The sequence below is a fragment of the Mauremys mutica genome, chromosome 9 (assembly GCF_020497125.1).
Source record: "Mauremys mutica isolate MM-2020 ecotype Southern chromosome 9, ASM2049712v1, whole genome shotgun sequence".
NCBI classification, from domain to species: domain Eukaryota; kingdom Metazoa; phylum Chordata; order Testudines; family Geoemydidae; genus Mauremys; species Mauremys mutica.
This window is the reverse complement of record NC_059080.1, coordinates 65,200,027-65,488,384: the sequence shown is the minus strand read 5'-3', so window position 1 is coordinate 65,488,384 and position 288,358 is coordinate 65,200,027. Positions and strand designations below refer to the sequence as shown.

At 42.6% G+C, this 288,358-nt stretch overlaps 1 protein-coding gene across 8 annotated transcripts; it reads left to right on the top strand.

Annotated features, from left to right (window-relative positions):
* Positions 1-57,489: 57,489 nt before the first annotated feature.
* SPSB4 (splA/ryanodine receptor domain and SOCS box containing 4) lies at positions 57,490-267,403 on the top strand. Of its 8 annotated transcripts, none has more exons than XM_045031485.1 (5): positions 85,496-85,655; positions 107,984-108,061; positions 109,277-109,327; positions 143,253-144,108; positions 266,138-267,403. In XM_045031485.1, exons 4-5 carry the CDS (start codon positions 143,415-143,417, stop codon positions 266,263-266,265), a joined length of 822 nt encoding a protein of 273 aa, XP_044887420.1. In that variant the 5' UTR covers positions 85,496-85,655; positions 107,984-108,061; positions 109,277-109,327; positions 143,253-143,414; the 3' UTR covers positions 266,266-267,403. The 8 variants fall into 8 exon arrangements, with proteins under 8 accessions (XP_044887419.1, XP_044887420.1, XP_044887417.1 ...); XM_045031483.1 differs by lacking the exon at positions 85,496-85,655 and adding an exon at positions 85,896-86,149; XM_045031484.1 differs by lacking the exons at positions 85,496-85,655; positions 107,984-108,061; positions 109,277-109,327 and adding exons at positions 57,490-57,659; positions 59,204-59,237.
* Positions 267,404-288,358: the final 20,955 nt, after the last annotated feature.

Below are 288,358 nucleotides of genomic sequence, written 5' to 3'. Positions count from 1 at the left end.
AATTTCTGCTAAAATGTCCTAATGTAGAGTAAACCCAATTTAAACAAAATGAAGTATTTGTACAAGCCCTCAGTTTCCTTGCTTGAGATGCACATTTAGACAATTTATTAGCCCACTGAAATACAAACAATCCCTAACAATCTATAATTCACCCAGTAACAAAAAAATTTTTCCAAACAAAGTGGCCAACTGAGTGTAAAATTACATTTCCTGGGGTTCATTTAGTCTGAGGTCAGGGGTCATATATCTGGCTATGTCTGGGTATATGCAGGGTATGTCTTAATAAAGAAAGCTGCCAACTGAGCAGGGAACACTCTGGCAATGTTGACTACCAAAAACTGATACCTCTTCTATAAGTTATATATACATTAAGGTACTCAGTCTTACAATTGTTAAACCTTAAATGTATTTATTTATTCCAGAAATAACTTCTTACAATATTCAGAGATTTCTATAATTATAGGGCTGATCTCTGACTCAAAATTGGTTAGATCATTCAAAACAAAAGCAGAAAGGTTTCCAAGCCAGCAAAAGGAAAAAACTGAAGCCTGTGCTCATCGCATACATAGGCCTTGTTCACACGGAGAAAATGATCAGAACAGCTGTTGTGGAATAAACTATTCCAGAATAGCTCCTATGTGGAGACGATTCCAGAATAAAAGTAATTTTGTTCCAGAATAATTACTCTGGAGTGATTTTTATTCTGGAATAGTGTTCCCTCCGAGGAAAGTTATTCCAGTATACTGGAATAGCTATGTCAGTCAATTTCCTCCATGTAGATGAGGCCTTATACACATCCCTTCCACACACTAGCAATATCCTGCTCTCCCTCATCCATGCAATTAGGTCATCTTCAGGCACTCATTGTCCTATCAGAATATTAAGCCTCATGTATGCATTTGTGTGCTGTGTTCAAATTGCTTCCAGAGTTAAGTGAATTCAACTTTGACTACTTGTGGATTAATGTTCTTTGACGCACAGAGCGAGTTGCGCGCATATTGACCATGTTAATAATTTTTAGATTGCTGGTGTGGAATTCAGATCATGCATTCCACTTCATTTGGTCCTACTGTAAACATTACGGTATATAACTATGAAGAAAAGTTCTTTGTGTTAGATTTGAGGATGATTCAGAAAACAGAAGTGCTTAATAGTGGCAATAAGTAAGGCTGCGAGTCTGTCATGGAAGTCATGGCTCAGGGCTAGGGGCAGGGATTTGGGGCAGGGAGAGGAGGGGTCTCCACACTGCCAGCGCCTTCAGGCCCCGCCCTCACAGGTTCTGGCCAGTGGGAGCAATGGGAGCTGTGGCAGCCGGCGCTTGTGGTGGAAGCAGCAGAGGAGCTCCTGCCCTAGCCCCTGCCTCCACCGTCTAGGAGTTGCAGGGACATGGAGCCAGATAGGGAGCCCCTGCCAGTCCCGCTAACCCTCCCTCCTTTCCCCAGCACCTGTGGGGGTCCCAGGTCACCTCCCCCTGCACCCGCAGTGCCCCTGAACCACCCCCCCAAGAGCACCTCCATCCAAGTTTTAGTCCCAGCGGGTATTTTTAGTAAAAGTCATGGACAGGTAATGGGCCTATGAATTTTTGTTTACTGCCTGTGACCTGTCCATGACTTTTACTAAAAATACCCGTGACAAAAACATAGCCTTATCAATAAGTAATAAGAATCTTATTCATGTCAGAAAAGCTGAATCTGATAATTCTGTAAAATGAAAATATGTAAATGTTAACTTCAGGGAACAGGACCTACCACAGTTTGACAGGAATTTAAAAGAATAACCTCTTCTCCAATACAAGTTTGCTTGTCAAGGGAGAAAAAAACCGCACACTCTCATGAGAAGGAGCCTCGACAGAAGGCTCTCCTCCTTTGGGCTTCTGGAAAAATACACTTATCAGAAATGGAACCTGATTAGAACAAAACTGAAGCCAAGATTCAATTTGGAGGGTTTCCATAAAGTTCTGCTAGAAACACATTTGTGTGTGTGGCTGAGTGGCAGAAATCAATCAAACATGAAGAAGAGTAAAATGGCATCAAAGCTAAGATTCCAAGAAAATCAGAAAGGAGAAGAGAGTGGAACTAACACTAAGGAACGTCCTTTTCAGTATGGCATCTCCAAAATGACACTCTTCATGAAACCTAATACAAGGCAGTGATGCTTTTTTAGAAGTGCAATCCGTTTTCAGTGTCCTTTTTCCAGTGCCTCAAGGATCAGAACTAGCTGAGTCGATATTTGCTAGCATTCTGGCCACAGACTTGTTTGACTAAACTTTTTAGCTGATCTTTGATTGACAATGCCACCTTGGAATAACAATGAAAAATTCCTGAGAGCTATCCCCAAGTGATTCAGAAAGGATTTTCATGAAATTAGATGGTGCCAGTTTAATTTCCTGTGGCACAACTGGGTTTTGAAGGAAGGTATACAAATATATTATTCCCTGGATAATTCTGACTGAAGATCATTTTCTTCTGTCATCTATTTCAGCAATGCTTTTTGGCAAATGGATGATTAGAGAAATAGTTCCTAAAATATTTTTAATTGGCATAGATATAAACAGTATTTGTGGGGAAGAGGTAAATATTCTTGCTTTGGCTCCAGAGATATTTGCATTGAGGGAAAGATTCTGCCTCCCTTTCTCGTGTTGAACAGTACCTTACTTGGAGAGTAGCCCTATTCATTGTAGTGGGACTGTTCATCTGGCAAAGTGTTATTCTATGTGAGTAAGGGTGGTAGAATCTAGTCCTAAGTAATCAATTTAGTGCTAAGGTGCAAGACTTGTATTAATAATAATAAATGCAGAACTTAGTACTGACATATATTTCCTTGCCACCATCTTCACAATATCTCTTCCTAGAAGAAGATGAAGGAAAGGCCAATAATAGGTGGTACTGGCAATAGGAATGACTTATTAATAAATAAGTATAAAATGGTAAGAGGCCTGAAACTTCAGAGGGGAAAGAGCTCTCTTCCCCCATCTATTGGTGACAGGCTACGGAGAGCTTAATTTGCATAAACTTTCTACCCAGAATTCATCCAGTGATACTTTAAGTCATCATACCTGTACCCAACTAATCATATACCAGAACTGAATGCAAACTCAGATTTGGTTGGGTAATGGAATTGAACTGAGAGGAGAAAAGTGATCCTATTTTATGACAAGGATTTGGCTCAAGAGTCCTATATGCCAGAGGTTCTCAACCTTCTTCCTTCTGAGGCACCCGTCAACATGCTATAAAAACTCCGGGGCCCAGCAGAGGAGGGAGGAGACTAGGGGCTCTGGGCCAGGGGTGGGTCCTCGGGCATAGGCATATTTTGACTTCTATTTTTTGGGGAGGGGTGGCAAGGGTCAGCGAGGTTGGGCCAGCTCCACACAGCAGGGTCCAGGGAGACAGCACCACCTCCACTCCCTAACTCACCCCAGCAGACTACTCATCCTGTCTGGGTTGTGTGTGGTGGGGGTTTAGCTCAAAAAGTTTGAAAACTGCTCAGGGTACAGGGAGGGGGTAGCCAGGGGCTGTGTGCGGGCAGGGCGGGTAGGGTAGCTAGGGCTGTGTGCAGGCAGGGGGGATAACTCACAGTGGAGGGAGAGGGTTGCTAGGGACTATGTGAGGGCAGGGGGTAGCTCAGGGTGGAGGTAAGGGGTCACTAGGAGCTGTGCAATCAGGGTAGGGAGGGGGTAGATAGGGCTGTGAGCAGGCAGCAGGGTAGCTCAGGGTGGAGGCATGGGGTAGCTAGGGGCTGTGTGGGGGCAGGGGGGTAGCTCAGGTTGCAGGGAAGGGGGTAACTAGTGGCTGTGTATGGACAAGGTGATAGCTCAGGGTGCAGGGAGGCAGGGAACTAGGGGCAGTGTGACAGGAGGGCTCCCCTGTGGTCACTGCTCCCCAAGGGCTCTGCCAGCCACAGAGCCGGGTCCCCTGCCTCAGCGGCTCTTACTGGCTGCATGAGCTGCGGAGCAACCGCAACCCCAGGCACCAACAGCAGGAGACAGAACGACATGGCTGCCCGCTCCGTGGCACCAGCCAGTGCAGCAACTGCCCATACTGGCTGACTCCGGCTTCCCGCCTCTGACCTGGACAAGGGGCAGGGCCTCTAGGGTGGGGAGGAAGTGTGGGGGGGTGGCGCTGCCCTCGGGACTGCTTTGTTCTTGCACTACGGGGAGAGGGGGCAACCAGCACTCAGGGCTTCAGCCGCACGGCTCCTGGCTTCAGCCCCATGGTGGGGGGCAGCGGGGGTCCTGGCTTCAGCCCCATAGTGGGGGGCACTGAGGCTTAGCGTTTCAGCCCTATGACAGGGGGCACCGAGCCTTGGGCTCTGGTTCCAGCCATGGAGTTCCATGGCCCCCCTGAAAAGGCTCAAGGCCCCCCAAGGGGCTACAGCCCCCAAGTTGAGAACCGCTGCTATATGCTACTGCTTTCTTTCCATCAAGGATCCGGTGCCACTGGGAAACAGATAGAGACAGGACAGCAGCAGAGTTGAATGAACCCAGGTGAAGCTCCTCCTACTCAGCCACTAAATAAAGCAGAAATCACTATTGCTGGGTTAGATGGTGGAGCCTCAGGACAGTAGACAAATCAACCAAGGTAGTCTGGGATGATGCTACCCACTGACACCAGCCCATAAGTGGGATTCAGTGGATGGGGAAATGATGTGGTAAAGGAGCATTTGCTTATTAGATGTTCACATGGGTGGAAGGGGAACCGAATAACAGACTACGGCCAAAATTGCAATGGGGACGTGTTTTATCATTCATACGGATATATTGTTGCTGTGTTTTCCCAAGCTGATGCTGTGTTCCCTTTTCTCCTAAAAGTTTTCCTTGTTTCATATACAGACTCAGTGCTTGCGAGTTAGGAAGTATTGTCTAGTAAGGGCACCCAGGGTAGCTTTTTAGTGATCCTAGAAATTCTGGATGAGGGCTTGAGCTGCGGGTGTTTGTTTTAAGAGAGTCCCTAGTGACCTGTATCCAGCTGTGATTGCTTCCCACAACATTTATTATTAACTTGTGTGGCTTTGGGGACCTAAAACTTCCTTGATCCCTTTTCAGTCTGGCTTTAGGCCTGAATAAAGCACTCAGACTGCACTGATCTCATAGGTCTGTGATATCACCTTAGTGAAAGATGAAGATCAGATGCCTGGTCTGATTCTTTTAGCTCTGTGAGCAGCTGTTGAGGGCTTGGCTACACTTACAAGTTGCAGCGCTGGTGGAGGCTTTCCAGCGCTGCAATTACACCCCGTCCACACTTGCAGGGCACAACCAGCGCTGCAACTCCCTGGTTGCAGCGCTGGCTGAAAACCCATCCCGGCAGGGGTATAAGGAGTGCAGCGCTGGTGATCCAGCGCTGCTCAGCAGGTGTGGACACTCACCAGCGCTTTAAGTGTCCTCCAGGGAATAAGGAGTTATCCCAGAATTCCTGTTCAGCCACTCTGCTCATCAGTTTGCACTCTACTGCTCTTGCCTCAGGTGACCAGCCCTTTAAATGCCCCGGGAATTTTAAAAATCTCCTTCCTGTTTGCTGCAGCCAGGTGTGGAGTGCAATCAGTTAATCTTTCCAGGTGACCATGCCTCCACGTGGCAAACGAGCCCCAGCATGGAGCAATGGCGAGCTGATGGACCTCATCAGTGTTTGGGGGGAGGAATCAGTGCAGGCACAGCTGCGCTCCGGCCGTAGGAATTACGATATCTTTGAGCAGATATCAAGGTCCATGCTGGATAGGGGCCATGATCGGGACGCACTGCAATGCAGGGTGAAAGTTAAGGAGCTGCGGAGTGCCTATTACAAAGCCCGCGAGGGGAATCGCCGATCCGGAGCTGCCCCCACGACCTGCCGTTTTTACAGGGAGATGGACGAGATACTTGGGGGTGACCCCACTGCCAATCCCAGGATAACGATGGACACTTCTGAGCAGGCTGGGGGACAGGAGGCGGAGGCGGCGGCGGCGGCGGAGGCGGGGGGGGGAGGAAACCACGAGTGAAGCTACTGGGATGGGGGAAGACACCCCAGAGTGGGCATGCAGCCAGGAGCTCTTCTCAAGCCAGGAGGAAAGTACCCAATCGCAGCAGCCAGCAGTTGCAGAAGGACAAGCAGAGGAGCGGGTTAACGGTAAGTGGCTTTTATTTTCTGGGTGGAAATGTTTCTGGAGAGGAAGGGGGGTTATGGCTGCATGCATGCCAGCCTCTAGATGTGGAATAGCCCGTTGATGTGGTCTATCACGTCGCGGTAATCTGCTTCAGTTATCTCAGCAAAAGTTTCAGCCAGAGCGTGGGCAATATGCCTGCGCAGGTTTATAGGGAGAGCCACTGTGTTTCTTGTCCCAGTCACGCTGACGCGTCCGCGCCACTGTTCCGCGAGTGGGGGGGGGGATCATTTCTGAACACAGGCAAGCCGCGTAGGGTCCCGGGCGGAATCCACATTGCTGTAAAAGAGCCTCCCGCTGTCCCCTAGTGACTCGCAGCAGGGAGATATCTTGCAGGATTAACTCCTGTGAAAAATGTTGGGAGACTCTTTAGTGAAGAGATAGGTAGATAGTGAAGATCACCCCTGCAGCTGCATCTTCACTCAACCCCTCTATCACTCCAGATTACCCGAAGCAACCAGCCCCCCTCTATCAATCAAGCCCCACTTCTCCTTCTATAAGCACCCCTCACTCACCATTTCGTGGCTTCTGTCGTGTTATGCGTGTGGGAAAAGAATGTTAAAGTGCGAACTCCCTCAGTGTAACAATTCATGTCTGGAGATAGTGGATACAATGCTGCCCCTGTTAAATGTTTCATTTCTGGGTTTCTACAGTGACCTTGACTCCTGGAGTGGGCAGATGTTCCACAGCACAGAGGCTACAAAATTTGAGAAGAAATCCCCGAAAGAGCAAAGAGGACATGCTGAAGACTGTTCTTCATCACTCTGCTGCAGAGAGAAAGGAATTGAAGGAGTGGCGAGAGAAGGAAAGCATGATCCGCCAGAGACATTGGCGTAGAAACGCTGTGGCAAAGAAGAAAAGCACAAACCAGCTGCTAGAGATCCTGTCGAGTCAAGCGGACTCTCTCAAGGCTATCGTAGCCATGCAGGCAGAGCAGTCCCGTGCTGCCCCACAGCCCCCCCCCCCGTCCCAAAGCTTTTTGCCTTGTGCCCCAATGTCAGCTCAAACCGCCTTTCCCCAGCATTCAGTTTCTTACCACCACCAGCTGCCTCCAACACCTGTACGTTCACCAACCAGCCCTGATACCTACCACCCTTACCCTCTGCACTCAACCCCCATAACCATGCAGTATATGCACCCTGAAGTGCAGGAATCGTTAAACAGCACTCCAGACAGGACATATGCAAACTTGTGACTGTACAGTTCACCAACCCACACCCCTTCCCTCTTGTGTTCATGAAATGTTGTGTGTCTGTCTGTCTGTCAAGGAATTTTTTTTCTTTTCAATAAAACAATTCTTGGCTTTGAAAACAGTCTTTATTATAGCAGATAGTGAAAGATACCTTAGCCCAGTAAAGAAAGAGGCACTGCAAATCATTTTAGGGATAATAGAATAACAGTGTAAACAGTGCAATTCACTCCCATGCAAGTCAGCAAACATTACTGTTGGCTTTCAGCCTCAAATTCTTCCCTCAAGGCATCCCTAATCCTTGAAGCCCTGTGCTGGGCCTCTCTATTAGCCCTGCTCTCTGGCTGTGCATATTCAGCCTCCAGGACTTGAACCTCGGTGGTCCATGCCTCACTGAATGTTTCACCCTTCCCTTCACAAATATTATGGAGGGTACAGCAAGCGGATATAACCGCGGGGATGCTGCTTTCCCCCAAGTCTAGCTTCCCATACAAGCAACGCCAGCGTGCCTTTAAACGGCCAAAAGCACACTCCACAGTCATTCGGCACCGGCTCAGCCTGTAGTTGAACCGGTCCTTGCTCCTGTCAAGCTTCCCTGTATAGGGTTTCATGAGCCAAGGCAGTAACGGGTAAGCGGGGTCTCCAAGGATCACAATGGGCATTTCGACGTCCCCTACTGTGATCTTCCTGTCTGGGAAAAAAGTCCCTGCCTGCATCTTCCTGAACAGGCCACTGTTCCGAAAGATGCGTGCATCATGCACCTTTCCAGGCCAGCCTGTGTAAATGTAAATGAAACGCCCGCGGTGATCCACAAGCGCCTGGAGAACCATAGAGAAATACCCCTTTCTATTAACGTACTCTGATGCCAGGTGGGGGGGGGGCCAGAATAGGAATATGCGTCCCATCTATTGCCCCTCCACAGTTAGGGAAACCCATTTGTGCAAAGCCATCCACCATGTCCTGCACGCTCCCCAGAGTCACGGTCTTTCTTAGCAGGATGCGATTAATTGCCTTGCAAACTTGCATCAAAACGATTCCAACGGTCGACTTTCCCACTCCAAACTGGTTCCCGACCGACCGGTAGCTGTCTGGATTTGCCAGCTTCCAGATTGCAATAGCCACCCGCTTTTCCACCGTCAGGGCAGCTCTCAATCTTGTGTCCTTGCGCCGCAGAGTGGGGGCGAGCTCAGCACACAGTCCCATGAAAGTGGCTTTTCTCATACGAAAGTTCTGCAGCCACTGCTCGTCATCCCAGACTTCCATGACGATGTGATCCCACCACTCAGTGCTTGTTTCCCGAGCCCAAAAGCGGCGTTCAACGGTGCTGAGCATTTCTGTGAATGCCACAAGCACTTTGGTGTCACACGCGGCAGGAGAATCGATATCGATATCATCGTCAGACTCCTCGCTGTCACTTTGGAGCTGAAGGAATAGCTCGACTGCCAAACGTGTTGTGCTGGCGACACTCATCAGCACAGTCCTCAGCAGCTCGGGCTCCATTTCCCACAGAAATCGCGATTCACACACAGAGTAAAACAGAAAGACACTCACAATGGCGCCAAACGTTGCCGGAAAGACAGAATGCTGGGATGTGAAGCGATGCACCACGGGGCGTTGGAATAGGAAGCGGAATGACCCACACACTTCCTTCCCCTTCCCACAATACTCAGCGCCAAAACGGCGCCAAAACGGGACGAGGTGCTCTGTGGGATAGCTGCCCACAATGCACCTCTCAATACAGCGCTGGAAAGTGCTGCAAGTGTGGCCACACTGCAGCGCTGGTAGCTGTCAGTGTGGCCACACTCCAGCGCTGGCCCTACACAGCTGCATGACCAGCGCTGTAACTCCCAGCGCTGCAACTTGTAAGTGTAGCCAAGCCCTGATACTGTTGACTAGCAGCCCCTAGCTAGCATAGATGGGGTTTCACTTTTGAATGGCTACGTTCTTTTCTCTCTCAGAACTGAGAGTGGTTTCTTGTAATAGCTCTTTAAATAGGTGTGAGCCCCAAGCATCTTGTGCTGAAACACACAAGGTAGAGGATTTGAGACACATGCATCCTCTTCCTGGGGTTTGCCTTTATTCTTAATTTGATAAAAACCTGAGTTCACTCCAATTTCTGCCTCTAGCCCTTTCTTGGATTAGAGGGTCAGATTTATGTACACCTGAGATCCTCCTGGGCCTGGCTGCTTGTGTGAGGCTCTGCACCTCTACATAGATTCCTAAAGCATAGCAATTTCTCCCAAGAGCATTTCCTCCAAGAGACTTTCCATGTGGGAGTCTCTTCTGCCACCCCTCCTCTTCATTGTGGGAGATAATGAAGCTGCAGGTGCCACACAACTTCATGTCTCATTTTCCTCTTTACCTGGCTACTGCTTTCCCAGCTGCTTACCTGCACTAAGAACTTGGTTGAGACTGATCGGGCTGGAACTTAACTCAGGCATGACAGAGGTGGTGGTGGTAAGCTTCCGAAGGGTCTGGAGAACATAGGAGAGAGAACTACTCCTTCTGCTACTGAAAGAGCTTTTCCAAACCTTTTCCCCAGAAAGTTTCATGTTTTGGTGGCGAGGACTGAACATTTTCTCTCCTGAATGCTCCTGGAATCTCAGGTTGCAACGGTGGCCCAAAGTACACCTTCCATCTATTCTGCATCTAATTATGTAGATGAGACCATCTCTGTCTCTCTTCCTATCTGGACCTTGTGTGGTTATCTGTGCCCTTGTGACTTTTTGATTGGATTGTTGTAATACCTTCTACAAAGAGCTCTTCTTGAAGACCATTCAGTAGCCACAACTGGTGCAATGCACATCTGCAGAGAACATGTTAAATCAATTCTTCAGGAACTGCACTATCCTCCTGTTTTGTGTCAGGTGCAATTCCAGCTGTTCGCTTTAATCTCCAAAACCCTATATTGTTTGGATCCCAGTCCTATTAGTCTGCCTCTTGCCCACATACCATGTCAGCAGTTGAGACCAATTGAAATGCTTGTGCTACCACTGCATAGATATGGTGGCAGGGCACTCTCGGTGAAGGGCTTTTGCCTTTGGAATCAGCTTTATCCATTGGACCAACAGGGCCCAAACCCATTTACCTTTAGGATATGATGTTGCAACATCTTTTCCTTGTCTCTGGGTTTTGGCTATGCAAGGGCTTTGGTGGGACTAGTACAGTATTTATATTGTTGGAGGGAAAGGCTGTTCTGTTAAAGTTTCAACAACTTTTTTTTTATTTTGTTCCAAAAGTTTTACATGTATCCTGACATTATAATTAGGTGCATTCTTCTTAATTACATCAAATTCCAGAACAGGTTGGTAATTTCCTTTATGGGAGTTCCATTCATTAATAAAATAAAACACGTTCCTTTTCCCAATAGCAGCTTCAGCTGACTCAGATTGCTAAATGTGCAAGAACATTAGAAAATATCTTCTTGGGCTCTATGTACGCTTGTACTCCTAAAACAAATGTTCCCACATAACTAATACAGTTTCATCTCCACTGGCATGAACTACCTTGGAAGCCCTAGTGTAGGTTGGCAGCCACCAATGTTTTAGACCTGTTGAATAGGCATATTCTGAATAGGGTTAGATGTCAGTATTTGTAAATAGGCTATAGTCACTATTACATTAAAGCTTCCAATGTTGCTAACACCAAAGGGGATGAACCAAAAGTAGCAATGGTGGGAAATTTTGAACTATTTCTCTACTGTGGACAGGGCCAAGGTCTTCCTTTGCTTCCCACTTCCAATTCACACCAGTGCCCTATTTCATTTCTGGTCAAAGCTTTTACATTTACAGGAAATTCAGCCCTATTATAAACAGGGATGGATTTGGCCTAGAATAATTACCCATTCTGTTGTAAGACAAGTGATCCTAACCACTAGCTTTAGTGGTCCATTACCATGAAAATGGAAGCAGGCCCTCTCTATGCAGCCTCACTCAAAACGGAGTAACAGTATCTGAATGGAACATACATATAGAGAGAGCATTGGTTATTAAAATCCTTAGTATTTATACCAGTGGTATAAGTACACAGTCTGTCTCAGCAATGATTAGTCATGTAAAGTCTAATCCAGTAGTGGTGGCGGTGGGTAGGGTGTTAATGTGTATTTGTGGCATTTCACCTTACAATCAGAAAATAAACTAAATTGTAAAATTTGGATTTATTAAAAAATGAATCCCTCTGGAAAAAATAGCAGTATTATTTTTGAAATCTTTTCATTCTACCTTTTTTCCAGATAGAAATTGTGCAATATCAGGAAATCAATCTGCTTATCAGCAAGTGTCATCTCCACTCTTCAAGACCAGTGTTTGGGTCTTACAGAGAGAACCTCTTTCAGATAAATGATTTATGAACCACAGAATGAACTCCCTGGTTTTAATTTGAATTCAGAAAATTGCTTAGAATGTACTGAAATAGTTACAAAACACACCACATGATATGACTTGAGTAGCACTTACTGATTCCATTGTTTACTCCTGGGGGAATTCTACACCACTGCACGCACACATATTTCATGTGCCATGCATATTTTTAAATTTTTTTTTCTTCAGAAAAAAGCTTCTGCTGAAAAGTTGCTGTGGTTTTTCCTTTTGTCCACCAGAGGGTGCTGTGGCACTAGAACAGAGCTCCTAGCCAGCTCCAGCTATGATAGGAAGGAGAAAGAGCCTGCCTTCTTCATCGCGCCAGTCAGGCCAGGTCAAGAGACAGGGGGTATGGGGAGACAGACAGGGTGGGTTTGCTGAGGGGTCATAAAGAGGCTCATAAGAGCTAGTGGGGGAGGACAGCCTGTGGGAGGGGTTGAATGAGAGTGGAAGCACAGGGCCACATGGGCAAGGGGGCAGGGTGCAGAGCTACAGGGGGAAGGGGGATTGCTGAATGCAGGCACAGAGACACATGGGGACAGAAGGTGCAGGGACACATGGAGATGAGGGGAGGGGGCTTGCTGATGGGTGCAGGGACACATGGGTACAGGGAGGAGGGGGTGTAGGGCCACATGGGGACAGGGGAGTGGCTGAGTGGGGGCACAAACACACAGGGACTGGGGGAGGGGGTGTCTGAGTGGGGGTGGAGGAACGTATGTGGACAGGAGGTATAAGGACACACAGGGTTGCAGGGACACCTGGGGACAGGGTGCAAGGACACACAGGGTTGCATGGACACATAGGGACAGGGGCAGATGTGCCTGACTGAATGGGAGAGGCTAGGGGTTAGCCAGGGGTTTGCATCGGGGGGGGGGGGAAATGCTCCCTAACAATCCCTCCCCATCACCCAAAAATATCTCTTCCATCCATACCCAGCAACCCTTCAAGTTCAGGCCCAGGCTCCTTCCCAGCAATTACTTCCCTTTCCCTCAGCTCCTCCCTTACCCCTGACTCCCCCAAGCCTTTCCACTGCTTCTTAGGGGTGTGGGAAATATGGTTCTGTACGTAGTTTAAATGAATTATTACTCAGAGTGCTGTATTAATATGCCTAATAAGGAATCTTTGTCAAAAATCGTTTCCTGAGTCTTTTTTGTTGTCTGTATTGTTACAGACCTACTTGCTGACAGGTATTTTGAAATAAATTACCAAAATAATTGAAACTGATGTGATCATATTGACAAATAAAATATGCAGAATTTTAAAATATTGGGTCCAGAATTTTTAATTTTTGTGCAGAATTCCCTCAGGTGTAATTGTTACATTTACTAAATGATAAAGAATCTGAAGATTAATCTGTTTTTCATGATTAACTTATACCTAAATATTCGGAATGTTTTCTTCTTCAGACTCACTTTCAGCCTTGAATCTACTTGCTTCTCAGCTAGGCACCAAGGGGCTTTATCCTGTGAGGTACTGAGCATCCTGACCTTCCACTGAAGCCAGAGAGTGTTGAATATTCTCACTGCCTTCCAGAATTGAACTCTGTGGTTATTGGGCAGCTTTTTCCCCAGAGGCTTCATATAGATGTTGAACAAGTTGGGTGACAGAACTGAGCTCTGAGATCTGGAAAAAATGCCCATCAAAACTCTGATTGCAGCCTGAAAGTCAGGATGGCCAAACAGTGCTTTCCCATTAGCCTCACTAAAAAATTTTTAAAATGAGAGTACTGTTTTGTGAAGAGAATAGATATCCTCTCACTGTCTGGTGAAGAGAAAATTACCCTTCAGCATGATTACTGGTGATCCTTACCTGATTAGAAGAGGGGATCCAGGATCTTGTTAGTTGGTAGGAATAGTTGGAGAGGAAGCTTGGATACTGAGAGGCAATTTGCTAGATCCATAGGGTCTAGTGACAGCTTCTTGAGTAATGTCCAAACTCTTCCATGTGTTGGGGTTGGACAGTTTCCCCTTTTCAAAGGTGGCATTAGCTAGCTGTCAGCTTTTTCAATTAGTTTTCATAGTCCATGAATAAGATTTTATAGTGTTTTAGGTATTCTCAAATAATTTCTGTGTGTGTGCTAAACAGACTACTATTGATTGATTGTTTACTATAGAATCAATGAAACACTTGTTGTTTTCCCCCTATAAACTGTTGGGGATCCATGGAGCTGCTTCATAAATTCAGATGATTATCCCTTAATTTCTTTCTCTTATTTGAATAAAGGAAAAGAAGATGGCAAATAGCAAAAACATTCATAGCTACATGGATTACAGAAAGGGAGTAATGTTTGGCTTCCCTTCTTTAGCCCTGTCTTTCACTGTTGAGGGAGGAGAAGAATAATCTATGATTCCTGGTAGGTCCAAGTTGCTGGTAATGAATTTCCAGACTAGAAATGACTCAATGCTTATTAGCTCATAGGGAGCGTAGAAAAAGTCTCAGAGCAAAATTAGAAGACATTTTAGGGCCCAATCTTGCAGTATTTACTCAAGCAAGCAGCCTCTGCTGGTGTGTATAGTTTCACTGATTTAATACTGGATAAGGACACACCAATTTGGGTCCATTTGCAGGAGACAGCTATTAATGGGTAGAGTTTTTCAGAGCTGGGCCTTTAGAGCTATACATGGGGATTTTGCCTCTAAACGTGGCTGTTGGGTTTGATTCTCTTTTTTTGTGACAAAATTGTTTAAGATATACAGTTAGGAGGAGACTAAGTCAGGAAACTGTTTTTAAATAAATACTGATATTTCATCATTTTGTTTATAATCAGCATGCTCCACATTTATGGGCAGTCAAAAAGCAGGGCGGACACCTCTACTGTTTGTATGTTCTATAATTAGATTTCGCCAGCAGCGTGACAAATATGAACTCTTGAAGCATGAAAACAGTCTTACCATGGAGTCATAGACATTTCCCTTGGACACTCCAATCTACTTGCCACCCAGGCAAGCTGGACTTAGTGATGGTTAGTTGCCATACACCAAAGATCACAAAAGATTCAGATTGACTTGGGATGAGTGACTGGTGTTTTTGGACTGGAAGCAATCTCACACCAAAGACAATACTCATAGCCAATCCTATAGTAAACTAATTAAGGATTTATTAACTAGGAAAAAGAAATGAGTGAGTTATTTACAGGTTTAAAGCAGGCAACATATATGCACAAATGAGTTATATAGTGTATGGTTCCAGTAGGTTACAGAACTGTAGTAATCTGTCAGCACAGAATGTCTTTTAGGGCTAATCCAGGTTGAAGCTGGGGATCTCTGCTTTTCTTTCCTAGCTCCAGCCCTGCCACAGTCCAAACAGTGAAGAGAGACAAATGAAAAAATGAGGAGGTGTGGGGAGATACCCGCTTATAACTCTGAGCCCAGTGATGAAAGCACCGATCCAGGATGTGATAGACATGGGTTCAGTACCTCCCTCTGCCTGTACTTGGGTCTCCCACTGCCCAGGGAATGCCTGAACCACTGGGCTATAGTTTCTCTCTCTCTCTCTCTCTCTCTGGCCCAATTAATATTTAAGTATTTGATAATACACAGTGGTACAGCTTCAGCAGGAGAGATTGAGAGGGACCTGCCCCAGAATAGCCGAGTGGCTACATCCCTTTGTGAATCTGGACCTGTCTCTTGTGCCTCTTTCCCTTTTGTAAAATAGGGATAACTTCCCTGCCTCACAGAGATGTTGTGAAGATAAATGCATTGAAGATGGAGATGTTCAGCTAGTAGTGTTATGGGGGCCACATATATACCTATGAATATGTCTACCCTGCGATAAAAGACTCACCGCACATCTGTAGCTGGCCCAGGTCAGCTGACTCGAGCTCATGGGGCTTCGGCTCTGGGGCTATAAAATAGACATACTCTTAGCTTTTCCTCACATTTACACCAGCATGACTCCATTGACTTCATTGAAGTTACTCTTAATTTTACACCAGTAAAAGTGACAGGAGAATCAGGTCCACAATTTGAAATAATAGCTGAATTTAGCGCTTACGAAAGAAGACCCACATTCTATGTCCGTCCACCAGAAAGATTTGCAGTATGGCATTAGCAGTACAAGCTGTGCCCAATGGAGTTGACCCATCTTAAATTATTGCCACTTTTCAACCAGTGTCCTTAAAGAAAAATGGGAGCTGTCCTATCCAGAGTTGAGGCTAGTTCATTCTTCATGTTTTTTAAAATTATTCGCCTCTCTGCTGAAACTGCCAACAAAGTAACTTGCTGTGTTTTTCAGCAGGTAGAGATTTATTCACTAGGATCCTGATTGAGAACATCAACTTATGTCAGTCATAGTTAGCCCCTGTTGGCTAGTAGGACAAAAACAAAATAATTATTTAATTTTTAAAGGATAAGTGTAACAGAATCTGGCACCGAGTTGTTGTTTGGCTCTCCCTATGTACATACTCCTTCTTGACATAACAGTTTGCGGAAGGGAATTGAAACTGGCTTAAACAGTGACCAGGTACTTATACTGTTACCTAATTCATGACTCATCTCCCTTTGATGTCTGAATTCTGATGCCCAATTTGACCCCAATTTAAGATCCTCTTCAGATATTTTGTTATCTTAGATTATTTTCTATTCTATGCCAATGAATTGAATTAAAGTTAAAAAGACATATAAGGATAGTGTATTGTTTATACCTGTGTCAAGTCAGGCACTATTTAAATGTTCCTTTTAGCTGGCTCAAAGATGGCATATGGAAATATTACCTGCATCATGGCTTAATCATATTTTTTCTCCTTCCCTCCTTAACCAGCTCTCAGGGCTTCTGCTAGATTGTCAGATTAGTGTCACCATTTCCCTAGAAATCTGTATTTATTGTCAAGGTTCTTCTTTCTCCTTTCTCTCTGTATCAGAGAGAACCTTCAAGTACAGCAGCTTTTCTATTTCATATTTATGTAATGATCACCATTTAAATAGCCACCATTTTTCAACAGTGTCTTCTTGACAAAGAACAATAACCTCAGTTCCTAGTGATGGTGCATTGAGCTACTATTGGGCACTATTAAAAACTCATAATTTAACAACACTCGTCACACAGGGATGCCTGATACTGCAATGATTTATTCTTCTTATGTACCTGTGTGTGTGTGTTGGTTTTTTTTGCAGCTGAGTGCCTTTCTTCCTCCTCCTGTTATCAGGGCCGGCTCTAGGTTTTTTGCTGCCCCAAGCAAAAAAATTTTTGGCTGCCCCCCACCCCAGCCCTGAGCTCTCCCCCTCCCTACCAGTGTCCTCCCCCACCCACACCCTCTGCCTTCCCAGCACTGGGTTCTCTTCCCCACCCCACCCCTACCCCCTGCCGTCCCAGCCCTGGGCTCCCCCCAACCAGAGCTGACTCCGCCTGCTCCCCCCTGCCTCCAGCTGGTCTGGCGCTAGCAGGGTCGGGGTAAGCAGCGGGGCTCCCGGGCTGCGCCTCAGCCCAGGGTCCCTCCAGCCAGGGCTCCCACTTCCAGAACTGGCTGGGACCCGGGAGGGCAGAGCTGGGGGACCGCCCCGGCAGGGGGCTGAGGAGCCGGGGCAGGGTAGCCCCAGAGGGAGCAGAGCCCCGGAGAGCAGAACGCCCTGCCTCTATGGCCCCGCTGCTGCCGCTGCAGTCCCTGGGCGGCTCGGGCTGCTTCGCCCAGCCCCGGCTGTGGCGCTGGGGTGCGGCCGCCCTGCAGCACCTGCAGGCGGCTCCGTGTGACCCGTGAGGCGGCCCCCAGCCTGAGTGTCCCCCACTCGGAGCCTGCACGGCCCATCCACAAGGTACGGGTGCTGCTCCCCCGCGGCACAAACCGAAGCGGCCCCAGGGCGCCCCCTCCCCCCCACGACACCCTGCTACTGCCAGGGCCGGCTCTAACCAAAAAAAAAAAAAAAAAAGATGGCTAGAATGCCGCTCCTGAAAATGTGTCGCCCCAAGCACGTGCTTGGTTTGGTGGTGCCTAGAGCCAGCCCTGCCTGTTATACACTATAGATCAGCTTTCATGCCATAGAGGTGTTTGTCTCACATTGAATTTGGCTAGCTACTTGGTTTTTTCCCCTCTGATTCATTTTCTTACAGGAATATTTATGCACATTAGTAAAGGGTTTTCTTTACCACTTCCACTGACTGCATGTGAGTAAGTTGCATATAGTTGATTCTGATAAAATCTCATTGGGTATTGATTGCTTTCAACATCTTTTGGAAGAAAGTCTTTGTTACTATGCAAATTGAGGTTTCTCTTATCACATGCTAATTTGTGTAACTCTATCTCAGTGTTATAGCCCTGTTGGTCCCAGGGTATGAGAGAGACAGGTAGGTGAGGTAAGATATTTTATTAGAACTTCTGTTGATGGAAGGGACAGAGCTCTTCTTCAGGTATGGGGAAGGTAATCAGAGTGTCAGAGCTAATTACAAGTAGGGACAGATTGTCAAATATAAAAGGTCCCTACAGCATGTTTGACAGGACACTAAGGACCAGGTCCTCAGCTTGCTCCAATTGCTTCAGTAGAGCTATGCTGATTTGCATCGGGGTGAATCTGGTCGTATGCATTTACCTTATTATGAGCAAATGCAATTAATTTTGGACAAACAAGGACTATTTGCAGAAATATGAAACACTGATCCTTCTCCTCAAATGCAGCAAAGAATCCTGTGGCACCTTATAGACTAACAGATGTTTTGCAGCATGAGCTTTCGTGGGTGAATACCCACTTCATCGGATGCAAGTAGTGGAAATTTCCAGGGGCAGGTATATATATGCAAGCAAGAAGCAAGCTCGAGATAACGAGGTTAGTTCAATCAGGGAGGATGAGGCCCTGTTCTAGCACACCTCAACTGCTAGAACAGGGCCTCATCCTCCCTGATTGAACTAACCTCGTTATCTCTAGCTTGCTTCTTGCTTGCATATATATACCTGCCCCTGGAAATTTCCACTACTTGCATCCGATGAAGTGGGTATTCACCCACGAAAGCTCATGCTGCAAAACGTCTGTTAGTCTATAAGGTGCCACAGGATTCTTTGCTGCTTTTACAGATCCAGACTAACACGGCTACCCCTCTGATACTCTTCTCCTCAAATGAAACCCTACTGATTGCACAGCTCCCACTTTAGGATCAGGGCCTAAAACCTAAGTCGGCGATCCTGGAATGAGTTCCATGTGAACAGAATCATATATCCATTCAGAGCCCCATTGACTTCATTGTAGATTTGGGGTTTTGGGGGGAAATCATGGCCCCAAGTGGACTATAACATCTTTGGGGCTGGGATTTGCCTTTTAGTATGTTTATGAGGAATTGTATATGTGATAATGCTATATATGTGTTCTCATTTCTATATATTATATATGCAACACATGTTGTTTGATGAAATATTGGTATTTTTTTCTTGCTTTTATTCGCCTTTTGCTATGAAGAAGTCGAGTCTTGATGGCTAGATTACTGGATCGCACATTTGTTATGCTCTCCACCATAGACATAGTCAATGTGTATAAATAGCTATCTGCATAGCATTTTGCCCGTGGATTCAGGAGAGTTAGTGTTTAATAATAATAATTAATAAAATAAATGAAATAAAAGCTATTTTCTTACCTGGCCATTAGTTTTGCAAACCAGAAACCAGATGAAAATCTTACTCTCCATTATAAATACATATTTTTTCTTAATCTTTATTTTAGTTCATAGAGAAACTCAGCTACTTGGCTCCTATTTAGGGGATGGTCTGGGGTGCGAAAGCCATTCTGCAGAGGATGAAACCAATGAGAGCCCTCTTGTTCTTTAACTGACAACTTGGACCCCGATAATGCAAATGCTCATGGATGTGCTTAGCTTTACACATGTGAGAAGAGTGAAATGTGAACACACAGTGTTTGCAGGATTGGGGCCTTGGAAGGCAGCTGGTCTCTCAAAAATGGGATTTACACTTCATTGAGGGTGCTTTGAAATCACACACTTCGGAGGAGCTGCTCTTCGTGGAGTGAGGGTGAGGATGGAGAAAGGAATATGATGTCTCAAATTAGGGCTGGGAAACTGCTTTTTATGCATTAGAGCAAAAGTCGCCATCATTACCTTTGCTGCGAAATCTGTGATACATCAGAACTTGTTTCTTACTAAATTTTCCAGGGCTCTGCACTATAGAAATGTGTTAAAGCAAGTTACAGCATTTGCTTCTGCCTGTGAATGAGGTAAATTTGTCTTAATTAACTACTGACTTTTCTTCAGATCAAAACAAGACACCTGATATCTGGTGGCAGAGATATGATTAATAAAGAAATTGACTATCCCTTTCAAGTGCATGCTCCTTATTTTCCAAATCCTACCATTGACTACCTAAGGGTCAAGGAATTAATTTGATGTTCTACTGGTAGCTTTTCCACAGTTGCAGACTTGCTTCAGTAACATGTAGAATTTCTTATTCTGACCAAGGGCTTATAAAGGGTTCTTCCCATAGCATTTTAATTATACTTCTTGCACCCTAAATTATACAACAAACATCAAAGTCTGAAACAGATATTTACATATTGTTTCATTTTCTTCTTTATTTAACTGAAGGATTAGATGAGAGTGAGATTTGGAAGCAGAGCTGATAGAGTATCCCAAAACCTCTTCTGTCAATATTCACTCCAAACATTGAATTCATGTTGCCTGCATTTTGAGCGCCTTTTGTGTTTGATTTCTCTGAGTATTCAGTGAATGAGTTGATCAGCAACAACATTCAGGATTTAAGCAAATAATATTAATGCAAATAATTGGCAGAATGCAAGTTTTGAATTGGTCAACGAGGGCATTTGCATTGGAAACAAACTTGTATGCCAGGTGTCTGCAGGTAGACCTCTGACATCTACAAATGCAATGCCCCTTCACACTGCAATCTCTTTATCTCATCTACCTTGACCTTTCAAAGAACTCCAGTAACTGGAAGTTAATCTGAGTGTTAAACTGGGTCCTTTTAAAACAGATGGCTGTCTCAGCTAAACCAGCCAATTTGTTTGCTTTTTTATGTTTCTGTAAACAGCTTTTTGTTTAATCAGACACTCTCCCTCTCCCACTCCTTTATATCACAGGTCAGGAGGAGCCAGAGGAGCTTTTAAAATAAACCTACAACAGATAAGTCAAGTTTACATTAAAACAGGTATTTATTTATCCTTGTATCAAGACAACACCTGCAAAGCTTTCATTTTCAGGTTCTGTTCGTGTACTGGCCATCCTTTCATCCTCAGTGCTGCAGCTTGAAAGGCTTCTCAGAGTTAATTGTTTATTTCTATTTTGCCTCTTTATTCATTTAATTCTCAGTTGTTAGAATTATTTTTCATAGATCATCATAGATACACAGGATGAGACTATCACTCACCCAGAACACCAGCTGTGCAGGCATAAAGTGAGCTCCTATTTCCCAGTGCAGTCTCCTCACTTTGCAGCTCACAGGGGGGGAAATAAAGCATCTTCTGCAGGGCTTCTACTTGCCCTCCCCTTAAAGCTGGGGTGGGTAGGGAGGGTATAGGTAGAGCATTGACTTTGTCCACCAATTTGCCAGCCCATGTGGAAGAGGACGCAGTCAGTCCCAGATGAGCTGGTATAACACTGACAGACCCTGGTCACTGGGATTGAACCTGGGGCCTCTGGAACTTAGTGCATGATCCTCTACTGCATGAGCTAACAGTTAATTGGCTGTTAGCTAAAGCTGTAGAGCAAACTCATTAATCTCTCTCTCTAAGTGGTCTTGGTGCCACTAGCTGGGACAGAACACCACACCCAGGAGGTGTGTGGGTTACACTGGCACAGATTATTTCCCTCTTGAGGCATTGGGACAACATTACTTTTGTATAAATATTAGGGATTCTCCACATGGACACTTTGTGCGCAGCAAGCCAGGGGGTAAAGCTGCCATGCACTGCCATGCTCCTGCACTCTAAAAGTTTCACACTGCGCTCTGACCTCTTGCTATGTGGAACTTTTAGTGTGCTGTAGCAGGTTCACGTGGCCAGTTAGTGTGTGGTAGGCTAGCGTGCTGTAGAGTTACACGCAAGCTTGCCACACACTAACTAACAAGGATTATGTTCTGAAATTCACATATGTTCTGTGGTGTTACACTGCCAAGTAAGGAGAAAATCACAATGATGCTACCTCCCCCTTTTTTTTGAATCTGTAACTATGCCATTTCAATAGCATTGTCAGGGCCTCTTCCAGAGAGTGACAGCCAGGGCCCTTGTCTCAGGCCCAGGCTGGTGGCACAGTCCTCCTCTTGCTGCATAAACTTTTTGTGTCCCCTCTGACTTCCTCCTTAGAACCCATCCACTGTAGTGGCTGCATTTGGGGCTCTGAAGCTCCTCTCCATGTCCCACAGACATTCACCTCTTGCTCCAGGATCCCCACATTCTTCTTTCCCTCATTCCACAGGATGGCTTATCCCTGTGCTTTGGTGCTATTCTTTTGTCACCGTCTCTTGCAGTGGCCCCTCAGTCTTCTTGCGGCCTAGGAGAAATGTGGCTTCTGGGAGAGGTGGAAGTGGATGATTGCTGGGTAGTAGCTGTGTGAGATGGAGTGAAGAGAAAGAAGAAATGTGTTAGGGAAAGGATGAATGTTTAGGTGAGGGGGAAAATAAGAGAGTGTATGAGAAAGTGAGGGGCAGAAAATATATGAATGGGAACAAAGAGACAAAGAACAAGCAGATACCAGAGTGTGGGAGGGAAAAAGAGAAAATAGAAGCAAGGATAACTTCAAGGGTGAGAAAAGAGCAGGGAATAAAGTAGGAATTTGTGCAGATGAGATACTCAGTAGGAATTTGAGTGAGATGACAGGAGATGATGTGGGAGGGACAACGCTGGGGTATGGAGAGCTGGTTTGTTTCTGCATTTTCTCCTGTGCACTGTAAACTCTAACTAGGGCCTTGAGCACCGTGGGGCAAGTCTGTAATGATTAGATCAGGGGTTGGCAACCTTCGGCATATGGCCCATCAGGGTAATCCGCTGGTGGGCCCTGAGACATTTGTTTACATTGACCGTCCACAGGTATGTCCGCCTGCAGCTCCCAGTGGCCGTGGGGACGTATTGGCTGCTGCTTCCCACAGCTCCCATTGGCTGGGAGCAGCGAATCGCAGCCACTTGGTGCTGCCAGGGCCCGTGCCTGTAGATGGTCAATGTAAACAAAATGTCTCACGGCCCACCAGTGGATTACCCTGATGGGCCGCGTGCCGAAGGTTGCCAACTCCTGGATTAGATGATGGAACTTTGTCTGTACTGTCGGTGCAGGCTCAGTAAACATGCAGAGAGGACCTTACTCTTGACTGTGTAAAAGTGTCTGGTAACAAGGCTACTAATTTTGAATATTTTATAGGTGTAAATTAACATCCACTATGAGCTACATTAATTTCTTAGTTTACTGTAAAAACTGATATAATTAGTGTGACATAGCCACTGAAAGTCTTAAATATCTTAGCATGATACTGAGTCAGTGACCCAGTCAGTCATTTTGCTTCTACATTATTGAACTATGTTCTGCTAGCAATTTATTTGTTTATATTGGGGCTGTCAATTAATCACACTTAATGCCTGTGATTAACTGAAAACAAAGGAAGGGAGGCATCGGTGGCAAGGGGGCTGAAGCCCGGTCCTGGAGCTCTGTGGGCCGTGGGAAGGGGGGCGAGGTGGGGAGGCTGGAGCCCTGAGCCCCGAGCAGGGCTGAAGCCTGTATTTGAAAATATACAAAATATCCAAAAATATTTAAATATTCATGGAAAGTGCCACCTTCCTAATTCTGTTTATTCCTTCTTGGCTCATGGATATCTGATGGATTGATATATGTTTGGAAACTGTAAAGTATAGAAATTTCATAGGGATCTGTAGATGATGCTCCAAAAATGTGGAATTTCAGTAGAGCATAATGTCTGTTTTATAAGTCTTGAACCATCATATGGAATTCAATGGCATAGATAACCATTTTCTGTTACATTCTATAGGATGGTTTATAGACCATGAATCTATATGCCATATAATTTTATCCAGTAATCTCAGGCCCAATGACTTGTGGTTGAACTAGCACATATCTTTGAGAAAGATAGTTATGAGTTTGAGTCCAAAATGAGAGACTTTACCATAACCCTTAGTAAACTATTCCAGCAGTAATTACCCTCATAGTTACACAGTTTCTTCCACAAAACTGAAAGATCAGGGGTAAAATTTTCAATCTATGTGACTTAGGAGCCTAACTCCTCTTTTCAAGAGTGACTTTGGCACTTTAGGAGCCTTTGTCCTATTTACACTCAATGAGACTTAGACTCATATTTTTTTTTTTAGTTTATATAAAATCCTTCTAATCAGCCGTCCTTGCTATATTTTAGATCCCATCCAGCTCCCATTGAGTCAATGAGGATTTTTAAATTGAGAGCTTGTGAAATGCTTCTTCCCCACACCTTTTTCATTAGATTTTTTTTAAATGTAAGAGTTCATTTTAAAATGTTTTATTGAATGTGAATGCTTGTATTGTGTTGCCAGTTGTCTAATCAGGAATGCTATTGATCGTGTCCTTATGCCAAAAGAATTGTTCTGCTTTTCTCTGTGGTTTTTTCACCTTCAGTATCTGCTCAGAGTGACTCCATTATCCAGAGCCACGTTAATTTATAAGTTGAAATACAAAATGTCTGACTTAAGGGTCTCCTTGTGAAACCTTGCTTAAACTACAGTTTAATGAGGGGTGAATTTTTCCAGTGTGTATAAATAATGATGGGCCAGTCAGGTGTGGGAGGATGTATTATCTGTAATGATTTTAAACCAAATGTCTTCCGGTGCTGCAATTTAACCTCATCTCGGTATAAATGCTGAATCTTTTTTCACTGTTAAATTACAAATAAAAAATCCACTTGTTTTCATTTGTCTGCTGTAAATGACTCAAAGCATTTCCCTCTAACTCTCTCTCCTTCTTTTCTTGATTACCCAAATCTGAATCCGTAGCACAGAGGGTTAGATTGTGATAGCCTTGCTTATAATGGTCCTACCTGATCGAGAAAAGCCCTTAAGCATGTGCTTAAATGTAAATAAATGAATAAGCTTCCAGTTAATCATGTGTCACAAATTTCAAGGCCAGTATTTCAGGAGACTCAGATCCCTCCTCAGGAGGCTAAACTATTATGTGCCACAGGCAGAGAATAGGAGGGACTGAGGTGCCACCAGTGCCCAAAGCCCCTGAAAGGGCAGGGAATTGATAAAGTGAGGTATATGCAGATAATCCTGCCAAGTGACCCAGACCCTTGGTGGGGGAGGGGATTGCCTTTCTCTGCAACTAGGGTCCTGCTAATTTGACCTTAGGGAAAATTTCTTCTTGACCCTCAATAGGGTGATCAGTTAGCTGAGCATGTAGCAAGACCCTCCAGCCAAGCACCTGAGAAGGAATTCAGAACCACTTCAGAGCATTGGCCCACCATGTCTAGTGTCCAATCTCCAGCCACAGCCAACTCTGATGCTTCAGAAGAAGGAGACAATAAAACCTAAACAGAATACATGGGGTGGGAAAAAAATTCCTTCCAGATTCCTACTGATGACTGACAAGTGTCCTGAAGCACGAGATTTTAGGAACATGTGACAGGAACTGGACGGGACCATTTGGGGTGGTTGAGCTCAGCCCCCACCATGGCAGGCAACCTCATCATACAATCCCACTTGTAAATTTAGTAAACTCTACATTATTTCTACAACTCCTATTGGGAGGCTGTTCCAGATCTTCGCTTGTCAGATGGCTACAAACTTTATTTCCCTCCTAAATTTATTCATGGCCAGTTTATACCAATTTGTTCTTGTGCCAACATTGTTGCTAGCTTTAAATAGCTCTTTTCTCTCCCTGGTTTCCCCCCCTGTATATATTTATAGAGAGCAATCACATCCCCTCTCAGCCTTTGATTTCTAGGCCAAAGAAGCCAAGCTCTTTTAGTCTCCTGTCATAAGATAGTCCTTCCATTCCCTTGATCATCCTATTACCCCTCCTCTGTACCTGTTTTAGTTTGAATTTATCTTTCTCGAACATGGGTGGCATAATTACCTGAATTGGAACCAGTGAGGGACCTCACTTTCTTAGAGTCCTGCTGACTTCATTGGAGCTACTCATGGTCTAAGGTACTGCTCAGTGAGACACGGGTGGGAGAATCTGGTTTTTAATGAACTGCAATAGCATCGTACTCTTACATGAAAGTTTTTTTTCCTGTTTTTCAAATACAAACCAGTTAACACTGGCTGTCATGTACACCTTGTACACTATAGGTGATACCAGTCAGCTCTGTGTTCTTGAGGAACCAGGGTGCAGTATCCAGCCTGTCTGACTCATGAAAGATACGCCCCCACCAGCCTCTGCTTAAACCAAAACCTATCAGTGAAAAGACTTGCAGAGAGCAATGAAGGGCGGTGGGAGACACACCTAGACCTCTTCTGACAAGGGTGACAAGATTAAGACATCTCCATTAGCATACAAAATGGAGAGCAGAGACAACTCCCCTAGCCTCATCTGCATGAGAGATGGGACAGGGAGACATCTCAATTTGCATACAGAATGGAGAACAAAGAACCACACTGAACTCTGGGACCAGAAAAAGCAGGGAAGCACTGCATCATGGGAATCTCTGCTCCTGATGCTAATGAACCTACGCCTGCACACACCCAGCTCAGCAATTATCAGACCAATTCTAGTAATGAATCCATGGTTGATACCCCAAATACTGAAAGCAGCCTAATTGCATTGTGAGCACCCTGGAAGAAAACACCACCCATAGCCAAGAGTGATCAGCTCCTATTGTCTAGCCTAAAGAAAACCCTTGAGTCATCAGCTTACCTATAAACAAATCTAGTGTTCTCTCTTGAACCATTGTATTTTCTCTACAAAAATCCCTACTCACCCTCTAGTCAAGGTTCTGATGCTTAGATCCAAACTATGCATCAGTTCCGCTGGGACTCCATCTTCTCCTGACTGATCGTGCTGGGGGCTCTGCCTGTCTCCTGCCCTCAGGACCCTGAGCTACCACCATCACCGGGGAACCCCGAGCAGTTCAAGCCTCATGGAGTGGGTGAGATCCCCCCTTTCTCTCTCTCTCTCTCTCTCTCTCTTTTCCTTTCTACCTTAGGTATTAACCTTTAATAATGTATGTTATGTTGGTGTAGCCCTCCTTGTGTAGTTATCACTATTATTCAATAAATAACTTTTATGGTTAACTTGGTTGCTTCTCTCTCTCTTGCTGAACTTTATTCTTTTGTGTTTTTAGCTTCCCCCATTTGCTCTACAGCAACACTTCTTTTACCTAAGCTAAAGATCCCTGCAGCGCCCAAAATACTATAGGGTTTGCCCATCAAGTAGGTTACTGCCAGTACAATTGTCTTGTGAGAGTAGGGATAGGGATGTGCTGAATCTGGGATGCATAAGGGTAACAGCTTGAAAGTGCTGCTCAACCCAGTCCATGGAGCCCAGAGGCACATTAAGGAGAGGCAGCTTGAAAGTGCTGCTTCATCCAGCCCAGTGAGTCCAGAGACATATAAGGGGTCAGCTTGACAGTGCTGATTGACCTGGTCCACTTGGACTTTGTGTGTGTGTGTGTGTGTGTGCGTTCGTTCATCCGGTTCTGAGGCTGGAGAAACCCAGCCCTAGGGAAACTGCAGGATAGCTTGGGAGGGGACTTGCAGAAGGGAGCAGTAGAGCTGTAAGTGGGGCTGTAACTGGAGCAGAACTGCTGTCGGGGACAGAGCTGGGCTGGGCTGGGGGTGGAGTGGGGCTGGGTGGTACTCCCTCCCCGTCCCCCATGCGGGTGTTCCGGGCCCTGCAGCACACCTCCCCAAACGTTCCTCCTCGCCCACCTAGGGGACCTCATAGTTTGGGGACCAATGCACTAGTGAGTATCATTATAAGGAAGTAAAAATAGCCTTTGTTACTTCAAACACATTAACCAATTCCCAAAAGTGCTTATGTTTTTTTAATGGGCACTTAAACGCTGTATCAGATTTTACAATAAGATACATTTCCTAGTAATGCCATCTATAGGATAGTTCACGTGTAATTTTGGTAATATTTCATAAATTATGTGGCTGCTGCTTCTGAGTTCTCTGCCAATCACTGTATAACACAATAAGATAATGTACTAGTATCTTACCTCAGGAAAGGTCTGTTTTCATTCTGCCCTAAGCCACAACTTAAAAGAAATTGTCTGGTTTTATCCTAATGCTTGAAAGAGATTAATCTAAATTAAAAAAAACAAACCCTCAGCAATTTAGAACCAATCATATTTGCAGTCTAGAGGGCTGGAAAAGCTGGCTTTTGTATTCCAGGTAGTATTTCAAGTGGCAGCGGAACTCAATGATTAATTCACAACAAATAATTTATTCAATAATGTTGCCTTTTTGAATGTTTGTTCATTGTCCTCAAGAATTCTCAAATGTATTATTTGAAATTATTCCCAGATTTCTTCTGCACATAATTCTGGCTTACAGATCACTTGGTGAGCAGAGCAGTTTGTTGTGAATATTTGCTGTTCACACTTTGTTGACTTAGGCCTCTGTTTTGCAAGTTGTTCGAAGCAGGTTGACCTCTGCTTTATACTCTTATATGAAGGTCCAGAAGGATCCACATTAAAGTGAGACTACAAATGTGCTTAAAATTAAATATGTTATGTAAATCTTTGCAGGATCAAGGCCTTAGTTGCATAAATCAAATGATAGTATTGATAATCTGTACGTTATTCCCTGATAACCAGAAACTTCTGTGCTTAAACTCTGTACTGTTCACTTTTTTTTAAACATCTTAATAAATTTTTTCTGTTCTCAGATTGGATAACTTTCCAACACCATGCACATTTCTAGCTGAATATACAGTTCAAAACTTACTTTCAACAAATATTTGAGCTGGGAAGCTTAAAATTCACTTTTCAGAAGTATTAGCACTAACAAAGCTTGAATATTTGAATGTTTGCAGACATCAGACCAATAAGTTGTAGACCCAAGTAGAAATTTGCTTCTGTGTTAATTACTTTTCATTAAACACTCAGAATCTGATCTGCATCCCATAGAATCCCGTGGAAGTCTTTCCTCAGGCCCCAGTTCTGCGAGTGCTTACACTCTATGCATGTGTGTAGTCCCATTGATGTCACTGAGAGGACCTGTTAGGTAAAAAGCAAGTCCTTACTCACCTCTCCAGCACCCGAGTTCGTGCGGAGTTGGTATGGGGCTCACAATCTGTCAGAGACCAGACAACATTTCGTTGATCAACGGGCTCACACTATCCTTAGCTTAAAAGGCTTCGGAGTAAGTGTGGCAAGTTTATTAGGGGTGAGCATCAATATTTATACACAGAAGTAAACAAAGTGATTAACAGATCATAATGGTCATGCATAATCAAACAAGATTCTACAGGATAAAACAGGTTAAAATGTAAATTTAAAAAGACAAAAGGGGAGATGGCTACTTAAGGAGAGGGGGGGTGTCATGAGTAGTTCGCAGGTCAGAGCTTTGATTAAAAGTTTCAGACAGAGACATCAAGTCTGGGTTAAGTTTAAGCTCATCAAAAGTTCAGACTCAACATTCCTCCATTTGTAGCTTTGGGATAACTATTTACCAAAAGCTACACCCCATTTTAAGGAGCCAAGGGCCGCTTGGCAATTTCAGCCTGGGCCAACTCGAAGAGAGTACGGCCTTTGGCTGAAGTAGGAAAAGAATAAACTGACCCACATGAGTCTATGAGGGAGGGGACACACTGAATACCGCAACACAGTATTATAAGGATTACTATGGCCCCAACAATACCCACCAAGAGTTTTTTAACCCACCCAAATCCAGGCAGCCAATTCCATAAGGCTCCCCACCAATCATAAGGTGGCTGGCCAGAGGAGTAGTTCTTAGCCATTTCCCTTAGATGTTTGGTACGTTGAAAAGTGTCAGGGTAGGTGTCATTTACAAAAACACAGCATTCTTCATTTATGAGGGCGCAAGTTCCTCCTTGGGCTGCTAACATTATGTCTAAAGCCATTCGGTTTTGCAAAGCTAACTGGCGCAGCTGGGACATTTCCCCGGCCTGATTCTCAAATAGAGTCGCAGTTTCATTGGTTAAAGATTCTAGTAGTCCCTGTAGACGGATGACACCATCCCTCAAGCTAATGAGACCAGCCCACCGCTGCCACGACAAACCATCACGGATATTAATATCTCTGAAAGTTTCACAGATGTTACGAACGTGGGGAAAATGAGGGGGCGTGAGGGAGATGCGAGAAGGCGGTGTTAGCCACGCTAAATAACATGACCCTGCCCAATCAGGGAAGAGAAAGTAATAAGCTTTGGGCCCGCACACCCAGTATGTTCCATACAGTGCGTTTCGGGTATTCCATTTCTCAAAGTAGGAGGTAACCCACCACCCGTTGGACCACTGTTCCCCTGGTAACGCAGAGGGGTCGTTGTGCGAACTGCAGAGGCACAATTTGGTAGTGGTGTTTTCAAAGTGCAGTGTAGTACTGCTTGAGCACTTGTAGAAGGCAATCGTATATCCCTTAACAATTAGTTGGACACCCTCGTGATCTGAGCAGGGCTTCTTAAAAGCTGACTCTGAAGGCTTGCCCACCCATGAAAAAGTTGGATCGGGGTGAGGGATCCACATATGGGATAAGTGGGATGTGCAAGGCTTGAAGCCAAGATTTTTACTAAAGGCGGTGCCATTAAAATACATGTTGCATTTACTTGTTCCCACAAAAGTTGACCCCTTTTCTTTAACAAAACACAGTGATCCTGTCTGATTGGTTACCCTGAGATATCTGTTAATTGGCACTCCTGTTTTGTCCCATGTAAGATTGTGTTGGACTGGATCTTTTACTCTAGCCGGTGGCATCCAAGTCATATTAGCAGTGGTCAGGGGAATGGGTGTGAAGGGGAGTCCCTGTTCTGCATTTACTGGAAATTGAGTACATACCCAGCAATTACTTCTATTTCCTAAAATACGAGTTTTAACCTCGTGGGAATATCTAATAAAAGCATTATCTTCATAAGCAGAAAATAAACTAAAAAGGCATAATAAAAAACATACAGTTGTCAGAATAAAAGGTCCTCTCATTTTTTTCGAGTCAATTTAAGTCTGATGTCTGAATGAGGTAAGCTGGTCCACTGGTCAGAGGCAGTGTCCTCAGTGGTGGCAAGAGCTGCTGGTCCGTCATTGTGGTCCACTACGGCTGGCTTGACGTGGGAGTGGTGGATCCAGGATTTGCGTCCTTCCAGGAACACTGCAGTCTGGGTTGTTAAAAGAACCTGGTGGGGTCCAGTAAACCTCGGCTGGAGGGTGTCGCCACAAATGAACTTTTTGGCCCAGACGAAGTCCCCTGGTTGGAACGGGTGGATCTGTTCTTCTAGTGGCACGGTCTGGGAAAACTGCGAGGCTTTCCAAAGGGTACGGAGGCGAGCCTGTAGGGAGAGAAACTGGCACGCGGTCATATGATCCCCTCCCAATAGTGAAACATCAGCACGTGGTAGCGCCCCGCCTTTGAAAGGGGGGTGTCCATAGAGCAGTTCAAAGGGGGATAATCCCAATACGCGGGTTGGGCGAGTACGAAGGTGAAACAGGACCAAGGGAAGTACCTGAGGCCACTTTAACCCTGTTTCCTGACAGTATTTAGCCAATGTAAGCTTAAGCTCCCTATTCATACGCTCAACTTTACCGCTAGACTGGGGGTGGTAGGGTGTATGAAAGGAGTGTGAAATGCCCAGTCCTTGTTCTAAACGGCCAAGGACATGACCAGTAAAGTGGGGTCCGCGATCTGAGTCAAGCATGAGAGGGATGCCAAAACGGGGTACAATGTCTCTAAGGAGAATCTTTGCCACTGTGGCAGCAGTACAATTAGCAGTAGGAAAAGCTTCGACCCATGAAGTCAGAGGGCAAACCAAAACAAGGAGGTGCTTTTTCCCAAAAGCCTTTGGCATATCTGCAAAGTCAATTTGAAGATGTTGAAATGGAGCAGCAGGAGGAGGTCTTCCACCCTTAATTTTGCTAAGGGGCGGAGCAGGTCCATTACGTTGACATGTGCTGCATGCTTTCACTATTGACAGGCAGTAGGGTTGAATGCCTGGAGCATACCAAAAGCGAGCGATGGTGTCCACAAGGGCGCGTGTGCCGTAGTGACCCCCCTTATCATGGTGCCAGCGAACTGCCACGGGGTATGTGGAGCGAGGGAGGCAGGCTCGGCCATCCGGCATAAGCCAGGTCCCTTTGACCAGAGTGGCTCCGAGGCTCTCCCACGACTGTAGTTCAGCAGCGGGTACTGGTACGGGGTAAAAGCATACTTGCTATCAGTAAAAATGGTAACGGTCTTACCAGCGGCCAACTGGCAAGCTCGGGCCAGGGCATAGAGTTTGGCGGCTTGGGCTTCCCAGGTGCCTGGCAGTGAGGCGGCCTCTTGAATGTCCCATTCAGAGGTGACTGCATAACCGGTGAAACGCTTGCCATCAACATAGAAGGAGCTTCCGTCCGAGAAGAGGATGCAATCAGGGTTGTCCAGTGGCACGTCAAACAGGTTGTTCCTTATCTGTAAGACGCTATAAACTACTTCCACACAGTCGTGCTGATCCTGGAGGACTGGCAGGTCAGGAAGCAAGGTAGCTGGATTAAGGGGCCCACACCTTTCAAAAATTAGGTTAGTGTCTTCTAAGAGTTCGGCCTCTAGCTGTTGCTGACGATGGGCCGAAAAGACCTGGGTTGTGCCCCTACGCAGAAGGGCTGACAAGGCATGAGAGGTCCAAACCATGGTAAAATGACCCAGGGTCAGGCTCTTTGCCTTTGTGATCAGCAGGGCAGCTGCTGCCAGAGTCCGGGTGCAGGATGGGGTTCCCTGAGCGACAGGGTCGATCTGCTGGGAGTAAAAAGCAAGCGGGAAATGGTGGGGCCCGCTCAGCTGGGTAAGGACGCCACTAGCAATTCCGCCCCTCTCGTGGACAAAAAGGTGAAAGGGTTTGCTGTAATTGGGGGGGCGGAGAGACATGGAGGAGGCCACACTGTCCTTGAGTAACTGAAAGACTTGGATTGTGTCTGGGGACCACTGCAAAGGGTCAGGAGCAAGGTTAGCAGTGAGTCGGTGGAGCGGTTTGCTTAACTCCCCGCAGGACGGCAACCAGGGGCGACAGAAGCCAATTAATCCTAAGAAACCTCAAAGTTGTTTGTTGGTGTTTGGCAGAGGGCAGTTTTGGATAGTCTTTATGCGGACTGGGTCCATTTGTCTCCCCTCTGGGGTTAACAGGAAGCCCAGATATCGGACCTTCTGTGAGACCCACTGAATCTTGTTAGGGTCTACCTTGTGGCCTCTGGTGTGTAGGTATAATAGAAGTGCCTTACCATCGATGCGGAGGGCGGCTTCTTCGCGGTTACCTAGTAGGATGTCATCTACGTATAGGACTAACGTGGATCCCTGCGGACTGGTGAAGCCTTCCAAGTCGTGGCGGAGGCATTGGCTGAAAATCGTGGGGCTGTCTCTGTAGCCTTGAGGAAGTCATTGCCAGACATAACTTTGTCCCTCCCAGGTGAAACCAAAGAGATACTGAGAGTCTGGGTGCACAGGAATGCTGAAAAAGGCTGATTTTAAGTCAATAACAGTGAACCACTCAGCATCCCAGGGGATTTGGCTGATGATAGTAGCTGGATCAGGAACTACTGCATGAAGAGGGACCACATACTGATTAACAACCCGTAGATCCTGTACAAAGCGCCAATGAATAGGGTCTCCGTCCTTTTTAGGATGCTTTTTGACAGGCAGTATAGGGGTGTTACAGGGAGTGCGCTGAGGGCGGACTAACTTTTGTGCAATGAATCCCTCGATAATGGGGCGGATGCCCTCCCGGGCTTCCAGCGACAGGGGGTATTGAGGGACTGACGGGGGGGTTAAGGAGGGCTTCACTTGAATCCTTACTGGCTCTGCCGAAAGGAGCAGGCCAACATCAGTGTCAGAAATTCCTCAGAGGGTTAAAGGCAAATCAGTGAGGTCAGGGGAGAGAGAGGGGGGGGTTTTCCCAATTACCCTGAGTTGGGGCCGAATCTCCTAACACTGTCATCAATAATCCTACCCCTTCAGGAGTGCAGGTTAAAGTAGCCTCAAGCTTACAGAGTAAATCCCGGCCCATCAAAGGGATCGGACAAGCTGGGGAAAAAAGAAAACGGTGAGAAAAACATTTATCAGCATAAATAACATTTAGAGGTAAAGTGAGTCCCAGAGACTGTGGGTTGCCCTCCACCCCAGTTGCAGTTTTAACCTCAGAGGATAGCCAGGGAGAGGGGGCATGATTTAAAAGAGAGAAAGTAGCTCCAGTATCAATGAGGAAAGAGACAGGCAGTCCTTGGACTGAAAGGGTTAGACGAGGCTCTTTGCTGGGAGGGGAGAAAGTGAGGAAGGAGCTGGCTAAAGACATTAAGGAAATAAGACCATCACATTGTTTGCCTTCGCCCCCGGGGTACCGTCATTGAGGAGGCTGAGTTTGCTGCAGCTGCTGCTGTTGCCCGTAGTTGATCCAGGCCTGAGGAACAGGCTGGGCTGGTGGTGCAGGGGTGTATTTGTCCCTGGTGTAAGTATCTGCGGATGCGACCGGACCCTCTGGGCGTCCCCAGGGGCATTCACGTTTAAAGTGACCGGGCTGTCCGCACTGAAAACAATTTCCTGGTGGCTGGGGTTGCCAGGACCCTCTTCCCCGAGCACCCTGAAATCCCCTGCCACGGCCACGGCTTCTGCCTCAAATACCACCGCGAAAAGCTAAAGCCATCAACTTATATTCTTCCTTTTTCTCTTTCTTTTTACTACTTTCCCTTTCTTTCTCCCATGCAAAACTCCTCCCGAGGTGTGCCCCTCCATTTCCTCCTTATCCCTCTGCAGAGATTCCAATCTGGAGTCCTGCAGATTCCCCTCTGCGCTCTGGAGAGAGTCCCCCTGTGGAGGAATAGGGGCAGGTGCAGTGGGGACCAACTGACGAGTTAAAACACGCCGTGGTTTACACCCTTCATCGAAATAACATGGAGGGGATTCACTCTCGGGAGAATACCTGACTGCCATAATTTTTAAAGATTTCCACAGCTCTGCTGCTGTGTCCCAACAAAACCAGTAACATAACTGTCCCGGATGGTCTTTTTCGATCTGGCTCCTTACTCCTCTTAAGGCAGCCTGTTCGAAAGAGCCATACGAAGGCCACCTCATCTCCGGGTCGGCCAATACCGCGGTATACCCAGTCCAATTCCTTACACACAGTGTGTACAACTTCCTCCTAGACATTCCTGTCTGTACTGGGAGTTTCCCTTCGTTCCATAACTTATTTACAATCCCCAGCGGACTCTCAAGAGGCACGCTAGTCCCTTGACCCATGGTGTCTGACAGGGGCCCTCCAACTGGCGTTTATCCTGCTGTCCAGTACATTACCCCTCAATATTGAATTGGCTGGGAGAAATCTCCCGTGGCGCCTGCCAATTCGTATATGAGTGGTCTGACCACTGGACAGAGGCACCGCACCAGAAGGATATCCCGGACGAGCCCCCAAATTGTTAGGTAAAAAGCAAGTCCTTACTCACCTCTCCAGCACCCGAGTTCGTGCGGAGTTGGTATGGGGCTCACAATCTGTCAGAGACCAGACAACATTTTGTTGATCAACGGGCTCACACTATCCTTAGCTTAAAAGGCTTCGGAGTAAGTGTGGCAAGTTTATTAGGGGTGAGCATCAATATTTATACACAGAAGTAAACAAAGTGATTAACAGATCATAATGGTCATGCATAATCAAACAAGATTCTACAGGATAAAAAAGGTTAAAATGTAAATTTAAAAAGACAAAAGGGGAGATGGCTACTTAAGGGGAGGGGGGGTGTCATGAGTAGTTCGCAGGTCAGAGCTTTGATAAAAGTTTCAGACAGAGACATCAAGTCTGGGTTAAGTTTAAGCTCATCAAAAGTTCAGACTCAACAGACCTATGTGCATAAAGTTGAGAATGTGTGTCTGTGTTTGCAGGATCAAGATCTCGGTCTTAATTGGCAAGGGTTTGTGGAGCAGTTGCATTATAGCCAGAACTAGCTAGTATTTATTGCTTCATAAACACCCCCAACACAAACAGAAAGCAGCTAAAGCAAATCCCTGGCACAGACACGCATCTTCTGTTAATTTTCCATTTTGAGGAAGCAAGGGAAACTTTATTGCATGCTTGTAGCATAGATTTTACATTGATCTAGTCCCACAGGTGTGCCAAGATACTGTAGTGCTGTAGAATAGTATGCATGGGGGGAAGGCCATTGCACAGCTTGCTAGAGTCTGTATAATAAGAATAAAAATGTATATCCCATTTAAAATCAATTGATTTCCTCTCATAGCAGATGGGGCAGATTGCTCCATCTGCTAGGCGACTACTAAAAGAATGCATTTAGAAACAAGATGAGTTTTGCATTATTTTAAAGCATGATCAGTGGTCTCTATCTGTTTTAGGACATTGAATTTTATGTTGAGATTGGAACTCTGCTTGACTGAAGTAGGGATGTATCTAAATCTTTTATGGGCAGAAAAATATGAAGCAGTAAGGTGTTTTTCCTCCTTGTGAATACTAGCACTTATACCTTGCTTTTATTTTCAAGTGTTTTACCAATATTAACTAATTAATCCTCACAATACTTTGGGTTAGGTAAATATTATTAAAGCTAAATGAAACATTAGTAGCAGGCTGTGGGTGCGTCAGAGAAATGTCTGGCTTCATATTTGCAAGTTTGTGAAAGTAGAATAGCTTAATGAAATCTGGTGTGTACATTTTTCTTTTATGATTATTGTGAACTTTTGCAAATTTTTTATTGCTTTTTCTGATATTTGAGTTTGGTTGGATGATCTCATAAATCATATGTCACTATACTGATTGGCTGAATCTACCCAGTATAATAAGGAGTCTATCAGACCCATTTTGTCATGTTGTATGAGGCAGTGACTGTGTTTTGTCTGCTGTGTCTAAAACAATCAGAAAATAATCTTAGTAGCCACAGAGAATGGTCCTACAGTGCTCAATGCTGTCTGAATGCCTGTTCACAAAGACCATCCAGGATTTTGGTGGAGTAGGGCATGCTGTCCTCTGAAATCTTCAGAGTGTATTGTGGTCTATCCTCCGGAGATGTAGCAGACCATCAACACTTCCCTGCTAGAAAACAATATCAAGAATGTTGTCAGACTGAGTCTGTCATAGAGCATGTTGACTAGAAATAACTGGGATTTGCACTGACTAATACACTATGTGGATCATTCTGTTGGTGTAAATAATACCTTCATGAGAAGCAAGATACTCTCCCATTAGAAATAGTAACATATCTTGACAATCACTTATCTTTTTTTCAACATTCTGTAGCTGATAAATACATGGTTATTGCCTAGCTAATAGGTTATTGAATGTAAGCATGGTATTGTGATAGTGCCAGATGACAGGAACTGGCCTGTTCAGTACATTAGGGAGGTCGATTTGCATCATTCTTACTGTGCAAGTAAAAATCTTACCATATTTAAAAAGTCTCATGTTAGTGTGCACAGTGGTCTAAATTCAGTCTGTGGAGTGATGTCTGTTACTTAATCTGGGGTGTGTGTCTGTGTGTGTGTGTTTCTAATCATGCTGGTGAAAGTGAAAACATTTACACACAGATTAGCTGCAAATATCTTTGCTATAGTACAGTGGTTTTCAATCTGTGGTCCGCAGACTCCTAGGGGGCCGCAGACCACCTCGAAGGGGTCTGCAAAAGGTTGTTGTTACCATAGAACAGGGTTTTCAACCTGTGGTCTGTGGTCCCCTGCCATTCCGCAGACTATGTCTAAAATTTCAAAGGGGTCAGCACCTCCATTCAAAATGTTTAGGGGTCCACAAGTGAAAAAAGGTTGAAAACCACCGTTGTAGTATATTTAGAGTTGATTGCAAAAGTTGTGAACCAATACCATTTAAAACTTCTTGCCCTCCATACCTTGAGTGTTCACATGGCATTAGCAGCAAAGAGTCCTGTGGCACCTTATAGACTAACAGACGTTTTGGAGCATGAGCTTTCGTGGGTGAATACCCACTTCGTCGGATGCAGTCATATGGTATTAGTCTTCATTTTTTCTTGGCTGGCAATAAAATATAAATGTGACACACTGAAGCTGTTTTAGACCTATAGTACATTAAATTGCCAAGTCTAACCTATTTGTGGGTTACATTTGGCATGCAAGTTGTACTTGTCATATTCTAACAACTCTAGTGTGATTGTGCTTTCCTGAGCTGAGGGTTAGATGGAGATTAGTGAGAACATCAAAGCTGCAGTTAAACTGAAGAAAGATGAGTTTAAGCCAAGTCATTAGAGATCCCTTTGAAGTGATTACAGATTAAGCACTGTCTCTTTTAAGTGGGATACTTATCTGCCTTTCAATATTTAAGTAATAAGACCCGACAGGCAGTGCTTTTCTGGGGGATTATGGCATGCCTCTGGTGTGTTGTAAGGCATGAGCCAAAGGCCGAGTGACTTCAACTGCTGCAAACTCTAGTAATCCCTCAAATGCAGTGCTGGACTATTTTAGTGCTAATATGAAATGAAAAGTTTTAAAGGAGAAAAGGTTACAGTGTGTATGTGCAGTAATTCAGCATTGTGGACAGTACTGTAGCCCCATATCCTTTGGATTGGGTTGCAAAACCATTGTTAGTGATAGGGTTTTCTGAATGTTTTAGGATAGATAACGGACCCTTTCTTTTCCTTCAAAATATTTTAGTTACATTTTGTAGCCTATACATTTAAAATGCATCCCATTACAAATTATCCCTCAATAAAACCACTGTGTTGCTCTTTTCTATATGTCTACATGTCTCACTGAATCTTGGTTCATTACATCATAACTGTAGTTCTTAGCGCAAGCATGACATTAGGTCAGTAGTAATAATACATATAAATGTGCAGCGTCTCCCAAAAATACAGAGAAGTAACAGCTAGTTACATCACCTGTTGGTGAAAGAGACAAGCTTTTCAGTTACACTGGTCATTCTCGCCATCAGAAGTTGGTCCAATAAAAATATTACCTTACCCACATTGTCTCTCAGATCTGGAACCAACATGGCTACCGCAATGCTGCATCATAAAATTCATGTTCATTTTGCCAGTGACTATTTTCTCAACCGCTTCAATTTCTAAGCTAGTGGCCATATGTATTAACAGTCCTGTCCATTATTATTATTCAATATTTTATATTGTGGTAGCGCCTAGAAACCCTCTTCGTGCTGGGCACTGTACATTAGGGTGACCAGATAGCAAGTGTAAAAAATCGGGACACTTTTTTTTTCAGGGCCGGAGATGGGGGAGGGGAAAATTGCCTATATAAGACAAAGCCTCTAATATTGGGACCTTTGTTCACCCTAAGCCCAGGGCTCCCTTACACAGCTCAGCTGACTCAAGTCCCACTAACCCTGCACTTAAACTGCAGGGCAGACTCACCCAAAGTGGCCACTGACTCTCCCACCTGGCTTTATAATCACCCCCACCTTTGCTGCGGGAGATAGTTGGGGGGGGCACATGGGAAACTGCCCCACATTGAGGCACCACATGCCCCTGCTCTCTGCCGTGGACCCCTTGGTGCCCTCCCTCCGGCCACTGCAGGCTGCAATCCCCAGCCAAACACCCTCGTTGGGTCACGGCTGCTGGTGGGCAGCAGCCCAGGTGGGCTGGCTGTGTGGGGGCGACGTGGCGGGGGCCGGGTTGCTATTTACCCTGCTGGCGTGCGCAGTGCCCAGCACTGAATGGAGCCCATGCACCGCAGGGAGCTATCCGTACAGTGAGTGTGTAGTGGGGCGGGGCAGTGCTGGGGCCCCCTCCAACCGCCTGGAGCCAGGTAGCGGCGGCTCCAACAGTGGTGCTACACTGCCACTTTGGGGCAGGCTTCTCCCCCAGCTCTCAGCCGCACCGGCTCACTGCGCTTCCCGGGATGGAGCTGCCAGGGGGTGAAGTGGGGGGTCCCCAGTGGTGCTTACCTGGGGCGGCTCCTGGGAAGCATCCGGCAGGTCCCTCTGGCTCCTAGGGTCGGGTCGGTCAGGTCAGGTGGATGGGGTGTGGGGGCAGAGGGCTCTCTGCCCGCTGCCGGCGCTTGCAAGCCCTGCCCCCACAGCTCTGATTGGGCAGGAGGGAACCGGTGCAGCACAGAGAGATCCCCTCCGCCTCTGAGCCTAGGGACTGCCAGCACTGCAGGCTCCTGGCAGCGGGCGGGTGCACCGCCTGGAGCTGCCCCAGGAAGCACCACCACGCCAGCCCTGGGACTTTGGCGGTGACTCATGGTGAGCGGTCCCTGATATTGGGACAAAGGGCGTCCCAACCAGTCGGGATGCGGGACAAATGTATTAAAATTAAACGTCTGGTCACCCTACTGTACATACATATAGTACATGACTGCTTTTGACACAAAGCTTAAAAGACAAGACTTAACAGGTGCGTGAGACAAACAAGCAGGCGGTGGTAGAGGAGATGGGATAATAATATGGATGTGTGCAGTTCTTATCCTATCAGGAGGAATAATCACAGCCTATCACCTTATTGGCTGTTGTCAAGTTGCAGTTTTCTGCACCTATTATGACAGAGATGAGTTTTGAGGAGATACATGAAGGGGGATATGGTGCTAGCTTTATGGATTTGGATTGGAAGTTTTTCCCATGAGTAAGAGGCAGCATGGGGAAATAATATGCTGCTTTATATACGCTATTGTAAAAGCTGTTCGCTGTCTCAGAAGTAGATTCATATTTTGATTAATGATTTGTATATGTGCCATTAAAAACAAGATTTCATCTATATGTGCTGGAAAGAGAGCTAATGTTCTCTCAATGAATGACATTAATCAGAACCCACTGTTTCTCTCCCTCAGGAAAGTAGTGTAATAGTGATTATATATAATTCCAACTACATTTCATGGGATTGTACACTAGGTAAATGTCTTCTACCCAGCCTTGGTACACCATGTATACTCACCTTTTCTCTGTCAAGAGCTGTCCTGTACAATACTTATTAAGTTTGCTCACAGTTTGTGGATTGTGGAACAAATGTTCAACTGAAAGTGAGAGTGTTGGCATGGTTGAATACTATAATGCAGTGATCCCCAACGTGGTGCCCGCGGGGGCATCTGTGTCCTGGACCCCGAGAGTGCACCCGCTGAAATGCCGCCGAATTTCAGCGGCATTTCGGCGGGGACGCCTCTCGATGATGACGCTTGTCGCCAACAAGTGATGACATCGAGAGGCATCGCCCACGAATTTCGGCGGGGACGCCTCTCGATGACGCCACTTGCTGTCGACAAGCGACGTCATCGAGAGGCGTCCCCGCTGAAATCGGCGGCATTTTGGCGGGTGCTCTACCGCCGCAGTGGTCCTTCGTCTGGCGCCCGCCAGACGAAAAGGTTGGGGGCCACTGCTATAATGGTAGTTGGGCTAATGCTTGGAGACTGGTACTATGTAAGGCATGAATCTTCCCTAATGTATATCTTTACTCTTTAGGGTTTGCACTGTGTGGAAATACATTTGAGCAACTTTTATGAGGATACCATAGTAATGTAAAGTGGATTCCATTAAAAACTCAACCTTTGCCACTGGAGACATTATTTCTGTACAATATCCTAGTGTAAGGATGGCAAGTTCCCTTGATACAGCAGTTACTGAAACTGTAAAGATTGATGGCCTGATAACTTAGAGGGGCTGACCCCCCTTAATTTCAATAGCCTTTTTCAATAGAATCATCGGAAACATACCACGTAAATGCTAGTGGCTGTGCAGCACCACAGGCATTAGAATCACAGACTCATAGGACTGGAAGGGACCACTATTGTCATCTAGTCCTGTCCCCTGCACTCAAGGTAGGACTAGGTATTATCTAGACCAGTGGTTCCCAAACTTTAACAACCTGTGAACCCCTTTCACTAAAATGTCAAGTTTCGCAAACCCCCTTCTAAAAATGAATATTTCTAGGGATTTTCTCCTTTAACTGAGTATAAATTATAAAAGCAGTGGTCTTGGAAATATAAAATTTGTTTTTATGACATGCTTATTACACATTATTTATTATTAATCATTACAATATTTTTAATACATTATGAAAATGGCAACACTCTTCCAAGATCTCACTTTCGTAGCTTCTATCACTTTGAATAAGCCCTGTTATAAGACAAGGCTCCTGTGTTTCATCAAGGAGTATCAGATGTGAAACAGCAGGAAGGTATTTAAGAAGCCAACTCAAAGAGTTCCTCGTACGCAAGCATTCAGGTCTTGAGCAGTCCAGGCAAACAATGCATGTTACAAAAAAGCTTAAACTTGTTCTTCATAATAATTTTAAAAACAATACTAGCTGCCTATTTATTTAAAAAACAGCAACAACAAAAAATCCACCTCCCTTTCCATTTTTTATAAGGAGTTTTGAAGTTTAAATCTCCTCAGTGTTATAGATATGCTTGCTTTGATCTGCTTAGCTCTTGGAAGTCCAGGTGCTCTGGGCTGCTGGCCCCGTGCTGCCTGGGGTCCCTAGGGACAGCTCTGTCCACCATTAGGGAATTTTTTCCTAAGAACCCCCTGTAATATTTCGTGAACCCCAGTTTGGGAACCAATGATCTAGACTATCCCTGACAGGTGTTTGTCCAACCTGCTCTTAAAAATCCCCAATGATGGAGATTCCACAACCTCCCTAGGCAATTTATTACGGTGCTTAACCACTGTGACAGTTAGGATGTTTTTCCTAATGTCCAATCTAAACCGCCCTTGCTGCAATTTAAGCCCATTGCTTCTTGGCCAAATAATACATTTATTTGGGCCAGGAAGTCAACATGCGCCACTGTCATAAGTAGTTAGTTAAGGGTTAAGTTCTACCTGTAAAGGGTTAACACAGACCTGGTGAAACACCTGACCAAAGGACCAATCAGGGAAGAGAATTTGAAAATCCCAGAGAGCGGGAACTTGGGTCTCTGTGTTCTTTGTTCTGTGTTCTTAGCCGTCTGGAACTACACCAGCCCAGACGCTTAATCAAGTCTGCGCATCTTTCTGAACTAATTTCTTCTATTCAAGCTAGTGAGTATTAGAAGTACTGGGTAATTTCATATAAGAATCCTGTGTCTGCAATTCTGTGTGTTTGTATTGATTATTCATAATTTTGCCTGTATTGTTTGTACTGAGGAAAAGGGAGAAATTTCTCCAGGGATTAATAAGACTAGACCCTATGAATGTCTATCTTGGATTCATAGAGATTGTGTATTTTTTTTCTTTTTTTTATTCTTTTAATAAACTCTTTTAGGTTCAGGACTTGGTTAAGTTCCTTACCTGTGGATTCAGGGGAAGGAAGCTAGGCGCCACTCTGTGGAGACAAGGGTTGTCTCCAAGCAGAGAAAGCAGGGAAGGGAGAGGGAAGTGAAAGGAATCTTTCTCCCTCTGTGATTTGATCTGTGCTTCCCCAGGAAAGTCTCTGGAAGGAGGAGGGGGGAAACAGAGGGGTGTCTTGATTCACCGAATTAATCGAGTGGTGGCAGCGAGAAGGAAACCTACCCTAAGGGTTAGGGTGGGGGGAGAATACCTGCGGGTCCCCATCTTTGAACTCACAAGCTCAAAGTGGGGGTGAGACCCTAGGACATGGTGGCACAGCGGTGTGTCGAACCCATTGCTAGAGGCTTTCTACCACAGTAGAAGCATTTTCAATACAGTGCCTGGGAGGAGGTGTGTGCATTCCTTAGGTGGGGGGAAGTGCCCCTCACAGGTTTGCTGGGGAGATAACGATTCTCAAGCCAGAGGTTTTTAACAGTTCAGAGCTAGAAACATTTTTAGCCCTGGCTGGAAGGAGGCGTGTCCTTCCTTTGTGTGATCAGGATTCCTTGGGTGGGGGGAGGTGCTCCTCGGAGCTCATCCCGTCCAACAGGGAAAACAGGTTTGGTGAGGAGAGAAAGATCCTGAAGCCAGTTTTTTTTTCCTGTGACTTTTGAAATGCAGAAGGCAGGAAGGGTTTGGTGAGGAGAGAAAGATCCTGAAGCCAGTTTTTTTCCTGTGACTTTTGAAATGCAGAAGGCAGGAAGCCACTGATCCCTGCGAGGATTTCACTAGACTTTTCTCGCAGAGACACAGAGTTTTTTAGATTTTCCCTGTTGCTCAGTACAGAACAATAGAGAGAGGCAACACACAGTTTGCTATACACAGGATTAATTACCCTTTCTTTACTCAAGTTATCATAAACAGGGAGGGGTGTGGCCAGCACCCCAAGGCACAGACATGACGGAAACAATGACCAACTAGAGCTTGCTCGATTGCAATTACAAATCCTGGAAGCCAAAGAGAGAGAACACAAGATGGCGATGGCAGCCATGGAGGCAGACCAGAGAACCAGAGAGGCAGACCACATCAGACAAATGGAATTAAGAGAGAAAGATCTGGAAATCCAGATGCAGGCTCTGGAAGTAGAAAAGGCTAAGCAGAATAATCCACCACCCCATCCACCTACTGATCAAACTTCTCGGAAAAAAATTCCCGCCTACAAGGCAGGGGATGATGTTGAGGCCTTTTTAGAAAACTTTGAGAGGGCCTGTATTGGATACCATCTTCCTAAAGAACAATACATGATGGAGCTGAGGTCACAGCTCAGCGGACAATTATCCCTGGTGGCAGCTGAAATGCCTAGAGACCAGATGGACGACTTTCCACTGTTCCTAACCAAGGCCAGACTCAGAATGGGCATCACCCCTGATCACGCCCGTCAGCGTTTCAGAGCCCAGAAATGGAAACCAGAGATGTCATTTCCAGAGCACGCTGCTTACCTGGAAAAACACTATTTGTCCTGGATATCAGGATCCAAGGTTGAGGAGCTAGACGACCTACACCTCCTGATATTGATGGAGCAGTTCCTAGATGGTGTTCCTGAGAACATTAGACACTACATCCAAGATGGTAAACCAAAAACTCTCACTGAGGCAGGAGAGATTGGAGCCAGATGGATGGCATCGGTAGACAACACAAAAGCTACTGCCAAAGGGAGCGAATCACACAAGGTACCCACTGAGACTAAACCTTACCATCGAGGGCCAATCAAGCCCACACCTACAACCCAAGCACAGTCACACCCTACCTCTTCTTCTACCTCACCAGTTTCCAGTAAACCAACACAACCCCGTGACCCATCAAGTGGGCGATGTTTTGGATGCAATGAACTGGGGCATATCAAAGCCAAATGCCCAAAGAACCTGAACCAGGTCCAACTCCTTGCACCTGCACACCAAGGAAACCCGGAATTAGATATCTCTCAAATACCCGTATGCTTTAGGGAAACTTTGAGAGTGGACGGAAAGGAAGTTATCGCATGGAGAGACACTGCAGCACATATGTCAGCTATCCACCAAACCTTCGTGGACCCCAAATTCATCAACCCAAAAACCACAGTGACAGTTCGCCCCTTCATGTCAAAACCTGTGACATTACCTTCAGCGCATTTACCTGTCCAGTACAAGGGCTGGTCAGGGACGTGGACTTTTGCTGTCTATGACAATTATTCTGTCCCCATGATTCTGGGCAACCACTTGGCCCATCACGTTGAGCCGCCAGAAACAGAGGGAGTGGTTACACGCAGCCAAGCCAGACGAGCTGCTGCATCCATCCCTGTTCCTGAGCCATCCACCAAGACCCCGTCTGTGTTACCAGAGACCCAGACAGAGGTGGTGGAACCGGATCCCATGCCAACACCTACAGCAGCCATACTACATCCAGTCCCAGAACCGGAACTGGAAGAGCAACCAGCGGCAGTACCAGCGCCAGCACCGACGCCAGCGCTTACAACTCCACCGCCGGAGGGCGACAACGGGCCAAAACTGTCAGAAGCAGCAGACAACCCTACCCTAGAGGCTCAGCCGGAGCCTGAAATAACACCTTGTGGACCAGCGGAGAGCGGTTCACAGTCAACAGAAACAATCTCATCACCTACATCACTTCCAGAGGAACTGGTGTCTCCCGCCTCAAGGGAACAGTTCCAGACTGAGCAGGAAGCCGATGACAGCCTCAAGAAAGCATGGGCGGCGGCACGCAGCAACCCACCGCCTCTCAGCTCCACTAACCGATCCCGGTTCGTTGTGGACCAAGGACTTTTATACAAGGAATGTCTTTCTGGTGGACACCAGGAGGGCTTTCATCCTCAAAAACGGTTGCTAGTTCCGACGAAGTACTGGGAAAAGCTCTTAAGCTTAGCCCATGATCATCCCAGTGGCCATGCTGGGGTGAACCGAAGCAAAGACAGGTTGGGAAGGTCCTTCGACTGGGAGGGGATGGGCAAGGACGTTGCCAAGTATGTCCGGTCTTGTGAGGTATGCCAAAAGGTAGGAAAACCTCAGGACCAGGTCAAGGCCCCTCTCCAGCCACTTCCCATAATTGAGGTCCCATTTCAGCGAGTAGCTGTGGATATTATGGGTCCTTTCCCAAAAAAGACCCCCAGAGGAAAGCAGTACATACTGACTTTTGTGGACTTTGCTACCAGATGGCCGGAAGCAGTAGCTCTAGGCAACACCAGGGCTCAAACTGTGTGCCAGGCCTTAACTGACATTTTTACCAGGGTGGGTTGGCCCTTCGAGATTCTAACAGATTCGGGAACAAATTTCCTATCAGGGACCATGAAAGACCTGTGGGAAACTCATGGGGTGCATCATTTGGTTGCCACCCCGTACCACCACCAAACTAATGGCCTAGTGGAAAGGTTTAATGGAACATTGGGGGCCATGATCCGCAAATTCGTCAATGAACACTCCAATAATTGGGATCTAGTGTTACAACAGTTGCTGTTTGCCTACAGGGCTGTTCCACATCCCAGTTTAGGATTCTCACCATTCGAGCTGGTGTATGGCCATGAGGTTAAGGGGCCATTACAGCTGGTAAAGCAGCAATGGGAGGGGTTTACACCTCGTCCAGGGACTAACATTCTGGACTTTGTAAGCAACCTTCAAAACACCCTCCGAGACTCTTGGGCCCTTGCTCGAGAGAACTTAAGAGATGCTCAAGCGGAGCAAAAGGTCTGGTATGATCGACATGCCAAGGAGCGGTCCTTCAAGGTAGGAGACCAGGTCATGGTCTTGAAGGTGCAACAGGCCCATAAGATGGAAGCGTCCTGGGAAGGACCATACATGGTCCAGGAGCGCCTGGGAGCTGTTAACTACCTCATAACATTCCCTGATTCCTCTTTAAAGCCTAAAGTGTTTCATGTTAACTCTCTAAAGCCCTTTTATCCCAGAGAATTACAGGTCTGTCACTTTACAGTTCAGGAAGGAGATGACACCGAGTGGCCTGAAGGTGTCTACTACGAAGGTAAAAGAAATGGTGGTGTGGAAGAGGTGACCCTCTCCACAACCCTGCAACGTCTGCAGCGGCAACAGATCAAGGAGCTGTGCACTCACTTCGCGCCCTTGTTCTCAGCCAACCCAGGACGGACTGAGCAAACCTGCCACTCCATTGACACAGGTAATGCTCACCCGATTAGGACCCCACCCTACCGGGTGTCACCTCATGCCAAAGTTGCTATTAAACAGGAGATTGACAACATGTTGGAGATGGGTATCATCCGCCCTTCTACCAGTGCATGGGCATCTCCAGTGGTTCTGGTTCCCAAACCAGATGGGGAAATACGCTTTTGTGTGGACTACCGTAAGCTAAATGCTGTAACTCGTCCAGACAACTATCCAATGCCACGCACTGATGAGCTATTGGAAAAGTTGGGACGTGCCCAGTTCATCTCTACCATTGACTTAACCAAGGGGTACTGGCAAGTACCACTGGATGAACCTGCCAAGGAAAAGTCTGCCTTTATCACCCATGCAGGGGTGTATGAGTTTACTGTGCTTCCGTTCGGACTGCGGAATGCACCTGCCACCTTCCAAAGGCTGGTAGATGGTCTACTAGCAGGATTGGGAGACTGTGCAGTTGCATACCTCGATGATGTGGCCATTTTTTCTGATTCATGGCCCGAACACCTAGAACATTTGAAAATGGTTTTAGAGCGCATCAGGCAGGCAGGACTAACTGTTAAGGCCAAAAAGTGTCAAATAGGCCAAAACAGAGTGACTTACCTAGGACACCAGGTGGGTCAAGGAACCATCAACCCCCTACAGGCCAAGGTGGAGGCTATCCAACAGTGGCCTGTCCCAAGGTAAAAGAAACAGGTCCAATCCTTCTTAGGTTTGGCCGGATATTACAGGCGGTTTGTACCACACTACAGCCAAATCGCTGCTCCACTAACTGATCTGACCAGAAAAACCCAGCCAAATGCAGTTAAGTGGACTGATGAGTGTCAGGAAGCCTTTATCCAGCTTAAGGCAATGCTCATGTCTGACCCTGTATTACGGGCCCCGGACTTTGACAAACCCTTCCTAGTTACCACCGATGCATCTGACCGTGGGGTAGGAGCGGTTCTCATGCAGAAAGGACCGGATCACAACTTCCATCCTGTCGTGTTTCTCAGCAAGAAGCTGTCTGAGAGGGAAAGCCACTGGTCCGTCAGTGAAAAAGAGTGTTACGCCATTGTGTATGCCTTGGAAAAGCTACGCCCATACGTTTGGGGACGGCAGTTCCAGCTACAAACCGATCATGCTGCACTAAAGTGGCTTCATACTAACAAGGGAAACAACAAAAAACTTATCAGATGGAGTTTAGCTCTCCAAGACTTTGATTTTGAAATTCAACACATTTCAGGAGCTTCCAACAAAGTTGCTGATGCACTCTCTCGTGACAGTTTCCCAGAATCTAGTGGCTAAAAAGTGTTCTTTACATGTTATATGCTTAGTAGTATATGTAATAGTGCATGTGTTTATTACTCTGTTGGTTTTACAGTTTAGGAGGAAATCACCGCCAGTGCTCCCACTGTTGGTGATTTGGGGGCGTGTCATAAGTAGTTAGTTAAGGGTTAAGTTCTACCTGTAAAGGGTTAACACAGACCTGGTGAAACACCTGACCAAAGGACCAATCAGGGAAGAGAATTTGAAAATCCCAGAGAGCGGGAACTTGGGTCTCTGTGTTCTTTGTTCTGTGTTCTTAGCCGTCTGGAACTACACCAGCCCAGACGCTTAATCAAGTCTGCGCATCTTTCTGAACTAATTTCTTCTATTCAAGCTAGTGAGTATTAGAAGTACTGGGTAATTTCATATAAGAATCCTGTGTCTGCAATTCTGTGTGTTTGTATTGATTATTCGTAATTTTGCCTGTATTGTTTGTACTGAGGAAAAGGGAGAAATTTCTCCAGGGATTAATAAGACTAGACCCTATGAATGTCTATCTTGGATTCATAGAGATTGTGTATTTTTTTTTCTTTTTTTTATTCTTTTAATAAACTCTTTTAGGTTCAGGACTTGGTTAAGTTCCTTACCTATGGATTCAGGGGAAGGAAGCTAGGCGCCACTCTGTGGAGACAAGGGTTGTCTCCAAGCAGAGAAAGCAGGGAAGGGAGAGGGAAGTGAAAGGAATCTTTCTCCCTCTGTGATTTGATCTGTGCTTCCCCAGGAAAGTCTCTGGAAGGAAGAGGGGGGAAACAGAGGGGTGTCTCGATTCACCGAATTAATCGAGTGGTGGCAGCGAGAAGGAAACCTACCCTAAGGGTTAGGGTGGAGGGAGAATACCTGCGGGTCCCCATCTTTGAACTCACAAGCTCAAAGTGGGGGTGAGACCCTAGGACAGCCACGATGAGAAGGTGAACTGTCGTGCAGGAAAAAAGCTGGATGGTGTGTATTCAGTGTCACAAAGGACATCCTCTAAGGAAAGATCAGCAAAACAACTTGTGCAAAACTTTTCAACACGACTGTGCTTCCAGCGATGTTATGTGGCAACGAAACATGGTCGCTGACAAAGATTGAAGAACATCAACAGTCTGTCACACAGAGGGCGATGGAACGAACATTTTTGGACATTTCACTCCGTAATCACATCCCCAACGAAATAATTAGGCAGCAGTCTGGAGTGCGAGACGTTGTTGTTGAAAGCAGGCTCAGCAAAATGCAGTGAGAAGGACATGTGGCCCGACTCAGCGACAACAGATGGACCGCAGCTATATCTGAGTGGTATCCACGAGAACAGAAACAGCGAGGCAGTCGGCCTCCAAACAGGTGGGATGATTTCCTAACAAGGAGATATGGACAAGCATGGTGAAGGATGGCCATTGTGAGAGAAAATTGGAAGACGTGTTGTGATCGGCTCAGTCTCAACTGATGAAGGATCGACAGTCTACGCCGGGGTAGGCAACCTATGGCATGTGTGCCGAAGGCGGCACGCAAGCTGATTTTCAGTGGCACTCACACTGCCCGGGTCCTGGCCACCGGTCCAGGGGGCTCTGCATTTTAATTTAATTTTAAATTAAGCTTCTTAAACATTTTAAAAACCTTTATTTATTTTACATACAACAATAGTTTAGTTATATATTATAGACTTATAGAAAGGGACCTTATAAAAAGTTAAAATGTATGACTGGCACGCGAAACCTTAAATTAGAGTGAATAAATGAAGACTCGGCACACCACTTCTGAAAGGTTGCCGACCCCTGGTCTACACAGTCTACGCTTCTTGCCCTACCCTCAGAGGTTATGAAGGACAATTTTCTCCCTCCTCCTTGCAGCAACCTTTTATGTACTTGAAAACTGTTATGTCCCCACCTTCAGTCTTCTCTTCTCCTGTCTAAACAAACCCAATTTTTTCAATCTTCCCTCATAGGTCATGTTTTCTAGACCTTTAATCATTTTTGTTGCTCATCTCTGGACTTTCTCCAATTTGTCCACATCTTTCCTGAAATGTGGTGCCCAGAATTGGACACAATACTCCAGTTGAGGCCTAATCAGCGTGGAGTAGAGCAGAAGAATTACTTCTTGTGTCTTGCTTACAGTACTCCTGCTAATACATCCCAGAATGATGTTTGCTTTTTTATAACAGAGTTACACTGTTGACTTATATTTAGCTTGTGATCCTATGACCCACAGATCCCTTTCTGCAGTACTCCTTCCTAGGCAGTCATTTCCCATTTGTATGTGTGCAACTGATTGTGTCTTCCTAAGTGTAGTACTTTGCATTTGTCCTTATTGAATTTCTACCTATTTACTTCAGACCATTTCTCCAGTTTGTCCAGATCATTTTGAATTTTAATTCTATCCTCCCAGCTTGGTATCATCTGCAGACTTTATAAGTGTACTCTCTATGCCATTATCTAAATAATTGATGAAGATATTGAACAGAACCGGACTTAGAATCGATCCCTGTGGGACCCCACTCGTTATGCCCTAACAGCATGACTGTGAACCACTGATAACTACTCTCTGGGAAAGATTTTCCAACCAGTTATGCACCCACCTTATGGTAGCTCCATCTGGGTTGTATTTCCCTAGTTTGTTTATGAGAAGGTCATGCAAGACAGTATCAAAAGCTTTTCTAAAGTCAAGATATACTACAGCTACTGCTTCCCCCCATCCACAAGGCTTGTTACCCTGTCAAAGAAAGCTATCCGATTGGTTTGACACGATTTGTTCTTGATAAATCCATGCTGACTTTTATTTATCACCTTATTATCTTCTAGGTGTTTGCAAATTGATTGCTTAATCCATTGGTAGACTATAAAAAGAAAACAAATACAAATAGAGTTGGATTAATCTCTGCAAAAATCACAACTAGCTAATCTGCTTGACCCTAAATTTTCAAAAGGCAGCCCTCTGTACTATATTCAAAGCACCAGACCCACTTCCACTTAGTTCTGCAAACAGGCTTTTAAAGATTTTGGTGACAGAGTATCAGTAAAAGCAGTGGAAGACATTACATACTGTCTTTCTCAGCCTAACAGGGCCTAATTTTGGGTATCTGTTTCCACATTTAGACATTAAAATATGTAGACTGACTTTCAGAGGTGCTGAATTTTAGTGGGGAGCTGCGATTGCTCAGTGCTTCTGAAAATCAGTCTATTAAAGTACCTTTATATAAATATAGATGCCTAACTTCAGACGTTCAAGTTTAAGATTTGAGTCTAGGATTCTAGTATGTCACTCTCTGTATGTCTTTGTCCGCCATGTCCAAGAAAGGTGTTTGCCTCCTGTTCCTTCCCCTTCCCTTCTTAATCTATTCAGTACCCCTTAGTTCTAGAAGTGAATTGTTTCTGCAGTTCAATATTCTTCTGTTGGAAAGAGCATATTTTCTTTGTAGTCCATATCTGGCAGTGCAGTGCAGACCCAACTATTGCCCAGTCATGGTCACTTTGAGGTTTCGGAACTAAAGGCTTTGCTCATAGTTAAAGTTACAGCTAATTTATCTGTGTTGTTAATGACAAGAATACTGATTCACATTTAATAAAAGCTGTCACCACTTTAACCAGAAGTGATTAATCTAAAACATGGGCTCTCTATGTTTCTCCACTGTGCTGAACCAACACTGGCAGCATGTTGATCAGAACCTTAGGCCTTGTCTACACTACAAGACTATTTCGAATCTACTTAAGTCGAATTTGTGGATTCGACCTTATGAAGTCGAATTTGTGTATCCACAGTAAATACACTAATTCGAATTTCTGAGTCCACAGTAACGGGGCTGGCGTCGACTTTGGAAGCGGTGCACTGTGGGAAGCTATCCCACAGTTCCCGCAGTCCCCGCTGCCCATTGGAATGCTGGGTAGAGCTCCCAATGCCTCCTGGGGGAAAAATGTGTCGAGGGTGCTTTTGGGTAACTGTTGTCATTGAACCGTCAATCACGCCCTCCCTCCCTGAAAGCTCCGGCGGGAAATCTGTTCGCGCCCTTCTCTGGTCGGTTACAGTGTGGACGCCACAGCACTGCGAGCATGGAGCCCGCTGCGATCATCGCTGCACTTATGGCCGTTGTCAACTCCTCGCACCTTATCGTCCACCTCTTCCACAGTCAGCTGCTGAGAAATCGGGCGAGGAGGCTCCGGCAGCGCGGTGAGGACAGGAATTCACAGAGTGGCGCAGACCTCTCACAAAGCAGGGTACGCCGCGCCGTGGAGATCATGGTGGCAATGGGTCAAGTTCATGGTGTGGAACGGCGATGCTGGGCCCGGGAAACAAGCACGGACTGGTGGGACCGCATAGTGCTGCAGGTCTGGGATGAATCACAGTGGCTGCGAAACTTCAGGATGCGTAAGGGCACTTTCCTTGAACTCTGTGACTTGCTGTCCCCTGCCCTGAAGCGCCAGGACACCCGGATGCGAGCAGCCCTGAGTGTGCAGAAGCGAGTGGCCATAGCCCTCTGGAAACTTGCAACGCCAGACAGCTACCGGTCAGTAGCGAACCACTTTGGCGTGGGCAAATCTACCGTGGGGGTTGCTGTGATTGAAGTAGCCCACGCAATCGTTGAGCAACTTCTCTCAAAGGTAGTGACTCTCGGAAACGTCCAGGACATCATAGATGGCTTCGCCGCGATGGGATTCCCAAACTGCGGTGGGGCTATAGATGGGACTCACATCCCTATCCTGGCACCAGCCCACCAGGCCAGCGAGTACATTAACCGAAAGGGCTACTTTTCAATGGTGCTGCAAGCACTGGTAGACCATAGGGGACGTTTTACCAACATCTTCGTTGGGTGGGCGGGCAAGGTTCATGACGCGCGTGTGTTCAGGAACTCTGGTCTGTTTAAACGCCTCCAGGCAGGTACTTTCTTCCCGGACCACAAACTAACGGTTGGGGATGTGCAGATGCCTACAGTGATCCTCGGGGACCCAGCCTACCCGCTAATGCCCTGGCTCATGAAGCCCTATACAGGCGCCTTGGACAGAGAGAAGGAACTCTTCAACTACCGGCTGAGCAAGTGCAGAATGGTGGTGGAGTGTGCTTTCGGATGTCTCAAGGGGAGATGGCGGAGCTTACTGACTCGCTCGGACATCAGCGAAAAGAATATCCCCGTAGTTATTGCTGCTTGCTGTGTGCTACACAATCTCTGTGAGAGCAAGGGTGAGACCTTTTTGTCCGGATGGGAGGTTGAGGCAAATCGCCTGGCTGCAGTTTACGCTCAGCCAGACACCCGTGCCGAGAGAATATCCCAGCGGGAAGCACTGTGTATCCGGGAGGCTTTGAAAGCAAGTTTCCTCGGAGAGCAGGGTAACCTATGACTCTCCACTTGCTTTCAATAGAAACTGACCCTGGGCCTGTGTCTGTATGTGTCGATTTCGATCTGCGGTTACATACCCCGTTCTCCAAGTTTCCCCCACTTCCAAAGCACGTTTTAAAGCAAATTAACTGTAACACTCATTATTAATAAATCTTTGTTTTACTTTGCATTTCTGTTCAGGTGTTGAAACATGGACGCATACTGTGCTGGGCACGGTGTGCACTGATGTACAGACCGGTTGTTCCATAGAGGAATGACATACTCCTGCTCCTACATAGGTCTCTGGGGTGGGGGACGGTTGCAAGTGGTTGTGCATGAAGGGGAGGGTTTGCAGGAAGGGGTGGGTTTGCAGGAAGGGGCGAGTGGTGCCTTCTTTGGATAGGGGTTTGGATGACGGCAGTGGGCTGCGGGTTTGGGCGTAGGAAGGGGTGAGGGGTGTGGGGGAAGGGTGAGTATCTGTCCGTGGATGAGGGCTCTTGTTGGGGCTCAGGGCAGCGGAGAGGCTCGTTGCTACGGTGGAAGTGCATGGTAAGGGCAGCGTGCCTTAACATTAAGGTGGTGGCAGGCGCTAGGACCCTGGACAAGCATACACATCACAGAATGACCCGGGGCAGCATACACCACACAAAGTGACCCTGGTGCCTACTGACTGCAGTGTGTGTGTGCCCTGCAGTTGATCATGCCCCCAAGTCTGTACCCTGGTCATGTAGGCTATACCGTGCAATTATAAATCCCCTCCCCCCCCCATACACAAAAAAATCCTCTGACACGAAAGACGTGACCATAACAGTGAATAACAGCAAACAGCTTTTAATAATCTAATACACAGTGGGGGGATGAAACTTGGATTTGGGACTGGGTGAGCCTGTAAGGGAAGCACTTCTACAAATTTATAGCGTGAGAGGTGTGTGGTACATTAGCGCTATGCAGTGGTGCAGTGACAGTTCTCACGGCCCCTACCGCCCCTCCGTCTTGTACTTTTGGGTGGGGGGGGGCAGGACTTCTTGGCGGGGGAGGGCGGTTGCAGATACACTGCAGGGGGGCTCTGTCCTCCTGCCTGCGGTCCTGCAGAACATCAACAAGGCGCCGGAGCGTGTCCGTTTGCTCCCTCATTAGCCCAAGCAGCGTTTGAGTCGCCTGCTGGTCTTCCTGCCGCCACCTATCCTCCCGTTCGATGTGTGTGCGATGCTGTTGACATAAGGTCTCCCTCCACTGTCTCTGCTCTGCCGCCTCGGCTCTGGAGCAGGCCATCAGTTCTGCGAACATCTCGTCCCTAGTCTTTTTCTTTCGCCGCCTAATCTGCGCCAGCCTCTGTGAGGGGGATGCCGGGGCAGTCCGGGAAAGAGCCGAAGCTGTGTGATGGGAAAAGTAAGTGATTTCCTTGAACAGATACATGTTTGCGAACAGTGAACACAGTCTAGTCAGTTTCTCTGAACAAGACCATACAGGGCAACAAGTCTCACGAGATCTGAGGACAAGTTCGAGATTTCGGAATACGCTCTCATTGGCTGCGGCATTGCACAGGAGAGCGGACAAGTGGGGAGAGACAGCTGAATCCGTCTAGCAGACAGTCCTGGTAAGCCTTACAGTACATTCTGCTTATCAGTTAATGGATAGCTGTGCCCTCCCGCTAAAGGCAATCTGGAAATCATATACTCTGACCCTTTTCCAGCCACTCCCGCCAGTGCACGGGAAAGATCAATGTATGCTTTTCCTATGTGGCCTACAACACGTGGCTGTTAAGCGAGGGTCATTGTTATGCAAAGTAAAAGTCAACCATTCACAACAGTAACAATACACTAATTGCCCTAATTAGATGCAGCATTTCATGAACGAGATCACCCTGAGGCGGGTCCCTCGGAGTCACAAAGAGCGGATGCTAAGGGAAGCCCTGCAGAGACCAGGACCATATGCGGCCATGCTTGTGGAAGCGATGATTCCCATGTACATAAGGATGTCCTGGCGTGGAAGAGTGTGCTTCCACGGAGCACCCAACAAGGCACCTCTCCCCAGGAACTTCCTGCGGAGGCTTTTCGAGGACCTCTATGAGACCTTTGTTGAATTGTCCCTGGAGGATTATTGTTCAATCCCTATATGTGTGGACCTACTTTTCATATAGTTTTTCATTGAAAATTTTATATATTGTATTTCTATTTTTTTATACCTGATTTATAAAAAATAAATGTTTACATGTTTATAGCACTTACCGCCTGATCCTTCCCCTGATTCAGAGTCCGGGTTAACGGCCGGGGAGGGTTGGTAGGGGATCTCTGTGAGGGTGATGAAGAGATCCTGGCTGTCAGGGAAAGCGGTATTGTGTTCGCTGTCGCCTGCGCCGTCCTCCACAGACCCTTCCTCATCTTCCCCATCGGCGAACATCAAGGAGGAACTGTCCAGGTTCACTATGCCATCCACTGAGTCCACGGTCACTGGTGGGGCAGTGGTGGCAGACCCACCTAGAATGGCATGCAGTGCCTCGTAGAAGCGGCATGTCTGGGGCTGGGCTCCGGAGCGTCCGTTTGCCGCTCTGACTTTTTGGTAGCCTTGTCTCAGGTCCTTGATTTTCACGCGGCACTGCATTGCATCCCGGCTGTATCCTTTCTCTATCATTGCTTTGGAGACCTTCTCGAAGGTCTTTGCATTCCGCTTGTTGGAGCGCAGCTCCGACAGCACAGACTCCTCGCCCCACACACCGATCAGATCCAGGACTTCCCGGTCTGTCCATGCTGCGGACCTCTTTCTATTCTTGGATTGGCCGGACTCCTCTGCTGGAGAGCTCTGCATCGTTGCAGGTGCTGCGGAGCTCGCCCCGATGTCCAGCCAGGACGTCAGGTTCAAAGTGCCCAGACAGGAAAAGGAATTCAAATTTTCCCGGGTCATTTCCTGTGTGGCTGGTCAGAGAATCCAAGCTCGGACTGCTGTCCAGAGCGTCAACAGAGTGGTGCACTATGGGATAGCTCCCAGAGCTACTAAGTTCGATTTGCATCCACACCTAGCCTAATTCGAGCTAGCCATGTCGAATTTAGCGTTACTCCACCTTTCGGGGTGGAGTACCGAATTCGAACTAAAGAGCCCTCTAGTTCGAATTAAATGGCTTTCTGGTGTGGACGGTTGAGCGGTTAGTTCGAATTAACTCTGCTAAATTCGATTTAAAGTCTTAGTGTAGACCAGGCCTTAGTCTTAATTCTTTGCAGCATCATCCCCACAGTGTTTTGCAAATTTAAGAATGTATTAAAAAAATTTAATTCACAGCAAATCTCTACTTTGATATTTATAAATAAAATATAAAAGAATGGTTAAAATTGGAAATCAAATCTCAATGGAAAGATATAAAGATTCAGTTCAGCCTCTTAATGGCTCAATTTAAGTCTCAGCCCACAGTTCAGCTTCCTCCTCCCTTCTGCTTGCAGTGGTGAGGAGGAGATAAAGTCAGCCCTACTCTTGCTGCAGAGCATTTGCAGTGGAAGGTGACAGTGGCCCAGTGGCTAGCACACACAAAGTGAAGGTGTGTTCTTTATGGGCCACTTCTGTGGTCACATTTGTGCATGATCAGATGAAGATGTTGTCATGCTGTTGAAACAGATTCAGTTTTCAGGATTGACTCTTAAGGGTGGTATTTTTAATTGTTTATTATTTTAACATTCAGTTTTGACCCCAAGTTTAAAAAACAGTGTTCTGTAGAAATATGACCAACAAGTGGCTTGCATAAAATGTCATTTGCCTCTTCGATCAACACCTCTTGGAAGCAAATGGTTTTTTGCTATACAAATAGAATAGCTGTGTCTTAATTTACTGAACTCTGTTAATTTTGCAGATACAGTTCAGATTGAATCGTAGGACAATGAACATCATTGCATTATCCAAATGCATGAAAACTCACTGTCTCAAGACAACTCTTTTGAGGAGGGCAGAGAGTTGTGAATTTACTTTTATTGGCAGAGGTTTTGTCTACGTGGGAATGGGCTTCCTAGTATAAACTAAGGGGTAAGTTTAAACCAATATAGTTATTAAACCCTCATGTGGACACTTATTCTAGTATAAGAGTGACTTTTTAAATTCAGCTAATATTGCTTGGAAGGGGGGTTTAGTTAAACTGCAAAAAAGGCTCTCTTATGCCGCAATAAGGGTCCACAAGTGAATTATACCTGCACAACTATATCAGTATAACTGGGAAAGGTTTCCTTTGTAGAGAAGCCTATAGTTTTGGTCTGTAACTTACATAACATGTATTCAAATTAAGGCCATCTTATACTTTTCTGGTACGATCATAAACATGTCAATCCCTCCCTTGAAAGAAAACTAGCATCAACATTAGTCAACAGTGTGTGTGTGTGTGTTATTTACGTATTTTAGTTCCAGTTCTTGAATATAAAGTTTTAGATCTTGTATCATTTAAAAAATTTAGTTACACAAAAGTATCCTATTGAATTCAAATGCAGCCCAAGCAGCTAACCAACTCCACCTTCCACCCCGCTGTTTTTAACCTGTCTGACCTATATTGTGATTTTTGGTTGGAGAGGGTAAGGGGGAAAGAGAGAAATCTATGAAGCCAAATCTTTAAGCTAGAATTTTTTAAAGCAGCCTGAGGGGAGTGAAGTGGCCAAGTCCAACCCCAGTCACAGATTTTAAAATATTATTTGCCACTAATTCTTTTTCATACAATTAACCAGTAAACTTTCATATTTCAATATGATCAGGGATTTGGGTGGGTGTCTGTGGATTTATTCTACTCAAAAACTTGCACTAGTTTAATTAAACCAGTTTAAAATGAGTTATATTGGTTAAGCTTGTCCCCGCGGAGCTTAAGATTTGTATTGATTATTGTGTTACATACCCCTCATTTTTAACATGCCTCATTGTTTATTTGCATCTTTATGTTTTATTGAAATTTTATCACTTAGCAAAGATTGATTCTTTTTTTTGATTTTTTTTTTTTACATTGCATGCAATGTTGCTTTCTTTTCAAAATGCAGAGAGGTGGTTTTATGCTTCCAACCATAATGTTAAACTGTAACATTAAACACAGGCCTTAGTGTAAAATGAATCAAATCAAGGTTGTTTCTGTTAAGATTGATATTTAACTGAAGTTACTAACACTTGATAGATAGTTTAAGGCAGAAAGTCCAATGTTGACTGACTTTAAAAAAAAAATTGGCTGATTTAAATTTAAATTATATTATTCAACAATGTTATGTAATTGGATGGGAAAGCAGGAAAGTCCTTTTATTAGAGAATTCTTTGTAGATAGTAGCCATGAAAGCCACAGTGGTTGATGCTAATTACCATATTTTGTTTAAACTTCCATCTAAATGAAAGGATCATTCAATTCAGAAGCTGCAGTCATACAAAAACCACAAGTGCAGTTGAATTGCTGCTGCCAAGCAGATGGGGCTTTGATCAGAATAAGTTATTTGCAGCTTTATTGTCTGGCTGCCAGGGTGGGGTTTGTATTGAATCATCTCCTTTTGAAGAAGGGGAAGGGGAGAAACAGGTCTCACTGATCAGTGATACATTTTTATTTTTTGCAGATGAAAATCCTCAACTGAAAAGACAAACTGCAAGGTACTTATTTTAAAAATGTCTTGTGATATCAGACCACTTTGATACATGTGATGCTTTTAGTCAGAGAATAGTGTGTTTATTTTTATCTAATGGTAGTTTGTAGGGGATGGGGAATTGGATAATTTTAAGTAGAGTTGAAACATCTGATTTCTCTCCCCCCACCAAATTCAACTTTATCTTACACTGGAGGAAAGGAGGAAAGCCTGCACAAGACCCATTGCTCCCGCTGTGATGTATCCCATACTTCATGCTGACAGAGTTGAAAGCTTAGTAGCTTCACATATCCGAAATACTTTCTGCTTATGCTGGGAGGTGCAAACAGTGTTGTAAACTAGTCAGTTGACAAAGACGGGGTTGGGGAACAGAATGGGAAAGGAGAATGTTTTCTGCTGTGTGGCTTTCCGAGGCTTCACAGGCTATCTTTGACAGTATAACTTTACTAATACAGCACCCAACGTTCAAAACAGAAAGAAAAAAGTACTGGGAACTCAGTCTGGGAGGAATAAATTCAAAGAAGAAATAAGTGCTGCAGAATTAAGTCTTACCTCAATCAGATAGGCTTATTCTGCAGTGCTCATTTCTATTTTGGCTTTATCCCTCCCATACCGAATTCCCAGTACATTTTTCTTCCTGTTTTGAACCCTGACTGCTGTATTAGTAAGGCTACATGGTCAGAGATACTCTGTGCATCCTCAGAAAGCCGAATGTAATGTTATTTAATTGAAATATTAAATGTTACATTTTAATGTTTTTTTTAAACAGGGCATTTAATGTTCTTTAATTTTAAATAGTATTTTCCTCAACCTTGTATTTCAGACTCTTCCTCCCCAACCTTGTTCCCCCTCATTGTAATGAAAGTGTAACTTTAAAAGAGAAATTCAAAAACTATTCCTGTGATCCTGCTGGGGAAAAGGTGCTCTTATGAACTCTGCCTTATTTTGAGCACTGCAAATACAGTAACTGTCTAGATTCAGCAATGGAACATTGTGAAATAAAGAGAACCTCTATCCGCCCCAAACCCCTCCAAACCAAAACATCACCTACTGTAATTTGTTCTGAAGTGCATTTTTTAAAACAATATTTGACTTACTCAGTTGTCTTTCCTTACCCCTCACTTTTCCATCCCACTTCACATATTGACAACTCAAGGAAGAGCTAAAAGGAAGTTGTATTTCTGAAATTTAGCCTAAATTTGGTACTAAAGAAATAATCCCATTTACTTCACTTATATGAATAATCCTACCAACTTCAGTGGACACACTGATTAATAAAGTATTCAGGATTTGGCCCTAACTATACACTTGCATCTTGATCATAGTTTACCTGATAATTGTAATGTACAACCTCAGTCTGTAATTTTAACTTTTCTGTCCCCATTGATATGATTGTAGGTGGCTTTTCTAAATTCGGAACAAGTGAAGTGGATAAATGCTTTGTGAGCACTTTTAAATTGTGATGATTTAATTCTCATCTGAAAAATGTCTCCAGACAGTGGGCTCACTGCTATGGCTGCATATAGTTTCAGTTTCACCATCCTGGTTTTTTTTCTTTCCTACCTTCTTTACACTTTATCTCTGTCCCTGCCTCCCTTTCTATTTTATCTGTTTTCTCTTTCTTTTGTGTGATCCCTGCTGGGGAAGATCACAATAGTGTTTTACATATAAAAGGGTTACAGATTAAACAAACTATCATGCTAGTCTTTATACCAAACTTTTGTGCTAAGAACAAGCAGGTGAATTTCAACCTGAAAGCAGGAGCTTAAAGTGAGTGTTTTTAACCCAGCCAGTAGCTTCATAGTAGCAATCCTACAAGAGCAAATTCTTTGTTATAAGAAAATTAAGCACTTCCGCTAAGAATGATGATTGTGTAGAATGTTTTTATAGGTTAAAGAAAGGGGAACAAAATGCTATGTTTTAGTAGGCTTGTTCTACAGTAGTCTTGCATTATGGCAGAAGATCCCTTATCTCTATAAAATTTTCCATTATGCTTGAGTAATAACCTCATTCCAGGCTAAGAGGGGCCAGTCCATGGCTAGTTTTGGTTGCAATGGTAACATTCTTAACTACTGGGACTTTTTTCTGATTTGACACTGCCAGTTCTGCGTGATGAATTATGCACCGCAGATTCATTATGTACAGCATTTTTTGTTTTGTTTTTATTGAAAGTGAACTAAGATCTGTAAACACAGAAAACTCACTGTTAGATTTGAATGGTTGTCTAAGGTCAAGTAGGTTGCAGAAAATAATATCTAAACCTGAATCAGATTTCCTAGACATTCTATTATTTCTGGCTCAGATTAGATTAAACTGACTTCTTTTGAAAGATTTTTGGGGTTGTGTTTTTTTCTGTGTCACTTTTTTACAGTCTGTACAAGTTCTGAAGGACATGGTTTGTCTGTATCAATAATAGAGGAGAAGCAGAATCTCCTTGGGTTTTTGTTTGTTTGTTTGTTTTTTAAATTAAATTTGTAAAAAATCTGTTTTTTGTAAGTTTTGGAATCTGCCAGAGTGCAAAATATCCTAGGGGTGGACCATGATGGTAGTTTCTTTTTGCATTGTGTTAGGAGAGTTCTAATTTCTTCCTGGAGGAGAAAGTGGTCTAACCAGGATGTAGGGCATGCTTCTTGATCTGATGTTTATACTCAGCTCAAAGTCAGGATATTGCCAGCTGAATGCAAGAGGTATGGAGGTTACCTATTTTGGATAGGGAGGTTTTGGGCTATGGTATCACAGGCATCATCTGCAGGTGTTGAATTGTCCCAGGATGACAAGCCTGATTCTCCATTCGCTTCCATTGCTATACATCATGAGTAATCGCACTGAAATCACTGGAATGAAACCAGTATGAGTGAGAGGAAAATCAGGCCTGTTGAATTTTGTGAACTTTCTCACCATGTCAGACAGTACCACTTGGAAACTTTTGTTGACTTATAGATTATCAGGATGTCAAGATTGGTTTTGTCACTAGATTTGCAGGTAAGTGTATGCACTCAAAGAATCCTTGACAAAAATTTTAAGACCATAAATTTCACAGTTTTGAGTTGTGACTCTTCAAATGAGGACTGAACCTTTTTCAGTCTATTTGATTGTTTAAGAATTGGGTTCTGCCCTCAGGCTCATGCAGGTGTGTACATGTCTCACTGAATCTGGTAGATGCTACACACATGATGAGTGTTGTGCATGTATCCGAGGGCAAAAATTGTCACTTAATGTCTTGGTGAGACACTGAATGGAACTATCTGGTTAAGCAGTTAAGGAATTAACAGGCAGGTGAAGGAAGAGGTGACAAAGATCATGCTGAGTCTGGCTGAACTTAGGACCAGGATACAACTGAAAGGTCACTAGTTGTATCTTCTGTCTACTTTTTAGCATCTTCTTTGTTTAACTGTGATCCTTCATAGCTCAAATAAGGTGAAACAGATGTAGGAAAAGCATCACTATACAATGTGCCAAACAGCTAAGAGCATTCATTGGGTAGCCAGTTATCACCAAGTCATGCTTTGCTCACTCTGGACATGGTTAAGTGGCTCTTAGTTATCTTATACCTTTTTTTGTTTATTTATTTCCTAATGTATAAAATAAAGGGGTTTTGCTTAAAAGTTCTATTTTTAAACGTGTTTCTTTGGTTTGGAATCTTTCAAGAAGTTTCAGTCACGGTTACCAGAGTCACCTTGTTGCACTCAACCATTCCTAGGAACAGGAAGTTAGCTTATATACGTTGCCAGTTGTACTGCTAAACTGATGGTTTACAAATCACAAAATCAGCATTTGGAACTTATGCCGGGGGAAAGGGGAGCAGCAGAGGGAGCACAGCCAAATTTAGGCTCATGTGTAAAAAATCTAAAGCTGTCAACAGTTGGGACGAGGACTTCCCAAATTGTAAAGTGTGGATTACAGTCATTTGGCATGCCTAGGAGTTCAATGATGTGGTATAAAACAGTAGCTGAATGATTTTACCATATTTTGGAAGTTTATTTAAGTATTTTAAAGATTTCATGTATTGACCAAAGTATTTTCAGCTTCTCAGGAATATTCTATTTTATTTTTCAGTTTTTTATTTGATGAGTTACTGTAAAAGCAATTAAGGATTACTAAAACAGAAAGGTCTTTGGGTCAGGGACTTCCATTCCTTCATATCTATAAAGCAGCTAGCATGCCTTTGAATGCAGTCTAAGTAATATGGATGGAATAATTAATTTTACGAAATTTAGAACACTCTCAAACATCATGGACTCTAGATTAAAACCATGCTTGAATAGTTATACTTCCTAAACTAGGTTTGTAGATTTCTTCTGTTAATTTCTTTTGTGATCAACCAGTCAATTGATTGTGTGGACAAATGAATGTATATAGTTTGAGTAGAAAATAAGATGCCTAACTCTGAGATAGGTTTATTCAAATTAAAATAGTCTTCTAGCATGTGAGGGATAACGCTGATATATGGTAGATATTTAATGGAGTGTCCTGTGAAAAAGTATGCTTGATTATAAAGAGCTCTGTATTAATCTACATCTGCTGGCAATTACATTCTTCATTATTTTGAAGAGTAAGCCAAGAGCAAATGCTGGCCTGTTTAGTTGGTCTGTCTTGCTGGGAATAACTGAGTGTAGGCTGGGAGTTGTTTAGCCTGGCAAAACCACAATCAGGACCAGGAGAGATGTGGGTCTCCGCCAAAGAGAGGTGACAGCTGTGGATCTGGGAACTTGGAAGGGATGCCCTTGCTGGACTATGCAGGGGGAATACAGGTGCAGTTGCCCTGAACTATGACAATGATCTTTTAGATTAATATAGTCAAAGTCTGAAGGACATGTAATTATGGGATTTTGCAGAGATTACCTTATATAGGTCATATACTTCAGGTTTATATACAAATTTAAAATCTGAGTGCCCAAAGCCCAACCAATGCATCCTTGCTATGTACTATTAGTATCAATGATGAATTTGTTCAAATACTACTGTAGTTATTTCCCACAGAGTCCTTCTCAGTAGCATTAAAGGCGGGGTGCATGTAGACGTTTAGAATTAATTGCATTTATGGCATATCTTCAGTGAGAAATAGTTTAGGTAGAACAAAAATGCCCTACTCTGATTCCAATTTTTAATCTGCTTGTGAGACTAATTTTAATATTGCAATGTAATAAAAGGAAAATGATAAAAGTCTTTGTTCTAAATGCACTAGTAACCTATCATTTCAGAGAAATGGCTTTAGGATACTGAACAGTCTGATAGGCTGGTTACCTTTTGCTCTGCTGCAGGGAAAATTTTCAGTGGTTCAGACATGGAAGGGATAATCCATGCATGGCTCTCCCCCTTTGTGAAAGTAAGTGGGTGTCATCTACCTCGATTTCACCACTTTGCCAACTTTAGACCCCATGGAGGGACCTCTGCAAGGTCAAAGATCTGTGCACTGGGAAGAAGGCAGCCAGCCATGGGAAAAGAGGCAGCAGGGAGGGCAGATAAAACATATACACAATCGCCCCACTCAGACAACCAGGTAGAATCCAATGAACGGTTAATTCAGCTGAAATTGTATTGACTATTATGTAAAGCTCCTCCATGCTGTAGACAACTTCTCGAGTGGGGGCCCCAAGGGCAGCAAGTGACAGAGGGATCCCTGCATGTGTGGTCCCATTACTGCCATGCTTCAAGTGAGCCAGACAAGTAACAAGGAAGACTTGCAGCCAGTGCAGGGGAACAAAGACGGTGACCTAGAGGCACTAGAGTGGAGCACTGCAAATGGCTTCCATTTGGCCAATATATCTGAGTTAATTTGCTCTATAGAGAGAATTTAAGTATATACCAGCTAATTTTAAAAACCAAAGTCCTTACTCAGAACTAGATCAGCCCCTTTGGTGGAAAAATTTGCAGGAGAGGCCTGGGGGACAGAATAGAAGGAGACCCCTACAAAAGCTTCTCTCGGATCATTCTGTTGGGATTGCTGTTCCCCTATAGAATAATCAGGGTAATCGTCTTTGGTTTATTGCACTGGATATAGGCAGTGCTTAATTTGTGCCAGAGCTCGCTAGGGTTAAGCCCCGGCATCTCTAGGCTTGGCAGTTCATAGCCCCGGCACCTCTGGGTTTGCCACTTCAGTTATGAAAGTAAAAAAATTGCTTGAGGCCTAGCACCTCTTTTATTAGAAATTAAGCACTGGCTCTTTGTTCCCCTGCACTGGCTGCAAGTCTTCCTTGTTACTTGTCTGGCTCACTTGAAGCATGGCAGTAATGGGACCACACATGCAGGGATCCCTCTGTCACTTGCTGCCCTTGGAGCCCCCACTCGAGAAGTTGTCTACAGCATGGAGGAGCTTTACAGAATAGTCAAAACAATTTCAGCTGAATTAACCGTTCATTGGATTCTATCTGGTTGTCTGAGTGGGGAGATTATGTACATGTTTTATCTGCCCTCCCTGCTGCCTCTTTTCCCATGGCTGGCTGCCTTCTTCCCAGTGCACAGATCTTTGACCTTGCAGAGGTCCCTCCATGGGGTCTAGGGTTGGCAAAGTGGTGAAATCGAGGTAGATGACACCCACTTACTTTCAGAAAGGGGGACAGCCATGCATGGATTATCCCTTCCATGTCTGAACCACAATGGAAAAAGCTGGTTTCCAGGATTTACCATTTGAATTTTGACTTACTGAATACTTCTTCCTTACAATGATTAGATGATGTTGTAATCACTTCTTCACTTCTTGTTAGCTAACATAACTGGCAGCTATTTACTTTTTTTTAAAAGCAGTTAATGGAATTTTAATTTCTGCTCAGATTTGCAACTCTCTTGTCTATTCAATATTTTTCTACAAGGTATTTCTAAGTGTAATTATTTGTAATTAGAGCACACTTAGACTGTCCACCTTTTAATCTGAAAAGGGCTTAAGTGTCTTTGATTTCAGTGTTATTCTGGTAACAATTACATGACCAGAATTTTTATTTTTTATTTTTTAGGTTTCCATATTATCAGAACTAGCATCTTCCAAATGAGAAGTTATGGTTGTCAACAGCATGCATTAGTGTTATAACAGAAATCAGCCTTTCCTTTCTCTGGTTACTGATAGCCTTGAGAATGATTTTTGCTAAATTATAACAAAAATATAGCTAGTAAAATGTGTCGCTCACCTGGCTAGATTGGTTGCATGTCATTGTCAGCATAACTAGTGAGAACTCAACAAGTTTTGTTTCCTCTCAACTCTCATATTAAAAAAATAGAATATAGCAAATTTAAGCTCCACATTAAAGGGAACTAACATTTTAATTCTCAATTCCTTAATCATGGAGGGTGCACAGAAGCAAAATCTGAGTTTAAGGACATAACAAAGGGGTATAATTAAATAGAAAAAGGAATGGAAACACCCTCCCCCCCATATATGAACAATGTAAATAGCAAGATAAACTACCAGTAACAACTTACATTAATAATTCCTATGAACAGTATTTAGCTACTAATACCAATATAGACGTCATACAGGAATACACACAGGAGTAAAAGAAAAAATTCTCACAAAGATCATCATATAAAAGAGAGACAAGAAAGGGCCCAACCATGCAATTTTTGCTCCATTTACAGTGGGACTACTTCAGTGAATAAGGATCATGTGATCAAGACAGGCAAGAGTGGATCTCAAAATAAAATCAGATCCTCTTTGTCTCACTCGTATTGATTTCAATGAGATTACACCTGTGGGCAAAAGGAGCGGAGCAGGATTTGGCTCATAACATATAAAAATAAAAACTAACGTAAATGTCTGCAATAGTCTGAAAACTTACTTTACTTCAAGGATGGTGACATATGCTTGTTGGCAGCATTCTAATTGGCAAAATTTCCTGAACATACATATTTTACTACATATTGAACTACATATTCACCAACAAGATCTGTATGCAATGTTGATAAAATATGGCAAAAATATCATATAGGTAAACTACAGCTAAAGGAATGGAAACAATATTTAATTGGTTAAAACAATCTCAATTAGTCAAATATAGAGTATTTCATACTTATGAAATCCACCATTTACTATATACTCTAGGAGAACTCTGTTAATAAGGCAAGAATATATGTGATCCATAGGAAACTCATAAGCTGAATTAATATAGTAGAAAATATCTACTTAGGCTCTTTAGAAATCTTTGTGGAATTGGAGTTGAAGTGTATTCAGCCTGCAGTTCACTGTAAATCATAAATTTAGACTTTTGTGTGTGCTTCCTTCAGATCTCCTACTTTCACTTTTGCGTGCTCATTGAATCCTTACTATACATACAGAATCTCTTTGCCTGGAGACTCATTTCTTTCTGTGTGCAAAGGAAGATTGTTTTTCTAGATTTGGTATTTAAATAATCATATTTGGTTAATTTTAGGCAAAGCATTAGTGATATGCTTTAATTGGGCACTGTGAATGAAATCCATTTTCCCAGCGTGAAACTAGCGATCAGGTTTTATGCAGGTAAAATGCTGCGATGATTAGGGAAGCAAACAGAGTGTTCCAGCCTGGGGCTAGGATGAGAAACCACAGGACAACCTTGCTAGCTCACAGAAATGCTGATTGGCCACCTTGGAATCTAAGTATAAAATATTCAGGGAGAAAACATTTTGGGAAGTGATGGAGAAGTTGGTGGCCGAGGCATCCAAGAGGGAAATCTCAGCCTTGTTTTAGACATGCAGAAAGGAATTATGTAGGCCTTGCACAACAGCCAGACAATCCTTATGTGGCTTCAAATTCTCTTGATGTCATAAAAGAGAATCTAACTGCCAGAGGATTTTGGCAGTGAAATAAGGCGAAATGTCTAGAACAATCTTCTCCAACAGAACATTCTCCGAGAACAATGCATAACTTCCTAGACCTATGTCTGACAGTGAAATTAAAATTAACTTTGGGGGTAGCATACGAGATGTTGGACAAGTGCAGCCTTGAAAAAGTAGGTGCTGAAGAGTCCATGAAGCCAATCACACCATTTGGAGATTGGAGCCAGGACATGTACAAAGAAGAGATTATACTAAGGTTTACTTAATTTTGCTTTAAATTCCCCGTCACCAAAGTTTATTTTAAACCTACAAGATCAAGTGGTCCAAATCTTTGAATCATGAAATCTGTCTGGGACCTCAAATAATTAAATTTAAATTAAACTCACCATTAGATACATTTAACCTTATTCATATTGTCATCTTTATAAAAACTCCTGCTGAATAAATTCCATTGTTGAACATGCTTTTGTTGTTTTAGTTTTTCTGCAGTGACCTGCTACTCTCAACTTCAGAATTTTGAGTATGGCTCTGGCAAGCTGTAATTTATAGCTTTGCAACAATGGTTTTACAACAGGCTCTGCTAAGTGGGAGTTTCTTGCCTAACAAAATTGTAAAAGATCCTGTCCAGGTTGACTGCTTTGTACTGATCTAAGGAACTAGAGTTAAAAGCTTTTTTTGAAGTGTGTAGAAGCTGCAGCAGTCAATTTTCTGGAAGGGACATCAGAGCTGTGTTCTAAGTATCTTTCTATACATTTAATATTTAAAAGCTAGATAACTTGGTCTATTAAATTATTTAAAGAAATACAATTTTATTAATGATATTTAGAGTGATTTAATGCAAATAATATTAAATTAGAAAGCATTTATTCACCAACATGAAAGCTGTCCTACAACATACTAATGAACTTTGTCTTTGAATCTAGCTTTCTGATGCATATTAATAATTTTATAGTTTAATGATATAGCTGCTGATTTAGAATTTAATTAGCTTACAATTATAAAGTTTCTTTAGCAGCCACATTTCTGATTCCCAGCTCAGCTGTTAGAGAAGACTACAGAAAAAGGACAAAGCATCTTTAAAATAGTTGAGTTCTGCTTCATATTATAATGTGCTAAAAGTCCTTTATGTCAAAGAGGATTTCATACTGGTTGAAACGGTTGAACATTCCCTGTGTGGCACAGGAGTGGAAGATTCAATAGGCAAAGCCTATTCCCACCAAATTGGTTGGAGGTGGGGAAGCTGACCTAGATAGTAATGGATTCTATTTGTTTCCAGATCATCCTTTTAAATAGTATTTAAGATGAGACTGTGACTGACTCAGACATGGAGGGTGGGGGAGGGAGGTGCGCACACGTGCCAAGATCTTTTCACCTTCTCTTTGAGCAGGGACCGCCATCTCCTGTTACCTGCTGCCTCCTACGGTCTTCTCAAGTGTAAGCCATCCCAAATGGAGATAGAGAGGGCAGAAGCCAGGACCTTCATGCCATCCCACTTTGACCCAGCAAGTATTGCTGAGCAGTTTTATTAACTAACATGATGTTCAATACGACTTTGAAGTTGGTGTAGACAGGGATCATCCTGTTAACTTAGCTGGTCAAAAGTAAAACATGCGAGTTCCCGTTAACTGGGATTTATCCATGACCAGCTGATACCATGTTACACATGATAGTCCCTGGCTTCAAAAAGATGTTTATTATATTAGTTAACACAGTGACGCAAGGTCATAATTTCCTAGAGAAGACAAGCTTCTAATGAATAGTGCATTGGGTGAACCATTTGGATCCAGGAGTCATAGTGTTTCTCAGTCTTGTTTTTAAGAAGGACCTGAAGGTAAAGGAGGTGAGGTAACTGCTTTTGCCAGGGGCGGGCCATTGCTTCTCCAGTTTTTGAGGCCAGAATGCACCTTACTTTACCTAAGTTGGTTTGGGGTCTCTGCCCTTGCATGCTAATGCAATCCATTGAGTTTCAAAGGGACTCTGAGGAAAAATACTATTGCTCATTTTTCAGTGTTAGTGGGTAGAACTGGGCAACTGATTATCTGCTCCCAGAATGCACTCTCACGTTTTGGTTCTGCACAGTTCTGTTCTGTCACCCCTCCTTTTCAGTGCACATAGGAGGCTGTTAGAAGAGATTAATGGAGAAGTGGATTACATTGTCTTCAGCATGCTTCTATCCAAGCTAAGTATTTCCATTAATGGAATGTTGGTTAGATTTTTGCCCCAAATAGCTTGGACCCTGTAAAAAAAAAAAATGTACATTTTCAGCCTTGGTTGCCTACGCTAAGGTACTTACATCAGTATTATAAATTTAGGTGCCTAATTATAAGAAGAAAAGGTTGAAAATGTTGGCCACAGTGCTTAATTCATGTGAAAGTCCATGGCAAAAGCAGCTGAACATACCCACTTTGTGTATAACTTGAACTTGGCTATTGTTCAGCTGAATATACTGGTACTTACATAAAAAGCTAAAATAGGGGCAAAGTTCTGGCTGTAAAAAGATGTTAATATGTGCATCCTTTCTTCCTGTTCCCTTTTTAAATGAAGGGGATAGTTTTTTTCCTCACAGTGTCACATAGTGTATCTTTCATGTCTCATGACTTTTCCAGCAAATGTTCAATCTTGTATTCTTTGTGCTTCCAAAATGGATTGGGCCTGATCACATAGAAAGAATAAGAGAATGGCTTTTCAAGAACTACAATGTGTGTGTGTGTATGTGGGCTCCCCGGTGCTGCCACAATACAGCAAAATTTGTATTGTAATTTTTTTTTAAGTTGTAAAAAAAAAAAATTCTAGACATTGGGTTTAAAATATGTCAACTTTTATTCAAAAATGTGTTTTCAGACACCAGCACTGGGTGGTTGGTTGTTTTTTATTTATTTATGAGAGAGAGAGGAGAGATCATCTCTGCCCATTGATCTGCTGTTTGTTGTGAGATTATACGGTATGACCTCTACCCGTAGAGGGAGATGATCCTTCCCAATCACACTGAAAGACCCACAGAGATTTGTCAGGTGCTGGCAGCACTGAATATAACCAATTATGCTGCACCATATGTGATATCAAATTGTAATTTGCTCTTTTTAGATTAACAGGCATAGCAGAATATAGCAGAGGAAAAATCAGCAATTTTTGCAGACCCGACAGTTCTTTGTAATTTAAAATGATGGGTATTTTAGATTGTAGCTCAGAAACTTTAATAAAAAAAATTCTGTAAGTAATGTAGATTTTCCAAATATGCTGTATTTTTTTGTCTCATTATTTTTTGGAAAGCATTTTCCTGAATTCTGACCAATAGTCCTGTGATTACATCATGGTCTTCAAGATGAGCTTTTCTGTTCAAGCAAACCTTAGAAATTTGACTATGCAGTGTTGTTGTAGTCATGTTGGTCCCAGGATATTAGACAGACAAAGTGGGTGAGGTAATATCTTTTATTGCACCAGCTTCTGTTGGTGAAAGGACAAACTTTCAAGCTTACGCAGAACTCTTCTTCAGGCCTGGGAAACTAACTCAAAGTGTCACTGCTAAATACAAGATTTGAACAGATTATTTAGCATAAATAAACAACACATATTTCAAGGGACCATTTCATCCTCACCTATAACAATTTTACATTCAACAACAAGCACTTTGTCCAAACCATGGGAACAGTCATTGGTTCTAGGATGGGTCCCCAATATGCCACCGAAATACCCCGAGAGAACCTGCTTCAATACAAACCTAAAATCCCCTCTGATTACATAGGCCTAGTTGCCACCTACCATCCCACACTGGGATCCATATGGGGTATCAAACAACTACAACCCATGCCCAGTGGGGACCCTATCCTGGAAGAAATCTTTCCAAACCCTCTCTTCTGACCTTCAAACAACTCCCGAACCTCTCCAAGCTCATCATCAGAAGTACGCTCCCCACAGACCAGGACACACCAACTCAAAGTGTCATCAGATCCTGCCAGAACAACAGATGCAAAACCTGTAGACATATCTCCAGTGCTACAATGATCAACGCCTCCCACAACATACCTTTCAAGATTCCTGGGTCCTACACATACCTATCACAACCTAACCCAGTGTACTAAATGCCCCAATAGCAGTTGTATGGGTGAAACCAGACAATCACTATGCTATTGAATGAACTCGCATAGGAAAATGACAAAAACACCTTATCACCTTTGGGTGAATACTTTTCACAAAGCTATCGCTTTATATCTGATCTCTCAGTCCTCATCCTCAGAGGAAACCTGCACACTTTCAAAAGATGAGCTTGGGCCTGGGTGGTGGGTAAAATAGGCCAGGGACCTGCCACTGGATAACTGGGCTGCGGTGCTGCCCTTACCCGAGATCTCCCCCACCCCTAAGGTTCCTGCTGCTCCCTGCATCCAGCTCCTCGGGACGGATGTGAGGAGCGATGTGGAGAGCCAGTGGCTGGTGGAGTGAGGAGGCTTGGCTGGGCGCTGCTGGGGCCAGTGGCTTGGCGGGGGGTGGAGGGGGGGCCTTCAGGGGCAGGAGGAGCTGGCACTCAGGGAGGCTGCTGGCAGCTCTTGGCCCGGCTCGACTGTGGCTGGGGTGGTGGGAGGGGTTGGTGGCTTGGACCAGAGCTGGGGCCAGCCCAGGGTGTGTGTGTGCGGGGGCGACTACTCAGCCTGGCGCTTGGAGGGGCTTGCGGCTCAGCCCGGTGCTGGGTCTGGGCTGGCACTTGGGGGAGTGGGGTAGAGGCTCGGCCAGGTGCTTGGGGGGGGGGCTGGTGTCTTGGCCCGGCACTCGGGGGGGGGCAGTGGGTTGAGGGGGCAGCTGGGGCTGGCAGGCCAGGGCTCTTCCGGTTGGGGGAGGCCCCCTCAGGGCTTATCCTTTTACGGGGGAGGGAGGTTTGGGGCTCCAGCGTGCAGGGGGGTGGGGCCTTGGGTGGAAGGGGCAGGGCCGGCAGGCTAGCATCTCCAAAGTGGGTTGTTCACCTGTTGCCCATGAGCCTGGGAGCTTAAATTCGTAACTTTGCTAGACTGAACAGAGACACTAGATTTATGGCTTTTTACAACAATCTGAAACCCACCCCTTTGCTTCCACTCTCCTCTTCCCCCCATCCTTTCCTCCCTATGACTGGAGGGGTGTTTACCTTGAGTGGTCCCTTGAAATGTGTTAACTACTTATTTTAAACAATCTGTTCAAATCTTGTGTTTAGCAGTGACACTTTGAGCTTCTAAGACTGAAGAAGAGCTCTGTGTTAGCTCAAAAGCTTCTCTTTCACCAACAGAAGTTGGTCCAATAAAAGCTACCTCACCCACCTTGTCTCTCTAAGGAAGAATTAATCATTTAGGCCCAGAGCCTCCAAAGTGTTTAGTCCTCTAAGTGCCTTGGAGTTTCTGGGCCTTTGGCCAGACCATGTAAAGATCCTGATTTTTTTTCTTCTTGTGTATACTAAGCGTCCTTAAGTGCTTACAGGATGGGCCCTATATTTTGGTAAAGCTTGTCTGAAACTAAAGCCCAGCTAAATTCTTATAAGCAAGGAGATGTCTTAGGAGCAAATTGTTGGTAAAATTATGAACTCCTAAGAAACATAGGCTGATTTACAGGAAACTCTGGTAGACCCTTAAGTGTGGTGACACAAACAGCACCACTCTATAGTTGGGCTTTAAGACTCCAAAGGTGGAGAAGATGAGTTACTAGTGAGGAGGTAACTAGCTACACACAGAGATATGCTATCCAGTTTGAGAGCTGATGCCGTGTGTGAAAGGAAATATAGTATGATAGAGATTTTGACTATCAAGTTTTTGTGACCCTTTAGCTCAAGCTGTGTATAGCAAAGGGTTCTATGCTGTAGTCCTATGTAGTGTTTCCTTTCTTCCTGCATGAGTAAACATTGTTAATACACATGCTCTAAAACTGCTTTCACCTCTGATTCATACAACTTCTTTGCAAAATAGCCTTCAGTGTGCTGACAACATGAACACAGGGTTGTATTGCTTATTCTGCTTTTTGTTCTCATTCAAAGTTCACACACATCCTGGGCATGAGCTCTACTCTCTTTACTCTTCCTGCTTACTTTGCTGTGGCCTGCTATCCTTGGCTGAACAGCTGCTGCTATTACACCACCTTTTCCCCATCTGGGAGGGCAGATGGACTAATCCATAAACAGCCAATATTTGTTCATAGATCAGTTTCTAGACAAGGCTAAATTGAACAGTTGACAACCTTCCCAAAGATTCTGAATGCGTCCATGCTTGGGCTATGTGCCACAAAACCAGAGAGGTCTTCCACTCTCTTTCACTACATATAAATGTTGGAACAGTGGAAAAGTGTAAACTAAGAAATTGATGATGTGTGGCCCAGGTGCTAAGAACACTTATATTTATTACCTTATTCTTTTGTAACACTTTCTGTAAAACAGTACATGCTTCAAGGACTTCCACTCACTTTTCCTTCCCCTATCAAATAACAACAAAAAATTCTTCCATGGATACAGCACGTACTGTGGCATAGTAAATGTGACATTTGATTTTTGGTTTTGCATCCTCCCATAACCAGGATGAGAGTGAAGGTTAGAGGGCTTCAATTGGAACATGAAAAATGAAAGCTGTGTTGCTTTTCACTGAACGTTGTAATTGTGCTTTACTGCTTATACATTTAGTACATACTCGGTGGGTTTAAGTGAATCAAAAAGTTATCTGACTTATATATTTTCAGACCCTCACGATTTCCCCCAGGGTTTCTTTAAAAAAAAAAAGAGAGAAATAAAACCCTGTACTGTCTTTTTTTTTTTTTTTTGTTAGTTTCTTACTGGATGGATACCTTCCTCTCTACAGTGTACTTGATGTCATCTGACAGAACACACTTTACTATAAGAAAAACCTTTCCCTGGCAACCTATTTCTTAATAAACCTTAACTAAAATCAGTCATTATATTTTAGGAATAAAAAATGTTTATAGGGATTGTTTTTTCTTATGCCAATTAAACAGCTTAATTTAATTATTTATCTCTACCTTTACAGATCTTGAGTTTCTTTAGGTAAGTCAGTAAGATATATTCACTTTGGCAGTCAATTATGCTAGACCACTTCCTCTACAGCAATATTTATTATTTTCCCTTCTTACCAGACCTTACTGGTCCTCCTGTAGACTCTGTTCATTATCCAACGAGTCAAAGTCTATAACATTTTACAGACAATATTAATGAAGAATCTGTAGGTTACTGGAAATGGGAACTGCAATTGTGACATTTCCATAAAGAAAATGATACATTTCACTTCAAAACATATGTTATCACAAGAATGGTAACAAATTTTAATTGAAGGGTAGAATTGCTTTCTTGTATAAATTGGTCCATGTGTATTGTGTGCTTTTCACCTTTGTTCACCATCTGTCTTGGCTGAAACTGATGTCTGCCATCTGAGGACTGCCTCCCTGATGCTTAGTTTTCTGATTAGATGCTCATGGCACCCTTAAAAAAAAAAAAAAAACCAACTCCACACAACAAAAGATAATAGGGAGTCTTTGTATGGTGCACACTTCTATATCCCCAAGGCGCTTTTGTGTTTGCACCCTTACAGCAGCCTTTTTGTGTGTCCAGACCCCAGATGGTTGCCTGCAGCCGCAGGCCTTTTGTAGAAGAATCATACACAAATTGGGTAATGGAAAATAAACCGTATTTACTGGGCTTTTGAAGTAAATGAACACTTCCAAGTATAACAAACAGGCTCTGAGGGGAAATTGCCAAAAATACATATTACTACAAATCTTGGTGAAATATTTAAAGAATTGATAGTTTTTAAGTAATGTTATTTACTGGGTGCACTGAAAAACAAAGGCGCGCAGAAACTGAAGATCGAAGGCAAAAATGTAAAACTATTAGGATAAAAATCAAATATTTATAGCTAGAGGTGAGAGCTCGACGAACAATGCAAACATTCCCATTTTTAAATAAAAACACTTAGGCCATGTTCTTTACTGACAAACATTTGAGTGACGTAGTTGTATTGGAAAAACACTATCAAGAGGCAAATTTCAAAATTGCAAGGTGCGTATTCACAGGAATTTACAATTGCAAATATTCTTGCTGAAAGTCCTTGTGCACTCATCCAGTCAGGGAACAGAAGCAGTAACCTGTGGTTTAAGTGAGACTCCTAAGACTCCAGTCTGAAATACTGGCAGTCAATCTGAGTTTAAATAATAAGAATTACAAAAAAAGATATTAGTCAAATTCAAATAATGGCTTAAAAGTGATCTGCTCACAAATATTTTGGGAGCAGAAAGAGTCTAAACATACTGAATAAATTATTGATGTGGGTTATTTTCTCAACTCTCCAAGATGTAATGCTAAAATGGTAAACAGAGTTCTTCTAGTTAAGGAGTTAGTAACCGAGAGAGAATATTATAAAATATAATGGAAGATGAGAGCTTGAAATAATAAAATTACTGCAATATTAATTGACTATCTAATGTTTTGATGAGGTTGAACAGCTGGAACACATTGAGTGACAGAGATAGTGTGTCTGTTTTTCTGGATGAATACATCTTTAGTCCTTGGCATTATTAAAGCTCTGTCTTGCGGAAGATCGGATTTTTCCTGAGAAAACTAGGGACTAATCTGGAGTTACCTTTAAGTAGAGAGATTCTGTTTTACAAGGAAGAAACCTTGAAGGAGAAAGGCTTATTTTGGATCTATATTTCCACCTGCTTGACATTTTATATTTAGAAATATAATTGAAGTTATCTGCTAGGGTACATGAAGGAGACCCTGATGGAGCAAAAACCTGTAACTAGTCTGTTACATTCTCTTAAGATATTACATAAGATAAAGTGTGGTAGTGCATATATTATCTAGATTTTCTTAAACAGATAATGTATTTACATTTGGGTGCCACTTCTGTCCAAATTAACCGAGTATCATGACAGAATTTGCAATAATAGCTAAATAACTGACTAAATTATTTGTCAGGGGCAGTATAAATGGAAGTGTTCTTGGTTTGAAGCACAAGAGAAGTAGGGTTTATGTCTGTGTGTGCATACGTTATGATCTCTATTTCTAAACATAGCTATGACTCAATGTAAGAGATTGAGGAGTTTCCAGAAGTAGTTATTTTGGGTCATTGTATCCATGTTAAAAAGCGGACACCATAGCAGTAACGTGTTACTAACTCCAATCCCAAAGCCTTACTCATGAGGGGACTACACGGGTATGTTTTGTCAGCTCGCTGGTACAATAAATATGTGAAGCAGTAGAAGGTTTAGAAAGGAGAAATGGGCTGTGACTTACTCAGTGTGCTGATGATACCCAGCTGTAAGTCTCTGTTGCATACGTTTTGGCATGGGTAGTGGAATGTCCAGATGATTTTAGGGCTTGGATGTGAAGTAGCTGGTTTTGAGTCAATCCAGATAAGGCCGAGATAATGTTGATGTGTTGGGCGAAGCACCTGGATGAGTTGATGAGGATTTTTCTGACTCCATTAACTGAAGAAGAGAAACTATTTTTTGTAACACGGGTGCACAATGTACGGCACTAGTTAGTGTTTTGTATCCTGGGCTGGTCTTAGAATCTCCAGGACTAGTCAAGGGCACTTACACCCACCTGCCCCTGATAAAAAAAAATTTGACATCATTTCTCAGAGGTTGATCTCGTCATAGTTACCCTTGTCTTTGTTAATTTGAGATCAGATTGCTGTAATGCACACTAAAAGCAGCTACACACTGAAAGCTAGGACAGAATGATTACTTGCTGCATCAGTGAAGTTTCAAGCCAAGAGCAGCAGTGGCTCCAGGCACCAGCGCTCCAAGCGTGTGCCTGGGGCAGCAAGCTGCGGGGGGCGCCCTACCGGTCCCTGCGAGAGCAGCAGTTAGGCAGCCTTTGGCGGCTTGCCTGCGGGAGGTCCCCGGTCCCGCAGATTCGGCGGCAGGTATGCCAAAACCGCAGGACCGGTGGACCTCCCACAGGCATGCTGCTGAATCAACGGGACCGGGGACCTCCCGCAGGCATGCCGCCAAAGGCAGCCTGCCTGCCATGCTTGGGGCGGCACAAAAGCTAGAGCCGCCCCTGGCCAAGAGCATATTATACCAAAGCTCCAGGATCTATAATAGCTGTCTAACTTGTTCAGGTGGAATTCATGGCACTGTAATGCCTTAAAAAGATCTGAATAATTGGGAGACACTTACTTGAAAGGCCACCTCCCCATGCCAGACTGCTGCAGTTAAGGTCAGCAGAGGCATTCATGCAGAGCTCCCTCATTTAAACAGGAAAGAGCTGCTAACAGATAATTTTCCATGAGAGGGGGTCTTTTGCTTTGGCATTGAGCCCCTTGGGCTTCTGGAACCCAAAATAGTTAGGATAGGCCTTTTAGCATGAATTAGGCTTTCTCACAGGTATCATTACTGCTGTGGAAGGATTTTTATCTTATTATGTCTTGTGGGGCATATTTGTTTTGTTTACTGGTGGAATAGGGCAAGCAGTCAATTAAAATATTTATTTGAAAGTTAAGTTTATTTTGTATATATCTAAATAAAATAGTTGAGGTGACTTTCTTCTATTGACCATAACGTGGTGGCCTGGCTGCTATTTCCACCTACATTTTGCATGAAGAAAAGACACTATTTTGGATACCAAATCCATAGAGAAATCAGTTTAGTTCTGATAGTTGAAACTGACATAACCCGTGAGACCATAAACTTCGATGAAGATGGGATATGAAAGAAATACAAAAGGATTTAAAAGACACATTTTTCTCTTACTCATGACTATGGTATGAAGATATTCTGAGAAACTGGCTGTGTGTATAGGAGGGATAATTGGTTATGTTATTGGATATGAACTATGTATTGGACTTTGGAACCAAGATTTTCAAAAGAGATTAATGATTTTGGGTACCCAATTATGACCCCTTAAAGAGGCCTATTTTTAGAAAATACTGAACACCTACCTTTTTAAAATCAGTCTCCTTTAAAGTAGCTCAGATTGGTCATGCAAAAGTTGCGGGACCCAGTGTCAATACCCACTCTTGAGATGCAGTGTGGAGTACCCTTTACATGAGGGTTAAATTATGTGGTCTTGAGGGCTGGAGAGCGTGGACCGGTGTATACAGCCTTTCAGCTTTATAGCAGTGGTTTGCATTGAATCCAGGGGTATATGGTAGTGAATCAAAAATGTTACAACTTCTGCACAGTGAAATGAGCACTTGGCCTCAGTCCAGTTCCTAGTAGCAGTTCATATAATTAAAAAAACCCACAACTCAGGCTTTGTTTACACTACACAGCTTTTAGCGACATGGCTGTGTCGCCACAGCCATGCTGCTAAAAGTCGTGCAGTGTAGCCACTGCTTGTCAGCTCTCCTTCTGATGAAAAACTTCCACCCCCAATGAGCAGGGTTAGCTTTGTTGGCAGGAGAGTGCCCTTGCTGACAATGCACTGTTCACACCAGTGCTTGTCGCCGCAAAATTTTTGTCTTTCGGGGGTAAGGGAAGGGGAAGTTAACACCTCTGAAAGACAAAACTTTTGTCTTTCAATTGCCAGTGTAGACACAATCTCAGGCAGCCTTGTTGGTGATCAGAGAACCAGCACCAAACAACCAGAGGCTGAATTCACTGCTATAGGTGGTCCCTTCAGGTCAAGATTAAACAGTAATGTGACACAGCTGTTCCTGTAGATACGTATCTTCTTTCTAAATAAGGGAAGGTTTTTCTCCTCGTCATTTGGAATTTAGTCATCACTAGAGATAACCAAGAGCATATAATTTTGTTTTGGATCAAATTTGACAAATTTTTACACGTCTTTGTGACTTTGTTTCATCTGTTTTTCTCCTACCTGAACCTAGCGTGCCTGAATTTCAAGTATACTCAATTTATCAAATGCATCTCAACATATCTTTTATTATGTACGGTCATAAGCTCTTGGAAACTAGAGCTTTGTCTACACTGGCAAGTGAAAGACAAAACTTTTGTCGTTCAGAGGTGTTAACCTCCCCCACCCCTGAAAGACAAAATTTTGTCGAGGACAAGTGCTGGTGTGTACAGTGCTGTCGGCAAGAGTGCTCTCCTGCCGACAAAGCTAATGCCGCTCACTGGGAGTGGAAGATTTTGGTGGCAGGAGAGCTCTCTCCTGCTGGCAAACAGCGGCTACACTGTGCACCTTTTAGCAGCATGGCTGTAGCAGCACAGCTGTGTTGCGTAGTGTAGACATAGCTTAGGACTATGCTACTTTGTGGTTTGGAAGTTGTCTCATACTTTGTGGGTGCTACAAGAAACAAGAATGGTTGTGCGGCTACTTGAGGGATGGTTTAAAAAAAACAACACATTTACTAAAATGTATATGAAATTGCCAGATTTGGTCCAAATCCAAATTTACCATCAGTTTTAAAAATTGCAGCCTAAAATGGTTTCTGCGCTGATGTGATTGTTCTCCATTTTAAGTATAAAATATAGCAAATGCCATACATTTAAAAAAGAATGGTAAAGGCAGCAAATAGCAATTTTGAAAGGTGACCACTTTCATTATTTAATTGTTAATGTATTTGTGTAAAAGAGTTTGCTGGAAAAGAAGGCATCCTGTTTTTTGAGAGGGTGGTGTAACTTCCTGATTTGGCTCCCTTTGTAATGGGACTTCTTTTAATAATACCCTTGTTAGTTTTGCAGTAAAGTATTTCATTTTTAAAATATCATGTCTTTGGTAAGCTGTTCGTTATTTTTCATTGAGAGGTTCATCATATAGGAGGGTTATAAACCAAAGATTTTATTAGAGGATGACCAAATCTTGCTAAAACAACCTGTAAAATGAGATGTACAAAAGAACTTGCAAACAGTTGTGCACATGCTTAACTTGACTAGTGTGAGTAGTCCCATTGATTTTAAGATCTGCATAAGTGTTTGCAGGACCTGGGCCTTAAAAGCTATAATGAGCAACCATGAGAAGAAGGATGATGATCCAGAGGTAGGGCACCACTAGCTTCACAGTTCACACCTTGTTTCAAATCTCTGCTGTGCCCCAAACTCCTGTGTGACTGTGGGTAAGTCATTTAGGCCCAGATCCTCCAAGGTATTGAGGCTCCTCATTTCCATTCAGTGCCTTCACTGAACCACATTGACTCCTGGTGCATGTACTTAAGTGTAGTCCTGATTATTTTCAACTAGGAACTTGAAATAGCCACTCTCAAGGGCTGATGGAAGCTTATGATGTTGTCAACATGAAACCCACACACTTAGTGATAGGAGGTGGGTGTCAATTTTCACACGAGCAAGGAATCTCAACAAACTTTATGGTTACAGGGTAGGGGAGGGGAGGTCGCTGAAGTTCTGTGCCATCTTATCCTCTCTATAGTAGCAGTCAAGTTTAATCTATACTGGCTTTTGCAATTAAGTATTTCTTTCAATATACTGTAATTTCCTCATGCTTATTTACTCATAATTAAATGCAGTGGACAACGTTCATTTCTCTTAGATGGCTGTCTTGCAGTTCTGACAGGCCTTGGTGATCTCCCATTTGGGAGATAGAAAAGATTTTCTATATGGTCATCTATCACTATCCTAGTGTATATTTTTGTTAAACCTTCCTTTTTAGATGTCTTGATCACACCTCTATTCTGGCAGGAAAAATTCTCAGGATCATTTCCTTATCAACCTCAATGAATAATTATTTAAAGCTTGGGTTTTTTGAGCTTTTTTGGTGTGCATTCCAAACATCTCTACCACAGGGCTGAATCACTGTTGAATTATGCTACATAGAGAATGTACGCAATGAAATTGCACAGCTTTAGTGTGCAAATACTGTCCTGTGCTGACCAGGACCAGCTAACACATTTCCAAACACAACTTGCTATATTTACACAAGGTGCAAATTCCTGTTTAAAATTCTTAGTTAAAACATGACCTTTTTTTCCCCCAAGTCAGAGACCTAGGCAAAAGGGTCTATCATTTCTATCCATATACAAACAGTATGTGTCAGTCCTCAGTAACCAGTATAGGCAATAGCACCACTTTCTATACACTCAAGTAAAAGTACATTTTGCATGTGCATTGTATTGGCCAAATCTCCCTTCTCCCTGATTGCTCTCAGTTGTCTGAGTTTCAGGTCTAAGTACCCAAGAATATTTAGGAAGATAAAAGGGAAGAAGTTGTTGAGTTGCAAAATTTCTCTTTAATCTTCCATTGGAGATTTTTTTTTTTTATAATAGAAGCTACAATCCTTAATTAGGATCGGGGGTCCATTGTTTTAGTCACATTACAAATGTAGTAGTAGACATGGTCCCTGCACGGAAGAACATATGATCTAAGAAAACAGGTAACAAATCCATCCTACAAGATAGTACTGATTGTGAAAGGGCTTATCCTTAGAAAAATAACAGCCCAGTTTAAGGCTGAGAAGAGGAAAGGATGGAGCACAGAATGTATTTTCTTGTCAAACCAGAGAAGTTAAATTTGAATACAGTGACTGGCCTACCAGTAGAGATCAAGAGAGACAGATCCTCAGAGGTATTTAGGCTACTACCTTGCTTTGGAATTAGGACCCTAAATACCTTTGAGGATCTGGGCCAGAAAAGCTTCATCTCAGGGTCATAGCATGTTTTGCAAAGGCCTGTTGCTGGTTTTTGAGTGGGAAGCAATGGAAATATTTACCCAAACTTTTTCAAACCTAGAAGAAGGTTAAATTTATAATTGGTTCTTATATTTTCTGTTTCATCCATCTCTAGTGGTTACCTAAGTGGTGGAAAAAGAGATTTTGGAAGAGGGGAGATACAGGCTTAGTATAACTCTCACTGTATGCTTTTTAAAAACGTTTGTGGGAGTTCCAGGACATTTGTTCCAAGGCTGTTCCTCTATCCCACAGAGTACATTGCAACTGTTTCACAATTTCCCCATTTATGGTGTGAATCATCTACAGAATAAGATTTCTGGATTGTCACTGTGTGTCACTCTGAAGCCTAGAATGTCTGTCTGAGTCCATGTGAAGCGATGGACACAGCTACAGGCAAAGATGAGAGATCTTTTTGTGCAGAATATCCCCAGGTTCAATCATCGCTGGGGTCTGCAGTCTGGCACTGTCCAAGTTTTAAGTTCTCAGCCATTTTGACTTCATGAATTATACCTGTGTGACAACAATGTACATATCTATGCCATTGTATTATGAGAGGTAACTCAACCAACTACCACCCTTACTATACAGCTAATTTTCATGCAACCATTTAATTGGTTGTATGAGAGAGACTACATAGATGGTAGATTACTGGCTCAATTGTCACACCCTTCCAATAATATGGACTTTCACTAATTTTTTACTAATGCTCGTGCTAGGAATGTCCCAATGAAATCTATCAAACAAACAGCAGCTGACATAAATAAGGGCGGTCCCCCTCCAATCTCTACAATTTTGGGTGTTGAGGTTTGTTTTCTCTCATTTATCTCTGCTTTCCTAAATACATATCACTGCAAAACACACTGAGAGAGTTATTTTAAAATATCAGTTTATTTAAAACTGAACAGCCTTAAATGCAGCTGGACCAAATGTTATGGAAAACTCACATTCATGCAAGTCAAATTACTAACCCCAATGATTTTAATTGACAAAGTGAAGTTTACAACATGAACCCTGATTTTAAAGAGAGTAGCAAGCTCTCAATCCGCAGAATATTCAACTGTTTGCATGTGCAGAACTTGCACCCCTGCTGCCCTGAAACGTCCTTTCAGAGGAGTAGTTTGGTAGTTAAGTGGTCCAGTCTAGGCTTTAAAGTTTAACACTCAGTTCAGATGAAAGTAAAAATTCACACTTCTTACTGCTTTTGTTTCAGATTGTCTGGCTGGAGATTCCAGTAGAAAAAAATGCATTAGTTTACATTGGGAAGGCTATCACCACCAGTAGGGTTAAGAATGTCACTTTAAAAAAAGGGAAGAAAAAGAAAGCTTAGATCCCAGAGAATACAGCAAAATCCACAAAAAGACCATATGTCCTGACCCCTTTGAATTTCTATTGTCCCAGCACACAAGGAAGAATTCTTTTAAACCTTAAGATGTGTATTATTTCAAAGACTTTTTTTCTGTATTTGAGGGTTCCTTAGTCCATCACCTGGTCTTGAGGTGACAAATGTCTGGATAATAGTAGTGAAGTTCGCATCTGAAAGAAAAGGTTTCAACTTGCTAGTCAGGCACAACTGTGGAGAAAAAAGCACATATGCAAATTATTGAATGGGGTTTTGAATTAAAGCCATTATTAGCATCACAAAACATTGGGTTTCATTTTAACTAAATAATGGAATTAATAAAAACAGTGTTGGAGGGAGGGAGGGAAGACCCAGATCTTGCACTGTGATTTGCACATGCACAGCAGTGGATTCTAAGTCAGTGATACAGTTTGCTTGAACAGATCACAGTGCAGGATTGGGGCCATATTTAGGAGGAGTTTGTTTATTTAGCATCAAAAAGTTTGCTGGGAGCTATGTAGGCCTATGAAAAGACCAGTCTCTGTTCCAACAGCTTAAAACCTGAAGCCACAATCCTACAAAAATGTACATATCACATGTACTTACCTTTACCCCATGTGAATAGTTCTTTTCTATTTTCATGGAACTACTTATCAGTAAAGCTAAGTGACTTTGTCTTTCCAGGATCATAGCCTAATCAGGCCACTTACAGACAAAGAGGGTGGGGTGTAAGGATGGATAGATTTGCAAGCTTTCCTTCCTGTTCCTACTCTTTATTACACTCCACACCAGTACATTGGTAGGGTGATTTTTCAGAGGTGCTGGAGCAACCTTAGCTTCCATTGACTTTTGCAGGAGCATTGGCAAGGGGCACTCAGACCTCTAAAGTTCATGTCAACAATGTGTTCTGGTACAGGCAGGTTGTGTGTTTAAACAAACAGAAATCTTCAGGTGCCAAAGGAGAAGTTACACACAGGGGCTCTGGAACAATTTTGACTAGATGACCTCCTGAGGTCCCTTCTAACCCTGATATTCTATAATTCTATGATTCTAATTTTTATAGTGGGGGTGCTGCTGCTGATGGAAAACATTTATTTGGTGTTTGTTATTACCAGGCTTAAATTCGTAATTATTATTTGTCCCGTCCAGGGGGGAGCGGATTCCCTGGGATTCAGGGATTCAGCCTTGCAGGTCCGGGAGGGAGGTGTGCCAGTGCCTCCCGTGGAGCTGAGGCCCTGCCCACAGGTTTGTTTGAAAATATTTATGGGTGCTCCATTCCCGTGGGCTCTGGGTGAATTTAAGCCCTGGTTATTACTACAAGCTAGGGGGTGCAACAGCACCCCTAATTCCAGCACCACTGGTTGCACATGAGGATCCCATGCATCCTTTGTGACCCAAGGGGTTAAATAATGCAGGGCTGGGCTGGCTCAGTGAATTCAGAGCGCTCTTGATGAGCTCTAGCCAGAGATGCACAGGAAAGCGTGCGAGGAATTGCAGTTTGTGCAACAGCAAGGGGGGCTCTACCCAGTTGGTAGGCTCCGGCTTGTGTGCGTTTCGGCGTCTGTGTGGTAATGCTGGTGTTGGGGGAAGGGGCGTCACCATCTGTTCTTAATTCCCTGGTCATTGGATTAGTAGCCCTTAGTGATGAGATCAGCAGGCTCAGCTTTCCCGATGGGGCACTGCCCTCGCTTCAGCTGCAGGCTCTTCCCATCTGGGCTGTCTCTCTGGAGGGGAGAGACAGAAAGAGGAATCCGAGGCATGAAGTAAATTAGCCTTTGAAGGAGCAACAAATCCAGGTCTGCAAAGGGCAGGAGGACGGTGTTCAGAGGCCAGTTTTCTTCTGTGGGGAGTGACGGTACATTTTCTGCGGGAACAGTTGTGAAGTGTTTCCTGGCTATGCTGGGTTGCTTCGATTTTTTATTACAAGCTTGTATCCTACTGAGTAAGGAAGTGTTTTCCCCCCCGTCTTTCCGCTGGCTTGTATGTTTGGAGCCTGAGCGCACACCACACAGATGTGGCTATCTAACACTTCGTTAAGCAGCCTTCGACTATATCTTTGCTTTTAAACCTGCCTCTTCGGGAGGATTTGCTCGTGCTAAACTACAGCTGCCAGAGTTTGGAAGCTTAGATCAGTTGCCGTTCAAGAGGAAAATATTGTTTAAGGAAATACTTTTGCGAGTCACAGCTCCCTTTTCTGTTTTGTTTTGTTTACTTGTGGTTCGACCTTTCCCTCTGGAATTTTGTATTCCCATAACGGACCAGCCTAAGAGGTGCTTTTAGTATTTTTATGGTAAGTTATTGAAAGGTGAATGTTTTCCACTGATTACGAATGTTGTTTTATTCCGTGATATGTTTTGTGATGTACGTTTTTGAAACAGTGGCTACAAGTTTAGAAACTAGTATTTAAAAACGAGCAACAACAAACCCCTGTATCTGTGGTTGAAATAATAGTAATACACGTTCTTCTGCCTTTCAGAAATGCTTGTAAAATTCATGTTTAATTGTGGTCTTGATTTTCACAACAACAAAAAATGTGAAAAACAAACAAACTCCATAAATTTATGCTGCTTGGCTGTGAATTTAGATGTTGGTGGGGCTCAAACAATCCCAGATTAAACAAAAATCTGTTTATAGGGCAGATTGTGATCAGTGCAATATTTTTAGACATTTAGAAAATGACTTTTTTAGAGGCAAAAGAGACTTCAGCTGAGCTACTTTTAATATTTCAAATTTTTCTAAGTCTCTTTGGCAAAAGTAACACAAGTTATAATTTTGTCAGTAACCAAACCCAAGTTTTTATGCTATGTGTGAGTTCCAGTGAAGAAATGTATGCAATCAGTTTGCCCTGTTGCTACTTTTAAAAACTTCTGGCAAGGATGTTCTTCGAAATTGGTCTGATCCTCGTTTGGAATAGTAATACTTTTTGCAACCATAAAAGCTGTTTGAATAATGTGCCACACTGTTTCCTATTGAATTCCTCAAGCGTAGAATCCCATTCATTCTGGAGGAGGAGGAACGTTCTAGTTTAAGATCAGTAGGTAAAGTTGATGTGACATTTGGCGTGTTTAATTTTTTTTCTCCCTTGTATTTTGTAAAATATACATTACACATTGCTATGGGGTGAGAAGCGTCCGGAATCTAGACGTGATCAGTTATTACTTTGGTTACCAATTTGATATTGGCTGCAGCCCAGAGTGCTAGTCAAAACCAATTTTTCACAATGCTTCTATTGCCCTTGGTGACAGAAACTATCCATAACAAGATAACACTGCATTGTGAAAGAGTTTATCCTTAGAAAAATAACATCCTCCCCCAAGGGCTATTCCTAAGCTTGCAACTAATGTTTGTTTGGTTTGTGCAGTGCATGTCAAGCCACGATGCATTTTTAATGTCCTTTCTGTAACAAAAGCAGTCTGTCAGGAACATGAGAGTTGCAGTTAGACTTATTTTGTGCTGATGACAGAATAAAGTTAAACGTGAATTCATTTTTAAAAAAAAACTATGGGGCAATGGTTTTATAAAGTGTACAGTAGTATTGTTAACAGAAGTGTGTTCTCATAGCAAAAGCACAAAACTGGGAGGTGGGGGGACCTAGCTTATATATGCTTGTCTCTGCCATTGATTTGTTGTGTGACCTTGGGCAACCTCTCTGTCTCCATTTCTCCATCTGCATGTCCCTACATCACCGTGGGGCTAATGCTTAATTTATTAATGCCTTTGAAGCACTTGGAGGTCTTCAGATGGATTGTACTGTAAGTACCTTTTATGCACTGCAAGCTTGTGAAACTAAGAGCTGAACTTCTGCATTTACCTGTTTAGAGGCATCCAGGAACAATAGTTTGGCAGCTCCCGTCCCTAATGCATGTGTTTTCCTGACCTTATTTCTTCTTTCTTTGCAGACTTCACTTAAATTCATCTATCCTCAGTCTTCTTGCTCAGTAGTCCTCAGTGTTTTGGTGCGATACAGTGATATGAGGTTCCCTTTTGGGAAATTCTTTTATAATAGTCATGCTGTGCTCACTTGCACAGAGGTGCCCAAATGAAGATACAGCACTAACTAAGACATATACACTGACTAGAGCAGCTGAAAATTGCTAATTTTTGTTGAGGCTGTTATGACTGTCTTTTATAATTTCATAAGTTTCCTGTAGCATAAGAATTTCTGAGAGACCATCTCTCATGCTAGTCCACATGAAGCAACTCAATAACTTGTCAGACTTCATTGTTGCTTTGTAAACTTAGTGTAATGGATTTTCCATGTACCAAAACTGAGCAAACTATTTCTGGCTTGTCTTCCTCCACAGACACTGCTTGTTCCACTTCTTTGTGTAGGTCACTAACACTCCGTCCTCTCTTCTGCAGGGGAGGAAAGCATTACAGTGGAGCTTGGAACTGTTTCATGGATTGTACAGAGGGTTGCATGTGATGGTTATCTTGATGATGAGATGCTCTTGAATTTTACTGACCTTGTGACTAGCCCTTATGACTAGTTTGTTCTTAAAATGTTGCAGTAATGCACCTGGTAGGGTTAAAATCAGACTGTGGGGTTCTGAGTTCTGATTAGCCTTTCACTGTTACAAGACCTTGATCAGAATGATTAGCAACCTCATGTTAAAAACATTTCTACCAAATTCCTCTTGGCTTAAAATAAGGGCATGTTTTTACCAGGTTCAAGTCTTGTAAATCATAGTGTATGTTTAGCTGTCTCTTTTACTTAGCTTGCTTGACTGCTCTCTACAGCAATGCTGACATCCTTCACTTACAATCCCCTTGCGCTATGGCAACATTGCTTCAGTGCAAATTTAAGAAGGCTTTCAGAGGAATTCTAAGAACTGTAAATTCCAGCTTAAACAATGGTAATGTAGATATGTTGTCCGTCTTAATAGAAAATAAATAAAAGGAAATGTAAAGGTATTTTAGCTATAACCAAGTTTCCCAAGATAGTTCCACTAAACTTTGACATAAAGTTTAGTGGAACTTGCAAATCCTGGCTTCAGGCCAAGGAAGAAGTTACAACATGGAGGAGCCATGGCTGGTATTCTGTGGAGATGCTTTGCTTTATTGTGTGATCTAAGACACGAATCTTGACTCATGTCTGTTGAGTTGTATGGGAGACATACTGACAAAACCCTCTTTAGATTGGCAGTGCTAATTTAGATTTCTCTTGCTGAGCCACATAAATAAAATACACTACTAGAGTATAATGGAAAGAAAAGACCAGGTATGTTCTATGTAAATATGTAATGAGGCAGGCTTTTTTGGTTTTTCTCTTCCTGGTTTCCATTATAAAACCCGTGTTTTAAGATTGGCCAGTTGGAACTAAATCAATATTGTCTTATCAAAATTAATGTAAAAATGCTGTTTGCGTACACACAATTAAATGTCTCATATTTCCATAGAATACCATACTTGAGGATTTATCTTTTAAAATGTAAACATTTGCTCTGGGTTAAAACTTGTCAGATAGGCATGCAGTAATTCTCGATAAAGGACCCTATTTTGAGTTTAATGTACCTGTACTACACACACCTATGTCATACATCATTTGAAAGGTTATTTTCATGTATGTTCAGACTAAATATGATGTGGAAATGTGAAGTGGTGCCGTAAGCTTGCAGGTGAGGTTGAACAATGGTACCCAAAATCAGTGTGTTTTTTTTTATCACTCCAGAAAGACTGCAACATGACTGATTACAGTTTTTACTGTTTAATTTCAAGACCTTAATCAAGTTCTTAGTTGTCAAAGTATCTAATAAATGATTAAATAGTTTTCTGTATTTGTAATTTGAAATTTGCTGGCCAGATCAGTCTCACTGAAGCTTGTGCACCAGTAGTAGTAGACTGTGTGCTCACAGTTAGTACTGCATAGGGGAAAGATATAAATGTACACCTCTACCTCCATATAATGCAGTCTGATATAATGCAAATTCGGATACAACGTGGTAAAGCAGCACTCTGGGGGACAAGGCTGCCCTACTGTGTCTCCTCTGAATTCATGTTACTGCAAGCAGTTCTTCTGCGCCCGCCCGTTACTTGCTGTGGCCCTCCTCGGGGTCCCCCCGCCCCAGCTCACCTCCGCTCTGCCACCTCCTACTAGCGTGCTGCAGCTCCACTTCTCCTCCCTCCCAGGCTTACTGCGCCAATCCGCTCATCTCCACCTCCTCCCTGAGCGTGCCACGGCCGCTCTGCTTCTCTCCTCCCTCCCCCGGCCCCCAAGGCTTGCCGGGCCAAACAGCTGGTTGGCATGGCAAGCCTGGAGGGGAGGGAGAAGTGGAACGGCGGCGGCACACTCAGGGAGGAGGCAGAGATGAGCTGGGGCGGGGAGCGGCTCCTCTCCCTACCCTGATATAACGTGCCCTCACCTATAACATGGTGAGAGGTGTTTTTGTTTGGTTTTTTTTGGCCCCCAAGGACCACGTTATATCGGAGTAGAGTGAATTCCTAATGTAATACTTCTCCATTTGTAAGCTTTTGTACATACAATGTAGTATCTCTAGTCTGCCTGGTAGAACGTTTTAATTAAAAAGCTAGTTTCTTGAATGTTTCAAAGGCTAATACTTCATGCACAGACTAGCTTTTTAATTCCGTGACACTTATGCACAGGTCAGTATTAGTGTTTAAGATTACAAATCTGCAAAAGCTATGAGAGAAAGAAGACCCAGTCCACAAACAAGGCCTTGCCTCTGCACTGAAGAGGGATGAAGAGCATGTTACAACTCTTACCAACCATGTCATCAACAATATGATCAACCCACTTGACCCTGAATCACATCCAGACATGCTTATCAACATATTTACTGGACTGCATGTAACATCAGATGTATAATAGGAGATATTGGTGAAGAACAAATGAAGAGATGCACTTGATTCTGATGGGGAGACAGCTTTTGCGGCCAGTTAAGAAGTCTGGCATCAAAACGCTTGCTGATATGGTCAAGAAGTCCAATTTTTTTTTAAGTCTGGCAAAGGAGGGACAATCACAGCAACTATCAGTCCAGAAACCGTTTTCCCCAGAGGCCCCGTCCTTAGTGAGATGCAGAGATGATGTTTCAATGGCAACTGTGCTTAGTCCAGTAGGACCTGTCTCTATGCTCCTCTTCCATCCTGCTGGAACAATGAATTAGGGCATTAGCTTAGACGCTCAAACTGAATGAATCCATGAGCTAAAACCATGCAAAGAAGAAATTGAATTATATCATCAGAAATGCAGTGGCTGTCACACACATCATGGCTGGAGACAAATTCCACACATTTGGTGAACTGGCTGCTGAATAAAAGGCCCTAAAAGGATTCGATAAAGCTAATTCTGTAATTCAAGAGTTTGACAGATATGACGACAATACTTCTGTGAAAACTGCAGAATGATGGTGCCAGGCAGGGTCTAAGGTTGGATGCAAGACATATTGGGTGATTAGTGGACACCCTATGCCTCCATGGAAAAAGTTTCTAAATGTGGTAGCCAACAAGTTATCGCTTGTAAAATTCCTTTTCCTTTGACTATATGGTTCAAAATGCACCTGGGAGTGCAGGCACAAACTCAATGCAAACACTACTGAGGCTTTTCCAGTGGTGAAATAGCAAAGTCCCATGATCAGTAGAAGTGTATGAAGACTCCCAAGACTTGTGCAGTACAGAGGAAGTAGACACAAGATACTTCTGTATGCTTTATATGCCAGTATGGCTTTTGGGTCTCTTGGTGTCAAAGAAACCATGGCAATTAGGTGACCTGCCACAGATGTTTTGTTGTTTGCTGTTCTATACTTTCAAAAAAGGAACACCTAGATAACCTATGGATTGAAACAGGCATTGTTACCACAAAACTGACAGTCCTTGCTTCATACCTATGCATACAATTCGTGATGCATTCGTTCCTGACTTCTGCAACATATTTCCTCATGCACATGTATTGACAGGATGTGACTGTGCCATATCTATTTGATACTGGGGGGAAAAAATCTGTTGGAGAGCATGTCAGAAAAGCCTCAATTTCTTGTGGCAGCAAAGAAGTTGCTAGCAGTGCTGAGACTGAGAAAGCAAAGGAGTCCCACAGAGAGACAAATTGCGTGGGCCTCAAACTGGCAATCAAGAAGGACAAGTCACTGGCCAGACTCCCACCATGTGAGGATAGTTTTGAAGAGCATGTCAAAAGAGCATCTTGCCAAACAAAGATTAGACTGTCTTCACACGTAATTAAAGCAGATACTGGATCAGCATTGCAACATGGTTAGAAAAATGTGGATATTGAACTTTATTCTTCAAGGGCACAATGGCATCTGAGCTTCTATGAGACCTTTATTTTGGTCTGTACTGATAGTGGTTGCAGCACAATCTTCCCTGCACAGGACCGTGTATAGACAAAGGGAATGAAAACTGTAGTAACTGTTGAAATGGATCTTTAACGGCCCACAGCTGGGCGGATTGTTACCAGTACCAGTGAAAATTCGGAAACAATATGCTTAATGCATAGTAATTTATTTGATGGGGGGGGCGGGGGGGAAATCACACAAGCCATCAGGGGCAGCTCCAGGCCCCAGCACGCCAAGCGCGTGCTTGGGGCGGCATGCCGCGGGGGGTGCTCTGCCGGTCGCCGGGAGGGCGGCAGGCAGGCAGCCTTCGGTAGCATGCCTGCGGAAGGTCCGCTGGTCCCGTGGCTTCGGTGGAGCTGCGGGACCAGCGGACCCTCCACAGGCACGCCTGCGGAAGGTCCACCAGAGCCGCGGGACCGGCAACCGGCGGAGCGCCCCCCGCGGCATGCCGCCATGCTTGGGGCGGCGAAATGTCTAGAGCCGCCCCTGCAAGCAGTAAAAGTAAGGCTTACTAGCACGATGTAACTGACTGTGAACAATCAATTGAGATAACCCACTACCTTGCTGTGAATGAGGCAGGCAGGGGGATGAATGTCTACAGCTTAGTGTTTGCTTGAGGAGAGAAACAGCGGGGGGAGGGGGAGAAAGGGAGTCCATTGGAGCAGCTGCTTATCTGGTCTGCAGGCTATTTGCAGTCAAGAGTGAATGAGGGGTTGAGGAAATGTTCAGATTTTGCAAGGCAGGGAGCTGACACACGGTGTCGGCTCCAAAAATCCACTGTCTCTCTCTTCCCCGCTCCCTGTCACACTCCACCCCACCCCCCTCTTTTGAAAAGCATGTTGCTGCCACTTGAATGCTGGGATAGCTGCCCATAATGCACCACTCCCAACAGTGCTGCAAATGTGGCCACACTGCAGCGCTGGTAGCTGTGAGTGTGGCCACACACCAGCGCTTTCCCTACACAGCTGTACGAACACAGCTGTAACTCCCAGCGCTGCACATCTGCAAGTGTAGCCAAGCCCTCAGTAACTATGTTGACCTTACACAGTATCCTGATTGGCAAACAAAACAGGTAGACAGAGACTTCTTTTCTTCTCTTCTCTCCCCTTTCAGGTACTTTGTCTATCAAATGTCCCTTGTAGCAGGGTCTTGGTTACCCCAAGGCCTTCTGTCTTACAGTGTCGCCTCTTTAAATGTTAATTGGGAAACCTAATGTACTCTGCTTAGCATTTATAGCTTTTATTCTCAAAGGAGTCGCGTGTCCCAAAAATATGCCCAGTGGGTGTTTTTTATTACTGGTTTTCTACCATTAATATTTTGGAAGGAGGGGGCTGCAAAACAGACACAGATCAAAGCTCATTCAAAGTTTACCCTCTCATCAATCATTTACTTGAGCTCTTAGCGTGATGCCATCCAGAGGATCATTTTGACCTGGGTCAGCCTGTACCAGGCTCATTGATCACGTATTTTTATGTTTTCTTTATCTGGTGAGCTGGTCCCCACAGCTGATCTATTCCAAAGTTTGATGTTGAAACTTACACACGAATAGAGCTTTTATTAATCATTTAAATGCAATTTCAGCACTTTCACCAACTATCTGACGCTAAGAGAATCCTGCTCCCAGAATTCTCTAGCAAATTCAGACGTACTAATCCATGCCAAACTCATGCTTATCACATTCATTCATATCAGCCACAGTAATTCATAATAATTTGGTACCGCCCCAACAGTAAGCGCACATTCACAGAGATCATAATGATGAACAAGATGATGTTGACTAGGAATGTCACGAGCAATAATGCTTGTGACATTTCTAGGTATCATTGAAATGTATTGGATTTTGTTATACTTTTTTAGATTTATGTTTTGAGGTCACAAAAATCCAATTTTGTCTTGAAATAATACATAGTCATTAAATTAAGAATGACTACTTTGAAATATTTGCATTCACTTCTGACGTGTTTATGGCGTTTTGTTTTTTTATCCTCTCTGTGGGAATGGTACCACTTGACAGCTCCACATCATATCTCATTTTAAAGTAGACATAATAAGCTCTCAAATGATGTATCAGGTATGTGTGTATACATTAAAGTTGGTCAAATTGCTGTTGTCTGCCACTCGCCTAAGAGTGACTTCTCATACGCACTTATTTTTCTTGTAATTTTGTTAACTATAAATCCCTGTCACACTGTTTGCAACCCCGCTCACCACAATTTTTGGTGTGTGTTAAACTTTCTCTTTAAAATTAATTTTATAGACTGTTGGTGCAAAGTATGGATTGCTAGGCAGGATATTGATGTTAGCTGATGTACATACTGCTATAGGAAAAGATGTTGTCACAGCCAGATGCCCTTTTTTTTTTTTTTTTCAAAAGCCATAGTATTACTCTCTAAAGTAGTATTTTTAACTTTCTTTCAGATAAGGCAGGGGTGAGCAAACTATGGCCCACGGGCCACGTTTGGCCCATCAGACCTTTTAATCCGGCCCTTGAGCTTCTGCTGGGTATCAGGGTTGGGGGCTTTCCACATAGCTCTCGGAAGTAGCAGCATGTCCCCCCTCTGACTCCTATGGGTAGGGGCAGCCAGGGGGCTCCGCATGCAGTCCCTACCCCAAGTGCCTCCTCCCCACCCCCCACACCTCCCATTGGCCAGGAACCCCCAATTTCATGAGCAGTCATGGCCCGCCATACAATTTCTACACACAGATGTGGCCCACAGGACAAAAAGTTTTCCCACACCTGATATAGAGGATAAAATGCATCTTTCTTGCTAACTTTTTAATGTTTTTCTTTTGGAAGATGAAATCTTATTTCATATGGATTGTTGGTAAAATATGTTGACTAGATTCTACCATGCAGCTTTAGAACCAGCACCAGAACAGCTCTGGGTTCACAGCTTGCTAAAAAAAAAATGCTTGATAGAAGATCACTCTGAGTTGAGGAAACTCCTCCATTGCACCTTAAGGACTGTCTCTCATCATTTGGAGATAGGGAGTGATGTACTCATTGGGCTGGCCCTCTTTCAGTGTAGGATTATAGGTACTGCTTGGGGTGGCATAGACTCACTGGTTGGCTGCCGGATGAACAAACTTTTGGAATACTACCTGGTGGGGCAGCGAGGAATTACTTTGCAATTATAGCAATCCTTTCTCTTTAAGCTTGAATAGTGGCTTTATTATAATTTGTTTAGAGCTGACACAGTGTGTTCAATGCTGTATGCTATCCAAAAATGGAATACCTGCCCCAAGGTGCTTTCATTCTTCAATCTAGACTTAAGCCAACAGGATGCACTGGGAATTTCAGAGGTCTATGGTACCATTTAGACTTGGGGAGGAGTGGAACCTGATGATCATCTCATTTCTTACGGGCACAATTGAGGAAGAGGCCTATGCAGAATAGAAGGGATGTTGAATCTGCAGATGGTAGAATGGAAAAATGCACAGACTGGAATGGGGAGGAGACAAGACTGGTGTCTGTGGAGTAGTGGTGGGTCTTGGGAGACAAGGTTTGAGATGTGTAGCGGCTTGAGGTTGAGCACTAGAAGCTGGAGCTTGATTTGTGTGCTCAATGTTGATGACTAACAAAGTTGTCTTGTAGCCAAAGTGTTAAAGATTCATTGTTCTCAGCCTTTCAGTTAAGGTCAAGAGCTCATAACAAACATGTCTTAACATAAAGTTGTTCAGCAAAACCAAGAAAGACCAGAATTGACATCCCTGATTTTTCTAAAGTGGAAACACTCAGGAAAACAGGAACAGAGCTGGAAAAAGTACAGAGAAGGGCAATAAAAATGATTATAAAGACTGTGACTGTTCAGCTTAGAAAAGAGATGAGTAAGGGGGGATAGGATAGAGGGCTATAAAATCACAAATGCTGTGGAGAAAGTAAATAAGGAAGTTTTATCTACCCTTCACATAACATGAGAACTATGAAATTATTATAATAGGCAACAGTTCACAGAATGCACAGTCAATCTGTGGAACTTTTGCCAGGGGATGTTGTGGAGGCCAAAAATATAACTGGATTAAAGAAAAAATTAAGTTCATGAAGGATATGTCCATCAATGGCTATTAGCCAAGATGGTCAGGGATGCACCCCTGTGTTCTGGGTGTCTCTAGACCTCTGACTGCTTGAAGCTGGAACTAGATGTGGCAGGGAATGGATTACCCAGCGAATGCCATTTTGTTTATTCCCTCAGAAACATCAGGCACCCATCACAGTTGGAAGATAGGATACTGGGTTAGATGGACCATTGGTTTGACTCAGAATGGCTATTCTTATGTTAATCCTACCACTTACTTCTCAGGCTCTCTTTGCACATCATGAAGAATTGCTCCCTCCCCCCAAAGTACAAGTCTCATTTAACATATATCCCTGGAGTTCATCTTAAATGTAAGGACATGTTGCTGCCTGCTGCAGGGGCAGCCGTGGGGCAGCTTTTAATTTGGGTAGCAATTGAGGTGCTGAATGTTAGCATGGGTCACTGTTTGGTCCAGGGCCCAGAGAGAGAGAGAGTTCATATTTGTTGCCTTCTGTCAAGGCTGAATCCCTTTGAGTGCAGAAGGTGAGGGCCTGCAAGGATTTTAAAAATTAATACTTGCCACTCCTGGCTTGTTTTACACTCCCAGCTTTTCTCTGACCTTTGCTTGGTAAACGCTGCCACCACCCAAATGCAAAAAAAAAACAAAACCCTTGATCCCAGGAAGGAGCACTTGGGAATTTCTCCCAAGCCCTTTCACCCCCCTCCGGGGAAGAGCTGGGAAAGGAAATTAGCTGTTGCCACCAGCTAATTAAAGAACACCTGCACAAACCTTTTAGGACACCAACAATCCAATTCTTTTCTTAAAAAAAGATAAATTATATTAAAAACAAAAAGGAAGAAAATATATCTGGAACTTAGACTTTTGCTAGATTTTTAAAGGTGCAATTCCAAAAAGTAAGCACCCAAAATAGCTTTTTGGCGATTCATCTTAAAGGTTACAAGCAAACAAAAACATCTGGGGTTAGCACAGAGGAGATCCACAAGTCAAAATAAAGAAATAAACCTGATGGCATCTATCTAAACATTCCCTGTCTCAGTGATTCCTTCTAGGTATGGAAGATAATTTTTAATACCTGGTTCAAGCCTTACACAGCATTCCTCCTTATAGCATTGCTGCTCCGTGTCCCTGCAGCCCAGAGAACATAACAGCCATACTGGTCCACCGAGCCCAACATCCTGTCTGCTGACAGTGGCCGATGCCAGGTGCCCCAGAGGGAGTGAACCTAACAGGCAATGATCAAGTGATCTCTCTCCTGCCATCCATCTCCACTGGCTGACAAATAGAGGCTAGGGACACTATTCCTTACCCATCCTGGCTAATAGTCATTAATGGACTTAACCTATATGAATTTATCTAGTTCTCCTTTAAACCCTGTTATAATCCTAGTCTTCACAACCTCCTCAGGCAAGGAGTTCCACAGGTTGACTGTGCGCTGCGTGAAGAACTTCCTTTTGTTTGTTTTAAACCTGCTGCCTATTAATTTCATTTGATGGCCCCTAGTTCTTATATTATAGGAACAAGTAAGTAATTTTTCTTTATTCACTTTCTCCACACCACTCTTGATTTTTATATACCTCTATCATATCCCCCCTTAGTCTCCTTTTTTCCAAGCTGAAAAGTCCTAGCCTCTTTAATGTCTCCTCATATGGGACCCGTTCCAACCCCCTAAGCATTTTAGTTGCCCTTCTCTGAACCTTTTCTAATGAGAGAACAACAGACAACAGGAAGGTTTTCCCCAATTTTAAAAAGTTTTAGCCCTCCCATTGGCTCTTTTGGTCAGGTGCTTCCCCCCCCCTTTTTTTTTTTTTGGTACCTATGCAGGGAGGCTTTTTAACCCTTTACAGGTAAAGCAAGTAGAGAACAGCTACCAAGAGGCATTTTACAGCTAGCTGGCTGGCTGGGTGTCCATAAAAAGTAGCTCCACCCTCTCCCGCGTTTATATCACCTTCCTTAGGCCTGGTCTACACTACGAGTTTAGGTCGAATTTAGCAGCGCTAAATCGAATTAATCCTGCACCCGTCTACACAACAAAGCCATTTACTTCAACATAAAGGGCTCTTAAAATTGATTTCTGTACTCTTCCCCGACGAGGGGAGTAGTGCTGAAATCGACATTGCCGGTTCGAATTAGGGTTAGTGTGGACGCAATTCGATGGTATTGGTCTCTGGGAGCTATCCCACAGTGCACCATTGTGACCGCTCTGGACAGCAATCTGAACTCAGATGCACTGGCCAGGTAGACAGGAAAAGCCTCAAACTTTTGAATTTAATTTCCTGTTTGCCCAGTGTGGAGAGCTCATCAGCACAGGTGACCATGCAGTCCCAGAATCGAAAAAGAGCTCCAGCATGGACTGTATGGGAGATACTTGATCTGATCACTGTATGGTGAGAGGATTCCGTGGTAGCAGAACTACATTCCAAAAGATGGAATGCCAAAACATTTGAAAAAGTCTCCAGGGGCATGATGGAGAGAGGACACAATAGGGACTTAGTACAGTGCCGCGTGAAAGTTAAGGAGCTCAGGCAAGCCTACCAGAAAACCAAAGAAGCAAATGGACAGTCTGGTGCAGAGCTGCAGACTTGCCACTTCTATGCTGAGCTGCATACAATTCTAGGGGGGCTGCCACCACTACCCCCGCAACTGTGGATTCCGAGGAGGGGGTACTCTCAGCCATACCTGAGGATTTCGCGGACGGGGAGGAGGAGAATAATAATAAATGATAACAATTATTGGAGATAGGTATATCTCCTAGAACTGGAAGGAGGAGGACGAGCTTGGGGAGAACAGTGTGCTGTGTGCTCTCCACAACAGCCAGGATCTTTTTCTTAGCCTCACTGAAGTAGCCTCCCAACCATCCCAAGGCGGTAACCCAGACCATGAAGCCATGGAAGGGACCTCTGGTGAGTGTACCTTTGGAAATATTACACATGGTTTAAAAGCAAGCTTTTTTTTTTTTTTAATGATTAATTTACCCTGAGGACTTGGGATGCCTTCGCGGCCAGTACAGCTACTGGAAAAGTCTGTTAACGTGTCTGGGGATGGAGCAGAAATCCTCTAGGGACATCTCCATGAAGCTCTTCTGCAAAGGCTTTTGGAGTACCTCCAGAAGGTTTCTGGGCAGCGCAGCCTTATTTCGTCCTCCATGGTAGGACACTTTACCACGCCATGCTAGTGGCAAGTAATCTGGTATCATTGCATGACAAAGCATGGCAGCGTATCGTCCCGGTGTTTGCTGGCATTCAAGCAACATCCGTTCTTTATCCCGCTGTGTTATCCTCAGGAGAGTGATATCATTCATGGTAACCTGGTTGAAATACAGAAATTTTAATTAAGGGGACAGATGTGTCCATTCCTATGAGGTTGTTTGCCTGTGGCTGAAAAGAAATCCTTCCCTGTGGTTAGCCAAGCGGCGAGCATTGGTGCTGAGCTGTTGGTGTTTGGCTAGCAGGGATCTTCCCTGATACCAGCCACGCAGTGGGGGGAGGGGTAAAGTGATCATCTCAGAGAATTGGATTGGGGGGAGGGGGTTAGTTTGGTTTCTGCTGCTGCACGTTAACATGAAAACGGCAGCACTCAACGGGCTCTGCTTGGTACGTGGGAAAGGAGGGCGCTGCTTTATGAAGGTCGCAGAAGCCGAAAGACAATGGCTTACCATGGCCGCATGCAAGCTGAATTCTATTGCCCCGCCCTGCATCTGTGATCTCTAACACCAAAGCCACAGGCACTCAATATTAAGATGCAAAATGTGACCTTGTACCGAAGTCACATGTGCTATGTGATGTGAATAGTGTTGTTCACCGTGAAAGAGTACACACATTGTTCTCTCCTTTTTTTTCCTCCCACAGCTGCAAATTTTTCAAGCCTCCCTCCTCCGTCCCGAAGGCTATCTAAGATAAGGTGGTGAAAAAAACGCACACGAAGTGAAATTTTCTCTGAAATAATGCAATCAACCTGCAGTGGAAGAGTTCATTTGAATGAGCTGGAAGGACACAGTATCACAGTACAGGAAAGCGGCCAACCAACGTGAGGCCAGGAGGGATGAATGCGAGGCCAGGAGGGATGCTCAAGATGAGAGGTGGCAGCAGGAAGATCAGAGGAGGCAGGATGGAACGCTGCAGCTACTGTGGGATCAAACGGACATGCTCCAGCATCTGGTGGAGCTTCAGGAACGGCAGCAGGATCACAGAGTGCCACTGCAGCCCCTGTATAACCGCCCTCTTTCCCCCCCCCCCCCCATGTTCCATAGCCTCCTCACCCAGATGCCCAAGAATGTGGGGATGGGGGGAAGAGGCTCTGTGCACCCTCCCACTCCGCCCCAGTGGACAGCCCAAGCAAAAGGCTGTCATTCAACAAGTTTTGAAGTGGCCTTTTCCTTCCTTTCCTCCTCCCATATCCCACCCGGGCTACCGTGTCAGTTCTCTCCCTATTTTTATAATCAATCAATAAAGAACACATGGTTTTTAAATGATAGTGACTTTATTTCCTTTGAAAACAAGCTGTGATCGAAGGGGGGAGGGTGGGTGGCTTACAGGGAATGAGTCAATGAAGGGGGCAGGCTTTCATCAAGGACAAACAAACAGAACTCTCACACCGTAGCCTGGCCAGTCATGAAACTGGTTTTCAAAGCTTCTCTGATGTGCAGCGCATCCTGGTGTGCTCTTGTAACTGCCCTGGTGTCTGGCTGCGCATAATCAGCGGCCAGGTGATTTGCTTCAACCTCCCACCCTGCCATAAATGTCTCCCCCTTACTCTCTCTCAGAGATTGTGGAGCACACAGCAAGCAGCAATAACAATGGGAATATTGGTTTGGCTGAGGTCTAAGCGAGTCAGTAACGTGCGCCAGCAACCCTTTAAACATCCAAATGCACACTCTACCACCATTCTGCACTTGCTCAGCCTATAGTTGAACAGCTCCTGACTGCTGTCCAGGCTGCCTGTGTATGGCTTCATGAGCCAGGGCATTAAGGGGTAGGCTGGGTCCCCAAGGATAACTATAGGCATGTCAATATCCCCAACGGTTATTTTCTGGTCTGGGAAGTAAATCCCTTGCTGCAGCCGCTTAAACAGAGTAGTGTTCCTGAAGACGTGAGCGTCATGAACCTTTCCCGGCCATCCCACATTGATGTTGGTGAAACGTCTCTTGTAATCCCCCAGTGCTTGCAGCACCATTGAAAAGTACCCCTTGCAGTTTATGTACTGGCTGCCCTGGTGCTCCAGTGCCAAGATGGGGATATGGGTTCCATCTATCACCCCACCACAGTTAGGGAATCCCATTGCAGCAAAGCCATCTACTATGACCTGCACATGTCCCAGAGTCACTACCTTTGGTAGCAGCAGCTCAGTGATTGTGCTGGCTACTTGCATCACAGCAGCACCCACAGTAGATCTGGCCACTCCAAACTGATTCCCGACTGACCAGTAGCTGTCTGGCATTACAGACTTCCACAGGGTTATTGCCACTCACTTCTCAACTATGAGGGCTGCTCTCATTTTGGGGTCTTTGCGATTCAAGGCAGGGGTAAGCAAGTCCCAAAGTTCCATGAAAGTGGCCCTACGCATACAGAAGTTTCGCAGCCACTGGGACTCGTCCCACACCTGCAACACTATGCGGTCCCACCAGTCTGTCCTTGTTTCCTGGGCCCAGAATTGGTGTTCCACGGCATGAACCTGCCCCATTAACACTATGATCTCCAAAGTGCTGGGGCCCATGGTTTGAGAGAACTGTGTCCATGTCCTCATCACTCTCATCGCTGCGCTGCCGCCTCCTTGCCTGGTTTTGCAGGTTCTAGTGAAGCGTAAACCGCACAATCATGCGTGAGGTGTTTACAATGCTCATGGCTGCTGCGTTGAGCTGAGCGGGCTCCATGCTTGCCGTGGTATGGCGTCCGCACAGGTAACCCAGGAAAATAGGCACAAAACAGTTGTCTGCTGTTGCTTGCACAGAGGGAGGGGGAGGAGGCCTGACGACATGTAGCCAGAACCACCTGTGACAATGTTTTTTGCCTCATCAGGCATTGGGATCTCAACCCAGAATTCCAGTGGGTGGGGGAGACTGCGGGAACTATGGGATAGCTACCCGCAGTGCAATGCTCCGGAAGTCGATGCTAGCCTTGGTACTATGGACGCACACGGCTGAATTAATGTGCTTAGTGTGGCTGCATGCACTCGACTTTATACAATGTTTCCAAAAATCGATTTCTGTAAAATCGGAATAATCTCATAGTGTAGACATACCCTTTATCTGAAATAAGGTGCCTAGTCTAAGGTCTGGTCTACACTACAGACATATATTGGTATAATTACATTGCTCAGGGGTGCAAAAAACACACACACCTGATCAACATAGGTTGGTATAACTCCCTGTCTAGACAGCACTATGTCAGCAGGAGACATTCTCCCACCGACACAGCTACCATCTCTCGGGGAAGTGAGTTAACTAAGCCTACTGAAGAGCTTTCTCCCATCAGCTCTTAGAGCATCTTCATTCATGCACTGCAGCAGTGCTGTGCTCATGCAGTGTGTTAACTTTACACATGCCCTAAACAACATGAGTAGTATTTTCAGAAGTGCTTAGCATTGGCCAAAGTGCTCCTGTAGAAATCAATGGGAATTGAGCCCTTTTGAAATTCTCACCCTTCTTGTTTTGCTCTCTTTGTGTACTGGAAAAGGGGACTTTCTACTTCTGTGTCTTTTTCTTTTTCATCCCAACTCCCTCTTTGTTCCTCTCATCTTCCCCTTCTCACTTTGCTCAGTCCGACTGGGCAAGGGACTGGAGTGCAGCTCCTGCTCATCCTCCAAATGTGAGAGGGTGAGGATTCTTCATAGTAGGTATGTGATGAATTTGATGGTGGTGTTCTGCAAAATGCAAGAGAGATCACAGCCGTGGATTTGGGATTTCTCACAAACTGAGCATAAAAACCAAGTTGTGGTGAGATGTAAAATCCACTTTGAAAATACACTAAGCACAGCTTGGATTCACTAGCAAAGCTAGCATTTCAGAACTGTAGAGTGAACTCTTTAGCAGAGCCAATATTGTGGACTTTTTATAAATATTTCCAAAAAGCTATTCAAAGCTCTCCTGTCCCACTAAAAAAAAAAAAAAATAAGTGGTAACTCTTGAGCATTTAATGGACCAAACCATCCTTTTGCATAGTCTAAGTAAAACCTTCAGGACGTGACATTGGGGAGGAAATCTCTGTGAAGATTCCCCCCACACATGTTGTCCTGGCAGAAGGATGATGCTTGTAGAAAAGGATACAGGTCATGCCCTCAAACCTTGGGGATCTATACAAGCCTAGGGGACTCTGTGCAGAGACATTGGGTGGGATACCCAGGGGAGCTTAAGTGTATAACTGCTACTGGAGGTGCCCAAATCCAAAACTTTGATCCTCAAAACCCCCTCTTTAGCTGTTACCAGTCTCTGGGTGCCTATGTTTGTCAATGGGAATGTGTGTGGCTGTCTCAGTCTTGACGGCATTGAACAGCTTGGTGGCTAGCATGCCTCAGCCCCAGCAAGATACACAAAGTAGGCATTCCCCACCCTATCTCGCTGCAGAATCCAAGATGTGCTCTCACACTGCTGTAATACAAGTCTATTGGATCGGCCCTTGAACAAAATACAGCCAGAGGAGTTGGTAGTGCCCCCTTATACTCACTTACCCAGTGCTTAGCGTATCCACCCAGAATGAGAGAGAGACAGGTCAAAATACCTACTCTACCTAACGTGGAACAGGGATTTAAACCCAGGCCTTTCCCCTCCCAGATGAGTGCTCCCACTACTGTGCTATGGAGTTCATCTTTCTCTGCCCCAGTGAATACAAAGTGCAAGAGCTTCAGCAGGGGATGGCTGGAGAGAGAGACACACCATAATTGGTCTTTCCAAGATAGAATATTAATTATATCCGAGCAACTTCATATCTATTTCAAAACTGCCAGGAGAATTTGAATGCTCAATTACCATTAATTTCATTGGGTGTCTGAATTCCTTTGGATGCTTCATTCTCTGCATACTTCACTTCAATGTGTGAAGCAGAAATTCACATCTGTGAGGGGGTGTAATGCTAGAGGTCATAGGATTTACACAACAGGATTTACCTAGAGTAGTATTTGCAGTAGTATATGCTTTTTACAAAAAAAACCCCCAAAACTGATAGTGTAAATCATAACTTTTTTTTATTCAAAAAATAATTAGAATGGGATGAAAATGAGGTAAAAGGCACAATCTTACAATTGTTACCAATTCTGGCTAATAAAACTTACAATTGATAATCAATGAAAGTCATGCAGAAATATTTAAATCAGAAAGGAAGAGTTGTTAACCATTATATTAAGCCGGTTTAAACAAGACTTACACTGAAAGGAGATAAACTCTGCCAGGCATGGAATGCTTGTCCCATGTTGTGGGTATTGATATTCAGCATCCATATATGTAACTAGCTGCTGCATTGTTCTGGAATAAAATGTGCAGAACCACTACAGGTGGTCAACATTCCACTTAGTGGCCTCCACTATACGCCTCTCAAATTCACAGGTCAAAATAGACTGTTTCTGTCACTCAGGAAGTATGCACGTGGTTATCCTAGCTACACTCCAAGAAGTGTATTGTTGAGTTTACAAAATGATTATATTTGGCTTCTGGCTGACTGCTGACTTCTTGAATTATGCTTTCATAAGTGCATAACTTGGAATCCTAGCAGGCGCATTGACTGCTGCAATCCATTTGATAGTTCATTTTAGGCCAAACATCCAAAATATGTAAATTATAATGAATAGTTCTCATTTTGCCAGCATTCTTAAATTTCTCATGTATCAAATCTACTTCTGAATTTAATAAAGCTTACATGGCATCTTCGATCAACAAATAAGGACTGGCCATATTAGTATTGACACCACTGACAAAGAGGAGGCCAAAAGTTGTACACGTTTTAGCATGTTGAGTTGGGGACTCTCTTTCCAGTTGGGTGTGGTCAAAGGATTATTATGATAGTGTAAACTGGATGTTCTGTTGCCTTAAATGCACCTATGCTCATATGTACCCCTTCACTATATTTTTGACTGTATCACAGTGACTCTTCCATGTGATGCAATGCTAATAACTTCTAGGCCAGTCTACACTACCACTCATGTCGGTACAATTTATGTCACTCGGGGGTGTGAATAAGCCACCCATCTGAGTGACGTAAATTACACCGACCTAAGCTCTGGTGGGACAGTGCTATGTCTGTGGGGGAAATTCTCCCACCAACACAGTAGTAACTGATTTATTATGCCAACAGGAGAGTTCTCTTTCATCAGCATAGAGCGTCTTCACCGGATGTGCTACAGCAGAGCAGCTGCATCAGTGCAGCTGCACCATTGTAGCGCTTCTAGTGTGGAGTAGTCCTTTGTGGTGCATTCTTCCCAAGTGTCTGGCATCTTGAAGCTGGAGGCCATCCAAAACCTGCAAATATTTCTGCATATGAAGGTTCTGCTTTGGAATAGGCACATTTAAGGATGTGTAGAGCAGAATTTTCAGCTTATGTAGCAGCAGCAGAGCAGCCAAAGTGGATAAGAGAGGTGACTGGAGGGAAGGAAGAGTCTCCTCAGGGTGAAAGAGCATTTAAGGTTTCCTAAGAGTTCCCTAAAAACTTACTGTTTACTGTTGCTGTTATTGGGCATGATCTTGTATGGCAGCAACTCTGTAAACAGTAAAATGCAATAAATGCACCACTGTATCAGGAGAATAATGTGGAAGTCCCATCAATGCATAGCCTTTAAATCAACTATGTATGGAGTGGGAGGGTTCAAACAGTGAAGCAGAGAACATAAGCAATGTCTGCTTTTGTTGGCTAGAATAGTGTCATATACATCTAAATCAGATTTCCTAAGAAGCAAACTTTATTTTTACTTTTAGAATATTTATTCATTCTTTTTAAGTCACTGGATTAAAATGTCTTGGGAGGGAATTTGTGCATAATTTTCAAGGTTTAAATATTTTACTTGTAATTTCTGCCTCCCATATGGTCATGGCTTTCTGTGATTTTTGTTTTGCCAAGAGGACTGTGGCAGTTACCAACAATAATATGCCCATTTCAATAAGCATCTGTTTGTTCAGGCTAATATGCTGTGCCTTATATATGTTAGTGTAACTTTAGCGCCCTCGTGGCCAAGATGGAGTCTGCTCTGCAGGCAGCTCTGGCCAAGAGACAGCGCGCGCAGGAATGCAGCAGGAGAAATCCCTTCCACCCCAGGGGCACCTGTTCCAAACCCCCCAGAGTGAACACACACCCCCACAGGAAAAGTACAATGGATATAACAAAGGGAGATATTTATTTACAGAGGGCTGGGAGGAGAAAAACAACAAGGAGAAATATAGGGGGAGCAGTAAAACAGGGCTGCATTCAAACCAAGGCCCCACGGACCCAGTGGTAGCACAGTCTGACAGGGCAGACACTAAGCAATGTGTCTGCGCACAGAGTTCAGGAGGCCTGAGCAAAGTTCCAGTGCGGTGGTGAGTCTTTGGTGCTCCTGGTCGTCTTCGGCGCCAGTGAACTCTCCCCAGCAAACCCCTCCGGTGCCCTCTTCTGCGGCTCTCTGCAAAGCCACACAGAGCGGCCACCTCCCCACTTAACTATCTAACAGCCTCCCTCCTTATTCCCAGTGCAGAGTCACAAGCCCCAGTACTCACAGCCCCAGGCAGCTCCGGGCAGCCGTGATACTGGGTCCAGCTCCGGCCTGTCCTTCTCGGGTGATTCCCCCCGGCACAGGGCTCCTCCTGGCTCCTGTCCTGGGCTGTCCCCGATCGGGCCTGTCCTCCTCAGGCCTCCTGCAGGTTCTCTCTGCTTCCTTCTCCAGGGCCAGCCACGCTGCTTCTCCTCTCTCTCCCTCCAGCTCCAGCCCTGCCCCCTGGAGTTTCCCTCCTTTTTCTTACTCTCCCCCTCCCCCTTGGGAAAAAGATTTAAAGGGGCCATGCTCTCTAGACCCCAAAGGGGTTACATTAGTTTAATTAAAAAATAGCTTGTGTACTGTGAAGATGTTATGTGAATTTGTTAAAGCAGTCTTAAGGGTACTATCTAAGTCTAATGTACTTAATATAGGATCAAGGCTTAAGAGTTAAGGTTGAAACTGAATCCTTAACGCTCAGTGGCATTGTCTAGGTGTTGCAACTTATTTGCTCCCATGCTGAAAAAAGGCTCTTACTCAAGTAAAAACTGTGTTAAATATTAATAATTTCACCGTCTGCTTGATTGTTTTGTCTTCAGCATTTTTATTGTGATTTAGTCCGGAAAGAGATTTACTTGTAGCTCTTTCCTTGTATGAGGGGGAAAAAAACATAGATGTGTTTTATTGTGGAAATCCATCTGGTGAATTTAGCAACTAGAATTTATTCTGGCTTATTCTTGGGATAGATTGCTGGGTGCAGAGCACTTTTGAAGTGCTCAGTGTCATTACTTAGGTTGACATCAATAGAAATCTTGCCTTTTACTATAATAGCAGCAGACGTAGGCCCTAGTGCAAATGTTAACAATTACTCTGTCTTAACTAATCTAGTTCTGGGTGGGTAGCCTTTCTCTAGATTCAGCTGAATCTTGTATGTACATAGTAGGCACTTCAAAAACCATTATGGTTCATTCCTGAGTACACTCTTTAAACTTGCACAAAAGTATGGTGGTCTCATTTCTAGAAATGCCTGAGTCTGACTCTTCAGCGTAATACTTCCTTAAAGCATGACACCAGTATATTTAAGGAGTTTTAGGATGTTTTAGTGTTCAGAACACACTCATTGTTCTTCATACTTCCAGCAGAACCATGTGGGCTTAAAGAAGCCAAAAAAGTCATTCAGCCATTGTACAGTGGAAAGCTGTGGACACAAGTAACAGGTAATCGAAGTTCTTTGAATATAAAGAATATGTGGTCTCAGTGGGATATGGTTTTTAACTTTTTATAATTTTAATCAACCTCATCCTGAGTGCACTGCTGCACTGCCATACTTCACCCATGCAGTACCAGCTAGTGCCTTCTCTAGTGGGTACAGTAGTCCCTTAATTTCTGATGCAATCAACATTTGGGAAATATTTAGCTTGACAGTCTTTCACTTGAGAATGAGAATATTGATCATTCACTAATAAAAATTGTCCTTGTTACCAAAGAGCATTGCAACATCTAAACAAAGTAAAGAAGGCTGGTTTTCTGCAGCTTTTAGAGCTTGTAGCTTTTCCTGCAGAGAGCAGGCAGTTTAGATGCAGTTCCTGATGTTTAAAATTATTACAATTTAAATTTTAAAACTTAAAATAAGAAAACTCCCATTGCTTTCAGTGGGAGCAGTTAGGCCAATGCTGAACACTTTTTTAAAAATCCCACTCACTTGAATTGTTCCTACTATAAATTTGCAATAATCTCTGAAAAGCAAAATTACATGTTAAGGTGGAAAGATAATTCAGCAAGTATGTGGAAATCTATCAAGACTGTGCATAGCCTTTTATACTAGTTGGAGCACATATTATCTCCTGTCCAATGAGGTTTAAATGCAAGAGGTTTTATAAAATACTTAGCTACACAAGCAGTTTTTGCAGCTAATACATCTTTTTAAACTAGATATTTTTACATGTGTACAGAGGACCATCTTAGATTTCATATATGAAACTTTTTCAAAATATATCTATAGCAGGGAACTGGTGCAAAAGCACCTCATGGTACCCTGGCTCAGCCAGCTCCAATCAAGAGAAATAGATTGGGGCTGGTGAAACAGACCTGATGCCTGGCCTGGGGATTGGCTCCACCTGTGGGCCTGACAAGCCAGCAGTTATAAGGGTTGGGAGCCAGCAGAAAAGCCAGCCAGGGTAAGGTCAGTCTCCTAGCTGACTGTAGGAAAAGGGGGAACTAACCCTGCATGCCTTGTATATAGCTTAACGCTGGTCGTGGGAAAACTCTGTGTGTAAATAAAGCCATGGGTGCTGCATAACTGGAGGCCTCTCTGCACTTTATTGGGACAGCTAGTGGGTCCAGGAAGGGGGGCGGGGCATTGGACCCGGTTACAATATCTTCATAATTTTGTCAATAGACATGTACTATAATTTTTTCTTTTCAACCACCAGCAAATCAATCCATTGGTGCAAATCTGGGGAGGAGACAGTTTAACGACAACGGTAAATTTAGCTGCAGACATAGGTAGCATACATTTGTCAGCAATTTTTTGTAAATACTGGGGACTGAAAATAAGGTTATAATGGAAATGATGCAACCTTAACTATAGCAGTTTCTGTCTGGTACTTGCTATAAAGCTGAATACATATTCTTGTTATTTGATAGCAATTACAATTGATGTGGTAACAATCTCTTTCCCATTAGCTTTATTTTGTATAGCAACTGTGTTACTATAGATTCAGTGGTATGGGAGGAAGCACTTGAAATTGCTGTCTTGAATTAATGCCCTAGGATGCTGCAGTCTTTTTATTTTTTTCTTTCAGTGAGCCATTTACAGCATCAATAATTGGCTTGCATTTCCTATCTTAAAACCCATAGCAGGAATCAACAGTTTAATTATGTCCACTCAGATGCATCTCTCTCCAGCAATGTTAAATGATTGCCGATGGTTTTTTATTATTATTATTATTATTTATTTCATTTTTTATTTAACATGCAACCTAACACAGCCAAATTTGGCTGGTAGAGGATGGTGGATAAAGAAAAATCAAGCTAAATGATAGGGATGTCACTGGAGTACAACTCTCGTCAATGAACTATCAATATTTCTATTCTAAGCCTATGCTCTAAGATGTTGAGACAGAGTTGATAGGAGCTTTTCACAATTATTGCCTGCAAAGGAAAGCACTAGGAAAAAATCTGTCTATACAAGCCATCTATATATTTTATTCCTAGCTTTTGGCTACCAGTATCTCTATAAAATAGCTGGGAAACAGGGGAGCTAACGAGACATGGTTCTAGCTCTGTGAGCAAAGGGAAGTGTATGGGTATGCCCATCTGACCACTGCATGGCGTGCCTGGCAGGATCACTTTCATGGCAATGCTCAGAATGCTTTGTTAACTCACATAATTGGTCCATACCACGGTTGAACTCTTAAGCCAAGGAAACCCAAAATGTTTGGGCCCATATGTGCATGCCAGCTTGCTTTTCTCCTTGTTCCAGATTAGGAGTTTTCCAAGAGAGAAACGTTGGTTTAGGTGAGTAATTAAAAGTCAGCCTGGGGCTCTTTCTCTTCCTACAAATATATGTAAAGTCGGTTAAACTATTCCCAGGTGATCAGCAAGCGAAAGTTCTCTGTACTACCTGGGAAAACCATGGTTAAGAGAGAGAACATAATGAGGAATGATAGACACAGAGAAAGGAAAAGACTGACAGAATGGAGGGCAGGTGTGCCAGTAGTGCAGTGGCATCACATGTTAGGCTGGAACAGCTTTTTCCCTTTAGGATAGCAAAGGCTAGAAGCCCTGTAGATGCAGTATAACCACCCATGGCGGGAGGGGAGCAGAGCACTCCCTGTCTGTCTCTTCTGCCTGACTAAAGGAACAATGCTCATGGACAGGGAGGGAGCCATGTCTAACTGTTCTGACTGGGGAGAGTATGTGCAGCTGCAGCTTAGTGATGGAGAATGTACATTATCCCATCCTCAAAAGGAGACCAGGAGATGCTCAGGACAAATGCTTGAGGCAGGTAATTGCATGAAATCCCAAATGGAGAAGGAGAGGGAAAGAGACTCAGAGAAAAGAGGAATGAGGTAAAAGAAATGAAGAGAAGCTAAGGGTTCATCTATACTGCAATAAAAGATCCGTGACTGACCTGGGTCATCTGACTTGGGCTTGTGAGGTTTGAGCTGTGAGGCTAAAAATTGCATTGTATACATATCTAAGAGCCTGAGCCCAAACTTCTATGATACTACTTTTAGCCCTGCAAACCTGAGTCATTGGATCACAATGGTCCCTTCTGGTCTTAAAGCCTTTGAAACCCCAGGTCTGTGGCTTGGTGCTTTGGGTTTTTTATTACAATGTAGACATACCCTATTTGTTTCATGTGCAGATGCTTCTGTGATTGGGGGCTGAAAGAAACCCACGTTCAAGAACCAGAGGGATAGCCATGTTAGTCTGTATCCACAAAAACAACAAGGAGTCCATGGCGCCTTAAAGACTAACAGATTTATTTGGGCATAAGCTTTCATAGGTAAAAAACCCCAGTTCTTCAGATGCATGGAGTGAAAATTACAGACGCAGGCATAAATATACTGACACATGAAGAGAAGGGAGTTACCTTACAAGTGGAGAACCAGTGTTGACAAGGCCAATACAGTCAGAGTGGATGTGGTCCACTCCAAATAATTGATGAGGAGGTGTCTGAATGGATAACCAAAGTGATTCAGAAACAATGGTTCCCTCCCACAGCTTGGGGATTTCCCACTTGAGAGCCTAAACAAAGATTTTCTCCTCTTCCAAAAACTAACTATAGACAAATGAAATTAAAGCCTTGATTACAACTGCTGTTTGAATATGTTAACATTCATTTCCTTGATCAATGGATACTGAAGGCAATGATGTTGCTATAAAAAAAATTATGCTTAACTTTGCTATGACCTCTTCAGAAGCTTGAAATACACATTTTTCCTTAGTCTGTACAATCTGGTTAACACTGACATTTTTTCCCTGTTCTCTGAATGGAGTCAACATTAATTAGCATGGCTGCGTTTCTCACCACCTAATTACAGAATATCTTGTCAGAATTGTGATTTTGATCTTCTGAAATCTTAGGAAGATGCAATGCAAAACTCCTGCAGCCTTTTTTTCATCCCAGTGAGGCCCTTTAATATGGGTAAAGAGCAAACAGGGCTGGAGACGATGCAATGAGGAGAGGACTTGAGAAAATATATATGGTAGTTCGGAAGTGTCCTACTATAAAACCTTTTTGAAGGCAAGGAAAAATGTGAGCTAATGTGATCATGATATACAATAAAAAGAAAATACATAGCCTTTGTGACAGGTTGGGTCACAGAGACCCCTCTTGGGACTGACACCTGATGTGCTGAGACTACCTCTGAGCCCGTTTTCCCTGGCAGCTTGGGACTTCAGTACCCTGTCTTGTTGAGCCAGACATGCTAGCCTGCTACAAACACAGACCCAGGTCTGAACCACGTCCCCCAAATGCTGCAGGCTTAACTGAAAACCGCTTAAGAAATACTCCTGTCTCCAGCACCCAGATACCCAGTTCCCAATGGGGTCCAAACCCCAACTAAATCCATTTTACTCTGTATAAAGCTTATACAGGGAAAACTCAAATTGTTTGCCCTCTTTAACACTGATAGAGAGAGATGCACAGCTGTTCGCTCCCCCAGGTATTAATTACTTGCTCTGGGTTAATAAGCAAAAAGTGATTTTATTAAATATAAAAAGTAGGATTTAAGTGGTTCCAAGTAATAACAGACAGAACAAAGTAAATTACCAAGCAAAATAAAACAAAAACATGCAAGTCTAAGCCTAATAGAGTAGGAAACTAAATGCAAGTAAAGCTCACCCTCAGAGATGTTCCAATAAGCTTCTTTCACAGACTAGATTTCTTCCTAGTCTGGGTCCAGCAATCACACTCACCCCCATAGAAACTGGAACAAAGCACAGTAACTTTCAGGCATCTCTTTGGGGTGGAGAGGCTATCTTCTGAGCTAGCTGACAACAAAATGGAGGCGTTTCCAGGGCCTTTTATATTCTTTCTCTTGTGAGCAGAAAGCCCCAAGATGGAGTCTGTAGCCACCTGGGCAAGTCACATGTCTATGAACGATTCAGCTTTTTGCAGGCTGATGCCATTTTTTATATGTTAGTTTGAATTTTCCCAGGAAAGCTCATATGTGGATTGGCGTCTCCCAAAGTCCATTGCGAGTTAAGTACTCCCAATTACTTGAATAACCCCTTCATACTATGTTGACCAAATCTGCCTTATGTGCTTCATACAGCAAACACTTTAAATACAATCATAGAGCCAACGCTCATAACTTCAGATATAAAAATGATACATGTATACAAATAGGATGAAGTACCAGAGGGGTAGCCATGTTAGTCTGGATCTGTAAAAGCAACAAAGAGTCCTGTGGCACCTTATAGACTAACAGACCTATTGGAGCATGAGTTTTCGTGAGTGAATGCTCACTCCGTTGGATGCATGTAGTGGAAATTTCCAGAGGCAGGTATATATATGCAAGCAAGAATCAGGGAGGATGAGGCCCTCTTCTAGTAGTTGAATATACTCAGTAGATCATAACCTTTGCAAAGATATGTTACATAGTATATCTAGCATAAAACGTATTCCAGTTATGTCATATTTACACTCAGAAGCATATTTCTATAAAGCATTATGGGGTGCAACATCACAGCCTTATCTCAGGAATATGTTGTTTCAGGGGTATGGGAATCTCCTATTACCCTTTATTCTCTTGCTTCTACCAAATTCTGTGTGCTCACTGGTTGAGCCAAATGTGGCACATCAGATGAGTGGTGTATACTTCCCAAGGAAAAACAAATTTGTGTAATGAGCGGTGGGTAGGTGGGTGTTCGTCCCACCACACATCTTGCCTTTTTGTTTTTTTCAGAGAAAATGACTGGCAAGAAACAGGAGGAGAATGAAATTCCACATGCCTTCAGAATTGGTTTTGGATAGTTCATTCTCATGTCCATTGCTGGATTTATTTTTTGTTGTATATGTTTCATTGGTTGGCTTTAGCAATATATGCCATATTTAGTGGTTTTTCTGTGTGGTATTTGTAACCCCTCTAATACTTGTAATGTACGTTTGGCCCGTCCTTTGGAAGAAAGCTTGAAGGATATTTCCTCTTGCATGCTGTGGAGCTACCCTTTTCCCATCCTTGTTGGGGTGGGGGTGGGGAGACAAGGTTTTGTTTCTGTATAGATGCTGTTGATATTTTTATACATTTATACAAGTGGTAAGACGATCCAAAGGTATGTTAGATGTGTAAAGGATAGAAACCCACATGTTTCAGAACATATTCCTAAACACTGAATGCCTGGAGTTAGAAAGAAGCTTCCGTGCCATGAGCAGAATTATTATCGGGGTTTGAAGCATTCCTCTGAAATGACAGAGGGTGTGGGTCTGATCTAGTATTGCAGTTCCTGTAGAATGCCAAGGCTTTCTCTTCTGTGTTCCTGCTTGTGGCAATGCATAGAGGTAAAAGATCAGATGAGGAACACAGAAGTCACTTTTGATCACAATCTGTTGGGTGTTAAACATAGTATAAAAATCTGTGCAGGCAAGTCTGTGCACTGTTGTTTATCCTCTAACCAGGTGGCAAGAGCAAAACATGCCTTCACAGCCATGAGGTTCTATTGCTGTAATCCCCTCTCTCTGTGGCAGCTCTACTGCTTGCAGGTTGCTCAGAAAGCAGTGAGATGTTTGAGGAATCATAATCCTATTTTGTCCATCCTAGCTTCTCTGTGTGGGTGGCCTGCACAGGGTAGACTGATATTTTTAAGTTTGTGCTGCTTTGTCCTGACTAGTATCTGCCTACTGATAGGTTACAATGGGGGGAGAGCCTTACATCTTGCATTGGCAACTAAACTTGCTTTGTGATGGAATGACCTAGTCTATCTTTTGGTCAATCCAATATCTATCTCCACATCCATCTCTCTGTACTTTAAAACATCTCTTAATTTAATCATGGTATTTCCTGCACCCATTCTTGTGCCTCTGCTTATTATCCTTTCCCTGTTCCTTTACCACCACCATTGATATGTGTTTAAAAACCCATATCAAAAAGTCAGATATTTGGCACCAGTCCTGTAATGTGATTTTATGCACATGAATATTGAATGCAATGAGATTATGCATGTGTATACAATTTACCCATTTGTAAGGTTTTTTTTCAAGATCAGAGTCTTAATTTATACAGCACCAAATGCTTTGGTGGACTGGTTCTGTAAAAATGATTATTCTTTTAATTTATACTGCATATATGTTGAAGGAAAAGAAGTGTGTTATTGATGTCAATGTAGCACTCATGATAGTGTTTAGTTAACTGATGCAAGGAGAACCAGAAAAAAAAGCTGCTGTAAGCGTAGAGAAGTGGTGTCTATTTTGTATTTTTTTCCATCTTATAAATATTTCTGAGCACAGGACCTTTAACACTTGCTTAAGTACTGTAATGGAATAGACATATTTGGACATCATGAAGACTATGCAAAAGTTATACAAAGTCACTGTACAGAGTTTATGGTAGACTTCAATGTCTCCCAAGGTCAGTCTTTTATGGAGGCTTCCCATACAGTTGCCTTAGATAATTTGGAGAAGAAAGGGAATTAGTGACTTAAAGTATAATTAAAATTCTTTAACTCACAAAATAAGGAAATTCACATGTAAACAGCAACATTGCTTCTCTAAAATGCAGCAGTTGGCTCAATTAAAGCTGAACCCTGCGATGATGATAGTCCATTGCTGTCTTACAAATTTAATTCAGGCCATTACCTTCATACTGATGCTGTGGCATATGGGTAGCTTTTTATTATTTTAATATAACTGACTTCTACTATTTAGGTCTTTATGGTCTAAATTTTTTTTATTGCCAGTAATTAGTTTTTTAAAAAAAAGATATTTATCTTTCTTTTTAATCACTTTAATAGCTGGAAAAAATCTGCTTCATAAGATTTATAGTTCTATTTCCAGTGTGTTCTCTAAATCACATTTTAATTGAATTTTATGTTTATGTGGCTGATTCCTAGAATGCTTTTAAACTCTCATTCTCACAGGTTCCTTACCACTGTTACGCATATTCTAATCAGTTGCCTTTTTAAAATAGTTTTTGCCTCTTTTTTATGTTCTGCTTATTTTTTTAAAATCCAATAAATAGAATAGTTCATACAGAATAAGGAAAATAAAAAGGTTATTGGATAACACACGTAAAAAATATCCATTGGTTAATTTCATATTTAGTTTCTCCTTTGTTACTATGTAAACACTTCAGTTATTTACCGGTTGTTATAGTGAATGTTGCATAAGTGGCAAAAGCAGAAAATAACTGAAGAAAAAATATACTTCATATGTGTTCAATAAATTAACACAAGAGCTGTAGTCATTTATTTTATTAATTCTTTTATAAACAGATCACAATCAATTGTATAGCCTAACATAAGTAATATAATGCCAGGGGAAAAAAAACACAGGAAATAAAAATAACACAAAAGATCAGAAAAGACTAAAGAATAGTACTTGGATATATTTTCTTCCAGAACATTTTCTTAATTTCTTGCATTAAATTAAGAAGCTTATACTTTTTATTCAGAGTAACTCCCATATGACCTCCTATTTTCCATCACCTAGGAATGAATTCCTTGTAAAATATTTTAGATCTCCCATGCATGTATAAACCAGTCCCTTAGTGTTTGTGGTAATAGGAGGCACAGATATATGCTTAGTATGTGTGACACATGGCTAGCAACGCTTTCTCCTGGATTGGATCTGGACAGAAGTCATAAATCGAGCATTTCTGTACAATGCAGCTGAATGGGGCCAGACTATCTTATTTTATTTACTGAAACTATGAAAGCTCCTCCTGCTGGCATCATTGCTGAAATGAACACACCCTCCCCACTGTTGACCCCTCTGCAGTGAAGAGCAGTTTTCTCTTATGTCCTATGTGAGACAGCCTTTTGGAAGGGCTTGGTTCTCTCCGTGGGATATTTTCCTGACTAAAAATTGCAGTTTGGACTACATGGACTTCATCATTCTAAAAAGCTGCCAGGCACTGAATTCTGAGATATTTGCAGATATTAGGACATTACTGTGAAGTCTCAGATAGCACTGAGTAAATGTTGACTTAGCAATCACAGTACTACTTTTAAAATCTAAGCTTATTGAGAAGAAGCTGTAATATCCCCATGTGATTAGACCAAAACCAGGCAATGAGGAGGTTCACAACGTCCTGTGTGATATTTTGTAACTTAAGTACTTTCTTTGATTGCTACATTTTAAATAATAATAATTAAAAAGTAATTCACAGAGAATGCTTTAGAGCAGATATGGAGAAAACTGAAAAACTTGCTCTGTGATCAGTTAACTTTATATTGCTAAAAGAGGGATCAAGCCTTTTAACTTGATATTTAATTTCTGGTAGATTGGTCCAGAATCCTTCAAAATTAAAATGATATTGCCCACATAATGGCTTGCCCTTTCTTTTCACCACAGTTGGACGTTTTTATTTCCAAATCCTTTTTTTTGTTTGTTTGTATGTTTTTTTGCAAGCTATAATGGTTTGAGAGCCAACACAAAAAGTAAATGCAAGAGTGAACACCTTAATAGAAGTATAAAAGATATTTTGGTCACTATTGTGGACAATAACTTGAGTGTAATTTTACAGCAGACTAAATCTTGATATAGAGCAGGGATCAGCAACCTTTGGCACGCGGCTTGCCAGGGTAAACACCCTGGTGGGTCGGGCCATTATGTTTACCTGCCGTGTCTGCAGCTCTGGCCGATCGTGGCTCCCACTGGCTGTGGTTCGCTGCTCCAGGCCAATGGGGGTGGCGGGAAGCAATGGCCAGCTCATCCCTCAGCCCACGCCAAAGGTTGCCGATCCCTGATATAGAAGATGTTTAAAAAACAACCTGGTAATTCCATTCCACGCTGTGGAATTCATAGTTCGTATCCAAACATGTAGGCAGATATAGGATAATCTGCCCTCTATATTAGGTGGTCTCCTGATTGGTTTAAACTTTGAAGCATAAGGTTTAATATCCCTTTCTAAATTGTTATTAGTTTAATTAACAAAACACTGGCTATTCTTGTATCCATGGGTAAATGTCCAATTCCTTTTTCAATGTTGCTAAATTCTTGCCTTAGTGACTTCTTGTGGCAGTGAGTTCCACAGTTTAATTGTGCATTATATGAAAAAGGTACTTGCTTTCCTCAACCAACTGAACTATTGATCAGTGTTCAGTGTCTGACACAAGTTATTTTTCTTCATCAGAATAGAGATTTGGCAAACAACTTCAGGTCTGTGATAAAAAGTGTAGTTTGCCCATTGGAGAGAGGTTCAGTTACGTTAATGTAAATCCTTCAGTTTGGAATGGAATTATTCTGGAATTACAATTGCATAACTATGATCAGAGTGCCAGCCACTGTCCTCTTTGAGAATGAAGGAAATTAAAAAGGTATTTAAATCTGATAGGACTGAAGAGAGACTTGCTTTCCAAGTGTTCGTTAGAGAATTTTGACCACATGAGTTTCATATAATATGTATAACTCCATAGGAGATCTCCTATCTCCCAGGGAGTCTTGTATTTCAATGAAATTAATTATTTCCTCCGAGGAAACCGAAGTGTCTTTTGAATGGTTCTGCAATCTGGGGTTTTATTGAGTTGCATGAGAGATCCGTATTCAGTTGTTTTCACAAATTTAAGGTGGTATGTTGTAATGAAAGAGTATCATTAATTAATATTGGTTGTGTATGCACCCAATGTAATCCTAGTAGAGATGAGCATGCATCTGTGCCTGTTTCAGTGGTGTCTGATACCAAGTGTAAATAAGACTGTGTCAGGTGTCTTCCACCTAAATAATGAACAAACAGGCAGAGAGCTGAACATGGTTCTCAGTGATCAGCAAATAAAGCATGATTCATGTTGGATAGAACTCTCACCATCTTACAAAGACAGTGACTAAGGCTAAAATGTGCAACAACCTGCTCGGAAAACTGGCCTGAACAATATGGGGCACCAATGCCTAAATGTTACGCACTTGAGTTTTGGCATTCTGTTATTCAGCAGTGGAGTATTGCACTCAAGTATGGGCTCACTCATGTCACATGATGATGTATAACTTAATTCCACCATGCATGGTATTTCAGTCACACTTAAATCTACTCCTTTACCAAGGTTACTAGTTCTCTACAATATTGTTCCACCCAGTGTTTGCAGAGAGGAAAGCATAGCAAATCTCATGACGAAATTGCATGATATGCCATATGCACCATTAATTAAATACTTGTTTAATCCATCACATGGTTGTCTGCCCTCACGTTGCCCATTGTGGCAAAGTTTACTGCGTGAGGGACTTATGGTAGAACATGTGTGACAAGCTTCATGGTCCTCAGAGAAAGTTAGAAATAATCATCTTGTCTAAGTCCCCGCTCATCATCAACCTGGGTTTGATTTACCGTGAAGGAAATGGAGCCCTCTGAACCAGTTTGGACATGGAATTTATACTGAGATGGAATTTCAGTGACATTTTAGAGACAGTCCGTTTGGTCAATATGTGCAGCCATAAACCATGGCACACATTGTTATGGACAGCAAAGTGACTTCACTTCCTGGAGGTCTTTGTGCCTTGAACATCTTTGATAAGAACGCTTGACCAAATTGCATACACCTAATAATAATAATTAATGTAATTAATAACTAAGTAGTTTAAAATAACCTCATCCTATGCCTGTTGATGAAGCTGAGTTTGTAATCACTTATATATTCTCTCCCCCACCCCCCTCCATACTAGTGCCATTGATGCAAACTTGAACTGAGCATATTTCTGTTTAGGGCAATGAATATCAGAAGGTTATTGAAGAATCTAAATGGTAGGCAGGCTCATATGGTGTCTTGAAGATCATTTACTACTCTCTCCAAGGTATTTCCTGTAATGATTTGCTAGATATACGCCTCTTAAGTAGTCTCAACAGGACTCCTAGAATAATTATGATGGAAATTATTATTTATATGCATCACAGTAGTGCCTAGGGACTGACTACTGATGATGCTGTGCCTTCATTTCTAGAACATTTTAAGCTCTTTTTTCAATTTTCTGCTGAATATTTATTACATTAAAGGAGGAAATATGACAAATATCTGTTCCTAAAACTAAAGAAATAGGAGTGTGATCTGAAGTGCTTGCAAGATAATGTTACATGGTTAAAAATTCAGCAAGAGATATTAAGTGACAGTTGCTCCAGAAAATGGAGATGCGGATAGTGCATAGTATAACTCTCCAAATGTATATGAGATTCCTCTCTGCAAAAGGCTGACTTATTTGTACCTTTGTCTGCACTGGGAGTTGTAGATCTACCTAGAAGGACAGTTAACGTAATAGTCTCATGCTATCTAAAATCCATGAAATTGTTGGCACTTGCAGCATGAAATCATTTAAGGTTGTGCAGTACTGAGGCTAGCAATATCTGAGATGTAAATGCTCCCCACATTGGTTGCTTCATTTAATACCTACCATAGTGACTACAACATTGCCGAATGGGAGAGGCCCTCTCTGATTTTTAACATGTAAAAAATATTGTAATTGTCCTCCCCTGCCCCCTTTTAAAGATGTATGGACTTTCTAATCTAGTTCTGCTTGAAAGGCCATCTTTACCATAAATCTGGCGTGGTCCTCTTGTTTCTAAACATGCTTTTTACTATATTACTCGCTCCTTGTTACTGTTGCAAGATAAGATAAATTTTGCCCTCATGAATGCATGGGATTTCCTGTGACTTAAGTGAGAGCCAAGGATTCCACCATGGGGAGAAACTTGGTTGTAAGCTTTAACTCCTCGAATGCTTTTTCTCATCTCAGATTCTCATGTTGCAAAATTTTCTGATTCCTAAATAGTCACATACAAAATCCTGCTTTATAGGCTAGAGAAATGCAAATACTTTATAATCAATTCACAGCCTTTTTCACTTAGAGCTAAACAGTCCTTTTTCCTTTTGCAATATTATTTTCTCATCAATCAGCATAATTGTTTTCTACTGGCAACTGGCTTCAGTGTCTTTGATCCCTTATGTGCGTGAGAGAGAGGCAGAGGTTGACTGAAGAATATGTTTGAGAGAACACGCTCTACTTATTGTTTGTACTTTGGTAGAGCGCTCAGATCCCACATAGGTAGTTCTTTCTCCTCTCTCTCCCCACATCTGAAATGTGAAGTTACCCAGGTCACCTGAAGGTGGTACTTAAAAATGTAGGATCTTAGCAGCTAGCCATTGTCAAACATCAGACCGGAGGATTTTTGAAGAACAAATTGATCTTGCTTTCTAGTGTGTGATTTCTCTCTCACTCATGTCGTCTGCTTCTATGCAAGTGTGTGCAAATGTAGTATCTGGGATCTTAAACTTGTGTTGGAGAGCAGGACTGAGCCATGACTGTCTTTATATCTGTCCTATGTGGTATGCAGCAGTTTGGATTAGAACTCTAATGATTAGCTAGGCACGGCTATTTTTGTAGATATCATCTTTATGTCAATCCATCCAGATTCATGGGGGAGGGGGAGAGGGGAAGGGTGGCCTCATCATCTCTTGCCTGTCATGTTTTGCCAGAACCACAATATGTCTTGCCAGTAAAGTTTGGTATTGTAACTATTAAAGGCATCCTTGTTAAATCTGTTAAGAGCAGTCTCTTAAGGGTTCTCTTAAATTTGTGTATCAGATGTATTTGCTCCTGGCCCACCAACTGAGATCTGATAGGCATCAGTCATATGCTGTGTTTTGATTTCAATTGTGAAAAGTAGTACAAGAGCTAAAAAAATCCAAAGGGCAGGATATTCTGGACATTCCAAGAAGATCACAAAATTCTAGGCCCTCAGAATTGTGAATCAGCAGTAGCTGACTCTGCCAGATTTATTTCTGATTCTGTAGGAAAGTGAGAGAAGTTCAAAGAAATGTCTTAACCAAATTTTAAAACCAATGTGGCTGATGCAGACAGTAAAGATCTGTGGGAATAGAGCTAGCTCTTGTGGAACTTGGTCAGCCTGAAGAACCTTCATGATGTGTATTAATTGACTCTGACATGCCCTTGGAGTGCCCCTCTTCACTCCTTCCTTCCCCATCCACCTCCGACATCCCAGACATAGGCCCATAACCCTCATGGTTTATAAAAACTAGGGAGGGGCTCAAACAGCATGAATTTATGATTTACGGCCCTCCAAATTCACGGCCATGAAAAACAGGTCATAGACCATGAAATCAGACCTCCCTAGTGAAATCTAGCTATTGGAGGGGAGAGGCAGGACTGGGGGCACCTCAGCCCAGGCTCCTACTGTGCATTGGGCTCCAGGTGCTAGTCTGCCAGGCTAGGGAGGAACAGGACTTCCTCTTTCCCTGCATGGTTGCTCTTGGCGGGAGATCAGACCCACCTCTGGGTATCTCCCCCAGCTACAGGAAGCTCTGTGATTGTGCTGCCTTCACAGCCCAGCTCTGAAGGCAGCACAGAAGTAAGGGTGGCAATCCTGCAACAACTTTGCAACCCCCTTTTGTGGCTGAACACTCACAGTTACAACACTGTGAAATTTCAGATGTAAACACCTGAAAATGTGAACTTGACCAATTAAAAAACCCTCTGGCCATGAAATTGACCAAAATGGACTGCGAATTTGGGTCCTATTTATGGGACATAATGATGTACTGTTAGAATTTTGCACTGAGAGCCAGAGCCTCAGTAGGTTTAAATTCATTTTCTTCCATTGATTTCAGCAGAGCTACATATAATAGCACCTGCTGAGGATCTGGTGCAAAGTTACCGCATAATAGAGCAGCTCCTGTCTGACTTCTCCCCCACCTTCATTGAATCATAGACTTTAAGGTCAGAAGGGACCATTATGATCATCTAGTCTGACCTCTTCCACAATGCAGGCCACAGAATCTCACCCATCCACTCCTGTATCAAGCCATTGAAATCCTCAAGTCATGGTTTAAAGACTTCAAAAGGTGCAGAGAACCTTTCAGCAAATGACCCGTGCCCCACACTGCAGAGGAAGGCAACCCCCGCTCCCCCGGGCTTCTGCCAGTCTGCCCTGGAGGAAAATTCCTTCCCAACCCCAAATATGGTGATCAGTTAAACCCTGAGCATGTGGGCAACACTCACCAGCCAGACACCCAGGAAAGAATTCTCTGTAGTAACTCAGATCCCACCCCATCTAACATCCCATCACGAGCCATTGGGCATATTTATTGCTAGTAGTCAAAGACGAATTAATTGCCAAAATGAGGCTATCCCATCATACCATCCCCTCCATAAATTTATCAAGCTTAGTCTTGAAACCAGATATGTCTTTTGCCCCAACTACTCCCCTTGGAAGGCTGTTCCAGAACTTCACTCCTCTGATGGTTAGAAACCTTTGTCTAATTTAAAGTCTAAACTTCCTGATAGCCAGTTTATATCCATTTGTTCTTGTGTCCACATTGGTACTGAGCTTAAATAATTCCTCTCCCTCCCTGGTATTTATTCCTCTGATTATAGAGAGCAATCATATCTCCCCTCAGCCTTCTTTTGGTTAGGCTAAACAAGCCAAGCTCTTTGAGTCTCCTTTCATATGACAGGTTTTCCATTCCTCGGATCATCCTAGTAGCCCTTCTCTGAACCTGTTCCAGTTTGAATTCATCCTTCTTAAATATGGGAGACCAGAACTGCACACAGTATTCCAGATGAGGTCTCACCAGTGCCTTGTATAACAGTAACACCTCCTTATCTCTACTGGAAATACTTCGCCTGATGCATCCCAGGACCGCATTAGCTTTTTTAAAATGGCCATATTACATTGGTGGCTCATGGTTGATCATAGGATGACTAATATTCCGAGGTCCTTCTCCTCTTCTGTTACTTCCAACTGATGCATCCCCAGATTATAATTATAGTTCTTGTTATTAATCCCTAAATGCATGATCTTGCACTTTTCACTATTAAATTTCATCCTATTACTATTACTCCAGTTTACAAGGTCATCCAGATCTTCCTGTATGATATCCCGGTCCTTCTCTGTATTAGCAATACCTCCCCAGCTTTGTGTCATCTGCAAACTTCATTAGCACATTCTCCCTTTTTGTGCCAAGGTTAATAATAAAAAAATTAAATAAGATTGGTCCCAAAACCGATCCCTGAGGAACTCCACTAGTAACCTCCTTCCAGTCTGACAGTTCACCTTTCAGTACGACCTGTTGTAGTTTCCCCTTTAACCAGTTCCTTATCCACCTTTCAATTTTCATATTGAGCCCCATCTTTTCCAATTTAGCTAATAATTCCCCATATGGAACCATATCAAATGCCTTATTGAAATCGAGGTAAATTAGATCCACTTCATTTCGTTTGTCTAATAAATATCTGTTACCTTCTCAAAGAAGGAGATCAGGCTGGCTTGGCACGATCTACCTTTTGTAAAACCATGTTTTATTTTGTCCCAATTACCATTGACCTCGATGTCCTTGACTACTTTTTTCTTCAATTTTTTTTCCAAGACCTTGCATACTACAGATGTCAAACTGACAGGCCTGTAGTTGCCCGGATCACTTTTTTTCCCCTTTCTTAAAAATAGGAACTATGTTAGCAATTCTTCAGTCATACGGTATAACCCCTGAGTTTACAGATTCATTAAAAATTCTTGCTAGTGGGCTTGCAATTTCATGTGCCAGTTCCTTTAATATTCTTGGATGACGATTATCTGGGCCCCCCCGATTTAGTCCCATTAAGCTGTTCGAGTCTGGCTTCTACCTCACATGTGGTAATATCTACCTCCATACCCCCATTCCTATTTGTCATCCTACCATTATCCTTAAGCTCCTCATTAAAGACTGAGGCAAAGTATTTGTTTAGATATTGGGCCATGCTTAGATTATCCTTAACCGCCACTCCATCCTCAGTGTTTAGCAGTCTCACTTCTTCTTTCTTTGTTTTCTTCTTATTTATACGGCTATAGAACCTTTTACTATTGGTTTTAATTCCCTTTGCAAGGTCCAACTCTACATGGCTTTTGGCCTTTCTCACTTTATCCCTACATGTTCTGATCTCAATAAGGTAGCTTTCCTTTCTGCTCCCTCCCTTCTTCCACTCCATGTAGGCTTTCTGCTTTTTCTTAATCACCTCTCTGAGATGCTTGTTCATCCAGCTTGGTCTACAAGTCCTGCCTATGAATTTTTTCCCCTTTCATGGGATGCAGGCTTCTGATAGTTTCTGCAACTTTGACTTGAAGTAATTCCAGGCTTCCTCCACCTTTAGATCCACAAGTTCTTCAGTCCAATCCTTTTCATATAAAGATACAAAAGCCCCTCCCACCACCTCTTCCACAAGGCCCCGCCCCTGCCCTGCCTCTTCCCACCCTTTCCCTGCCCCATTCCAACCCCTTCAATGCAATCCACTTCCTTAACTTCTCCTTAATTTCCTTAATTTTTTTAAGTTAGCCCTTTTGAAATAAAAAACCCTAGTCATAGATCTGTTTTTTGTTTATCCTTCCATTTAGTTTAAACTGAATTAGCTCATGATCGCTCAAACCAAGGTTGTCCCCTACAACCATTTCTTCTATGAGGTCCTCACTACTCACCAAAACCAAATCTAAAATGGCATCCCCTCTTGTTGGTTCAGCAACTACTTGGTGAAGGAATCCATCAGCCATCACATCCAGAAAAATCTGAGCCCTATTTGTTATTACTAGCACTTGTCCTCCAATCTCTATCTGTTAGTCTCCCATGATCACACAATTCCCATTAGTATTTACTTCATTAAAAACATAAAAAAGGTCTCTATCCATATCCAAATCAGATCCCGGCGGTCTATAGAGCACTATCTCAGGGGAGGCTCTAGTAGCTTTCTTCCCCAATGTGATTTTTGCCCAGACAGACTCACTCTTATCCATTCCATCCCTTCTTATTTCTTTACAGTCTACCTCATCATTGATATACAATGCTACTCCACCTCCTTTGCCTTTATTTCTGTCTTTCCCAAACAGCACATACCCTTCAATACCTGTACTCCAGCCATGACTACTATTCCACCATGTTTCTGTTATCCCTATAATATCTGGTTTCACTTCCTGCACCAATAACTCTAGTTCCTCCATTTTGTTACCTAGGCTCCTCGCATTGGTGTACAAATGTCTTAATTCTTGCTGTTTGGCTTCACTCACATTCTTTACCTGATTAGGCCCAGATGTCCTACTGCCAGTATCACCTATTAGAATTGTATCTACAGTACCCTTCCTCCTTATATCCATTCTCCTGCCCATGACAGTATCCTTTCTTGCTTCGTTTTCTTCCCTCTCAATGTTAAAATCCGGCGTGGAGATTACCTGGACATCTCCCAACCATCTCCCCCCCAGTTCCTAGTTTAAAGCTCTCTTAATCGGTTGTGCCAGCCTCCATCCTAGAAATCTGTTTCCCTCCCTACTCAGGTGAAGTCCATCCTGAGAGAACAGTCCTCTGTCCATGAATGCCTCCCAGTGGCCATACATCCCAATGCCCTCCTTATAGCACCACTGCCTGAGCCATCTGTTGATCGCCATAATGTTGTCACACGTTTGTTGCCCTTCTCTAGGAACAGGCAGAATCCCACTGAAGATCACCTGAGCCTCGGTTTTCTTAAGCGTCTTCCCCAGCCTCTCCTGATTTGTTCCAGCGAGAATCTAGCTGTATCATTCATTCCCACATGAAGGACAATCAGCGGATTCTTTCCTGCTCCCATTAGGATCCTCTTCAGCCTCAGGTCCACATCCCGTATCTTAGCACTCGGCAGACAGCACACCCTTCTGTTCCTTGGATCAGTTCTGGTTACAGTCCTGTCTCTTCTTGTCAGTAAGGAGTCCTAATCATGTAGACCTGCCTTTTCCTGGTGAGGGTGTGATTCTCTGGTCCCTCTGGCTGCAAGTCCTCTTGATTCCTATTCACCCTTGCAGTCCTCTGCAACCCATCCCGTATCCTCCTGGGGCTCATGTTTGGTGTCTTCTCCATTGACTCTTTCCCTCTCTTTATAGGGCTAGCTCCTCTTCTCTTCTTCCTTGCCCTCTCACCTTCAGTGACCACCTCTGTGTCCCTTCTTCATTTTCTAACTACGCAAACCTGTTCCTGAGCTCTATTGCTCCTTCACTAGCCCGTCTTTTCCTCTGCCTGGTTTGCTTAGTCACATGCTTCCACCATCCACTTTCCTCACCCAGCAGTCTCCCCTCAGAGTTCTTTGGTCCTGCTTCTGTCTGCAAGTCTGAGCTTTGGCCTCATCATGTCTTTGCTCCATCATCCACTCGAACCCCCTTCTAAACTCAACCAGAGTTTCCATCTGCATCTCCAGTCCTCGGATTTTTTCTTCCATCAGCTCTATCAGGCGGCACTTCATGCAGATGAAACTTTTTCAGGTACCCCCTCCAGGATCAGGTACATGCCGCAGCTTCCACATCCAGTCATCTTCATTGTGTCTTCCACTGCTTGGGTCATTACAACTGCTGCCTGTGTCCGTCATAGGCTTCCCACCTAAATCCTATAAATCTGGGAAACACAAACCAACCCAAAACACCACCACCCACAGCAAAACAAACCCCCAACAAGCACCAAGACACTGCTAGAACACTGCACACTCCCTTCAGTAGCCTGTGTGTTCTTCTGCCTGCCTTTCTTAGTCAAACTCCCCTGTTTACAGGTCTGTTTGCTGGCTCCTATGCCGCTGCAGCTGTCATGCTGCCCTTCTTTCTCTTAATGGCGGTCATCTCCCACATTCCCTCTGAAAGTTTGCAGGTACCTACACTGAGGAATGATGCTACCACATAGCTGCCTTTCTCTTCTGAATTACTTTACAGCCCATCCTACAATTTTAAAGTGAATTGGCTCCCTTTGCACTAGAGGAAACCCAAATACTGGACTATTCTCCTTCAACCTGATCATCTGTGGTGGTCATTCAGTGTTCACGTGGGGCTTAGAAGACCAGTCACTATACTTCAAGAGAGGAAAAAGGAGAAGTTACTTGGCCATTCATTTCTTGCATTCCTCTTCCCAAGGTCTTGAGATGCCATAGGATGGGTGGGAAGGAGCTTAGGTGACTGATTTTGCAGCAGTAGTGCCTACACTATTGCCAGGATGATTGAGAGTTGAATGCTCACTCTCCCTTAAGCCAAACCCTCTGTACACTTTTATCTGGTAAGTGCTCAAACTACGGAAGGGAGTCTAGGCACGTCTCTTAACCAGGCTGCCTGGTGTCTCCTGGCCTTTGTTTCCAGTCCTCTTCCTAGAATGCAGTCAGATCTCATTTGCTCTTACCATTGTCAGCTAACCAGCTTCTAAATGATAATATTAGAAATATGTATGCTGCAGTCTTGTGCACCTGCATGCAAATTGCTTTAAGAATATTTAGCAAGTCAAATGTGACCCTGATTTTTCAGACTGGTCGTCCATTTGTGCATGTAAAAAACAAAACTCACAATTTTGTGCTCAGAATGAATGGCTTGGGAAAAGAATTAAAAACACCCCCCACCCCCAAAATGGAGACCTTTCTATGTGAAAATCAGTCTAAATGTTTAAAGTTTTAAACATTCTTTTTCTTTTTAAATCATAATGGGAAAAAGTCTATTGACAAGAAAATACGACAGCATGAAAAGTAAAACTGAAGTCTTAAGTGTTAGTCTACTGAAGCGTATCTATATCCAGAGAGAAATTGAGAAGCTTTAAAATCTCATTGAATTATAGAGATGAGAATATCTTGTGTTTTTTTGATACCCATCTTCACTAAAAATCAGTAGTTCCAATTGAAATCCAAAATGGAAATACTCTGCAAAAGTTACTAGTATGGGATGGAAACATCATTTTAAGTTTAGTATTAAACCTTTCATGTATTAATTTGCTTTCTGTAGCCTCATTTCAATGTAAACCTGACATTTTAAAATTCAGGTGGTTACTTTGGAGAGAGAGAGAGAGGAAAGGAAAGTACTTACTAGAGAGATGCTTGGAGGATGAGAAATAAACTATTTGTTGCCCAAGGGTATGGAAAATGTAATTGGGGACTTCAGAAAAAGCCAACATTCTTCTTTGCTGCCTTTCTGAAACTACAAAGTGAAAAAACAGATTCTGGACTTTGAATTGGTGTTGGTTAAAAAATGTTAAATTGCAAGTAAGAATTAATGTTTCCCATGCTATAGCAGCAAAAGAGACTTTTTTCTTTTCTTTTCAGGACATGGTTTTGAGAATAGCGTAGGGGAAAAAAGTATAAATGAATTTCAACTTCAGTCTTCCACAAAAAATATGACAATTAGGTTTATCTAATTCTGATTTATAGATGGAATTCTTAAGCTCTTAGAAGTCTAGAGTTGGAACTAAAAATAATAAAGTAATGCATATGTGTAAAGTATAGGAATTGGAATACTTACATTTCAGGTATGGTGAAAATTCACATTTCCTTTGGGGAACTTAAACTGATTAATTACCCTAAAAGGAAGCAGACACTGCAACTTCTAGATAGCTTCATTTAAAAAGAGCTGCACATTTTAGAACAGGGATCTCAAACTCAAATCACCACAAGGGTCACATGAGGGCTAGTACATTGGGCCGCATCACTGACACCTTTTCATACAAAGATACAAAAGCCCTCCCCACCCCTTCCACAAGGCCCCGCCCCTGCCCCACCTCTTCCCACCCTTTCCCTGCCGCATTTCAACCCCTTCCCCCCAAATCCCTGGCCCCGCCTCTTTTCTCCCTCCTCCCCTGAGCGTGCCACATCCCCGCTCCTCCCCCCTCCCTCCTGGAAAGTCGTAAGCGGCGCCAAACAGCTGTTTGGCAGAGGGAAGCACTGGGAGGTAGGTGGAGGAGTGGGGATGTGGTGCGCTCAGGGGGCAGAGGCAGGGGGCGGAGGGTGAGGGGAGCTATCTGCGGGGGGGGTGTTTGAGACCCCTGTTATAGAACTAGTACTCATGTGGTCAAAATATGACTGATCTTGTGTATCATCCTAATACTAGACTTGATTTTTCCTTCTGATTCAAATTACTGTACTCAAACAGCTTAAATAGACTAAATCGGGGGGTGGGGGTGGAGGGAGGCAGATAATCTTCATCCAAAAATATTAAAGGAACTGGCACATGAAATTGCAAGCCCATTAGCAAGAATTTTTAATGAATCTGTAAACTCAGGGGTTGTACCGTATGACTGGAGAATTGCTAACAGCGTTCCTATTTTTAAGAAAGGGGGGAAAAATGTATCCAGGTAACTACAGGCCTGTTAGTTTGACATCTGTAGTATGCAAGGTCTTGGAAAAAATTTTTGAAGGAGAAAGTAGTTAAGGACATCGAGGTCAATGGTAATTGGGACAAAATACAACATGGTTTTACAAAAGGTAGATCATGCCAAACCAGCCTGATCTCCTTCTTTGAGAAGTTTCAGAGTAGCAGCCGTGTTGGTCTGTATCCGCAAAAAAAACAGGAGTACTTGTGGCACCTTAAAGACTAACAAATTTATTTTAGCATGAGCTTTCGTGAGCTAAAGCTCACTTCTTCGGATGCATAGAATGGAACACACAGACAGGAGATATTTATACATACAGAGAACATGAAAAGGTGGAAGTATGCATACCAACAGGCAGAGTATAAATATCTCCTGTCTGTGTGTTCCATTCTATGCATCCGAAGAAGTGAGCTTTAGCTCACGAAAGCTCATGCTAAAATAAATTTGTTAGTCTTTAAGGTGCCACAAGTACTCCTGTTTTCTTTGAGAAGGTAACAGATTTTTTTTAGACAAAGGAAACACAGTGGATCTAACTTACCTCGATTTCAGTAAGGCATTTGATACGGTTCCACATGAGGAATTATTAGCTAAATTGGAAAAGATGGGGCTCAATATGAAAATTGAAAGGTGGATAAGGAACTGGTTAAAGGGCAGACTACAATGGGTCATACTGAAAGGTGAACTGTCAGGCTGGAGGGAGGTTACTAGTGGAGTTCCTCTGGGACTGGTTTTGGGACCAATCTTGTTTAATCTTTTTACTGACCTTGGCACAAAAAGTGAGAATGTGCTAATAAAGTTTGCAGATGACACAAAGCTGGGGAGGTATTGCTAATACAGAGAAGGACCAGGATATCATACAGGAAGATCTGGATGACCTTGTAAACTGGAGTAATAGTAATAGGATGAAATTTAATAGTGAAAAGTGCAAGGTCATGCATTTAGGGATTAATAACAAGAATTTTGGTTATAAATTGGAGAGGCGTCAGTTGGAAGTAACAGAGGAGGAGAAAGACCTCAGAGTATTGGTTGATCACAGGATGACTATGAGCTGCCAATGTGATATGGCCATTTAAAAAAGCTAATGCGGTCTTGGGATGCATCAGGCGAGGTATTTTCAGTAGAGATAAGGTGGTGTTAGTACCATTATACAAGGCACTGGTGAGACCTCATCTGGAATACTGTGTGCAGTTCTGGTCTCCCATGTTTAAGAAGGATTAATTCAAACTGGAACAGGTTCAGAGAAGGGCTACTAGGATGATCCGAGGAATGGAAAACCTGTCTTATGAAAGGAGACTCAAAGAGCTCAGCTTGTTTAGCCTAACCAAAAGAAGGCTGAGGGGAGATATGATTGCTCTTTATAAATATATCAGAGGGATAAATATCAGGGAGGGAGAGGAATTATTTAAGATCAGTATCAATGTGAGCACAAGAACAAATGGATATAAACTGTCTATCAGGAAGTTTAGTCTTGAAATTAGATGAAGGTTTCTAACCATCAGAGGAATGAAGTTCTGGAACAGCCTTCCAAGGGGAGTAGTTGGGGCAAAAGACATATCTGGCTTCAATACTACAGACAATTCTTTCCTGGGTGCTGGCTGGTGAGTCTTGCTCACAGTTTAGCTGATTGCCATATTTGGGGTCGAGAAGGAATTTTCCTCCAGGGCAGATTGGCAGAGGCCCTGGAGATTTTTCACCTTCCTCTGCAGCATGGGACACGGGTCACTTGCTGGACGATTCTCTGCACCTTGAGGTCTTTAAACCACGATTTGAGGACTTCAATAACTCAGACATAGGTTAGGGGTTTGTTACAGGAGAGATTCTGTGATAGGTGAGATTCTGTGGCCTGCGTTGTGGAGGAGGTCAAACTAGATTATCATAATGGTCCCTTCTGACCTTAAAGTCTATGATTCTATGATTCTAATCCAAATGACTTGCAACACACCATTTAGGAAATGTTCCTTTTATTGCAGAATTGTCACCCTCTACCCCCCATTATTTGCATCAAAAACCAGTTTCGAGTTCTAAATGTGAAATTTCCTGAGAGGTCAGCAGAAGAGAGAAACAAGATTTAAAAACATAAATAGACTAATGTCTACAGTTCCCAGATACAGTAGATGGAAGTATTTAAAAATATACACAACACTGTATTCAAAGCTTACTCACATTCTCTTTTGAATTCTTCATATGACTTAACTACAATCTACATTTGATGTCACATACTGTATTTCATATTATCCTAATATAGAGCAGCTAAATATACAGTCTATTTTAATGGCAAGTTTAAGTTAGCATGTTTATCTTGAATTCTGAGGAGTTAGCTTGTTGTGTAATGCTACAAGAATGTAGCCTTTATGGAAGAACATCCTTAGGGTTTTTGTGACTTGCATTCCTTTAGGAATTGAGCAAGATATGACTGTTAGTATCTTTCCCACAGTATTCATCCCTCTTGTTAAAGGTCATTTCCCTGAGTGTGTAAACAGCACAAAATTTTATTTACAGCACAATGAAATTTAAAATGTCCCAAGGATTACAGTACTACTATTACCATTTACTCCCAGTTTGGCAAATGGACCAAACATTGTTCAAAATATGCAGTAAATCAGTATAATTTAAAAACAGTGTCTGTGGTCAAAATTAAGCTGGTCAGCTTCTCTAGTGCTCTAAGAACATGCTCAGTTCACTGTACACCTCAAACAGTGCTATCATCATTACTATGCTAGCTGCCGTGGCTTTTGAGTGAATGCTGTAGATGTTAGGTCTCAAGCCTTTAACTTTTCTGGGGTGGAATCCCACAATTCTCCTGTTCTTAAACCAAGTTCCAGGCTATGGCACCCCTGAGCATCAACTCTGCTTTCCCAGCAAGTCTCACTGAATGTGGTATCTGTGGGTTTCCCGCCCTCCCATTTTGGGACCTTGCAACCAGCGGTGAATACAATGACCCAAAACAGCCTCCTTAAAACAAAGCATTGTTATTCTGAATGGTAGGAACAAAACATAACAAGAAAGAAGGATTTTAAATACAAGAAAAGGTTTCCCTCAAGTCTCAGACCTAGGACTCTGTCTTACCTCAGACCCCTATATTCTGTGGGTCCGAGTGTCCGTCTGTTCCATAATAGTTTCTTTCCTCTGTCCTCAAGGGACAGAGCCAAGTTTTTAAATCCAGCCAAAGTCTTTTTCTTTCAACTCATGTGCTGGGACCTGCCTATCCTTCCCCCTACTGACGTTTTAATCTCCATTCAAAATTAGTATGAAAGACAGCCATCAGCACTTATGGCCCTGCTTTGGGTCTGTTTTTACATAGCTCATTTCCCTTTTGAAGGTTTTTCCCTGCATTATGTTATATAAAGAATCCTCATCACATTGCTACTCCTGTATAAGGGCTTGTCTACACTACAGCTGAAGTTGATGTAACTTATGTCACTTGGTATGAAAAACCACCCCCTGAGCAACACAAATTACATCGACATAAGCGTTGTCCACATCAGCTCTAAGTTGGAGGGAGACCCTCTCCTTCCATAGCTTCAGCCTCTCATTGAGGTGGAGTAATGCCGACTGGAGAGTGCTCTCTCATCAGCATGGCATGTCTTCACCAGACGCACTATGGTGGCGCAGCTGCACCGATGTCACACGGTAGCGTAGACTAACCCTTAGACTATGAAGCTTGTGGTCCAAACTTTTTTCCAAGACTTTGAGGTGAGGTAGAGGAGAAGATGTGTTTTTGTTTGTGTTACTAGCTGATGGAGTTGAAAGTTGCTTTGTAGTCTGACTCTGGCTGGATTCTGAGCTTTTGTATGTTTTTTTTATTATAAATAGAAATTGAAAAAAATATACTATCCAATGGGAAGTGTAAATTTTAATCAAATGCGAATAAATGAAAATCTAACCTGGCTTTTAATCTTGGAGCAGGGGAGAGAAACCTTAAAACCTCTTGGAGGAACTGGCCTTCAATGATTAATATTTCCATGTGGTCAGCCTGTGCTTTGCTATAATAAGGTACCTTTACAGCCCCCAGATCCTGGGCATTGTCTACTCTAGCCTGGACCCTCAGCTTAAGTTAGAGCAGCATTGATTCGGCATTGACTTTTGGAGAGCAGTGGGCAGAGAGTTTCAGACAGCTGCGGAATGGGGATCACTGTGGAATGGGGATGCCCCATGGCATGTCCCCTGCACCAGCGCCCATGAAGGGGCAATGCAGCAGCTGCTGTGGCATTGGTCAACCATTCTAGGATTCCTTTGTAGTGGGAGGAATTCTCAAGAGGTTGGCAAGGCCAGCTTTATCATGGCTTTTGCTGCCACAATGGGCTCGTAAGTCTGGAAGTCTATTAGTCTGTTGTATTTACTGAGCACCATTATTCCCCTAGCCTTGGTGTGCAGCGTGTGGATCCAAATTTTCTTGACATCCACCTACTTTTATGCAGTAATTTCAAGTTCTGGATTTGGGATGTAAATAACATGTAAAAATAGTAACCATGTAACTGATTACATGATTACAATTCTATCAGTTACAGGGTTAAATGTTTACCCCAGAGAGACCCTGGGCACGTGGGGCTGGCAGCTGGGGTGCTGGGCAGAGTTCAGCTGTTAACAGAAACCGATAAGCATCAAGATTATCGGTTAATGGGTTAAACTCTTACATCCTTATTCTGGATCTTCTTCAAATCCAAAGAATTCAGAGCAGCTGGGATAGAAGTCAAGCATTAATTATAATAAACTTGTGCTTTTCAGCATGCTCCTCTTCTGGGGACTGCAACTCTGCTCTTGAGAACACCGCGGTGCTTGTGTTGCAAGTGTTTCCTAGTGAGGTGGAGTGTTTTTCTCCATACTAGAACTAGATGGTTCTATATTTAAGGAATACTAAAGAAAAGGGTTGCAAAACACATCTAAATACTAATTGTACTTTCCTACTGTGCATTTCTCTGTATGTTTGATACTGAGCTAAAAAATAGTACCAAATAACGTCTGTCATACTTATTGCAATAGGCTGGAAGAAATTGCTGGAAGAAACTTTTCTGTGGGTGAGGAGAGGGGAGAATCATGAAAATTGATGGGTTTTATCTAAATCTTTGACCATGTTGGGAATGTCTACGCTGCAAAATGTAATCTGTGGCAGTAAGTCTCCGAGGCTGGGTCTACAGACTGCGACTTGTGGGGCTCATGCTATGGTGCTAATAATAGCCATGTAGACGTTCTGGCTCAGGCTGTAGATCGAGCCCACCACCTTCCCTGGGCTTCAGCGCCTGAACCGGAACATCTACATGGCTACATTTAGCTTTGCAGCACAAGCATGAGTCCGTAGACTTGGGCTCTGAGGGTATGGCTACACTTACAAATCTGCAGCGCTGGTAGTTACAGCACTGGTCGTCCAGCTGTGCAGGGCCAGCGCTGGTGTGTGGCCACACTCACAGCTACCAGCGCTGGTGTGTGGCTGCATTTGCAGCGCTGTTGGCAGTGATGCATTATGGGCAGCTATCCCAGCGTTCAAGTGGCAGCAACGTGCTTTTCAAAAGAGGTGGGTGGGGTGGGGCGTAGTGTGACAGGGAGCGGGCGAGAGAGAGAGTGTGGATTTTTGGAGCCAATACTGTGTGTTACCTTCCTGCCTTGAAAAATCAGAACATGTTCCCGATCCCTTACCCTTAACTGCAAACAGCCTGCAGCCAACGGACTCCCTCTCTCCCCTCTGCCCCGTTTCTGTCAAGCAAACACTCACTCCCTGCCTGCCTCATTATCTCATTTGATTGTTCACAGATTGATCACAGCAAACAGGAGCTGTGTTTGTAGATAAGCAGCTCCGGGATCAACGAATCAACGGAGCTACGGAGCTCCGAGTTCACAACAAAACAAAGAGAGGCTGCATAACAAAACAAAGAGAGTAATTTATAAAAGCATTCTGGGATATCTGCTAATACCCTGGAGGCCAATAACAGCGCTGGTGTGTGGCCACACTTGATGAGCAGCGCTGCAGCACCAGCGCTGCAATCTTTATTCTCCATGCTGAGCCAGGTGTACGGCCAGCGCTGCAGCCAGGGAGTTGCAGCACTGGATGTGCCCTGCAGGTGTGGACACTTACTAATTGCAGCGCTGGAAAGCCTCCACCAGCGCTGCAACTCGCAAGTGTAGCCATACCCTGAGACTTGCTGCTGTTGGAGGGGGTTTTTTTCAGTGTAGAATATAACCATAATGTCTATCTAAAAGTCAGTAACACTTATTTCTACAAAACAAAACAGTAGGTGTTTTGTTTGTTTGTGTGGAATGGGAGAGGTAGTTGAGAGAAGCTGCTGAAAAATATCTGACCAGGTAGCAAAATTACAGTGGGACTCGCCTTAATCGTTAATTACATCACAGCTACAAAGAGAACACTTGCAGACTCCTCCACGCCTGTTAAATTTCTCTCACCCTTGTCTTCACCTCTACTTGCTATTTCAACTAAAAAGGACTTAATGAGGCTCCTTTGGGAGCCCACTAATGTTATTTCTTAATCAGTCAGAGGAATGGCAGCTGTTCTTAGTAAATACCGATGCATTTTCTAACTTATTGAATGGGGTGCAGCTCTCCAAGCCCATACCCCTAAAGAATAACAAAAAAAAAAAAAGATATTGATCTTGGGTGTCTGCTCAATACTGCTAATGTGCTTGTCTCTCTCATGTGTGGCAGGGGTTATAAAGGTATCTGTGGAGACATTAATATATACATTTTTAAACTCAAGATAATTTAATTTTATTTCCCTGAAGTAAAACTCAGAACTGTATGGGGTAATGGTCTAAGACAGCCTAGACCAATATCAATATTATTGATAAGTGACTAGATAGTAGGAGTGAGTGATCTGGTGGTGATGCAAGTTAGACACAGTAATTGGAGGCTTTTGGGGAAAGGTTCAGGAAACGAGTAATGGGATACAGCAGCTTGGCATGTGTCATTAGTCATTGAAAACAATTGCCATTTGCATGCCTTTTTAATGATTTAATGGTCTTGGCAACTGCTTGTGACTTTTGTTGATCACCTCCCTGGAGATCAAGCACTGACTGCACACACAGTGAAATATCCTCTCCGGCCTAGAGGGGTCTTCCTAAAGAACACTGGTAGGGCATTGTGGGAAGTTTGCACTCCAATTATTCACACTGATGTGTGACTTTATTTATCAGTTTTCTGACCTCACATGGCTTCCTTTTTTCCTAAGCAAGTGACAGTATAGTGGCATTAACCTAAGTTACAGCATGTTCTTGCAGTCAGGGCTGCCCGGGGCGGGGCAAGTGGGGCAATTTGCCCTGGGCCCTACAGGGGCCCACGAGCCCTGGCCTGGTGGAGGTCCGGGTCTTCGGCGGCATTTCAGCGTCAGGGGGCCCTTCAGTGCTGCCGAAGACGCGGAGCGACTGGAGGGCCCCCCGCCGCTGAAATGCCGCCAAAGACCCGGACCACTGCTGGGTGAGTACAAGCGCCGCAGCTCCCCTGCTTTGCCCCAGGCCCCCTGAATCCTCTGGGCGGTCCTGCTTACGCTACTTTCATTTTCAACTGTGGTGTCACAACAATATGTGTGTTCAAGTTTGCTGTATGTTTAGCTAGAATTCCTCATAGTCTGGAAGGATGAGGAAGTGCAATTGTAAGTGCTGAAACTAAAATGTCAAAAAGAAAATCCCTTTATTTTAGTAGCATTTGCACATTGTACTGATACTGAAATATTTCACTGAAATATTTCACTGTATAAATCAGTTGGCATTTTTAACAGTTAAGTAGCATTCCTCAAGCCTCTTTTAAACTGTAATTTCACTGTTGATATGACTAATATCCCTAAATATCTTGGCAGACTCCATGAGGGCACTGGAAAGTGAAATTGACACTTTCCTTGCTTGGACTTGGCTTGTTCTCAGCTGTGTGCAGCATTTCCTGATAAAGTGTGGCATGAATGTGAAATTATTAAACAAATATTTTAGGCTATATTTCTCAACACAATATCTCCAATTTCTCAATAGTTCCACTGAAAATGAATTCTTAACATGTTCCTTCTCTCCCTCACCCCCTTGTACTTAGATTTTCATGAAAAGAATATTTTTTCAGATACTGGCACTTAGAAAAGTTCTCAGCAAAGTAACTGTTGATGAAGTTTAATGTTATGGTTAAAGTATAGCAAATGGAAGAGATCATGGCTTTAGATGGATATAATCAGGGTCTTCTTTATATTGTGCTGTCAGACCTCAATACCTTGAAAAGATTCCCTAATTCTCTGATATGCTGAGGTTTCTGCAGTAGCATAATATGAACAGAAAAAGCATTCAAAATAAAAACTAAAACTTAGAAATGGATAGGTTTTTTTTTTTAATATTTAAGGATGCATAGATCAGTAAATATGCAAGTTTACATATAAAAACTGTTTTAGTGGTTAGGTACAGATAAGGAATGTTGTTAGGTACAGATAAGGACTAGGTGTAGTGGTGCCATACGAAGGTAAGTACAGTCTGGTACAAGTACAGTAGCTGATGTACAAGTTTTATACAGAGAGAATTGGGGACAATGAAATAAGTAACAAAACCAAATTGTCCAGCTTGATCCCTTCTTCCTCCCTATAACTCCATCCATAGGGACAAAATGCCTATATAATTTTGCCCTGGACAATGCCCTTTGTAAGAGAGATTCCTTGCACTCAGTCTGTAAGATATTAGGAGCTCAGAACATGTGAGATGAAAAATCAGGGAGATGCTGGAGTGTGGGCAAAAAACAGTTATTTTTGATTTAAGCATCATAAAAGCCACTCTAATTCTACACTCCAAAATTCTTCATGTGTCCTATTTTTTTTAAAGCAGCCCCCCAAGCTTCCTATAAATCAGTTACTGCTATCAAAAGCTATGGTTGTAGAGTGGAAGCTACACTCAACCTTAACTGTGGAGATGGCCATAATATTTAAGATATCTGAAAAATGCTGAAGGGTTTCTACTACTGTTTAATTCCTGTAATCCAGAACAAAATCCCTAGAGAAAAACATTAATAAAAGCTAAGGTCTGAGATATATATAGATAGGTAGATATGTTTTTGGTATTAATATAACAAACAAAAGGAGAATCACTTCTCCATTCTCTGTTTGCGGATGCTGAGTTTGAACATGGAGAGGACAGAGGAGGAATCAGGGAATACTATATTGTTGGGTCCTCTTTTGCTCTGTATTTTCCACTTGATCCAATTCAGGAGCACTCCCATAAATAGCACTTCTCTCATTCTGTAAGTTAGAGCAGGGAGAACAAGAGTCTCTACTGGCATGTTTCCCCAGCAACTGCTACGGAGTTATCAAACTATGGGGCAGACCAAAGGGTAATTTTATGCAGGAGCCATTGCTGAAGTGAATTTGAACAATCTCAGGTGGTATGTAATTGCAGTCTAGCTATACATTAAATAGGTCTGCTAGCATCTTCTATTACTAAGCTTGCCTGCTATCTCCCATTATAAGACCTTGCTTATAATTTTGCCAAACTTGAACCATTTGGGATGAAAGATTCCATTCAGAGTGACTGCCTCAGCATATATTTTTCTGGAAAATTTAAGCCAAAATGCTTCAGCCATTTTTAAGAGCAAGGCTAGAGATGTTACAAGGTCTGGTGACCTTTTATTTGAGAAGCGCTAGCACCCCCCGTGCTTTGGAGCAGGGACTCAACACTTAGCAGGAGGTGATCTGTACATTAGGGATGTGACTTCTGCTATATTTGTGAAAATCCATCTGAATGTGGTCAATGTATAAGCCTTTCAAAAACCACAGGTTGTACATGATCGTTAGAGACTCTTTCAAGGTTTTTAGCAGCTAAATTCCAGCTGCATTGGTCTGTCCTTCCAAGACTTTCCTTGCAATTGTTGCTCTAGGCTTTTGAAGACTGGGGCTGATCACTGACATTGAGAGCAAGGAGAATTGTGTGATCAATGCCCTGCCAGTTGGGCCCTGGGATCATGGAGAAGGAAGCTGCTTGTTTTGAATGCAGAGGAGGAAAGAATTAGATGTGGGGTTGGAGGAAACTGGGGCAAGAGGCTAGCAATGGTGAGGGGGAAGCTAGAACTAGTAATTGGAGTGGGTTGGAGACTGGGACTGCCTAGGCAAGGAAACTAGGAAACAGTGAGTTGGGGGGTGGGAGGAAGGTGGTGGTGGTGGTAGTAAGACAGATCTGATCTAGTGCCTAGGAGTGCTGGGTGGTGGTGGTGCGGAGAACTAAGACTGGCTGGTAGAAGAGACTGAGACAAGGAACTGAGGGCTACTGGGAATGATTAGCAAGGAGACAGACAGTGAGTCCAGAGAATTGAGACTACTGCTTGCTAGGCAAGGAGACTGGGACTGGGGTGAGAAACATCATAAATGGAAATTGGGACTGTCTAGAGGAAGAGTACAGGATGCAGACCCAGGGTTGAATCAGGGACAGGTTGGAGAGGACTAGGCAGAAGGGTTAAAGCTTTCAGGGAGGGAGAAACTGTGGCCAGTGGGAGCTGCTGGGGCGGTCCCTGTAGGCGTGGGCAGCGCGCACAACATAGAACCACCTGGCCACCCCTGTGCATAGGAGCTGGATGTGGCGGCTACTTCCGGGAGCTGTGTGGAGCCTGGGCAAGCAGGTGGCCTGCCTTAGTCCCATTGCATCACTGACCAGGAGCTACCTGAGGTAAGCACTGCCCGGCTGGAGCCTGCACCCTGAATCCTCTCCTGCACCCCAACACCCTGCCCCAGGTCGGAACCCCCTCCCATACCCTAACTCCCTCCTTTACCCTGCCCCATCCCGGAGCACCCTCCTGCACCCCAAATCCCTCATCCCTGGACCCACCCCAGAGCCTGCACCCCCAGCCGGAGCCCTAACCCCACCCCAGTCTGGAGCTCACTCCCACACCCTGGCCCCACCTCAGAGCCCTCACCACCTCCCGTACCCCTGCCGCAGCCCAGTGAAAGTGAGTGAGGGTGGGGAAGACCAAGTGACAGACGAAGCAGGGTTGGAGTGAGTGGGGAGGCGGGGCCTCAGAGAAGAGGCAAGAGAAGGGGCAGGGCAAGGGTGTTTGGTTTTGTGAGATTAGAAAGTTGGCAACCCTACTTCCAGATTCTGCAATAAATGAGGCAGGGGTCCTACAGACAACAGCCTCTTTCACTATTCATTTGCAGAACAAGTCCTGTGTAATAGAAAAAATACAGTGCGGATTGTCTCTGAGAGAGGATGTGAGATTGCATCACACTAAATTAATATTCCATATTTTTACTGTCAATATTTTATCTCCCTTGAGTCCATTAGTACAGATTGAAGTATAAAATGTTCTCACTGACCCAACTTCTACCCTCTCTCAAGCATGCTCAATTCACATAAAAGTTGAAGTGTGCGTGTATCTGAATTTGGCCTGCTGTCTGGAAAGGTAGTTTTTAATTTTCCCAACTCCACTTTATGGTCTTCCACTGCAGTATTTGCAGATTCCACAAATCTTTGTGGTCATTTTTTGGTTTCCTTTGGGTCCGCGAGTAAGCTTTCTAGCAATGGAGTTGACATTTTGGGTATGGTGTCAGTCTTTATTGCATTCACTGAAAAATAGAGAGCTCCATACAAGAAAAAAGAAAGGAAGCTTTTCCCAGCATATTTTCATTAGCCATGAGAGTTCTCTTTATTTTATTCACTAATTACGGAAAGTTTACAGGTGAGTGGCAGCACAGCAATGAGCGCTTAGGTGCTGTAGGAAGTGGTTTGGTGTATCTTTGAAAATACACTTGTAAGTGAAATATTTCTGCTATCGGGAATGTTACAGATTGGCTGCTCCAATAAGTGACGGAAATTAACTGGATTTTTTTTAAAAACCCCACAAACTTCTTTTGCCCCCTGTTCAGAACCAGCAGCAACAGAAATTACACTGGTTCCATGTTCATCTGCTAGAAAAGGGAGAAAATCAGTCTCCTTCCCTCCTTCTGTCAACAAACACCAACTCTCAGGATCTCCACAGTATTCCAGCATTCCAGTCCTTGGATTTTTGGTTGACTGGTCCACAGCTGTTGGTAAAACAGAAATCTCAAGTCTGTATACAAAATGGTACAGCTCTTTGGGACTCACAGTAGACACATCTCTTGGCACTGCATCTCTTGGCACTGCATCAATTAGCCACTTAATTGGCTGCCTTCCACTATATTTATAAACCTTCTCATCTTTGTGCTCTTATTGGCTCATGTCTCCAGAGTGGTGTGACCTGGCAGTCTTTTTGCCTACAATAAAACATTCCTATACAGCTTCAGAAACAGCTACTGAGCATGTCCATTAACCTCAACAGCCTCTTTTAAATATATTTGGGCTCTTCCAGCTCAGTTGCCCTGCCCTGTGCATAGAATACTAAAATCCACGTGTACTTCCCAGTGCTTCTCATCCTTTATTTGTGCTAAAAATAATGCAATGCTGCAGTGTGCAACATGTGGGTTACACACACTACCACACACATAGCACAAGAGCTTGCATTCTGAGCCAGATATCCCCATCTGGGGTGGCTGGCAAAGAGCTGAAATTGCAATGCTGTAGTTTCAATAGCTTGGAAAACTCCATTACTGCATTTATATCCTCCTATTCTCCTTCACTCTTTCGTCTTCTGCCAAACTCAGTGAAAATAAAGCTTGACAGTTTCATGCTCTTTTTATTTAAGGAGCAGGGTATGTTAAAGGTAAGCAGTCAAGTTTCACAGCTGTTTGTTATTAGCACTGTTTGTTGCTGTTACAAGATAAAGCCTTGGATTGTAAGGGCATATAAAGACAGGAACAGTTAGAAAGAAAAAGGGGCTCTGACATAGGACCTAGTTGTGAGAAAATGAAACAAAAAGAGTAAATAAAAATCATTATACAGCTGAATATAATGTTAATGCCTATTGCTGGGGAATAATATATGCCTTGTACAAGACACTATGGACCTGGCTAGACTAAATGGGTGGAAGGGCAGAAGGTGGAGAATGTCTGTATCCTATTATGAATTGGAGGAAATTACTGTCTGTATTCTGTATGCTGGTGGGCTCAGAATATCCTGCTGGCAGTCTGGTTAGTACTGCAGGACAGAGAACAAAAAGCAGAGAAATGTTAGTTCTTGTTGTTTAAAATAACCTAGCTGGGATCAGAAGAAGTTTTCAAAAATGTTTGAGAGGATAAACTGGCTTTCTTTAATTAACTGAAAATTCTCGGTTTTCTTTCAGGAGTGTGTTTTCTCTGAAATCATTGCTGCTAAAGGGCTCCAAACGGGAGAAATAAATCCAGTCTGCTTATCGAGTCCCTGGCTCAGCGTGCAAGTGCTTTCATGAGGTAACATTGGGCCAAAGTCAACCTTTCTTTCTGCTTTCTGAATCTGCAACCAAGAAATGGGCCAGAAAATCTCAGGGAGCATAAAGTCTGTGGATGTGAGGGAGCCCCCTTATAGTCCTGTTAAACGAGAGCTGAGGGGACCAGATTTTTGCAAGCCTGCTCGACTGGACATGCTGCTGGATATGCCCCCTTCCCAACTGGAGGTCCAGTATAAACATGCTTGGAACAATGAAGATCGATCTTTAAATATATTTGTAAAGGAAGATGACAAACTAACTTTTCATAGGCACCCAGTTGCCCAAAGCACAGATTGCATTCGGGGCAAAGTTGGCTACACAAGAGGCCTACATGTCTGGCAAATTCATTGGCCCACCAGGCAACGAGGAACACATGCTGTGGTGGGTGTATCAACAGCAGAAGCTCCATTACATTCTGTAGGATATACATCATTGGTTGGTAGCAATAGTGAATCATGGGGCTGGGATCTGGGACGTAACAAACTTTATCACAATTGTAAAAACCAACCTGGGGTGACGTATCCTGTTTTTTTGGAACCAGATGAGTCTTTTGTACTCCCAGACTCCTTATTGGTAGTTTTGGATATGGATGAAGGAACGCTTAGTTTCATTGTAGATGGACAGTATCTTGGAGTGGCCTTCCGAGGACTGAAAGGGAAAAAACTTTACCCTGTAGTCAGTGCAGTTTGGGGGCACTGTGAAATTACAATGAGATACATCAATGGACTTGATCGTAAGTGTTATCAAACGTATGCTTTATAATATCTCAACTTTTTCCAAACTATTTCTTTTTATTTAACTTTCTTCTTAACCCCTTCTCATATTGTAAAAGGAGAAGGCTGAACAGAGGACCCCTGGTTGCTGTTAAAAAATGCCCTCTGTAAAACTATCCAACCTGATAAAACTCCTTCCCATTAACTTCTGTTCCACAGATGGCAGCATGTGGCTGTGCGTTGTGTCAAAATATCAACCCAGGTCCTAAAACCGTTTTTGAATCCTGTCGTACAAATTACTGTCTCTCTCTAATTTATTCTTGGTCTTCTGGCATAGAGAATGTTTGGAAATCTCAGACTTGCAAAAGTCATTTTATTTCAGTAAAATGGGCAGGCTGGGAAAATATCCAGAAAACTTTTAATGCATTTTCATTGTAAAGTTCTGGTTTATGTGAATTTAATATATTTAAGATATTGAAATTTAAATTATTTTGAAAGTGAGCCCCTTTTCTTAAATTCTTGACAGATTACGGCAGAAGATGTTACCCTTTCTGAAAATGAAGTTTAATCTTCTTCTTTAGCTCTGATTTTGAGGCTTGATCATTAATTAACAAACTATCCAGAACAAATGGCAGTACGATGAAGTAGGCTCCTCTGATGGCAGTGCAAGAGAGATTGGCTTGCGAATCACAGCCTACTTCCAGGTTTCCTTGCCGCTCCAGGAGCAGAATAAGCCCTATACCCAGTTTAGCAAACATCTACTGACATGCTGGCATAGCTCTGCTGCTTGGGCACTGTGGGGGACAAGCATGCGTGGGGGTTTAGAGAGTAGATGCAGCTGCTCTTTGGAGCCTGCTTCGCTCCTGTACTGTGAGGGTTGGAACAGACAGGCCACTCAAGGTGGTAAGGGGCACTTTCTTCTTACTAGTTCACATGGCTATGCAATCTGGGCTGCAATCTGGCCCTGAACCATAAATGTAAATTCATAGTGTGTGTGACTGAAATAGCTAGCTGGATAAAAGTTTGTTGGTCCTGGAATTTTACGTTATGAATTAGAGTATTGGCTATTTCTTGTAAAGAACAATCTCTCTGTCTCTCTCTCTCAATAGTTCTGAGAGGGACATATCCCTTTAGATTTGTGTTTCTCCTTTTAGCTTCTTATGGGATAGTCTAAATTCTCTCCACCAAAAGTAATTCTCTGCTCATTAGCCTTTATTATATTTGATATGTGAACTGCTGTAAAATCATAATTAAAGAACTTGACCCTCTTTAAGATTACCTTTTAACACATATACATAGCACTTTCATTGGGGAGAAAAACTTATCAGTAGAATCCTTACAAGCATATTGCAGCTAAAAATCAAATGAGACTTTCTAGTGCCTTAAAAGGAGGAAGATTAAAGGATCAAAAGTTTTGTAGCCATTAATTTGAAACCTGGAAAGAGTTCTTCTTGACAGTGTGCTATAGCAACTTGGCTTTCTTATTTTTGGAAACTGAATAAATACGAATTCAGTGCAAACATACAACTTGTTTCACATGTTGGGGATGTCATGTAGATAAGCAAAAGCTCAGTGTCTGTTGCGTTAGTTATGTTAGTTAAGTCAGTTATGTTCCATTGTGTGCATTTTAGCTGTTTTGTGGGTTACTCAACTGAGTATCAGAAGATAGAAAGGACGGGGAGGATGTCCACAAGTAGGAAGAAAGGAGGAGGCCGAAGGAAAGAGGAGGTACAAAATGGATAAGTAGCAGGTGTGATGGGTTCCCCCTGGGGTGCCACCTGGAACTGGGGTACCACTGAGCCCTCTGACTCACCAGCCTGGGCTCCCTCTCTGTGTGCTGCTGTGACAAGCTACAGACCCGCTCCCGGTCCTATGCTTCCACCAGCATTCACACAGGTAGGGACACACCCAGCTGCAGTTACATGCTAGCTCTGGTCAAAACCCCGACCAGTATGAATTTATTATGCAGTTCACCTCCCCTTAATGTGGAGAGGAAATGCAACAACTCCTGCCCCTTGAACTAAGATTTCCAAGCACTTCACTCCAAACTTACTAGTTTAGATTAAAACATAAAATAAGTTCATTAACTATACATAGATAGAATTTAAGTGATAAGTGATAGCAAACAGATCAAAGCAGATTACCTAGTAAATAAACAAAAATACAAACTAAGCTTAACATACTAGAAAGATAGGATTTGAACTGACAATCTCTCACCCTGACTGATACAAGCAGGCTTGCAGATTCTCAAGGTACAAGCTGCACTTGCTTTGCAGCTTGGGATTCCCAGGTTTTCATACATAGGCTAAAAATCCCTTTAGTCTGAGTCCAACACTTCCCCCAGTTTAGTCTTTGTTACTTAGGTGTTTCAAGAAATTTTCTTGTGCAGGGAGAGAAGAACAACAGATGATGTCACTCCCTGCCTTACATAGCTTTAGCATATGGTGGGAGCCTTCCCACCCCCCTCCCCAAACTTGATTCCCAGACCAGTTTGTAGAAAAATACAGACATCCCAAAATGGAGTGGCCTGGTCACATGCGCTTGCATATCTTGCTGAGTCATGTCAGTCATTACAGGCTGTCTGGAGCAGGGCCGCCCAGAGGATTCCAGGGGCCCGGGGTCTTCGGCGGCGGGGGGCCCTTGCGTTCTGGGACCCGCCACCGAAGTGCCCTGAAGACCCGCGGCGGGACCCCCCCCGCCGCGGGTCTTCGGGGCACTTCGGCGGCAGGTCCCGGAACGGAAGGGCCCCCCCGCCGCCGAATTACCGCCGAAGACCGGGCTGTACGTCGGCGGCGGGTCCCGCTTCGGCGGTAATTCGCCAGTGGGGGGTCCTTCCACCCTGGAGCAGAAGGACCCCCCGCTGGCGAAGACCGGGAGCGAAGAAGCTCCTGCGCCCTCTTGCCCCGCCCCCTCTGGGCGGCCCTGACCCTATCCACCCCCCCCAGAACACCCACAATCCAAACCCCCCCCCATTCCCTGCCCCCTGACCGCTCCTCCAACCTCTGCCCCCTCCCTGTGCCATGACTGTCCCCAGGACTCCCTGCCCCTTAGCCAACCCCCCCCCCCCCGGCCCCAGCCTCTTACCCCCGGCTCCCTCCTCACCCGGAGTCTCAGCACCTTGCTGAACAGCCGCAGCGTGTCTCCAGCGGGGCCTGAGCTCCGTCCCGCTCAAAGCCGCGTGGTGAGGGGGCGGGGCTGCGAGCTCCACGCCGAGCGGAGGGAGCTGAACTCAGCCCGGAGCTCCCATCCCCACCCCCTGACCACGCGGCTCTGAGCGGGACGGAGCTCAGGGGCCCCAGTGGAGACACGCTGCGGCGCTGTGTGAGGACGCCGCTTGATGCGCTAGGGCTCCAGGAGAGGGGCGGAGGCGGGAGCCTCAGCTGTTCTCTTGGGGGCCCCTGTGGAGCCCGGGGCAAATTGCCCCCTTTGCCCCCTCCTCTGGGCGGCCCTGGTCTGGAGCATTCTCAGGAAGGTTCACCAGATGGGGAATAAGCTTCTTTAAGACCTATTGTTTTCCCTAATGGCCCACTTCCTTGAACAGGCCCTTCACAGCCAGCTATCTAGAGCAGAAGCATCTTGCCTAGTGGATGTTGCCCAGATGTAACTACTTTTGAAATACAGATACATTGTCAATACAGTAATTCCTCACTTAAGGTTGTAGTTATGTTCCTGAAAAATGCTATTTAAGTGAAACAATGTTAAACTAATCCAATTTTCCCATAAGATTTAATGTAAATGCGGAGGGTTAGGTTCCAAGGAAATTTTGGGGGAGGGGGGGTGCAGACAAAAGGCATTATATACTGTACTGTACTGTGGTTGGGAAGTGCCCCTGGCTTACCCCACACAGGCACAGCCCTCTGCAGGCAAGGATGCTAGGAAGCACCTTTGCAGCAGCACCGGCAGCTTCCTCGGAGAAGAACAGGCTCGGACTTCGCCGGGAATGCTCCAGGCCCGCCTCTTCCTGTCCCTGCTCCACTCCAGGCCCACCTCTTCCCACCCCCACTCCACCTTCTCTCTGGAGCACGCCACATCCCTCCTCCCCCCACCCAAGCCCTAAGCACCACCAAACAGCTGTTTGGCAGCGCTTAGGACTTTTGAGGAGGGAGGGGGAGGAGCAGAGATGTAGTGCTTCCCTGCTCCTGCCCTTCCCTCCCAGAAAGTCCTAAGCACCGGTGGGGGAAGCACTGGGAGGGAGTGGGGAGGAGGCGGAGAAGCAGAACTTGTGCAATGCTCCCATGTAAAGTCGCTGCTCTTCTACAGAATCTTACAAGCAGGCAGCCAAATTACATTATAAGGGAGCATTGCACAACTTTAAACAAGCATGTTCCCTAATTGAGCAGGGATGTAACATTGAAACATCATTAAGCGGGACAATGTTAAATGAGGAGTTACTATATTCATAACTTCAAATACAAAAATGATACACCCATACAAATAACATAATCATATTCAACAAATCATAACTTTTCCTGTGACCCCTTCTATGCTCATTTTGTACAAAATGCAGCATAATTATGCCATAATCATATCATAATATCACTATGAAGAATATGGGGTGCAGTGTCACAGCAGGAAAGAGGTAATAGTTACACCAAGCTAGATGATAATTGTGGTCTATAAAATGATAGATGAGAAGAGAAAAAATAATCTTCCATCCTGTTTCTTGAAGGATAATCTTCTTGACTTCTGTTCACTTAGAGAAAAGCTTTGATCTTTTAGATTTTGGCATGGGAGAGCTCTTTTAGATTTTGATCCTGCACTCATGGAAGTCAGTGGGTGGATTTTCAGACCTTTAATGTGGGTCAGCACAGTTAAAGCTAATTTTTAAAATAGACTGGATTAGGAGTATATTTATCTAGGCCCAACAATTTGGCTGATTGGTGTGATGAAGTTTAGAGTCACTCTCCCTGCTGGCTAGGCATTGACTAACTCAGGATGTTTCTGATCACAGGTTCATAGTTCCATCCCTTTTGTAGAGGTAGATCATGTTATTAAAATATACAACTTTTCATATTCTCAAGATTCGAACTGGTTGATTTCCTTGGTATGGTGACATGCACCCGCTAGATACAGAAATCAAATGGCTTTACGATAAAGCCCATTCTTACATTTTTATTTGTTTTATCTTCTGAAGTGTCCTGTTCACAAAAGTGCTCTGAATATTTGCGGTTCAGATGAGGGTTTTAGAATCCTCCACGCCCATATAGCATAGTTGCTTAGCAAAGAGTGAAAAAAGGAAAAGGAATAAAGATAACAGATTAAGTGATGGATTTACATATTTGATAAACTTCTGTTCTTGTCACAGTGGCACAAATTTGATATGGGCCTTGGGCTTTATAAATCATTCTGCTAGTGATGTGTCATACAGAGAGAAGACAACTCTGCTTTGTGAATCTTTGTGACCTGAATATAACAATGCTCTCTCTGATTGTAGTGTTTATCTTTCTGTCATCTTTGGATATGGAACATAGTACTGTAGGTCTAAAGCATTGTTCTTGTTCTCCAGTCTCCATCTGATAGTATTTCATTGCTAAAAATAAAGGACAAAAATTCTCTGCTTCTGAACCCTGCTGGCAGCACAAAGGGAATGAAATCTGGCCTTGTTTTCTCTGCTAGGGAGCACCAGCAAGGCTTGAATGCCTATGCCTCCCTGCCCCATGATCTATGCATGGGAACCATGTGGAGAGGGTGAGAGGAGAGTGTCCAGGGCAGGGATCGGCAACCTTTCAGAAGTGGTGTGCCGAGTCTTCATTTATTCACTCTAATTTAAGGTTTTGCATGCCAGTAATACATTTTAACATTTTTAGAAGGTCTCTTTCTATAAGTCTATAATATATAACTAAACTATTGTTGTATTTAAAGTAAATAAGGTTTTTAAAATGTTTAAGAAGCTTCATTTAAAATTAAATTAAAATGCAGAGCCCCCCAGACCGGTGGCCAGGACCCAGGCAGTGTGAGTGCCACTGAAAATCAGCTCGCGTGCTGCCTTCGGCACACGTGCCATAGGTTGCCTACCCCTGGTCCAGAGCATGCTACTCTTTGGCCATCTTTACCTGGAGGACAGTTGCCAGCTGATGCTGGTTGTCCACTGGTGCATATTAGAACACCCATTAAGCTGTTCTGGCCTCAGACTGGGAAGAGACTCAGGGAACCATAACAGACTCCCTGATTGTCAGTCCCCCCAGTCCCATTACACTGAGTGGGCTCTCAGTGCAATGTAGTATCTTGCACATGGTGATCTCTTCTTCCCGCTTCATCAAACAGAGCTGTTTTATTAGGAATGCAGATTTATTCAGTCTTAGATCTCTTGTATAATGGATTTTTCATTCAATTATGTACTTTTTTCCTGTACACACTGCTGGCATATATATATCTATAGGATGCCCTACCTTTGCGTATAGCTTATATATATATAAGATATAATATACATACACATGCATGCTATTTTCAGATGTTAGAATATGGCTTAAGAGGCAAAGTTGCTATGTGATATGTTGATCAGTTGTTCTGAGTAGGGCTTTATAAATATTGTTTTTTCTTTATCTACTTTTTCTTCAGAGAAGTTTGTATTTAAAACTTTGTAATCTCCTAACTGCAAATAATTTGAAGGATGGAAAACCTAAAGATGGCCTCAATGGTTCAAAATTGCTTCAGCTTTAACTATTACAATATTTTCCTGAAACGCTGTCAGGGATGGCCCCTGGATTTTTGTGTGTTCCTGTTTATAGAGACTAGTTTAAACCATGAGAGGTGGGTTCTGACATTTGGGTTTGGTAAGCTCTTTGAGGTGGTTGGGCTCTAGCATCTGATTGCTAACCTATACCCAAGGCCTTGCAAAGACTTGTTTCATTGAACGTGAACAGTTTTAATGTTTCTTTTTGTGTAACATAGTACAAAAGCAGATTGTAAAGTAAATGAACATCAGGATTCCAAACAAAGTCTAGCTAAATTGAGAGACCTTTAATTGGCAACTAACATAAAAATTAATTAGTTTTTCCCTGTTTTCCTCTTAAATTCCAAAGACAATTTCACTTTTTAAATTAAATGACAAGAAGGTTTGCCAGTGCTTTCTGGGCAATATTTTGCCCCAACAAGAACACATACTTCTTGTTGCCACATTCAGTGCAGTGAACTTTACTTTAATTGGGTATCAAGTAGAGGTGGGCAGTTCATTAAGGAAAATATTTGGTTTGGTTCCAAAAATGTTCAAAATTTGCAGACAGATTGGAAAACTCCATTTCAGGCCAGCAAACCATGCTTCATTCAAAGGAAGAATTTGAATCCACATTTCCTTCTTTCCCGAATCAACAGGCTCTGGAGTCATTCTTTTCTCTCTTTCTCGCATGTGCATAATCAATATATATATGTATCTGTACAAAGTGGAACATCTCAAATAAGAGAGATTGAGAGTAACCCACCCCAGAATAGCCTGGTGGTTAGAATGCTTACCAAGGACGGGTAAAATCTGAGCTCAAATCCCTGCTCCAGAGTGGAGATTCAAACCATGGGTCTTTTTATGAAGGATTTACTCCATTTGTTAGATTAAGCGTAGGTGAGCTTGGTCAGTCTAAAGGTATGTCTATATTGTGATTAGACATCCGTGTTTGGCCCACACCAGTTGACTTGGGCTTGAGGGGCTTGGGATAATGGGCTGTTTAATTGTGGTGTGGACATTTGGGCTCGGGCTGCAGCCTGGGCTCTGGGACCCTCCAACCTTGCAGGGTCCTAGCCAAGCCTGAATGTCTACACTGCCATTAAACATCCCCTTAGCACAGGCCCTGCAAGCCCAAGTCAACTGGTACAGGCCAGTTAGTGGGTTTTAATTGCAGAGTAGACATATGCCCTAAGGGGCCTTATCTGAGACATGAAGCTATTCACAGCTAATGGTGCAGGCAGACATAAATATTATTTAGTTACAAGCTCTCCGCGTTGCCCTAGACCTCAGGCTGCTCAAATGCATCATATTGCTCAGATAGATTGGGGGCAGGGGGGTCTCCCTAAAAAAAGGTACTTAAAGAAGAGGATGCTTCTATAGCAGTGGCGCAAATAGATTCTTACATTGCTCAGTGTGTGTCTCCCAGCAGGCAAATGTTCAGACAAATGGACTGCATAAAAGCTGCAGCAGCTAGGGGAATGATAACTGAGCCTGAAGGTCTTTAGCATGCTGATATAGTAGGGGATCAAGCTCAAGTTTATTTGCAGTGAAATATATGCAGACAACCACCTCCTATAGTCCAGTAGTTCTCAAGCTGGGGTCCGGGGGCCACGAGCAGGTTTCAGGGGTCTGCCAAGCAGGGCTGGCAGAAGACTTGCTGGGGTCCAGGGTGTAAAGCCAAAGCCCCACCACTTGGGGCTGAAGCCGAAGCCTGAGCAACTTAGCTTCACAGAGCCCCCTGTGGCGTAGGGCCACAGGCAGTTGCCCTGCTTGCTATCCCCTAACGCTGGCCCTCTCTTATATATGCAGAAAAACAGTTGTTGTGGCACAGACGGGCTGTGGAATTTTTATAGCATGTTGGGCGCTCAGAAAAAAAAAAGGTCGAGAACCCCTGCTATAGTCGACTTATCTCGTAGTGAGCGTTTTAAAGAATCCCCATGTATGATTTGGGCAAGTGAGGGGAGGGGGGTTAAAGAGTGAGAGGAGGAAATGCACAGCTTAAGGACTTTCCGCTCCTTTCAGGACAAACTCCTTTGGCCAAATTCTACTCTCATTTGCTCTATTGACATCTGAGATTGTACAGATTGGAGGTCAGACTTTGACTGTTGATGACTATTTCAACACTTCTAAAAACACTTCACTTCAATGCACAAAACATGCTAGGAATATAAAGCCACACATATCTTTCCCTATGTATATGTTTATCCAAAGACCACTAAGAGATTGTGTATGCTATCTGACTTAATAAGGAATCCTGGGAAACCTAGCTGCAGACACTGAAATGGGGAATAGTCAATGTTGTGCATAAATATATCCTATAAATCCTGGTTAACATTGTTAAAAATGCAGAATAATGGAGGGCGCGCAGGTTAGTGGTGATCATGGGGGATTTATATATTACGTAAATTCAGTACAGTGATTTCTACTGAGGCTGCATTTTTATCTACCATAATTAATATTTTAGAGATGTACTACAGAAGGTGTTTTTGGTTTGTGGGTTTTTTGTTTTGTGTACCAACATTGAAAAGGAACCATGAAGACATCCCAAATAAGTGAAACAATAAGCAATCTTTAGCTACAGAACCTTAGATTGAACAGGCTTCCAAGGCAGAATGCATACAGAAAGGTGGGGTTCAGGATGGTCACACCTGCATCATTGGGTTACTCAGAAGTGTGAACTGAGTAACTCAATGGGTGAACTGAAAGGGCCTACTACTGAAATGCAGATTGGATGACTTGGAGGAAGACTGAAGATCTTGAGCATGTACCACATGCTTGGTAATAATGCGAGAGAACGCTACACTTTTTAAACTGGCTTTTCATTCAAAGAACTGTTTACCAAGGTTCTGCAACTGCAGCTAACATTCAAACCATGTACACACAGACTGACTTCCTGGTGCCTTCTCCAAACTCTTCTCTCCTGCAACTTGTGTTCCTTCTTCTAAGTTCCATGTAGGTTGGTACATGCACTAATTCAGATTTACATTTTACTCAGATATTTATGTCCTTTCTAACTAGAGACACCCCAAACCACAAATAATAGTAATTCCATGAGGAAAGAGAAACTTCAACTTACTCAAATTCATACCTGAATAGCAATTGTGAATTCTAATTCAAGATACACCTATACCAGAATTAAAAATTTTAATAGGTCCAAATGGAACAAAATCAGACTAAGGTAGAGAAAAACTCTGAATTGTTAATTTTGTATATCAAAATATTGAATGGGTTATAACTGCCATAAGAATAAGAAAATTGTAACAGAAAACAAGGAGGCAGTGGGAATTGGCAAGATTTTTGGGAAGTATTGCTGAAACAACTGGTCAGCAGCATAATCTGATGTCCAGCTGAGCCAATTATTACTTTAAAAAATTCTTCCTTGCCTTCTTAAGTTCCAAAAAAAGATCAGCTCATATTTGGGTCTTTTCCATCCAGAATTCCATGTGTACTTAAATGGAAGGTTTTGTAGATCTGAGAGTTAAATGTACAAGACTTCTGGGATGTTTCTTGATTTAGGGTTGAATCTCATGCTTTAAGGTTAGGATAATTTATTTGAAATTGCTTAATTGGAATTTCTGTTGCCAGAATTTAGGGAGCGCAATGTTTGAAATGTTGTTTGCCCTTGATGTGGTGATAGTATGAATATTTGGCTCTTCTGTTTTTTATGTTGGAAAGTTTCCACTGATTAACCTTGTACAGGTTGTAATGGTTGTCATAACAGGTATTGGAATTCAGACATCTACACAGGTAAATACACATATTTGGTGAGAAGCATTTTGTAAATACAGAAAGCCTCTAGGTATTCAAAACCCACCTCTGAAATGCTCACGTTTCCAAAACACTTTTGTGGGTAAACTCTGAAGGGGCAGTGATCTTTACTGAGATCTCTAATAGTGTCTTGTGCTTCTCAGAATATATGCTAACGTTCTTGATAATTCTCATAATTGATAGACACTATTTGATATAGCTGGGGCATAGCTAGTCCCGCCTTAATTAGTTCACTCCCAAAAAGAAATAAAGTTATTAATAAATATTTGTGCATGCTTCAGTCACAGTAGGTGTCAAGTTTGAACAGGTGGAATAAAAACAATTGCTTAACTATCCGTTCCTTGAGTCAGTCTTCTGTATGCTACAGCTCTCTAACATGGTTGCTATGAATCAGAGCAAGCATAAAGATTAGTAGTTAGTGTTTTTAATGACCATAGCCAGCTGCTGCACATTAGAGCAGCTTCCAGGTTACTCTGGAAAGGGAAAGGGCAGAAAATCAGGGAGCCACAGTTTGTTGATTGGTTCTCATCATCTTTTCCCCACCCCATTCAGAGCTGCCCTGGGTGGCTGTGGGAAGGGAAGCGACCCTTTGCTATGGTTTACCCTAGTTCAGCTATAACTATTAGAGGTCTTATTCTGCTATCTTTGTCCTTCCACAGCCCAACCAGAAAGCAGGCAATGGAACAGCTGCTCACAGTGCATCCAGCCCCCCCAGAACTGTTCCAGAGCTTGGAGGCAAACCCATGGGAGGCAGTGCCCACTGCTATCTCTTTAGCAATGGGGCAGATTCAAACATTTCAGTTTTAAAATTTGACGTGTGTGTTCTTGAGGATACAACCTTCAGTTCCCAATCAAATGCAAATTCCCCCTTTACACATTTGCCCTGAAGAACACCAGTAGAGCAAGAGTTTATTATGACTGCACCTGGTCTTTTCATTTTTTATTTTTAGTTTGTTTTAACTGAAAGAACACTGATCTGTCAGATTATGCAGCATGAATATTAAATATAGAATGTTATAAAGGTATCTAAACCAAAATGCAAAATTGTCAACGGGCAGAAATAAATTATGGTAGTGTCTTCAATTACTGTGATTCTCCCTCCCCCCACCCCTGCCTTATAAATGATCTTCAGCAAGAGTGACTTTTTAATGGATGTGCTTTTTTTATTTGTTTGTTTTTTGTCGTATTTTAATACTCTGACCTGTGTAAGGGGAAGAGTACTTTAAAAACATACATACAATATAATCCCATTTTGCTAGCTTTTTCTTAGCAAAGGCATTCCTTTGTTGTAGTAATTAACTAGCTAGCACTATGAAGAAGCTGTCTCCAGTTTTTTGGATAAATTATTAAAAAATGGCATTTGCAATTCCCATTTTAGGAATTATACAGCTAATTGGAATTCTTCTCCTGCAAACACATTTTTCTTCTATAATCCCAATTTTACACCACTGTCTGCTGGTTTGGGGCAAAGAGCCAATCATCTTCTGCCTCTCCCCATGACGGTTCCTTCACAGCCAGCTTCTCTTTCCCAACCAACCAAGGTCCTCTTCTTTCTTCCTTTTGTCCCTCTGTCTCTTTATTTTCCTTTCTTTCCAGTCAATGCTTCCATCTTCTATTCTCTTGAGCCTATTCATCCTCTTCTGCCTTCATTATCCCTATATTTTCACTCACAGCTGCTACTGAAATCAATGGAAGCTGTGCTAACCTACACAATATATTTAAAAACAAAAAACTACATTAAAAGACTATTATTGGCATTACAAAGGCAAGCGCTCAAAAGTTAGGTCACCTGTGGAACCTTAACTTGCCTCCCCTAACCTGTTGTCCGTATGCATTATGATACAGTCTTTAATTACATGATCACGTACTGTTTTGTCCGCAGGACTGTTCATCATTCAGTGTGCATGAGCAGACCTGGTTTAGGGATGAGTGAGGGTTGTCTAGTGATTGAGACTGTTGCCTGTAGGGCCCCTGCCTCGTCTGTAGCAAAAGTGGGAAGGTACGTAGTAAAGGAGGCAGCAGATTGCAGAAAGAGAAGGGATGGTGTCATGTTTAAGGCAGTTAAATGCTTTCCAGGAGATTTGGATTCTTTCCTGTCTCCACCAAAAATGTCTTTTGTGATGCTGGGTAAATCACTGAAATAGACTTCTTCACATGTGGTCACCAACTGTATTCCTAATTTTCTGGGTTCCTGACCTGAGACCTTGGGGGTCTGCTTTGCAGAAATGCTGAGAAAAGCACAGCTTCCATTGATTTCAGTAGCAGCTGTGAGTGAAAATATAGAGTGCTATGAACTATGAAAACTCAGGCCTAGCGCTCTCAAATTGGGCACTTGAAATTTTTGATCTTAATGTATGTCTCTCCCATCTGTAAAATGGGGATAATACCACTTGTAATAATTGGGGCCTGATGGTCCTCGCCTGCTTGTGAGCTCAACTGTGGAAAGTGAAATAAAAGTTTAAAAAACGTTGCAGTTACTCACAACATATGTTGATAGGAAAAAGTTTTAGTCCGAACAAAAAGGCCTACTGAGATAACTTGCAGACAGTTGAAATAAGGTCTGGTGAACCAGAGGACTCTGGGACCAGAAATCAATGGACCAAAACTGGTGTGTTGGAAATTAGGCCTAATTTGGCGGACAAAATAATAAGGGGATGGGCTATTCTGCTCATCACTCTCTTTTGGGGTCCTTTTAAGAAGAGACTTCAGTGGGAGGGTCAAAACACAGACTGGAAGATGGATGAACTGGAAGGAGCCAGCTTAATCATCATGGCTGTCACTCCCACCATCTCCTGAGACACCAGGTTCCATTGTGACACTGTTGTACTTTAATTGCCCTTATCCTGAGAGATGGCCTATCTGGAGTGGGCCAGAGAGAGGGACTCAAATGACATTGCCACCTCTACCAGCTCTGGCTAGATCCTGAATCTCACCTAGGATGGGAGACTTTGGTCCCTATTGTCACCTCTCCAACCCACCTTTGTGTGTCCTTTTTCCTTCCCTCACCTTATTCTCATTCTTTTTTGTGTGTGTGCACCTTCTTAATGAGAGTCTGGTTTTGCTGGCCAAGCCAATCTCTTTCATAGCTCCTGTGATTAGAGAGGCAGATAAAGGCAATGCCCTAAACAGCCCACTGCTGGTACAATTTGACAGGTCTTGGAATAGTTGAAAAGACTCTGTACTATGACCGTATTTCTCCAACAGTGAGGTTCCAAGTCAGAGTCACCCAGAGACAGAAGCTGCATTCTTTCTTTGCTGTCCCATTTTGTGTGTGCTTCTCTTGTTTTGTCTTAAAGGAAGCAGATCTGAACTTTCACAATAAAAGCAACACCATCTCCACAACATCTCAGGGCTTGTCCACACTAACAAATAGACCACAGGAAGCAGGGAGTTTGAATCTATCCCACTTTAGCCTGCAACGGTCTAACCGCTCACGTGCACCCTTCTGATTCATGTTAATAGTTCATTAAAGTGCTTTGGACTGGTCCCTTTTCAAAGATGGCTAGTTCAAAGTACTCTAAAGAACTGTTGTTGGGCATCGGCAGGGTGCACATGAGCAGTTTGATCTCAGCAGGCTAATGGGGTAGATTAACACTCTTGCTTGCTATGGTCTAATTGTTTATTTGGACAAGCCATCAGTTAACATTCTCCGCTCCCTCCCCCCACCAACACCACCGTCCCCCATGGACGGTTATTACCATCTTTAATACCATCATAAAAACTGTTGCTTTTTCCTACAGAGCCTCTCTACAGCTAAAGGGAAAGGGATAAAGGGATATTGTTAAAATGAACCTTACTTTGTTTCAGTTGCTTTAACTGTTTTCATAATCTCCTAAAATATGGAAAGATTTTTAATGGTGTACTTGCCAAGCTCTCCATATTCAAAACCCTGAGCCGTGTTTAACTGGTTAGTGTTGTACAGTAACACCTTTCACTCTCTGGGCCTATCTGGGATAGCTCAGTGGTTTGAGCATTGGCCTGCTAAACCCAGGGTTGTGAGTTCAATCCTTGAGGGGACCACTTAGGGATCTGGGACAAAAATTGGTCCTGCTAGTGAAGGCAGGGGGCTGGACTTGATGACCTTTCAAGGTCCCTTCCAGTTCTAGGAGATTGGTATATCTCCAATTATTACCTTTATTACCCCTCATCTCACAGAGGCATTGGGAAAATAAGTTCATTAATAGCTCTGAAGCAGTTGAATACTGTAGTGGTGAGTGTCCTAGAAAAGTTTGTGAGGAAATTTAATAATTCAGTCTTCAGAACAGCATTCAGTTGTGTGCAGTAAATAAGGCATGGGTCATACTGCAAAATGAGGTTTAAAACAAAGTAATGACTAGCACCACATTTAATGTGTACTGTTTGTTCAGTGTTTTGAATGAGGAAGGAATCCTGGTGGGGAATTAGTATGTGATCATGTAAGTAAAGACTGTTATATGCCTTAGAAAACTTCCTAATCCCAGATTTTAGAAAAAAAATCCATTTCTTCTGTTATCACTTGATGCAGAGAAAACATTTGATAGAATATAGTGGAACTTTTGATTTCTAGTCCTGTCACATGTGGTTGTATATATTTTATGTAGGTGTGATTTAGTTCCAAAAAACAGTGTTGTTTCTGCACTATTTAAAAATTAAGTACATTAGTTTTCCACTTCATACAATTTCTTATAGTTAAACAATTAAGTTAAACCTCATAACCTCTAATGGCTGATCTAGTGTATTAAACTACTTCCAGATTTGTAAACAAGTGACTTTTGTCAAGTTTTCTCTCCCTCGATGTCCAGCTACTATCTATTTTTTATTTATTTATTTATTTATTTATTTTTAATGCTAGGTTGGTACCCTTTGGAAGAAGGAGCAATTTTAGCATGGAGAAATTCTTCTTTAATTTGGTTGCAGTTCTACACTTACCTGGCAGGGCTAAAAGTATGTATACACTACAGAGTCTGTTTTGGCATAGCAATGCTGGCATAGCCCCCTAGTATAGACACAACTTACACCAACAGAAGGAGTTTTTCTGTTTCAGGAACACTGGTTTCCTGAATGAGGTTAGCTACATTGGCAGAAGCCCTCATCTGCTACCATAGTTGCATCTACCATGGTGTGGTTGTTGGGATAGTTGTGTCAGTCAGGAGTGTGGTTTTTCACACCCCTGACTGATGTAGCTATGCCAATATAACTTAAGTGTAGACCAAACCTAAAGATTCATATTTCAGTGTGCTAGATTCTGCAAAGGAACCTGATACGTTATAAGCTAGTCTTGTATTACACTAAACATTATGAACAAATTGGTAGTTAGAGTTTTGTTTTTCCATCTTTATAATAAAATAGAAGAAAAGGCATTTTAAGGTAGTCCTTAAACTGGAGGGGGGGTCACTAAAAAGAATGGGGAATTGGACTAATTCATCAGGTATAAAGCAGTGCATCGAGCTCTAGATTCTGTGTTTGAAGAAAAATTCATGTGGCTTTACAGTTGAAAATTATTTTGGAATTGTGGTCTAATCCTTTGGTAAAGAAAAAGACTAGATGATTGGAATGTGGCTGGCAAACCTTTGTCTTCATATCAGAGAGGTTAATTATGTCTATCTTCCTGCCCTGTTAACTAAGTAGAATTTGTTTGATTTGAAAGACCGTTATCCTTCAGTATGAAAAGTGTGAAATGGCTCCTTTCAAATTTCAGGGGTCAGGAGGACAAGGGCACTTGAGTATCATTAAGGAGTTACAAACTGCTCAAGTGTGTGCTGTCAGATGGTTGCTTAATAATTCTCTATAATCATAATTAACAAGGTTATTTCTTCAAGTCATTGGAATTAATTATATCTGAGGGCTATCTAACATCTCTCTCTCTTGATTTCATTACTCATTTATTCTAATAGGCCTTATTTATTCACTGACACTTTATGCTCTATTGTAACTGGCAAAGTTGCATTGCTGAAGATTGAATTAAAACCAGTGAGCCACCATCAAAGCATTACATGCAGGGGCGGCTCCAGGCACCAGCACGCCAAGCGCATGCCTGAGGCGGCAAGCCACGGGGGACGCTCTGCCGGTCGCCATGAGGGTGGCAGGCAGGTTGCCTTCGGCGGCATGCCTGCGGAAGGTCCGCTGGTCCCGCAGCTTTGGCGGACCTCCCGCAGGCGTGCCGCCGAATCCGTGGGACCGGGGACCTCCCGCAGGCAAGCCGCTGAAGGCAGCCTGCCTGCCGTGCTTGAGGTGGCAAAATACCTAGAGCCACCCCTGATTACATGAAAGCTTTTTTTATAAATATCTCACTATTGTGTCATATACGCTATCAAACATGACTAGGAAATTTACTCCTGAGAGAATTCTGTGCCTTCAACACAGTCAGACGTGCTTCTTGAGATCTTATTCTCCTTTGGCTTACATGACACTCTCCTTTTTCTGCGGGAAAGCAAAGAAATCTGCAAGGGACATGAATTCTGCTCATACCCTGTGGCACAGAATTTCCCCCAGGAGTAGCAATTTCATCACTTTTTATTTGTAAATTATAATCCCAATTTGAAGATCGATATGTCCATTTCAATAGGCAAAGTTGATATAATATATGCAAAAGGCACAAAAAGTATTTGATTTCAGTGTTTCCATTGTTTAAATAATTGCCATAACCAAGTTACACTAGAAATGATCAACAGTGTTGGAATTTAGTTATAGAACTTCCAGGATTTAGCTTTCGTATAGTGTAAGCTTTTGCCATCATGAAGTGCAGAAGCTCTGTCTTGAAAAACTGGTGTTCAGTTACAGCAGATTGTGGCATAATACCAAGGTTGCTTATTAATTCTTTAAAACATACTGACCATTATATGTGGTTTTATGGATATTCACCAATACTGTGAATCATGGTTTTCCAATTCTAAGTCTTCACAAATACAGTCATGGGGGATATATACTTAGAACAACAGATGAAACATTTTAAATCCTTCTTAAACTAGTTCTCAGTGCCCTGACAGACCTTTTGTTTGAACTACCCATAAAAGGGTCTCATTACTTTGTTACTTAAAGTGGCCTTTTTGATTGCAATCCTATCAGTTCACAGGTGTCTTAAATAAGGTAGGAGCTCTTTTCCTGGAACCTCAGTACTAGACCGTGTACGCTAAAGCAGTACTCAAAACCGACCCTTCCTTCTTACCAAAGATCAACTCCCAGGTTCTATAAAGTGCAAGAAATTGTCCTTCCATCCTTCTGCTCGCCTCCATTGTGCCTCCGAGAGAAATACTTTAGATGCCCACAGAGCTCTCAAAATTATCTATTTATCACACTGTTTGGTTCAGAAAAGTAAATGCATTGTTTGTGCTTTATCATCTGGTGTCAAAGGGAAAGAAGGCTTCAAAATTTTTCCCTTTCCAGGTGGCTAGCGTACTATATCACCAAAGCATACAAGTTAAAAAAAATGTAACTCCATCTTCCAAAATCAGAGCTAACTACCTCAGAACTGTGGCAACTTCATGGGCAGCAAGATTATATGCCTCATGCAAGAAAATCTATAAAGTTGCCACCCAGTCATCTGTTCATACCTTTCCCAGATTCTACAAGATGGACATCCAGTCATCATCTGATATTGCCTTCATTACACTTGTGCTCCCAGTAACTATTAGGAAATGGTTGTCCCCTTTTGCATCTGTACATAACTGTTATAATATTCTGTACCCAAGTAAACACTGCTATGAAAAGCCCCAATGTTATATATCTGTGGACCTCATTATAAAGGAAAATGTATCTGTGCTTTACTTTCAAATGTCCTTTCTTGGAGTAATGAAGTCTGCAAATCCCACCCACCCTGAATAGGCTGTTAATTGTGGCAAAATATGGGATTATTAATTGGATCAGTTTGTTGTTCACTGAATTTCTTGCTGTGTAGGAGGATTTTTCTATTGAGTCTTAATACTTAATTCTCCTTACCCTTAGAGTAGTTAGAGAATTCCTAACCTATTCAAGTGTCTCAGCTGGCAGCTTCTCAGAGGTGAAGGTGCACTGATTGATAGGTCTAGTCTAAGGATGCAGAGAACAGAAACCAGTGAGTCTGTGGCCCTCATAAATCCAAGAAAGGACATTTTCAAATCAGACACATACTTTTTCCTAATCTGGTGATTATTGTATGGACAGACAACAATGTGCACAGGTGCCTTTCCTGTAAGTATCATAGTGTTACATCTCATGATTGGTTCTTGGTAACAAAGGTAATGATCCTGCAAATCTTAGGTGCATGCTTAACTTTTAAGTATGTGAGTAGTCCCACTGAGCTCATGGGATTACGTACACGCTTAGTTAAGCACATGCACAAGTCTCTGCAGGATCAGGTGCTAAGGAAGACGTGTGTAATATTTCATATCCTACCAGGATATGCCAATTTCCTTGATGGTATACATCATACTAACTTGGTGATTCCTTGGTATCTTTTGTTTTCTGAAATAAAAAAAATCTTTCATTAGGCTAATTCAGGTGAAAATGACACAGTATTCTATTCCCACAGAGTTATACTGTCCAGGTTCACATCTATATTCTGTGGCAAACAGGGTATTTATCATGTCATACTTTCATTTACTTTGTGTATTCATATTTGCATGTATAGCTTGGAAAATCTAATAAAAGGAGCCTGCCTTCTGCTTCCAGCATATTTTTAAAGTAGCTATGCATATTTGACAATGCTGTCCCTACATATTTCACTGGTTCAGTTCATTCTGAATTCTTCAAATTCTTGGCAAAGCATCATGGAGAAGAAAATAAACTGCTCTCTCTTTGCATAGCTTCAGCAAATGGAAATCTCAAATACATTTAGCAGAGACCAGTTGTGAGTTTCACTTATAGCCTGGTGATTTTTCCTTGTCAGTTTTATTTTATTCTGGCTATCTCAGTCTCTCCTTCAGCATGAGCATGAAAGTATGCAATCAGCTTTCAAAAATACATTCCTGGGCACATCAAAACTGCATAGGAAAATAGATAAAAAGACAAAGTTTTAGACCGAATATGTATATAAATTTTCTAAAAGTGACGAATTAATGTTTTTAACTTATTTTGAATGAATACATTAATATATACACAAACATTTGTATCAATTGTATGGTTTTTATTTTACAAATCATTGTTCATATATTCAAATTAGAATGGTCTTTTCAGAGGAACTTTCCAACAAACACTGAAAAATTTAAAACTCCGCTTTAGCACACAGTGCAGTCTTTTAAATAGATGTTTTGCTTACAATGTTTTTTTCCAAGACTGCTGTATTGTAAACAAACCAAACGTTTTAGTATTCAAACTGAGTCCTGCTGTAAGTAGTGAATATTTTCTACAGGATATAAAATATCTCTCTAACCAGCCAAACCCAATAAAATATGCATGATCTAGCCACCAGTATGACATACAAATTTGGGTTTAAAAAAACATAGGAACTGCTGCTCTGAACATAGATAAAATGAAGGTCTTCCCCCCACACTTCCGCTCCCCCGGTAAATTTTGTAAATAATGCATATAATTTTTCTCTTCAGAGCACTTCACAAACATTAACCAAGCACAACACTGCCAGGTTTACATAAACTAGGACCTGTGAAAGCCCCCTACAACACAGTATCTGATCATCTGTGAACAAGCATTAAACATATCAAGTGATTTTTTTGGTGAGTAGATTGGACGTGAACTTACATGTTGTACCTTGAAAACATAACCAAACATAACCTACTAATTGCACCATTCATTCAACTTGATTCTGTTGTGCTGCAAACTTTTCAACAGCACATATTATGTTGAATCAGTAGCTTTAATGTTTCATTTATGGTTGTAGTCTTGGATGCATTTGATTTGATATGTGCTGCCATGTGTGTAAATAATTTGCTGATTTTAGAGTTATGACCTTTTGACTTCTGCTTATAAAAACAAATGAAGGTTTAAAGGTTGAAGAGATCAGAGGAAGAACTTCTAAACATCTTGCAAGATGTAATGTCCATTAACTATAGTTCAGTTTTAGTGTTTGGTCTCCAAATATTTTTTTGTTAATGACATTGTTGCAAGAGAAAATAAGTTCTACTTTATTTAAACGGACACCAACTAAAAAAAAATCACACACTTGTCTGATTATGACAACTAATATTACTGCAACTGAAAGGTTAGAGAGGAGAAAAAACTCTTTTTAACATCATGTTTGCATTTGATAGCAGTATGGTGGTCCCTGGAGTAAGCATGTGTTTAAGTGCTCTGCTGAAGAGGGGTGGATTCCAGCATGTGCTTATTATTTTCCTGAATCGATTTCCCTGTTGTGTCGATTTCCCTGTTTCTTCTCTATAGTTCAAGTTCAGTGTCCCTTTAATGGCCTTTCTTTTAATTTCACTTAGTTCCTTTTTCTAAATACAGTTTCCTAATTGGCTAGTGTATAGGACTTTTCCTAGTGACTCACTTGTGTGGAAATACCACAAAAGTAGTAGAGTACCGCTTCTTTAAAGTGATAAAGTATGTTGGCTTAAAAAACAATTTGTATCAAAGCCAGCTGTGGGATCATGTTTCTGAAATCTCTTGTTTTAGATTGTGTTTGGTTTCTAAACCTCCTCCACTTTTTCACAGATGTTGTCATCTGTTCACAATCTGCCATGGCTCAGTTTTTCAAGCTGAATCTACCACACTGATAAGGGACTCTGACTAAAAAGGATCTTTGGATTTGGTTTTCAGTGGATTTTTGAGAGGATGCATTACAACTTTTACCAAAAAGTATGAGCTCCCACACTGTTAGGTCACCCATTGTATTCTCATTAAAATCTAAACCTTCATTTTGGTATACAGTATCTCTCATTTTGCTTATGCCAATACAATTATGTAGCTTCTCTGGGAACTCCTAATTTCTTGTGTTCTAAATTGCACCTTGATGGCTCCTACTTCTTGTGGTGTGTTTTTACCTATGTGCACTGTGGATCAGCTGTAGTGATTAGCTCTCAATAAGTGCGCTAAAGTTTATATTAGGTAGCCAAAAATATTCCATGTCTACATTCCTCTATGCAAAGTGTTTACTTAATTTACAATGCTCGAAGCTCCCCCACCCTCCATTAATATGTCTTTAAAATGGCTTATAAAAATCCATAATAAATGTTACCTTTCACTCAAATCACTTTTCACCCTCTCCTTGAAGTAAAAAGAAAGCTGCTCATATCAGCAAACCACAGTCCTATGTAGTAAGACCAAATTTACTTGAATCTCTTTGGTCTCAAATTATAACTAGCTACCTGATCCAGGGACCTCTTGGTGGCAACTGGCAGAGGGCAAAGGGGGTGCATAAGGGTTATGGGATCTCCTAGGTCTGGTATCTACATAATAGTTTACCAAAGTGTGGCATGTAAGATCTCTGCTGAAAGCCTGAGCATCACTGGTCAATACAATCATTGTGAAATGTACGTATGAATAATATGTAAGCAGCTGTGTGTATATACTGAAAATTATGTTCATGAAGCCTGTGAGTTGGTGCTGGTCACTGGAAGATGATAAATAAGACCATGTCGACACTAGTGAGGTTACAGTGCACAGCTGTACCAATGCAGCTGTACCACTGTAAGTTTGCTCGTGTATCAGCTCTATGCTAACAGGAGGGAACTGTCCTGTCAACGTAATAAAACCAGCTGCATGATTGGCAGCAGCAATGTTGGAAGACGAAGCTCTCCCATCAACATAGCGCTGTGCATGCTATCACTTACACCAGCAAAAGTCATGTTACTCGGGGGCGGGAGGGGGGTTTCTTACACTCCTGAGCAACATAAGTTTTGCTGACATTAGTGGTAGTGTAGACATGGCCTAAGTTACCTTCAGGAGAGAGATGCTTATCTATCTGTCTATATGTAATATGGGATTTCTGTGAGTGCCCAGTGGATAAGGGGCTGGACACTTGGACACTCTAGGGGGAAACTGAGTTCTTGGGGGTTGGAATGTGCCTATTGCTAATATGCAGCGGGACAAGGAAGCCTACACAGGCTGAAAGAGGAATGCTTGTTTTGCCCAAGGCTGGTGGAGTCAGGGAGATGACCCTCAGCAGGCACGGACAAGGTTTCCTGATTCTAAGGGTACGTCCAGACTACTCACCGGATCAGCGGGTAGCGATCCCCAAACACGCTTCCTGTTGACTCCGGAACTCCACCAGAGCGAACGGCAGTAGTGGAGTTGACGGGGGATCTGCGGCCGTCGATCCCACGCCGTGAAGACGGGAGGTAAGTCGGAATAAGATATGTCAACTTCAGCTATGGTATTCCCGTAGCTGAAGTCGACATATCTTACATCGACACCCCCCTCTAGTGTAAACCAGGCCTAAGGTAGCAGGTGTGTCCCAACCATGGGTACCTTGAGGAAACATCACAACTATCCTGTCCAATATCTTTAATGAGTTAACCTCAAGAAAATCCCTCCTCTCAGGATTATATAGCATGCATCCTAATTAGTAGAGGTCAGTAAACCCAGAAGTGAACCCCCCATCCCAGTTAGGCTTAAAAAGAGTCGGCCAGTTATTCATGCTGTTCTTTGAATCTTTAATTTGCAAGTTGGCTCTTTTCTTGGGGTGAGCAGGGGAGGGTATTTTTCCTTTACCCATATTTACATGGAGTTGAGTGAGACACCGGAAGGTCAAATGGCCCTGCATGAATGAGTTAGAAAATGACTTGCCCTGGATTTTTAAAAGGGGAGGCTTTGCTGGGCCCTAGTGGTGCATAGGTCTCCCCTGTACAGTTCTGAATCCGGGAGATGCTGTGGATAGGAGTGGCCCTGACTGGGCCCCATTTTACGCCCTCTTTCTTCCAGGGCAGCTGTCCCTGCTTTAGCTGTTTCTGCAGCTGCTCCTACCGGTTGGAGTCTGGTTCCTTTTCTGCAATTTTTCCTCAAGATCCAGGGTCGAAGGGGAGAGGGGAGGGGAACACCAGGTGGGTCGTAATAATATTTAAGTAAATTGTCATGGTGTTAATCAGTTTTTAACTGGAGGTTTGCTTTTCCATTTTGCACACATACTGGCAGCTGGTAGCTGACGCATGTTTACTAAATTTGCTGTGTCTCAAGCATATGTTGCTTAGAGAGCCATTTCATGAGAGAGCTCACAGTAGTTACTGTAGTGCACTTGGGCATCCGACGAAGTGGGTATTCTCTCACGAAAGCTCATGCTCCAGTACATCTTTTAAGTCTACAAGATGCCACAGGACTCTTTGCTGCGTTTATTGGGATCTAAGTGGGTCTCCATTCATTTATTACATTCAACTGATTTTTTTTCCATTAGGATTTCAAAAAGTGAATTGCTAATAGTCCTGAGTCCGGGTGACTGCTGGACAGTTTACAGTGAGCCTGCAGTTATTCTAATAGAAACACTGGTAGTTAATTCTCTTAATTTAACATATATTTTGAATATGATTAATTTATAAAATTCCCTTTTGATTAAGATAATGAAAACAAATCTTCAAAAAAGTAACTTCCATATTAAATCTGTCATTTCTAGGCAGTTCACTGGCAAAAAGACAACTTATGGAATAAACGCATACTAACAATACAAACTAATGCTACATCTTAATAATCTGTAAAATGCTGATTTTTCTCCATTTCAGCTCTTGAGGACTGAAAGACAATTATACACATAGCTAAAATATTTGCAGCTTAGTTTTCTATTATGCAAATACTTTCAAGAACATTGTGGGTAATTAAGTGTATTTCAAATGTTGTAATAAGGTTCTTTTATCAGCATGATCATAACTGGAAACTTTCTTGAATATGACTGTCATTCAAATAGCCTGCATGTTTTTACATAATTTGCATATGCACTGTGCAGAGCTCTACTCTGAGAGTACAAATTGGTACTCTAAATCACTCAGAGCACAGTAAGAGTCATATCTACAGAGGATCTGGGTACCTGCAGCTCTGTTGATCCATGTCTTATAATAATCTTTTTTCAAAAAAAAAGGACCATTTTCATTAAAGCTGAATCTAGTGAAAATCAAACATATGTGTAAATCCATTAATCATGCTTTATTCTCTGGATTAAAATGTGAGGGGTTTACTGAAATACTTTATTCTAAACAACAAGGACTACAATTGGGACAGGAGCATTCCCAGGCTGAGCGCTGCCACTGCTGCGACCTCACAGCCTGGCCCAACCCCTCAACACCAGTGGGACTGCAGCTGGGACAAAGGGCATTTCCCAACTGGCTTGGATTCAGCGTCGAGCATGAGCATACCTTCAGACCTTGCTTTTTGTGATCTTATCCATCTGCTACTCACGATGGCTCTCATCACTCCCTTTTCCTGCATCATAGCATCTGTTGTCCTTCTCCTTTCCTTCTATTGTTGGCTCCATTTCCCCATCCTGGTTCCCCTGATCCCCTTGCAGTTCCGACCCCCTCTGCTCCTCTTCCCCCTAGCAAAAATTTAGGATCATCATTCTTCACTCTTCCCTTTCCTCAACTCTTCAGCTCATCTCTCCTGTTGCAAGGTCCCCCCACTACCTCCAGCCCTGGTTCACCCATACACCTACTTCCTTTGCTCCTGCTCATGGGCTGCAGGGCATCTCTGGAAATCCCATGATCAGGCTTGACTTCCTCCACTACAAATTCATTCTCTTCTCCTTCATTCCTGCCATCTTCCTGGCTGAACATCTCTGCTTCACTTTAATTGAATCCCACACCCAAAATCACAGCCACCTGTTCACCACCTGTAACTAACTCCTGAAAACCTCCTTTGTCCACTTTTGCCTCCTCACAGGATCTGGCTGATTACTTCCAAGATAAAATTGACAAAATACAACATGACCTTCCCTCTCCACTTGGCACACATTTCTCCCCCCTTTTCCTCTTACAACTCTTTTCTTCTTTTTCCCTGTCAGATGCAGAAGCTTCTCATCTGCTCTCCTATAACTCCTCCACTTGCCCCCCAGCCCTATCATATCCCATGTCCTGATTTTTCTCACGCTCACTTTCATCCCCTTCCTTATTCTTCTCTATAACCTCCCACTCTCGTGTGTCTCTTTCCTCTCACAATACAAACATACTTTTAAGTTTTCTCATCTTTAAAAGCCCCACCTTTGATCCCACTTGCCTCTCCAGCTACCTCCTATCTCCCTTCTCCCTTTCATTTCTAAACTCACTGAATGCGCTGTTTACAATCACTGTCAGTTCCTCTCCAGTTCCATTCTAGATGCTCTCTAATCCAGCTTCCATCCATTGCATTCCACTGAAACTACTATCCTCAAAGTTTCTGATGACATTTTCCTAGCCAAAGCTCAGAATCAGTATACCACCCCCATTCTCCTTGATCTGTCAGCTGCCTTCAGCACAGTCAGACGTGCTCTTCTTCTTGAAATCATATTCTCCCTTGGCTTCCGTGACAGTCTCCTCTCCTTGTTCTCCCACCCCTGGTTACTCCTTCAGTCTGTCCTTTTGGAGGATCCTCCTCTTCCTCAGCCCCACTCAGCTTTATGTGAGGGTTCCACAGGGTTCTCACTTTGGTTTCCTTCTCTTCTCCCCCTTATCTCTTGGGTAATCTCATCCATCAACACACATTCATCTATCATCTGTATTCTGGCAATACTGCTCAGAGTGGTGCAAAACTTTCTCAAGCATTGATTCCCTCATTATCCAACAGAATAATCTAGAAATATTGGATAGCATATCTTCCATACCTGTAGCAACAAGTTGTGAGGAACCAGTAAGATATCATTCCTCTATTGTCTTGGATAGCAAAGATTCTTTCATCCCTAGGCATTTTTCACGTTAAAAGTTAGTTCAAAATCACTCAAAAAAAGGTGTAAGTGGACAGCCTCATTATTTCTTATGTACTATCAAAGAGATTCTTAGGTATTGTTTCAAAGAGGGGCCCCTAGAAACAAACATCATGTAAGCAGTACAAATACTGCCATCATACCCAGAATATAATTTCCATTAACTTTATGCAAACCTATTTTAAAAAATGAAAATGCAACCATTGTAGCCTCACTTAAATCCTGTTACATATACAAGTATCTTTTCTATTTTAAAAATGCATCTGAGGAAAAAATACTCTACATTCACTAGCAATCATTAAGGGATAGTCTCACCAGTTGACACAGACACACAGTTCCATTAATGCCTTTTAGGCTTTTTTAAGCTTCCCCTTCCCCTCTTTTTTTCCCCTCCGGTTCAAAAAATCTGGGGCAGTTGAGAAAGGAGGTTCCCTTAAATTTCTAATTTTAAAATGGGTTCATCATTCTCCATCATGGCAGGTTTTAAAGGTACATGGCCTAATTGCAAACTGAGTGCCACCGTGATCGATCCCTGGCAAGATGCTTAAGGAGGTCAGGTTGTATATTCAGTTTGTCCATCACTGGCAATCTTGTCACACTACCAAAGCTTTTGACACCCATTTGATTGCCAGCTTTTAAAATGGGATAAAAATCTCCTAATTTTCTAGACTCCAAGCTGTCAGAGGAGATGGTCACTTCCAACATTCTTACGTCTACGGCTGTGCTGTACCATGTTGTTGGCTTTATGAATTATTAAACAGAGATCTACATGCAATCACAGTAGAACTCTTCTCTTTCACAGGAGACTATTGCTGAAATAGGTCAGCTTTTTCTATATAGTACTAATTTTGAATCTTTGCCTGCACAGCTTTGAACAGGGAGGATTACAGATAGGCATGGTCTTGTTTGATTGTTAAAAACTTTTTCCCCAAACTAGCTCTCTGGAAGGGAGGGTAGGATTTGGGTAAGAAACATCACCACATGGGAATGGGATCAATTGCTGTGAAAGTATCTGAATGTGTGGGTACCAGAGCAGTCAATCTCCGAATCCTTGACTGGCTCTGAATGACCTTTTCTCAATACACTAATGGGCCAAGCCTACAGCTTGCATTTTTTGGTTCCAAATCTCTGATGCTGGATCATATTCAAAATGTAGACACCCAGAAAGAGGAAGAAACTGTCATCACCTGTTTTTTCCACAAAACCTGATCAAGGAGAGTCTAAATGTCTGTTTCAACAAACCATTAATACCTCTACTGCTCTAACCTGTGAGTCAATCTTATGATTTAACTGGAACCTATTTTATTTATTAATATACTGTAAATAAGACCAAATGCATCTCAGTAAATCATACTAAATTACATCTGACACAATAAATAAAAATTCAATTTTCCTAAATGGAGAAATAGAACCAAAAATCCCCTTGGCGTATCTGTATAAATAATACACACCAACTCATTTTGAAATGTCCATTGCTAAATTATCAATGTGAGTTCTTCTTCACAAAGACCTTGATGAGAAGTGTGAACATATAAATATAAATACTAAGTGCATTATATCCATATTGGCCATTGGTAGCATATCCAGTTTCAAAGATCTATTCCAGGTGGAAACCCATCAAAGTTTGAGAGAGGCTTCTGTACAGGAGACAGTTTGGATCTGAATATTAATATCTCCACACAGGAAGAGTTGAATTAGCATTCTACACAACTATTTTCTTCTATCATTAACAATTACTTGAAATGACAAATGTCCTTTCCCATCATTCTTGTTGCATTCTATGTTTAGTCACCCTTAATAACTAGGATAAGCTGTACCTATTACTAAACCTATTATATCTTTCTTCTTTATTCTCTCTCCTTGGTGCACCACTGCCTTTGCTGCCTTGCTTTCCTCTGAAAGAGATTACTGCTTTATAGTAGAGCTTTCAGCTACTATACACATTTTATGGTTGGTATTTGAAATAAATTTTGAAACTAAATATTTAATAGCAAATGGTCCATTTTTAAGACAGTGATGTTAGTGACAATTGTTTTTTGTTTTTTTTTTCTGTTCAAGAAGTGTGTTCAATATTAAACAGCACAATAAATGGTTATACAAATGACTTATGCACTGCAAACAGGATGTTAAGAATCATTAAAAAGGGGATAGAGAATAAGAAGGAGAATATATTATTGCCCTTATATAAATCTTGAATACTGCGTACAGGTGTGGTCTCCTCATCTCCAAAAAGATATATTGGCACTAGAAAAGGTTCAGAGAAGGGCAACTACAATGATTAGGGGTTTGGAACGGGTCCCATATGAGGAGAGATTAAAGAGGCTAGGACTTTTCAGCTTGGAAAAGAGGAGACTAAGGGGGGATATGATAGAGGTATATAAAATCATGAGTGATGTGGAGAAGGTAGATAAGGAAAAGTTATTTACTTATTCAAATAATACAAGAACTAGGGGTCACCAAATGAAATTAACAGGCAGCAGGTTTAAAACAAATAAAAGGAAGTTCCTCTTCACACAGCACATAGTCAACTTGTGGAACTCCTTGTCTGAGGAGATTGTGAAGGCTAGGACTATAACAGCATTTAAAAGAGAACTGGATAAATTCATGGAGGTTAAGTTCATTAATGGCTATTAGCCAGGATGGGTAAAGAATGGTGTCCCTAGCCTCTGTTTGTCAGAGGGTGGAGATGGATGGCAGGAGAGAGATCACTTGATCATTACCTGTTAGGTTCACTCCCTCTGGGGCACCTGGCATTGGCCACTGTCGGTAGACAGGATACTGGGCTAGATAGACCTTTGGTCTAACCCAGTACAGCCATTCTTATGTTTTTACCATATGTTTGGGTTTTTTCAATATGAGAGGGTTTTTTTCTAAAGGTATATAAAGTCATGTTTTCTGAGATTTTATGCCAAAAAGGCAGATGGTAAATCCATTTCCAAATGCTAATTTGACTAGAATATCATGATCCTCTGTGAAGCAGACTAATGCTAAGTATTTGTCTTGAATACCACAGATTGTCATTAACAGTAATCTCTCTCCTCGTGCAAAAGTGTTCTATGGAGAATACTGAATGATGTTTTAAGCAGTGATAGACTAATATCTCCAACCAAGGAGGAGGAATATGGATAACTCAGTTTGTTTTAGCATGTCTACACCTAATGTTTTAAAATACTGAGTTTTCCATGAAAGAAGAGACAAAATGCAGTGCTGTTCTGACCCAAGAGAAGTGGGCTATAAAACATGATTAACATTGTTTTTCTTTTCCTTAATCTATAGTCACATTTCCTGTGTTGCTGCAGGCTTAAAAAATTGACTCTGTCCTTCTTGCCGGTTACTTTGCAGGAGCTTATTCAACATTAAGAAAATAAAAGGTTTTAGGACAAATCTAGATATTATATTTGAAGAATTCTGGGTAAACAAATTGTCATTCATAGAAAGGCATATATGTAAAATGCAATTGTGCAAATTCTGCTAAAAAGATGAGAGCGTATCCAATTGGCATTTTGACAAAGCCCCCTAAATAAAACGTGAGACACAAAAATGGAATTTCTCTTAGCCAGCCAGTTTCTTTAATGTCCATTATTTATTGTTAAAAATCCAAGTGAAAAAGGGTGCAGTCAAAAAGCATACACTTCACCTTGCAGGTAAAGAAAATGTCAAATAAAAATCTCTTCACTAGTCAGAAAATAACTTCCATGAGCTGCTTGCAGCTACCACAGAGATGGTTGGAGATCTGTCTCTTCCATGTCTATTTCAAACTAGTCAGGTTGCTGTCACTCTCAAGGTTTTGTGGGAGAGGGGAGCCCTTCAACTATCTGTTTAGATGGGTTGGTATATCTTTTAATAAGTTGTACAGAACTCTGAAAATGGAAAATGCCATATAACTATAAACAAACTCAGTAACTCTTCATGGAAGTCCTGATTTCAGTCATACATTGCACTTTTGAAGAAAAAAGAATGCTGTGGACTACATAGAAATAGGTTTGCAAGTTGTCAGTTTTTATCTATTTTTATTTATTATTGATCTATCTAATACAAAGTATGTACTGTACTTGCCACATTAGTCAGAGGAATTATTAATAACAGAATATCCAGTAGTGGACAACCACCATAATCATTCAAGAATATTGCAGTCAATTCCGATAGTCTTTATCCATTTGCCTCCATATAGGAGTTGTCTTGAAATTACTTGCTAAACTTAATGTACTCCAATAGTTTCCAAAGAAGCTAAATCAGTTGATGGGTTAAACACGTAATTGTGTGCCTGTTGCAAACAATAGTCTCTAATGGCACTACCACTACTCATCTGTTAGATAATTGCAATAGGGATTTTTTAATGCCCCCTGGGCCGCTTCTCCTATCAGTTTCCTGTTATTTTCTGCTTCTCGAGGAACACTAACAGTAAATGACTTCCAGTTTCAATTAGGTGGACAAAGATACATATCGTGAAGTGCCTAAGAAGGAGGTGCCATTTTGTGTGCTTTCTGTGTTGTTTCTTGCATGTCTTTTATCAATGCATGTGTCTAAGTATTTGTCAGGCCAGTCATGTTTTCAGTGCCTAAATGTGCCATATGGAAATATTGCATGAATTCATTTGCAGCTGAGTGCCAATGGTCTGCATAGAAGCACTGAGGTCCCTTTGGATTTGTCTTTGAGAAATACATCATTGTTGAGATTTGCCCTGAAGAACCCCTGAATGTAAAGTAATGGCTGAAGGAGGGTCTCCAGTAATAGGTATCAGTAACTGTACTGAATAACCCTTTTTTTCCCTAGAGTAACTACATAGAGGACACCCATTTTAATTTGCAGTGGTATATCATTTTAAACACTTATTTGCAGTAGCAGCCCCTTTTTTCAGTACTACTTTGCATCCATGAAGTCAAAGGTGAAAAAAACTGCCATTAGAGTGGTGACTTTGCAGCATTTTAACAGTGATTTGCTGGGCTCATACTCTGAACACATTCTTGTTACTCCCATTGAAATCTCAGGACTACTTGTACTGTACTTCTCAATTTATGTGAAGCCCCAGTTGGGAAAACAAGTCCCAGCTATCACTGTACATAGACAATGGGTCTTCATTACAACAGTAAACTGTGCTTTAGATTTGAATTTTCATTGGATTGGACTGTGGAGGTGGTAGGCAGATCTTGATTATGGTTAGATCTTCAGTTCAAGATTTAGATACCAGCTGGACACCAATGGCCAGATTTACAAAGCTGTTTAGGAACCTAAGATTCCAGTAGGCACCTAGTGGAATTTACTAGTGTATAGGTAGGTAAGTTACCTAATTTCCTTTAAGTGTCTAATTCACCTGAACCTCTTCTCGCCTGAACAAGAGTTATGTCTAAGTTGACAGCTTGTCTCTCTCACAACAGTAGCTAGTCCAGTAAAAGATCTCGCACTAATTCTCCCGGATACATCTGTAAATCCCGTGATTTTCTGCATCTTCAAGCTTTTATTTACCTTAGTCTATCTGGCCCCAATATCTTACAAGTCACTCTTACAAAAATGTAGGCTCAGCTTCTTCTTTGAGCTTGCCACCACCTCTGACCAAGGCTAAACATTTCAAAAATACCGAAATTCCATTTTCAAAATCAGCGTAGGCCCTAAAGACCCCAATGCTTGTTGAAAGTCAACGAAATTTAGGAATCTAAGTCACTTCAGCACTTCTGAAAATTTCACCCCAGATCTGCAAAATAGGCTCCTTCCAGTTTCAGATTCAGTTCAGAATCGTATTGCATGGGCGTGCTCAGATATGGGGAATTTAAATTGAAGTTCCTCTCGTGAAATTTGTGCATTAATGTTTGAATGACAGTCAGTCATTTTTTTTTATTTTTTTTTTTAGTGTAACTTTAGCACCCTCATGGCCAAGATGGAATCTGCTCTTCAGGCAGCTCTGGCCAAGAGAAGGCGCATAGGAATGCAGCAGGGAAAGTCCCTTCCACCCCAGGGGCACCTGTTCCAACCCCCCCCCCCCCCCCCCCCCCGAGTGAATACACACAAAAGTACAATGAATATAGGAAAGGGAAATGTTTATTTACAGAGGGATGAAAGGAGAAAAACAACAGGGGGAAATATATGGGGAGCAGTAAAACAGGACTGCATTCAACTCAAGGCTCCACAGGCCTAGTGGTACCACAGTCTGAAAGGGAGTTCAGGAGTCCTGGGAAAAGTTCCAATCCAGTGGTGAGTTTTGGGTGCTCCTGGTAGTCTTTGGCACCTGTAAACTTCCTCCAAGAAATCCCCCTGGTGCCCCCCTTTGCCGCTCTTTGCAAAGTCACACAGAGCGACAACTTCCCCACTTAACCAGCTAACAGTCTCCCTCCTTATTTCCAATGCCAAGTTATAAGCCCCAGTACTCACAGCCCCATGCAGCTCTGGGCAGCTGTGATACTGGGTCTAGCTCCAGTCTGTCTTTCTCAGGCGATTCGGCTCCTCCTGGCTCCTGTCCTGGGGCCCCGATCAGCCACTCTGTCCCTCCCAGGCTTGAGGCAGGTTCTTGGCTGCTTCACCCTGTGTGGGCCTGCTTGCTTTGCTGCAGCCCTTCTATCTGGCATTTCAGACACACACCCCTGTTACTCTCTTCCCTATCTCTCTGCTCCCCCTCCCACCAATAGCACTTCCTCCTTCTGAAACAATCAGCACTTCCCTCCTCTGGAAAAATATTTAAAGGGGCCATGCTCTCTCTAAACCCCAAAGGAGTTACATTAGTACTCTAGAAAACCACTTCACAGAAGATTACAGTCTACAAGAAACAGTGCAGCCAAAATAAATAAAATAAAAGGAAATTTTGACTGTTGCTTTACCGTACATTAAAATAAATACAGCACCTTGTTTAGTAATATGTATATTAAAAATGAAAGTGCCGCGATTGCCTGAGGGTAACAAAAGTGAATTGGGTGCCTGTTACATACGTTAGTCTTTGATAGAATGAGTGGCATGACTCTCATGTACAGTACTGAAATGTCAAGTATTCCAGAGAGCTGCATACTGAAGATGGCTGATGATGAAAATGCACCAGAGGTGATGGGACTCCTTCTGTATGGTCATGTATTTATAAGAAGCATTTTAATTCTGCTTCACACACCCATAATTAAGATTAAGATAAAAACATTAAATGCTAATATTTAGAATGATTGCATAGCATGTCATAAATTGGATGTCTTCTCCTAGATAAAATACATCTTTAAAGTTTATTTTCAGAAGACGAATAACAAGTTTTGAATTATCCATATTTTATAAAATATGAATCATCAGCTTTAAAATGAAAACCATTTTAATCTGGTTATTTCCACATGTATATCAAATCTGTTTTAAAATCAGAAATATTTGTAGGTACGCCTGCAAACTGAAGCTTTCAATAACTCTAGGCAGATGGCAGAATTCCGCTTGGCAAACTGTAATGGGGAATTGATTCTACTGCTTTCATTGAATTGAATAAGGACCATCCATTCATATTTAGTTCTAATCTCTCAGACTAAAATAGGATGAACATATTGTTCTCAGGTGCTCTCATAGCCACTGATTGCATGCAGGATCATTAATCACTATTATGTCTCATCTATAAAAGTACCTCCACTTCTGAGCAGCAACAGCAGTTATTCTGTCTGCTTCTCTCTTCTGTAGGAAAATGAAGCCCAAGTTGTGACGAAGAAAAAAATCACTTAAAATACTTTGCAATGCCTGATCTGACAACGCCTCTTGCATTCTTGCCCTGAGACAGCTGTCAGTGCAATGTTTACACTGTAAAGAAAAATCCGTGGCACAGAGTCTCAGAGCCTGGGTCAGTTGACTTGGGCTCATGGGGCTGGGCTGTGGGGCTAAAAAACAACACTGTAGACATTCTCACTTGGGCTGGAGCCCAGGCTCTGATATCTGGTGATGAGGGAGGGTGTCAATAACCACTGCTTCCATAACTTGCTTTTGAGGTTTGATAGCTCCCTTACCCATAGGTTCCAAAGGCCTGAGGATGATACCAAAGCACAAGTCTCTCTCCCTCCCAGCTTGCAGATATCAATTGGATGAGATTACATATAGGAACTCCAGGATGGCACGCTGCCTGGTGAACCTGCTGGTGATGGGAAGTGTTTGGCTCCTGGAAAAGTAATATGTTACATAGGCCTAAGGCTTCCATTGACCATGGCTAAGTCCCTCAGACTGTTTATTGGTTTTATTTGTGGGTTTCTGAAAGAGTTGAACAGAAAAATCATTAAAATTTTATTGCTGCAGTTTCTATGTCACTGGCACCAGATAATAAATTATTTAAAAAAAACTTGTTTGACTTTTTCTTCAGTGACTAGGAAAATTAAAGTAGTCTCCAAGAAAAGATTTAAAATGTCAGCCATTTTCAAAAATAGACCTTTATTGCAAGCTATTGGAATGATATAATGATGAAAAATCAGCCTCAAAATATTGAGTTGAATAACAAGGACTAATGGAACATTAATTGGGCTACCACTTCACTTTGTGTAATGCTGCTTATGACTCACTGTGTCAACAATGGAGCAAGTTCGCTTAACTTTTGCTTGAAAGTTGTGCCGCTGAATTTCGGATGCTAATGTCACTACAGATTCTTAAGTGGTGTAAATCCAATGCACTTCTATTGACGTTAGTGGAGCTAAGATAATTTGTATTAGCTGAGGATCTGGTCAGCTCTCTCCAGGCTCTAAATAAAATATTTAAGGATATGTTAATTCTGGTATCTCTCTTGCCCCTCCTGGTTTTCAGTTGGTTTGGTTAATGTTCATAAAAGAAAATCTTATTTTCAGCATAGGCAGTAATAGCATTAAAAGGCCCTTTTTAGATCCAAATATATACACTTCAAAAGCAGGGGCATTTTACCTAAACTTTATTTATTTAACTTATTTTTGTTACTTCACAAACACCCTCTTTTTCTGCAACCACTTTCTGAGGTGTATTGTGGCTTCTCCTGTGTATAGTGTTTCTCCCTTTTTAGCTCTGTGCCCTTGATTAAGGTTAGCCACGTGTTCATAAAACACTCAAACCAGGAGATGGTTTGAGCAAGTCCTCTGTTCATCTTTCCCTTTTCATATCGGTTGAAATATTTTAGCTCTGCTTACATTCATTTTTCTGCTGTTAACCTTCCCAGACCGGACATATTAGATACTGCAAAGTGACATTTCAAATGTGAAAATTAAAAATTTTGCAATATCCCATATATTCCAATTCCCACAATTCTTTCTGTTTGTTTGTGTTTCCCTAGTTTAGTGAGAGAATAAAAATTGGAACTTTTTAATGTTATAGTAGTTATAGTACAACAATGTTGTGAGCAAATAATGGCTTTGGTATATTTAATACTCCTTCATGACAGATCAGAAGGTGAGATTGTTTGCATTAAGATGGTGCAAACATAAAATTCAAGAAAAGGAATTTGTACAGTACTATTTTGCTTTCACATTTCAAGGGACGAATACTTAAGAAACTGATATCTTGGCCACCATATAAGGTAGTCAGTTAGCAAGAAAAAGTGTCAGTTTCCAGTAGTACTGAATAATTAGGCTGATGGTCAGTGCAAAAGGATATTCCTAGTTTTGTGTGTGTGAGAGAGATAGAGAGAGAACCACTAAAATTATTATCTTGGTGGCAGTGGCAGCAAATCAGCCAAGGATGACTGAATAGACATGAAATTTGAAAACGCTTCTTATCTGTAATCTGCTTGGAGTACTTAAGCACGTCAGTATTACAATGTGAAGAAACTTGCCGCAACTGCTGCCTCTGTTATCTTTCTTTTTGGGGTAAATCAAGAACTCCAAGCTGAAGTGCTGTTTTAAGTCACCTTTAATAGGCACTAACTTTCTAAAATTAGGATAAATAAAAAATATTTAAAACAAGCAAACAATATCTCTGCCAGTGTAGCAGCCAACTGAATAAAGATAATCAATGAGTTAGTAATACCCTATGACATTTAATGCTTATTGACGATGTATTGTTTACAGAGAGAGGTAGCTCAGATTTAGCTAATGGTACTGTGTTGAGAACGCTAAGTAAGCTTCAGGATAAAGAGTAGCATGTGATGTGCACAACTTAATTTGTGCCTTACATTTAAGGCTCTTGGGTTTAAAGTGCCTAAATGGCTTGATGCTGTGTACTACATTAGTACTTATCATGTGATGGATTGTGGGCAGAAACACCAAAGGAAGCTGGACCAAGAGTTATATTCAGTCTTTACATATTAGCAGGAATATGGAACATGTTTTTTATTTGTGGAAAAAAAGTCAGAGGAGCTTTATACTAGTGTTAAACTTAATTTCAAACAGAGATAGAGTTTAGAGAAAACACCTTTTTGTTCATTATAAAATCATGTAGAAGACACAGGAATTCTTATCTAATAATTGATATTTAGAAGATGCTGCTTTTTTTATTTCTATAATGTAACCCTCCTTTCACCAACCCTCTCTCTCCCATTCTTCCACCAAAAAAAATCTTTTGGATTACTGTTTATGTATTCCACTCTACTGACATTGTTACATACAAACTTTTTTGTGGGAATTATTATTTTCAGCCTTGTTTAATCTAGCTGCTAGAATTACAATCAAGTTAACTGGCTAGGTATTCCTAAAATATTCAACTGGGAAAAAAATGTTTGGCACCTTTTAAACTATAAAAGGCTTGTGTTGGAATGTGACCAAACTAAACAAAATGTACCTTGATTTTATGATTCTTATGCCTCCGTCTTCAGCTGTGGAGATTCCTTTATTGTTTCTTATTAAAGGATGCCTGTGGGACTGCACTATTCTGTGATCTAAACTTATTTCTGGAATGGAACAAAAACAAAAATCTTGAAATTTCACTCAAAACAAAATTCTGTGGAAAAAAATTAGTCAATTGAAACATTTTATTATGATAAAATCAAAATGTTTCATTCAGAATTAAACTTTTTTTTAAACTATACTATACTGTAACATTTTTGAAGCAGTCATTTGAAAATGAAAAGTCAAAACATTCCATTCTGAAAGTGTCGAAACGTTTTGACATTACTGAAAGGCATTCTCTTTTTTCCTAAATGTAATTTCATCAAAATTGATGCATGTATGCAAAATGTTTTGCTTTTGATGAGTTGGCATTTGTGACTGGAAAAACACTTCCTTGGAAAATCCTCAAATAGCTCTCATCCTGACCCCACCACTGCTGCTCCCTTTACAGCTGCAGTTTGTAATGCCTGTCTGTGTACCACTGCTCACTGGAAGTAGGCTGCTCTATAAAATGTAGCTCTGAAAGTCAGGCTGCTTCTCTTTTCCATGTGAGCTGTCTGAGCCAAATGCTACTTCAGTAGCAACAAAAATGTTTCTTCAAAGAGCAGGTTAAGAGGTGACTTGATCACTGTCTAGGAGGTTTACCTACACAAAAAGAGACCTACTGATACTAGAGGGCTGTTCAAGTTAGCAGACAAAGGCTCAAAAGATCCAGTGATTGGGTGGTGACATTAGAAACTGAAGATAAGGTTCAAATTTTTGGCTGTGAGGGTAATTACCCATTGGGGCAGCTTACCAAAAGGATGTAGTATTTCAATATCACTTGGATTCTTTAATTCAGGAAAGGCTGCCTTCCTAAAAGGTATATGCTCTAGTTTAACCATAATGTATTGTGCTAGATGCAGGGGTTGCTAAGTGAAATTCCTCTGTAGCCTTTGTTATGCAGGAGGTCAGACTTAAGCCTGGTCTACACTACGCGTTTAAACCGGTTTTAGGAGCGTAAAACCGATTTAACGCCACAACCGTCCACACTAGGAGGCACCTTATATCGATTTTAATGGCTCTTTAAACCGGTTTCTGTACTCCTCCCTAACGAGAGGAGTAGCGCTAGTATCGGTATTACCATATCGGATTAGGGTTAGTGTGGCCGCTGATCGACGGTATTGGCCTCCGGGCGGTATCCCACAGTGCACCACTGACCGCTCTGGACAGCAATCTGAACTCGGATGCAGTGGCCAGGTAGACAGGAAAAGCCCCGCGAACTTTTGAATATTTCCTGTTTGCCCAGCGTGGAGCTCCGATCACCACGGTGGTGATGCAGTTAAAAATCAAAATAAAGAAAGAGCTCCAGCATGGACGATGCGGACGTGATCGCTGTAAGGGCAGGCAAAACTGTTCTATCAGCGCTCCGTTACAGAAGACGAAATTCAAAATCATTTTTTAAATATCTCCAGACAGACGCCATAGCAGGGACTCAGCGCACTGCTGCGTGGCAAGCGTAACGGAAGCCAAAGAATCAAATGGACGCTCATGGACTGGAGGACTCAAGCTATCCCACAGTTCCTGCAGTCTCTGAAAAGCATTTGCATTCTTGGCTGAGCTCCAAATGCTTCTAGGGTCAAAAACAGTGTCCGCGGTGGGTCAGGGCATAGCCAGGCAATTTACGCACCCCCCCCCACCCACCCCCAGAAGTGAAAGGGAAAACAATCCTGTCTTGACTCTTTTACATGTCACCCTATCTTTACTGAATGCTGCAGATAGACGGGATGGTGCAGCACTCAACAACAACATCCTTCCTCCCACCCCGCCATGGGTGGCTGATGGTACAATAGGACTGCTACCCGTCCTCATCATCAGCCTATTGGCACATGGGGCAGTGCAAAAGGACTGGTAACCATACCAACTTGCTTGGGACAGGTCGATCAAGGTTGCCTGGTCCTAATTTTTCCTGGTAGATGGTGCAGTATGGCTGATATCCATCATCGTCATAGCAACAGGGGGCTGAGCTCCATCAGCCCCCACCCTTCATGTGTAAAGAAAAGATTCAAGTGCCCCTGAACTAGCAGAGGGATGCACTCTTTACTGTCCTGTCTGGACTATCATAGCAGCTGGAGGCTGCCTTCACTAACAAGTCACTGTGTCTTATTCCTGCATTCTTTATTACTTCATCACACAAGTGGGGGGACAATGCTACGGTAGCCCATGAAGGCTGGGGGAAGAATGAAATGAACAGGAGGGGTTGTTGCAGGAGCACCCCCTGTGAATAGCATACAGCTCATAATTTCTGCAGGATCTGACACAGAGCAGCTGTGCTCTCTGGTTCTCTGATACAGTGGTTCTCTAGTACACTTGCCCATATTCTAGGCAGGACTGATTCTATTTTTAGATACCAAAAAGGAGGGATTGACTCAGGGAGTCATTCCCAATTTTGGCTTTTGCGCCCCTGGCTAAGAGCAGCCAGGGGCACTTATGACAGCAGCAAATGGAACAGTGCAAAAGGACTGGTAGCCATGATCATCTTATTACCAATTTATGGATTGGTAGATGGTGCAGTATGGCTGATAACCATCTCTGCTGTCATGCAAAAGCAAAAGCATGCTGCTGTGTAGCACTGCTGAATCGCCTCTGTCAGCGGCATCTAGTACACATACGGTGACAGTCACAAAAGGCAAAACAGGCTCCATGATTGCCATGCTATGGCATCTGCCAGGGCAATCCAGGGAAAAAAGGCGCGAAATGCTTGTCTGCCGTTGCTTTCCCAGAGGAAGGAGTGACTGACGACATTTACCCAGAACCACCCGCGACAATGATTTTTGCCCCATCAGGCACTGGGATCTCAACCCGGAAATGCCAAGGGGCGGGGGAGGCTGCGGGAACTATGGGATAGCTACGGGATAGCTACCCACAGTGCAACGCTTCAGAAATCGACGCTAGCCTCGGACCATGGACGCACACCACCGAATTAATGTGCTTAGTGTGGCCGCGCGCAATCGATTTTATAAAATCTGTTTTACAAAACCGGTTTATGCAAATTCGGAATAGTCCCATAGTGTAGACGTACCCTTAGATGATTGTAAAGTCCCTATCTGGCCTTAAAATATGTGAATCGGAAAGTCTATAATAGTTTGTCAATGGGAGTGGTAATGCTGATTTCAACAGGAGTAGTGTTAGGGCAGCGCTGGGTGCTTTTGAAAACCCCACTCATAATTGCTAATGCACTTTTGTAGCCATAAGGGCAGGTTACTTGCCGATAATTGTGTGAAACAAGTTTGTAACTTTGACAAGTGACACACCAACGGGCACAACATTCTGCACTTAAGAAACAGGAAATCAGAGCAGGCTGATTGTACTTGAACTCCTGACAGAACCAAGCATCTGCTAGTTTTTCCCTCGGAATGAGGTATGGAAGTAAAGGGGTTTTAGTAACATATGTAGCACAGTAACTTGAATGCTGAATGATTTTGCATGGTTGACTAGATAATGCACAAAAGAGACAGGCTTTATGGTCCCAAATCCTCCCCTATCAAGTCTCTGAATAATTCATGAATGGCTGACTGACAGCTGTTTTAATAAGTTGTTTGTCAAGAATATGCCTTCAGCTGTCTGACCAGGCAATGACTGGAGGAAGGGCATTGTAGGATTTTTTATTTGTCATTAAATATCATACACTTGCAAGCATTTCTTTTAGAGGTCAGCTAATGGGATTATGGATAGTGGATGCCATAGCCGCATCAATAATGCAATGTGAGCCACTTGAAAAATTGATATCTTTTTTTTCTGTTCGGGGAGAGAAGCAAAAAACAGAATGTAAGCCTTTGGCCACAAGAGATTTGTGCTGATAATTCAAGTTTCTCTGTGGATTCTAATTGTGACCTTGTAACAGAAGCAAGAAGGCTAATTAGACAATTAGGTTTTATAAGCACTTGGGCTTATTCCCCAAGATATGGCTATGCAATACTAAAAATATCCCCTGGAACAAAGTAACCTGTACTACAAAGACAAGAGTGTAGCTTGAAGTATGTTAAATTGTGAATGTTTAACAGTTAATCTTTCTGAAGGGGTGGACTCCCCAAACTAGCCCTACAAGAGCTGAATTAGGCCAGATGAGCCCAATCAGTTAATTAGGCTGCATGAAGGGGAGATTTAGGCTGGAGACAGGCTCACCTAGAATCATAGAATATCAGGGTTGGAAGGGACCTCAGGAGGTCATCTAGTCCAACCCCCTGCTCAAAGCAGGACCAATTCCCAACTAAATCATCCCAGTCAGGGCTTTGTCAAGCTGGGCCTTAAAAACCTCTAAGGAAGGAGATTCCACCACCGAGCTGACTGCAGTGAAGGGGACTACTACTGCTGCTGGGAAAGGCTGCAGTCACTCCCTGAGTGGAGGGAGTTGGAGGCTTGCAAATGCAAAGAGGGGGGAAGCCTGATATGAAGGAAGAAGCCCAGGGATACACAGCAAGAGGTAGGACTGTACGCAGGGCCGGCTCTAGGCACCAGGTTTCTTTTTTTTTTTTTTTTTTTGCTTGGGGTGCAAAAGGCCAGGAGTCAGCCCTGAGCGGAGGTGAGCTGCGGCACTGTGGGGCGTGGGGAGGGCCGCAGGAAGTAACCTGTGGGAGGAGAGGACAGAGGAACCACCCCCCTCAGCTCACCTCCGCTTCACTGCCACCTGCTACCCCGAGCACTCCGCTGCTCCGCTTCTCCCCCCTCCCTCCCAGACTTGCCGCACGAATCAGCTGTTTTGTGGCAAGCCTGGGACGAAGTGGGGGAGAAGCGGAGCGGCGGCGGTGCACTCAGGGTCGCAGGCAGGGCGGAGGTGAGCTGGGGCAGTGACGGGTGCGGGAAGGGCCGCAGGAAGTAACCCAGGGAGGGAGGGGCAGAGGAACTGCTCCCCACCCCCCCAGCTCACCACCTCCGCCGAGCATGCCACCACTCTGCTTCTCCACTTCCCTCCCAGGCTTGCCTGGGAGGGGTAGGAGGGGAAATGTGGCACGCCTGGGGGAGGAGGTGAGGCTGGGGATTTGGGGAAGGGGTTGGAATGGGGCGGAGTTGGGGTGGGGCTGGGGGGCACGGGAAATTTTTTTTGCTCAGGGCGGCAAAAAACTTGGAGCAGGCCCTGACTGTACGGCGACTGTGGCTGCTTGTTATAGGGTCCCTGGGCTGCAACTGGGGAGTGGCAAGGGCATTAGAGGCACCAGGGAGACAGCAGGTCTAGAAAGACGGTGAATTCCCCAGAAGGGGAGGAATTTAGTGAACTGGCCCAAGGGTCAAGCCAAGAGCAGAAGTTGCAGATCCGGGACTGAGCAGGGCAGCAGAGCGAGACAAGATGGGAGAAGACAACACCAGAGGGAGAGCGCAAGCTGGCAGAGCTAATCCCCAGGATGGCCAGAAGGAGGCACCACTTGTCGGGAGTAGACCTCATGGCAGTTTTTTGAAACATTTGGAAAATTGCCACTTTTCAGGGGGTATTTATTAGTTAATTTACTAATGCTTGAGTGTGTCATCCCATGTCAAATCAACCAACACTTCTCAATGTTCTTGTGCGTGGTCACAGAAATTTGGGCACACTTTTATAGTAGGGCCTCTAATCTGATTGGTTGCCAAACTTGGTAACTTGGTCTGCTCTAATAGGAAGTTTAATGAATTCTACTGAACTGCCTTCTCAAAGAAGTGATAAAAATTTAGCTTGATTTTCCCCCTTCAGATTCCAAGGAACTAGCAAGATTTAGCAGAAATACTTCAAGGCATTGTATAAAACGGAACCTAGGATTGCTATAGCCCATGGAAAGCAATATGTACATTTGCCTTTTATGGATAAGCAAATAGTGGACTACAAACTACAATTTTGGTTGGCAAAGCATTCCCTGAAGGCAATGTTTAGACACTTAACTCTGCAAGGAAAAAATTCAGAAACTTGAATTTTTTATGCATGAGATAATGGCACATGTGCACCTGTTTTTATCTTGGGTGTGAAGCAGCATTGGGCTGTTTCTAGAACTTGAGGTGATATTTATGTCACCCAGAATTTATGTTCAAGCACTTAAACAAATGCACTTGTGGAGGCATATGCTGGGTTGTAGTTTTTAATCTACAATAGCATTTGAATTTGGGCTACTAGGGTACCTTTTTTCACCAGGATGTTGGAAGCTTAATAAAAATAGATACAACTTTCTGTACTACATGCTATGCAAATATTGTACACTTTCCTCCAAAATATGAGATTTTCAGTGTTTGTTGTCAGTTGTGGTTTCAATGCAGATTGGCCTGAGTGTGAATATTCTTAACATAGAGTGGTTGGGTAATGATTTTATGGAGCATTAGCATCACCAAAGCTTCCGAAAGGAAGCCTGTGTTTTTGACCTAAGTTTTCCCTCCAGATGTTAATATATCTAAAAAGGTTCCTCTCTCTCCCACCCCCCACCCCAATTTACTTTAAAACTAAGACTCTCCAATCTCCACAAAGGAAAACTGTGTGGTTTATGTTAAGCCAAGGGTGAGGATGAGCTACACTAGCTACATATACACGCAGTAAATATTGAGTCTTTTGATCTCACCAATTTTGTGCTGATGTAACTCTTAATGGACTTAGTGCTATTGATGTGAGATCAGATCTAGTACTTTGGTCATTTTTTTTTCTATTTATCACTGAAAATGTCAGTGAGTCTGCCATTTCAATACACTTTTGCCTCTAAAGAGGGAAGAATAGGGTTTGTTTGACTGAGGATTTGCTCTGGTTTTGAAGAGTTGAAAGCTCTCTTGTTCACAAAAAAAAATTACAATTATGGTGAAATGGGTAAATAGGTTAATCTCTTGCATATTATATTCTGAGGTTTGCTCAGCAATAACTTGGACTAGTGGATGAGAAAAGTAATTGTGGGGCTCAAATATATTTTCATCTTGAGCAAAGTTTGTTGTAGCCTGAGGGGTGGGAGGTGTTCATAAGGTAGCTCAGTTGGTTTTACTCAGAGTTCAGGTGAATAATTTACCAACAAGAAGGCAGGCTTCATAGTTTGTTAGGAACTATGTGATCAACACTAGTCTCTGTTGGATCTCTTTTAGGTCATGTATAAATAATACTGTATTCCCCTTTATGCAACTGGTTACATTATAGACAAGATTGTGCTACAGTGCACTACAGTTCAGCCTCTTAAAGCAGAAGATGAATAAAGTATAAATTTCACATTTTACTCATACATTATTCATGAGAATTATTATGGGTTATAATACTAAGTGAAAGGCAAATATCAGCAATACTGTCTAGTTCAGTCAAGCGCATTCTACAAGAAACAAATAATGCCGTAATTTCACTTGTGTACAAAGCTAGGTGCTGAAAATGGACCATATCCATTGAATGCTGAGTCCAGAGACCCCGATTCAGGAAAGCAACCCTGTTAGGAAAGTAATTCAGCATGTGCTTATGTCCCATTGAACTCAATGAAACTTAGGCATACCGTTGAAGTTAAACACATGCTTAAGACCTTGTCTACATGTGCAACAGCATGTAGGATACATGCGGCTACACACCGCTGTGAAAGGCAGGCTGCATCCACACTGTGGTATGAAGCTACATGTGACAGTGAAAGGCTCCGGCAGTGAGGAAATGCTCTGACAGCAAGGGGCCTCCCTACTGCCAGAGCCTTTCCTTGCAGCTGGAGACTTTGACTATGTCAGGGAAAGGCTCGGTCAGGGAGGAGGCTGCAGGACACTACACTGCTAAAAATAACATTGTAGATGCGGGGGGCCTGGCTTGGACGTGTAAAGAGTTATTCTGGGTACATGCCCTAGGGTTCAGGCATTTGGGGCACTTTAATTCCCTAAACCATCCCTCGATGTTTCCTCTACTGTTTAGACCTGTGCTAACTGAGTTTCTTGAGGGGTCAGATGACTTTTATAAGCGTTTCCATTAAACTTCAGTTTTAAAATTGTGAAATTCTCTGGAATTTACTGTTGAGCTTTCACTCTTATTTACAACAATTAAATTCTGATGCTACTTTAAGGGCTTGGCTACACTTACAAATTTGCAGCGCTGCAGCAGGGTGTGAAAACACACCCTCTCCAGCGCTGCAAATTGCGGAGCTGCAAAGCGCCAGTGTGGTCAAAGCCCCAGCGCTGGGAGCGCGGCTCCCAGCGCTGTCCGTTATTCCCCACAGGGAGGTGGAGTACGGACAGCGCTGGTAGAGCTTTCTCCCAGCGCTGGCGCTTTGACTACACTTAGCGCTTCAAAGCGCTGCCGCGGCAGCGCTTTGAAGTGTAAGTGTAGCCAAAGCCTAAAAGATGGTGCAGTCAAATTGTGTTGAAAGTTGGACCCAAAATAGTTTTAACAGTGCACTGGAATAAAGACTGAACTCTTTTTCTCAGTAGTGTATTATCGTATACATGAAAAATGACAAATTGTGAAAGATCTAGTATGTCAGACTCACTGTGGCTCCACATTACTTGAGGGAAAGAGCATGAATCATCCATCAGTTTATTGTAAAACAATGTAGGCAGCTGTAAATATATCCTGTCTAGAGATTTGATTCCAGTAATCAGCATACAATGACTGCTAGATTACGCAGAACACTTTAAATAAAATAAAATAAAATTAAAAAAAACAGAAAAAGGCTAACTGCTGAAAAATCAACAACAAATATTATGTGTTTCATAGAAAATGACTGCACACTTCCTTACATTTGCTTATGGGGTCACAATCTAACTAGAATACATGTGTAAGAATAACTTGTAGTCTGTCATTCCAGGATAGCATCATCTTGCCTCATTAAATATTTTTATTTTTAATAGAAGAAACTAAATACAGGTCAGAAACTTCTCTGGACTTATTGGAGTTATATTGATGGCACAGAGAACGACTTTCTTATTGTGCTCCTGTAGCTATAAAGATTTAGGTGTAAACATAATTGCCTTCTATGACGAGATAACTGGCTCTGTGGATGAGGGGAAAGCAGTGAACATGTTATTCATTGACTTTAACAGCGCTTTTGATATGATCTCCCACAGTATTCTTGCCAGCAAGTTAAAGTAGTATGGGCTGGATGAATGGACTATAAGGGGATAGAAAGCGAGCTAGATCATCGGGCTCAACGGGTAGTGATCAATGGCTCCATGTCTAGCTGGCAGCCGGTATCAAGCAGAGTGCCCCAAGAGTCGGTCCTGGGGCCAGTTTTGTTCAATATCTTTATTGATGATCTGGAGGATGGTGTGGATTGCACCCTCAGCAAATTTGCAGATGACACTACACTGGGAGGAATGGTTGATACACTGGAGGGTAGGGATAGGATACAGAGGGACCTAGACAAATTAAAGGATTGGGTCAAAAGAAATCTGATGAGGTTCAACAAGGACAATTGCAGAGTCCTGCACTTAGGACAGAAGAATCCCATGAACTGCTACAGATTAGGGACTGAGTGGCTAGGCAGCAGTTCTGCAGAAAAGAACCTAGGGGTTACAGTGGACGAGAAACTGGATATGAGTCAACAGTGTGCCCTTGTTGCCAAGAAGGCTAATGGCATTTTGGGCTGCATAAGTAGGGGCATTGCCAGCAGATCGAGGGACATGATCATTCCCCTCTATTTGACATTGGTGAGGCCTCATTTGGAGTACTGTGTCCAGTTTTGGGCCCCACACTACAAGAAGGATGTGGAGAAATTGGAAAGAGTCCAGCGGAGGGCAACAAAAATGATTAGAGGCCTGAAGCACATGACTTATAAGGAGAGGCTGAGGGGAACTAGGATTATTTAGCGTGGCAGAAGAGAAGAATGAGGCAGGATTTGATAGCTGCTTTTAACTACCTGAAGGAGGGGGGGTTTCCAAAGAGGATGGATCTATACTCAGTGGTAGCAGACGACAGAACAAGGAATAATGGTCTCAAGTTACAGTGGAGGAGGTTTAGGTTAGATATTAGGAAAATCTTTTTTATTAGGAGGGTGGTGAAGCACTGGAATGGGTTACCGAGGGAGGTAGTGGAATCTCGTTCCTTAGAGGCTTTTAAGGTCAGGCTTAACAAAGCCCTGGCTGGGATGATTTAGTTGGGAATTGGCCCTGCTTTGAGCAGGGGGTTGGACTAGATGACCTCCTGAGGTCCCTCCCAACCCTGAGATTCTATGATAAGATGAGACCTCTAGTTCTACCTTTTAAAGTTCAGAGTTATGTGGCTAACATAGAAATACACGTTCTGCTTTAGTTTGTGTGGTTTTAATATTTCTAAGGTTGAAGGCATATGAACTAAACTTTCTTTGTCTTAATGATGAGCTCTGTAAGACTGGACACACTGGGGTGTTTGGACAGAATTTGTTTAAGTGAGGGAGAGGAGAATATCTACTGTGCTTTTCTGGTAGGGAGCTTGATATTTGTGTAAAAGGATCTAACAAATTGGAGTTTTTCCAGAAGTTAGGTTGACAGTGATCTTTGTGGGGTTTTACCTTTCTTTGCAGCGTGGAGTATGGATTGCTTCCCTGGCTATATCTCACTTAATTCCCTGACATCAGTTCACCTCAGCCCCTCTTATTCTCTGCCTGTGGTGTCTACTTTCAGCTGTTGGGTTACTGGGTGGGTGCTGGGTGGTGTTGATGGACTATGATATACATGAAGTTGGACTAGATAATCTGGTGGTCCCTTCTAGCCTTAAACTCTGACTCTAAAAGAGAGGGAGTACAGAAAAGAAAAAGTGACATTTTACATGGCAGGAAACAAAATGCTGAAGTTTGGCAACAATCAGATAGCTAATTACTATTTGCTTATAATGACCACCCAAAATTGTTGATATGGCCAGAACTTTCATGATCTTTCTCACTTCTGTTCTTTGAGGAATCCAAAATTTATTGCTGTCATTGTCTTGGAGTTGTAATTTGTAGCTTTACATATGTAGGAATGTGGATGGGCCTCAGCAGTACAATTAACCAATAACTATTGGGCACCTAATAGCCTTTAAAATAAGAACCGCAATGTTGGTCTTCAGTGAATCCCTATTTCCTACATATTTTTAATGAATATTTAGACCTGGTAGAGCTATTGAAGGAAAATATCTGGTTTCCAAAGGCAGATTAGAAGCAGCAGCACTACAGTTCACACAATCACTTACATCAGTACAGTCGTACAGTATTAAAAAGCAAAAGGTAGTCAGGCTCTTCCTTATATTTTCTCAGACTTTAGAATATGTTCTGTGATGACCAGCATAGGGTGGAAAGAGGGAAAGATTTCACTCTGAAGTAATCCTATAGCTTCAACAACAACAAAACAGTAGCCCAATGTGGAAGTTCTCCTCAGAACAACGGTTCAGCAGATGGTTATGGTTGTTGTAAACCCTTTTCTTTCTAAAACTGTTAGTGGAGGGAGGATCCCTGCAAAACAATCTTGTCTGAAACAGCAATTATAGTAAGTTACATTTATTTACTATTTTCCACTATTACAATTTGTGTTTTTTGTTAAATCTTTCTACTGGGTAAACTAACATTTTGGGGTTATTTTAAAAAGGCCAATTTGTACTAGCTCATACAAGTCAAGTTCTTGGCATAGAGCCTTGGGGAGCAGTGTATATTTTGTTTTCATATCTTTATCAAATAAATCTGTAGCTTGAAGGTTTTCAAAGTACAGAATGCAGGAGACAGACTTTCTGTTCTGCTTGGGATATGGAAATGAGACTTAAGAAATAATTCAAACAGTAATGTTTAGTGCTGCTGCTTTGAAATGGAAATTGGTTGAACAACAAAGATGTTTTCATATGGGCTTGTGATAGGCCTGTTAGTGCCGCCTGCGGGGGAGGAGGGATGAAAGATAAGACATTAAAAAGAAATACTTGATGCTGTTCACTTTCGCAATGGTCCATCCAGTATTAGCCAACTACACCTCTACCTCGATATAACGCAGTCCTCAGGAGCCAAAAAATCTTACCGCGTTATAGGTGAAACCGTGTTATATCGAACTTGCTTTGATCCACTGGAGTGCTCATCCCCTCCCCTCCAGAACACTGCTTTACCGTGTTATATCCGAATTCGTGTTATATTGGGTCGCATTATATCGGGGTAGAGGTGTATATACATTTAGCAAGGATTAATATAATTTCTCTCAAGAAATATATCTCCCAAATTACACAGAGTGAGTCCTTTAATTCTAATAAACCATATAGTTAAGAACTATAGGCAAAATGTGTAATCCATGAAATCTGCGAGTTAATTAGAAATATCTGTAGTGTAGTTTAAAAAAAATCACATGGTGGGGAGAGAATCTTTCACTATTACAGGGGGCCCTCAGTAACCTTCGTATTAGCTATTAAAGGCCTGATCCAAAGCCCACTGAAGGTACTGGAAAGACTCTTATTGACTTCAGTAGCTTTGGCCCCAAGGGATGCTTTTAATTTAAAAGAAAGCAAGAAGTCATGGAGGCTAGAAGGGTTTTTTAAAATGCTCAGTGCTCTAGAACAGTGGTTCTTAACCAGGGGTACATGTACCCATGGGGGTACACAGAGGTCTTCTAGACGTTTGCCTAGTTTTACAACAGGCTACATAAAAAGCACCAGCGAAGTCAGTACAAACTAAAATTTCATATGACGACTTGTTTATACCACTCTATATCCTATACGCTGAAATGTAAGTACAATTGATTTATTTAATAATTATACGGTAAAATGAGAAAGTAAGCAATTTTTCAGTAACAGTGTGCTGTGAGACACTTGTATTTTGATGTCTGATTTTGTAAGCAAGTAGTTTTTAAGTGAGGTGAAACGGGGGTACACAAGACTAATCAGACTCCTGAAAGGGGTACAGTAGTCAGGAGAGGTTAAGAGCCACTGCTCTAGAGATAATCAGTGGATGGATAAGAGATTCAGTTATTCCACTTGCCATGTTTTCACATTTTCTTTACTTATTTCAAAAAAGATCATTGATGTAAAATAACTGAAGTTCAATACTAGTCCACAGGACATGTTGCTGAAGTGAGAGCATGTGTCATTGTTACAAACATTAGGCAGCTTCTACCTTGGTACTAAAAGTGGGAGCAGTTCTGGGGTAACACACAATACCAAAGTATCTGGGATAGTGCAGATTACCAAATGCCCTGAAAGCGTCAGGAATCTTTGTGTGATAAGTGCCTAGACCTGATGTACTGAGCTATAAAAATGGTAGTTTGATTATCTTTAATCATCTCCAAGAACACTGCCTACCACAGCACCAGCCCTGTGCAATGTGTATAAGACACACAGGATGAAGAGTTCCCTTTTCTGGCTGGTACAAGGCATCATTGGGTGCTTCAAATACTAAAAAATAAAGGCAATAGGGTGTGATCTGAGGAGAGATGTATCGATCTAATGATGTGTATGGGGAAAGGTACTTATTTGCTGAATTACCCTATCAAGATATTCTGAGCCCTTGAAATTTTTGACCATATCTGAAGATAAGTGAATTATACTGGTTTTCTGTATGAAATGAAAATATGATGATCTCTCTTGGGGCTTAATATTTAGCATTAATTATTTTGGTTGGTTATGTTTGAGTAATTTGAGGGTTTTTTACAAACAAGTGATATTTGTCAGTTTACATTTTTTGAAATTAGAAGCTGAGAAATACATCTTATTTTTCCAGAGGAGTTCTGTATTGCAAAGCTGTATGACATTTACCTTCTCTGCAGCCAACTACATTTTTTCTAAGGACTTGAAAGCCTGCCAACTTCAGTGCTTATTCAAAACAAATTCTTAATAGCTGGTGCAGAGATGTCTGCAGCTTTAGTAACCTCCATCCAAGAAGAATTCCAAAACTCTCCTGGATGATAAGACAGTGCTCCTGGGTTAGTCTATGAAACCAAATGCAGGAAGAAGAATTTTTTAGAAAGTAGCTTGTATTTGTTGCCCATTTTTTATTACCAAAAAAAAAAAATAGTGGTGGTAGCAGTAGTAATGCACCATTGTCAGTGGGGGGTGGGAGTGTTTCATGCACTTTTGTACCAAGAAAACTTCAGTGGGGCACACATATATAATATAATTAATATATGAAAACATTTTAGTATAATGTTAAAATGTGAGTCTTAATTAGACAAGTCAGGAAACTCAGATATGTTACAATTCAAACAGCAATCTTAATCCTACCCCCTGATGTGTGCCACATTCTAATAATTTATGATGTCACTAGCATAAAAGTTTTGTTGCCCTTAACTATTGATTTCCTTGCATTTAAGTGTCCTAGGTTTTGTAATTTATGCAATTTTGTTATTGCCACTTGAAATTTTCAATTTTTGTAAACAAAAGTTTTTGTTTTTTAAGATTCCCCACCCCACCCCAATAATGCATACACTGTATATAGCATTTTGTATCTTAGGTTCTTAAACTGCAAACTACTCACTGCAGAGCCCTGCTGAAGCAAACAGGGCTCTGCATACGTGCAGAACCCACCTGCATAGAGTAGCTCACAGGAGTTGTGCCTAAGTGTGTAGCAAAATGTGTCACTGTCTTTGGGTACATTTTTGTTTTGTGAATATTACGTCACGATGCTCAATGGTGTATGGTTATGTAAAGAGAGTCCTTGTTGTGCTGCAAAGCATATGTCCAAGAGAGCAGAATTGTCACAACAGGTTTAATTCTGAATATCCTAAAGTTTTCAATTAAAATCTCAGCTGTAGTATTGCATTAATATAATTTGATGATAATGAAGTATATTTTCACAGATATTTGAAGAATAAATTTAATTTAAAAAATGGCCAACTGTAGCAGATGAAATAGCAGGTGCAGTCTAGTGCACAGAACATATGCATGTTTCCATAGAGGTCTTTGTTCCTTGGTGGGCTCTGATCCAAATACTGACTAGGCCCATCCTTGTTTAAATTGAGATCTAAGAAGATAAAAGCCCATTGGCATATGATTACAGGCTAGTGGACTTTTTGCTGAATCCCCAGGAGTGAGAGAGTGGGAAGGAATCAAATTTAAGGCTTCTGAACAGCACCCTTCTCCCCCTCCAGAAATACATAAAATATTGTACAATAAATCGTGTTTATAAAATAGCACCTGTTGCTTTTAGTGACATCAGAGACAAGCTACAATCCTAGAACAGCTGTTTATTAGGCCTACTAAGATCATCTGCATTCAGTTATACAGTTACTGCTTTATCACTTATTATATGGTGTGAAACTCGTATTGTATTAATTCTGGGATGCACTAATATATTTGCATTACTGTAAACAGGAAAAGCTTCAATAGGATGTAAAGATTGCAAAGTGAAAAGTGTGTAACAAAAAGGTGACATTGATGATGTTCCCTAATCTGCCGGGTGGAGTACAGCATGCTATAGCATACTTTGACATGCCCCCTCCACTGCATGCTGCAAAGGGTGATGGTTTCCCTTTGAGGAATCCTCAGCAAGGGCCAGTTCCATCCCTTTTCTGCTATCAGAGTAGCAGAATATGATTTATAGTGTGGTAAATGTTCACAATGTCTAAATTACACTGAATTATATTTGATAATGAATGCTAGTCTTCAATTTGGCTTGGAAGTGCATTTGCTATTCCTTTTAAATTAATTATCTGAAAGAATTTTATCTGAAAGTAGTTTAAGAACTTTCAAACCATCTAAGTTACTTTTGCATTTTTGGATTTTTAAATGTTTACCATCTAAAATGTACCTTTAGGTTATTCCTTAACATAGGGGTGGTGGTCCTGTTTCCCCTGTAAAACTGCTATTTATCATTGCTTACCCTTGCACGTAAGTTTTAGGAAGGCCCTGATGAGAAGTGTTATGCTGGCCAGTACTTTTAATCTCAGGTACCAGAGAGCTTTGCTTGAGTCTGATCATTGGAACCCCAGAGCACTGGATAATTGCAAAAATTTAAAAGGCATCCTACTGTTGCCATTCATGCAGCTCTCTCTAATAGGCTGAACTGGCACTGGCCAAAAGGTAATACTTCAGGAGGTCCTGATTTAGCACAGTGGGCTGGAAGCAGTGATAAGACTTTTTTTTCTTTTTTTTAACTATTTTTAGAATAAACCCTAGGAAAGACTGCCACCTTGTCCTTCACAGGTCACACCTTTTCCCTTCCCTTCTCTCAAATGCAAATCTGGTTATCACTTTTTATATGCAAAATGGTAATAGCAAATAGAAAAAACATTTTAAAGATATTAAATTTCCATTAAGAGATCCAGTTAAGCAACCATGACTGTCATGTGTACAATCATGAGGAAAACATGTATGAAATAAAGTGCTTTCTTTGATATCCATTTGTCAACCGTTTCCTATACTACATGAAGATAATGTCCTCTGGATGTAACTTTTTTATAGCAGGTTTGTGTCCCTTATCGCTAATGCCATGCATATGAACTTTTATAGCAGCAATTTCTCATCATTAGCAAGTTTCCTAAAGAATCAGCAGAATTGCTTCTCTCTGGCTGTCTAGTCTTTAGCTACCTTATCACATTAAATATCCATAGATTGTTCTGCCGCACCACCACCCCCCGCGCGCGTGCACACACACACACACACACACACACACACACACACCCACACACACCCCCAACCATTTGAAGGGCATCTCAAGTGGGAATCATGAAACTGTAGCCAAACTTTAACTGGATGCAGCCCTTGTATTTCTAAACCAGAGTAGGCAAACTTTCTGGCCTGAGGGCCACATTTGGGTATGGAAATAGTATGGCAGGCCATGAATGCTCATGAAATTGGGGTAATGGTTCCGGCTGGGGGTGCGGGCTCTGGGGTGGGGCCAGGGATAAGGGGTTTGAGGTACAGGAGGGGGCTGCGGCCTGGGGGTGGAGTAGGGAGGTTCGGAGTATGGGAGGGGGCTCTGGGCTGAGGCAGGGGGTTGGGGTATGGGAAGGGGTATGGGCTCTGGGCTGGTGGTGCAGGTTCCAGGGTGAGGTCAGAATAGGGTGACCAGATGTTCTGATTTTATAGGGACAGTCCCAATATTTGGGACTTTATCGTATTTAGGCGCCTATTTCCCCCTACCTCCTGTCCCGATTTTTCACACTTGCTGTCTGGTCACTCTAGGTCAGAAATGAGAGGTTCAGGATGTGGAAGGGGGCCCTGGGCTGGGGTTTGGGTGCAGGGGACAGGGTTACGGGCTAGGGCTGAGGGTTTGGCATGGGGGTGGTGGCGAGGGCTCCAGCTGGGGGGTGTGGGCTCTGGAGTGGGGCTGGGGATGAGGGGTTTGGGGTGCAGGAGGGTTCTCCAGGCTGAGACTGAGGGCAGCAGGGGGATCAGGGCTGGGGCAGAGGGTTGGGGTGCGGGAAGAGGGCTCGGGTGCAGGCTCCAGGCAGTATATACCTGAAGCAGCTCCTGGAAGCAGTGGCATGTCCCCACTTTGGCTCTGTGCGCCACCTGTCCGTAGGCACCACTTCTGCAGCTTCCATTGGCCGGTGCTTGGGGCAGGGACAGCGTGCGGCGCCCCTATGTGTAGGAGCGGATGCGGGGACATGCCGCTGCTTCCAAGAGCAACAGCACGCAGGGAGCAGGGCAAGGTACCCCGACCCCACTCCTTAGCGGGAGCTCGAAGGCCAGATTCAAAGGTCTGATGGGGGCAGACATGGCAGATTTTTTCCTCCTATGTGAGTTTAGCAGCTACTCTTCAGTTGTTTATAATATGCTAATACAGCAAATTAAATTGACCCCAATATATAGAATGAAGCTTAAAGAATAAAGTTAAAATATTAATGCTATGCTGCCTAACTTTGTAAACCAACTTATTGGAAGAAATCAGTACATTTAGGATAATGGTGTATAGGAATGTGCTGAATGGTTCAACAGAATTCTGGTGCCTATCTGCTTGTGGGCAATTCTTATGCCGTAGCCGCCCGTAGAAGCAATGGGTGAATGAATCTACTTTCTAAACAGTGTCATTTAAAAATTGCCAGTGAAATTGATCAAGTCATTCATGAAATATTTGAGAGTATCCAGGTTACTCTACAACTGAACTACACAACCCTCTGAGAATTGCAAGATAGCAGAATTCTAAAATCCTTGATGTATAGAGAATTACATGTGTGTGAGCACCGTACACACAGGGACTCCTAGACTTGTTGATACTAGGTATGCATATTCCGTGGTGGGTCAGGTGTGTGTGAATATGATGGTTGGATTCTGATTCCTGTACTGGCTCCTATACTCTGGTGTTTGTATAGAGGCCATAAAGGAGCCACAGTGCACCTGGAGCAGTACAGAGCTGACAATCAGTTTTACCCTGCCCTCCGCCCTGTATAAGAGGAGGGAGGCAGTGGGTGAGGGTGTTCTTGAAGTGTTCAGCAGCAAGGTTGATTGTAGAGCAGTCCATATAGGTAGTCTGGCTAAGGCTGTATCTTACTGCATGGGCCATTTGGAGCCCTCTTCCCTCCCAGCAGCCGAGAGTTCGTATGTACATAGTCTCACAATACGCATTAGGCTTACCGGTTAACCAGCCTTAACTGTTAACCCAGGTGGTACCGCACCATCCAGAGGGACCCTAGCCCCGGCCGGGCCGGAGTGACCCTTGCCATGCCAGCAGGACCCCCGGCCAGGCTGGCGGGAACCCAGCCCCGGCCAGGCTGGAGCAGCTGCAGCCCTGGTTGCGTCAGCCGGCGGTTCCCCAGCCCCAGCCCCAGCCAGGCTGGAGTGGCCCCAGCCAGGCCAGGGCCCCCAGAGCTACCTTGGTTAACTGGTTAAAGGACATAATTTTTATTGTTTAACCAGGTAACTTTTTAAACCGGTATTTACATCCCTGATACGCATGTAGAAGCATAGTGCATATAGGCTTTAAATCAGGTTTCAGAGTGGTAGCCATGTTAGTCTGTATAAGCAAAAAGAATGATGAGTAGTATCTAAGGTGCCACAAGTACTCCTTGTTCTTTAAGCTTTAAATCAGAATTTCTGGAGTCTGGCAATGGAACTCTGAATGAAATAGACCAGGAGTGGCCAACCTGTGCCTGAGAAGGCGCCAGAATTTGCCAGTGTATGTTGCCAAGGAGCCACAGTAATATGTCAGCAACCCCCATCTGCTCCCCTGCCCTGTCTCACCTGCCAGCCGCTCTTCCCATCAGTGCCTCCCCTCCCTCCCTGTGCCTCACGCAGCATGCAGGAGGCTCTGGGGGCGAGGAGAAAAGCGAGGGCACGGCAGGCTCAGGGAAGGGGGCAGGAAGGGACAGGGTCTTGGGGGAAAGGGTGAAGTGGGGGCAAGGCCTATGGCAGAGGCAGGGGTTGAACAGTGAGCACTGGAAAGTTGGCACCTGTAGCTCCAGCCCCGGAGTCGGTGACTATGCAAGGAGCCGCATATTAATCTCTGAAGAGCCACATGTGTCTCCGGAGCCCCAGGTTGGCCACCCCTGAAATAGACTGTCAATAAAGCGATGATCATGAGCCCTATTGTGTCTCATCCCTATTGTCATGGGGCACTGCCCTCCAGCACACACATGCTCCTTGTGGTCCTGTAGATGCATAATTGGGGTGGCAACCCTCCAGGATTCTCCTGGAGTCTCCAGGAATTAAAAACTAATCTTTCATTAAAGATTGTCATGAGATGAAACTTTCAGGAATACAGCCAACCAAAATTGGCAACTTTGCATTGTATTGAGAGCCCCTTGTGTTCTTTCATCCAATTTATCCAGACTAGCTTGATTCAAAACATGTACCCCCTTTGTGGGATCTGCTTATCAAGCCTTTCTACAAAGTGTAACGCACTTTGTTAGTTGATCCAGTTCATCACACTCTGGATCCATATGAGAGTCCTGGTCAGCTCTATCAACGCTGTTCAAGAGATTCCCCCAACCCCCATCCTGGAGCTGGAGTTGCACTTTAAATGATGCTGTCTGTTCCTCTTAGAGCTGAGAGTCCCTCTTCGAGCTGGGAGCCCCTAACTGTCTTCCTTGGAGATGTGTTGTAATTTGGGTCATCGCTTTCTTTCTCCTCACCACATGAGTCCTCAGCCCTCCTCCTGGATCCACATTGCAATATGGCCTCAGTCTACTTCTCCTTTGGCTAACCCCTTTTCCCCAGGTTCCCCCTCAGGCTCAGAGGGTTCAGCAGGCAGCCTTCTCCTGCTGGTGTCTGCCCTGCTATGAAGGAAGAGGCAGCATTTATGCTGGTTCCCCTTATCCCAGCTTATTCCTTATTGGTCGAGTGAGAGGGGAGCCTTGCCATGCCCACTTTGCATGGCCCCAGGGCCTTAAGGACACAGTGGTGCAAGTTCCATCCAAGCATCATTTTTTCTGGGACTGCTTCCTCCCTATCAATATCTCCTAGGCCTGTGGGTGGTTGTGACCTTTCAAAACCTGAAAGGGACATGCCACATGATGCGGCAAGCTGACCACAAGGCACTACTACCCTTAACAGGCAGTCTACCCCATCACACCTATATCGTCTAAAATTTGACAGTGTAAGACAGCACTGCTGAATATTTCCCTCCCTATGTCTGTGTGCAGCAATTCTCTGTCTATGCAAACCTTTTTAGAAAGTATAGAGATACATTAAGAAAATTATAAAAATAAATGACAGTTCTCCAAAATCCTGATAACTGTATGTGTGGAGCCTCAGCAAGAAGACATTTGTGTTTGCAGTCAGTGAGATTTGAGAATATTAAGTCTAATCCAGAGTGCCTGCATGTCAGCCTACTTCTGCTGTCTCCTGCTAGGAGTTGGGTTCAGAAGACTTAAAAGTTTGACTCCAGTCTGGAGCGTGCAGCATTCTTCTGTGATGCCAGCAGAAAAGAGATGTTCCTATATTTTTCAGAAGGTCTGCCTAGCACTGGCACAGCTCATGAGGAAGCAGGCATGATTACAAGGGCTGTGACCATTTCAGTTATTGCAGGATCCCGAAACTTGCAATATTCATTTGAAATGAAGCTAATACATAGAAAAGAGATTTTTGTAACCTCTAAGTTCTCTGCTTCTGTCATAGTCTTCATAATGATGCGGGGGAGGAGTGACTTATTTCAAGTGTCTTTTATATGTTTTGAAACAGGAAAAAATGTTAGTCTTATGAAATGACACAACACATGGACAAGGTATTCACTGTCATGAAAATGTACTTCCAGCATATTGGAAGTACCCTGCTTTTAGCTGCATTTCTCACAATATATGTTAGGGTAGGATGAAGTCTACCTTTTAAATGCCTATAAACTATATTATGGAACTTCCTGCTTCTTGAAATGGCCAAGCATTTATGCATGCATCATCTTTTCCCTGCTGAGCAAATAAATCAATGTCCTTTCTTTTGGCTCTCTTATTTTAAGATATAATCTAGCTAGGTCAAATGAACATGATAAATCCATTAGCAGACTTTAAAATATTAGACCACCGTGCAGTGCCTACAGCACAGTTGGCTCCTGGGGCCGAGCAAACGAGCTTAGCCAATTAGAGTAAAATTGGTACGACTTGGATAACTCAATGGAACGTAGGTCAACTTTCCATTTTTGTTAGTTAAGGTATAATATATGATAATAGCACATAACTTAATTAAGGTATTTACAGAAAGATAATACATACTTTCTATCAATTGTACTGATTTACTTGCTGTGACCTCTAAACAAGAAAGTGACACCATTGTTGCATTAATTTCACTTTGCACTTCATTTGGATTTAATCACTTGGAAAGGGAAAAATCTTTATAGTACTGGTTGTGATTTTTCAAACCTGTCTAGGGGATTTAGACACACCACCTTCCATTAAAATTAATGGAAGATATGTATTGAACTTCCTGGATTGCTTTTAAAATTAAAATGATAGTTTTTATTCATCAACTTGGCTGGCATGCATCAGATATACATGCCAGAAATAATGCCATAGACGTGTTCCTGAAATATCTAAGAAGTAAATACCAACTACAGGAAGAAAACTACTCCAGTAATATTTTTAAATGACATTTTCCTACAGCTGTATTTATCCTGATCAATTTATGACAAGTAGATTTTAAGACAGACTAGAATGAATTATTCATGATGTTAACTGTTAAGACTGTTAAACATGTTGATGGAATTACCGGCTCTTCCATACTGAATTGCTATTTTCTATTTCTTGGGGTTGTGGGTGAGGAGAGAGTGTTCTACTATGAAACAAATACACCGCTACCTTGATATAATGCCACCCGATATAACGCGGTAAAGCGGTGCTCTGGGAGGGCGGGGCTGCGCACTCCGGTGGATCAAAGCAAGTTCAATATAACACGGTTTCACCTATAACATGATAAGATTTTTTGGCACCCAAGGACAGCGTTATATTGAGGTAGAGGTGTGTCATGAATAGTTAGTAAAGGGTTAAAGCATAGTACCTGGTGGGCACCTGACCTGAGGACCAATCAGGGAAGAGAATTTGAAATTCCTAGGAGGGAACTTTTTCCCTCTGTGTGTGTGTATATTGGTCTTAGCCGTCTGGAGTTACAAGAGTCCAGATGTTTTAATCAAGTCTACCAGCTTCCACCTTTCTGAACTAATTTCTTCTAGTCAAGATAGTGAGTATTAGAAAGATACTTGGTGTCCTCACCTAATAATCCTATGCTTGCAATTCTGTGTGTTTGTTATTGATTATTTCTTAATTCTGCTTGTACTGGTTGTACTGAGAAGGAGAGGGGATTCTCTCCAGAACTTAGCAAGGTTATACCCTATGAGTGTCCAGCTTGGACTCAGAGAGATTCTGTATTTTCTTGTTTTCTTTTAATAAATTCTTTCTATAAAGATTTGATTAAATTCCTTCCACTGTGGATAGCGGAAGGGGCTAAGACGCTCTCTCTCGGTGATTCACAGAGTGGCTAGCAGAGAGGGAGGGGGGAAGTGGGCTGCTTCCCTGTGTGTGGGAGATTCAAGGAGTTTGAATCAAGGTATCTCTCTCTCCGGAGCAGGCTGGAGAGAGGGAGGAGAGGGGAGGGGGAAGGTTCCTCCTCTGTGAGTTGATCTGTGTTCCCAGGGAGTGTCTTTGAAGGGAGACAGGGGGGAAACAGGGGTGTCCCGGCCCACGTAATTGACCGAGGTGGTGGCAGCAAAAGGGGAGACCTACCCTAGGATTTTGGGGTGGGGGAAGACATGCGGGTCCTCACTTTGAAACCCCCCAGTTTCAAGTGAGGGTGCAGACTCTGACAAGGTGTATTATGCCGTGAGAGCTGGAATCTCTGACATTTCATAGAACTGCTAACACAAGAGTTAAGTGAAATCTAATATTAGAAAAACACTCAAGTGCTGCTCCTGATCCTCTTAAGTATACTCTATTGATTGTGCTGTGGTTACATTTCTGTCAAAGTTCCTTTTTCATTTTAAAGGAAGGAATAATGTTAAATTGTATTGAAAAATGCTTAGCACAGAGACAATAGTTGTTCTTGTTTAGTTTCAGTTCCTGCTCGCATGTTTTATGTACTGAAGTGACAGAATATTCATTCGTTGCAGAAGTCAAAGGAAACTAATTTTTCCTCCTTTCTTTCCCTTCCCTCCTCCTATTGAATCTCCCAGTGCAGGTCCTCTTATTAAAATGAAACATGGCAATACTGTAGATAATTGGTAGTTTTATAGCTCTTCCCTCATTAGCAGTGTGTATTGCTATGTGCCATCGTATAGGAAAAGGTAACATTTAAACCAAACATTAAGCATGTTAAATGTTGATGGTTCTTTGGTATAATAAGAATCATGATTAAAGAAATGTTTAAAGAAATCAAAACAAATGACTGCTTTTCTGCAGAGTAAGTTGAAATATTTGCCTCTGAACCTGGACAAATTATTGGGAGTCAACCCAGAAAGCTTTTAAATTGTTTAAACCATTAGCTGGAAGCTGTACCCTGTATAATTGGCCCTGTCATACCCAGCAACAGTTGCTAAGTACCATAGGCCTTGGAGTAGCTTTTGTCACTAATGTAAGTTAAGAGAGAAGAACACTGCTATGCCATCTCCCAAGGGACTTTCTTTAATCCAAAGGTCATGATTTCTCTGAAACCCAAACAGAATGCATATAAGTTACTTGTAATGATAAAAGTAAGGTTTGGAAGGCTTCAACAGCACACTGGTAGAGGTTAGGTTAGTCAGGAAATGAGGAACCTCACCTACTTCATGTAGAAGTTGTTGTTTCTTTCTCTCCAACTTAAGAAATTCTTCTGGCCCCCAGTATTCCTGTGAAGTAGGAGAACGTGCCTATAAATTATCCAAGATAAAGCATTTCTTATTCGTGATGAGGCCCAGAGATCTATGACATGGGGGTACTCTGCTCTCTGCTACCTTGGAGGCTGACAAAACTTGTCAATTAGAGGCAGGAGATGTGTGGCTCCACCTCTGAGAAACCCCTAGATTATATGCAAAAAGAACAGGAGTACTTGTGGTACCTTAGAGACTAACAAATTTATTTCAGCATGAGCTTTCGTGAGCTACAGCTCACTTCTTCGGATGCATAGAATGGAACACACAGACAGGAGATATTTATCTAACCACTCAGTGACAGACTTGAAGGTGGCAATTTTGCAACAAAAAAACTTCAAAAACAGACTCCAAAGAGAGACTGCTGAACTTGAATTAATATGTAAATTAGACACAATTAACTCAGGCCTAAACAGACTGGGAATGGTTGGGTCATTACACTAATTGAATCTATTTCCCTATGTTAAGTTCTCCTCACACCTTCTATGGGTCATCTTAATCTTCAAAAGTTTTTTTTCTCCTGCTGATGATAGCTCATCTCAATTGATTAGACTCTTCCTGTTGGTATGCATACTTCCACCTTTTCATGTTCTCTGTATGTATAAATATCTCCTGTCTGTGTGTTCCATTCTATGCATCTGAAGAAGTGAGCTGTAGCTCACGAAAGCTCATGCTGACATAAATTTGTTAGTCTCTAAGGTGCCACAAGTACTCCTGTTCTTTTTGCGGATACAGACTAACACGGCTGCTACTCTGAAACCCCAGATTATATGTGTCTCCTGGTGCAGAGGAAACTTGAAGAGAAGGAGTGAAGAGGTGGGGGAAGGAGTGAACCTTAAATCTCCAGGTTATCAGGCTCTACTTCTGGCAACAGAGAAGATTCCCTTTCTCCTCAGAAACTGGGACCCTCTGTGCCCCATGCCCACCCAGCTGGAGTGCAGCATGGTAGAGAATGCTGAGAGAAAAAAACAGACTTACCTCCCCTGCTGATTAAGTGCCTGTCTGGAGATCTGTGCCTGTTAAGAACATAAGAACATATGTTCTGTGGAGACCCAGGCATCTCTTAAGTTCTCAGAGAGGGGCAGCCCTATGGCCTGCTGAGGTGAGCTCCCAGGAAACAGTGGCAGCACCTCTGCAACAAAAACTCCCGGGCATAGCACAAGTGACAGCAGCATCCCCAGGACCAGCAAATGGTGCTTCCTCCCACATGGGTAGGGAGCATAGGTTGAAGCACAAGATCAAAGGGCCAGGGAAGCTTCCCACCCAACTGGTGGAGCCAATGTTAACAGCCATGCTAGTTGAACACTGAGCAGCTGCTCAGCCCCTCCCCTGCACTGCTGCGGCAGCAGGGAGTTACTGACCAGGATCCAGAGATGGAACAAGATGTTGGTAAGGGGTCCCTGAGTCCAACCCCTCCTTCCATGCCCTCTACAGCAGGCATTCTGCCCAACCCTGCAGCGGCACTGGGCTATTTGCTGCTAGCAATGTAAGGCTAGTGCTATCTCCCAGTGCAACAAATAGGTCAAGGACTCCCTTTAAATGTCCAGCCCCGTTCTTATGGATTGGGATCAGCCTATTTCCAAGCCCTGTCCAGCAATCTGTCTTAAAGTGTGAGACTTCAGGAAGCCCCCTCTCCACCCAGTCCAGCACGAAACCCATCTTTCTCAGGGCAAGAAAGATAATTAAGAGTAATAGTTGTAAGGTCCCTCTCCTGCTCTCAAGGGAACCATTAGTCTGAGGAGGAGGATCAAGGGGAAGCTTAAGAAAGAGGTTTCATATTTTCAGATCCTTCTAGATCCCCTGTGCTTTGCAAATAACTCTCACCTCAGACCTGACAAACTCAGTCATAGTTAAGAGATGAAGAATTTACATTGAAAGAATGCTTCATGGACTTGGAGTAAAAATTAGTCACCAGGGTAATGTGTCTCGGTGATGATCCATTCAAGCAAGAGGGAGTCGTCACCATGCCCAAGTTTGCTGGTGAGGTAATGCAAGGTTCTGTTGTATACCATGGCCACATCCCAGAAAAGTGAATGAAAAGACAATTGCAAATGATTGAAAACACTTGGAGGTGAAAAGGGATGTTATAGTGGGCAGGAGATAGTCCTTGGTATGAATAAAGACACTTTCGGCATAACATAGTGTGTAGGGAAAGGCACTCTGTATCCATTCACTGAGGAAACCCCATAAGGATTGGGGGCCTTTCATGAACATGTGGATCCTGTTTTTTTGTGAAACCAGCCAGCTCTGCAATGGACTGAACTTTAGGGGAAAAGCCTACTTCATAAAATAGGAAAGGTATTCATAAGTGTAGACTCAGGTTCATGTTTTATGACTTTTGTTTCATGTTGTAACCAATTGTTTCCATCACTTTCTTTTATTTCTAGTATCAGAGGGGTAGCCGTGTTAGTCTGGTTCTGTAGAAGCAGCAAAGAATCCTGTGGCACCTTATAGACTAACAGACGTTTTGCAGCATGAGCTTTCGTGGGTGAATACTTGCATCCGAAGAAGTGGGTATTCACCCACAAAAGCTCATGCTGCAAAACGTCTGTTAGTCTATAAGGTGCCACAGGATTCTTTGCTGCTTTTATTTCTAGTTAAATCTTTATTCTTACTTAAATAAACCTACTTTTGTTTTATCGTAAGTGTTCACAATTACTGGGTAGTTTCTAGCAACCGTAGTGTATGGTAAAATTGGTAAATTGGGGTACACTGTGTGACAGGTCACTCCCCCAGGGTTCCAGTTGGAATTGAGGTACCATTGAACCCGCCTGACCCACCAGCCTGGACTCTCTTTATACGGTACTGCTGAGGCAAGCCAGCCAAGCCCTCCCTCAGGCTTCAGACTGCACTTTACCAGCACACATATAGGTAGGGACACACCCAGCTGCAACTATACACACAGATGCTGAGATCAGCTCTGCATGGGAAGGTTCAGCTAAGGAATTGCCCAGCACTCAAGTGCACACCCCCTCTGGAGTGTAAACCCAAAATTGGACCGCACAGAAAATTGTACAGCATAAGCCCATGAAATTGACCCTCTCCCTCAATGTGGAAAGAGATATGCAACAGGTTTTTGCCCCCCAGTTATGGATTACACACACTGGGTTTTAAACAAAACAAAAATAAGTTTATTAACTACAAAAGACAGATTTTAAGTGATTATAAGGATAACCACCCGATCAAAGTAGATTACAAACAAATAAAACAAACACGCAAACTAAGCTTAAAATACTAAAGAAAGTGGTTACAAGTAGTATTTTCTCACCCTGAATGTTGTTTTAGGCAGATTGCTGAGGTTCTTGAAGGCCAGCTGCATTTGCTTGCAGCTTAAAATTTCAGATATTTAATTCACAGGCTAGATAACTTTGCAGCCTGGGCTCAATCCTTCTTCCCTTGTTCAGTCTTTGGGCATGTCTACACTGGCAAAGTTACATCAGCAGCAGTTACAGCGCCACTCAGAGAGCGCAGAAGGAAAACCATTGTGTGTTCACACTGACAGCTGCCTACACAATAGCGTTTTCACACTTACGGCACTTGCAGTGCTATTTGGAGCGGTGCACTTGGGGTAGCTATCCCACAGAGCACCTCTTTCTTTTTTGCCGCTAAGACTCGTGGAAAGGTGCAGGGGGTCACAGGGCATCCTGGGTCCAGTCCCAATATCCCATGATGCATTGCTTCACATCCAGCAAACCCTGTGCTTCCGTCCACATTTGGCGCCATCTTTCAATGGTTTGTGTACTGCGTGCCCTGCCTCTTGCAGGATGCAGGAATAGATCCCGAACTGCTGACCAGTATGCTGCTCACTCTGACCAACACGTCACGAGTGGCAGTGGAGTTATTCCTTAAACTACAAAGTCAAGAGGAGTGTGACGTTGATCTCGCCATGCGTAGGAGCTACGACACAAGATTGCTTGTGGCTTTCACAGAGGTGCTGACCACAGTCAGCTTTTGGGCTCGGGAAACAAGCACTGAGTGGAGGGATCACATCGTGATGCATGTCTGGGATGATGAGCAGTGGCTGCAGAACTTTTGCATGAGGAAAGCCACATTCATGGGATTGTGTGATGAGTTCACCCCAGCCCTGCAGCGCAAGGTCACAAGAATAAGAGCTGCCCTTATGTTGGAGAAGCGCGTGGCGATTGCACTGTGGAAGCGGGCTACTCCAGACTGCTACTGATCGGTCAATTACCAGTTCGGAGTGGGAAAGTTGACCACTGGAGTTGTGTTGATGGAAATGTGCAGGGCCATTACTCGCATCCTGCACTGAAAGACTGTGACTCTGGGCAACGTGTGTGACATTGTGGATGCCTTTGCACAAAAGGGCTTCCCTAACTGCGGAGGGGTGATAGATGGCACCCACATTCCAATTCTGGCACCAGACCACCTAGCCGCCGAGTACGTTAATCAGAAGGGGTATTTCTCAATGGTTCTCCAGACACTTGTGGATCACTGTGGATATTTCACAGACATTAACACAGGCTGATCCAGAAAGGTGCATGACGCACACATTTTCGGAACCCTGGCCTGTTCAAGAAGCTGCAAGCAGGGACTTTCTTCCTTCACCAGAAGATTACCATAGGGGAAGTCAAAATGCTCATTGTGATCCTGGGAGACCCCACCTACCCCTTAATGCTGTGGCTCATGAAGCCGTACATGGGGCAACTTGACAGCAGCAAGGAGTGGTTCAACAATAGGCTGAGCTATTGCAGAATGACTGTGGAGTGTGCATTTGGCCGTTTAAAAGCCTGCTGGCGATGCCTATATGGGAAGCTGGACATGGCCGATGACAATATTCCTATGCTTATAGCCGTGTGCTATACACTCCATAATATTTGTGAAGGGAAGGGTGAAAGCTTCACTTAGGGCTGGATCGCAGAGGCTCAGCACCTGGAACCTGAGTTTGAACAGCCAGAGACCAGGGCTATTAGAGGGGCACAGCGCAGGGCCATAAGGATCAGGGATACCTTGAGGCAGCAATTTGAGGCTGAAAGCCACTAATATTTGTTGCTATGCTCGGGAGTGCAGGAGGTGATTGGTGCACATGATGCAAGAAGGGGCATTAACATAATTGTATGTTGCTTTGCAGTGCTCCTTTTTGCTTTCACTTAATAGAATAAAGATTGCTTTCAAACCAACACAATTCTTTTATTAAAAGACAACAACCAGAGGAGAGAGTCAAACAACAAAAATACATCAGCAGGGAGAGGGATGTGGGAAGAGAGGTCCCAGGATGGCTACAGATTTGTGTATGTCCAGGGATCATACCCAATCTTCTCCTTTGGAGTACAACACAGTGCATTCTGTACTTCAGCAGGGCCAAACTGCAGAGGGATGGGTGTTGAGTGCAGTGGGTATTGGGAGTCCCCACTCCTGGACTGTGAGGAGGGAGGAGTGGAATGCTGCGGGTAGAGAGTGGTGCCAGGAGGTTGATAACAGTGTGGTGTTGGTGTGTGTGGGGGTGCGTGGGAAAGAGTTTTGTAACAGCAGCTGTAGGGGAGGGCGGGTGTGGAGCTGCTCGGTTTGAAGAGTTAGTATTGCCTGAAGCGTGTCCATTTGCCACTACATAACGTTTAAGAGCTGCTCCGTGGATTCTTTCTGGTGTTTCGCATTCTCCTTTCTGTTCCATTCTTCTTGTTCTCGCTGTCCCACCACTCCTTCAATTCCTGTTTTTCAGTGGCAGAGTGCATCATAACCTCATGGAGAAAGTCCTCCTTAGTTTTCGTGGCCACATTGTAATTCTGCGCAGCCGTTGTGCCGCCAATCAGGGAGGCTGGCCTCCCAAGTTCATCTCTGTGAAGTTTAAATGCAACATTTTACAGAAGCAGTGTTGTTTGCAACATGGACAATACTGACTCAGTGCTTTAAAACACAGCCAGTACTCACACACCTGTCACTAACTGGCTGACCCCAGGCAAGCACACATGAGCCACAAGACCTCCAAAATGGTGAGTAGCCGCAGGGGCAGGGGAAATCACTCTTCCTGGACCCTGCTATACACTGGGCATGTGACTCTTGGGGAGCACCAGCACTGTGTGGGGGAGCTTGATAATCATTCCTGTCCCCACAATTTCCACAGGATGTGATCATTATGGAAGATATCTCGCTGCTGAGGGTGAGCAAGGAATCAAGGGAGGGTCTTCTCCAAGGCTGTGGCTTCCGCCCTGGCCCTATGCAGCTCGCCTGTGTGCAGCAATATGGTCATCCCCCCCTCACCCCTCCGTGACAGCACAGTGGCATGGGAAAGTTACCGTTAATGGGGCAAGAAACAGAGCAGCTCTGCCGAGGAACCTGTAGCAGCGGATTGCTCCGTATCTCCACGTGCGTTTCCTAGAGATCTCTGAGAGAGATTCCCATGAAATGAGGGAGTCTATCAACAGCCTGTTCCACCACTCAGAATAGGCATGAGGTGGGAGACCAGTCTGAATTCTGCAGCCCTCCTTCCCCTAGCAATTCCCAAAATCAGATCCACTTACCAGGGGCCTCCTCTCCTGTTTGCGCTTTGCCAAGATCCGACTGCTGTGACTGGCTAGGCTCCTCTGGGGTAGAAAAGAGCTCTGACTGCATGCATCTCTGGCCTCTGAGCCATCCTCTGTCTCTGGGTTCCCCTCCCCCTCTTCGTTCAAGATTTCCTCCTCCTCCAAGATTTCCACTCTTGACTGGCACGTGAGCCAACCACGTATCCACAGGGGCCTTCGTAGTGGAGGTGGGGTCACCACTGAGTATTACATCCAGTTCTTTGTAGAACCGGAAGCTCGTGGACACAGCACCGGAGTGGCGGTTTGCCTCCCACGCCTTGTGGTAGGCATTCTGCAGCTCCTTCACTTTTACCCTACACTGCAATATGTCCCGGTCATGGCCTCTCTCTATCATGCATCATGAAATCTGTCCATAGGTGGTATAATTCCTACAGCTGGAGCGAAGCTGGGACTACACAGCTTCCTCTCCCTAGGTGTGGGTTAGGTCGAGCAGCTTGGCATTGCTCCAAGCAGGGGATCACCTGGGGTGTGGAGCAAGCATGGCCAGTTGGAAAGATGCGCTGAGAGCATTGCACACATCACCAAACAAACAGGAAGGGGACTTTTCAAATTTGCAAAGGAATGTATGGGGTGGGGATGACGGTTGGTCACCTGAGGGCAGGGCAGTAGAAAGGGGACAGATAGCTCAGTGGTTTGAGCATTGGCCTGCTAAACCCAGGGTTGTGAGTTCAATCCTTGAGGGGGCCATTTAGGGAACTGGGGTAAAAATCTGTCCTGCCTTAAGCAGGGGATTGGACTAAATAACCTCCAACCTTATATATATATAAAAAAAAAAGTAAGCTGAGAAAAAAAAATGTAAATTCAAACCAATGACCAGAGAGGCAAGAACAGGCATTGTGGGACACCTCCCGGAGGCTAATCACAGCGCTTTAATCACTACACTGGCACCGCAGCACTGTAGCTCTGACACAGAAAGCTGTACTCCTGTCATCAGGGTGGGCTTTTTTTTAGAGCGCTACAACTGCACAGTTTCTGCACACTAAGTGGCTTGGCAGTGTGTACACCTCGGGAATTACAGTGCAGAAAGCTGCTTTACTACACAGAAACTTGCCAGTGTAGACTGGGCCTTTGTTTCTTAGCTATTACAGCAGTCATATTGGGTGGGTATCCAGTGAAGAATGAACCATGATTATGTCACTCCCCTGCCTTAAATAGGTTTTACATATGGCGGGAATCCTTTGTCTTCCAGTGTGGTTCCTACCCCCAGTGAGTGGAAAAGTACTAGAAGTATACATGGAGTCCAGTATCAGGTGACTTGATCACATGACCTTGACACCATAACTCAAAAGTGCTGTTTCCAGGGTCCCCAAGAAGGCTCCCTGCTAAGAGATTAGCATCTTCTAAAACCGATGGTTCTTCCTAATGGCCCTTTCTAGCCAGCAATCTAGACTGATTGTATTCTGTCTAGTGGGTGTTCCCCAGGTGCAAACACATTTGTAATAGATGCATAGACAATATTCCTAACTTCAGATACAAAATTGATACATGCATACAAATAGGATAATATTCAGTAAATCATAACCTCTCCAATGATATCTCGCGTCTCATCTTGCATAAAATACATCATTTTGCCATATTCATATAATAATATTACTATGAAACTATGGGGCATAATGCCACATACTGCACCTTTGGGTGGACAGGTTCTGGAATGTCTGAGAGTAGCTAGCATCAAGGGCTGGATATCACAGGGGAACGATTCAAAGGGACTTAGAGTCCGGGGTGCATCTATTGTTAACTTGCAAGGCAAAGACGGTGTTGGCATAGCCCCGAGGACTGTTCTTGAGTGACTGAAAGGCTGGCAGTGGGAGGTAGCTGACACCCAGCTACCGTAAGAAAGACTCCCTCTTGTTGGAGATGGGGGGAAACACAGTCTTTACTAAAGATGAAGGTGCCTTTTTTTCCCTGGTGATCAGGGACTAGTCATTTCTAACTGGGAAAAGTGGGTTTTTTTTGTTTTTTTACCTGAAAGTGTGACCTCCTCCCTCTGCAGGCCCTTTTCAGGCAGCACAGTCCAGGTAGGCATAATTTCAGCCGTCTCCTCTGGGCATGAAAACTACTGGGGGCATCTGGCCAACAAGAATAACAAAATAAATTAAAAAAAACCCAAACTGTTGTCTGACAGTCTCTGATACTTTCACAAGCAGTGCTAACATGGGTGGACAGTATTGTAAATGTGTTCTCTCTCAGCCTATTAAAAATAAATACTTCCATATGGCCTAAGGGTTTCTGTCTGAGGAAGAGGAGGAGTTAGGTCATGCAGATAGCCATCCTAGATCTCCTACAAATGGGAGCAATTGTACCTGACCTTCCTCTACAAAAGAAAAAAGGCCTTTCTCCATATTGTTCCTAGTTTAAAAAACAAACAAACAAACAGGCTGCAGAGCAGTTCTTGACATCCAATAGCTCAAAAGGTCCATGAAGAAATCACAATTCAAGATGGAGACATTATAATCCACAGCAGCTGCCATCAGTACAGAGGACTGCATGCCACTAGATGTGAAGCATGCCTGTCTCAATATCCTAATTTGACAGTTTCACAGATGCTTTCCAAAGCTTTGATCTCAGAGCACATAATCACCAATACAGGTCCTGGCCCTTTGTTTTAGCAACAGGACTTCAAGTGTTTACAAAAGCACTGGTAGCGTTAATATCAGGTATCAGGAAGGAAGCCTCATCAAGAGTCAGTCATAGGCTACCACCAAAGAAATAAGGATGAAGTAGTTTTGTGAAAGTCGATTAAAAGTCTCAGCCTATTCCTGGTCTCTGAGTGGGAACAGTCACTGTCCTCTTCAAACCTGCTTAATGCAGAAAAAAGGGATATGATATTACCAGGGCCAGTCATGCATCAGAATCCAAACAGTCTGCACCTAGCTGCTTAGTTCTCGAACAGAGAGCCTCTTAAGCCAAAGAGCTTATTCAGGCCCTCCATTCAAACTACTTGTGCAGATGTTTCATTACTTTCTGACCATTAAAGTGATCTTTTGATAGCAATTGTGTCTATTTGCAGTGTGTCTGAGTTAAGAGCTCTTTTCTTGGAACCGCAATACTGCATGTCCCATAAAGCTATGGTGGTACTCAGAACCACTAAATGCTAAAGATTAACTCCACTCTCAGCAGAGCACAGGGTCCAGCTTCCATTTTTCTGCCCAGCTCTGCCTTCTAAAATTGTGGCATACCTTGGATGTCTGCAGTGCTCTTAAAGTACACATTCACCAAACAGCTCAGGCCAGAAGGACAAACTGTTTGTGCTTTATTGTCCCACGTCAAAGGAAAGAAGGTTTCACAACTCTCCATTGCTAGGTGGCTGAGAGATTGTCTGTCTCAGAAGAACAGATCTCAGAAAACCTAACTCCATCTTTCGGTATCAGAGCTCACTCCCTCAGAGGTGTGGCATCTTCATGGGCAAAAAAATCTTATTCCTCATACAAGTAAACTTGTAAAGCAGCTACCCCGTCAACTGTCCGTACCACCTTCACATTCTACCAGCTGGACATCCAGTCATCGACTGATGCTGTCTTCAGTCCATCGGTGCCTACTAACTACATTATCCCCGTAACTATTAGAGATAAGTAAATCCTCAAGGACAGGTCACTGATTCAGAGAGATCTTGGTAAATTGGGTGCAAGGAAACAATGTGTTTTTTAATATGATTAAATGAAAATGTATACATCAAGGAACGAAGAGTGTAGGGCATACTTATCGAATGGGGGACTGTCCTGGGAACAGTGACTGAAAAAGATGTAGGGGTCATTGTGGATAGTAAGTTGAACATGAACTCTTTATGTATCACTATGGCCAAAAGAGCTAATGTGATCTTGGGATGCATAAACAGGGGGATCCTGCGTAGGAGTAGAGAGGTTATTTTACCTCTGTATTTGGCACTGGTGCAACTGCTGCTGGAATACTGTGTCCACTTCTGGTGTCCACAGTTCTAGAAGGATGGTGATAAACTGGAGAGGGTTCAGAGAAGAGCCACAAGAATGATTAAAAGATTAGAAAACCTGCCTTTATAGTGATAGACTCAAGGAACTCAACTTATTTAATTTAACCAAAAGAAGGTTAAGTGTTGACTTGATTACAGTATATAAGTATCTATACAGAGAACAAATATGCAATAGGCTCTCCAGTCTAGCAAATAAAGGTATAACATTATCCAATGGCTGGAAATTACAGTCTGAATTTTCTAGCTTCAAAGAAGGTGTGACATTTTGACAGATAGGTAAGGAACACTTTATCAAGGGTTGTGATGGATTCTTTATCATTGGCAATTTTGAAATAAAGATTGGATGTTTCTCATTAAAAAAATGCTCCATGAATTGTTTTGGGGAAGTTCTATGCCCCATGTGATATCGGAAATCAGACTGATTATCACAGTGGTCCCTTCTGGTCTTGGAATCTATGAATCTATCATCTAATTTATCTAGGGTTGCAGAAAGATGCCCTGGCATCCTCCTCCTAATGGGGAGTGAGCTGCCTGGAGGGTCTTGGCCATCCTGGTTGAAAAATGCTGAGAAGCACTTTGGGTAAACAGTACCATATTTAGACAAGAGGCATCTTGCTAGTTAGGTTTAGGCTCTAGAACGCATGTTATGAGTTTTTATTTTACCTGTAATCATTTGTTTCTATTAATCCTATTTGTGTCTTCTTCAGTCTTTATTCTTTGTTAAATAAACTTATTTTCGTTTTCACTGTAATAATTTCTAGGTGAAGTGGTGATCCTGAGGCAACCCTGATAAGCTGGTGTGTACTATTCCTTTGAGAGTAGCAGATCTGAGTGTTCTGGGGGTGTCATGAGGATGCTCGTAGGACTCAGGATTGTAGTGTATTTATTGCTAACCTGCAAAGGGACAGCAGAGAGGCTGAGAGGGAAGTGCTTGTGCTGTCTGGGAGCTGACATCTGGCAGGCATGATAAGTCTCCCTCATGCTATGGGCAAATAGCAGAGAGATGCCTTCCAACCATCACAGGTCCCTGGAAGGCTTTCAGTTTTAGAGAAAAATATCGTCTTGTAGTTATTACACTGGACTGGAACTTTGGAGATATGGGGTCAGTTCCTGCCCGTGCCACTGATCTCCTGCATGATCTTTGGCAAGTCATTTAATCTCTGCCTCAATTGCCCAATAGTAAAGGAATGCCTCTAACTATACGTGTGTGCAGTGCCTATCACAATGGAGCCTGATCTTGGTTGGGACCTTTAGGTGCTACAAATAATAAATGACAATAATAGTAGTAAAGCAACTGACCCTTTCAAATTCATGAACAAGCAATCCATAAATGTGTCAAATTCATTGACACAAACTGAAGGACTAGAATATCCAACAGACAGCCAAAGTAATCTGTAAAACTGAACCTCTTACAGTTATGGGATTGAGCTGACATTTGTTGCATGTGAATGACTGTCCCTGTAAGGAAGTGTCCTTGAGCTGTCAGAGCGAATAAGTGGGTTCATACTCTTGTCATAGGTAGACTTATTGTTTAAGCTTTGGCAGGAATTTTCTTTATACTGCGCTGTTCCCAAGAATCCTGTTTCTGGTCCAGTGCCAAGTAGATGCTTAGATATTGTACTGTAAACTAAATTTAAAATTTGTGTTCCACATAAAATGTTGCTCATCCTCCCACAATGAAAACCTGGACCTTCCCTGTATTCCTGTTTTCATTCATCTTGAAGCTGAATATCTTTGCCTAAGACACATCCTGTATTCCTGGAAATCTAAATTTGTTCATATTGAGTCAGACACAGTAAATTTGATTAAATGCTCTGCTTTGACTACAGAAAGAGTTTGCTTTCTCTCCTACTTATACTGATATTGCCTGGTTTAATCTTACAAAAATACATTATAAATGAAAACATCAAAAGCTTTTTCCAAGTCAGTGAGCCCAGGCATAAATGTATCATAAATGTATAAATTGCAACAGGTAGCAAGAAGGATGTGCTCATCCCAGATAGGCAAGTGTCTGTGGAGGCTGTTTCAGTCCAGACATAGCTGAGGAGCATAGCTGAGGAGCAGTTCCAGTGTATGTCTACTGCTGAGGGAGGACTGTAGGTTTTATCCAGCAGTGAATCCTTGAACACATCCATGTTCTGCCCCACCCATGGACTGCTGTGCAGGACTGACCTTCCCGTTCCTGTACACCTCCCAGGAATCCCTCTTCTTTTCCAGCTCAGCCAGGTTCATTCATTCTATTGCAGTAGTAGGGCTGGAGTCCTTAAGGAAAAAGTTATGTATAATTTATTTTTCTTAAATAACATCATGCATACACACGCTTTTTTGGTAGCTCATTATCCCTTATTATAGCGTATGGAGCAGTCAACTCCATTGGACATAATTACAAACTATTACAGGTTTTAGTAAGTGCTCATGGTCCATCTGATATTTCTCAGAGATCTCCACTAGATTTCCTCTGTTACATTGCAGTAGTTGAGAACTGCTGAAATACCCAAGATTGCAAATCTCAGTTTTAAGCAGGACGGGCTGGTGCCAGGGAATTTTCAATAATGGGTTCTCCACTCTGGACCTCTTATTTTTACCAGCATGTGTATGTCAGATCCCAAGTTTATTGATTTTCAGGATATGCTAAAATGTTTTTATCTAAAGGGATTATTGGGAGGTTTCCCGTATTTTTTTCCTTAGGTGGGTGGAGTGTTTGGAAATCCTGATTAGCATGAGCCAAATGTGAAGTAGTCACTTGTTGCAGTTATGTATCGCACATACATACATAAAATTAGCTAATCACAACACTCAGTATATCTTAATAATTAAATCCAGAGTAGGCAAGGGCCACCATGTGGTGTATTGTTTTATATTCAAGTAATCCAGTAGTTTTAATAATTCATTGCTAGTAATTTAACAGTCTTTATTAGATACATAGTTAACATATAGGCAGAGCATCTTCAGTCAGGTCAATCTGTCAGTCTAACCTAAAACCAAATCACCTCCTCCCACTGCCAGCTCCCACACCCTGAAGTTTCTATTAATTGTTTTAAAGCCCCAGTACACCACATCTCCTTTCTTGTATGTTTTTAGCACAAATTTACTCATGTGTCTATATATCAGATTATCTCAACAGCTTTCTATAAGTCTTTTAACAGGTCTCCTTTGACGCAATGACAGTCTGACTTCTGTGCTTGCTGTATTATTGAAGTTGTTTGTATTACTTAGAGGAATGATGTCATTTTCATGTTCTTGCTGTTCTTGTTGCTGTACTATATATATAATTTCTTCTTTCAGCTTTCTTGCAGGTAAATATTGCAAATGTCTCCGATTTTGTGCCAAATATAAATCAGTATTCACTTCTTGAGTTGTTGTTAGTGATCTTGTCTTTTATTATTTTAACACTATTTTCAACTAGCCCATTAGATTGTGGATAGCCTGGACTCTGTGAAATATGTTTCAAATCATACGCTATGGCAAACCTTTTGAACTTCTGACTGTCAAATGGAGGTCCATATTCAGTCATTACCATATTGGGAATTCCATATCTTGAAAAAATGGATTTGATGTTGTTAATGACTTGTTTGGCACATGTGGTGTGATAGATATTTCAGTAAAATGTGAAAAATAATCAAGAACTATAACATATCTATATCCTTCACATTCAAATAAATCTAAAACTACTTTAGACCAAGGTCTTTAGTTTTCTTGAATAAATGTCAAAGGTTGCTTAGCCTGAGCATTTCTATATTTTTGACATATGTCTCATTCTTTTATGTAATTCTCTGTTTTCATCTGTGGCCAGTACAGAACCTCTCTTGCTCTATGTTTACAGTTTTCTATGCCTAAATGTCCCTCATGTATGTGTTTCAACATCTCTGCTGTTATCCCTAATGGAAACTCTCTTCTATTACTTTTAAACAGAATCCATCAGTTATTGATAAGTCTTGTATAAATTGATTATATGGATTTAGTATCATTTTTTAATATATGCTTTTTCAATAGCTGTAATAACCCTTTGTAAATTTTCATCAGGTCTAGTTGTTTGTACAATTTCTTCCCATACTCTTTCTGATGTAGGAAACAAACTTTAAGTACATCTACATGTATCTCAACATCATCATCTTTAGTTACATTGGTTACATCATAAGCTCTAGAAAGAGTATCTGCAACAATTAATGATTTGCCTGACTGATGCACTATTTTTATATCCTATAAATACAGTTGAAAAAATAATCTTTGTAACCAAGAACTCTATGGTAGGATTGGCATAATGATCCAGGAGTTCACATTTGTTACTGGCTTGGTGAAATCTAAGTATAGAACATACCACCAGTTAGGGGTGTCTTTCCTGTTTTCTGACAGTCTTCCCTGAGGTAGACACTCACAGTCATGAGCTACTCCAGACAGTGTGACAAGTGGTGTAGTCATGACAGGATTCACATGACACAGGTCAATTTGGGTTTGAAGATCCATAATCCAATGCTGTCAAAAGTTTAAATTTGATATTGAGAGTTGTAAGGATTAATGATAGTCACAGTGAGTGAATCATATGATGGTCTTGACACAAAAGACCTTGAAAAATTATTTACAAGTAGGGGACTGTCCCATAAAAAGAGAGTCTCAGAGCAGGACCTGAAAGCTTTGCTCATGGACTTTGACCACAGAGCAGCATCTGAGCACCCCCATACCCAAGATGCCATAGAGACCACTTCAACAGAACTGGTTCACCTGAGGATTCTGGAAGCCAAGATAGTACGTGAGTATGAAATAAGGATGGCAGAACTCAGGATCAAGGAGGAGAAAGAAACCGAGGAAGCTGAGGAGAGAGAGCCATGTCTAAGCATATTATTGTTATCACCATGATCCAGGGAAAGTATGGATCTGATTCACCTGCTTTGTCTGTGGTCAGCAGGGAAGGCTGTGAAGGAGAGGGAAATGCCCTCAGTAGCAGCTTGCCTTCTGAGGAGGAATTTGAAAATTATTCTGTTGTGCCAGAGTCTGCTCTGGGCCTAAGTGAAACATAAAAGGAGTTTGTAACTGCTCAACAAGCTGACACTTTTCTGGCACAAGAATGATGCCCCAGCTGGGAAAGGAAAGTGTAGATTTTTTTTTTTAATGCAAGAAGGTTTGGTATGTAGGTGGGCTCCTACAGGGAGGGAAAAGAGGCATCCTGGTGAGATTTGCAAGCAGGTAGTTGTACCTGAGAAATACAGGAGAGAATTGCTCCAAGTAGCTCATGACTGTCCATTTGCAGGACATGTAGGAGTGGGGAAAACCTGTGACAGACTAAAACAGAATTTCTATTGGCCTTGCATGTTTGAGACAGTGCAAGATTACTGTAGGAGTTGTGATTTACGTCAGAAGCAGATTAAAGGGACCTTGCAAAGCAGCATTGTAGCCTTTGCTCATTATTAAAGAGGCATTGGCCAGTGTGTCTGTAGATGCTGTGGGACCTCAGACTAAACCTTCCAGGGATGGAAAGAGAGATATACTTGTTGTGGTGGATTCTGCCACCAACTATCCTGAAGCCACAGCCTTGTCTAATACTGAAATTGAAACAGTGACTACAGCTTTATTTACTATTTTCCAAAGAAATCTTGACAGACTGTGGTGCAAATTTCATGTCTGTAGTCTTTAAATGTATATTTAAAGTAAATATATGTATATTTCTATTTTTTTTTCAGTCTTCTCTGTTTACAAACTTTTGGGACTTGATTATTTCTTGTGGCTATAATGGGTTTGACCATATGCTGGACATTGTCCAAGTTGATGCATCCTTCCACCTCTAGAACATTCTTTCATTGCTCATTTATTTTAACTTTTAATACTTTCACCCTGTTTTCCTCCACTGACTTGTTTTTTATTTGTCTGTATTCATATCAGTTTTTCTTTCTAAACTCTGCAGTTGTTGATTAAGTTCAGCAGTTTGGCAAATTGTCACTAACTTTTCCAGATTTAGATCTGGCTTTTCTAATTGTCTTTTTCTTACACTGACATCTTTTATATCCATCACAATCTAACCTCTTGTCATTGACTCAGATTCCAGAAATTGCACGTCTGACTTCTTATCTTTAGATCTGTAAAAAAAATGTTCAGAACTCTCTTCCTCCATTTGATTTCTTGAATGAAACAGAAATTGTTCAACTGTTTCATTTCTTTTCATAGAATGTCAGGGTTGGAAGAGACCTCAGGAGGTCATCTAGTCTAACCCCCTGCTCCAAGCAGGACCAATCCCCAGATCCCTAAATGGCCCCCTCAAGGATTGAATTTACAACCGTGGGTTTAGCAGGCCAATGCTCAAACCACTGAGCTATCCCTCCCCCCTGTTCCTCATATTTTTAAAGACAAACTCATAGCTCTTTCTCTAACGTTAAACTCGAATTATTTTATGAAATTGTTTTGTTTGAGTACCCACAATATTAAAAAAGTTGGCAACCTTTTGTTCGTCTTCCTTATGAGTAGATCCTGATGCCCTCAAAAATAAATCAGTTCTTGTTTAAACCTTTTCCAATTTTCTGCAGCATTTCTCAATATTTTAAGAAATGTGGGGACTCCTAATTGATCCATCTTATTTCATTCAAACTTGTTTTTCACTTCTGAGCAACTGTTACTTCAGAGTTTTTTGTTTTGTTTTAACTTGCTCCAGTTGTTTTAATCACTTCCTTCACTTGTGATACCAGATGTTGTTTTACATTCAAATAATCCACTTGTTTAGTAATAATTTATTGCTAGTAACTTAACAGTCTTTATGAGATACATAGTTAACATATAGACAGCATCTTAACTCACATCAATCCATCAGTCTAACTTCAAACCAGCTTCCTTCTCCACTGTCAGCACCCTCACCATGAAGAGTCTATTCATTCTCTTAAAGCCATAGTAACACCACACACGGTATGTTCAAGAACTGAAGATGAGAAGTGGTGATCTGTACTGCTGTATTTCTGTGTAGTTGACATGCTCACTGAACTTTCTCTTGAAGTGCAATTCATGCCTCAGCAGGGTGAATGCTGGTAGAGAGTCCTTTAATGTGAAAGTTTGAAAGCCTTTTTCTGGTTCATAAAACAAGAAACAGAATTTCCTGAGAAATGACTGGTGTATCCTCTTGTGGGAACCGTCATTGTTGAGTTGAGGGAAGAACTGCTAAAGAAGAATCTGTACTCTTTTTAATGTTTGGATAAAGAGGAGATGATTTTCATACTTAAATGAAGTAGTATAAGAAATAATCTGATTCCACAGGTATTTTAAATAAACTTTTCCCACCTAAAGTATTACTACGAGTCCATACACAGCATACTTGATCTTTTCAGATAATTTATTAACAAGTGATTTTTATAGTTTAATTTTCTAAAATATATTTAATTTATTCTTTTGAACCTTTTACAAGGTTTTCCAACCTTTAGAAAAAATTTACGTGCATGTTGAATGTACATTTTAAATATTTTTCCTGGATAATATTGCAAACCCAGAGTTGAAAATTAAATACAATTGTTTGGGATTGCAGTTTGAAGGTGTATGATAAAAGCAGTTGGCTTTGTGGAAGATTTATGGGAAAATGTACAAAAGATTCTACAGCAAGTATAGTATTTGACTGAAGTAACTCACAGTAATGAGTTCAAAGAGCTTTGTCATGTAATTCTAGTGTCTGTATTCTCTTGGGAGGGCAGAAGGAATTTGTGAAAGAAAAGTAAGTCCCACAGAGAACTGGAAAGGAATTTGAAAGGTTTATAGTGGCCTCATGATGAAGTAGTAATTCATTAGCCCAGTCTTCAACAAAGAGAGCAAAGATGTTCCTTAAGGATGTTTGTGAAAAATCTCCTGGCCCTAGTAATGTATGAGAGGCATAGATGCATGCAGAAGAATTAAAGTACAATGAATTAGAAATATAAAAACTGTGCTTATAAGTTAGTCAACACTTTGTTCTTGGGGGCTTAAATAAATTTTCACTATTGCTGCTGTACTTCGGAATCTAAGTAGGTTTTTCCCTTCCCCACTGTTGTCTTGTGCTATGGCAAATCTACTTGTGCGCTCTCTCTCTTCCCTCCACAGTCAAATTCAGGCCGATATATTATACTCGTAAGCAACTGTTCAGATGTAGAAAAGCATGGAATGGATGTTGAGTATGGAGTAGGAAAAGGCCAATAATTCCTCAATATCGGAGACCACTTGTGAAAATTTAGGCCTAAATGTTCATGCAACTCACTATAGTCTTTGAACTGATGTAAGAAAACTTTAAAGATTAGATTCACCATTCATCTAGCCTTTGTTTTTAACCTGTAACACAGTAAAAATCTTCATTTTAGTGTCAGCGAAAGAATAAAAGGGAGACTCTAATTATAAAGCTGGCTTTTCAACTGTGAAAGTCCAAAATTAATGAAAAGCACACTTTAAATTATGCATTTTTTCAGCATCTTCCCTATAAAAGCCATTGATCAGAATCCTTCAGTCCTTTCTCAGGATTTTTGATCAATGGGAGTTTTTGTCTGAAAAAAGAACTGCGGGATTGGACTTCATGTTTTTACATGTTTACAGCTCAGCACATACTATACTATAACTCAGAGGTTTTTCAAACCTTTGTGTGAAAGTTTCTACAAAATGATCTTACTTATTTTACCCGCATACCTAAGAACAGCGAATAATCAAACTGTGTGGTTTCCATGATTCTGCTGTAGTGAAAAAATGGCTACTGTAATATATATAGATCATGAAGTTTTTGCAGCCATACAATATTAGTTTGGACTGTCAACTTCCTGGTAGTTTTACATGGCCGAGTTAATTTAAAAGGGCCTACTACAAATACATAGTAACTGTTTTCTGTAATTATTTTTTAAAAACTTGGTTATGTCCAAGACGTTTAAAACATAAAGATTTCATTAGTTAATAGTCCATGAGAGCATTCTATATAATATACATTTATCTAGACATTTCCTAATGCTGCTAGAGTTCTTTCTCCCATTTCCCAAATATCAGTTGGTTAAATATTTATCAGTGGAATTCACTTCTCATTTAGTAAGAAGAGTAGAAGTCTGTACATTAATAGTGGAACAGAAGCTCCATGAGTGTCTGCAAACTGTAACTAAACCACTCACTGAACATCTCTATAGTTAAACTACAACATTTGCTTTTCACTATAATCATGTAGAAAAAAATTTCAAAGGTAAAGAGAAACTAGCTTATTCTCAGAAAAGTATGAGATCTGAGGGTTTTTTTATCCTCTAGTCTCGCCATAGCTGTTGTCCAGCTATACTGGAAGAAGGGCAGGCGACACTGAATATGGTTAAATTAGGCTGTAACTTCATTATTAGTTGTCCGGGAGTACCCGGCAATTAACAGTATACAATGCAGGCAGCTCCTTGATCATTTCAATATCTACCAGGAGCTTCTATCAGCTTCCCGGCCTTTTTTTACATCCTGGTCCACAGCCAACCTGCTGCTGGGACCTTACCATCCCCTCTCCCACCTTGAGGGTTAAGTTAGGCTATAAAGGGGTGGGGGCTCCCTGTCATGCCAGTCATAGGAGCCCTGAACCTCCCTTTTTTTGCTTCTTTAATGAACATGTCCGTTAAATCCTTTATCAAGCAGTTTATCTGATCACTGTATTAAGCAGATGAGTAAACTGCTCGTACTTGGAATGGCAGGAATTTGACCTTGCCAGCAATAAGACGACATCGGTTAATAATTCTTTTGGTCTTTAGTTTCTTCCATTATTGCTTATCCACCAACCACACATGTGACAGGCCCACCTTTTGTGGCAACAACTGTTTTCCTGCCTATCCAGTAGATTAAAATCCAGGGATAGCATTAGGGGGTAGCAAGCAGGGGTATAGCCTGAAGCCCAATACAACAGGCAGCCCTGCAAAGCTAAGTTGCTCAGGCTTCAGCTTCAATCCTGGGCAGTGGGGTTTGGGCTTGGGCTTGGGCATCAGCCCTGGGTGGCAGAGCTCGGGCTTTAGCTTTCTACTCTGAGCCCCAACAAGTCGAATACTGGCCCTGCTCTCTGGGTTATTTTGTCAGACCTGAAACCTGATTGAGAACCACTGGTCTATGGGGTACTTTCTTCAATTCCAATAGGATGGCTAGGAAATCTAAAATACAGGACTGTTGTCTGTGCTTTCTTTCTCGTTGTTCTCTTGCCTACTACAACTCTCAGAGCATAGGCTTGTCTCTTCCCCGTTTCCCACCCTCCCGGTCAAGGAAGCACAATGAAGGGTTTCTATCATGCCACATTAATTTTTAGCAAAATGCTTCCTCAACCTTGGGTTATATGAGTAATGTAGGAAAAGTAAAGCATGAGAGGCCTGAATTGGCAGGGCAGCTCCTGAAGAGTGCTAGTAATTTTAATCTGTAATTCAAATGTTTCCTTTAATAAGGAAAGTGCTGATAGAGAAACGTGTTTCCTTGTATAAAATATGTTCTGGTGATGGCTAAGAGTATAATCCTTGCATAATCTGAGATATAGCCAAGTCATGACACCCTACAATTTTGTTTTAACCAATTCACTATATTCAAGCTATATATATTGCATCTCAGCTAGTAACCTGGCTTGTTGACACCTATGAAGAGTGTTCCTAGCAATAATTGAACCCTAATGAAATGATTTTTTATTCATTTTAGGTGAAGCTATAGCAAGATTAGAAAACAGGGATGTTAAAATTGTTTTTCTAGTGACGTAAATGAAGAGCGCAAGAACAATTGAGAATGGTCATAACTCTCAGCTATTATACCATGTTAGCAGCTCAACACTAGGTCTGAAGCATTATACACAGAGGCGGCTCCAGGCACCAGCGCTCCAAGTGCGTGCCTGGGGCGGCAAACCGCAGGGGGCGCTCTGCCGGTTGCCGCTAGGGCGGCAGGCAGGGTGCCTTCGGCGGCTTGCCTGCGGAGGGTCCACTGGTCCCGCGGCTTCGGCCAGGGCCGCCCAGAGGATTCCGGGGGCCCGGGGTCTTCGGTGGCAGGGGGCCCTTCCATTCCTGGACCCGCCGCCGAAGTGCCCCGAAGACCCGCGGCGGGGACCCCCCCGCCGCCGAATTACCGCCGAAGTGGGACCCGCCGCCGAAGCGCAGCCCGGTCTTCGGCGGTAATTCGGCGGAGGGGGGCCCCGCCGCGGGTCTTCGGGGCACTTCGCCGGCGGGTCCCGGAACGGAAGGGCCCCCCGCCGCCGAATTACCGCCGAAGACCGGGCTGAACTTCGGCGGCGGGTCCCGCTCCGTCTTCGGCGGTAATTCGCCAGCGGGGGGGTCCTTCCGCCCCGGAGCGGAAGGACCCCCGCCGGCGAAGACTGGGAGCGGCAGAAGCTCCTGCGCCCGGCCCCGCACAAGAGTTTTCCGGGCCCCCCGGAGCGACTGAGGGACCCCGCTCCAGGGGCCCTGAAAAACTCTGGTGGGGGCCCCCGTGGGGCTCGGGGCCTGGGGCAAATTGCCCCTCTTGCCCCCCCCCCCCTCTGGGTGGCCCTGGCTTCGGCAGACTTCCCGCAGGCACACCAGCGGACCCTCCGTGCTTGGGGCAGCAAAATGTCTAGAGCCGCCCCTGATTATACATTAGATAGTATATTACGTCCATTATTTATTTATTTATTTATTGTCATGCTGGGGGGCTGGATCCTCATCTGGTGTAGCTCAGGCCTTGATCACATTTCTTTAGTGGAACCACAGATGTTAGAACTAGAAACGTTCACTTGAGTCATCCAGTCTGTCCCTCTGGATATACTGTCCATACAATGCAGCTTTTCACTGGGGATGTTGAAGATCTGCCAACTTTCTCACCACATGTCAAAGGTGAGCCTCACCCCTGAGCGCAGCAAGTTTCAGTGCAGACAGTGCACCAGTGCTGGTGCCATGACTACACAGCTGCTTTAACATTGCTAGTGAAGACATACCCTTATCTTTTCTGTGCCTCAGTTCAATCATAGATCAAATGTGTGTCATTTTTAAGATTAAATTTGAGTTATTTTTCAGATTAAAATGTTTTAACTTTGTTATTTTTCAAACCCAAATGTGGAAACATGGTTGCATTTATTTTACATAGAACTGCCTATAAAATCAAAAGACAGACTAAACAGTTTTCTCCCCTTTTTTTTTAGTTAGACCAAAGACCAGGACTGATGTTGAAAAGAAACTTAGCGGTAGGAGAAGTAACTTAGGATGACATAATTACTCACTATTTGCTATGCCTTCATTAGCTGATGTTTTATTAGACTGAAATGAGAGTGGTGTAATGTTAGATGGAATGTTGAAACCTTTAATATTCCATGGCATGAGAGAACTAAGTTCAGTCTGGTTTTAACTCTAAGCAATACTGACAGTTGCCCAAGGTAAGAAATTATGTGTCAGTTGCTCTGAGAGCGTGTGTGTGTGTGTGTGTGCGCGCACACGTGCATACGTACATACGTACGCGCGCACACACACACACACATATATATATAAGTAGATAAAATCAGTAGCTGTTTTTTTCTTCCTCACAAAGATTCATTGATTTTTTTTGAGAAGACTAATTACTGATGGACCCAGTTTATTTTTATATCTATATCTATATTCATTTACATCCACAGTAATTCACATTATACTGAGTGTTAGCAGCTACAAATCAATAACTTAAGCAACCTAACAAACATTTTAAATTTTACAGTATTCTACCCAGCTAGTCTATTTCTTTTTATGGCAACTGCAAGACACAAACACTTAGACATTATCAATTTGAAATCTAGTCAGTTTTGAAACTTTATAATTAAAGGTTGCTTTAGCTACTATACCTGACCCTGTATCCCCTGCTAGTTTTGTGGTTTTGCAGTTAGATTTTCATGTGTGTATTAAGATTATTTTTATCTTCCATATTCCTGTATAAGACCCACCCAAATGAGGAAAAGAGGGAAATTGACTATATACAAATTTCAATTAAATCCACAAGGTAAAGATACTTTTAAAAAAAGAGAGAATTATATAAAATTTCACTTTCAAATATAGTAATCTCATGGCATCCTTATAATAAGAATAGGATAACATTTTGAAATATAGGGCTTTTTTTTTTAGGTCAACTGTTTATTTAAAAATAGATTTTTATTAAAAACAAACAAGGAAAATTGGAAAGAAACATTGATAATCAGTCACCACTTTATAATCTGCACAAAAATGTTAAGGATTTGACTTTTTACATCTTGGATAATAATTCTGTTTACATTGGAATGTAATACTTTAGTCTTCTATTTATAGAGACTGTCACTGCAATTTCAATTGGAGTAATAACAAAGGATACCAAATATAGCTTTATGCCTAATTATAGATTATATGTTGTTTTTAAAATTTAAAACAGCTTTATTTGCTTGGTTATGAAAATCAGTTACAGAAATTAGAGATGGACTAAATGACACTTCCTTTTACTTGCCAAAGCAGCATTGTTCCCTGCAGTATAATTTCTAGTACTTGTTTCACTTTTTAGCGGTCCAAGCAATTGGGCTTCCACCACTTCATTTGGGAAGCTATTCCATAGTCCATTTCCTCATACTCGACCTAAACTTTCCTTTCTAAACATTCCTAAACTTATAACTGCTTCTGCTAAACAGTTACTCTCCATCCCTGGTGTTAAAACCATTTATGCTTTCTATCAAGTTATCCTATCTTACCTCCTCCTTTATCATCATTTTGCCAAGCTCTACATTCAATTCTTTTAATCTTTTCTCCTAAATCAAATCCCTCAACCTCTTAATCATTTTTATTGCTTGTCTCTGACTTCCTTCCAGTTTATCAACAAGTTAAATATGCAAGAACTTTTAAAACACTCTCCTGTTTCAGAATATTAAATTAGATGGTGGTGCATTTTTTCATGGGAGAATTTTTTCTGCTATTCGGGCTCCACTCTGGGCTTTTTTGCTTTAATGAAAGTAGGTTCTTTCACTTTGTGTATAGCTTCTGTTTGAAGCTTATGGAAATCAAGAAAACGCATTGACCCAGGATCAAAAAAGTGACATAGGCATATAATTCTCACAGGCTGATCGTATTCTTAGCCAGTTTGCTCTGGAAGGGAAAGGAAGGGGTTCTCGCTTTTAAAAACTAAAGATCAAGTTTTCACCAGTCAATAAAGTATTTAATTACACTCATTACAAAAATAAAAGATGGCGCTGTAATCTTTTTTCACCCATTCTTTTTGTACATCCCTCCCTGCGTGTCTGATGCTGTTTTCTTGTCCGCTATCAGTAATATCAAGGAATTAAATATTCTCTAGTTCAGTTTGATTTTTCTTTTCTGTTAACTTCGGAATTGATTTGTTTAAAAATAGGCTTGTTTACTCCCCTCCCACTCTGCCTTTCTTTTATTTATTTTTTTTACTCATTCACCCACCAAAAATTGTATCTTTATGGATTTATAGTTTGATGGCAAAAGTTACCCGGATTTTAAACACACTATCTATTGTCAGTCTATTCCCTTCAAAATAGCAATATTTCTGTTGAGCCAGCAAAATACTATGTTGCCTTTATGCCAGTTTTGCTACAGTAGTAAGCAAGCACTATTCCTATGCATGTTTGGACACTGAGATGATAAACCTTGTCTGATAGGTTGAAATTAGAAATGGATCCAGGCTGCAAAATTTGAATGCAAATATAAATTTTGAACTTCCTAAAGCTTAAGAATGCTTGGCTCCAGGACTCTTGTTCAGCTTCTTATGAAGAGTGGGACCAGATTCAGGTATGAATTCTGACCAGGCTTAGTTCATTGATGTTTGCACCCATCTCTGTCTTAAGTTCATTAGAATGATATTCCCATTCACTTTACTGCCATTCAGAGTATAGCACATGTTCCCATCCTGAAGTGTCAAATTGAAAAGGCCAGCATAATAAATGTTACCTACAAGCTTCTAAGAGAGTACAGCAAACAGTTAAAATAAATTAAATGTCCATTTAAGCAAAATATGCGTGTTATTACTGACAGAAGAATATTCAAACATGATTTCCCACATTCTAGTTTTTGTGTAACTCTGTTAAAGGAAGGGATGAAGTGGTGTTTAGCATCAGGGACTGGCCTTCAGAACTCTTATGTTCAATTCCTAGTTTGCTACTTAACCACTACATGCCATCTGTAAATGGAAAAGTCTAAGGCCAGGTCTACACTACAGACGTTTATCGGTATAACTAAGTCTCTTGGGGGCATGAAAAATCCACATCCCTGAGTGATGTAGTTATACTGACCTAACCCCCAGTGTAGACAGTGCTGTTGATGGGAGAGCTTCTCTTGTTAACATAGTTACTGCCTCTTGCAGAAGTAGATTTATTACACCGTTGGTGCCTCTGTAGCACTGTGTGTGAAGACAAGCCCTAAGTTATGAAATGACTGATATCTAGCTTCACTCTTCCTGTCATAAGTTTAGCAAATAGGAGAACATTCTCCATGTCAAAAATGAATGTGATAGGCATTTGCACTGTTAAGTTAGCACAAAAATTCCATTGATTTTGTGCTTTTGTACAAGTGAAGTAATGGCAACAGTGTGAGTGTAGCATTTGGTGTTGTTAAGTAAGTAACCCTGTCTCTGGATATCCCTAATCCATTTTGGCATAAGTTCCCCTGGCCTTCTCTTTGACATAACTGCTTTCTTCTATTCACAAAAGCACTTAAGATGCTTTTTTTATTATCTGCCTGAACTCCTCTTTTCTTAGTTCTATATATTACATTATCAGCTTTTGGAGGGGAAGAGTCCATACATTTGCTCAGTGTTCGTACAGCACCTAGCAAATTGGGTCCTGATCCATGACTGGGGCTCATAGGTGCTATGGGATACAAATAAGATCTGTCTAAATCTGATTGAGGTAAGAATCAGATGAAGTGATTTTGTCCAGCTTTACAGACAAGATTATACATTTTCAGGTAAAGTGCCCAAACAATTTAAAATGCTAGAGGCTATAGGAAGACTATAGATAAAATAATGTAGAGATATCAAGTGTGAATGAGTTTAGTCTCCTTGGTCTTTAATGAAATTCTGTTATTGTAATAAACCACAACTTCTGTCATGACAGGGACAGTGTCTGTGTAGGGTCCATTCCCTTGATATCAGATTGAGACAGAGCGGTGGGGAGTGATTAGCAAAATGCCTATGCCCACTGTATTTGTGGCTTTAGGAAGTATTATGTGCTCCTCATTTTTGTGAAGAGCAAATTTAGATACTAAAGGGAACATGAATGGTTTAAGGTAGAACTGCACAAAACGGCTTTAAAGACTTTAGAGCCGCATTTTGAGCCTGGGGTGAATTTTGCAAGGATCCAAAGAGCCTTCTCCCTCCATATGTCCCCATCACCCCCACAGGGGCCTGCCACAGTTGCCGTCCTAGTCAGGAGAACACAAGAGCTATTGATCAGGTAGGGCCATGCCTCTACCTTGTACCAGCCTCCTGGCTGGCAGAGGAGGGAGCACATTCCCAAGGGCTGACTCCTGCATGCCAGGAAGCACCAGGGCTCCTGTGCCTCGCTAGGACAATGTGCTTCTACACTGCACCTGTGACAGGTCAGTGATAAACCACCATAATCTAGCCTTTAAGTAGCTCTATGACCATTGTATTAGTAATACATAATCCACAGGAATTGCCTTGGAGTGTAAGCACCCTACAACCTGTAGCTTTTCCATCACAATTTAGACATTACAGTTCACTTATCCAGCACAACTATAACACTTCCTTGCAAAAAAAACTTATATCATAATGTGTTTTTCATCTTTTACCTCTCCATTTTTTCTTTCTTCTGTAAAATTCAGTGTTCCCCTTTTACTGAAAAAAATTAGGGGTGTACAAGATTATAACTAATGCCCAGTTCTGTTGTAAGCCACCAGTTTGATTCTGTAGAAGGAATCTAGCAAGCATGTGCTTTGACTGCACTGAATGTTCCTTTTAACTGCTGCAACTGGATCCCTTCTAGATCTCATCCCACTTTCTTTTTTTTTTTAAATGAACAAATTTCATTTAATTCTGGAGAAACTATAAATGCCTATCCTTTAAAGATTTTCTCACCTTGTAAAAACAGCTTTCATGGAAATTACTCAAGCATAAAGGTCACCTTCTTCAATTACTTGCTTTTACTTCACTCAGTAATAGAAATAGTGCAATATGAGAAACTAAAGGTCTTCAGATGTTATACTTTAAAATATAGGTTTTTGAAAGAATATTTTTGAAGCAGGGAAAGCAGATAATGGTCAATTATTGAACTTTGCCAAAGAGAATAGATATACCTGTGAGTACTTTGTTCTTGTATCTATTATCCCGTATTGCTGCATCACAGTATGACTTTTCAAAATCCTACTGAAGGGAAGTGGGCAAGATTTTTAATTTTACAGTGTAATTTTGTGCAGTAAAAATATTGTTTTAGCAAAAATGTAAATTCCGGAATGTAAAGACCAATAATGCTCTTTATGTAGTGCCTTTTTTCCAAGGACCTCAGTGCTCTTCAACCATTAGTGAAATAAGCTCCACAACACCCCTGTGAGGAAGTAGAGAAGTATTATTTCCATTCTGCTGATGGGGAGATTGAGACACCAAGAGTTGACTTTCCAATATCAAACTGGTTAACCACCAACCTGTCACAGTTTTGGGGTTGCCAGCTTCCCGATGGCAATAGCAACCTATATTTGGACTGGTATGGCCTTTCGTCTCTGTGTCCTGGTACTGAAGGACCAGGGCAAGCTACTCATACAGAGGTGTGAAAGTGGCCTTCCTCATGTGTACCTTCTGGATCCACTACCGATCCTCCCAGGTCCATATGATGATGTAGTCCCACTGCTCTGTGTTTGTGGTCCTGCCCCAGAAACACCAGGCAGCACAGGGGGAGTTCTACAGCTATTAGTGCCTGCATCGGGTGTCTTCACTGCTCTGGGAGAACAGGCACTCAGTGATCTCTTCACCAAAACCCACTGGTGATTTCTGAGGTGACAATCCACTGCCAAAATACCCTATGCTGTGGCTCATGCCATTCATGTGTGTCTTGTTGCTGAAATGAATTGCGTTAATGCCAATAGATGCATCATAGACGCATCATGGAATAGATCATCGTCCTGGAGTTGGATCCATGGCTGGCATAAGTTGGAATGGAGGTCATGCACAGATGTCTAGAGCTGAGTTGGTGGGCTAAGAACACTTCTGCCCAGGGGGGCAGGAAGGGCAGCATGCTTTTCCACAGTACGCTGCGAACAATTTAGAGAGCAGTAAAGTTTAGAGCAGCATTGAGAACCAGGGGATGTGCCCGAAGAAGTCCTAGCTCCTCCCATGGTGAGTGCAGTATTGGTATGGAAGTGGCAACTCAAATTCAGCTCAACAATGGGCTTGCAGTATGGACATTCACCCCATGGGCTAGGCTAATTTGGATGTCCAGAGCCAGGTTAACTTTGCAGTGAAGATCTACTCAGAGAAGTTAAGTGATTTGCTTAACATCATATAGGAAATATGTTGCAGAGTGAGGAATATTTCTGCCATGATTCTGGCATGCTTTGTATGCACCAGCCTCTTGTGTGAGAGCCCAGTGCCTTCAGATCCCAAGAAACAATGATATTTAGACTCCAATTCTTAGTGGGGGTTTTTTCTATAATGTTTTCTGTAACATTTGTAGCATCTGGCTAACCAGTCCTGACATGTGTGGTTATCCCAGATACCCTGCAAGACAACAAGATGTCTTTATTTCCAAAGTAGATTTCTATAAATGTCCATTACAATTTAGGTGTGTGTTCTTATACTGATGACGCTTCACTCCCTACAGACCAGAACAATAATCTCTCCATGCTATTTCAGTGCATATATAATATGCATGGCTAGATATCTAAAAATTGGCAAAAACATTAATAAAACAGGATTAATAAATTCTTATTGGAATTAAATGAATTTGGAGATGTATTCCCAAATTTCCTATATTTTAAATGTTGATTTCCTACTTCCTGTCACCACCAACAGGAAATTGAAGATCCTATTGGATATATGAATCACACCTGAAGGTACTGAAAACCTGTAACTTGAGAGATGCTTCCAGATGAAAGAATCCATCAGTGGCTGATATTGCAGTTTGTTCACATCTTTATCATCACATGTTGTTCTTTTGGTTCCTATCTTGTCATTTGACAAAAATGTGCTGCAATTGAGCCTGAATGCTACAATAAATTTAATACAGACTGTTGTGATCATACGTCACTCTTCAATCACTATATAGTCTTTCTGTAGATGCTTGAGTTAATTTTACACTATTGTTTTTAACAAGGGCCTCCGCCATTTTGGCCAGATATAAGTAGTGATTCTTTTGTTTCCATTCAGTTCATCTTGTATCTATCATTACTCTGGTCTTGGTTTACTAACCACTCTTAATAAAAATTCTAGATGTTAGGTACCAGAACCTCAGGATGCTGAAACTTACGTCCTAATGTCTGACTTTAAATCAGCTATTCTCTAATTTATGTTCAGACAATAAAAACAAACTTTCAAGCCAGTTTTTAGCCAACCAGTTCTGCAGGCTTTGTTCAGCATTTTGTGATGCACTCCCCGAAGTTCCAAGGTGAGGTTTCAACTTTGTCTTAGAGAATGAGACCGTTAAAGAAGGAAATAGGTGATCTCTGTTAGTCATAATGCCTTTGGGGACAACCTGAGGGAGCAGGCTCACTTATCACATGCTACAGCAGTATGAGCAGGCATAGTATGCAACCTGCTGAACCTAGCTGGTGAGCTTGGGAGTTGGGCCAAGGCTAGTTGGGAAGCACAGCTGGCATCATGAGGCTCCAGAGTGCTTGCAGTCAAATGATAATAGCTGTCTGTTGAGGATGGGGAAAGGACAGGGGCAAGCACCATAGTCTTAAAGGCTATCACACCTGTAAAGTGAAGATTAAAAGGTTGTGTTAAGTTTTGCATTCGACCAATAATGCTTTCAGTATTAAGTGTTAAGAGCTGTTGCTGCCCTAATTCAAAGAAGTTACATATCTTAGGAAATAAAGATTAAACTGTCAGCATTATGACTTGCTTGTGGCTTTGGGGGAGGGTTCTTTTGGTGGTTTATTTCTGTTTATTTAAAAGAGGAAAATATTTTAGTCTCACTTTTTTAAGACAAGGTTTCCAAAGGTGCTGATTTAATTCTACGGTGTGTAGGTAGTTTAGCCATGATGTTTACAACCTAGACTATATCCTGTGCGGTGACTGCAAACAGAATGAAACTTGCTATATAAATGGGTCTCTAGGAAGTGGCTTCACAGGATATCTGAAAAGAAAATGAGTTAAACTCTGAATAGTATGATACTTATCATAGGGGTGGGGAACCTCCAGCCCATGGGCCAGATATGGAATGCTGCTTAATTTAATCCAGCCCACGGCAAATCTCAGGGCCGGAAGCCCCGAGCCTCGGCAGGGGCTCCCAGGCGGAGGGGCGAGCAGGGAAGCTCCACTTGCTGCCCCCAGTGCCAGTGACGCAGCTCCCTTTGGCTGGGAACCACGGCCAATGGGAGCTGCTGGGGTGGCAGTTGTGGGCACGGGCAGCGCACACCTCACAGAGCTCCCTGGCCCCTCCGCCTAGGGGCTGGACATGCCAGCCACTACTGGGAGCAGTGCGGAGCCCCGGCAGGCAGGGAGCCTGCCTTAGCCCTGCTGCGCCACCATCCAGGAGCCGCCTCAGGTAAGCGATACCCAGCTGGAGCACACACCCCAACCCCCTGCCCTGGTCAGAACCCCCTCCCAAACCCTGCACTCCTACCCCAGCCCAGAGCCTGCTACTGCACCCTGAACCCTTATTTCTGGCCCCACCCCAGAGCCTAGGGGAAGTCCTGAGCCTCTGACCCCACCCCCACCCCACCTGTCACTGATTTTTTCTATGGGTCAGTGATCCCTATCAGCTCTTTGTATTCTATTCCTTGCCATTAACTTGAGAGTCAGTACTTTGAATTCCGTTTCTGATGCTTGGGGTTCTCTTGTGAATCAAAATAATAATAATTAGTTTGGACACTAGTACTTAAAATGAGTGATAATGAATTATAGGTTTGTTAGAGATATGATTAATCTGGATTGTGATGGATATGGAGATGCTCTGTAATCTTTATGCATACTGTATGTTGGGCTGGTTATTGCAATCCTGGGATTGTAGGACTTAAGGTAAGAGTGTATAGACTGTTGTTTTAAAATCCTTTTTCTCTAATGCTTTGTTCCTACTCCTAAATAAACAATACTGTGGTTTTAAGAGACTATCTGGTCACTATATTCACCACTGGTCACAGATTCCCGAAAGGAAGAACCCACGGATGCCTGAGTTCAGGCAGACCTGCAGCGTAAGAATGGTGGATACACAGACTACTGTCGCCAGACCTGGTTGATGAATGGGAGAATTTTGAAATTCCACCCCAGGTGAGGAGCCCTCACAGGGACCATAAAGAGGACAGAGGTGCAGCTAACTCTGTAATTGTGATGTGGATTACAGGAAATAATGATAATAAGGTGCGTAAGGTTTGTCTAGCAAGTTAGAAACAGTATTTGCAGAAGAGGCCTTCAGGGCAAGTACATGGAGTGTACAGATTAGAAATGTCCAGAGGACAATTCCATTTCATGGCAACATTGGAATGTAAACCAAATCTTTCAAATGTTTTTTGCAAAAATGGAATTGCCTAAATGTCTGGTTTTGGATTGAAACCTGAGCATTTTGATTTGGAAAGTTCTTTCAGGCCCAGGGAATACATTCTCTCTTGACCAAAAAACAACAAACAATTCCCAATGAAAACTTTGTTGAAACTGATACTTCTCCATAAAACATTTCAGCTTCTACAAAATAGCAGATTTCAGCAAAATTTTATTTAGAAGAAAATGTAGAGGTGTTTTCTTGCAGAGCTTGAACTAAACAAGGAGATCCCTTTGATCTCTTATAACCCTGTCAGTGCTGACTCTGAAACCTGTGAGAGAAGCAGGAAAAAAATCCAGCATGATCTGGGTATTTGCTTGTTAAATCTTCAGTAACAAGAGAGACTTTTCTGATGTGACCAAAGAATAGAAAGAGAGGGGTGTGGAGTTGGAAACACAAGGAATTTAATGGTTTTACTCTCTGTAGCAATTACAAAAGGTTAGTGGAGGGACCAGCCCACTAGTTTGATAAAGCAAAAAACATTGCATACAGATAATCTTTGTAAGTAACACATTTCCGAGAAGAGTCTTTGCCCTGTATTGATAGGTTTACAAATGTAGTATATTTTGCCACTTTTTATGCCCAAAATTATGTCATGGGACAGTGAAAAAGAAATGTCAGAACTGCAGTTAGAGTCCTCAAGGGGCAGCTTCTGTTCCTATGTGGAATCTTCAAGTGGCAAGGTTAATTTTCCTGTTTTGAAGTTTGCCATGACCTGCTTCCTCTTAAGTGCTAGTTTGTGACAGAGTAGCAAAAGTTTATATCTTAAATCTAGTTATATCATTCTACTGATTAGAGGGCAACTTTAATCATTAACTTGTTCAAAAAAAAAAGTTCTTGGAAAACCAGTTTTAATTGATGTTCTCAAACAGCTGAATGGCCATGATAAATAATGTATAGTCCTGCTTTTGTATGTTGAAAAGTGCATCAATAAAGCAAATTGTATGAAAACATTGACCTTTTTCTAAGAATGGAGGTTACCTTAGGGACAGTCAAATGAATAATTTAAACTGTACCAAGATCCTGAAAATATAAACCTCAATTCTGATTATGCAGTAGTAAATATGTTGCTGAAATATATCTCAAAAATAAGAGTTGTCTCAGAGAACACTTAAACAACATCAGCAGGTTATTCTAAGGGGTGTGTGTGTATATATATATGTGTGTGTGTGTGTGTGTGTGTGTGTGTATAACATTACATATTAAGCTTTTTTCAGAATCTTCAGGCTTTTTTGATCTGTTCTCATTTTAAAAGGCTTTCTAAACAATAGCATATATATGGTAAAAGCAGTATGTTACCAATCAGCTTCAGAAGTGATTTCGCTAACTGGCCTGTCATCATTATACTTCATAAATGTCCCATTGTTCAGTATTAGAGGCTAGATATTGATTTATGAGCACACTTAGGGATTTATTGTTAAAGCTATTGTTTTATCATGACGATGGTAGTAAAACATCAACGAGTGGGAATGGTGGGTCCTGGAAATGTAGTAAAACTAGAAAAAGTATTACACGCCTCACAGAACCTTTATTTCCCCATTTTAGTGCAAACAACCATGCTGGTGATATAAGAAGTTGATGGATCTGAACATAGTTGTTGCCATCTCAAAACCAATCTTTGTAAACCCTCATCATTTTTCCTTCCTTCTTTATACCTTTGGAAGGTAGCCGTTACCACTGGGAGTAATAAGTCTTTCACTGGGAGCTCACTGGTCTGTCCTTTGTCTTTCTGTGGAGTTGTTTCTGCCCTCCTGCCTTGTCTAGAGTCCAGAGCTGGATGGAGGAGGGGTGAGCTAAGGCCTTGATTCAGTATATATCTGAGTAGTCTTGTTGCAGTGAATGAGACTATTTACGTGATTAAAGTGAGGCATATGCTTAAGGATACATCTACGCAGCCCGTTGCAGTAAGCCTTCCAGCCCTGGTCAACAGACTCAGGTTTGGAGGGCTGGTGCTACCACTCCAAAAATAGCTGTGTAGATGGCTCTTTGAAGTTGTGTCTTGGGCTGGGGCTTGGGCTCTGAACATCAGGGAAGGGTGCGTGTGACAAAGTGCTAGGTATGAAACCCTGAGTCAGCACTCTGTTCATAGCAGTTCCAAATTGGAGCTGACAAGGCAGACCTGTGCCTGATTTGTGGGTGGGGTAGGGCAGGAAGGCTAGTTAAGGCATTAGCCAGAGCCCACAAATAGACAGGAAGGATGTGAAAAGGGGGGAAAGCAGGCAGTGAGAGGGAGAGAGAGACTGCTCTTTCCCTACTTGTGCTAGGTGTTCTGTGAAGGAGGTGAATCAGCACAAGGTTCTCTGCATGGTTTATCGACTGAGATAGAAGCAGAACCGAGGAGGACCTGTTACAGGGTGGGCTTCAGAGCCTGAGTTCCAATTTCAAAGAGCTGTCTACACAGCTATCTTTAGAGCACAAGCACAAGCCGTAGCCTATCAACCTGGGCTGGGTGGCTCACTACGATGGGCTGTGTAGGTGCAATCTAAGGCTACGTCTATACTACCCGCCCGGGTCGGCGGGTAGCGTTCGACTTCTCGGAGTTCGATATATCGCGTCTCATCTAGATGCGATATATCGAACTCCGAACGCGCTCCCGTCGACTCCGGAACTCCACCACCGCGAACGGCGGTGGCGGAGTCGACGGGGGAGCCGCGGACTTCGATCCCGCAGCGTCTGGACGGGTGAGTAGTTCGAACTAAGGTAGTTCGAGTTCAGCTATGCTATTCGCGTAGCTGAACTTGCGTACCTTAGTTCGACCCCCCCCTCCCAATGTAGACCAGGCCTAAGTGTCTTGCTGAATCTGGGCCTGCCTGAGTAGAGGTTCTCATTCAAACAGATTCAGCTGTTACTGTTACACCCGCCCATATATACAATTCCTAACACATCAGAAATCATGGACATATATCTATAATTTGTAAAGAGAAATATAGTTGGGTCCAGACAGCACAGCAAAAAGCACAAGCTTATTTATTGTCATCTTAGTTTGTAGAGCTTTTGTTCATTTTAATAACTGGAGTTACAGTAATTTAGGATTATTTAGTTACTGGAAATATAGTTACTGACTTGAAGGGTACTTAAAACTAGGTCTATTGGAAATTCATCTGTTTGATTTGCATGGGTTCAGCAAACTAAAACCAATGGATTTGAGTTGTGTGGGTTTGTCCCCTGTGGTTGTTTACTTTGATACTTGCACTCCTGTGAAAGTCTAAGTAAGCCAGGAAGTTTCCAGCTGTCAGCATTTCTGGAAGGACTCAGCTGGTCTTGCTCCCCACCATGCTTCTGTTCACATAGAATTTTCAAGGCTTGACCAGTTGGCCACCTCTCTCACACTGCCCACCCCCCAAATTCCTGAGTACATGTCCCCCAAAATCCACCTGGGAAGGATCTTTGAGGAGCAACAGGACAGGAAAGGGTCCTTGGATTCTCACTGAACTTCTCTTTGAAGAACCTTGTCTGGGGGGTTTGGAAAGTGGAGGGAAGAGAGCGACCTATCTGTATCAGGTATTCCTAAGAAACACGATGTGTGAGTGGGCCAGTAGAAGAGGTTAAAGTTCACCAGGCCTGCTCACTTATAATGATGAATTGTGGGGTTGGGGGACTGTCTTAGGAAGTAAGGAATTTCACATCTGACATTAAATTGAAAACCAAGTGTTTATCCTAGTTTAAGATTTTGACTCTATATTCTATTGCAAGGACACTTACTGTTTTAAGTGATACAAAAAGATCTTGAACATTCCTTCTAATCAGTGGGGTAAAGGCCATAACCAATGTGGATAATTTGAGTGGTTTATACAAATCAATTAGGGTTAAATAAAGCCCTTCCATGGGATTAGAATGGCTGGTCACCCAACCCTGGAAAGAATGATTTTAAGGTCGTCTTATGTGTCTTGTTGTAGTATGGAAATTGAACAGGTTTGTTTGTTTTTGTTTTTAATTGAATCTGACCTTTAAAGCTTAATTGGCTTTAAAATACTTGGAAATTTAAAATGGCACAAGAGTATTCTAAGCCTGAGAGTTCAGTATTTGTCTTAGAACTTTAGAGATTTAGCAAAATATATTCATGTCCTACAATCGTCAAACCGATCATTAGAAAAGCTGTGGCGGCAAACTAGGCTTACCCTCACCTATGAATGCTTTGGGCCACATTTAGCAAGATTCCCATTGGCTTCAGAGGTGGGTCTGTTGGAGTAAGAAGGGCTATTAAAAGGAATTTAACATGAATAATGATCCTTGTGGCATGTACCTAATTCTGAACACACTTTTGATGCTGCAGTTATTGTATTATGCATTTGTTTGACAGAATTTCCCTTCTTTAATATACCTCCAGGCTGTTGTTTTAATCATAAAGCAATGTGTTGTGTTTTTTCTACCACATCATTATCACCCACATTTTAACATGAGCCGGTGAAATACGGCACAATCCCTGATGTTTATGGACCAGCAAATAGAAATTGATGGAACTTTACATTCACAAAGCTGTGTATACCAACTGGCACTTTGATCACTCTGCTTGAGAGAGAGAGAACATAACACAGGGAAAAAAGATGATGATGATGATGATGAGAGAGAAGTAGTAATTAACATTATAGAAAACATTGGAAAAGGTGGACAAAGAGACACTTAGAGATAAAACTGTGTATGTAAGTTTCTTTTGTTCCTTTTTATTTCTCACTTTGTGTATCATAATTTTTCTTCAATATAATACAAAGTTTGATGCCCAAGGAGTATTAGGGAGTTTGGTGCCCAAATCCTATTGAAATTCAGTGGGAGTTGGTCACCTAACTCCTTTATGCTCCTTGAAAAAATTGCAGTTGACAACAAAATGCAGGGTGTGATTAGAGTGTAGTATTGCCCAAAATTTTAAAAAGTAGGAGTAAAAATTTAGGCTACTAAACGGAGGCAATAAATAAATATCCACTGAGCTGCAGGCTGCTCAGCACTGTAAAGATTCAAGTCACTTATTTCAAAGAATAACTACAACCTTAAAAACTTCAATTTAAGCACCAGGTTTTGAAAATCTTGATCTGTGTGCATACTAGTGCCTGGATATCAATGGATTTTTTCTCTGGAGCTGAAAAACCTTTTACCATTGCCTTTAATGCATGTGTTGCATATTTCATAATACCTAAGTAAGTAATTTATATTTGAACAAGGTGCAGAACAATGGAATGCTAAAAATAAGAATGGTCCTCTGCTATTAATTAAAGCGTTTTCCATAGTCTAAGCAGATAGGAAACTAAAAACTGCAGGAATTAAATGATCTTTTATCTATTTAATTCATGTTGTTCAAACATAAAATAGGATATTTAGGGTGTTTTGACTTATAGATCTCTGCACAGTGGGACTGGCGTGCGCACAAAAAAAACCTTTGAAATTTCCCCCCGTCTTCAACCCCTTTGATGTTCCATATTACAATAATTTTTTCTTCTGGAAAGGTTGAGAGGTATGGCCCTGTGAGATGTATTTGGTTTCAGAAGAAAATATTATTTTAAATATAATCTTTATTCATGATAGTGAATATTGTGCCAGTTTTGTATTGTGCTTGTACTGTGTTAAATAAATAGTTTTACATTTTAAGTTTCTTTTTCATCTCCTGAAAGTGATATGGACACACTTCAGTTGGGTAGCTCGGGGTTATGGGCAGAGATAGATAGCTGTGAAATCTTGGAATGGCTACTTACTTAGTGTTACTAATTGATCAACACAAACCAGTGTTCTTAGATTTTAAAATCTTTGGAGCAGGAGTCATTTTTGTTCTGTGTTTGTAGAGCACATAGCATAGTGCAGTCCTGATCCATGACTTGAGCTCCTAGGCACTACCAATACAAATAATAAATAAGTGTCACACTAACACCAAAGCTAACTATAGTATACTCTATTGGTAGGCATAGAAACTTGTTGACATTAGTGTTATTGCTTTTTCCCCTTGATACGTTTTCTCTTATTCGTCTTGCACTTGCAGCTGATGATAGAATAAATGCATTATTTTAGTCTTTTACAATATTTTTAAAGATAGCAGGATTTCTTATCATAGTTTAATTACTTAGTTACTTGCTGATGCCTCTTAGCAAAATATGAAAAACATGTTTTTTAAAAACTATTCTAATAAATAGTGCATATTCTCTGATTCTCTTCCCTTTATCCTTAATAGTAAGGATATTTGGATGAAAACAGGCCTTATTTTGTTGTACTCTGAAAACTGACCATACAAATATGATTGTTCCGTGTGTGTGTGTATTTCTCACTGATTCCAGATCAGATACTACAGCAGTGAAGGGACATGTAAGTACCTAGACATACTAATGGAATGGTAAAATTTGATCAATTTACAAGTAATGTAACGTCTCACACTTAGTAATGCTTTTCTAATTGCCAGTCCTGCAAACTCACTTTGGGATCTGAAATAAAGCTGGATTCTTTCCTGCTTGTACATCATTGCCAGTAATAAAGTTTTTGCAGGCCAAAGGATGCTTTCATTTACACCTGTGCAACCTCATTAGCCAGCTGGAATAAAAGTCTTTTGTAGACTGAGCACATTTGATAATGAATCGGTGAGACCCAATAAATTCAGACCCCATGGTAGTATTTTAGAGTGAAAGTGCACTGTAACAACTCAGCTATACTTTTTTTCCTGCTCATTCTGCATCAAACCTCTTTTCTGTGGAGAAGATGTTCAGAAATACAGGGATGGTTGACCAGTAAGAAGACATTATTCCACCCTTAGAAAAAAGTCTCAGGCTAAAAGATATCAGTCCTCTACCATTGCTAACACCTTGATCAGAGGCACACAGTGCTTATGGAAATCACTAGAATAGCTGTAGCTGGCCAAGCTCATCAGAGGCCAGATTCCTGTTTGCGTTATGGCCCTTTTGTGCAGTCCGACATAAAGCAGCCAGATCTGGCCCACTGAGAATTCCCATGGTGGAGTGAAGGTCTCTTAAAGGTGCAAGCTACCATACCTAGCCTCTGCACTGCAAGCCCATTCAGCCCCAGAACAGGCAATATGGGGAAGAGATGGAGCATAGTGCCGTGCTCCAGCCATACTCAGCTGGCTTACGGCCTGTGGGAATCACTGTAACCAGTATCAGAGAGGTAGCCGTGTTAGTCTGGTTCTGTAAAAGCAGCAAAGAATCCTGTGGCACCTTATAGACTAACAGACGTTTTGCAGCATGAGCTTTCGTGGGTGAATGCCCACTTCGTCGGATGCAAGAGTGTAAATTTCCAGGGGCAGGTAAATATAAGCAAGCAAGAAGCAAGCTAGAGATAAAGAGGTTAGATCAATCAGGGAGGATGAGGCCCTGTTCTAGCAATTGAGGTGTGAAAACCAAGGGAGGAGAAACTGGTTCTGTAGTTGGCAAGCCATTCACAGTCTTTGTTTAATCCTAAACTGATGGTGTCAAATTTGCAAATGAACTGAAGCTCAGCAGTTTCTCTTAGAAGTCTGGTCCTAAAGTTTTTTTGCTGGAGGATGGCCACCTTAAGATCTGCTATTGTGTGGCCAGGGAGGTTGAAGTGTTCTCCTACAGGTTTTTGTATATTGCCATTCCTAATATCTGATTTGTGTCAATTTATCCTTTTCCTTAGAGACTGTCCAATTTGGCCGATGTACATAGCAGAAGGGCATTGCTGGCATATGATGGCATATATTACATTGGTGGATGTGCAGGTGAATGAACCGGTGATGGTGTGGCTGATCTCGTTAAGTCCTGTGATGGTGTTGCTGGTGTAGATATGTGGGCAGAGTTGGCATCGAGGTTTGTTGCATGGATAGAGTTACTATGGTGCGGTGTGCAGTTACTGGTGAGAATATGCTTCAGGTTGGCAGGTTGTCTGTGGGCGAGGACTGGCCTGCCACCCAAGGCCTGTGAAAGTGTGGGATCATTGTCCAGGATGGGTTGTAGATCTCTGATGATGCGTTGGAGGGGCTTTAGCTGGGGACTGTATGTGATGGCCAGTGGAGTCCTGTTGGTTTCTTTCTTGGGTTTGTCTTGCAGTAGGAGGCTTCTGGGTACACGTCTGGCTCTGTTGATCTGTTTCCTTATTTCCTCGTGTGGGTATTGTAGTTTTGAGAATGCTTGGTGGAGATTTTCTAGGTGTTGGTCTCTGTCTGCGGGGTTAGAGCAGATACGGTTGTACCTCAGTGCTTGGCTGTAGACAATGGATCTTGTGGTCTGTCCGGTATGGAAGCTGGAGGCATGAAGGTAGGCATAGCGGTCGGTAGGTTTTCGGTATAGGGTGGTGTTAATGTGACCATCACTTATTAGCACCGTGGTGTCTAGGAAGTGGACCTCCCGTGTAGATTGGTCCAGGCTGAGGTTGATGGAGGAGTGGAAGCTGTTGAAATCGTGGTGGAATTTTTCCAGAGTCTCCTTCCCATGGGTCCAGATGATGAAGATGTCAACAATGTAGCGTAGGTAGAGAAGGGGCGTGAGTGGACGGGAGCTGAGGAAGCGTTGTTCCAGGTCGGCCATAAAAATATTGGCATATTGTGGGGCCATGCGGGTGCCCATAGCGGTGCTACTGATCTGGAGATATATATTGTCATCAAATTTGAAATAGTTGTGTGTGAGGATAAAGGCACAGAGCTCAGCAACCAGTTGTGCTGTGGCATCATCAGGGATACTGTTCCTGACAGCTTGTATTCCATCAGTGTGTGGGATGTTTGTGTAGAGAGCCTCTACATCCATGGTGGCTAGGATGGTGTTTTCTGGAAGGTCACCAATGCATCGTGACCTTCCACACAACTATTTCAAATTTGATGACAATATATATCTCCAGATCAATATATATTACCCCTTCTCTACCTACGCTACATTGATGACATCTTCATCATCTGGACCCATGGGACCCATGGGAAGGAGACTCTGGAAAAATTCCACCACGATTTCAACAGCTTCCACCCCACCATCAACCTCAGCCTGGACCAATGCTCCACCAAGCATTCTCAAAACTACAGTACCCGCACGAGGAAATAAGGAATCAGATCAACAGAGCCAGACGTGTACCCAGAAGCCTCCTACTGCAAGACAAACCCAAGAAAGAAACCAACAGGACTCCACTGGCCATCACATACAGTCCCCAGCTAAAGCCCCTCCAACGCATCATCAGAGATCTACAACCCATCCTGGACAATGATCCCACACTTTCACAGGCCTTGGGTGGCAGGCCAGTCCTCGCCCACAGACAACCTGCCAACCTGAAGCATATTCTCACCAGTAACTGCACACCGCACCATAGTAACTCTATCCATGCAACAAACCTCGATGCCAACTCTGCCCACATATTTACACCAGCAACACCATCACAGGACTTAACCAGATCAGCTGCACCATCACCGGTTCATTCACCTGCACATCCACCAATGTAATATATGCCATCATATGCCAGCAATGCCCTTCTGCTATGTACATCGGCCAAATTGGACAGTCTCTAAGGAAAAGGATAAATTGACACAAATCAGATATTAGGAATGGCAATATACAAAAACCTGTAGGAGAACACTTCAACCTCCCTGGCCACACAATAGCAGATCTTAAGGTGGCCATCCTCCAGCAAAAAAACTTTAGGACCAGACTTCTAAGAGAAACTGCTGAGCTTCAGTTCATTTGCAAATTTGACACCATCAGTTTAGGATTAAACAAAGACTGTGAATGGCTTGCCAACTACAGAACCAGTTTCTCCTCCCTTGGTTTTCACACCTCAACTGCTAGAACAGGGCCTCATCCTCCCTGATTGATCTAACCTCGTTATCTCTAGCTTGCTTCTTGCTTGCTTATATTTACCTGCCCCTGGAAATTTACACTCTTGCATCCGACGAAGTGGGCATTCACCCACGAAAGCTCATGCTGCAAAACGTCTGTTAGTCTATAAGGTGCCACAGGATTCTTTGCTGCTTTTACTGTATCCAGGTTACTTGCCTCCAGATACAAGTCCACTCTAGAGAATCAAGGAGCTGTAATTGGCCACTGACAGTCTCCCCTTCTGTACTGAGCAGAATCACAGCCCTGCTCAGCCAGGTCAGTCTCCTACACCCAGTCTAGCTCTTCTCTCTTCTGCATTTAAGTCAGGTTACATCATTCTCCATACTTCCTGGGTTTCAGCAGGGACAACACTAAGAATACAGGAGAAACAGGCTCCTTGCTCTTAGTTCCAGTACTCACCCCAACTCACAGCAGCCAGAAGCAGCAATTGAATGGAAAGTCCCATTGGACAGTCCTGAGTTGCAACTTGCAGCTTGCTCTTTGCTCTTTTTCATCCTAAATAGCAAAAGGCACATCCCTGACAGACATCTGTGACAGCACGTCCCTGATCCTAAGCACTGAGGCGCTAGAGCTTCTAAAAAAAGATGTTTGTAAGATTTTCTTTTTCCTAATCTCTCTCTAGGAAATGGCTGAACTGTTTTTGCTGAAAATTTCCCCCAAAAATGAGCCCAAGGCATATATCCAGCATGTGAAATCTCAGTCTAAACTGTTAATTTGGCATAGTTATAAGCAACTGAAAACAGGAACTTATAATTGGATGATTTGGGCAACCTTGACTAAAAGCTGTAATACCAGTGCTGCCTATAATATGCAAGCAGATGTATTGCTAAATAGAATGTTTTATGAACATTTCCCATTAAGCATAGGTTGTGTTTTCCTACTCAACAAGAAATCCTTAATTTAGTATTAAAATAACTCTGTTTGTGGCAAATACTAAATTACTTGCTAATAAAGATGATGGTATTTGAGAGCAATAAACACTGTGAAGACATGCAAATACAAATAGTATTTATAATAATTTTGATCCCTTTAGTTATTGTGACTGATTTATTAATGCATTACTCCAGTCCTATGCCAATGAAATTCAATTGAAATCAAAACTGGAATAATGAAGTGATGAATCAAGCTTGTTGTTTGCAAATCTCCCCTGGAGAGCATTAGTTTATTTACAAGCATGTTTTAATTTTAAATCTTAGGCTGCTCCCAGTTTTTCACTTGGTTTGAGGGTATCTGGAGCCTTTAGGTAATTTAAATTTAAATAATTAAGAAAATGTACAACAGAATGATACAAGAAACATGGACACAATGTTTACCATTCTAAACAGTTCAGCACTGTATATCTAAATTTAATCAGGATGGTCTGAGAGTTCCATTTTTCTACCAGTTTGGCACTAAAAGGAAAACTGCAGTGTACTATAAAAGATACTTTAATCACTAAATCTAATTACAAAGCCGAGTAAATGACTAAAACACGGAAATATAATAAAGAATAATTAACACTCATTCAGAAAACTATTATGATGACAGTTTTATGGGGCAGATTAGGGCTGAAAACATTTGGGTTATAAGCAATAGAAGCCTGGGTGCTTGGGTAGATATTTATTATTTATTTCTAGTATGGTAGCACTTAAGAACTTGAGTGAAAAATCAGGTCCTTATTATGCTATGCCCTGAACAGACAAAGATGACAGTCCCTGTCCCAGAGATAGTCACAATTTAGATGTCAGAATGACAAAATAGACATATGGAATGGGGCATGGTGGAAGGGTGATATAACAAAATGAGCAGCGTTTACCTGGAAAATGCCTAAGGTAAATGGTTTTTTAATTGTTTTTAATTGTTTAACTTAATGATTGGTTTAAAGAAATAGAATGACCTTTAAACCAACTTCAAAACACTTATAATTTTGACCTGAATTTTCTCATTGTTCCTCTGTCTCATGAGAGTCGGCCTCCTGTTGAGAAGCATAATGCTGTATAATTAAGAAGGCAGTCCTCGCTGGCTCCCTTCAAGGAATGGAGATACTGAAAGAGTGATTTCTAAAAACTGTTCTGAAAATTTCTTTTAAAAACCAAATAAACAACCTATCCTCCTTTCGTCCCATCTATCTACCAGTTGTCTACGTTTCATACCACTTGTCTGTCTGTGTTATAGCACAGGGGTCAGCAGCCTTTCAGAAGTGGTGCGCCGAGTCTTCATTTATACTCTAATTTAAGGCTTCGCATGCCAGTAATACATTTTAACATTTTTAGACGGTCTCTCTATAAATCTATATATTATATAACCAAACTACTGTTATATGTAAAGTAAACAAGGTTTTCAAAATGTTTCAGAAGCTTTATTTAAAATTAAATTTAAATGCAGATCTTATCAGTTTAGTGTGATCCTTGCCCTTGCTGAGTTTTCCAATGTCTGGCACGTATTTGGATACTTTAAGCTGCACACAGGCTTCTGAGTGATCAGTTGTTAACCGGCTGGCAGGAGGTCAGCAGCTGGAACCCTAGATCAGCAGCTGAGGTGAGTGGAGTTGGCGGCTGGTAGGGCTGAGTAGGGCCGGAGACCTGGACCCTGTCTGTCAGGGGGCCTGCGCTGGAACTCCAACGGGAAGCAAGGTGAATGGGGCTGTGGCGGGGACCCCGGCTGGTAAGGGGCCAGCAGCCGGAACCCCAGAGCAGCGACTGAGCAGCTCATCCCACCACCGCTCTGGGGTTCCAGCCACTGGCTCCTGCCAGCTGGGGTCTCAGCCTGCTGCCAGCCTGGGGTTCCTTCCCCCAGGCCAGCAGCGGGCGCTGAGTGGGACCATCAAAAAAAACCTTTGGCATGCATGCCGTAGGTTGCCGACCCCTGTTATAGCAAATTGCAACCATGTTTAAATCTCATAAGATCCTTCTAAAACCAACTAAAAGTTCTGAGTGACTGCTCAGAAAAGTCAACTCCACATAGTCTTAAAAGTCCTGCCACAAGGGAGAACTTGAATGATAAGGTACTACAACTTTTGTATTTAGCATTACGTGTGTTGAACCTTTGAGGAAACATGAAATAACCTGACTTTATTTTATGAGGATAGAATGCTTGGCAAAATTGCACCCCTGAGATACAGGAGAATTTGTTTGTCAGAACTAAAAGTTGTCTTGAACTTTAATAGATCAAAGGAAACTGAAGTTTAATACAAATTTTAATAGTCTTTCATGCTGTAAGTCACCAGGGCTTCTGTGCTGCTGCAGATAAGTACGGCTATACCGGAAAAGTACATTTCACTCTTCAGTTATTTTTTCTTCAAGAACTCTGACAAATAAGCAACCAAGCATTCCTTTCAAAATAAATAAAGTAGAACATCTGAAATGCAGGTTCCCACTTTTGTACCATTCCTGTGAAATTGGATTATAGTGAATTTTTAGATCAATAATTTGTGCCTTGCATCATAAAATGTGCAAATTCTGTTTCTGTTTCTCTGAACAAATATTGCAATATGAAACTCTTCCCCGGTGCATTGGTCTAGTAGTTTATGTATGTTCTTCAAACCCAGCTGCCTCAAGTTCAGAGACTATATAGCAGGAGTAGGCAACCTATGGCACGTGTGCCGAAGGTGGCACATGAGCTAATTTTCAGTGGTATTCACACTGCCTGGGTCCTGGCCACTGGTCTGGGGGAATCTGCATTTTAATTTAATTTTAAATGAAACTTCTTAAACATTTAAAAAACCTTATTTACTTTACATACAACAATAGTTTAGTTATATATTATAGACTTATAGAAAGAGACCTTCTAAAAACATTCAAATGTATGACTGGCACGCGAAACCTTAAATCAGAGTGAATAAATGAAGACTCGGCACACCACTTCTGAAAGGTTGCCAACCCCTGCTATATAGGCTTTACCTAAATATGATCACTGGGTCGCTTTCTCTGTGTAATTATGTCTATCTTTTATTAAAGCTGTAGGCTTGGTCCCCAGTTCTATTAGCATATTGTCTCTTCCTCCCTGTCTCTGGAACGGAGACCAACAGCTCTTTCCTAAACTATTTCACCAGCTTGATAATATAAGTGCACATTGCCTGTAAGGTTGTTTGGAAAGCCCAATAAATCTTCATATGCTGTTTCATATATTTAAAAAGTTTAGCGGTGTTCTGCCTTCTCACTGTTATATACACCTCTACCCTGATATAACATTACCCGATATAACACGAATTTAGATATAACGTGGTAAAGCACTGCCCGGGGGGGGGGCGGGGGGCGCTGCGCGCTCCGGCAGATCAAATCAAGTTCGATATAACGTGTTTTCATCTATAACGCGGTAAGATTTTTTGGCTCATGTTTGAAACTATCAAGCACTGAGGTTTCCTGCAACAAAATGTCTCTACTCAACTTTATATCATGTCCAATAGCACATTAACGGCACCAAATATAGCCTTGTGATAATATTCAAAAGTTAATAATGAGAGAAACACAACTAAACTAAAATCTTTCCATCAGAAAACAAAACCTTTCCAAGACTCTCCTCTTTCCCCATCATCCTGCTGGGGATCATATATGTACATGATATATTTTGCTGCTGCTTGTAAGTTGCACTGAGAACCCACTTAGCCTTTTGAGGCAACTGACCTTCTAAAATAATTCATCCTTATCTGCTTTAATTTAGGTGGCTCTCAGTGGCGGATAGTCATGAGGGGCTAAGATACTGTACTGGTTTAGTATTTAATACAATAACAGTTACCTCAAAAGTCCATTGGGTCCCTTGGAATAGCAAATGCATTTAGGGTTTGTTTATAATAATTCAATTGAAAAATATATAATTTTTAATGTCTTTCTTCTGTTGCCCTGCATTAGGAAGGGTGATAAATTGTTCTCTTTCACTGTTTAAATTGCAGCAGGGGAGGCTTAAGTTAGATGTTAACTACTTTACGGCTAGGAAGTTTTTCCTAAGCATTAGAACGAATTACTTAGGGAAGTTGTGGAATCTCTATCATTGGAAGTTTTTAAGAACAGGTTAGACAAACACCTGTCAAGGATGGTCTAGATAATACTTAAGGCTGGTCTACACTGTTTTGTTTCTCTTATCTGGAAACAAGGGGAGCCTCACCATTTGACCATCCAGTTCCCTATGGATGACCAGCAAATGCTATTTGCATCACTGGTGGGCCACAGGGCACAGTTCAGGAGCCTTGGTTTATGGGTCTACCACAGACTTCCTTGTGTGACCCTGTGCAAGTTGCAGTGTGGGAAGTCTAGGCTGGATATTAGGAAACACTATTTCACTAGGAGGATGGTGAAACACTGGAATGGGTTACCTATGGAGGTTTTAGAATCTCCATCCTTAGAGGTTTTTAAGGCCCGACTTGACAAAGCCCTGGCTGGGATGATTTAGTTGGGGATTGGTCCTGCTTTGAGCAGGGGGTTGGACTAGATGACCTCCTGAGGTCTCTTCCAACCCTAAGTTTCTATGATACTGCTTCCCTACAATACAGGGGTGTTAGGACTGAATTAATATTTGTAAAGTAACTTTAGTCCTTGGAAGGAAATTGCTACCGCAAGGCGTAGTGTAATTATATTGTTAAATGTACAGCCTTCCCCCAAACTGTAGATGATCCATTGAGTTAAATTACTGTATTGTGGACACATCACAATTGCCTTGTCTGTTACAACGTATTCTGCCTCAACCTGACCGTGTGGATAGCTTCCTCATAATGGGCATCTGGCTGTGGGCAACTGAGACCCTAATGCATGAAAGGACATAAGCCGGTGCTTAAGTCCAATGACTTCAAATCTTTAACCATGTGTATTGTCCAATGATTTCAGTTTAAACACATGCTTAAGTGCTTTCCTGAATAGGGATGCTTTCCTGAATTGGGGTCTAAAATCTTAGGGTCCATTCCTAAAACTCCTTCCTCATGAAACTACTAGTGTGAGCAAGGAAAATGTCAAGAAGGAGATTGAAGGGTCAGGCTCTTAGTCTCAAAATGACACATACTTTCTAAAAAGTGCTAATGATATGCAGCTAGCTTTAGGGATTGTATTTCTCTCATCTGCTTTTCAACTGTCTTCCTCTCTCTAAAGTAATGCACATGGGTAAGAATGTCTTTACTGTGGAGACTGTTGATTCACTGCTGTTTTCTTCAACTTAGTAGTGCCTTTAAATACTACACCATTTAAAACTGAAATCAGGATTAAATTATTAGTTTTTAAATTTTTCCTCTGCCAAAAGATAAGGTAATGGCATAGTACCATATTAAACTTTATCTTCCCTGGAAGATAAATGCTAGAGACATTAAAGTGACTATTTTATCAGTTTTAGCTAATAACAAGGTCTTGGCATCTGTCACCCATTAGTCTTTTCAAGAAGAAAATACAATAGCTCCCAGCTGCTTGTATGTGAAGAGACAGGTGGGGGAGCGTGGGATGGGGTAGCGATGCAGGAGTATGCGTGTGTGTTCTAAGCAGTAACAGAGTTAAGTTCATGTTACAAGAGTTGAATGGGTTACACTTCGTGACTTTTGAAGACAACATGTATTAGGAAGGAGATACTAGAATAGAATACTAGGAGCAAAACACTTTAAAGAACCAAGGTCAGATTTGCAAAAGTATGTGTAGAAGAAACATTGACACTGGTGTTTTGTTTAAACTGGACGAACATTGACACAGATAAAATTCTTCTAAAACACCCAAATTGTATAAAAATGTAGTGTTGTAATATTCTATGTTAGAAAGAAGGTAGACTTGGTTACTACATAGCTTAATTACTTCTGCAGAAAAAATATTTGACTGCCCTTGTCCTGGCACACACTGCTAACATCTGAGTCCTGTTAGTTGGTAGAGTCATATTTTGTTTTTATGACTGATCATAATCTGCATTCTTTAAAAATGTATTTGCAATTTCCTTTTGTTAGAATATAATGGAGAAGCTGCACTGCCTTAACAGGCAATTTAAAGAATGCAGTGGGCCACGTTTCCCCCTCAATTACACCAGTGCAGCGCAGCTCTAATTGTTTCAGTGGGGTTGTACCATGTAACTGGCAGAATAATTTGGTGCTATATGGCTGTGTGGAAGTAAAAGAGTAGTTAATCATGAGAAGGAAGGGTTAAGATGGATGCTTCTTTCTTGTCTACATATATTTAATTTTATAGTTGAGTGGTAGTTGAAATGTGTGTGAACAAAGTGTTTGCATAAAACCAAATGCAAAGTTGTATGTACAGGAATAAAAAATGCAGAACATACCTACAGAATGGGCAAATGTTTCCTGGAAAGCAGTTTCTCGGAAAAGGATTTTAGGGGTCATAGGGCGCAAGCAACTGAACATGAGCTCCCAATATGATGCTGTGGCAAGAAGGTTAGGAATAGTGAGCAGGAGTAGGGAGGTGATTTTTACTTCTGCGTATAATATTGGTAAGACTGATACTGGGATATAGTGGCAACTTCTGTTGTCCACACTTCAAAAAGGATGTTGAAAAATTGGACAGGGTACAGAAAAAAGCCACAAAAAGGATTTGCAGGCTGGAGAAAATGCCTGACAGTGAGAGACTTAAAAAACTTAGTCTGTTTGGCTTATCAAAAAGAAGACTGAGGTGACTTGATTACAGTGCATGGGGCAAAAATACTGATATTAATGGGCTCTTTAATATAGTGGAGAAAGACATAAGAACCAGTGGCTGGAAGCTTAAGCCTGACAAATTCAAATTAGAAATAAGGCACAAAGTTGTAACAGTGAGGGTAATTAACCATTGGAACAAACGACTAAGGGAAATGATGGATTCTCCATCTTTTGATGTCCTCAAATCAAGATGGGATTCTTTTCTGGAAGATTTGTGTTACTCAAACCCAAGTTATTGGGCTCAATACAGGAGTAACTAGGTACAATTTAATCGCCTATGATATACAGTTAGGTCAGACTGATGATCTAATAGTACCTTCTGGCCTTAAATTTATTTTTAAAGGTGACTTGCAAATATAATTAAAAATTGGGTGTGTACCCTTCCCCCCCCCCCTTTTTTTTTTCTTTATGATAGCCTGACAGCTTTACCAAAAAAAAGTGTGAATGGACTGAGGTAAAAACATTTGGCATAAAGGGTGTATTTTGACATCATCCATATAAAGGTGGAGGTTAATCATGATGCCATTTGAGGAGGGAGAAGAGGACGAGGACAGAAACCTGAGGGATGCTGACAGGTATTTAGCAGGACTGGGGCGAGAGGAGGTATTAATTACATGCATCAGGTTTTGAAAGCAGCAGTTCAGAAATCTATGTAGAAAAGCTAAGATCTGAACAAGGGCACCAGATATTTTCCTAGTTTTCCAGACTTTGTGCATCAAACTTTCATTAGTATTGCATTGAGCTATTTTCTTTCTCTCTTCTGAGTAGACCTGTTGAAAATTTTCTAATTTTTATATGAAAAATCCAATTTTTCAGCCAGCTTTAATTTTGTGTTGACTTCTGAGGCCAGGTTGAAAATTGCAGCTTAAAATAAAAAGGCCCTTCATAGATGAATGGTTACTTCTTACTAGCGCAAAGTTTTACAAGAGTAGACACATTGTGTTGTTCAAGAAACATTTCACATTATTACATCTTGCAAAATTCTTCATCAAATAAATTGTTTCATTTGACACGTTAATTGCACATACTAAATGTAGTTCACTTTTTCAGGTGTCACCCAGAACTTCTGTGAATAGTAGTATTTTTTGGTGTTCTATGGCTCAGGAGTGCAGTCTTCATTCTTAAAGCATGTTTGTTGGCATAAGGAATTCCTATTACTGTGCCAAAGAGTTAATTGACTACAAGTTGCCAAGAATAAATAAGCATGTCAATCTCCACTGTGTATATACATGTGATGTGAGAAGAGGTGTTAAATAAGCATCTGTATGTGTGATAGCCTTGTACCTGTTGTCACATCACATTAAATTACAGTTTAAACAAGGATGATATCTTCCCCACTTGTATGTACAAGTCTAGAGCACTGAATGAGTGGCATAATGATTACTGTCCCCTATCTTTGATGTGGGAGGGATAGCTCAGTGGTTTGAGCATTGGCCTGCTAAACCCAGGGTTGTGAGTTCAATACTTGAGGGGGCCACTTAGGGATCTGGGGCAAAAATTGGTCCTGCTAGTGAAGGCAGGGGGCTGGACTCAATGACCTTTCAAGGTCCCTTCCAGCTCTAGGAGATTGGTATATCTCCAATTATTACCTTTTTTTATTACCTTGGTCTGTCACTTGTGTCACTTACAGCAGTCTGTAATGAGATGATTGAAGCAGGGCCGCCCAGAGGATTCAGGGGGCCTGGGGCAAAGCAATTTCAGGGGCCCCTTCCATAAAAAAGTTGCAATACTATAGAATACTATATTCTCGTGGGGGTTGCTGCGGGGCCTGAAGCAAATTGCCCCACTTGCCCCCTTCTCCCCTGCTCCCCTGGGCAGCCCTGGGAAAAATAAACATTTAAAAACCTTCCGCATCTCGGCACAAACCCAGTTTTGAGAAAACTTCTTTTCAAGTCACCTTTACAAGGTATCACTGGTTCTCAGCATCAGCTAGTGCTAAAAGGCACTAAAGCTCATTAAAAGGGTTGGACAAATATTTTCTGTCAAAACTTTTTTTGGATTAAAAACTAGGGTTTTTTTTAAAAAGCAGAAAAAAATCACGGACAATGTCTGCTTTCCTTCAAAATTTCTTGTGTTTTTTTTAATTGAAAAGCTGAAATTAGTCTGAACATGGTTTGGGGTTTCAGAAGTGTGTGGCCAAATATTTGCTGCTTGCTGTGTTTGTTTAAAGAAACAATGAAAAAATTCTGCTTAAAAAAAATCCAAAACTTTTGAACCACCTCTGGTTGTGACCCAATGCGTGAGCCCATCTAGTCAGAGATTTTTCCAGGTTTCTGATACTCTGCTGGCTTCCTTGACTCATATCTATCTCCATAACTTTGGGTTCATTTAGCTTAGAACATAAGAATGGCCATACTGGATCAGACCAAAGGTCCATCTAGCCTAGTATCCTGTCTACTGACAGTGGCCAATGCCAAGTGCCCCAGAGGGAGTGAACCTAACAGGTAATGATCAAGTGATTTCTCTCCTGCCATCCATCTCCACCCTCTGACAAACAGAGGCTAGGGACACCATTCCTTACACATCCTGGCTAATAGCCATTAATGGACTTAACCTCCATGAATGTATCTGTTTCCTAGAGACTGGCTCCACGGGGTCCCTCACAAACTGGAGATGGTTACTGTGGGTTTGTCTTTAGTATAGCTTATGTACATACTCCACGACCTGAGCATTTGAGCTTGTTCCAGAATCTGGGATAAGCCTATGTTGTGAAAACTGAAATGCTCAAAATAGCACATGCATGTGAATGGACACAGGGTGCTAAAATTAAATTAACACAGGGATTCACAAACTGGGGGTCGGGACCCCTCAGGGGTCACGAGGTTATTACTGAGGGTCACGAGCTGTCAGCCTCCATCTCAAACCCTGCTTTGCCTCCAGCATTTATAATAGTGTTAAATATATTAAAAAAGTGTTTTTAATTTATAAGGGAGGGGGGTCACACACAGAGGTTTGCTATGTGAAAGGGGTCACCAGTACAAAAGTTTGAGAACCACTGAATTAACCCCTCTGGAACCTCGGGGAATGCAGGGGATGGGGGGAGTCTCCCTTGGTAGGGTTGGGAAGGAGGTAGGTGGTGTAGGATATTGCTCTTCTCATGTGATCCCTCCCCCATGGAAAAGATAACAGCTTGGCTCTTTGTGTTAAATAGCTGTCTGCAAGCTTCAAACTGCTGAATGAGCTTTAGGGTAGGGAAGGCTGTGCCTCCCCAAACAGCCTGGCCCTGTCCCCTATCCAACCCCCATCCACTTCCTGCCCCCCGACTGCCCCCCTCAGAATCCCCAGCCCATCTGCTCCTTGTCCTCTCACCCACCCCCCCCAAGACCCCCTCCCCAACCACCACCCCGGGACCCCACCCCCCACCAACTCCCCTTGTTCCCTGACTGCCCCCACCCCTAACCTCCCCCCCACACACACTGAGTCGAGACAGACCCCTGGGAATGCCCACGATCCAACCCCCCATTCCCTGTCCCCTGACTGCCCCCCCCAGAACCTCTGCCCCCTCCCTGTCCCCTGACTGTCCCCGGGACTCCCTGCCCCTTATCCACCACCACCCCGTCCCCCTGCCATGCTGCTTATCCCCACCTACCCCCTTTCCCAGAGCCTCAGAGTGCTGCATCCAGGAGCAGCTCTGAACAAAGCTGCAGCGGTCTGACTCCAGCAAGGCCTGAGCTCCCGCCATTAGACCTGGAGCTCACAGCCCCACCCCCTTACCACGCGGCTCCAAGCGGGGAGGAGCTCAGGCCTCGCCCCCTTACCACGCGGCTCCAAGCAGGGAGGAGCTCAGGCCTCGCCAGAGCCACGCCACTTTAGCTCTGTCCAGGGCCGCTCCTGGGTTACCCCCGCCTCTCCCCTCTCTCGGAGCCTCAGCGCACCGTGTCCAGGAGCTGCCCTGGCCCCTGGACAGCACTGCAGCGGCATGGCTCCAGCGAGACTGGAGCTTGCAGGCCCGCCCCCTTACCATGCGGCTCTGAGGGGGGAGAAGCTCAGGCCCCGCTGGAGCCACGTCGCTTTAGTTCTGTCCAGGGCCACTCCTGGACGCGGCGTGCTGAGGCGCCAGGGGAAGGCTGGGGCTGGAGCATTCTCATGGGGGTCCCTGCGGCCTGGACTGAAGGAAAGGCTTATAAACTGACTTGTAGGTTTTATTGCCTAGGATGAGTGTATTTTACATACACTTACTGTTTGGGAGGAAGAGTGAAAGGAATATCTTATTTTTATTTATTTTACTTTGTGGCATCATTAAATTTAAGTCTCCTTTTTGAATGCTGTTGCAAAATTGGGGCTGTCTAATTTGAGCTGTGACATGGAACTGAGAAGACAGAAAGAAAAGGGACAAGTGCTCTGTCTTACTGAAAAATACAGTTTTCCCCCATCTGGCAGCTGCTGAAATGATGCTGAAGTGGAGAGCTTTCATAATAAACCTTAATATGAGGAGAAGATGCCCAAAAACACATTTAGAAACATGACAGAGCTTTGGAAGCAGGCTCACCGTCATACATTACTGGAATAAGCTGCTGGCGCTTGGAAGGAAACCTTAGGTTTCCTGTGAAAAATTTGCCACATTGCAAATATCTCACTTTGTATTAAATTCCTAACCAGCCTAAGAAACTGAAAGAGCTATTCTTGTGAATCATGTTTTCTTTACAATTTTATATTTCAGCTAAGCAATTCATTTTTTTTAATTGATGGGATATTACTAGAATTCATAAGCCTTCAGTACAACCGATGCCCAAAGAGATTCTGCTTTGAGGGCTTGTATTCTTCCAAGCTCACTACCACAGTTGGCCACTTCAAATGCAGAAAATACACACAAAAGTTATAAACAAAAATGGAAAATTAGTGATTAAATGGTAGGCCTACAAATGCATTTCATTCTAGCTTCCACAGCACTCTAATTAAGTACACAGTGTTGTGGAGGAATCATAATTAGTTCCTACTCTTGGAGTCAGGGGCGGCTCTAGGCATTTTGCCCCAAGCATGGCAGGCAGGTTGCCTTCGGGAGGTCCTCCGAAGCCACGGGACCAGCGGACCCTCCGCAGGCAAGCCGCCGAAGGCAGCCTGCCTGCCGCCCTCGCGGCGCCAGCAGAGCGCCCCCCGCGGCTTGCCGCCCCAAGCATGCGCGTGGCGTGCTGAAGCCTGGAGCCACCCTTGCTTGGAGTAACACTGTTCTCTTTTCAGGGACAAATGCTGAATGTTCTAAGAGTAAAACTGATTTTCATAGCTGAGTTCTCAAATATTCAGAATACCACTCTCCTGCTGTCTCCTGCAGAATTTGAAGAGTCACTGTTTAGTATTATTTGTACCACCTCAAAGGTCCGTATAGTGCAAACTGAAATGTTATTTTTAAAATCTTGAATGTTAGTGTTCCAAATATTTTGGGTGTGGAAGGTCTGTGTATTTTATAGGTGGAGCACGTAGCAACACACAGTTAAGGGTTGTCAAGCAAGAGACTATGTTGCTTAGCTATTACCTTTCTGACTGAAGTTTCTATGTTTACTCCTTGCCCCCTGGTGATTTTTTAAAGTAAATTTCATGAAAAACTGTAGTCATGTCTTGAATATGAAAAGAATGGTGTGCAGGAAATCCTTTTGTTATTATAAACAGTTATTGGTAGTTGTTTTGAACAGCTCTAGCACTTCAGTGGTTCGGGAATCAGGTTCCTACACCATTTCCTTCTGTGATGCCAATATAGGAGGCATGGGTGCAGGAAGAATGCCAGAAATGGCACTTTCTTATGCCCTGCAAGATCCTGGCTGCCCTTTTGGCTTCTTTGGGATATTGGCAGCTGTCGTATGTTAGAGCTGCCCGACATCTGCCCTGATTTACAGCTGGAAACTTGGCTCTGGATCATGGGCATGCAAAGATAAGCTATATACTACTGTAACCCCAAGGAGATTACCTAGAGTCCTGGGGCTCTGTCTGCTGGCAGCTCAGGGAAAGACACACTGTCCCTGGTCGGGCGGGGGAGGGGAGCCAAGCCAAGGCAGACTCAGAGTCTGCCCAGCAACCAATAGGGACTGAGATGTCCTTCCCAGGGAGCTCAGGAAAGGGGAGAAGCCATTTTTTTTTTAGATAGTCTGGAGCCAGCCAGGGCAAGGGCAGGACTGGCTGTATGGGGAGCTGGTGAGTCCCAGGCCTGCATGCAGGGTTCCCCCTGAAAACTGGCCTCTGGGGACCTGAAAGCAAGATCCCTCAGCTGGGCTTTCCTCCCCTCCACTGATGACTCCAAGTTTGTAGAGTTTTTATGGGAAACTTCCCCAGCCAGGCTGAGTTAGCCCTCCAGCTCCCTAGTGAGACCAGTCATCACATGGTCAGCTCTGCTCTGCCTGCTAGTCCAGGGCTGCTGCCTACTGTGAGTGTATCTGGACTCTGGGGTAGGAGACTACAGTTTGGATCTTAGTATAGTTGTGTAATCTGCACCTTGAGCCCTGCACCCCTTTGTGGTGAGGGGAAATCCTGGAAACAGAAGTCTGCCTGAAGAGGATTCCTGCCAGCAGAGATCATCCCCTCTGTAGTGACCGAGGGGTCCAGAGTCATCTCTGAACCTGAGGATCATTCATGGAGTTTGTGAGTGCACCACTGCGGAGAAGATATTGTAGTCATAGGTCATCAAGGGCCCCAACAAAGTACACATACCAACGGGACACTGATCTTACATTTGCTACATCTGGTCACATGACTGGGGAAGCCACAGGTATTATCAGTGTGGGCACCAGTGACCCTAAGAATAGTGTTTTATCCTGTTATATTTGTCTCCTGTTTAATATAATTACTGTGTTGAATATATTGTATGTGTTTGTGTTATTTCTTTGGAGTCTCCAACTATCTGGCAAGTAAGTGGGGGTTACCCTGTGGTTAGAATTTTCCTCCCAAGCTGCTCTGGTGACCCTGCCCGGAAGGAGCGAGTGGGGGTGGAGGCACCGCCAAATAAATTCATAGGGAAAAATAAAGAAGAAACACCCTGCTGAGTGGGTGGCGGGATCCAGAAGAACCCAGACCTGTCCATCAAAACCTGTAAGCAGACTGGAATTAAAGAAGGTAACCAGATGGATAGGGGGCGCTACACTACCTTTTGTATATAATACACTAACATTCAAGGTTGCACCACAAGTTGCTCAGCCAGACCCAACAATCTAGCCTACAGTCCTTAATTGCAGGATTATATAGTATTATTTTGACAAAGACGCCTGCATCATTCAGTGTACAGTTTGGACAACAAATGAGGCCTAAATTTAGTTCTTATCTTATAATATGCAGTTTAAAGCTAGTTCTCATCCTTTGAGCCACATGATGTTGCCGATTTATAATCTGTGATTTTTACCATCATTCATAGTTCTGAGCATTTTTACATTTACCACATTTAAAACTGCTTTAAAAGCCTTTAAGAGGCTTTTAAAAAAATAATATTTTTTGATAGTTTAGGGCCATTGCACAGCTGGAAAATTTTCATGTTTTTATTTTTTCTTTAAATAATTTTTTTTGAGTTTAGAGTAAACTTCTTTAAAACATTTTAGACCTAATCTGCCCTAATATATCTGTAAGTTTCAGAACTGATGTAGGACTGAAGGGAGGAGACAAAATATTTCAGATTCCAAGTTATACGAACATGTTTAATACTTGAAGTTTGGCAATTGCTGCAAACACTTGAGGGCATTTTCGTATTATTATTTAGTAATTGAACTTGTAGAGCCCATGCAGGATTTAGTGAGAGAGGAGATAGAGAACCAGAAGGGACCTCAAGAGGTCATCTAGTTCAGTCCCCTGCACTCCAACCTGCTCTTAAAAATCCCCTATGATGAAGATTCCACAATCTCCCTAGGCAATTTATTCCAGTGCTTAACCACTCTGACAGTTAGGAAGTTTTCCCTAATGTCCAACCTAAACTGCCCTTGCTGCAATTTAAGCCCATCGATTCTTGTCCTATCCTCCATGGTTAAGAACAATTTTTCTCCTTGTAACAACCTTTTATGTACTGTTATCATGTCCCCTCTCAGTCTTCTCTTCTCCAGACTAAACAAACCCAATTTTTTCATTCTTCCCTCAAAGGTGATGTTTTCTAGACCATTAATCATTTTTGTTGCTCTTCTCTGGGCTTTCTCCAATTTGTCCATTTTTCCAGAAATGTGGCACCCAGAACTGGACACAATACTCCAGTTGAGGCCTAATCAGCATGGAGTAGAGCAGAAGAATTACTTTTCATGTCTTGCTTACAATACATTCCAGAATGTTGTTTGCTTTTTTTGCAACAGTGTTACACTGTTGACTCTCATTTAGCTTGTGATTCACTATGACTCCCAGATCCCTTTCTGCAGTACTCCTTCCTAGGCAATCATTTCTCATTTTGTATGTGTGCAACTGATTGTTCCTTCCTAAGTGGGGTACTTTGCATTTATCCTTATTGAATTTCATCCTATTTACTTCAGACCATTTCTCCAGTTTGTCCAGATCATTTTGAATTTCAAACCTATCCCCCAAAGCACTTGCAACCCCTCCCAGCTTGGTAGCGTCTGCAAACGTTATAAGTGTACTCTGTATGCCATTATCTAAATCATTGAGGAAGATATTGAACAGAACCAGACCCAGAACCGATCTCTGTGGGATCCCCACTCATTATGCCCTTCCAGCATGATTGTGAGCCACTGATAACTACTCCCTGGGAACGATTTTCCAACAAGTTATGCACCCATCTTATAGTAGCTCCATCTAGGTTGTATTTCCCTAGTTTGTTTATGAGAGGATCATGCGAGACAGTATCAAAATCCTTACTGAAGTCAAGATATACCACATCTGCCGCTTTCCCCCCTATCCACAAGGCTTGTTACCCTGTCAAACAAAGCTATCAGGTTGGTTTGACACGATTTGTTCTTGACAAATCCATTCTGACTGTTGTTTATCACCGTATTATTGTCTAGGTGTTTTCAAATTGATTGCTTAATTATTTGCTCCATTATCTTTCTGGGCACAGAAGTTAAGCTGACTGGTCTGCAATTCCCTGGGTTGTCCTTAATTCCCTTTTTATAGATGTCCTTTTCCAGTCTTCTGGAATCTCTCCCATCTTCCATGATTTTTCAAAGATAATTGCTAATGGCTCAGATATCTCCTCAGTCAGCTACTTGAGTATTCTAGGATACATTTCATCAGGCACTGGTGATTTGAAGACATCTAACTTGTCTAAGTAATTTTTGACATGTTCTTTCCCTATTTTAGACTCTGACCCTACCTCATTTTCACTGGCATTCACTATGTTAGACGTCCAATCACCACCAACCTTCTTGGTGAAAACTGAAACAAAGAAGTCATTAAGAACCTCTGCCATTTCCATATTTTCTGTTATTGTTTTTCCCCCTTCATTGAATAACGGGCCTACTCTGTCCTTGGTCTTCCTCTTGCTTCTAATGTATTTGTAGAATGTTTTCTTGTTTCCTTTTATGTCCCTAGCTAGTTTGATCTCGTTTCGTGCCTTGGCTTTTCTAATTTTGTCCCTACATGTGTTGTTTGTTTATATTCATCCTTTGTAATTTGACCGAGTTTCCACTTTTTGTAGAACTCTCTTTTGAGTTTTAGATAATTGAAGATCTCCTTGTTAAGCCAGGGTGGTCTCTTGCCATACTTCCTATCTTTCCTATGCAGTGGGATAGTTTGCTTTTGTGCCCTTAATAATGTCTCTTTGAAAAACTGCTAACTGTCTTCAATTGTTTTTCCCCTTAAACTTGCTTACCATTGGATTTTACCTACCAACTTTCTGAGTTGGCTAAAGTCTGCCTTCTTGAAATCCATTGTCTTTATTGTGCTGTTCTCCCTCCTACCATTCCTTAGAATCATGAACTCTACCATTTCGTGATCACTTTTACCCAAATTGCCTTCTACTTTCAAATTATCATCCAGTTCTTTCCTATTTGTCAAAATCAAATCTAGAACAGCCTCCTCTGTAGTATTTTTCTCCACCTTCTGAAATAAAAAATTGTCTCCAATACATTCTAAGAACTTGTTGGATAATCTGTGCCCTGTTGTGTTATTTTCCCATCAGGTGTTATTTCCCCATCACCACCAAGTTCTGTGCTTTAGATGATTTTGTTAGTTGTTTAAAAAAAGGCTCATCCTCCTCTTCTTCCTGGTTTGGTGGTCTGTAGTAGACCCCTACCATGACATCACCCTTGTTTTTTACCCCTTTTATCCTTACCCAGAGACTTTCAACAAGTCTGTCTCTTATTTCTATCTCAACCTCAGTCCCAAGTATATTCATTTTTAATATATAAGGCAACACCACCTCCCTTTTTTCCGCCTGCCTGTCCTTCCTGAGCATGCTTTATCCTTCTGTACCAATATTCCGGTCATGCATATTATCCCACCAAGTCTCTGTGATACCAACTATGTCATAGTTGTGTTTATTTACTAGCATTTCGAGTTCTTCCTACTTATTCCCCATACTTCTCACATTAGTATACAGACATCTAAGATACTGATTAGATTTTCATCTCTCCTTTATTTCTGCTATAACAGCCCATAGTCCACCCAGATTCCAACCCCCTCCCAGGTCTCCATGTTTTTGACTTACCTGTGGGCTTTGGTCACCTGCCCCTGTATTTAGCATGTGAAGCTGGAGAAATATTTAATTATATTTATTTATTTATTTATAGATTTTAAAGTTTTGAATTAACTCCATGACTGGTTAATTACTTACATTTATTTGCAAATTTTGGCTGTAAAAATAGTAAAGTCTTAGCACCATGTGGTCACTCAAGAACATGTAGTATCATTGAGCTTCAGTCATTGTCATCTTTTTTAAATGAAATAGAAGATGCCTGGAAGATCAACAGCAAGCTGCAGATCAGGATGTAGTGTCTGGAGTGTCTACTGTATTATTCCTCAAGTCCTGTAATCTGTGAGCTATCTATGCCCACCCCCCAATTTCATAATCACTAAGCCTTGTTAATGAATTAAACAGCTCCATCCCCTAGGAGTTATGTTCCTAGTTGTATGTAAAAGAAACTTGAGATATCACAGATTTGCAAAAGTTTTAGCTGCATTGCTGAATTGGGGGGTGGGGTGTATTTTCTGTAGTAGCTACCAGTCATAACCTATCCAATGTGGTTGAGGTGATGGTAGGGATGAAAAAACTTTAAAATCTTTTGAACAGTGTTTCCTGAGAATGTTTGTTTCAAAGAGTTTCACCACTGGACACACTAGACAAAGAGATTTGATTAATCTTTGGACTTTGTTGGCCATATTTTCTGCTAGGTTTGCTGAGAAATGCATTTAGCCTTAAGAGACTCCTTACCACCCCTAAAACAGAAAAGGAGTTGGTATTTAAAGGTCAGGAGCTATTAGTTTAGTTGTGCAGAAAGTTGTGTTATTAACAGATTATAAGATCTTGCATTATTATTGGAAATCCTGAACACTTGTGTAACAACACTATTGCTCTAACTATTGGGATAGTGCTGGATTACTAGCTCATATTTTATAGAGTCAAATACTGAGCTGAAAACATTATGCTTGTTTTACTATATATGTAATGTGATAAAATGTTGACACTTCTGCTTCATAAATCAGTATCACTTGTATATATTTTTCAAGTTTGTGAAAATTTTACCACTAATTGTTACCCTTTGCCAAGCATCATCTTTTTTTGCTCCTGAAAATGTTGATGTCCATTTTCTTCTTTAATAATGAATAAAATGTTGATTTCAAAACATTAATCCTACATTATTTTTTCTTCCATTTTTCAGCGGAACCCCTGCCTTTAATGGACTTGTGCCGAAGATCAATTCGCTTTGCTCTTGGCAGAGATCGCCTGCATGACATAGAATCTCTACCTTTGCCCCAGTCTCTGAAAAATTATTTACAGTATCAATAAGAAGTCTTAGAATCCTTTTTCTGGCCTCACGTTGGACTAAATCAATGCAAAGGGCAGAAATTATTGTTTACATCAAAATAGAAATCTTTGTGGTGGACACTTGAGTGTTATTTAAGTTTTAATGTATGTATTTTTTTTCTGAATCAACTGAAGCAGAACAAACTGGGGAATACTAAAGTATGCAAAAACCATCAATTTGATCTAGATTCACAAATTATCTGTTGCCTATAGGACAGTATCCAAGACTGAATTCTCCCGGTCAGATCCTGAGCTGGCACTTATTGCCTTAGCTCCATTGACTTCCGGTAGACACCAGCTGAAAATCTGGCCCCCAAGAGTTATCCTTATGCAGAGTAGCATCCTTTGAATAATGTGGTTACTAGTGATAGAAATAACAGTGTGTTAAGTTAACAATAATGTCTAAATCTTAAGATTTGATGTTCAGAGGTGCTGAGTAATCACAGTTTATCTGGAGTCTTGAATACTTAGCCCTTAATGTGTTAGAGGACCTATGATGTCTAAAATATATGAAGTAAGTCATTATATAGAACACCACTGCTGGATTTAAAGATAAATGAGAAAAGTTGTTCCTGAAGAGTGGAAGATCAACTAAATTGGATATGGTAATAAAGTCAATGCAGTCCAATGTTTTCAAGACCAAATCTCATTCCTCCAAAGTTTTGCATAGTTTATAACAACAAAGCTGTTCACTATCTTGAGATTTTAGGATATTTACTTTTTAAGAAGCCTGTCACTTTTTTTATTTGAACAAATTTATTATTTTTATGTTATACCAACTCTAAATACTTCTGCTCTCTTTTTAATGTATGTGTGATATGTTGTTTATTTATCTGTTTAATGTCTGTGGAGTCCTCATTTAACTGTTTTCATCTTGGAAGGACTGATTTACTTCCCCGCACCCCCAGATGTATACATTTTTCAGGCTCAACCTGTTTGTAAAGATGCTGCTTTCTATTTGCATTTCTTATGTTTCAAGTTATCTGCCTGATCAGTTATCTAGTTTTTAAACTGGAAGTTGTTGTAATGGCAGGATGTTGACTGTTGAGACTTAACTGCCTTCAGCATATTTTAATGTGAATTTACTGATGAATAAGGAGAAAATTTCTAATAAAGTCTACTGTCCAAAATGAAACCAGTCTCTCCTTTCATTACCTATTAGATATACTTAACAGAAGCAATACATTCCAAGTTGAAGTTCAGTTTCTGTAGCTCTTACACTGCTGCTTCTGTGTGGTGTTTCTATGGCAGTGGAGTGGGTGGGGTAGAAAGGAGAGGGACTCATCTGTCTTAGTAGCGCCAATGCCCTGCTGCTGACATGTCCTAGTCGCTGTGGGCTTGTCAGCACTGAGATCAGTTGCATACTATATTGCAATGCGTCTTGCAGAGGGGGAGGCTTCAAATAGAGTGACCAAGACAGCACATGTGAAAAATCGGGACAAGGGGTGGGTGGTAATAGAAGCCTATATAAGAAAAAGACCCAAAAATCAGGACTGTTCCTATAAAATTGGGACATCTGGTCACCCTAGCTGCGCATTACAACACTTGTTATATCTCTTTCCTCATTTTTTCCTACTCCACTCACTTTTTGCTTTGCTCAAGCCTTTTGCCTAACTATTCCTTTGTTCTATCCTCCCCTGCTCTTATCTTAATGCCTTCTTCCATTGCTGCTCATTGTTCTTGGAAAAGTCTTCCAGTTGTGTGCCCCAGTCAGCCTCGCTCTTCAAAGCAGAAAGTTTCCATGAAATCTTGCAATCACAGTTCCCCAAAATATCATACAAATTTGAAAGAATATAACAAAAAAACTTATCCCATCTGATGTATGATCTATGGAAAATCATGCTTCTCAAAAAGCAGCAACTGCTCCTCCCTTGTTAACTACAGAATACCCTTCCTTTCCTATAGCCCATCCCACCATGTCTAATGCAATATTCTTGTGTTTTTGACCAGTTTACATTGCAAGAATCACAGGACCCCTTTAAAATGCTGTGTATACCTATGGTACTGTGTAAATTATATTATCGTTTGAGGACTGGGGAGGCAAACACACTAACTTTAGAATGATGCAGAGTGACTGGAAGACCTTGTGCAGCAGTGAAGAACATCTCAGGTAAGCACTTCAGAAAATCAGTGCCTTGCCCTTTAGCCTCATTGTTCACATTCCTTTTAATGAATGTGCCTACCACAACTGTTACACTTTGGATGTTATCTTTCAATACCATTTTGTACCCTGACCCATGCTTGATCGTCTTTTGTCAATGCAAAAGTTAATTGTGTGTGTGTGAATGTGACATAAATTAAAGCCCATTGGGAGCAGAACTGGAACAAATCAATAGCAAATCTCCCCTTACACTCTGTCCATTAACCCAGTTATTATACAGCTTGGATTTGGACTTTCAGTAAAGGAATGTTCAATTACCATTCCCCCAAAATGTTAGGGAGGGAAAGTGTCAAGTTAATAATCATGGAGGTATTACAACAGCACATATCAGAAAGCAGATTTGATTATGTAAAATATCCAGTTTTAGTATTTTAAAGTAATAAAATATTTTACAAGCACATTGATTTTAGTGTATGATTTTCCATGCAGTGCATCCTTTTGCCTAACAATAATTTGGTATAGTCTCTCCCGCTTTTATTCAACCCGTGTCCAAGGTGCTATCTTCAGATAAGTTCTCAGGCTACCTGCAGGAGACTTAAGTTTGTAGGTAGCTTGTGAGGTCTCTCCAGAAAGAGAAGCCCTATATCAGATTATGAATGTGAAGTAGTTCCACCTGTCATCACACTGTAAAAACAGGCTTTTGTCCCCTTCCAGGAAACTTTATAGGGAAACAAGCGCAGCCTATTTATAGTGCTGAGATCAATGCTTACAATCTAAGAAGCCAAAAACACCCACACGTACGAGTGGACAGTAAAGACACAGAAGATGAGCAGTCACTCTGAATGGCATTGTTTACACTAACAGCGAGTAAAAAAATGAAACAGGATTTTTAAAAAAAAGCTGTTTAAACATCTCTAGTACCAAAAAATTATAGAAACCTTACAATCCAACATCTGTCAACCTGAAAACAGTCAATGGAGCCCTCTTACAGACAGACTAGTCTTTCAATATCTGTCAGCATGGATCTCACTTCATGTGCATAGACGTCTTGTGCAATATTGGAGTTCTTTGCATAGCAGTGTCTCCTGGTGCTATGCAGGCACCTGTGCCTCCTCCTGCTGCCATGTAAGAACATAAAGGACAGAGCAGCTGCAACCCTCACTCAGTTCCTTTGTACATGGCAGTGAGATGAACCCCGCAAGTGCGCTGGTTGGTTGAGTTCCATGGACAGAGATTGCTTCCTACAGGTCTAGGAAATCCTGATACAGAGCAAGAGAACATCTACCAGACTAACATAATCATATGAATGGAAGAAATTATTGATATGAGCAGCCCGATATGGTCTGGACCTATTCCAGGCCTCTCTACTGAAGAGCCTTGACTTCTTATTTCACTTGAAATAGTCTGGCCTTTCATTTGTCTCTATTAAGATTCACCTCACAGAAATCTCAGCTTAGCATATGCCTGTACAGTTATGTTCAATCTTGTTTCATCCCAGGGTGTCAAAGTTTCTCAAAGCGCTATTACACACTTACCTACCTACTCCCACCTGGGGTCTCAACATCCTCCTCCTCATGCTTATGAAGCCACCATTTGAACTCCTCTCAGAATACTACTTACATCACCTCTACACGGTCAGGCTTCCCAGTGGCTGTCATGTCAGCCAGGAAGGTGAATAAGCTTCAGGCACTTATGGCCAAACCACCTTATTCAATATTCTGTAGCCACACTCAGCACTGCGAGAAAGAAAAATTACTCAAACTTAGAGGCAGCCAGAACTTGGTTTTATTTCATTGATAAGACCAAACCATTCAGACTGTCATCCTGCCTATTTTTAGCCACAGGCGGATGTTCTACAGATCAGGCCATCTCATCACAAAGAATATTGAAAAGGACAACACAATGTATTTCACTGTGCTATTAGCTGGCTGGTGTATCTCTCCCACCAAACTTCTGGGCTCACTCTGGTTCAGGAATGTGCCAATATCAGAAATCTGTAAAGATTACTTATCCTGCAGTAACTGGTTCTTCAAGATATTGTAATGAGTGTGGATCCCATGATACACCTCCATCCCCACTTTTTGGAGTTCCTAGCTATCACAGCAATTTGAATTGCCAGAGAACTGAGGAAGGGTCATAGTGACTCTGCCCTGCTTCAATGGGAGCACGAGGAGACACAGGGCACATGAACTGCCTTGACAGACACTGCTGTTCAAAAAGACTGTAATCTCTCACATGTGAGGCACATGCACAGCTATAGTGAGATTCACACTGATTACAACCTCTTGAAGAACCACAGTTGCTACCAAGTAAGTAACCGTTCTTTCCTTATACACCTCATTTATTCATTTGGGCAAGAAAATACTCTTCGAACCTTCTCTTCCCTTTCTCCCCGCCCCCATTATCTTGGACATAAGTGCACAAAAGTTTGCCAGCTTACCTTCATTGAGCTCCTTGCCATAGGTTAAGGGACTCCAGTGAGGGGGTAGGAGAGAGGGTCTTCAGAGCAGTAATAGAAAGATCTCTTGGCAACCACCGAGTCTGTGTCAGGGTGAAGCTGTAACATCTATTCTAAACTACTGTTGGATGTTATCCAGATCACCTACTGTAATATAAACAATCGCATGCTGTTTACTAACACCTGGATGAGGCAAGGGCCCAGGTATTTCTTAGGAGGGAAGGGTCAGGCCTCCCTTTGTCTTAATGTGGTGGCAGCCATATTGTATGATACATTGGGATTAAACTGGGGATCTCCAGAGCTAAAAGCATGATCCTGCTGGATCTAAGGAACCAGGTCCTGTAGCTGAGAGCTGTAACAGACTTCCACTAATTGTGGTTTGGGCACAGAGGGGGACTCGTAACACAAACTGACCAATGGGTTACACTAAGGAGGAGTGCTCCTCCTCTCTTGGTCTCTGGTCCTCTTTCCTGGAACTTCCATGAAGTCCTCTCAAAGTGTACAGGGCTTAAGATCCCTTGTGACAGCACCATGCACTGGAATTTGCAGACTGATATATTGAGGACTCTGGTTGAACCTTCTCAGCTTCCCTCTGATACTCCCTGACTTTAATGCTGCTTCTCTTCAGCCTTTTACTCCTCCCCTGGAAGATGCCATCCCTGGCTTTTGATTCATTTAAATGGTCTTTGACTTTTCCCATCCACCGCTATTTACTGTCTATAGATGTGGGCTTTCATTGCTATGGCAACTGGAGCCCCAAATCTTTCTTGAGTCAGTGGGAATGTATTGACATGACCCACCCATGTCTTTCCAGGGAACAGCTAGCAGGAATCACAAACAAACGGAGTTGGTTGTTAACTTTTCCAGCTGAACAGTGAAAATAGGGTAGTGGGTTAAACTTTTGTTTATGCTTAGTATTTAGTGAATCTCACTTTAAGGAAGAGCAGAAGTGCAGTGTCAGAGAAGCACACACTGCAAAGGAAAATATTTCTAAATGGTTTTATGGAAATATTGCTATTGGCTTTTAGACTTTAAAAATGTGTTTTTTTACAAAGCCTAAATTGGGAACCAAATTTGACCTGACATCCACTGAAAACTTCTACAGCATGTGTAAATATGTGAAGACATTGACATTCAAATTTATAATGCAAAAGCAAAGCACAAGGCAAAATCTGTAGTCTCCAGTCTGCATTAGTACAATACATACCTGTGCGTTTCTGCACACTTAGTAAAACCAATTACAGTGCCGGCACAGTAGCTAATGTGATATGATAGGTACAGTGAGGTGTGTCCTTTTATCTGAGAGACCAGGAATGACCCCTACAAGTGTGCCTAAGACTTTTACTTTAACTTTAGATTCCACCATGATTTTTTTTCTTAGTTGCTTTTTAAAGCAGCTGATTTAACTATCATATACATTTCCCTTCCAATTGGGGAGGCAAATTGATAGCATAATTAATTTGTTTCTGGCTTCAAACTAGCCAAAGTACAGTATGCCAAACTTCTGGCATTTTCAGCTAAACAGGACAAATTCAGAATACAAACTCATCAGCAGACTAAAAACTTGACCCCTATATAGAGAGTGTACTGACAAGGTAGTATTTCTGCTGTGCAAGTTGTATCTCCATGGATTGATTCACCCTATTCCAGTATAAGTAGCATCTCATCCTGAAGTCTGTTGAATCTGGAAAAAATGCTGTAGGAGCAGATTTAAACAAATGAGTCATTCGAGTGTTTCTCATAGTTCTAAAGAAGCAGCAAGCCACAAATGTGCTTGTCTCGTCCCTGTTTAACTTAATATTGCTAAACTAGCATGTTCTCACATCACTCAACTGCAACCCTTAGTCAACTCCAGCAGTTCCACATAAAATCCCCACTGCAGTCAGTGGGAGGTGTGCCTGGGTCAGCACTGCAGATTTTGGTTCCCATGTAAAGATCTCCAAACATTTCCAAAACACTGATTGGCATGATCCATGTATACGTAAGTGATGTCAGACAGATTGTTTCAGCAGAAGCGTTTCTAATTTGGCAAAACATGTTGCCAAGTGAAGTTAGATAAAGACTGAGGAAGTTAAGCCACAAAATGTTTCTATTTGAAACTGAGTAGCTATATAATGGGAGAGTTAGAATGCATGGCTCCTCAGTGGCAATTAAAAAAAAAATCTGATTTTGTAAATCTTTAAAAACATCGCCCAGAATTTTAATTAAAAATACTTGTGAATTTCGGATTGTCATTAGAATTCATCTGTTCCTGCTTATCTCACAACAGAAGGCCCAACACTTATAATATCAACCCCCTCCCCTCCTTTTTTTTTTAACAGATTGATGTTGCAGAAGGATGATGAAGAACTGCAAAGGTACTGGTAAGAGGAACTTGTCCCTGAGCAAACTCTCTTCATGTATACAGAATGGACAGAACTACCAGATAAAATACACCAGCTGAAATGTTGCTATGTGGCTTTCCTGAGAGGGCAGCAGCTCTTTAAATACAGAGTTTGTGAATGTTATGCTGAACGTATGTAAAACAAACCGTACTCTACCATCAATTCTTTACTAAAATCACTGTTGTAAGGAGTCTGAATTCATTTGGTGGGAAAAGGGTGTGCTGGTGAAAAAATCAATAGCACAATATGGCGTTAAGAGTTTACAAAAGCCTGGAATAAATACAGCATTGAGCAACTGGTCAGGGATTGATCTAGTATCAAATCTTTTATTTTTTTAGAATGAAATGTACAATTAAAATTCTGGACAGAAAGTAAAAATTAACAAAAATTTCATGATTTGTTTAGAAACCACATGTCTTTATTCTAGAAGTAAAATTTTAAGCAGTAGCATGGATTTTTTTTTGTACTGCACATACTTCAAGTGTCTAAAGAAATTGTACAGTGCAAACTTCGGTCCAGATGCTTTCTATTCACATCTGATATCCACATGGGCACTTTATTCTATATGTCATTTCATTAGAGTTAATGGGTCAATTTGCAGGGTAAGGTATTAATCACATATTCAAAGGAGCCTGAATTTCAATGTGATTTGGGTGCCTAACATCTTTAGTTTTCTTTGCAAATCCCAACTGACATGAATAAAAGTATCAACATCTTGGCCTTATTGCTTCATTCTCATCTCTATGGAATTCCTGTGCATCGAGACCTATATATAGCATTTAATCTTAGAGAGTAAAATAAGGGGTAAAACAGAAGTGATGTTTTTAATTTTTACAAATCATAAAGTGATATTTAACAGAATAGCATCCCTTGTCTTCTCCAAGGGGAGAACTTGTTTGATTTCAATACACTGCCCTCTCTAGCCACAGAATACCTACATTTTAGAGTACTGTTGCTATTTCCACATTTCTAAGAAAAGGATGAGGTGATGTTTTTGATGGTTCTCATGTACAATGAATTCCATTGTCGGTTTCAAAGACCTCTCCTGAGTAGTAATCATAGAAGCACTCACATGAGGTTAACATCTGTTCAGTGATTTTCCTGGGTCAAACAGTATCTCAAAACAAAAAAAAAAAAGCGGGGGCGGGGGGAATGTATTAAAAAACTAAACATTTCAAGTTCACCTAAAAATTAACATTCTTTCAGGGAATCAAATGTTCATATTACACTTAGGGCTTTATTCACAGACACACAAATAACCCAGCTGCACACATACCTGGGAAAACTAACTCATGTTTTTAATGGCAGACAGTTTCAGCCTTTCTACTCTTCATTAAGAAAATCAATTTGGCAAGTGAATTGCTTCTCATATAGCAAGTGAGAACAGCTTTAAGGCATGTGGCCAGAATTTCAATAAAAGCATTTGGAAATGACTTTTCAAACACAATAAAAATGCCTTTATGAGTTGTCTTGGGGGTTGGAATTGATGTCTAATTTATAGATGAATTAAAACTGCACATATTTCTTGTGAATTAATAGGAGAAGGGTAATCTGTCAGGGGCCTGCCTGTACAAAAACAATTTAAACATATTTCCACAAATTAAACTACCTGTGGAAAGCCTACCATTGCATCAGATATTGCTGCTAACAAAATATTTCCCACAGGCTGTTGTCCAATTGCATTCATTGCCCTGCAATGAAGAAGTCTAATATAAAAATGTAGGAGTGATTTTGTCACACAGACTTTTTTTCCTGTGTGAGATGTCTTTTTTCCCCCCTTTCATGTTAAACCCTTGATGTGAGGAGAGAGATTTAAAACTGTTCTGCACAAAACAGACTTGTGTACCATAAAAATAATCTTGCATGCATAGGTTGGTGGATCTGATTACTAAGAGGTCTCTTCCTTTTGTAGATTCTGTCAGTAGGCCGTTCTTTTGAATCTGTTGATGAAAGGAATCTGTTGATCTCCTTAAGATGCTAAATTGGGACTCAGGAGATCTGGGTTCAAATCGTGGCTTGGCCTCAGGCTTCCTCGGTGAACTTGGGTGGGCTGTTTAATATCTTTGCCTCAGTTTCCCTTCTGTAAAATCAGGCCAGTATTGCATCCAGCTGTTATTGTTTGTTCTTGTTCACATTTATTATAGTAATGCTTAATGGCCAGCCAAAAATGGGGATCCACTGTGTTAGGCAGTATACAAACACAGAATAGTAGATTGTCTCTGCCCCAAGGATTTTATAATCTAAACAGAATAGGGCAGAGGAAGTCCAGTCTAAACTATGGAAAGTGTTCTGAATGTCTGAAAGGTCCTTGCTTTGGCTGCTTCTGCAGATGGTTCTACTGGCTGGAGTCTCTGGCGAAGTTATCTGTCTAGGTTTCCCCCATGGGTGAATGGGTTCTAGTACCCCTAGAGTGGGAAGTAGTTCTTTGCCACACAGCTTTGGATCCAGGGAGGGATGGGTCTTCCTGTGCCCTGTTTTACTCTCCCCTCCAGTTTCAGAGTCCCTGCATTGGCTGCTTCTACCCCACCAGCTACAGTCTTTGGATTGTTTGTTTCATCTGTCTAGTCTATTTAGATTGTAAACTCTTTGGGACAGTGGCCACCGCCAGGTGCTTCAGAGGGAATGAACAGAACAGGTAATCATCAAGTGAGCCATCCCCTGTCGCCCAGTCCCAGCTTCCAGCAAACAGAGGCTAGGGACACCATTCCTGCCCATACTGGCTAATAGGCATTAATGGACCTATCCTCCATGAACTTGCCTAGTTCTTTTTTGAACCCTGTTATAGCGTTGGCCTTCACAATGTTCTCTATTTTTGAATCTTGTTACGTTCTTGGTCTCAAAGACTTCCTATAGCAATAGGTTCCATAGTCTAAATACATGTTGTGTGAAAAAGTAATTGCCTTTTATCGGTTTTGACTTTTCTACCTTTTAACTTCACTAAATGTCCCCCTGTTCTGTGATAGAAGAGAGAGAGAGAGAAAAGAAACTCTCAATCTACCTTCTCTGTCCCATTCATTATTTTATATACTTTTGTCTTGTCCCCTCTTATTAGTCTCCTCTCTAAGGTGAATAATCCCAGCCTTTTCAATTTCTCATCATATGAGAATTTTTCCAGGTGCCAGCTCCCAACCTAGTGAGGATGGCTTTAAGCTAAGTTCAAAGAGGGCAGGTGTCAAAAGCCCACAGATAGATATAAAAATAGTGACCTATCAGAAGGTTATATGTTGGGGTGGGTAAAATGGAAAATTATAGTAGGAGCAGAGAAGCAACAAGAGAGATACCAGCAGGGGAATCTGTTCAACATCTTAGGGTTGGTCTATACTTAAAATTTAGGTTAACCTAGATACGTTGCTCAGGAATTTGACAAATTAAGGCAACCTAAGTCCTGGTAGAGCTAGACCCTACTAGGTCAATGGAAGTTGTCTTCCATTAACCTAGCTCAGTGGTTTTTCAACCTCTTATTTCATTGGTGGACCCTTAAAAATTTTTTGAATCGAAGTGTGGACTCCTTTGGATATGCCACTGTAGGCTCTGTGGTGTAGACAAGCTTAGATGTCAATACACAAATGCAAAGAATATGGAGAATAAACGGGAAGAACTGGAAGCATTAGTCTTCTCTTGGCTGTATATAAGATGGGCTTGGTGACATGCTGCTTTTCAAATGATCAATTTGGCCTAGAACTTCTTTTTCTAACACCACAGTCTCAGATAGTACCTTCTCTTTATTCCCAGCAAAGAGCACCTTGGGCTTCGGAATCTCCCCAGCTGGTGAAGACTGATGGAAAGAAATCATTGAGCTTCTCTTTGCCTTGGGAAGCTAATGCTCAGGCTGATAATTACCTCTGAATATTTGTTCCTGGTATTTTACAGAGTATAGATGTTAGACTGGCAGGGCACTAATTACCATTATTAGTCCATCTTACACAATTCTTCGTACTGGTACTAGGGTGTTTTATGGTCAGGGTCTCAGGGTTGGCCACTCATTTCCCATCTTGATTCACCACAATCTCTACAACATACTATAAGAGGCACCTTTATTCCCCTCAGACCTTTTCCAGAGTAATGAGAGGGAACAAGAAGGAGGGAGATATTAGAGGATAATGGAAAAGTAAATCAGTAAATGATCAATAAAAGTGAGAAGCAACATGCTTCAGTGAATAGGGCATGAGATTGGGAGTCTGGAGAGCTGGATTCTATTCGCTGCCCTCCCACTGACCTGCTGTGCTCCTTAAAGTCACTTTGCCTCTCTGTGCCTGTTTCTCACTCTGACCTATTGTCTGTTTTGTATGTTCACATTGTAAGCTGTTAGGGGCAGGGGCTGTCTATAACAGCTGTTTGCACAGCACCTACTGAAGATCTTGGTTTGGGGCTCTTAAGTGCTATTGTAATATAGATAAATAATGCACTAATAAAAAGTTATGCACAGGTTTGAAGTTATGCTAGGTATCTGCATGCCTTGCTGTCAAAAGACATTCAGCAATCAAAGTGTGCAGATATTGGGCCAGATTAACTTGACCTGGGATAGTGACCCTTCTCCCACCTTGTCCAACCCTAGGAAGTGAATCTGAGACTTTCCACTGTTGCCTTCCCTCAGGATTTCTGCTAGGAGAGCATCTTTAAACTCTGCAAGGAGTTCCCTAAGATCCCAGTCAGCAAAGCCTGCTGAGGTTAATGTACTGAATTTGTTCATTTCTGCTGACTTGGCCACTCCCCCTTCTGGCCAGAACTACTCACCTTTTGGCCTTAACTGTGCTGTCTTTCCAACATGAAGGTGATTGCAGCCATTTTTTACTTATAGAAAGACAGCCTGAATGTGGGGGCTGGTTTTCTGGTTGGTTTTTTTTTTTTAACTTCGAACTATCACAAATATCAAACTTCTTTGGGTTTTCTGGAAAGTTCCTTGGAGAACTGGTGATGGTGTTGACTTGCCCATAATTGAAAGGGGCAGGTATGTTGCACATTTAACAAAAAATCTTTCAGAAATCAGAATTTGGTGGTTCTTCACCGAGGAACTGTAGGCATGTGCAATGCTCCTTGGTTCCATCTGTGGCTCTCCAAGGCCCCCAAGCTAGATGCTCATTCTGCTTGAGGCAAAAGCATAGCAAGCAGGTGCAAGATCACAGTTGTAGTCCACAATACATAGGAGGCAGCACAAAGAGCAATAAGAAAGGTTGCATTTATTTGGCAAGTTGGTGAAAGTTGTGCTGTCCACCCTCACTGGTCTGAAGGAAGGGAGACCAAAGGAAAAAGTGTTGCTTGGAGCCATGTTCTTCCGCTGCATCTAGATGGGAATAGAGTGTAAAATTCATGGATATTTTTTCATAGATTCATTGATTCTAAGGCCGTTGGATTGTCTATTTCTGTATATCATGGGCCATTAAATTTCACCCAGTTACCTTTGTATTGAGCCCAGTCATTTGTAGTGTAGACATAGCCTTAGTTAACCACAATTACTTCGGTATAACTTACATCGCTCAGGGGTGTGAATGATCCGCACTCCTCAGCAACGTAAATTATACTGATGTAAGGGCCGGTGCGGACCATACTATGTTGGTGGGAGAGCTTCTCCCACCGACATATCTACTGCCTCTCATGGAGGCAGGAATTTTTTAAGCTGACAGAAGAGAGCTCTCTCCTCTTGGCTGTTTCTTGCCAAATACACATTTCTTATTCAGAATGACATTAGCTGGGTGCAATCATCTCAAAACTGCATGTAGTCACTCATGTTCATTTTTATCTGTGCCATGTACCAACACATCATCTCTATGGCAAAGGATGACTCGCAAATCTGACACAATCTGAGAGAGTCTCTCTTGAAAATGTTCGGGTGCTGAAGATATGCAGAATGGAAGACAATTGAAATGGTATCTTCCAAACAATCTGACTAATGTAGATTCCAAGTAGATTTACTTAGAAGCCTGCTGTAGCATCTCACTTTGAGAAGACTTTGGCTTCTGATAACTGAGCTAATGTCTGGTCAGCTGTGGGAAGCATGTGTCTTTCTCTGCATATATTTTTATTAAGTTGTGTAAGGTCCACCCAAATTCAGATTTTGCCATAGGGCTTTGGGTACTACAACTGCACAGAAATCAGTGGATCTTCTATCTGGGAAATAACCCCCATATCTTCCATTCTTTTAAATTCTTCTTTACCTTTCCCTAGCAATGATCTAAGGATATGGCCTGGGGCTTTAAGAGCAAAGGGAGTCTCTGGGGGGCACCAATTTTATTTTGTACTTCCTTAACAGCTTTCTTAGCCCTGTGAAGATATGTGGATACATCTCTTATATAGTAATGCATCCCAGTTTCGTTACTGGGTGTAGTCCTTGTATTGCTGGCAACCCTAGGGTACAATCTAGGAGATGCCACAAAATGAGACATTTTGCAATAGCATGCACATCACTAAGAGTAGAGGAAACAATCCAAGAGGGAATGTTATAATCAGATGACAATGAGTCCATACTTCTGTGGACTATATCCTCATAGAGCAAACAATATCTTTGTAAACAAGCAGAAATCTAAATGGTCAAAACCTTAAAATTAAAACTGATTCTGGGGCAGCCATCACTGCAACTCCAATATATATATATAGTATATATAAATAAATATATATAACTAATCCTGTGATGGAGATCTGCAAAGACCAAATCAGATTGTATGTGGGACTTACACCACCACATTGGATGCTTGTGGCCAGTTCCTTGGGAAATTGGAGAAAGGACAGAAAGTTCTTCAACAAATAATATACGTAATACAAGAACTGACAACTTCCCTAACTTAATCTTTGTTTTCCTCATCAGTGTGGGGTCAGGCATATAGGATATTGTCAGCAGCATCACCCATGGCAAATATTAGAGCATTTACCTTGTATTCTTGAACGTCCTCTGTTAAACCAGAAGTCATCTAGAATCAGTCAATCTATAGATCCAGCAAGTCCAGATGCCTGAGTGCCCAAAATCAGACTTCTTTAACAGAGCCATTTGTGCTATGGTTGCCATTGATGCACTGAGAGAGGTCTGCCTCCTTCCTGATGCAGCTTTCACAGATCTCCTCCCGGATTTTCCATTTTCCCCACTCACTAATCTGGCAGTCTGTGGTTGGGTCTCTTTTCTTTCCTTTTGTCAATCTTTAGAGAGAGGGATTCACTCAGTGCTGACATCTTGTAGTGTGATGACATAAACACAAAGTGCTATGGCTCAAGCAGCAACTTGAGAACTCCCTAATCAGAAAGCGCTTCTATTTATTAAGCTCCCCATTACAACACATCCTGGTCCTCTCTGGTAACTATGCATGCCAGGAACTCTATAATCCCTTCACAACTGCAGCACAAATGAGGACCCAAAGTGGAGACATGAAAATGTAGGATGCACTCAGAGAGAGTGAAGTTCCCAAATGGGTCCACTCCCCTCTGATGAATTATGAAGCTAGCTCAGTCCCCAGTGATAGGAAAGCCATATGGCCATGTTGTGTCTGCTAAATTGTGAGAGCAGCTCCCATTGAAAGCTTTAAATTCCATAGGAAGGTCAGTGGAAGTTGAATACATGACAGTGTGAAGAAGTTAGTCCTCAGAGTAGACAAATAAAACTACATATTTTCACTCTGATGAATAACTCACAAGATATTCACGAGAGGAGTTATAGCAGTTACAGTTCTTCTTCAATATTATATAGCACCATACTTTGTATCTCCTAGGCTCCTTGCAACTACTGTCCTGTTTATTGGTATCTCCCTGTCTCTCCAGTTCATTATTTTGATGTAGGAGTAGAGCAGTAAAAGATGTTTTGAATGTGTTAATTACATAGTGTTATTTTTGCCCCAAAGGCTGCAAGAAGATGTGAATATTCAGAAGAACCTTCTCTTTTCTCTTGCATGTGGTGGCACAGCAAGCTATCCAGCTAATAATGCTGCGTAGATCAATGCTGAATGTGCTAGTCCAATGCCCCGGATGTCATCCTTCCTCCATAAAGGTAAGTGTCAGAAAACGATGGAACTTTAGTCTTGAAAATATATAGTTATTTTCTGTCCCATTTATGGATGTGTTGTATAATTATTATGACAATAGGTTTTCCCTAATAAAACCCAAAAGAATAAGTCAAAATGTTAAGGGATATCATAGGTCATAGAGCCTAACAATGTTGCATAGTACCTTTCAAAATGTGCTTTCTGATAAGATTCATGAAATTATTTTAAATTATTCCAACCTCATCCAAATTGATCCTGTTTAGCTTTTGAGAGCCATGGTGATCCCAGCCTGAGGTCACAGGTATGGCAACAGGCCGTGAGGTCATCATTTAATGTAAAGTAGACAGAAGAAATCCAGTAATCTCATTCGCTGTTATAAATTCTAACATCAGTGCCAGTAACTTGGCACAGCTCACTGGGCTTGATTCCTAAGATTAACAAATAGACATTACTCCCCCACACCCCCATTTTATAATTTCAATAAAGATGCTAATACTATAATTGTGTTATATTTGTTTGTACCAAATTGCATTGATATTCTGCCTTTGGCCTCGTGTTTAACACCACACTATGTATAAAATTAATACAGCATAATACATGTTCTGTCATGTCTTATTGCTTAATTATTCTCAATGAATGAAGTACAATAGATATTAAATAATATTTCTAAGAAAGGTTTATGGATGCCCTGTACTGGTTTGCCACTAAATATAAATTTGCCTTCAAATGCTAGTTAGCTTGCGGCTTACTCATTTGTAACTGGACATTTCTTAACAGGATAAGAGATGTACAGTTTCCAGATTGTCTCCGTTCTGAACTATGGGAGAGACTGCAAGTCCTGTATTAGGGTATGTCTACACTACCAGATTAGTTCGATTTAAGTTAATTCGAATTTTTGAAATCGACCTTACAAAGTTGAATTTGTGTGTCCACACTAAGGACACTAATTCGACTTTGTGAGTCCACACTAATGGGGCAAGCGTCGACATTGGAAGCGGTACACTGTGGGAAGCTATCCCACAGTTCCCACACTCCCCGCTGCCCATTGGAATTCTGGGATTTCCTCCCAATGCATGCTGGGGGGGGAAACTGTGTCGAGGGTGGTCTTGGGTAACTGTCAGAATTCAACCGTCCCTCCCGCCGGCAGGAAATCAGTTCGCGCACTTTTTCTGTCAGTGACAGTGCGGACGCCACAGCACTGCAGTGCGACCATGGAGCCCGCTGCGATCATCGCTGCACTTATGGCCGTTGTCAACTCCTCGCACCTTATCGTCCACCTCTTCCACAGTCAGATGCTGAGAAATCGGGCGAGGAGGCAACGGCAGCGCGGTGAGGACAGGAAGTCACAGAGTGGCACAGACCTCTCACAAAGCACGGTACGCCGCGCCGTGGAGATCATGGTGGCAATGGGTCATGTTCATGCTGTGGAACGGCGATTCTGGGCCCGGGAAACAAGCACGGACTGGTGAGACCACATAGTGCTGCAGGTCTGGGATGAATCACAGTGGCTGCGAAACTTCCGCATGCGTAAGGGCACGTTCCTTGAACTATGTGACTTGCTGTCCCCTGCCCTGAAGTGCAAGGACACCAGGATGCGAGCAGCCCTCACTGTGCAGAAGCGAGTGGCCATAGCCCTGTGGAAACTTGCAACGCCAGACAGCTACCGGTCAGTAGGGAACCACTTTGGCGTGGGCAAATCTACCGTGGGGGTTGCTGTGATGCAAGTAGCCCACGCAATCGTGGAGCTCCTGCTCTCAAAGGTAGTGACCCTGGGAAACGTCCAGGTCGTCATAGCTGGCTTCGCCGCGATGGGATTCCCAAACTGCGGTGGGGCTATAGATGGGACTCACATCCCTATCCTGGGACAGGCCCACCAGGCCAGCCAGTATATTAACCGAAAGGGCTACTTTTCAATGGTGCTGCAAGCACTGGTGGACCATAGGGGACGTTTTACCAACATCAACGTCGGGTGGCCGGGCAAGGTTCATGACACGCGTGTGTTCAGGAACTCTGGTCTGTTTAGACGCCTGCAGGAAGGTAGTTTCTTCCCGGACTACAAAATAAATGTTGGGGATGTGCAGATGCCTACAGTGATCCTCGGGGACCCAGCCTACCCGCTAATGCCCTGGCTCATGAAGCCCTATACTGGCGCCTTGGACAGTGACAAGGAGCTCTTCAACTACCGGCTGAGCAAGTGCAGAATGGTGGTGGAGTGTGCTTTCGGACCTCTCAAGGGGAGATGGAGGAGCTTACTGACTCGCTCGGATCTCAGCGAAACCAATATCCCCATTGTTATTGCAGCTTGCTGTGTGCTCCACAATCTCTGTGAGAGCAAGGGGGAGACCTTTATGGCGGGATGGGAGGTTGAGGCAAATCGCCTGGCTGCTGATTACGCTCAGCCAGACAGCCGTGCGATTAGAAGAGCCCAGCGGGAAGCGCTGTGCATCCGGGAGGCTTTGAAAGCTAGGTTCCTCAGCGAGCAGCGTGACCTGTGACTATTCAGTTTCTTTACAGAGAAGCTGAACCTGCCCCTGTTTCTTTACCCACTTACTGTTGACTATCCTCTGCAGTTACATACCCCGTTTCCCCCTTCCAACACATGTGTAAAAATAAAATCCATGTTTCATTGTTACTTAACTATGTTTTCTTTATTAATGACTTTGCATTAAAGGGTTGAAACTGGGACGCAGAAACTGGGTAGGGTGTGGTAGGGTAGGGTGTGCAGTGATGTAGAGACCGCTTCTAGACTCCAGGAATGATAGGCTACTGCTCCTACAGCGGTCTCTGGGGGGAGGACGGTTACAGGTGGGTGTGCAGGAAGGGGTGAGGGGTGCAGGGTTTGGGACGGAGTTTGGGTGCAGGCTCTGGGCTGGGGGTGGGGGCGTAGGAAGGGGTGAGGGGTGTGTGGGAAGGGGGAGGAGGTGTAGGGGGATGAGGGCTCTGGCTGGGGCTGAGGGTTTGGGGCATTGTAGAGGCTCAGGGCTATGGTGGAAGGGCAGGGTAAGGGCAGCCTGCCTTGCCATTTGTGGATGGCAGGCGCTAGGACCCTGGGGCAGCAGACAGCATTTCTGCGGGTAGCCGCTCTACTGTCAGGCAGGGACGCAGCGCGGCGGGGGGTGGGGGAGACGACACGCCGGGGGAGGGGTTGCAGGTGGGGGCTGGGACCTGCTCCAGGCAGGGAATTGTCGGGGCTCGGGGAGACCCGCGGGGGCCAGGGCACGATCCAGGCAGGGCCGGGGGAGAGACCCACCTCCAAATATACCTTGAGCAGGGCACCTGCCGCCTATGAACAGAACATTAAAAACACCTCACAGACTGACCAGGGTGCCTAGTGACTGCACTCTGTGTGTGATCTGCTGTTGATCCTGCCCCCATGTCTGTATCCTGGTAATGGTGAATGTCCTATGCAATTACAAACCACCACCCCCCCCTTCACACAAAGTCTTCTGCAAAGAAACATGACGGAAACAGTCATTAACAACAAACTACTTTTAATACTCAACAACACAGTTGGGGGATGAAACTGGGATTTGGGCTTGGGTGAGCCAGAAAGGGAAGGACTTCTCAAAATTTATGGACTGAGAGCTTTTGGGTAATTGAGCACTCTGCTGGGGTGCAGTGATAGTTTTCACGGCCCCTGGCGCCCCTCCTTCTTGTTATTTTGGGTGAGGGGGGTATTGGACTTTGTGGCGGGGGAGGGCGGTTGCAGATACAGTGCAGGGGGGCTCTCTCCTCCTGCCTGCGGTCCTGCAGAACATCGACAAGGCGCCTGAGCATGTCCGTTTGCTCCCTCATTAGTCCAAGCAGCGTTTGAGTCGCCTGCTGGTCCTCCTGACGCCATCTGTCCTCCCGTTCGCTGTGTGAGCACTGCTGCTGAGTGAAGTTCTCCCTCCACTGGCTCTGCTGGTCCGCCTCGGCTCGGGAGCAGCCCATAAGTTCAGCAAACATCTCGTCCCATGTCCTTTTCTTGCGCCGCCTAATCTGCGCCAGCCGCTGTGAGGGGCATGCTGGAGCAGGTCGGGATACAGTTGCAGCTGTGTGATGGGAAAAAGGGAGTGAATTCCTTACAAAGATACATTTTTTCAAAAAAGAAACAGTCTACTCAGTGTCTGTGAACAAGACCATGCACAGCACCTATCTCATGCGAACTCACTCAGGGAAAGTTTGATTTTTCTGAATTCGCTTTCATTGCCTGGGGTATTGCACTGCAGATCAGACAAGCGGGGCAGGAAAGCAGAATCCGTGGAGCAGCCAGGCATGGTAAGCCAAAGACTTTTGGCTGCTTAAAAGTGAATGTATAGCTCTGTCCTCTTGCTGCAGGCAATCCTGAAAGCATAAACTCTTCCCCTGTTCCATCCCCTCGCAGCTGTTCCCTGGGAAAGATCCCTGTATGCTGCCACTCTGCAGCCTCCACCACATGGCTGTAAAGTGACGCTTCTTGTTATGCAAGGGAACAGTGAAGCACTACCAATACTAATAGTACACAAATTACTCTAATTAAATGCAGGAGTCTGCGCGCGAGATCACCCTGAGGAGGGTCTCAGAGACAGATAGAGAGCGCATGCTGCATGAAAGCCAGCACAAACCAGGGGCCTATGCTGCCATGCTCGTTGAGGCAATGGTCCCGGAGTACCAGATGAAAGCCTGGCGCGGAAAAGTGTCCTACCACGGAGCACCCAATAAGCCAGCTCTCCCCAGGAACCTCCTGCAGAGGCTTTTCGATTACCTCCAGGACAGCTTCCTGGAGATCTCCGAAGAAGATGCCTGTTCCATCCCCCTATATATAGACCTTCTTTTCGCCTAGTTTATATTCCTGTTCTGTTAAAAAATAAATGTTAACATGTTTAAAGCACTTACTGACTGATCCTTCTCCTGATTCAGGGTCCGTGGTAATGGCTGGGGAGGGTTGGTAGGGGATCTCAGTGAGGGTGATGAAGAGATCCTGGCTGTCGGGGAAATCAGCGTTGTAAGCGCTGTCGACTGCCTCCCCCTCCTCATCTCCTTCCTCATCTTCCCCCCCGAACATCGCCGAGGAACTGGACGTCGACACTATCCCATCGTCAGAGTCCACGGACACTGGTGGGGCGGTTGTGGCAGACCCACCAAGAATGGCATGCAGTGCCTCGTAGAAGCGGCATGTCTGGGGCTGGGCTCCGGAGCGTCCGTTTGCCGCTTTGATTTTTTGGTAGCCTTGTCTCAGCTCCTTGACTTTAACGCGGCACTGCATTGCATCCCGGCGCTATCCTCTGTCTCTCATGGCTTTGGAGACCTTCTCGTACGTCTTTGCATTCCGTTTGTTGGAGCGCAGCTCCGAAAGCACAGACTCATCGCCCCACACAGCAATCAGATCCAAGACTTCCTGGTCAGTCCATGCTGGGGCCCTCTTTCTATTCTGAGATTCCCTGGACTCCTCTGCTGGAGAGCTCTGCATCGTTGCCAGTGCTGCTGAGCTCACCACAACGTCCACACAGGAAATGAGATTCAAAGTGGCCAGACAGGAAAAGGAATTCAAATTTTCCCAGGGAATTTCCTGTGTGGCTGGTCAGAGCATCCAAGCTCGGACTGCTGTCCAGAGCGTCAACAGAGTGGTGCACTGTGGGATAGCTCCCGGAGCTACTAAGGTCGATTTCCGTCCACACATAGCCTAATTCGACATAGCAATGTCGAATTTAGCGCTACTCCCCTCGTCGGGGAGGAGTACAGAATTCGAACTAAAGAGCCCTCTATGTCGAATTAAATGGCTTCCTGGTATGGACGGGTGCACGGTTAATTCGAATTAACGCTGCAAAATTCGAATTAAAGTCCTAGTGTAGACCAGTCTTGGATTTTAGTTTTCTATATTGAAGGAAGAGTGAAGAATGATTGAGCTCTAATAGAACTTTACTCAAATCAATTCCGAATCACATTTTTTCATGATTTTCATTGAACAAAAATTGAAATGATAAAAACTTGAACCCATTTGTCCATTTCATGAAAGCATTGACATTCATTCATCCAAATTCATTTTAACAGACTTTGGTAATAACACGAATGGGATTATTTATGTGCATAAAGTTAAGCAAATATATATGATTTCAAGATTGGAGTCTGAATTTGGAAAATAAGTCTCACTGGAAATCGCCTCTTGGTGCTAGCTGAATGGGGGTAGGTAGCAGGTGAACAGTAGGTTTAGAAGATGGAGTGATAGTTGTGTGGGAAAGATTTGTTTGTGAGAGATTGGATGGAGAATGAGAGGCGAGAAGGGGTCAGATTAGGGTGACCAGATGTTCCCATTTTATACGGACAGTCCTGATATTTGGGGCTGTGTCCTATATGGGCACCTATTACCCCCCACCTCCTATCTTGATTTTTCACACTTACTATCTGGTCACCCTAGGTCAGATGGAATCATTGCTAGGCAGCTAGTGAGAAGTTTGTATGGAGCAGGGAAGTGTGTGTTGCTTCCTCATGATAGACACAGGTTGTTCTTTTACATTAGAATTTCAGGTGCACAGAAAGGAAGGCTCTGCCCTTTACTCATTAGAAATGGAAGTAGCAGGAGAGGGGAGGACACAAGGAAGGCGAAGGCAAAAAAAGAAAAGAACAGCTCACATTGACTTCAAAGGGACTCGGGGCACTCAACATTTGCAAAATCAGGCCTTTTGGGGATCCAAATTGCTCTCCTGATTGGAAACCCATTTTCTCCCCAACATTATTCACTACCCAATAAGCCACCTGGGATGATACCTCTCTGTTCCAAGCTTTAGCTTGGCTAGTCTAAAACTGGCTTCCACTGGCTTTGTTGTTTACCTTTCTGAGACAGAGACCTTTCTAAGACCTTGTGCCCCGACAAAAGAATGCTTTGTGTAGCAGCCAGACTATCAGAAAACTGACTCTTGGAAACTCTAGCCCCATTTGCTAGCAGATTAGGAAAATGCAGTAGCATTGTCACATTCATTTTAAGTTAATTACAGTCCTCCTTACGTGCACAGCCAATGACTAGAGCAACGGTTCTCAACCTGTGGGCCGCTTGCAACCCAATCAGAACACAATTGCGGTCCACGTGACATCCTCTGGGCCACACGGGTAGTATTGGATGTTGCCCACATAACACATTGTGGGCTGCATATGTGGCCCATAATGGTAAATAGATTGAGAACCACTGGACTAGAGATACTGTAGCTGAGCTGAG

What these genes read in the sequence shown, in the direction of transcription:
- SPSB4 (XM_045031484.1), top strand. Translation starts at nt 143,415, where the DNA reads ATGGGCCAGAAAATCTCAGGGAGCATAAAGTCTGTGGATGTGAGGGAG. An exon ending in ATACATCAATGGACTTGATC is followed by an intron (nt 144,109 to 266,137) that starts GTAAGTGTTATC and finishes TCCATTTTTCAG; the next exon opens with CGGAACCCCTGCCTTTAATG.